Here is a 283,617-nt window from a genome sequence, read left to right on the forward strand (position 1 = left end):
AACATGTTGAAGTTCAATTTACAGGGCTAGTACCATTGATATCAGCCAACGTTTCGACTATATATTTATCAAAGCAAGTTCATTCATTCGAATAAAGATGATTAATCTGATATCCTCTGTACTCTTTATGATCTCTTTTTGACTAAGGGCCGGTATTATAAAATTACGGTTGAACCCAAGGTCGCCCAACCGCTAATTGAGGTTTAACCGACAGTTGAAACGGAGCGGGTATTATGAGATATTTTTTGTGTTGGTTGTACAACCATCGGTTTTAACCGATTTGTTTTGGTTGGCTATACTGCTCATTCTATTATGATAGTTTTCTCTTATGGCATATTCGACTGGCTGCACCAGTGCGAATTAATTAGAATTTTTGTCGAATCACAGCAGTGCTAAAACGATACATCACCGAAAAAGAGCTGTTCAGTTGAATGGCTATTAAATTTCTTAGCCCGAACACAGAAAAAAAACTGATAATTCTATATGCCTCAATGTCTTATGAACTCAAAATTCTGCCTAATAGACACCTTTAACATAATAATATTCAATTCTTATGAGCGATAGATTGAAATCTCTGTTTCTAACTTATTTCTATTTTTGAACACAAATATACAATCCATACACAATACACAAATATGTACATATTTCATGATATGAATACATAATCAAAAAGACATGTAGAAGAAAAAATACTGGAATGCTATAATTTTATTTCAAATTTCATCATGATTGAATTCCTTCCATAAATTATGCTTTCTTCCATTTACAACAATGATTCGAGGAATCTCCTCAATTTCCACACTTATATTTGGATTATCCTTTGGATTTAAAACTTTCATTATATTCTACGTATACAGAAAAAATTTCAACCCGATCAGATCGGTTATTATGGAAAAATTTATTTATATCTTGTCCAATATCCAATATCACTTCAAAATTTTCCGTGAATCTTGAAATGCTATAGTGTATACGGCCGTCTCATAATTTGAAAATTAAAGGCATTGTGACGAAATGACAAAGTGATCGGTTAGGAGCATGTGGATTTTCACTTCAATGTACTTGGTTCAGCTGAACATAATTCTGAAGTCAAAACTTCAAGGCCGGTGATAAACCATGAAAACATAGAATTACGTCATATTTTCAAGACAATATTATTTTTATTACTCTTTTAGATCTATTTTCCTGAGGAAATGAAAAAACATAGCAATGTGATAAATGCATCAATGCATTCTTGGAAGGTTCCAACTTTCCCTCTTCTATATTTGCCCCTACATTTCGGCACCAAATTATGTAAGAAAAACATTTTGGAATCAAACTTATCTAAGTATTTTGAATTATATTGATATTTTCATTGAATTTTACAAATTTTTCAAAAATTGCTGTACCGGGTTTTTCACCATAATTTGACCCCCCCTTTAACTTTGTTACTAAAAGAGGTACAAAAAAATGATTTCTACAAAAGTTTCACTAAATCGACTAGTGTTTTTTAAAATGATTTCACAAAACGAAATATATACAGAGTGGGCCACATATTGATAGCAACTTCATTTTTTCAAATGGAACACCCTGTATATTTTTCTTTTTCGCCTGATTTCAAATATATAACATATGTTTGGCCTATATCTCTTATTCTGAGTACCACAGAGTTTCAAATTTTAAGAACCACCTAGAATGCAGTAATCAGTTTTCAAGTGGTAGGCTGCGATAACTCAAAATGTTCTTTTTTGAGTTATCTCGTTCTTTTTTGAGTTATCTCGTTGGCAACGATATGACATATAGTTAAATTGCCAACGAGATAACTCAAAAAAGAGCATTTTGAGTTATTGCAGCCTACCACTTGAAAACTGCTAGCTTGCATGCCAGGTGGTTCTTAAAATTTGAAACTCTGTGGTACTCAGAATAAGAGAGATAGGCCAAACATATGTTATATATTTGAAATCAGGGGAAAAAAAAACTAGTCAAATAAAGAAAAATATACGGGTATTCCATTTGAAAAAATGAAGTTGCTATCAATATGTGGCCCACTCTGTATATATTTCGTTTTGTGGAATAATTTTTAAAAACACTAGTCGATTTCGTGAAACTTTTGTAGAAAACATTTTTTTGTACCTCTTTTAGTAATAAAGTTAAAGGGGGGGTCAAATTATGGTGAAAAACCCGGTACAGGCAATAACTACAGAACAGCTCTTCAAGAAAACTATAAAGCGATGGCCTTTTTCTCAGTCCTGACAGCGTGTAACTCAATTGGTCGATTTGAAAAACGCTCAGATTAGATGAAACCAAACATATTGGAAAACTCCTTGACTTCTGTTAAGTCGTATTGGAACAGCTTCAATCAGGAAATATTTTCAAGTCAAATAACCATTCTCAAGATTCGTCTTAAATGGTTACAGAGGGAATATTAATATAAAATAATTACAGTTAGTTCCAATCATTTTAAAAAACACTAGTCGATTTAGTGAAACTTTTGTAGAAAACATTTTTTTGTACCTCTTTTAGTAACAAAGTTAAAGGGGGGGGTCAAATTATGGTGAAAAACCCGGTACCTTCTTGCCCGATAGTAAACGATCATTCTGTCCTTGTTGTATCTTCTAGCATTTTTGCATTCCGTTATTATTTGGTTTGAGGGATTATCAAGTCAGATACACTTGATTATTTTTTCCCGTAAAAATAATTTTTTAGAGAACTCACTTCATCGATGAAATTTATATACCCATAACATTTCTGTGAAATAAGCTGCTAATATCGCAATTTCACATTATAATCTGATTTCTAGATTTAAGTTCAACCAGATGAATATTTCCTCAATTATTGAGAAGACAAAATTTCATATGATTAGGTTAACCAAATTTCATCGAATTTCTGTTTGATGAAATTTTGAGTTTTATTATTCTTAATAAAAGGCAAAATTTCGGAATCCTTGATATTTCGCTTTTGCATGAGGAAGACATCGTATAGTATTCCTTATATTTTTATGGAACTAGTTATATATGATACGAGCCGATTGAAATATCCATACCAATTTTTATCAACATTGTACCAGTAGAACTCAAGATAAGGAAAATTTCAGCATACGCATGCATGCTACCCCTTATTTGAAAAAGATGAGTTTTGGAATCATCTGCAGATCAAACGGAGTACACGCCCTAAATTTCACTTTGGATTAGATTAGTATAATAGAAGTAGAGTCTTTCTGCTATATTCTTTTTTTTTTTTGACCATCAACGAAATATATCAAATACACAATATATACAATATTTTTCAGGTTTTGCTAGTGATGATGGCAATCCTGCGAAGAAATTGACATCCTACTGTCTGTTTCACTGGTGCAATAGCTACAAATGTGTTTAGATCGGTTGAATTTTTTTTGTTCACTTGGTTTCTGAATTGCTTCTGGAGAGTGTCATTACAATATTCGTTGTTTTTTTTAATGTATTCTTGTTGGTACTGTTATGACGTAATGATATGTATAAGTTTTAGGATGAATATTAGTTTTGTTTTGAAATTATGCTTTTATATCATAAAAGATACGTATCGGACAAAATGACATACTATCCTGATGGACAAAACGACATAGTATGTCATTTTGTCCGATACATGTCAAGAAAGTATATTTTTCGGCAACCGTCCGGGAAGTGCTCACTTCCCGGACGCTTTTTCTCTGAGAAAGTAGCATTTCCCGGCCTAGTCCGGAAAGTACGTACTTCCCGGACTAGGCCGGAAAAGAATCATAGAATCCATATAGCAACCGAGATAACGGCTGACAGTTCATATGAAATTAGTTGTCAAAAATTTGCATGTTTTTTGATCGCAATCGCAATAAAATATGGAAAGCAGCAGCGATAGTGTTATTTTACATGTTTGCCGAAAAAATATTGTACGCAACACGCCCGAAAATGGTTTTTTTGGACTCACAGACTTCCAGGACTCGCTTACGCTCGTCATGGAATTTTGTCTATTCGTCCAAAAAAACCCTATTTTCCGGACTTGTTACGTAAATTACTATTTTGTAAATAATATGAAATTTTGTTGATTGATTTTCACGTGAAACTAATGAGCTCATTTTCATGTTGTTTTGTACTCATTTTGCACGTACCATACGCGATATAACGTGAATTTCTGGTATGTATCTTGTAAAAAATACGATACCCTTTCTTATTGAAATTCTTTTCCCACTTCCTTAGTGACAAAGCATAAGAAAGCCAAAAGCTCACTAATGTAATTGTCACTTAACAATTATTTTGACAAAACAAAGGCAAAATCTGCTGCGACCAATCCCCCCAAGAAGAAGAAACAAGAAATTACTGAAACATTATTGAATGATAAAAAAAAACCCTGTGGTAAAAAAAACAAGTTGAAAAATAAAAAAGTCGTTGACGATGAAGAATTTAACACTGAACCGTTTCAAATCAAAAATAAAAATGAAGATGATGATGACTCACCCTGCATTTTTTGCAATGACGTTTTTTTTCGTTTCATATCTGGTGAGCAGTGGCTGCGTTGCATGCGGTGTTTTCACTGGGCTTATAAATCGTATGCTACTGTCTCGAGAACCAAAACCTACATTTTTTCGAACATTGCATTCAAATATTATGTTTATCATTTTGTCTATAATTAGTATGTCATTTTGTCCTTAGTATACGGACAAAATGGATTTTGTTAGAAGTCAAAATAATTTCTTATATCTTTGTTTTTTGAAGTTCAATTCAATTTTCAGCTTATAATAGTTAAAAACAATTAACCAAAGTTAGTATTTAGCAACAATTATTATTGCAATAACTAAAAATATATGATTGAAAAACAAAACAGTATGTCATTTTGTCCGCCAAGTCCGTAAGTTGGGCCTCTTTCCTTTTTTGAAAAAAAAAACTGCATAGGGCCCAAAAAAGGACGAAAAAATTCTGGTTTCAACCAATTCGGATGTAAAATTTCCAGCAGAATCTGAATCTGCAATAAAAAAGATGGGTTTGCATTTTACATTTCAAAGTTGGACCTCATATCTCGTATAAGCTTAGAACATTAATATCTATATTCTAAGCGTATAAGGCCCTTTAGAGTCTAAAATCTGATTCCCATTCGATTACTCGGTCGAAATTACTAATTACGCCAGTATCAGAATTCCGATTCTCCACCTGTGCGCGAAATAAATTCACCGTTTCCAGACTTTTGAACCAGCTGGTATATGGAGAGGAGATTTCTTTCTTGATCATCAAACTTTCCGGAGAACAAACATTATATCTTCTCTTTCGTCCACGTGGTTACTATGTGCTAGTGTTACTTATTGTGAAATCTTAAGAAATTCATCTGTCAATCATAATTATTTCGGTATACGGCCAATAGATAATCAGGTCTAACAATTTATAAAGGAACTGATAAGACGCAATTAAGTATATACGCGAGTATTTTAAAATTTCACCGAGTTTCCAATAAAGCTATAAACCATTATTTCCGAGATTATTTCGAAGGAACTATAAAACTCTGTACTTTTTGCTATTAGAAATTAATTCACTTGAACTTTCATATAAATCATCTTCATACAGAGACGGACTACCATGCACATGAGGTCGAGTGTTAGATAGAATTTGTATTTGAATCGTTTTGGTTTTCAAATTGATAGTTTGAAAAAATATTTTAGTCGAGTTACTATACATGATAGTAGGACTCCAAAGCGCCTCTTCCGTGGTCAGAACCTTGTCGTGGAGGGAAGGGCTTGTATTAACTGCCTGCTGTAAAGTAGGCAGTGCAACTAAGACTGGCCAAAACATGTGGCGTGGTTAATCCCAGCCTGCTATGTTCCTCATACCTCAACAATCCCATGTTCCCCCAAATATCACATATCTGCCAATACCTCACCCATCCCTAATAATATCTCCTTATCTCTATCCCTCCAAATGACAGGTTCAAGCAGAACGAGCAACATGAGAAGAGAAGTAGGGCAGCAGGGTACACCAAAGAGGCGCAGAACCGACCAGACAGAGGCCATAAAGGTAGGAGGAAACCATTTACAAGTCTAGCACAAAGAGACACAAGAGGCTGAGAAGGAAGCAAGAAGATGCCAACATGTGTCTGTGAGTACGTGGTAGAATAGGGGTTACTTATGTTTCAGCTGGCGCCAGTTTAGGACCTTAAGTGTAATTCTCGGTACACTATTTGAGGAGTTACTATGACTTTAATGACCTCGAATCCTAGAAAACGGGGATAACGAAAAAGTATGTTAGTACTCTGCTCAACCCCACTGCTCACAGTCAAAACTACTAAACCTCCTCTAAACACCCCCATCCTTATAACTCCCCTGCACAAACTGAGGAAATATTTTTTTCTCTTTTTCAGTATCGTAATGAGTTCATTACAGTACTAAAAACGGTTGGTGTAATGAAATCATTACAGTATCGTTTTCAGTTATATTTTTCGTTTTCTGATTGTCTATATTGACTTTCAATCCTATCAAATTTCAACAAACGTCAATAATTGTCAATATAATATAATTTGGATTTAATGAAATGATTTGCAACATTATTCGCAATTTCTCTTAATGCTGGTGGTGTTAAATTGATTTCGTCCGACATAATTCAGAATTCAATGAGTAAATTATTTCAAAATTCGAAACGTACGATTTGAATTCAAATTCCGTAATCTGACAATTTTCGTAACAGTCAGACCAACTGCCAAGAAACAATACAAAATTCACTAGAACGTATAATCTGAATTTTTCATCGAATGTCGACAACATTTCACAAAACTTGACTGAAATAGAGAAAATATCGTCTTATACTCGTTGCAGAAGTTAATTCCAACACTCGTTTTCTAATTTCACATTCATGTTGGAATAGGAGCCCATTCTGCAACTTGTTTTAGAATATACAATTTCGATATTCTACTACGATTATCTATGTGTTGATGACTCTTTCAAAAAAAAATTTACACGAAGTTTATATTGGCTTATATTGCCATTTTATACATATACTATACGCAATATCTTAATTTGTTCTGATATGTTGTCAATGAAATTTTGAATATTCTTCTTGAATTGCTCTCATTTTTGAGATGCGATCAAGATGTAATTTTGCAAACTGCTTTTGTTAATCCGGATGAAAAATTTTATTCCCATCAGATCTATAGTTTGAAATTATAAGGAAAAAAAATAACTGCTATTTTTACGTAACCCCTACTCTCATTGAAGAACTTAACCGAAGCATTTCTAGATTTTTAGCTGGATATTTGGGAACGACCGGCTGGAATTTGATCATCGATTCGTCATCAGTGAGTCGAACCTCATTATTTATGACTATACCCAATTCAGAATTCGGGACGATATTGCGTTCTGTACGGAGAACGAGCATTGAAAAATTAGTATCGGACATCGATTTATATTTATATCAATAAATCATAGATATATGAACAACCTATAATAAAAAAATACATTTTTTTCCTAGAAAAAAATCGGATATTCGCACTGAATTCAATTCATTAGTTCAATAACCGAACGAAAATTGGTACTCCGGTTCTGCCGTCGAGTAAGAATCTGAATGAAACTGACGCATTATTCAAAACTCACGGTAGAAAGTAGAGTCGATGGCCGGACTGTATCAGTGAACTTGACCCATTGATTCTCTTCAAGGTCTATGGAGTTTTTATTGAGGATGCCTAGACTATGGAACAGAATTTAAAATAGATGTAGGTATTCTGTTTTCTCTTGATAATCTTTTCGGTATTGGTCCCAACTAGAGAGCTTCATTACTGGCATTGATTATTTATTTCAGGGTATTCACACAAAAACTAGCTGCATTATTCAGGAGTCCGATGTGGAATTTTCGATATTCTCGATCAAGCGAGGAGAGACAACATAAACCCGATTATCTAATAAGGTTTAAAGATATTCTCGACTTCCTTATGAGCAACGCTGTTAATTTAGGTACACCATCAGTTTCTTCATATTCATTAGGTCCCAGATTCAAACCAAAATTTTAATTCCTGTAAACATAAGATTAATAAATTGTTATTCTCTTTAAATTATCACATGTATTGATATTGAAGAGTATTATACAGAGATACATAAATACAGGGTGGTAAAGTTTGAGCTTTTTTTCTCATAGTATCTACACTTCACAAGATATTCAACTGAAATTTGGCCTGGTTATTCCAATTTAGATTTTGCATCCCGTTATGCCAATTTCGGTTGAAAATCTACATGGTCATATTTTTTCTGGAACAGTGCTCGCCTTTTTCTCTCAGAACTTTTTTTGGCGGACCACTGGTAGTTGTAAAAAGAAACATTGATCTCTTGTTGTTTTGTCTTCTACTGATTTCGAGAAAAAAATTTCAAACAATTCTCAGGAGAATTAAATTATTATAGGAATCCATTTATTAAGATGTGACGAATTAATTAATTATTTATTTTGATGCTCATTTACCTGATATGTAGCAATGTTTCATAAAGATTTCATATTAGTATATTCTAAAACAAGTTGCAGAATGGGCTCCTATTCCAACACGAATTCGAAATTCGAAAACGAGCGACGGAGGGGCGAGTATTAGACAATATTTTCTCTATTTCAGTCAAGTTTTGTGAAATATTGTCGAAATTCAATGAAAAATTCAGATTATATATCCTAGTGACTTTTGTATTGTATCTTGGCAGTTGGTGTGACTGTTACGAAAATTGACAGATTACGTAATATAAATATGATTGGTACGTTTCGAATTTTGAAATGATTAACAATTACGCATTAAATAGGTACGTGAATTATCTCTGACGAAGTAGATTTAACACCACCAGAATTAAGAGAAATTGCGAATCATTTCACTATATCCAAATTATATTATATTGACAATTATTGACGTTTGTTGAAATTTGATAGGGTTGGAAGTCAGTATAGACGATGCTGTAATGAGTTCATTACAGCACTGTTTTCAGAACTGTAATGAACTCATTACGATACTAAAATAGAGAAAATCATATTATTATCACAAAAAAGTACCCTGCATTTTGAAATAAATATGTTTATGTATTACAATATTAATAATGTTTTTTTTTTCTAATGTGTCTCACCATCTTATAATGTCGCTAGCCGCCACTGAGGAATACTGAAACTTTGCATACACTACCGCCCTTTGTATCTTGTTGTTTGATAGGTAATCATTCTTCGATCGTGAGCAGTCCCATGTGGATGTGGAAATCAGATTACTTACGCATTATTCATCGACGATGAAGATCTCCAGGAATAAATTCAGATACCTACAGCCAAAACCGCAGCTAGAGGAGGGCTTTGGGGTTGCAGCTCCCCCCAAAATACCAGCAGTTCAAAGAGAGTTTGTTAATGAAAAAAAAAACATTATGTCTCTCTCTGTAATGGATTTTCGTTCATTATTTATAACCCAGCATCATTTATTGCTTCCATCGGCAACTTTAATAAAGAAAGAATTTCTTGGGATCTGCTTCTCAAAGATTCAAATATTACTGCCACCAGGTAGTAGTTTAATTGTTGAACACTATCATGGTCATTATGATTGAACACGTCCTACAAAAATATTTCCTAAAGCCAACTAAGTTGCCGACGGATGGAGGCATTGCTCGGTCATAAAAAATATGCTACTCGGAAAAGGTTCCGAGGTGAGGTAAATGTCTCAATTATCGACACAATAACGTGCTAGTGACAATGACATAGAGTTTTCTGTCTGTCATAGTTGCAATATACAGTATCCTGTTCTTTGAACCTGCAGTTTCAATACATATAAAAAAAAGAATAATGAAATAGTAAAAATAATTTAAATTAAATAACTAAAAACACAACCCAAATGTCCCAATGTTCGACACCTGGAAAATATGAATAACCAATCACCGACATGTGAGAGGACCAATGTTCGACACGGTGGCAAAATTGAAGACGGGTATACGTGATATATTTATATTTATATAAATTGTGAATGAAACAGTATAGAAAATATATTCCAGTTCTAACCACGCCTTGCGGTATATGATTTTTAGGATATGTCTATAATTATAAACAGAAACGTATTAAACGATCACCTTAGTCATCTATATCATATTGGCCAGTTTCCGAAAAAGACTGATTTTCACTCTCAATCTCTCCCTTATATCTAATTTTCTGTGTATATCAGTTTGTTTTTTAGTAATTTTCTTTCTTCTCCTTTTTTCTGCACTATATCTTTTTTCTATTTTTTTTTCTGCACAGTCTCTTTTTTTTTATTTTTTTTCCTGTAATATATATGCCTTCTTGCATTAACATTGAATGCAACTGCATTTAATTTTTTCCTTTGTTTTCGGTTGTATTTCTGAAGGTCAGAACAAAGCATTCTTGAAAGGAAGGGAGATATTTTCTGCTCCGGATATTCTCTTTATTGATGCCTTTTTCTATTGAAACTTGAAATTGATTTATTTTTTTCGGCGGACACGGCATTTTTCTTGTTTTTTTCTGGATACTGTAACCTTCTGGCCATTTTGGAAATGTTTTTGTGACTGGAAATTAAATGTAGCTAATAACTGTCACATGAATGATCCGATTTTCGACATTCTTGAAGAAATAGTCTATAATATAATAAAACAGAATCATAATCGAATGTCGATTGATGTTGGGGGTTTCCAATATTTTTTGAACTGAATATAATAACAGAACTTGAAAAATAATCAATAGTTTTCCGTAAAATTAATGATTATTCAGTCTCAGTTATCGACATAAGGTCACATCATTTATCGACATAAAGTTGTACCTATGTTGTATCGATAACAAAATTTTTTGTACTCCTATTCTATTTGATAATTTGACGCAAAACAACATGTCGATAATTAGTACATAGAAAATTGGGGGTCTATTGAACTAACCAAACAAAAATTAGGTAAAATTGCAAGGCCCATTTATCGACATTTGTGTCTATATTTAGTAAACATAGCATATTTCAAATGTACCTATTATCGACACCCCAATTTCTCATCAAATATGAAATGAATATTGAATTTTCCATGAAACTGAAGATTATCGAATCTATAGAAGTATGTTTGTGTTGAAAAAATTATAATTCATTAACATTTTGTGAATTTACAGAGACATAAGTAAAGGGTGCGCACTAATTCGGCAAGGAAGGAGTATTCTCTCGAGGCGACGTCGACTGACACTCGACAGATCATCAGCTGTTATTTTGAAAGGGATGCTTAGGAGAAGTTGGTGGGAAATTCATATATATATGCTCAGAAAACTACAAAGTTGTAACTTGTAGACTGAAAATTCTCACCAGACTTCTCTTAATCTTATTATCAAGAAAACAAATCGAAATTGGGACACTGTCGATAATTGGGACATTTACCTTGATAGAAATATTTCAAAATTTTCAATTGTGTAACAAATTTCTCAAACATCAATCTGTGTTATCATCATTCACATATTTGATTGATCGGGTGATGACTAAAACAGCCAATCAAATAACCCTTCAATGTCAATTCAAGATTTAGAAAAAGAAACTATCGAGAATTTTCAAAATTAAGATGAATTTGATGTGCAATTATTTCTTAACATATCTATATAACCTAAAATATTCGTTTTTTTTTCAGTATTATAACTTATTCTAGTCTTAAGAGACTGAAAACGTATTTAAGAAGTATGGGAATGGAAAGTGAGAGATTGACTGGGATTGATTGCTCTGTTGGATATTTATTATGATTTTGAATCTGATATTGTGAATGTATTAGATATCTAAGGAATATCTAAAAAAAACTGAATATTAAAAATGATTTGTTTTTATTGTTTTCAGTATTTCCTTCGACTTCGGCTCGGTTCAAATCCGAATTATAGAATCAATTTTTCATAATTAATTTTTTATACAACAAACGACCTACAGAACAATAACTCTCCACCTGCCAAAATCGTCGTCTAATTTGTTCAGCAAACTTTACAGTAGAGCCAAAAACATTCCAAAAATCAGAAAAAAAGCACTTAAAATTAGTGAGTGAAACGATTGTTCTGTAAAATACTTATTACTGCTTACTTTTATGATATATTTGATATTTTTTCAATTAGTGTCGCTTACTCAATTAGGTTGAAAATCACAAATAGGCAGAATTACTAAATCAGAAATTATTCGAGACTTTCGCTCGGTAAGAGGAAATAGATGGAAAATAACAGGAGATTACAGGTGAATAGGCTTCCACAAATTTCTTTACTTATTATCATAAGAAGGACAGTTCAACCCAGTTTAACTGAAACCTTAAAAAAAAGGGATCGGTAATATTGCGGATATAACCCTCCATTCATTGGACGGAATAAAAAAAAGTTACAAATGAGAAAAATATATTTTTATAAACAATTGAAAAATTATATGTGAGAAAGTAAGTCAACTCTAGTTACGATAATGTTTTTGCTGAACAGTGAAACACAGACGGAATAAGCGACACAAAAGTCGACGTAAAGAATCGAAACTCTGACGATTTGACTCGGAAAATGGTAATTGGTGATTCCATTGATACATATACATAACTCAGTTTAATCCAAGGGCGGATTTACGGATTATCGAAACCCTGAAAAAAAGTTACGCAACGTGGTGCACATAAAATATTTCATGCAATAATTTCAAACTGGTAATTTCCCCATTATTGCAATCAATGAAAACTTTCTAAATACGTTATAAGCAAAAAACCTCTTAGCACGAATCAAACTGAAAAAACGCGAAGTCTATAGGTTTTTGTACTATTATTCCTATATTACTATATTTCTTATCTTATGATATTATTTACTTGTACATATTTTGTTTTATTCTGATTTATTTTTTTTATGTTTTGAAAAAATTATGTTTCAAAGTTTATCTGAGGTGATTAAATGTTGTGTACCTGATTTCTTGATTTTGAATCATTACTACCCCCTCTATGAAAAAGAGCTATATCCGCCCTTGGTTTAACCGAAAATGTCGCTTATGTCTTTTGTCTTTCAACCGTCGATACCATGGGTACTAGATTAGATTAACCTCAAACAGGCAGCATCAAGTGCAAATCGAATATAAATGAAAAATTTTATTATTGGGTCACTTCAGGCTTTCGCTTGAACCCATTGCCTAATTTAATTCTCGTTCTCTGAAAAAAAAGAATAAATGCATTTATATAGCAATTTAAGGCTCTATTCAGACTAATTTATGACCCTTTCACGAAATTAGCCCACAATCATGGTGTAATTAGATTATCAATAAAAAATCGATTAGAAAAAAAAACCTAAAATGAGTAAAGTGGTTCTGGTAGATTCTCTGGGGTTTTTATATGGTACTCCCTGTATGTATATACTTCATTTAGCCTTCGTCAAAATAACTCAAGATAAAACATAAATAATTCCCAGGCGTATTTCACACGAAATTCCATCAATCTAGCATCAATTCTTGAATGATTGCTCATCGGCATAACGTTCTTGGTATTTTCGGATGTGCGAAGAATTTAGTCATCATGTGAGCAAAATATTTATGGAAGCTCATAAAAAAATGGTAGAAAGTATATTGGTGTCGTTTTGGAAAGTGAAATCACTTTTACTCAACTTCTTCTCTCGTAATTTATTGAACATACGACATACATTTCGTCTCGAGAATTAGCACTATAATTATTGAGTATGACCGAATTGATTTGTTTTCATAAAGAGGTTATTCCGCATTCCGCTATGTGAGGATAGTGTTGACAAATAGATCGTCTTGTTTGGTGATAACACATTGTAGGGTCGATAGATGTGAAAACAAATAGTCTCCGGATTCATTTCATTGTCGTACTCAGAGTAGTTTGAATTCCAAATGACATGTGATATGTGACATGTAAGATATGAAAAATCCAGAATAATAATTTCTTCGACTTGATTTTTCGGCACCATTAAACAATGATTGATTTTAAGGCATATATTTCTTAGTATAATAGTTGTAGATTAGACATCTTTTTTCTTGATAGGTTGAAAGTCAGTTTATAGAAATAAAAAACCACTTCTTAAAACAACGCCAACGTGTTTCGATTTTATTCTGAAATTTTTTTCAGGGCTATAAAATGAGAAACAAAAATTTCATTACATCTTATATAAATAGGGTGTTCAAATCTCGTCCTCGCAATGAATCAACAATAGATAATCACAGCTTGAAACATTGAAAAAAAAACGAAGAACCTTTACCAAATTTGCCGTTTCGAATTCTTCATCGGAGCTACAAAAGATAAAAAAAATCACTGAAATTGATGCCACCTCATTAGAGGAACAGAATACAACCACAAAAAATTTCAACAAAACAATCATACATCAAAGAAACTCGTTTTTTGTTCAAAAATCCGGAGGCATTCATTTAGATCAAGATAAAATTTTAAAGTTGGGCCTCTTATCTCGTATAAGGCACTTTTGCGAAAACTGACGGGCTCAATCAATTCAACGAGAAAAATTACTAAGGAACTCAGTATCAGAATATGAATTTTTGCATCCTGATATGAATGGATGTCCCCGGATTTTTGAACAAAAAACGCTGCATAAGGCCCAAAAATGGATGTAAAATTTCCCGCTGAATCCGAATCTGCAATAAAAAAGATGGGTTTGCATTTCAAATTGAAGTTGTGCCTCATATCCCTTTTAAGTTTAAAATCTGATGGACCCATTCGATTCCTGATTCCTCGGGCAAAATTACTAAAGACCCCAGTATCAGAATTCCGATTTTCCACCTGTGCGCAAAATAAATTCACCGTTTCCAGACTTTTGAACCACGCGGTATATACAGACACGATGGTGAGTATTCTCTGAGCCTCAAAAAGGTTCTCTGTAGCTAGATGTTTTTAACACTCCAGATAGCACGAACTGCTTCCTTCTATTTTAAGAGGACTCTCTGCAAGTCAGTACTGTGCCTCCACAAAATGATTCCAACTGTTGTTATACCTACTGTGAAAATTCGCATAGTAAGTAAACTTGCGTCTAATCGTAAATATGGCTGCAGAAAGTCTTCTTACCAAAGCAGAGACATATTTCTCCCAAGTAGGGCCACCTTCGATTGTAATCCCCAGCAGTTTTACACTTCCCCTATCTCCTGTGCCAAATCTCAACTTCTCCGTTTCGTATTCATTTAGTTTCAATCCGCTATATAAATAATATAATTATTTGTAAAAGATTAAGTAAAATTTGTTTTGCACTTAGATCAATTACAGAGTATATGAGTGAGAACACCTTGAGAATTATATATTTTGGAAATTTCGAAAGCACTCTCAGGTATGGTATTATTTTTTGGGGAAATAATGAAAATTTAGAAAAGATATTTTTAATTCAGAAAAGAGCGATACGTATTATTTGTAAAATGGGTTATAGAGAATCATGTAGGGGAAAATTTAAACTTAAGAATATTTTTACGGTATGTGGTTTATACTTGTTTGAATGTTTGTTGTTTTTATATAAAAATAAGCATAAATTCTCAGTTGAAAATCCCAGTAGTTATAATACCAGAAACCTAGATATAAATTTTCCAACTCATAGACTTACATTAACTGAGAAATGTCCTTCTTATATGGCTATCAAAACTTTTAATAAATTGCCCAATGAAATAAAATGTATAACACATTATAAAACATTTCGAAATAGAGTAAAACATCTGCTTATTAGTTTAGAACCATATAGCTTAAGGGAATATTTTGATCGAGCTGGATAAAGCTCAGAATTTTGACGTCATTTCATTTAAATTGTCAGTTTTAGTTTCATACTGTAACTTTGAATTTACTTGAAATAAAGAAATATTATTATTATTATTATTATTATTATTCCTGAACTATTATTCCGCACTCACCAAAGATATCTGGAAAAGTCTGTCCAATTCATCCCTACTTGACGAGATAATTATCAAGCTCGCGTCATCCGCATAAAGGCTTATTTGGTCACCTAAAATACATATTGTAAGTCAAATGTGAAGCACAAACAAAATTGGACCTAAAGTATATCTCTGAGGAACACCAGCTTTCACTTATCTCGCATCAGACAAACCACTCTTCCATTCCACATAATGTAGCCTGTCTGAGAAACGAGAACAAATGCAGTACAGTACCACGTATCCCACTAAACAGCAATTTGTCCAACAGAACTTCCCTTATCACGCTATCGAAAGCCTTGCTCAGGTCGCAAGCCAGGACCTCGACATATTTACAGTTGTCTAGGGCGTCTGCATCTCCACCAATTAGCTGAGCTAGCGCTGTTACAGTCGATCTACCGCTTCTGAAGCCACGTTGACCTTAGGAAAGATATCATTCTTATCTGAAAACCCAATCATCCTTCTTCGGAGTACCTCTTCAATGATTTTCGAAATTGCTGGTAGAAACGAAATTGGTCTATAGTTAGTAGCATCATTTATGTCTCCACTCTTGTATATGGTAATAACCTTTGCAATACTTAGCTTCCTAGGACAAATCCCCTCTTCCATGCAGTGATTTATTATCTTGCGAAGGTGTTCAAGGAAAAATTTTTTTCAATAAGTTTCCTTTTGTGTTTTTAATTATGGATTGCAACTCATCTATTGTAGTTGGGAAGTTCAATATGCCCGCCACTCACGAGCTAGTCTACACTGACTGCCATTCCTTGCTGCCATCGAAACCTGCCACTCGAGAGGTTGTTTTATTGAGTATCCGGATGAAGGGTGTTTTTTTTCGAGGTATATAACTTTAAGTTGGCAAAACTGTTCAAGATGGCGACCGATTTAACAGTTGTCAAATGATTTTTTCTCAGTTTGGTTTGGCAATTCATCATGAATAGACTCACGCCTGAACAACGCTTGCAAATAGTGCAATTTTATTTCGAAAATAATGGTTCTGTGCGGAATACGTATCGCGCACTACGTCCATTTTATTTTGTTTAGCGATGAAGAGCACTTCTGGTTGAATGGCTACGTCAATAAACAAAACTGCCACATTTGGAGTGAAGCTAATCCTCAAGTGTATGTCGAAACACCGTTACGTCCAGAAAAACTGACTGTTTGGTGCGCTTTATGGGCTGGTGGAATCATTGGTCCGTACTTCTTCAAAATCGATGATGTCCAAAATGTTACAGTCAATGGTGATCGGTATAGAGCCATGATTACTAACTTCTTCATTCCCGAATTGAACAACCATGATGTCCAGGAGCTGTGGTTCCAACAAGACGGCGCAACATGTCTCACAGCTCGTGCCACAATCGATTTATTGAAAGACACGTTTGGTGACAGCCTAATTTCACGTTTTAGACCTGTGAATTGGCCTCCAAGATCTTGTGATTTAACACCGCTAGACTACTTTCTGTGGGGCTATGTTAAGTCATTGGTCTATGTGGATAAGCCACAAACCCTTGACCATTTGGAAGACAACATTCGCTGTGTTATTGCCGATATACGGCCACAAATGTTGGAAAAAGTCATCGAAAATTGGACGTCCAGATTGTACTACATCCGAGCCAGCCGTGGCAGTCATATGCCAGAAATCATATTTAAAATGTAATGCCACAAGATTATCTTGCGGATAAATAAAATTCATGTCAATCGAATAATCCATCGTTGTTTTATTGCAATTTAAAGTTCTATAGATCTAAAAAAACACCCTTTATTTCGATGAAATCTATCAAAAATTCTTTCATTTTGCACAAGAATTTGGTAGTCTCCGAAGTTCCGATGGTACCTCATAAATTGCCAGCTGTCTGTTACCATCTGAAATCTGACCCGGATACTCAATAAAACAACCTCTTGAGTGGCAGGTTTCGATGGCAGCAAGGGATGGCAGTCAGAGTAGACTTGCGGCCATTTGGACCCCTGCTTCCAAACGCTCGAAAAAACGCCTCTTTCGATTACAAGCTCATGAGCAATGTCATCTCGTTGAATCGTATGCCATTACGTAGCCCTTAACACCCCCCCGCCTAGGTAAATTTGTTACTTCGATGCGAGTGAACAGTGGACATTCACAGTAAAAAATATAAATTGTGGCCGCTTGATCTAAAGTGAGGTTAACATTAAGATTAAGCTTCCTTTATTGTGAATAGTAAAAAACAAATGATTCTTATGTTTGCGGCTTCCTAACATGTTAAGTTTAAATTATTTGTTGACTTGAAGACGATGACGTTCATATAGGTTATTATAGCGAATATTGAACGGAAAAGTGAAACTTGGAGCAAGATGATCCCTTAACTTGATTTTTTACATACTGTTTGAACTACTTAGGGTTCTAATAATCGTCAACAAACTATATCTATATATTTCTATAATTCTCCTTATAAACATTACTTACAGGATGGATTCAGCAAAAATAATGAAAAAGAAAATGAAAAATTACGAAAAGATCAGAAAAACAGGGAAGCTACTTATAAAAACAACATAAGTGGTAGATCAGTAGCCAAAAGATCTGATGGAGATGACAGAATGTTTATTCTGCATAAAAAAAATTTTCTAGTGATCAATACCAGCAAGTCTGGAATTGATAGTGATGACTCAAGTGAATTCATTCATTTGCGACATTTACAACAACAGCTGCCAAAAAGCAATTGATATTATAGAAAAGTGAAAAAAAGTCTAGTCAGTTCTATAAAAATATTTTGTTGATCATTAATAGTTTTTTATTTTGATTTTATTTTATTATTGAAACTATATTCTGAGTTGGAGTTTCAATAATAAAATAAAAACAAAATAAAAAACTATTAATGATCAACAAAATATTTTTATAGAATTGACTAGACTTTTTTTCATATCCTATATCACTATATCATATATATGTTGATTCTTAGTTGATTATTCAGTCGAGGATCTATAATATGTTTTATTCCTCAATAAAATCATTATATAATATCTGCAGATATTTGTTTACCGATACCACAGGGATCATCCAAAACACTGGGGTGTAAAACATTATCCTTTTGTAAGGTTTTGGAAAATAGAAAAATATTTCAAAAAACCTTCTGTGATTGAATATTTTGAGTAGGGCAATAGAATGATGGATACTTCTAAAAGGAGTACCTATACGTTTACAGTTTTGCGCTACTCGGAGAAACTAAAGAATAACGTCAATTCTTGCTTAAGGGGATCATCTTGAGCACCTTTCCCTTACTCTTGTATGAATTATAATAATAATAATAATAATAATAAAAGTGTGGGCATTATAGTACTTGGTCATGGGCAAATAGAATGCCTACGAACATTCTTCAAAGACAAAGCAAGTACATCAAACATACTACTAAACTTTGTGTAGAGCAGACTAATCAACAATTTTACAAATGCACAAGGAGCAAGTTTCATACAACAAACACCAAACTCAGAAAAATTGCAAAGATTCAACGATTTCAACGAGATGAATCAGGATCATGTCTGAATCAAAGTATCGAACTATTGGCCCATATCAGGTAGAAGGTATCCAGGTTTTGTTCTAGCCGTCCAAGATCAAGTGGTCGCAACGAGAAACCACTGCAAGTTCTGCAAGCATATTATGAGTGTCTAACGAATGAAAATAATCGGGGATAATAATAATTAGAAGCCAGAGGCGGGGACCCGTGGCATGATATATCAGGCCTGCCACCTTACAGTTATGTCACTGTCGATAAATTAACTTGTCTCAAATAATGGTAGTATAAAAACACGGAAATAAAGTTAACAAGTTACCTTTTTTCTTAACGAAACTAAAAATGAAAAACAAATACTCTAAATCAATTTTGGGATACATGTATTTACCATTAGTAAATACATGATTTAATTTATATAGGTATTCCGTTTCATTGAACATGGAATAACCTATAAATATAAATCTCAAATTAAAGTTATCATTGATTCATATCATATTGATCACATCAATGTGTAATTTGCAAAATCTTATTGTTAAATTGAAATAACGAAAAGTATAATAAATTTTGTTCAATGTTTTCTAATTTATTCCGTTATTGGTCGTCTTATGTGGAGAACAATTTCCCACTGTACATATTGAGAGTAGCAACCAACAATACATATTAACTGTTTCATGGGTTTTTCAATCAATTTGAATTAATGATTCCTATTTACATGGACAAATATATTGATTCTATCTATTATGACCTAACATTAATATACAGGGTGGTCCAAGGAAAACTTAACTGCTCGATTTTCCAAATGGAAATGTGGAAAATCCTTCGGACTGGGAACAATTTTTCCGCTTTTTCATTTCCATAACTTCAACCCCCTAACGGGGGTGAGCACAACCCCTTGATTTTGGATATGGATGAGGGTGTTGCCATGACAAATTTCAAAAATCGTATAGAGTACTATCTGATCCTAAAATTTCGCTTCAAAATATCCATCGATAATGAAATAACAACGAAAATAGTGAAAGAGGCATCTCGAGAATATTATTCGTATCCGACACATTTCAAAGTTATTTAGTAGTTATGTTATGTACAAAAAAGTAGACGGACCATGTTTTTGATTTATCTTATAGTCTATGGTGAATTTTTAAGAACGTTACAAATGTGTCAAAACAAAACTATTATAAATTTGTATTAGAATTGAAATGGTGTATTCCATAGAAGAAAGGGTGGAAATGATAAAATTATTCTTTAGAAATAACGACTCTTCGCGAACAACAGCGACATCCTGGAAAAAATTGTGCAATTGGTTGCCAAATTTGACTTTAGTCTGTCTTAATTTAATGAACTAATCACGAAAGTAAGTACTCTTCCACTCCTTTAACTGTAATTTCGTTATCGACGGAAATTTTGAAGTGACATTCCAGGATCAGGCTTCAAGGACTTGAAGGGTTGTACCAGTGGGATAAGGGGAAATAATTCCTCCCAGGAGGAATATACATTATATGTAACAACCTTATATATCACAATCTTATTATGAGTAAGCAAACTTATTTGGAAAACTTCTTCAAAAAAAGGAAAATTTGGATTTTTTTTCTTTATCCCACCCAGGCTTATGTCTGGGTACGCCACTGGGTTGTACTTATCCCCGTTTGGGCGTTGCAATAACGGGGATTTGAAGAGCACATAGTCAGCATCACTGTAAACTTTCAACTTCATATCACCTTGACTAAAATAGAGTAAACCGACATCTATAATTCCTTTGAGGTATCTCTAAACCCTCTTCACTGATTTTCAATATTCACAACTTGGTTAATCCCATTTCTCTGATACTATGCTTACGGCATATACTATTTTTACTGGAAATGAAATATCATGCCTTATGGTTGACAAAAACATAAGACATCGTACTGTTTCTTGAAGGTCTATGACATAGACCTACAACCTGTCAATCCTCAAGCAATCCACCATTCAAGAAAAAGGGTGTCTAATCTACAATGTTATATTAGAAAAATTCTTGTATGCAATACGTTACGAAATTAAAATTTTGTTTAATTTGTGAGGCAAATCGAAACTGATGGCATAAATACCTAAATATTATGCCATTTCAAATATAGAAACATTATAAAAGATACAAAAGTTTGAAATACGCATTGGCAATACTAGAGCGAGTTAAATACAGAAAAATATAATAGCATTATTATCAAGAAAATTAAATAACACATATTACATTTTCTCATACTCATCCAGTTACCATTTTATTAATCAATTATATGTAAGAAAAAACATCCTCTTCCTGGATTCATCCCTAATCCCTAATTGCTTCTCCATTTTATAATTTTATTGGTCCAATGCAGGAGAATATAATAAGCATAAGTTGTGTAAAAGAACATAATACATAATGGCATCATAGACGAGAAATGTATAATTATGCACTCTGTGTGGCTCAGTCATCAGAAGCTTCTCGTCTTTTTAGACATATGCTAGGAACTTAAGGGCAAGGAAAGGACTATTGCGTAATATTAGGTGTAGTAAAAAGATATCCAATAATTTTTCAATGGATGGCTTCAGTTATCTGTATCTCGCGTTGTATAAGTCCGATCGGGTTCCACTATATGGCATTAGAACGATGAATTCACTACAAGTTTTGTGATTAGTTGATTCGGTTTCATTTGAGTGTGTCAAAGATGGACATTAGCAAAAAAAAAATACGCTATTTTTCAGTTTTTCTTTGATAATGGCGAATATGCACATTGGGCAGCTGAAAATGTCTTTATGGTCCTGATGATATACTGTTTCGATTGCCCAAAAGCCAAATATTGCACAAAAATCGTTTGGAACATTTGCATAAGGCTGGTTTCAAGAAGAAGCTCGATGTATGGGTACCACACAAGTTAACGCAAAAAAAATCCTCATGGATCGAATTCTTATCTGCGAATCACTGCTGAACCACAACAAAATCCATCCATCGACTTACGACAACGTCAAGCGAAAACGGTCGTGGTCGGAACGAGGTGATCCAGTGGAAACGATGGCTAGGATTGATGACCATGAAGGTTTGTGTGTTTGGTGGTATTAGTAGGGATTCATCTACTATGAGCTGATTCCCTACGACAGGCACAACTGTTAACTCGGAACTGAACTGTCGGGACCTTCTGAAGGAAGCAATTGCCCAATAGGAGAGGAATTGTGTTCCATCAGAACACACATCGTCAGTGACTCGCCAGAAGCTCCTGGAGCTTGGTTGGGAGGTTCTTATGTATCCAACAGAGGTTTGAGAAAATCAACTGTCTCAATTTTTTGCCAATAGAATTAGGGGTTCTATGGCAGAGGCCGAATGATACGGATCTTTTCTACTTGACTAAATCTCAAGATTTATATTGAGTGAGTAGACAAGTCTCAAATTGTGATAAAATGTTTCAAATATTTTTTATTTTTTTAATTTATAGGAATTGAGAGTTATGAAAAACTGAATGAATAACTATACAAAAATTTTATTTTTATTTCAGCTTAAAATGACTACAGATATTTTCAAAAATATCCAAAATATGATTCACGAGTGAGCAGTAAAACTTAATTGTACTGAATTCTTTCTTCGTGGAGATGTTGAATGAAATATGTGTTTTGAAAAATTCGAATATAAAAACTTATTTCCAATACTAATTCTCTTCAATGAATATAAATAACGAAAAATCAATTATGGCAAATATCATTTAACTTTCTCTCCAGCAACAAATACGCTTAGAATGTTTCTATCATCTCCTGTGAATATGAATTTCTGAAGATTTTCTATCGGTGATACTGGTAGCAAATAATCGCAAGCAGAGTCTTTGACATCCAAATCCACTATGAGAGCGTCAAATTCTTTCTCTTTAGCAAAATTTCCTATTTTGTCGTCCAACCTCAGTGCTGAAACAAATTATATTACCTATGTACAATTTTTGATTTTACTTAGATATAAGATGATATTAGTACTCATAAAATGAAGTGAAAAAATAATATAATTGATCAGGCATTTTCGATATGTTTTGAGAAATAAAAATTATTATACATGTAGGCTTGGTTAATCGGTCGTCTAGAGGTATGATTCGATTACCTGGCCTTTCGTCTTTTTCTCCGTGACTTTGTTGGATTTGTAATAATTAAACTCTTTTGAATTATTTACATCTATTTACAAAGCCACAATTATACAGTACAAACTCAGTATTGAGAAGATCATAATTACGTCTTAATTAACAAGTTTCTCGCTACAGTACTGAATTTCTTCTTTAACTCTAGTTTAATTGATTACTCGAAACGTCTTCGTCGTACTTCAAGTTTCCGGTCGTCTCGTCTTTAACTTGTTCGCGACTCGTCTTAATCTAGTCCGCGAACAGTCTTTTCGTCTTACGTCTTAAGTTGACCGACCGAACTTGTCTCGTCTTTGATTTAAGTTAAACTACCCTCTCTCGAATATAGACCTCTCACGGTTTGACCACACCCTTAGGGGAAGGTACCATCCCCCTAGTCCAATCAGGGCTTTTGCCGTACCGCCCCCACAGATCTTCGCGGATTCCTGGGAATCGAATATTCTAGAAGGACTAGAGCCTGAGAAAACAGATGTAACCCATCTGGCATAATCGTAATTCTGAAACTTTTCCCAACCCCATAACTCTTAAGTTTTACAATCGACATATCACATTCTTCGACACCCCGAAGAATAACACATCCTTTTCGCGTTATTTACAATAACCATTCGTTCCCTGTAAATTCATTGAATTTGTCATGCCCTTGGCACTTGAAGAGGCTAATAGGTCTCCAAGCATCCGGTTGACCATCGCAATTATTTACAGGGAAACAATAAGTAACTGGATCATACATACTACTTTTCATTCTCATTAGAAAACATGTATGAATGAATATGAATTCAGTTTTGGATGGCGCATTAACAAGGAATAAAGATAAATTCAATTTTTCGTCATCAACGATAATCGAATGAGAAACTTGTCCTATAGGACAAGATCTTTCAAATTATTATGAAGTAATTTTTTTTAGTGGTATTCATATCACAACTTACCACGAGCTCCACCTAAGGTAGCTAAATAAAATGCTTCTTTCCAATCTAGACATTCACATTTTTCAGAAGAATTGAAGGTTGAATTTATTGATGAAGATATAGCAGCTCTCATAGCATTAATTATAGAAGGTGAAGCACCACCGGAAACATCTGTAATTAGAAATAGATAAAACGTAAAAGAATATTGCCTCAATATTAATATTGAGAGATCTCACCAGTTCCTAAGCTAACATTGATTCCTCTCTCCATTAATTTCTTCGCTTTACATATACCCGATCTCAATAGGCAATTTGATTCAGGACAATGGGAGATGCTCGCACCTCTATCTGATAAGAGATCAATTTCTTCATCTGAAAGGTGTACTCCATGCGCCAGAATGGTCTAGGAGAACAAAATCAAATTTTAGTTCTTCAGTTATCCAATATTGTCTTTTTCTTGAAATATTTCAACAAAGTTGGAGTTCTAGTATTGGATAGAATCTTATTTTCAAATTGAACTCATATGTTGTGAGAGTTCTGGTTGAATAAGTGAATAAGATCTTCATACGTTTTTTGAAGAAAGTCCTTACAAAGCAAAGAGATACTCATATCTCTTTGCTTGCTTTTCGGCTTTTCAAAACCGATTTAGATAGTATCGAAATGACAGTGTACTAAGTTCTTGATCCTTAGAACCATTCGAAAATGGATCAATTGAGTAAATGCTCCAGAATCTGCTATTCCTAAGTCAACCAAACGAGTCAAACCAAAGATCGTTCAGGAAGAGTGCATACTGACACCGAAGCAGTCGAGAAGAATCTTTCCCAGTAACTAACACTGGTAGCAAAGAGGAAGAAACAAGGTTTTATGAGAACGACATCATTGTAGACGATTGGTAGAACAAAAAATTTGAGAAAGAACAAGAAAATGATCCTGACCTTAAACGACTTTCGGTCGGCAAGAAATAAAGAAGGAAGTCAAAATGGGATGATCTCTCAAATCAAGACCAACTGGTCACATCGAATTCTCAAATGGTCATATCTGAAAAATTATAATGGTGCAAAAATCAGCAGATAGTTTGATGGATTTGAATACCGAAATTGTTGAAAAAGCTACATGGAACTTGTGGAGGACATTTTTGTTGCAAGCTACATTGCAAATTCAACTAAACAAGAAAGTTGACGAAAATTTGGACGTACGCCAATGCGTATCTTCGTGCATGTCCCGATACAGTGAAACTGTCATATCATTTCTTTTTCTGGTTTCTTTTAATGAATATCGATAATTATCGAAGCGAAATTTATGTAATTGTTTTCCTCTATTATATTCGTAAAACCCTCAAAAAAGGTTTTTTTTTGGTATTTTTTTCTATACTTAATTCCTGATTGGAGTTCCTGATAAAAGCAGAAAGCTAGATTATTACATTGAGAGTCCCTCGTCAAAAGACAGCCCAACATCATTTTCAATTCTCAGTTTACAAGCCGAAATCTACTCTCCTTACTCTTGAAGAACTGTTAGACCTACGTTTTTATCAACTTCGGTAGAGGAAGATTGGCTCAGTATAGAGCTAGGACTTTTACCTCTTCAGGGAAGTAATTTAATTAGTTTAGAAAATTTCATTGTTTATTCTTGTACATATAAAAATTTCGGATATATATTTCCAGTTTTGTAAATTATTGTATGCAAATTTTACTGGTACCAGATATTTTAAAAATTCACATTGTAAAATACTTGTGTGAATATAAGAGGTGTTTGATTGACCTGGGTTTTTGTCCCTTCCATTTGGTGAATTCAGAGATCAGAACCACGACTTGAAACAAACGACTGTGCTCGGGCATTTTGAGTTGTAACAAAGAGGTTATACATTTCGATATAAAAATACGATAGAGGACAATTAAAAGGAGAGTTTGGTTCGATATATAAAGCGGACCAAGAAGAGAAAGAAAAACACCAGTTATCACAAAAAATACGTATTATTCCAATATATTTTATTAAACTGTTGTCTAGATATTAACACTTTGCGAATCCCGTTTCCATTATGCCTTTTTATTTCTAAATAGTTACTTATTAAACACTCGTGAAAAAATAAAGGTTAGAGTCCTTTAGAGCATAAAATCATTGATATGTTGCGTTCATTTTCAGAGACAGATGGTGAGAACAACTATACAGGGTGGCCACTTTTTCAATGGGATTGTATTGGTAACTTTTAAACCATAAGAGTTAGAAGGTCGGTCGAATGGAGAAAAAGTTGCATTCATAGGAGCATTGTCAAGCAGTTCAAACAAATCGAGATTATCAGGGCCAGTTATTGAGAAATCATAGGAAAAGTAAATTCTGTCATTTTGATTTTTCTTTTTTTCCCACTTTATTTAAAACATTATCAAAAAATGTTTCAGGAATTTTTTATTCGACAGTAAATTATCCTCAATTTGACGTGATCAGATTTCGTATCCAACGTTTCGTACTCTCTGGGCCACCCTCAACCTCAACGACCGATGACTTTAACATCAAAGAGATCTAGATGTGAACAAAACCTCAAAATTCATAATAAAATATTTTCAAATAAACCGAGAAGTGTTTTTCCTATTTGTATTAGTTAATGAATAGTAAAGATTTTTGAATATCAGTTATTTATTTTCATGAAAATACATACTTACTTTTGGTGTGAGTAATCCCGCATTGTCATAAACTTCCGCATAGTTCATTCCATAGATCTGTTCGACTAGCTCAACTTCCATAGGATTTTCCGATATATGAGTCTGAAAAATTGATTCATTGAATTGGACAGTGTTGTATTATAACGTGTCTTTATAAATTATTTTAACTTCATGGTGAACCGTTTTTACCGCTTTTTATTAATCCTACTGGATATCATTCCTAAGGCTAAAATATCTACATGGACAATTATAAATTGTGTATTATCAATTCTCATTAAAATTATTCTAATTCTCTTTTCAAAAAATTATGCTGAAACTTTTACATATTATCTTTCTAAATTTCAATTTCACAAAGTTTTCACCGAAAGTGAAGTCAAACAGGAAATAACTGAAACTCTGATTGACATGATATGTTCAAGGTAGGTACATTTGAAAAAAGAATTCAACAACATTCATGAAAATTTGGTTTTATGTTACTTCATAATTCTTGTCTAGATATTGACGATGGACTATATGTTGGATAGTTTATTGGGCTATTTCCATCATCTGTGCGCAAACAACCAACCGCACAATTGATGGAAATACCCCAATAAACTATCTAACATGTTAGTTCATTTTGAAAGTTAAGTTTCACAACACCATTGATCAAACAATTCTTAGATGACATCATAGTCAGAGATAGATGAAACATCAGAAGGCTTCAACTGTTACTTCGAATGTTTACACACAGTTTACAATACCTTTATTTGTAAATGGACATGGAACATGGAGACAGAAAAGTACTCAGAAAAAAAAATTTTTGAAATCAAATTATAATGAATCGTATATGTATGTACATTTTTAAATTTTGATTTAGTGATAATTACTTGATTCAATAATATGAATCTTTTCAATTTCATTTCGGCTTATCCCAGCTGGGGTATGAAAAATAATGAATTGTATGAAATTCACTGTCTTGTGTAAGTACATATTGTATAATAAATTTGAACATTGCATTTCAAAGTTTTCATTAAAAACTGTAGATACTTTTTCTGGTGGATGGATGTTATGTCGGAAACGGAAACTTTTCTATTATTTACATACCTGAATGTGTAAGTCCTCTTCACGAGCTATTTTTCCAAGGCTTTTCATCAAGGACATATCTACGCTTAATGCGAACCTTGGAGTTATAACTGGTTGAACTAATGGATTCTGAAATCAAAATGGAATTTTTCAGAATTGTGAAGAAAAAATAAATTTTCTGCAATTCAATAAAAAACAATACTTAATTCCAAATGGATTAATTTCGCATGAAATATTTTTTCCTTCTGATACCTCCTGAAATATCACCGATTGTGTTCTATAAGGTGTCGAACCTATAGATTTTAAATCCACTACACACTTCAATTTTTTGCTTGTTTGTCAAGAATATACTATTCTCTTAAAAATTTTAATGCATAACAGTGTCAATTCATCAAGATTAACAATTTCAAAATCGAATGATAAAAAAATTCAATGCATTGTAAGACATTTTATCAATTTTGTTATGATTGAATGCTTCAATGAATGAAAAACGAAAATTTCAAAATCGAGATAGATAATTATTTATATTTTATATAGAAGAAGATATTCAATAGTATCATTTTAATTTCAATATGAGTTCTAATAATTGGTTGAAAAGAAATTTAATTAAATGAAAAATATTTTATGGTAGGACATACATGTTGGAATATAGAATAAAAAAAGGAAATAAAATTGATAGAAGCGTTATTAAATAGAGAAAACATTTGAAAGATACGCCCAATTGATAGAAATAACTAAGGATTTTCAATAAACTAACAGAACCATAAAATGAATATTAGCTATAGCTGTCGAATATTCTAAAATCTATTATTATCCTTATAGTATTTTGTTATTCTCTCTGTTCTTTAGCACTTCGACATATCAGTTGTTGCAGATTTAGTCACACTTTTTTCAAGGAGTAGCCCTTCTTAAAATTTTCATAAAAAAGGTTTTTTCACATTAAATTGCAAACTTCTACTCCAATCTTCCAAAAACACTTTAGAGTTTGATTTAAAATTCAAATTAGGCTGCCGACTCCCTCTCCTTTCAAATTTGCCTATCCATGTATCATTGGAGTGATTTATAAAACTCCTTGGCACCTTCAGGGATAACGTTCTTCTTGGAAATTACTTCAAATGCTGGCATAACAAATTCTAATGGTACAAAGGCTATTCCTACTAGATGCATAATATCTTGTTGAAAATACGTATCGTCGTCAAATTGCTAGTTAAGTGCTTATCTTTGAATTTTGCAATATGTATATACATCGTTTGAAATGAAAAACGTCCCTTATTTGGAGTTATTGAAAATAGCAATTGACGGAAACTACTCCTTACATCAAGAAACAACGAAAAATTTGTGGAATTATTAGAAGAGTACGATTTTAGAATGAAGAAGAAAAAAACGAACAATATGAAAAATCTAATGTGAAATATTTATGTAATAGGATGGAATGTGGAAAGATTGACTATTTCTAAGGCATAATTTACTATTCAAAAAAACTCTTTTGGCCAGGGGTTCATAAATGCTGCGAAAATCACCAGAAAGGAAAATAAGCTTCCAAAGCTTCTTAGAACAAAAAGTTCTAGAGAATGCTCAAGTATTACGATGAAGATAAATCAAATGGGTTGCAATAGAACTTTTTCATATATGCTCCTTTGAATGTACTTGGCGTGGCAATGGGGCAGCTTATTGTTGAATTTATTTCATTCGAAAAAAGTACATATAATCTTCTGCCGAATTCGGTGGATGAAATATAATCCAATATTCACAAATGAAGGGTAGTTTGAAAAACGTTTCGAATGATTAGTGAAAAATAAAGAAAATGAAGATTCAAGTCCCGTTCGCTTATATCTCAATTTCATGGAATAAAGATCGACAAATCCAAATGTAACATCTGACAGACTTTTTCGACTATACACATTCGAATAAGAAAAGAGGAGTAGGTACAAAAACATGTCATCAAAGATAAAATCGATACCGAAATGATTAATGACATTTGGGAATGAGCACTTAAAAGTTCAAAATAACGAACCATCCCCATGGAGTATATGCCATTTCAGCATTGGCCAAATCACAATATAGTGGTAATAATTCTGCTGTCAATCGAAATTCTAAGAAAACATAATCAGTATCAGATCCTTAATCAGATTTGGATTACATCTATCGAGAGGATTATTCACTATAACAATTGTAATTCATAACTGCTATAGTATTTTTTTTAAAAAATCACACGTTTCAATTGATACTTCAAAACTTGGTGTTTCCCAAAATCCTTCATTTCTTGGATTTTCCGAACGTTATCATATTACTTTTCGACTGAAATACTCATGTCGAATAATACTCAAGATAAAATTTAGGCAGGTGAAATTTCTTGATTATGATGTAAATACGAAATACAAAGGTCATTCGCGAAATTGTCAAGCAACAATCTTTTATATTATTATAGATTCGCTGAAATATGTTTCCAACAGAAATGAACTTTGATATTTTCTCTTTGATATATGATTCTGTAAGAAAAAAAAAACAACAATAGTGTTATAGAAAAATCGACACTGTTGAATCTGAATCAAATATTCCTTTTTTTTATCATGTTCGCAGTAGGCATGTGTTGGTAGGTAGAGTAAAAGTTATTATTTCTCTGACTTCATCTGCTTTCCTTGATAAATATCTGTGAGAATTCGAGAATGCTGAGTCAATAAAATCATTTTCACTCACGATTCTACCGAATATTTATATTGGTTGTCCCTATCTATAGGGAAACGAATAAATTATGAACTTATATATGATATGCTTGCTTGAGTTTGTCTAGTCAATTTCTACTTCTCTTTCCTGTTATATAATATTTCTCAGATTTTAGTAAACGTAACAATCTCAACAGAAACTGGCCCACCTTATTTAATAGTAATCTTAACATTTAACAGAACTTATTACACAGGATCATCGTTTAATATTAAAAATATCTCAAATTATTTCAGATAACAAAAGTATCTACAGAGTGATAAATAAGAAAAATGCTAGTTTTTCAAAGATCTTCCTACATTCGAGATGAAAGTATGGAATTCACTGAGTTGCTAAAATTAATCAACTATACAATTATTCTCATGAAATCTCTGATGAAAGAAATGCGAAAGAACGTTAGATCTATTCTGTGAATTTCCATATTTTAAGTTGCGGTAGACAAGACATGAGACCTAATCGATCTTTCATTCAAAAAACAAAAATTAAATCCAAAAATCGTTGCTCAAAATTACCAATGTGCATTTTAGATTTCATAATTTTCAAACAATGGACTGATAATTTTAGTGTGGTTTATTTTTATAATATGAATGGAACTAGGAAATAACAACTAGAAAAAAAAATGTTGATCAGAATGTAGCCACTTTTCCAATCTCGAAAGTCAGTGGTTGTTCTCCCGAACACATCATTTATTTTGGAAAGGTGTATCAACAATTTCGTAGAAGTTACAACGATTTTGCCTTCTTAACTTTCCGTAAAATCATATTTAGAATTAGTTGTTATTAGATATAATTAAATATTACCAGATTCGAACCCGGGCCTACCTGTTGTTGCACTGCAACTTACCATACGCAGCTACAGAACCTGTGTGCAATTATTCCAAAAACTGAAGACATAAGAATTCTCACTCTTCTACCTGAAGAGTATTCAATGAAAACAGTTTTCCCAGTGATGCTCATCGTCAAAACAATCTCAAAAAAACTAATTTGACGGAAATATTTATCAGAACTTCCGTTTGGTAAATTGGTAAATTTTAATTTCTTATTTTCTTAAATCTTCAGTTTTCTATTTGATTTCAAAGAGAAATATGCCACCTAAATGTGGCAGCTGATTTATTATTATTATTATTTATTTTGTATTTTATCCTTTTTTCAGCGGCCGAAAGATTTTTCGTTGTAATGTATATTGCTCATGATTTGCACAGTATTATGTATAATTTTTATTTTAGAGAATTACTCTTTCATAGCGAAAGAAATAGGAAAACTCTTATTTATTATTGGTTGAGACAAGGCCGTAGGCGTGGGAGAGGGAAATTCTTAGAACCCAATACATAATTTTCTAAGTTTTCCCATGTCTGTCAACAAGTTGAAACGTTTTCAATTAGTGCAATTTCTCACTATGAAAATTTTTCTTAGTCACCTCAGTAGGCAGGGCAACAATAGTAACACATTAAAGAGAATAAATGAATTCCTTATAATGTGTAGGAAGTTATAGTTACTCATATCATAGTATAAAGAATTCTTTATACTATGCATATATCTATAGCTGCAACAACGCAACCAGATTCTACGTAAAAATATCAACGACTGCCCGTTTCAACAATTTCAAAATATCAAAATATTTCGCAATAGGCCAGATATGGGCGATTTCTGAGAATGGGAAGATTCTAAAATCATCCTGAAGCACAGAAACTATAACTTTGTAAATCAAATCTGTTTGTGCTATCTTTGTTACGTTAAAAAATAGTGTAGTGAAACGAAAACCGCAACTGTACTCATAATTAAGAAACTTTACATAACCTACGAATTTGGTAAAGAAACGCAAATATAACTCACATCTAATTTCTTCACTTTGTTGATGAACTGAATGGTTTTTTTGATGGAATCATTCTCACTTTCTATATAATCTGATGGAGACATTACATTCATATTTATTTTGCCAATCAGGGCTCTTTGGCCATGTTTTACCACAGACTCCACTAATAAGAGAGAAATGTGTTCATATAAGGAGGCGAAGTACATGGCGGTAGTCGTTCCATTACTCAAAGTCCTATTCTGAAAAAAAAAACAGATAATAATAATAATAAGAAGAAAAAAGTTTATTTTGATGAGTCAGTTATCCATTAATTTGAGCTGTGACAAGAAGATTAATTTCCTGAAATTTGCGAATCTCAATAAGAATGTCGAATTAATCCAGTCAGCACTGGACCAAATTACCAAAATTTTCTTCTTCAATAGGTATACAGGGTGTTTCCTAAACATGCGGCAAAAATTCAGGGGGTTGTTTCTTGGACTATTTTAAGCATGTTTTGTCCTTGGATGATTTTTGAAAAACCTCTTTGTTTCAGAGATTCAGGGCGAACAACATTTTTCATATTTTTATAGTTTGAATAAAAATGCGTACCGCACTGTGTTTACTAAGTAGGTACAATTTATTTTTAAATTTGTTTAACAACATTTCAATTACTTAAAACGGCCAGTTTTTTGACTAAAAATTGATAAGTGCAGATGGTAAAGGAATACAGATTAAACACGGTTTTCATTTGAATTCGTTTTGTGATGTATTAGCAATTTTTAGTCAAAAAACTGGCCGTAATTGGAATGTTGTTAAACAAATTTAAAAATAAATTGTACCTACTTAGTAAACACAGTGCGGTACGCATTTTTATTTAAACTATTATTAATTTTAAAAATATGAAAAATGTTGTTCGCCCTGTATCTTCGAAACAAAGAGGTTTTTCAAAAATCATCCAAGGACAAAACATGCTTAAAATAGTCCAAGGAACAACCCCCCGAATTTTTGCCGCATGTTTAGGAAACACCCTGTATAATGTGATATCATATCATGATTAATCGAATAAAAATTGTTGACGACATTGTTTACTTATATCTATAATGTGAGAAAAAGAGGTTTGATAACGAAGTTTGAACCAAATTACTAGAAATAATTTTTGATACCAATTCGATTGTCTTATTTTATACTGGATGTTCCTGAATTTGAGTTACGTAGGAAAATGAGAGATTCCTTGGATAATTTTGAAAATAAAAGGGCCCATAAACGTGAGCCCACAATCGCTCTGTTTTCGAGTAATGAGGTGTTTCTTGTAGTCCTACTTATTTTTAATGGATGCTTAACCAGTTCATTGAATCTTTACTAATCTAAGCTACAGAGTTAGTAAATAAGTACCAAAACTTATAATTAATTTACTTATCACCTAACTGGATCTTTATAATAATTTGGATTTTCCTGAGAATTACTATAGAGAGCTGTTTTTTTTTCTCCAGATCGATTGCAGGTACAAAACTACAACAAACCAAAAAGTGTAGTACTGAAACAAAGTTTCATTACCATCAGTAGTCAGTAACTCAGTACCCTCCACCATGTCTACGCATTGACTACAACTTTCAAATCGGAGGGAATAGACAAAATCTCAGATCTTAAGATACATTTCAGCTGAAGTGAACCTTAATAGAAATACAAAAATTTTAAGTTCATCATTATTTCAAATTGAATATTTTTGTTGCAATTACGCATTTATTTCATCAGATTTCGTTACTTCAGAACATATTCTGAATTTTGACATCCTATCGTTAAATAAATAGGTATCTAATCTTAAATATGATAGCTATATAATAGATACCGTTCCTAATCAGAAAAAAATAATTGAAGACATGTTCTTATTGAAACAGAGGGTATACTGAAGCTTTATTGCGAAATATATTATATGCAAAGCAACTATAATATTTTCCTTGCTTATATATTTCCAAATGAAAAAAATTAGTGATTCTTGACCAGAAATTTATGAACATGTCCTTACCACCACAGCTTCGAAAACTCTTTCAGCAAATTCTTCGTTCTTCATCTGCTTTTCCATGGGAAAAGTGTAGTCGTTCAACCATTCAAGCAAAGGCTTATCATACCCCAAACCACAATTGGGATATTGAACGGCATGAATGTGTGTATCTATAAACCCAGGTATAAGAAGCTGGGACGGTTTCAGATTAGTCTCCTTGAATTTGTTAATATTTAGATCCAACTTGGTAGATTCTAGAGATTCACCAGATCCTATTGCAACGATCTGAAATAACTGAATACTTTAATCAATGTACCCAAAGAGACCGATATCAATTGCATAAATCAAAGCAAGCACATTAACAGAACCTATGTAATAAATATAATCTGCCATTAATTGAAGGATATTTATATCAGTGTTTAATCCAGATAATTTTCTCCAAGGGAAAATCTCGTCTAGGGAGACGAATAATCAAAAATTCATTTTGATTTTGAGAGATACTCTTTTTTCGGGGGGTATCGGTCATACTAGGGGGGGATTTTTGTATATTTCCTCCGTTATATAAATTTTTAGTTGGGAATATCCAAGGTTTCTTCAAAAATATTTTTATAATGGTATTTTGCACTCTATATGATGAAAAATTTTATTATGTCACCTTTCTATTTGATAAATAGTTTTCTATCAACATTAAAGCTTTTCCTCTTATACCAAGTTGTTCAGATCTCTCTAACAGCCTCTCATGAGATACCGTATCAAATGCTTTTTCAAGATCCATGAATACAGCCAAGATTTTATTATTATTCTGCCAATTGTTGTGAATTTGACTACATAGCTGGAAAACTGCGTCATTGGTACTTTTTTTCTCTTTAAATTCGAACTGATATTGATTGATGAGCTTATTTTCTTCTTTTAAGCATTTCTCAAAAATTTTCCCAAAATTGTTTATTACAGAAAGAAGGATCACCACCCTTCAGGTGGTGTTTATTTCTATATTTCGTTTTTTATTTCTATGGACGTTATATGATCTTCATCTTCGCCAGGACTTTCAAAGTATTTATGTTTTTAATCAGATCATTTTTGTTAACTGGTTTGAGAAATAATGATCCCCTAAGATTTTTAGATTTACAATTACTACCAGAAGTTGGTGAGTATTTGAATATTTTCTTGTACCCTTTATCATTCATTTACGAAATATTTATTAAAAGAAATGACAAGTTTCTCGTCATTTGAATAAGAACCTTGATCATTCACAAATTGAAAGTTGATGCAATTATTCGTTTTTTTTTTCCATTGGATAACTCCTTTATAGTTCGCCAAATTGCTTTAGGATCATTATGTGCTTCAATGATCTTGTTGAAATTCTTTTTTAGTATCTTTGATTGCCTGGTTAAGAATATTTCGATATTTTTCATAGTACAAAATGTTTTCGCCTGTTAAATTTTGTTTTAAATGTTTCTTTAAACGATCTCTTTCACTTTTCGACTCAATCAATCCATCCGTTATCCAATATGTCCTTCTCTGGAAAGAACTATTCATTATAATTGAATGAACCTATTCAGAAAAACTCAGAACTTGCGCAGGAAAAGTGTGTACGCGGTTTGAACGTCGTCCATCAATAATCAATATTCCGAAACGATAAACGCTAGGGCTTTACGGAAAAAAGATTATATTATATACATTATACAGAGTGTTTCAAGTTCGACGGCCTATTAGACGTTTCTGGAGAACGGGGCCAATTTGAAATAGCAATTTAATTATATATACCAATTTACCATGTGTGCAAAAGTAAAAATGGGCTGAGAATGAACATGTTTTCTTAATTTTTATGGTCAAGTGTTATGTACATTACAAAGAATTTTCTGTATATATATTATTATATATAATATATATAGGAGTACTGAGATTGGATAATAAGGTTATATTATTATTTGTTGACAACTTAAGATTAATTGTTTTTTTATTTTAATGATCGATATTTTCCATCAAAATCAAAGAATCTCGTTCTCGAGCTTAGATAATCAATACAGTATAAAAATCGATTTTTGTCAAAACATTTCATGCCCGCGGACGAACTTTGAAAATTTCACGGCTGATTGAATTTTTTTTTACCGACTCCTGAGATTTATATTGAAGGTACGGAATAGAAATTTCTGACAAGCCGCGCACATTAGGTGCTGTTTATTTGTTATTGTTGAGACACTAATATGGAGAATGTCGTCATTTATTTTCAATTTGTACGGATTTCTTCTATTGAATTTTCGTGCATTTGTTGATTTTGATCATTTTTATCACTCAACAAATAAAGACATGATTTATCTTCAAATAAGGTTGACTAATAGTATTACTTATATGTCCTCCTTCATTTCAAATAATATAAACTGACTAAGATAATATTGACTTGAATATGCTATTCGTAAATGAATGCTGTACCTATACAAAGTGTTTCATTGGAAAACCGAAATGTCTAGATATACCACATTCACTGACTTTGACTGGCTTTGTTACTGAGATACAGGAGGACGAAACGATTGTATCCTTGAAAAACACTCTGTATATCGGAATTTTGATAATAAATTTGCATATTCTCAAAGATCACACAAAACTAAACCATTAAAAAAATAAACTGCATAGGTGTATAACTTTTTTTTTCCCGAAATTCGAAGTTTATTGTAAAAAATTGGTTATACATTTATGATTCAAAGTATTGTCCATCGCTGGCCACTACTTTCTCCCATCTTTCGGACAGCGTACGGAACCCGCGTTGAAAAAACTGGTCATCTTTTGAAGCGATCTACGAATCGATCCAATTTTTACTACTTCATAAGACCGGAAGTGCTAGTCAGCCAGGCTGTGTGCCAGTGTTCCGAACAAGTGAAAGTCCGACGAAGCAACGTCTAAAGAATACGGCGGGTGGGGTAGGACTTCCCATTTCAACGTTTCCAAGTATGTCTTGACCACTTTCACAACATGGGGTCAAGCATTGTTATGCTGTAAAACCACTTTATCATGTCTCTCGTTGTATTGCGGCCGTTTGTCTTTCAAAGCTCGACTCAAATGCATTATTTGCGTTCGATAACGATCTCCTGAAATTGTTTCAGTCGGTTTTAACAACTCATAATACACTACGCCGAGCTGGTTCCACTAAATACTAAGCATGATCTTGGAACCGTATTAATTCGGTTTCGCCGTTGACGTGAAAGCATTGCCGGGACATCCTCATGATTTTCTGCGCTTGGGATTATCGTAATGAACCCATTTTTCGTCTTCAATCATAATGCGATGCAGAAATCCATTCCGTTTGTGCCTTGCAAACAGCGGTTCAGAAGCAAATAAACGCCGTTCAACATCTCTCGGCTTCAACTCGTAAGACCAATTTCCTTGTTTCTGATTCATTCCTATGACTTCAAGGAGTTTTGAAATGGCTTGTCGCGTCACACCCAATGATCCTGCCAATTTTTGTTGTGTTAATTATTCTATATCTATGCGCGAGATACACATAACTGAAGTCATCTATTGGAAAAGTATTAGACCATTGCTTGCACGAAATTAAAAAAATATACTAGACATTGTGATGAAATAATAGATGTTAGATGATATTCAAGGAACAAGAACTCCAAAATACGAAATCATGAATGTTTGAAATGATCTCTTCAGTTCATACACCACAAGATCCAATAGACATCTGTATTCGGAATAGAAATCATTGTTGCATTCGCTATCTCATCGCATCCACCAACAACTCATACGCTTACAAATTGGCTCTCACAGAGTGAGCATCTAGTAATCTCTATTTGCGTTCGAATTCCGAAGGAATCTGTAAAAGATGATAAGTTCTTATCTTCCACCTGAAAATAATACGGTTTCAGGTTTTCTGATGTAATAAGGGTTGAGTAGAGCAGAATATGCATGAGCATAACTGGACTCCGCCTTTTTTCACAATAAATCAAACTAGCTAATAACTAAAATAAGATAAGATAAGAATTATTGTAACTTTTTTGTGAAAATAAAGACATTATTATTATTATTATTATAATGACTGAGATAGACTGAGCAAATGCAAGTGAATTCAAAAACAAGCAACGACTGCCAATGGGAATAACTCCAATTGAATGAGATGAAAATTATGGAAACTATTTGCATTAAACGTAGTTCAAAATCAGTTGCAATTGCTCAGAGATGTTCTAATTGATCGTATAATTTCTACTGGCCGATGCCTAACGTAAACAGGGTCAGACCGATTACTGATCCAAAACGTAAACTCCAGCTGACCGATGCAAAACCGCAGCATGCAATCTAATGGCGAGCACTTTGAGCATTTGCAGTAAATTTTTACTAATACCGTTTGTTTTTTTTTCAACAGAAATTTATATAATGAATTAGAACATTGTGAATATTCACTTTATTATAACACAAACTTCAGGTTCATACAAATTTGAATCCGTGCATACATTTCTGCTCCAAAACTAACCACTTTCCCTATTCAAATTCCTGACGGGGTTGCAACCCTTTCCGGGGGGTTGCTAGTAGAGACAAGCTTTGTATCCCAGATCATGTCTCCTTTCATAAAAAATCGACCTGTCTGAGTGTTTTTACAAATTCTGATTCGTTGTTGAGTTATTGAACACTTTTTAATGAGACACCCTGTATTTTATGACCTTATTAATTGTTGAAAGTAGTTTCTTTCACATAAATTGGAATAGATTCGAATATAGATCAGTCAGAAAAATTGGGTAAAATATTTATCTCCTGAAAGATTGTAAACACTGATAGATACAAAGTGATTCAAAAGTAATCGTAGCGGGATAGATTTTCAACTCGAGGTCTAAATTGTACAAATCGAAAACGTAATTTGTCAAAATTGCGAAGGGAAATTTTTTCGGAAACGATTATACAGTATTACTAGCGGACCCGACAGACGTTGTCCTGTACACACGTCTTTAATTTCATACTTTTTTTAATGAGCTGAAACAATCTGGACCGCTTTGATGAAAATTATTATTGAAAAGTTATTACTTTGTTAAATAAATAACAGCATCGTAAATGAAAACTTTAACTCATTTTAATGAAAGGTGAAAAAGCTTGCACTCAAAACATTGTATAACATATATATTTATTTTTTTTTAATTTACAAAAACTTAATTTATCGTAATGCCATTGGATGTACAATATTTTTAGTTAGTCCATGAGGAGTATAAACAAACAAACTCGATGGTTTTCCAACTCTGGAACACGCAACGTACAATTGGCCGTGAGAAAAACACGGATTTTCTATGTCTAAGCCACAAAATGTCATCGTTTGACATTCCAAAATCAACAACTCCTTATAAATAAGAAATTAATTGAAAAAACATTTTCCAGTAGACCAAACTGTAAATCTAAACCATTCTCGAATCTCCACGAACACACACAAAAAATTTCATCAAAATTGGTCCAGTCGTTTAGGAGGAGTTCAGTCACATACACACGCACACAAGAAATATATATATTAAGATTTATTATATTCATCATTGAAAATATTATAAATACTAAAATTCGATGATGTAGCATATTTCTTTGAAAATTCGATCCACTAATTAAGGCTGGAAATCAACGAATTAAATTTGACGATTATCATTTCACCTGAATTAAAAGATTTTAAATCGAGCATCGAGTTATAAACTATGAGAGTTGAACATTTTCAACTGGAAAATACCACCTTTGGTATATTCACTACTTGAAATGAACGAATATGTTGTAGATTGCTCAAATTAAGCTACTAATAGGTTACTCTATGACATGCATCAGAAGAATTATCTTTCATGAGTTTTATCAAACTATTCACTTGATGGAGGAAATGATGCAATTTTGATAGAGGCAATTATGTAATTCTCAGCTCCTTTTGTTTATTATCAACGATAATAAAGTTTTGGTCCAAAGAATATTGGTATTCAAAAGGACTAACAGTATAATGCATAATAGGTAATCATATTTTCATCCAAATTTTTAATGGATTTGATTAATTTTGTGGAGCTAAGGTGTGTTTTCCAGTGAAATTAAGATTTTACAAAATGAAAGACGTGGAAAAAAAAAACAAAAAATTATATTCAGATTATTAGTAGTTTTAGCACATCTGATGGAACAAATTAAACACGGTCCTTAACCACAAAGCTGTAATTAGAAATTGAATCACAATATTATCCGTTGCATTTAAGTCTAACAAGAATCCATAATTCCTTACTTCGAAGAGCAATCGTAAAACTTGATTGAAATATTTAATCAACTTCAAATGACGTCTACTCTAGGAATTGCTTTTGTTGTAACAGTTTGCAATTTGTAACGCGCGTATAATAGGCAATAAATTATATTTTCGTGACTATTACCGATAAGAGAGTGCATAGCGATTCACTCATTAAGTAATTACAAATGAAACGCTAAAACCAAAAGCATGTATAAGTGCAGAGGATCCGGGAAAAAGCATTATAGGTAGAGTTGAAAAAAACCTTCAAACGTGAGTGACTAATCTAACGATTGTTATAATAATTTCCGTTCATCATCTCTCATTTTTTATCAGCGCCAAACACTGTTGACAGAAATATCCGAAATCTATTGAAATTGTTACAGATAAAAATTATTCAGACTGACCTTATTTCCGTCAACTACGATAAATCCATTTTCTAGGAGCTCGACCTCCGAGGGGCTTACACTATGCACTATATTACCACAAAAAATCTTGAATTCCTTGTCGGATTTCATTTTGATAGCTCTTTGGAAAGGATTGATAATACTGTAGAATGAATTAAACTTAATAGAGCGTTTTTTCCAACATTATATTATTTCTCAGCTGGATCCTAGGTCAGTACCTACTGGCAGAGGTGGGAGTGAATCAATATTTAAGCCACGCGAACTTAGCGTGTCTGTTTCTATCCTGAACAAGAATGAATTCTTTATGAATGGTGCAACAAGATCAAGGTTGCAATGTTAGTTACCTGATTCGAATTTTGGTGGACAAATCGCAGTCGTAGGTAGACATAAATACATTTTATTTCCGATTCTGAGATATAAAATTTTAAGATTTGTAATCTTTCAAGTATTGTCTCAAGTTCTTTAGAATTCCTTTTTTCTATATTTCGTATACTATCTGAAATATACCTTCATTCATTTCGCTATTAAAGAATTTTATTAGCCTTAAAGAATTATATTACCATAATAAATAGGATTATTGTTTTTCCAAAAGTTTCCTCTTTCATAATATTCAGTATATGAGATTTGGTACTACAATGTCCTTTGTTCATGTTTCATGTTCTCGTTTCAATTCATGTAAATTGTTTATATCAGAAAAACCATTTCATGAGCTATTTTCACTAGAAAATGACATACAAGGCAAACAAAATGAAAAATGACTTTTAGTTCCAGCCAGGGAGCTTGTCTATTGTAATTTTCTTCATAATATTGTCTAGAATAGGTTTTTCTTTCCTTAATTCTTCCAAGGGAAGAGTTGCGATAATTTGCCTCTTTTCAAAATCATAATGTTTGAATCCTCGCTTCAGTACATTATATATTTAGCACCTATATTATACAGAATATGTCATTGACATATACATATATATCAACCGCAATTTTTGAGGTCAAAGGAAATACTTTTTTGCTTTGCCATTTTTTCCGATTCGGCTCGGTTGAAAAGATACAGGTTGTAGAAAATCAATAAAATGTAATTTTTAGTTAAAGCTCGCAAATGGAATAGAATCGAAGGAAATAATTTTCATTTGAAGAACACTAGGTCCAGGGAAGCGCGTTAGGTGATGTAAGCTAAGCACGCCACTGATTATACCTACATGGACATCGAGTTTTCAATGGAAGATTTCGAATATCACATTCATGAAGGAATTGGGATCTCAGTTCTATATCTGAAATTAGCCTCTTATCAAATCTAATATTCTGGTGTGAGGTATATATCCCAATTATCTTCATTGTCATGGAAAATTAGTATATTATTCAATGTAATGTAAGTCATAACTCACGCAGATGAAGTTTGCTGTAATTCATCAAGTGAGTTATGACCATTACTGCAAGTTGAATACTTTACTTTATCTACGACTATAACAATCAATACTAAAATACAAGAATAGAGAAAGAACTTTATTGACAAACCATAATATTTACCAATAAACGTCAAAATTGTCAAAGTGACATTCCTCCCCTCAATAACAATAATGGAATGTTCTCTTTCGGTCAACTGAATAGAAGCATAGAAGTATAGAAGCACAGAGCCATATTTTCCGATTTATTAAAGTGAGTTATAGCAGTGAGTTATTACAACTCACGTTGTTTGTTAGTAGATACTATTAATTGCTCAAAAGCAGTTGAATATTGAAGATATTATTCAATAGGAGTAGATCAATTAATATTAATTTCATATTTAAATTTAATGAGAAATAGGGGTGACGATAATAGGTACATTTGAAATATGATGCTGTTTCCTAAATACCGACACAGATGTCGATAAATGGGCTTCGCAAGATGATTTTTGATTTTCTAACAGAAACTCACTGTCCATTTGTGTTTTCTGAATGCAGACCTAATGGGTTTTCGAGCAACAACCAACGTCAACCTCAAAGAAAAGCCATTGTCTAAGCTTAACAATTTCCGCAGTTGTTAAGAAAATAACTATTAATTACGACGAAAAATGTTATGAAATAACAATTATTACAGCAAATAATAAAAATTAAAATAAAGAATTTTAATTTTTGTTTCTTTAATTCAATTCATCTCGGAAGCTATTAACTCTAGGCCCCTCACAAAAAAAAATGTTTTCTTTTGGCAAAAATCTACTATAAAATAATAAATAAACTCTAAATATTTTTCAAGAGGACAGACTCCTCTACACCCAATTGAATAGTGTAAAATATAGTCGTAAGAGATAATTGAAAGTTTTAAGGGTTAATCAAATGAGAAATTTCTAATTTATTTAGCGAGTTTGAAAAATGAATATTAAGTGTCCATTTTTATGAGAATATTTCAAATGACTTCAGAAGAGTGAAGACAAAGAAAAGTGGAAAGAACTAACGTGAAGTAGGAAGCTTTTAAGCAGTCATGTATTTATGCGCCAATTGTGCCAATTGAAGACCATAGAAGACCAAAGGTGCAATTGGCATATCAATGAACGGCTGCTTAAAGGCTTCTTTCTCCAAATTAGTGTTTTTCTTCGATATTCTGTTTGAATTTTCTATGATTCTAATGAGGCGATCTACAAAGAATTTTACATAAATTTTTGAAATTCTTATTTCATAATCAAATACAATGTTAATCTCGGTCGAATCTGACATTTTAGAATTAACAAAAAAACAAAATTTCGACCGAAAGCTCGGATGTGGCACATTAACGAACTCAACCGCGGCATTCGAACCTACTTTGATAATTTAACGTTTCCAAGTTTTTTCCATCGGGACTTGAGGTACTTACGGCTAGCCGGACATAATTGAATTTGAGGCAATTAATTAGAGTATATAATTTTCCTTAAAACCGAAATAACTAACCTGAATCTTACCTCAGGAACGAAATTGATCACATATTGAATTTGAGGATGAATTAGTTCATCAGTGAGATAAAACTTATCGTTTGTGACCATTCTCAGCTCGAAATTCGAAACATACATACATGGTGAGCGACCTGTTCAGGTACGAGCACTTGAAAATTTCGTCTTAAATGAGGCATCTTTGTGTATATAATAATTTTTCGTTTCAGTTCTTCAAGATATAAAATAATTTTTGGTCTAAATTTGCAGGACTGGCGCCATACACTCCAGTCTATCAAGCCTGTTGGTAAATCCGCCACTGGCTTCAGGAATTCAAAACTTTCCACTGCAACTACATCAAAGAAGGACATAAAGGAATTTTCCGTCTAAATAAATCACCTCATATCAAATCTTGATTTATCGAAACAAATGTAAACAAAGAGCTTCCTTGTATATTGAATTGTGTATGGAATTTACCGTACCAATTTCATTTGAAAGAATAACAATACGCATAGTATTCATATCTTTCCTGAAAAAAAGATAACACTAAAAGCGGCGAAATATATAAAAAAAAGGTTATCAAAATCATTTCAATGTGGAAATTATGGAAGACTAATAGCTCAATACTCTTAATGTGGTGATTGGCACGATCCAATCATTTCTGTGATTAGATGTTAAACCGCAATCAACGAGTTAATCATTCAATCAAATATTTGTAAATACCGCGGTTTTTCTTCAACAATTGATAATTATATATAATACATATCCGAAAATGAAATGATTTACAATATGTGCACACCAGGCTTTTTGAGAAGCTTGATCCTGCTCGATATACATATATGAGCTTGACTTGATTTTAGATATTTATTGCTTGAATTGATATCAAGCTAGTTGATATTACTTGAGCTTCATATGCACGCGTCGCACGGCATTTATTTCTGCAATCTCGTCTGTGCCAAAGTAAGGGGATTCCTCGAGCGCCGAGAGACTGAAGCATTCGCCAGTGTGATTTTATTAGTTTTCTCACGATTCTATGAAATCTATTGGCAGATTTTGGTAGTTTGAGAAATATCTTTCCAAACTTAGCCAAAATGGCCAAGGATTTTTTATCAACGCCAACATCTTCAGCTCGTGGTGAAAGACAGAGCTGCTCTTACAGTTATAAAAACCCGCAATAGATTAGTCGACAAATCTATAAAATCCCTCATGTGTCTCAGATCCTGGATGGAAAATTATGAAATCAAACAAAGCCTGGAGGTTTCTCAATATTAAGAAACTTTATTCTTTATTATTTTTTTTTTGTTATGATTTAAAGTGATTCAATTTATGTTTCTATTTCAAAAAGTTGATATTTTCGGTTCTTTTATACAATCAGTTCAATAAATAAAAGTGTTTTTGCAAGGTTCCTTCTCATTTAATCATTTTTTATTTATATAACACTACACAATAAAACCGCTAAAAATCAAATAGCTTGATATGATTCAAGTACTTGATTAATAAATACTTGACTTGAGATTGAATATTTACTACTTAACTTGAACTCTACTTGAAATCAAGTCGAGCTCAAGCCAAGTAGCTTGAAAATCAAGCCAAACCGAAAATCCCTAGGCACCAGCCTCATTGTCATAAGCCTTCATAGTCCGAGATCCAAGAGCCGTAAGACATTAATTATTTTCTGAAGGATGGAACCTTAGCCTTTGAGTATAGAATCCCATGTTATTGTAATACTTGCGAGTTTGTGAAGTTTGCTCGGTGACACCTAGGCAGATGCCAGGTGGGAAAGGTAACTAAACAAAAATGAACTTCACTTATTTTCGCTTCGCTTTAAACGAAAATCTTCCAACTATTTCCAACACTGCTTCTCGTATGGGTCTCGTTTTAAATACATCAAAAACACAATCCATCGTCATTGGTACCAAAAGACGTTTGAGTAAGGTAAATAGACATGATGATGAAATTGTTCTCTGTGGGGGACAAGATTCCCTACTCCTCAGTGGTGAGAAGTCTGTGTTTAATTATAGATAAGATGCTTTCTTGGGATCCTCAGATTACCGGTATGAGTAAAATTTTTACCAGAGCCTCCATCAGCTCCGATTTTTGAAGAATTTTCCACCCTTTCAGATGCGAAAGACTCTTTTCACTGTTGCTCCCTATTCTGGACTTTGTCTCCATCAGCTCCGATTTTTGAAGAATTTTCCACCCTTTCAGATGCGAAAGACTCTTTTCACTGTTGCTCCCTATTCTGGACTTTGCTGACGTGGCCTTCATGGGTCTAACGGTGAGCCGGTAGGGACCGCTCACAGAATGTAGCTATTAAATTCGTTTATAACTCGAGAAAATTCGACCACGTTAGCCAGGTCCGAAATGCTCTCAATCTACTGCCCATTGGATTGCGTCGTAATTGGAATACTCTGCTTCTGAGCTATAGGGTTTTAAAATGTCGCATATCATGCAAAATATAGGGATGTTGAATTTAAGATAAAGCGCGAGTAGCGAATGATTTCGATAAGAACTATCATCTTAACCATGGACATGGTACCTGAAACCCTCAAGATAAATATCAAGGAACAACGACTTAGTGAGTATATGTAATTTAATGCAAAAAAAAAACTGTTATTTCAAGTAGAGCACGGAAGGTGAGAAAATTACTAGGAAGTGATGTACAGGCCCAAGTCTTGGCCGGATTGGTATGACGAGGACCAGAGTGGCTACGAGGACTTGACACGACCGAGCTCTAGCCTGAAATTTGAATAACTGGGAAGTAGTGAACGTTTCTACGCTGATAGGCTCAAGCCAGGGGATATTAATAATAATAATATGATTTGAAACAATAAAGTCTATTATTGTTATTGACAAACCCTCTATAATACTCGTATCCTTTCTGTGATCTACTTATGGAGTTGTCGTTACATATAGGTACATTATATTGTTAGAAGTTTATCATTTTAATTGTTAGGTTCTCATTGGTGATAACTTAGTTCTGATAAAATTTTCCAAATCCTTATAAGTACGGCGACTGACCAAAAATACTTTTTGGGGAGTGTGTCCTTTGTGAATAAATAAATAAATAAGATAGGGTCACATTGACATTCCATTTTCGGAAAAGTACCTATTTGATAATATTGTTATTGATAATGATTATATAAGTTGGGTGACTCTCCCATTCATTTTGATTTATTTAGTTGTGATCAGTATCTCTTAAACAAAAATTTAAAAAATTCAACATAATATCTCCGACACAATTCTTGATATTTCATGAATTTGATGAATTGAGGAAACTCAGAATATAACACATCACAAATAATATGTATCAAGAATGTTCAAAAATCAAAGGAACAATTTGTTTATGCTTGGCTCTGAATTCCCTCTCTGAATACTATTGAAGAGGGTTTCAACATCAGAAGCAAAATAAAAATATAAGAACCTGATTTTGACAGTTTCAACCCGATAATAGACTTTTAGATTTTATATGATTCCATTTGTGTTATTGTTCATACCAAACGAATTTTTTTTTGTATACTGTTGTCACGACGTTCAAGGAAGAGAATTTTTGTATTTTTTTTTTTCAGAACTAACAGGCGAACCTCTAGTGAGCCTCTGTTCATCGTGTTTATTTGCAATATTTATTAGAATATTATATTAGGTTGTATTGAAAGCAAATGAACTTTATTATTATTATTATTAATCCTTAATCATCTACCAAATGTGGATGATTAAGAACTGATAATAGGCAACAAGAACCACCTTTGCGAAGCGCATGGAACCAATAGCTCTTTCAAACGAACGAACGAACGAAAAAATGGATTCAAATTATTTTTATGAGTATGAACCACAACACACCAATATTCCATTAGAAAATTAAGAAATACTGAATGACCGAATTCAGTAAGAGAATCAGGAAAATTCTGAAAACAAACTACCATAACAAGAGTCATAAATACATACTCATGTTCGATCGTAATATACTCCTCCGGTATAATAATAATATATACATTAATATAATAGTATATTCATTCATCATTGTATGAAACAGATGTCCAAAATCTGAAATGCAAAATGCGAACTTAGATGACCAAAGCAAATAAGCACCATCCGCAGCATTGAGAAGACAACATACTGTCAAGACAGAAATGGGGTGGGGTCTACTAGACATTATAGAACGTGCTCATGGACAAATAGGAATAAAATTCAGGGAAAAAACATTGTGTGACCAGGGCCCCCGCAAGGGACATCAACGCCCGCGTGCGGAACATATTTTGGCGCCCCTTAAAGGGGTGAGGTGGAGAAAAGTACTACTGTATAATCGGAAATTTTTTTTTTGAAGTTTAGTTGAGAATTTAGTGTAGAATGGTTGAAAATCTATCAGCAATCTTCATTGCCTTAAGAACTTTATGATGTTTTTTGTAACATAATACATTTCAAATGTGTTTTAAAACTTAAGCTGTATTCTTCTATAAATTATTCATAAAGGCATAAGCATTTAATTAGGATCAATCCAGAAATTGAATGGATGTTTTTCTAGATTTGGCTGCTGCAAATTCTTTTATATTATCAATCAATCAATTTTATCGAGTATCTCTTGCTCTATATCTAAGATTGCCAAACTAGAAAATCTTTCTTAAGACATGGTAGACTTCAAATAGTTTTTAAAAATTTTTAATTCAGTGAATGATCTCTCACCAGAAGCAACAGACACAGGACACAGGTAAAGTGAGAAGGATTCTTGAGGCAATACTAAGATTCGGTAGAGAAGAACTTAGATTATTTTCAAAAATAATTGTAGAATTTCAAGAGGATTTTCGCTTCAGATAATGAAAACAATCTTAGGGCTTTTATCTCGTTGAATAAATCATTTTCTTTCACGTCAGTCTCTTTTTTTCCTGTCATCAGTTAGCTTTTGTTGAAGAGCATGACAGCATTTCAATAGATATTTGTCATTTAATTAAAGAATATCACAAATAAAACAAAAAACGTTAACGTTATCTACTATTTAAGGAACTTAGTGTTTGTATTTGTTTGTACTTAGTTTTGTATTTTAAAGGCGATTTTTGGATCTTCCGTCTGTTCATAATCGAACAAGTTTGGTTTATACTTTCGTCTTACAGTATATAATGGAGAAAAACCTTGATCTATCTCAAGAACAGCCGCTAGTTTTCCAGCTCCCGCAAGTTTTTCCTCGAGAACATTATCATCCCTATAATTTTTGAAATGATCAACTAAATTCTTCAAATGGTTTTGGCACACTTTAATGTCAATCGCTACACTTTGCATCATGTTGCTTACAATATTAATCTGGAATGAAACATCATAAGAAATTATGATACTTCAAATAAATTTAAAAGAATGAATATTTAATAAAAGAGAACTTGCTTTATCTCTAGTTTTTATGTTAAAAGTATCATTTTCTGCTATTTCTAAAAGGCTATCACATATATATTTGAATAAAATGAAACTTTAGCATCAATTCTACTTGACCATCTAGTATCACTTAAGGCTTTTAGACGTAACTGAGGATCATTCTTTTTTATAGCATTCCAATCTTTTTGTGGATGAAGAGAAATACATATAAAGTTCTTTTACAATATCGAAAGAGTCCACTGTTTTATTTGAAACCTTAGCAGCATCATTTTCCGTTGAATTTAAGCTGTGTGCAGCACATAGCGCAAAAAATGCCCTAGGATTAGCATCGAGTATGCGTTTTTGTAAACCAATATCTGGCTATTTCATGCCGATTGCGACGTTCGGAAACTTGTATAAATTGCAAGAAAGAAGTTTGGAAAAAAAAATTATTGAAAAATTTGAAAGAATCTTTTTCGAAAACCTTTGGTACATCGGTTCTTCATGCGGTCTATAAGAGGTTTTGGCGCCCTTTTAGAGTGCCGCCCGCGTGCGGTGCACGCGCGGTTGCGGGGGCCCTATGTGTGACGGAGATATATCAACTACTTTTACAGGAAGAAATGAGCCAAAGGTCTACTGGAACTTGCTATATGAGCTAATTGGAAATATAAGAATATTCTTTATAAACCAATCAAGTCATCATCTATTATAAAGTAGACGAATCAATATCTCTGCAACTGCATAAAGACTCTTGTTTCATATCTCCATTTTTTTTTATTATGGAAACAAGAAAAATCTAGACGAAGAAAATTGAAAGATGAAGCCTTCATGGCGATTAGCAGGATGCTCATCAGTAGGCCATATCTAGAAATAGAAGATGTCTGAACCATACTTAGAACCTCAAATCGTGGTGAAATGCATAGTCACAAACAAATTAGAAAAAATAAAAAATTCTGACATTAGATCAGTAAATCGCGTATTTAAAAAGTTGATTTCTGTGCACTACCGAAAGTAATTTATTCATATTTTGATGAGCTATAAGTAGACTAGTGGAGAGAGTAGCGGAGATGCAACGAGAAATACCCGAATTCTAACTCCGATACTTCATTCAAATTTCGAGAAATAATGGAAATTTCTAATCCAGGTAGAACAAATTCGGTCTTTCTGAGGATCAACACCCTGAGAAAGCAGGCTTAATAACTCTTTCACAATTAATATACATACCATAAATATCCACCTTTGCGCATTCTCTTTGGGCGCTTTATATTTCGAAGTGGTGGAATTAATCCATCTACCACTCAAATATGATTTTCATACCAAATTTCATTGAAATCCTGTAAGAAATGTAGAAGTTGAGCTTCGAAACTATGAGTGCTAGCATTTTGCGGAAAAAAATATGATAATCTGCATCATCTTATCAAGAATGTTTTCATGTTCAATATGTTGATCTTCAAGGTTTATAAAATTTCGATGAATCGATTTTTGTATCAAATTTCATGTTAAAAGCATTCATACCTCTTGGGAAAGCTTTGGACTGCGTACGGCGGACGAACGGATTTTTATATTCAATATTCAGATAATACATATTCAAAACAAAAAGCTACAATATTAATTTTTTTTTCCTAATTCAATTCAAAAGGTTTATTATAGTACATATGCAAATATGCCTGACCTAAGTTAGGTAGTCTCAAGAGCTTTAGGCTCTCCTCATTTTTTTGTCATATTCGATATGCAGCTTTGGTTCCGATGACTTTATCAAAGCTAAATTTTATAAGAAGCTTGAAATGTGCATTTTAGTGTTCTATATACACTTAAAATTTCAACTTAATCGGATCTGTAATCACGAAAATATCAGTTATTATTTTCTAATATTCTTCTTGAGTTTTCTATGATTCTGATGAACATGAACAAGAAATTTTGGAATTGGATCAATCTTAAAATTGTTTTTTTATATTTACTTGCAAAATTTCAACACAATTGGATCTATTGTGATTATTGGGTCATTTTTTTTTCGATATTCTGTTTTCGTTTTCTATGGTTCTGATGACGTAATTATTACGAAATTTTGCAAGAAGCTTGAAATGATTATTCGTTTCATATGGAAAATCGCAACCCGATCGGATCAATTATCACAAAATATTGAGTTTTTTTCTTTTTTCTTTTTTTACTTAATTTTCTATGATTCATCTGCTCTGATCTCTGAGCTTTAAATTCTATACAGATAGGGCAGGTGTTAGGGGTGAAACAGTGAAGCGACCGATTCAGGCGCTTCTTTTTGAGAGGTGGCAATTCGGCCCAGTTTGCTGGCCGCTTTTTCATATTTCATCATATTTTATCCATGTTGTTATTGATGTTATTTCATCAGTGGGTTTTCTTTGCTTCAGGCGCAAAATTACTCATGCCGGCCCTGTAAACAGAGCTTGAAATTGTCATTTGATATCAACACCAAAATCTCAAATCAGTGCCAATATTGTGGTCACGATGAAATTGAAGAATTTTTTTCGGTAATCTTCTTGAATTTTCTAAGATTATGATTACGCGATCAAAGTGAAATGTTGCACGAATCTTGGAATTGACATCCTACATCCAAATGTATCTCAGTCATGAACCCATTTTCCTCCTAACCTTCCTAACCTAACCTAACCTAACACACCCTACAAATTTTGAGTTACTAGGTCCTTTCGTTCGAAAGTTGTCACGTATATTGACAGCCGACTGGACGGATGAACATAATCGAGTTTAAAGACGGATTCGTCATCAGTCGAACCTTTCCGTATTAGAATTCGAAAAATAGAGACATTTCGGGGATATTTTACAGCGATATGTTCGGAGATCGAACGCTCAAAAATACTTAGGTACCTATAATATACAAAAATGTCTTTTTTTCTCGATTTCTTGATATCACGACACCAAGCCATTTTTTATGATTAATCTTCAAAATTTAATCTTATATACTCGTCCTTCGAAAAAATGAGATATAACGTATAAAGTTTATAATTAGTCACTCGATCGATCCATTAATTTATTTTTGGAAATAATAAATTGATAAATTAATTTCATAAATTGATATCGCTCTAAAAAAGGTTCCCAAAAAAATTCGACGGTTTATCGGTTCGTTTCGATAAATGCAGTGGTAAATAACGCGGGGATTCTAGGCAAACCACCTTTTGTCCTTGAATTTGTGGGATCGCAAAATCTAGTCGTAATAATATTATGGACGCCTATTTGTTACGCCATATATTTACTCACAGTGCATCGATACTTACAGAAAAGAAGATATATTTTCACGTACCTATATGATTTTCTGAAATACCGAATTTACGATGAGAGTTTTTATCATTTTTTGTGTTTATTTCTATGCCACAGTGAGTAGACAGAACAAATCATTGTTTGTGATGGTGATACAACGCAATCGCAATGCTTTTATTTTCGAAATATAAGATTATTGAATTGAATGTTTGTGAATGTGAATTCTATGCGAACCAATAAGGAAATAAAATGATTCATGCATTCAGAACATTCAGGTAGTTGTTAAAGAATACATTTTCGTATCGGTCAAGATATTAAAGAATAGCATTCTGATTTAATAATTCCAATAATAAAACTTTGGAATCATCCGAAGAAATAACATTTCTGAACTCATATAAATTTGCACATTTTCTGTTTCAGAATGGAAATCTGAAAATTAAATTTAAACAAAAGTCCAACATCGGCTACTAGACTGCATTTCTCTTTTCCAACTTCACGGCATTCGATAATGAATTTGGATAAATGTATTCTTTCTCGTCTGAATTTTTTCAGTTAGATTGTTGAATATCGGGTTCGAACTTGTTTGTGTGTAATCCATTATTATTTTTCCTCACGATATGTAAGTAATATTAATAGTATATAAAAAGAAATCGCAAACTGAAGTGTTTTTTTTATTGGACTAGAGAAGTATTGGTGTGGAACCGCAATTATCAACACTATTAGATATTGTGCACTTAGCTTTCAAATATTTCTGGACAAACAGTCGATGACATATTAATATGTTATGCCAAATATTGTCCATCTGCTTATTATAATCGCATGGTTTTGAATGTTTTTTTCTCTATTTCAGTATCCTAATGAGTCCATTACAGTTCTCGAAACAGTGCTGTAATGAATTCATTACAGCATTGTTTTCAGTTATGAGTATTTCTCGATCGTTTTGTGGTTGTCTAACAGACTTCCAATCCTATCAAAACAACACATATCAATTGTCAATATAATATAATTTGGATCAAAAAAGAAAAAACCCCTTTTTTGGTTCAACCGTGGAGGACACAATAACTAATTTGGATTAAGTGAAATGATTTGGGACATTATTCGCAATTCCACTTAATTCTGCTGGTATCAAATCGATTCCGGCAGACACAATTCACGAATTTAATGCATAATTATGGATTATTTCTAAATTCGAAACGTACGATTCAAATTCATATTCAGTAATCTGTCAATTTTCGTAACAGTCACACTAACTGCCAGATACAATATAAATGTCATTAGAATGTAAAATCTGAATTTTTTATTGAATTTCTACAATATTCCACCAAACTTGACTGAAATAGAGAAAATATCGTCTAATACTCGTTTCAGCAGGCAATTCCAACACTCATGCGTTCCAAAACTCGCTCCTTCGTTGCTCGTTTTCGAATTTCGCATTCTTGTTGGAATAGGTGCCCATTCTGCAACTTGTTTTAGAATATATTATTTTCGCATTTAAATCTCAAAACGGCCATCCTATTGATACAAACAGTTTCCCAAATGAACTAATTTATTGGAAATATCAATACCTATACTGAATGATGATTAGAAGCAGATTGCGTATAATCTCAAAATCGAATTGAAGGAATGTCGAACCTTATGCATATTCCTCGCGAGATTTTTTTTTCATTTTAGTTATGCTTGAAATCGGTATTTTTATTATTTCAACATATATTACCAGTTTCTTAACTATCAAAACATCTCGTTTAGTAAAATTCAAATCATTCACAAACAATCGATTGTCTTAAAATCGGGAAGCCAGATTTTCGAGTCCTCATAAAATGTTGGCCTTATTAATTTGATCCACATCAATTAATACGTTCCAATAATTATTTTCTGTTTATTTTCAGGTTCATGGTCAGGGTGAGTAGAAATAATTCTACTAAATTCACAACTAGCCTATCACAATCATAGCTAATCTTATAATATTTATGTTGGAAATCCCCGAACAATTAAATTTGAAATACCTATTCATTATTAAAATCTCTTCAACTTTGATGATTTCAATTTTTATGAGAACAGTATAGATGAATGACTCTGAGGGGCAAATAATTTACAACGATTTAACGATTTCACGGAGACGTGCATCCGTTTATGATATATTATTTTTGCTTAGGCACCGTAAGAAATGTATGGAATATTTGAATAACCAATCAGATTCAGCCATAAGCATAAACTCAGTTTAATACAAAAAAACTTAGAAAACAACTCACAAATCATATAATCTATCATACTCGAAAATAATCAAAAACTAGTCAAAGATTTTGTGTTTCTTTGACTAGTTTTTGATTATTCAAGTACATCTTATAGTTTTCAAAGTAGCCCTCTTCTAAAATTCTTCGAATTTTTTTGTGATCTTTCAATTAGGTGTAACATACAACCAGTATTGCATTTTCACCTGAATTTTTCAACTAAACAAAATTCTCAATTTGAAAATAAAGTTTCATCGCAAACAAATTTCTTGTTTTGTGTCCATAAATCAAAAGTTTCATAATAAAAAAAATAAAATATTACGTTGTGCATGAACGGATCTTCTGCAAATGAAAGTGTAAAAATCAAGTAGGTGGCTGTCACGTTTTTTTATTGGTAGAATTCTCAAAATTCAATCTCTTCAACTCGTCAGAAATTTACATTAAAGGCAAAAAGTATTCAATAATAAAAATTAATTCTAGCATAATAGCGTTGTTAGATGCTACTTTATCGTGGTGCAAAATTATCAGTTTGATTCCACGATTTGTTTTTTTTTTGAGAACTCGTTCACGGGACATTTGATTTTTTCATATCACAATGTCTGTATTTTTAGCAACTCAGTAATGACTCATTCGTCCTCAAATTCGATTTTGATGGTCACTTCGATCATAACCATGATCACTTCCGAACGAAAAGAGCTAGAAACTTGAAATATTCAGGGTAGACTCGGATCTCGCATTGGGGGTTCAGAAGTCCGAACGTTGAAAATAATTGAAGATAATTTTTTTTTAATGCAGAATGATAATTTCTAGCTTCAAGAATATCGAAAAAAAGTAACCAGTATATCCGTGACCACGAAACCGAGATGATGTTATGAAAAACAAATTCATCATCAGAACCATAACAAATGAATTACTGGTTTTTAGGTTTGCGACATTTGCGTGGTAGATTTATTTAAACAACGATAAGTTTTCCACTTTCATCCGAATTCAATGAAACGAAGCCCTGAGCGGTTTCAGAAAGTAGAGTGTGTATCTACAGACAGAAAATACTTTTAAACATGCTCTTTTGATGCTGTTATTTTTTGTATTGCTTGCTCGTATTTTTGAGCGAACGCATACGTTCATTCTATGTAATGTAATTTTCTGATTTCGAGCCAATTATTTTCTCAAACTATGAGGTTCGACTCACTGATAAAATAATACTCAAATTCAATTTTGTCCAACCGTTCGTTCAGAAATACTTCAAAAGATTAATTGAAAATTCGCATCTCGTATGCCGCAGTTGATTTTGTAAATTAACGAAATTCGATAAGAGGTTCCCTTAATATGTTTTGGTTTTTTGATTATTTTATAACGACCAATTCGGTCGAAATGAAATCTTTCCACTTAGATTTTGAACTTCATTCAAATTTTTATATTGATCGCTGTGCCAGAACCCGAGAAAATTCATGAGAAATATTGAAAAAAATTACTTTAATTTTAGTAACAACGATTCCAACCAAATTCGTGTAAAATAGTGTGTTGATAGCGTCAAGATCAGTTTTATGCTCGACAAAAATTTCCAGCTTATCGTGTCATCTGAATCGTAGAACATTCAACCGAACTATATCAAGATAATTACCAAATATTAGCTTGGTATTTTCAACAATGATTTGTTGAAAATACCAAGCTAATATTTGGTAATTGCACTGATTGCAATGTTCATGCAAATTTGAGGATAATCGTACTACACTGCTCTTGTTACAGGAAGCTCAATTTTTCTGTGCTCATCAACAGTTGAAACCATAGAAATATTGAGGCTCTTAGATTAAAAAGGTTTTTGACCATTTTCTATCATTTATATTGATACAAACCATACGATATTATATATGTTTGAAATCAGAAAAATTTGAAAAAACAAAAATTTGGTTCATAGCTTCGTCATTAAAAACCCTGTTGAAAAGACGAGCACGCCACTGGTTTCTACGTAAAAAAGTGTATTATGTTTTGATTTCAGAGCTTTATAATCAGTTTTAACGGAGAAATAATTTTTTTCCGATAACGCCATTTTTACAATTTTCGCTTATAACTCGAAAACAAAAGAAGGTGGTCAAAAATGAACTCTTGTTAGTTTCTCAGAAAAAGAGAACGAGAATGGAGTATCAAATTTTGTCTATCTCCTCTGGTTTGAAAGTTGTAGTGCTAAACATCGAAATTTGCCCACCCTGTACAGGCAGATAGTTGATGAGTCTTCTCCCAGCGAGCATAGGACAATTTTCATAAAGTTTCGTAATATGTTTCGGTGTCCTAACTTTTGCACCATGTCTCGTTTGGTATGAATGAGAATCAGATATTTTTGGCACTTCATCTATGTTTTTATTTATAGAACATTATACACCTATACATGTATATATGAACACAGGGTAGCTCGGTACCTTATTAAGTACGGCCGGCATGAATCGGGCGATCCCACATTGAAAATAAGACGTATTAATCTTTTCTGAGCAGTGAAAACGCAACACGCAAAAGTGGAAATAATAAGTAATATTATACGACAAAAAAGTGAGTAAAATAATAAATAATAAACCAAAAGCAGCTGTCAAACATCCAATATCTGTTTAATTTCATCATTTTGTAGAAACTCACATTCAATTTTGCACAAATATAATCGATATTATCTTCCCAACTCGTATTACCGTTGATATATTATACATAAAGCCCCAGAAACAGAAACATTGCCATCTATATCCAAGTCAATTGCTTCAAAAGATTTATTTTTCGTATGAAACTGCATAAAAACGGCCTTGTTAATGTTCACTATCGATGAATAATACTTAGGTTCTCATTGTCACTAAGTTTTCAAATTACTCATTATGAAACATGTGACTACACTTCATCTGAGCTCATGAACTATGACTGCCCTTTAGTCTAGGCTCATAAATTATTGAAATATTAACACTTCAATTTTGATTTACAAATAATTATGAATATCATCAGATCGATCTGGAGTTATAAGCACTTCAACTCAAAGAAAATATTTTAACGGTCATTTATAACCTAAAACTACACATATTATATTAGTATCGCCATCTATATCTAAGCCCTTGAGGTCTTTTCTTTTCCTCATGTTTTCACATAAATAATAATTAATTGAAAAATCTTATATGAGAGTCCGAATTCGTTCAAAAAGAACAGATTGCGGAAAGAAAACGTTTGTATTTGGCAAAAGGAACCAAATTTTTACTAATAATTGATCTAATCTTATAAAATAAATTACCACGTGGGGGTGCCGGAGTAGGTGTATTATTTCGGAAGAGCTCTCTACTTGAAAGCTTTAGAATTAATTCGATTGAATAACTGATATCGACTTCTTGTTTCACTTTAATCATCTGTACTTTATTGTTGATTTGTTCAATGAGCACTCACATATTTCCTTATATTCCCTTTATTACAGTGGATTTGTCGAATTTAGGTGAAATCATCGAACAGAATGTCAGGAGGAATTTAGCACATTTAGATGATCTTAGTAGCCAAATACATCATCAAATGTTTCCGTTCAATAATTTAGGACCAAGAATTCAACAAGACGTAGAGTCCAGATTGGGAGATATCGATAATCTTGGTTCTAGAATAAATGAAGAAGTTGAACAGAGTTTGCTACCTCTCAAGGCAATGGCTCTGAGACTGGAAATGATAAATGGTGTAGGTGGGAAAACGGTAGCCGCTTTTCCCAACGGTAAGTATAGCTACGCAATGATAATAATCTCGATTAAGTATCCTCTATAATATTAAAACTCCCTTGAATTTCACTACTACTCACTGATTCCATCAGTGACGTTGCGAATGTTACATAAAGAAAGAATCATTTGCCAAAAAATGACTTAGCACTGTGATATACAAGGTGATTTATTAGCACACCGAAAAATTTTGACCTATGAAAGATCTTGTAATTTTAACAAAACAATATTATGGGAATATATTGTTATGGATTGTCTATATTGTTTCATATTTGTCTCCTGTTGTTCAATTTTCATTATATCTTCTTTACAAATCTTTATTTCATCCCCCAATTTTTCCATCGTTTCATCAATATTCGCTAACTCTTTTTAGGTTTGTTCAATTTTCAGTTCAGTATTATTTTCCCTTTCTATCATATTGTGAACTTCTATTTTCTCTCTTGTTTCACAAATCTCCAAACTTTTACTTCTTTCTTCTCCTTTTTTTGGAAATTCTGCTGGTACTTCTTTTATCCTTGTATTGAACATTTCATTAAATTCCATCAATCTATCCCCAAGTTTCTCAACCATTTTAGTTATATTATTTCTCAATTGAATTTTCATTTCTTCCTTAATTTCCTTCAATTTTTTCTTAAAATTGTCTTCCAAATTTGCATGATAAGTTAATTGAACTTTTATATCCTCCTTGAAATCTTTTTTTGCATTTATTAAATCCGAAAGATTTGGTTCATTCATCTTTTCTTCAACAATTTCCAAATTTCCTCTTGCATCTTCATCCCCTTTTGTTCAATTTTCGTTTTACTTCTTGTTTCCATTTTTGAAATAGATTGTTGATATCATTTCATTAATTATGTATTAATATTCAATATGATTTGAATTTTTAAAGACAAAGCTGTAATAAAATATTATTTGCCCCACGTTGGGCGCCAATTGTTATGGATCGTAATATCACATTTTAAATTGAATATCTATTCTAAAATATAAAGCAATATAGACGATCCATAACAATATGTCTGTTTTCATGTATTCAAGGAAATAAATAACAAATAATTTTTTAGTCCGCCTCATGAAAAGTGTAGATAGATGATGGCCATTTAAATACAATTATAGTAGACTTGTAAAGCTTTATACTTGTAATAAATGTTTTATATCAAAATAAAAGATGACTAGTATTAGTTTTGAAGAATTTGTATGATAGTTGGGTAGATTATTAGAGGTGAGCAAACCCAATCTTTCCTTTTCTCGTTGCGAAAACAATATGACGATTTCTGTTACCACTCTATTCGGCCTATCGTCCAAGATCTGAGATTTCCTTTGAATGTTGCTATCTTCTTTAGTTTTAGATATTGTTTATTTCGAGTGCCTAATCATTATCATTATCAGGATTTTGAACATTTCACGACTCTGAAAATTTTTAATTCATAAGAAAAGAACATGTATTGTATGATTTTTCCTTATCTCTTAAGATATTCTGCTTTTAAGTGAAAAAAATAATAAGATTAAATTCCCAGTGTTACTTCCTGCTTTGACATCTCATTTTTTTGTATTCCAGGAAAAGTGTTGATTTCTGAAAATGGTAATCTCTACCAATGCAGTGGTTCTGTTAATAATCAAGGAGACTGCGCAGGGTCTAAGTCGCCTTTAGACTTCAATAAGCAAGAAAGCTATTGTTATGTAAGCCCTAACGTCAGAGTGAACAACTATTTATGTTTTAGCAGTAACAGCCAAGGGGTATCAGCTAATGTGATAAACGGGAAAGTATCATGTTCGACTGTGGACAACAAACCTTACCTCCTCATATCGGAAGAAGATTATCAAAAGATGTGTAACAATGTTGGAGGTCGTCCTACTTATACTTACTATGCTGATGTGAATAATCCAAATGCTGTGAGAATTCCAAATGACAACCCATATGTGAAATGTAGTGGAAATACACCTAATGTCTGTATTTTTAATTGATATATTTGGAAGAAGAATCATTATTAGCTACTAAATATCTTGCCATTATTGAAACAATATATCAAAAAATGATCAATTTGTTACACATATGGAAAACAATTCTACTGACTAATAAAAAAATATATTTTAACAGTTCACCCAAATTCCCATCTTGAAACTTAATTCCAGTAATAAATTATTGTGTACAGTAAGAGTTTAAATTTGTAAAAATTGCCTGATGGCCTTGGGTCACTTGGAGGCCATTACCGAAAATGATAATACGTATTTTTTATTGGACTGAGGGTGAGATACAATCCCATTCTAGAGTTGCTTGGTTAGAATTTTGGTATTCAAGCGCTGTCTTCACCAACTAAAGACTTATCAAACATCATAAAAAAACAAAATCAAAACATTTACTCGATTCGAATGGAATCGGCGTGAACATTTATTAAATATAATAACACTTACATTTTCAATATACTTTTCACTTAGATTTCTTTTCATAAAAAAAAATCCATTCTCCATTGATTCATGCAAAATGGTAAGCATGCACTTGGTCAATTAACTCAAAAATGGAATCTGCCGAAAAAAGTGCCTGTAGAAGGTTTTTGTTTCATGTTTATAGCACCAATAATAAAGAAGTTATGAGAACTTACCATATCACGGCATTTTTCGATTTGCTCTAAGAGCTTGAAAACATTTGAATTTATGAGTTTGCGGTTTTCACCACATCAATTCTCTCCAAAATCGAGCCCGAAAATGTGCCATTCATTTTTTCTAGCTCAAAGGGATTCTGAGATTCCCTCACTATTAGACATCGAATTTGGAACACCCGATATATCATACTCAGCAAATTAATTTTTATAGGTAAGTAAATTAGGTATGTAAATTGAGTGTGAAAATTGTATCCAAAATCAACAAAATAGGAAATTGAAGAATATATTCAGGTACATTAAACATAAATTTTATTGAGAAATATAATCACACTAAACTCAAAATAAAAAAACTAAAAATATTATTATATCAACTTTGCGTTGATTTACGTGATTAGAAAATGGACAACTTTTTTTTTTTTGAAATATCAAAGAAGCTGTCTAAAAGAATTATTACACATCGAAAGACATCAACCAGTAAACCAATAATCTGAGAAAATTCGTAAGAAAACTCGTGCAATGTTTTTCGATTTACTAATTAGATATAAATGAAGAAAAAGAAAAATAAGTACGATTATTCATTCATTATTTATTTTATTTATTTATCAGTATAATAAAAGATGGTTGACTGTCGGTTGAGTTTAACCGAGCGTCGACGAATAACTAAGAAGTTATAGACATTGAGGCATATTGAATTATCAGTTTTTTTAACTGAAATAAATCGGTCATTACTGATACGATGGTTGTACAACCGGCACCAAAAATATCTATATAATACCCGTCCTTAGTTATACCATAGTATATATAACCATACTATGGTTATACCTCCCGTTCTCCGTAAAAGTCCAGGGTACCATTAACCGTATTAACTCTGATGTATTTGAGAGCCAGTATTCGTTTTTTTTTTCAAACTTATGATCTGCCTGAGCTTCAATTTTTTTTTTTAAAATGCTGTTCTTATTTCCAGGCATATTTTCAATTTCATATGAATTCGTATTTTTGAACTTAAAATCAGCTTGTCAAATTTATCAAAGGACGTTTTATCGATTCCATAAAAAAAATGCAAAATGCTTCATAGTAAAAAGGAGACACAGTTCTTGAGTAGTTACATATTTGTATTTTCATACCTAGTCAATATCAAGCGTTACGCTTCTGTACCCAAATTCTAGGCTTTATGAAATTGGGTACTTCGTTTCGTAGGATAGGAGTACGATCTCGTGTGTTCATTCGGTGTTTTGGTATTGAAATGGTGAATAGGGATGCAGTGCACACCATAACTGAAAGTGATCCTATTGTAGAGATTTAGTGATGATTCTAGAAAGGGTATCATTTATCATTTCGTCAGCAGAGCATTGTAAGTTTCTCAGTACATATATACTTAGGTCGTACTCGTAGATTCAAACTTAAGATGGAGCACGCATATCGACCATATGTTTGGGCCTGGTTGAGACGGCTTGGAACTACTGAGATTCCTAACTACTTGGAGGACATGGATGATATTAATGACTCATCATTGATGAAGCCTGTATTAGTTTGAGGGTTAGTTCAACCGGTTCCGATGGTTTGAGTTACAAAATGCTCGTTATCCCCATGTCATTTCTTATGTATCTCATATAATAAACTTATTTATCGAAAAATCTGTATTTCCATCTGAGTGGAGGTAGGCTTTAGTGACCCTTATTCCTGATGTGAAAGTTGCCTGAAACATATTATTCAGATCATTATTTAGGGCTACAAAAGCTTGTAATGACTCGCAAGGCTTGAACGATAATTTAAATTGGCTATCGTCTGCATAAACTAATAGTTATTCATATCATGAATAATTTTCAATAATGTAATTCGAAATGATTTTGAAATATCTGGGAATAAATGGTTCAACATAATTTCTTTATGGTTTTGATTTTAGAATAAAGTTTTTATGGTATTACCGTCTAAAGTTCTATTATAATAAGGATCATGGGCAGTCAATACATTCGATATGGTCTATTAAATATACAATAAATTTCAATTTTTTTTCTTCACTTAGAAAATTCATTTATATCAAGATGATTGCGATACTCATTTTTACTTTTATCGTCTCAACAAAAGTAAGTTATCATATTAATTAATTATTCCAGGATTTAATCAACAATTTTCTGTTCCTTTTAGGTATGTTTCGGAGGTATGTTTCTTTTTTTTTCATGAAGCGCGTTCGGTAATTACCTCAGATTACCACTAAGAATGTTCTGAATCGTTTGGCAAAGAAAATTTCATCAGTCGGGTGATGTTTTTTTGCTCGAGGTAATTCGACGGAGCAAAAGCATTTTATTCACAAGTTTAAAGTTCACCTTCGCTTTGTCTATGAATTTTATCTGTATCAACTATCAATGATGAATGTGATCAAGTTTCATGCTACCCATCTTCGTTTTTAAGTTCGTCACTGAATTCTACATTTCTTTGTTATTAACCTTCTTTCAACTCCATGATTGGTTTTAAGATATAATTATGTCGTTTGATACAACAAAAATGATTAAAAATATTGGGTTTTCTCAATAAAGGGGTGTGAACTGTAAAATGTTTTATTCAAGATTGAAGTTAATACCCTCGTTACATTCACAGTTCAATGAACCTTGCAGTATTATTTTTATTATAAATACTGCATCGGGTTCGTTGTAGCTCTGTATCTGGAATTGATCTTTTGTTCTTGAACCTATACCTATTCAAACAAACTCAAGGAGGCATTATCTACCCTACCTATCTTTATACAGGGGGATTAACCGCGATGGCCTATTAGATGAAAAATTGCATGTTGCAGTTTGAGACAATGAACTTTCTCCCTAAAGTATTTTCAGATCTCTACAATGACAACTAAACATTTAAATTATAAACTTATTGTACAACCTTACTCTACGACGCGACCGACGGTTCAAAAAACAGAATTCAAGATCACCAAGAATCATCCAGAATCCACAGATATAAAAAAATGCATTGCGCATGTCGTACATACATAATATAATTATGTACTGGGTATATATGTAGGATCCAGTTTATTGTTCCCTGTAAATAATTGAGATGGTCAACCGGATGCTTGGAGACCTATTAGTCTCTTCAAGTGCCAAGGGCATGACAAATTCAATGAGTTTACAGGGAACGAATTGTTAGTGTACATAATGCGAAAAGGATGTGTTATTCTTCGGGGTGTCGAAGAATGTCATATGTCGATTGTAAAACTTAAGAGTTATGGGGTTGGGAAAAGTTTCAGAACAAGACGATTATGCCAGATGGGTTACATCTGTTTTCTCAGGCTCTAGTCCTTCTAGAATATTCGATTCCCAGGAATCCGCGAAGATCTTTGTGGGCGGTATGGCAAAAATCTTATTGGACTAGGGGGATGGTACCTTCCCCTAAGGGTGTGGTCAAACCGAGACAGGGTAGTTCCAATCGACAGAGAGTACAGTTCAGATTAAACCGAAGACGTGTACAGACGGTACAGTTCAACTTAAGCCGAAGACGAGACAAGTTCGGTCGGTCAACTTAAGACGTACGACGTAAAGACGGTTCGCGGACTAGATTAAGAAGAGTCGCGAACAAATCAAAGACGAGACGACCGAAAACTCGAAGTACGACGTGATAATCGAAGACGTTTCGAGTATTAAAACTAGAGTTGAAGACGAAATTCAGTACCGTAGTGAGAAACTTGTTATTAGGATCTTCTCAATACTGAGTTTTCACTGTATAATTGTGGCTTTGTAAATAGATGTAAATAATTCAAAAGAGTTTCATTATTACAAATCCAACAAAGTCACGGAGAAGAAGACGAAAGGCCAGGTTATCGAATCATACCTCTAGACGATCGATTAACCAAGCCTACATATATTTCCACAAAAATATGAAATTGAGCACAAGTCTTCAAATGGTAACGGTAATTATATGTACAGAATGTCATCTCGATCGCATGAGTAATTGCGGAAATTTAGGCCATTTTGTTCCAAAATCGATATTTTGTGTTTTCGATGGTTGTAGAATCACAAAAAAAGAAGAAATTGAGCACAAGAGTCTCCGAAAGGAGACAAAGTTCCATCCCGGCCCGAAACGAAACGTGTTATGATTTTTCACATAGGTGCTTAAGATTCTTTTCGCCGACTTCACATTTTGATTCGAAAATGTTATAATGTTATATTTTTTGCAGTTTTTCCGGTTACCAGAAATGATGGGTCAAATAGCAGTATTAGTAATAATATTTTACCACCTGAAGATTTTCTAGGATTCACATACGAATATTGCAAGAAAGAGAGAAATTCTAAATTAATTCATATAGAAGGAATGGAAACTAAAATGAAGATGTTGATGGGTATTGGTGGCAAAACAATTGCTTCATTTGCAAACGGTGAGTGTAATAATTATTGAATATATAGTGTTCGTAATTTATGAATGCAAATGTACAGGGTGATATTTTTTTCTGGAACAGTGCCCACTTCTTTCCTCCAGAACTATATTTTGGTGGACCACTGGTAATTTAGAAAAATCATAAAAAAAAATTGGTCTAGTACTCACTACCCTTTTTGTTTTTTTGTAGTTTTCTCGAATCAGATACCCATTTCGAAAAAAAATTCAAACGATTCTCTAGCTGTCCTCAGGAAAATACAAATTATTATAAATATCCAGTTAGTAAGCTTTACTGAATCATCAGTTATAAGTTTTGATACTTACCTAATCAGTAGCAAAGGTTGAGAAAGATTCAATAAAATGGTACGAGAACTGGTATACCTAATGATCACAAAAAAGTCCACAAAACGTTTACGGGCCCGTGTTTATAGAACTTTTTTTATAATTATCCAAGGAATCTCATATACAGATAAACACTCTGTATATGTTTATGGAATAATTATAAATGATAATTCTAAACTGCAGATAGCAAAATCAAACTATTCAACCAAAAGATGGATCCATTATCTTAGCTGAATTTCTCACATTTATATAAAAGTGTGTTTAACTTTTCAGAGATTACTGGGGTGGAAAAAAGATGATAGCATCATGAAAAAACAACGTTGCAAGCATTACAAACGTGAGAATGACCACACACAAAATGGCAATTGTCTGCTGTTATTGAAAAATGTTCAAATTTTTTTCTAAGGCTCTTTCCACATTTGTGGGAATTAGCGGAGCGGGATCGCTAAGCTTCATGAATTTCTCAATTTCCTGAATTAAAACAAAACTATTTGACAATATTTTCCTGTCATTTTATTTTCAATGTCTTCAAATACCGGGTGGCTACTGGCGCACTAAAACAGAAATGCGGAGCCTACCATTACCAAGCAATAAGCTCTATTAGTGATGACGTCACACACCGCCATTTTTGGTTCTCCTGTCAGTGTTCGGAATCCAAACAAACAAATTGTCATTCAAATTAGTACATTAATTGTCGTTGAATTGGCTTATTTTGATAAATAAGATTATTTAATGAATGATTTTACTATTAATTGATAGACAGACGGCACGAGATTAATGTCAGTAAGTTCGAACTTGAAGTTCAACTAATAAACACGACTTTATACAAAATCTTGGGAATGATACAGGATTCAAACTTACTGGTATTGACCTCGTTCCTTCTGACTATCAATTAATACTGAAATTGTTCCGTTATTTATGAAAATACGCCAATTTCTTCAACGACACAGTACTAATTTGAATGACAATTTATTTGTTTGGATTCTGAACACTGACAGGAGAACCAAAAATGGCGGTGTGTGAAGTCACACTAATAGAGCGTATTCAGAAAGCTGAGAACTGAATGCATATTCAGGTCAGCCTATATGCGATCGGTAAGTTTTTTGTACTGCGAACATAGAACACGACAACCTCGGTAGCGCAGTGGACTGACAGTCGACAGTGGTGCCGAAGGAATCGAACACATCGAACGAAGTATTAGAAGCAGAAGAACCAATAGCGACTTCTAATCGATTTAAAAATCTGCACGTGGAAGAAACCAAGATGCAAATAGATGACAGCGAAACAACAAAAACCGAACAAATAAATCCTCCTCCTATAGTTCTTCAAGGACTTATTGAAGATCATAGTCAAACCGTTAAAAGAATAGCGGAACGAATTGGAAACAAAAGTTTCCACATAAGATACGGACGGGAATCCTCGAACATTTACACAAATAAATTGGAAGATCATAAAAAACTGAAGGAATATTTCCTCAACCTTGGACAAAAGTTCCACTCGTACACATTAAAAAACGAAAAAAATCATGCTCATGTACTCAGAGGACTAAATTCTAATACTGAAATCCCAGAAATAATAGATGAACTGAAGAACATATGAAATAGACGTAAAAAACAACTACAAAATGAGAGGTTAATGTGTCTATTAACGATATCAATGTTCTGACCCAAATTCAATCGAACCCAGAAAAAAAAATCGAGAACTGTGGCCAGTGAATGGAATTTCTCAAAAACTGCTGTTAATAAAATAGTCAAGAGAAGCGAATACAATGATTTTAAATTTGAATAACAAGCCTTGCTAAAATTATATCGTAATGATCTCAAAATAAAGTTCGATTCTGTAATTTGTTTCAACGGAACAAATGACAAATACAACAATAGTGATACCTCGTGAGAAAATTGAGAATGTTTTGGAAGGTATTCAAGGAGACCAAACAAGCAAATGTATAAGAAGTATGGGTTCCAGAACCGTAAAGTGCATTTTACAAAATCGTGGACATTTCAAACACTTACTTCATTCATTTTCATTTACTTTCGAATAATCATTTGATTTTTCTTTCATTGAATGATACTTTCGTTTAATTATTATGAATTGAAATATTTAAATGATTATTATAAAAGAAGAACCAAGAAACCAGTATACTGGTTTCTTGCTTTGATTCTAATATGTTCCATTTAGTTCAATATGGGTAAGTTGATTTTCTTATCGAAATTTATTGCATATTGCATGTTGTTAATTGAACTAAATAAAGGTAATACAGATCCGACCCAAAGAAAATTGGATAAGGGTCAAAATCATCTGAAAATCTACTTTGAATGACATTGTATGATATATCGTCGAATTCAGCGTTAAAAGTTATTTCGAGAAATGTCATGAAATATGCAGGTCCGTATTGAAAAAAATGAGGTTGAGGGTGGCCCAGAGAGTACGAAACGTTGGATACGAAATCTGATTACGTCAAATTGAGGATAATTTACTGTCGAATAAAAAATTTCTGTAACATTTTTTGATGATATTTGAAATAAAGTGGGAGAAAAATAAAAATCAAAATGACATAATTTACTTTTGTTATGACATCTCATGCAATAACCGGCCCTGATAATCTCGATTTGTTTGAACTGCTTGATAATGCTTCTATGCATGCAACTTTTTCTCCATTTGATCGACCTTCTAACTCTTATGGTTTAAAAGTTACCAATACAATCCCATTAAAAAAGTGGCCACCCTGTATATGAGAGTTAATAGGTATTCCACAGGTACCTACGTGTTGTTATTATTTCATGATTATCGATTTTTATTGCCTTCCATTCCCAGATTCTGCATAATAAACTTTGGATAACAGGCCTGGGTAGATAAGAAAAATGAGGGCCCTATGCGCTTCCGCCATTTGGAGTCGGCTTCTTACAAATTAATCGTCTTAGTAGTTGTTCACCTTAGCTAGTTTCGTCTTTATTTTTCCCCTTTGCATCTGAAATGAATAACATTGAGGACGGATACACTTGAAATATAATGTGAATGACCAATATGTTGAGAAATTTCTGTGATCCAAAAACAATACATAACTACCACTCACCTGCAAAAAACTCGGACACCTAAAATTTTGCTGAAGTTCGTTATCTAAGAACTTTCGGAATTTTTTTTCGACTTCAATTGTTTCTACGCCAAATTGAAGAGAAATACTTTGATATTAAAAGAAACTCCAGAAAAGTATTCCAAAAATGTTGATACCTAATCTATACATGGTGAAAAAACCTTTTATTTGTTTGTTCAATTTCTAAACACCCTGCGAAACAGTTCGGGAAAATTGTAGAGTTTACGCTCAGTTTACTACATAGACCATCCTTTTCGCCAACTTTCAGTTTTCATTACACCTTGGTATCTTTTGTAGATAGGTACACGTAAACGGCCTTCGTGAATCTCCCTGTATAGCACAGCATAGTGTACAGGAAGGTAGTCAGTTGATAAACACTAATTCATATAACTTTACAGGAAAAGAAGCCTTCATCATAGATGCATCGTTCTACATATGTCCTGGAAATTACCAAACTTCAAATGGAAACTGCGACCAGCAATTAATCCCAATGTATTTAGATGTTCTTGAACACCTGTGCTTTCTAAAACCCATGAAGTCAAATCAAAATTATATATGTTTAAGCGCACAATATTCAGTCACGTTAAAAGAAAACAACAATGGTGCAGTCATTTGCAGGTCGGAGAGTCAATTAGGTAGTCCAGTTCTACTATCCTTGAGAAGTTTCGATAAGTTTTGCTCGGAATTTGGGCATGGGAAATTCGTTTATTATCCAGATAAGAACAGAAATGATAGTGTTGAACTCCCACATAGAAATCCGTTCGTTACATGCTTAAACGATCACAGTACTGACTTTTGTAAATTCACTGTTTAAAATAGATTGTAATTGAAATAAAGGATGAATGTCGAGTTATTTTCTTGAATTCATTTACCTTAGAAGGTTATCCCAGCAATGAAAAATCCCTGTATAAATTCGAAACAAATATATACCACGAAATCAAATGAAAAATCGAATTCATCAAAAAATTCGAACACCTAATATGTGATCTCATCTGTTGTAGATAATGATATAATAATATATACTTACAGGTTGTTTCATTGGTAAATGTACAGACGTTAACCTGAGATAGAGCTACCCTAGACGAGTCCACACTTAGGGGCATCAAATCGATCAATTAAAGAGCTAAGTGAACATTAGGATATATTGAATTATCGCAAAAAATTAGTGAAGTCAATGCTGTATCTGGCAGATTTTCAGTCTCAGTAATACATTTTTTATACCACAACTCTAATTCTGTTTCCATTGAACTAGAAATATTATTAAGTATTTTTTTAAATTTTAATATGAATTTCGTTAAATTCTGCCTGAAACCTGAATCATATTTCCTTTCTAAATAAAAGTGCAAGTTGAATGGAACACATTAAACTGTCCAACACAGCACAGACAATTTTTTGATGCGATTAACTCATTTCAGTTTTTTGACAACTGCATCATTGAAATTGCATGACGAGAATGAGCGAAAACATGGGGAAAGTTTATACCGATGACTAATGCAAATAACCATAGATGACTAGTGACGTACTCAAAGGAAGGGGATATATCCCCCCCAGGAGGAATATCCATAATAAGCCACAACGCTGAATAAATTAATTGTGTAAAAATTCAATCAACCAATTCATCAACCAGCGATTATATCAAAGGGCTTGAAATGATCTGAATGTCGTAGGCATACCTAATCATTATTTACTTACGGGTGCCAAATTGATGATAAAAATAAACAATCGGGTGAAAATTTATAAGATTCTGAAAAAAGCACTGAACTACTCTAATTGAAAATCAAACTCAAGAAGTGTCTGTAAATTCAAAGAATATCGGAAACGAATAATCGAAAATTAACTCAGTATATTCTTGAATTTAGTTTGAATTATACAGGGTATTACATTTCAAACTGGATATAGTCTAGTCATGTATATGACACCAGGAGAATCATTTTGAATTTTTTTCAGAGTTCTTCACCTTTTTTTTGAGGTGAAGTGGTTGGAAACTGGTATAGTCTAATCAAGCCACCGTTTGGCGAAAAAATTGTTACTTATCAATAAAGCAGTGTCCAAGGTCGAATGGATAAATTTCGGAAAAAGGTTTTACATCACTATTTTTGTATTTCATGAAAATAAAGTCGAAATAATAATCAGAAAAGAGTAAGACAGGATTAGGGAACAGTTTTATCAAATAAGAACTACATCAAACGTTAATATAAACTCATCAAATATTCTTTAATTTTTTTTACATAAAAACCTTAAAATCACAAGAAATCTATCATTTTTCAGAATGAACTAAAATGGTATTTTGTTCTTGATAGTTGATAATTAAATAAAAAAGGTAACAGGATTATTCAATTTTTTTTTTCAATAACACAGACGTATTTTGGGAATATACAAGATCAGAATGATAAATTCAATCTATTTTGAGTTCATTTGATTTAAAAATTATTTAGTATTCATGGCTAATGAGATGTCCACTAGTGGAGTGAAATGTCCATTCTGATCTGTCATAAATTTATAGTAGACATTGCCTCAAATGAACTCAAGTCACATAACAAAATTTCAATGCAATGAAAACGATATAGGCGAATAAACATTAATAAATGCAGAACTGATTTAAAAAAATTTTGAAAAGAAAATTCACTTATCTAATCAAAAGATTTTTCGACAAAATCAACTCAATCATCACATAGTTGTTTCATTCATTACATAATTGTAATAATTTCACATTTAATTGTTAAATAAAATTTCTAAATTTTTGGTAACAAATTTCAATTTTGTTTGTCTCGGAGAATGATGTCTCAATAAATTCCTTACATTCTTAAAAAGAGACATATTTAAAAAACATATTTCTGCAAGACAAGCAGGGTCGTAACAGCAAAAAAATTACAAAATTATTAAATCTAAATTCATTTAATACATACAAATACGAATTCTTATAAATTCACGGAGACATTCGTAACAATATAACAAAATATTTGACTATGAGTATAGTTAACCTCTTTCGGTAGAGTTCACGAAACTATCCTTTCAGTTTTTTTATTTTTAATCTAAATCACATCTTTCAAAAAAAAGAGGAGAACAAGGTCTGAAATAGCTTTCAGGACTCGATGAAAACAGAATATCAATTCTTACAATATTTTACATTATTTATAGAAACGATTTTCCGAACAGTTTGAATTTGAAACTTATATTTATTTGAAACATATATGATTCAATGAATGAGTTGTATCGATACCTTATACTGAAATGAGGTGATACTATGTTCATTAGTAATAATAATTTCCTGAAATTATGTTATATCAATAACATAAATAGGAAACCATTAAAAGAAATTCAATGGTAATTTCCAACGATGATTGTAAAGGGTGAGATTTTCAAATGCTTATAAATCTCTTCTTCGTCAAATCTTGAGGTAAGATCAGAGTTGGCAGTATTCTCCTAGCGTTTGGCTCTTCTTATAGATGCGTCTATATGGAAACAATAAGAGAGTTAATCAAAATTTAATCTTGTGTCACATTGAAACATGAATATAATTTAAGTGAATTCATTGAACATTAATATTTCCAATCATCAAAACACAACAATGTATAGGAATAAGAAACAGGCAAGTACTATTAGTTCAATTAATTGGTGGGTTGAGTGGGGAGATAAACAGAAATTTTGAACGAATGGCGATACTGAAATATTATGATTACCTGATTTACTGGATAGGATTTGGGGGTCTTTTCCGTAATCGAAATTTGACAGAAATTTTCGATGAAATACTTTCATATATGCCTTTCAGTGACAATTAAAGTGTCTCTTTTATTTTCAGTAGTCCCAAGATGCAATCATCAACTATTGGGTGCGAAAATTTACAATGAACCTTCCAACTATGAGTTCAACAACACTAAATATTCGATGTTAACTTACAGCCTTATAACAAAAAACAACTACTTTTTCAACAAGTTGATATATGAAGCCTTTTAGTTCTAGACGTTTAATGAATCAGACCAGATGATCAGACAAGTGAATACCATTTAAAATTTCATTCAAAGATCGGTACACCTCAGATCCAACCAATTTCACGACACCTTCAGATAACCAATCTAATGTGGTTTATAAAATACCTTGCCAGGGATACTCGAAATGCTATAAAGGCAATACAATACATTTTTTAAAATTCGAATCAAATAACATAAATATGATTGCGATGAGATATTGGGAGAAAAGGTAAATACAACCGCCCTTGCTGAAATTTTCTGATTTTTCTCGAAATTAAATGAGACCGTTGATTATAGGACCTATACACGGGATTGATACCAGGTATATACTTCTTATTAGAAAGATATCGTGAATTCCACAACCCATAAATTTGTTGACACATGGCATCTGCATGAAAATATTGAAAATCAAAATTATTCATTCACAGTTTGTTCTGATTATGTGTGCAACTTTTTGAGTTTTTATTACAGTCTATCTTAGTTTTTACGCATGTCATAAATCGGAAATTCATAAACTTTTCAAAATATTACAGGTAGAGTCCCTGAAAATAAAATGTATTCAGAGGAGTCGGAGCGACAAGAGTAGCCTGAAGCTATCTTGACTGCCGGATATGCATTATCAGTTATTATTATTTTTCCCAGTTATTACATTAAGACTCCTCGCCATTACGGAATTAAATTTTGACGAAAATTTAGGGATGAAGGTGGCGATGAAAAAGATTAATTGGTACCGTGAATTCTGGCTTATCGGTGTCAATAAGAAAGTTATACAGTTTTCGGATTCCAGCTGAGGTAGCAGATAAATCCGGCTTCAAACAAGTTGAAAGCGGGGACTTTGAAATTGAAAGGTGACAAAAATTAACGAATGTTGAACTAGGGGTGGTATTTAACATCGCTCAATCTGTATACAGCATACTGGAAATTAGAAATCAATAAAATATGTTTGACAGCAAACAAGGATGGATCAAGGTGTCAGTAAAAGAGCGACCTGTTGGAACAACTATTACTTTGTTAAAGCAAATTCTATCCTTTGGACTAAACACCGAGAAACGAAAAGCATCAGAAGAGACTTTATGGTTCTAATGTAATTAGAAGAAATTCAACTTTATTCCGAATGATTTATAATTCGCTATACCTTCGATATCATTAGGTAACTTATTGAAGGCTTTGATACTCATTAGGCAATACTTATGTGGGAACGGAAATATTGAGATCGAGGTTATTTCTCGTTTGACCATCGGCAAACCATACCGTATATCCTTAAGAGCTAACATTTTTACGGATCTATTTATAAACCGTTCCAAATATCTATATTTGGAACCAATTTTCATCAACATCGAATAAGTAGAACGCGAGTTACGGAAATACTGGGAATTTCCCGTTTGCGTATGATCAACGCACACCCTTTAGCTGAAAGAGCTGGAATTCGTATTGGACCATCCATGGCCCAAATCGAATACCTTTACCAAATTTCACTAAATTGGATATTAAAAGTTTTACAAGCAAATTAATTTAGACAATGTGAGGAATGAGGGAATCTTGGATATCACGAAGGTCACCAAATGACGGAATCACATTAGGGAAAAATAATTAAGGCGAATTGGCACACTCAGAGAATGCAAGATGATATACTGCCGAAACAGGTGCTAGATTGTTTATTCATTGAACTGAAAACAACCTTAAGGAACTTCATAGTCTATTATAACAAAGTAAAATGGGCTAAACACAACCCAACCTGGTAGTACCGACCGTCGGTCCGACCAGATCGGATATTGCATAGATACGGCACAACAGGGTTGCCGTTCGTACGATAATTATCGTTTTGTACGATAATTTGCTGCTCAATACTATGTACGATACCGCATGTACGATAATAGCGTTTTGTACGATAATTTCAGTGTACCTATCATTTGAGCTAAAGTGTCCATAGATACTCAAAATATAATGAAACTCAGTATGACCAGATTTGGTAGATATCCAATTTTTCAGTAGATTATTGCATTTTCAGGAAGTTTTTAGTAGGAAGAAATCATTTGATAGATTTTAGTAGTTTTAAAAAATCTAACCGAGACGGTTGGGAATGTCTAGACTCAAGAATGTTCCGATGAATCAATTCATTGTTCATTGGGGTTCTACGTTCTACGTGAATCTAGGAGAACGAACCTACTTAAACATAATAAAATCATAAAACTTCTTTGGTGACTGTTGGCTGAAAATAAATACAAAGAATCATGGAATATCCGAACTCCGGAGGGACGAAGGGTCCTCATTAAAAACAGATGGTGTTCAAAATTCAGTTGAAAATATACCAATTACCATTATCTCTCATTTGATATTCTGTTTAGTGAAAAACAATTGTTGTAACTGGAATTTCATTGACAAATTTGTGTGGCTGAATATTTCAGATTTGAATATATTCATTTCATATAAGAAAATCGTTTTTTTGATGACATTCATTTTTTAGAGAATTTTTACGAAGATATATCTCTGTATTTCCAATCAATTTAATTATTTAGATTCATATTATTTTATATGTGGTTATGGGAGCAAATGTTCAATTGTCAATTTTTTAATTTTTTGTAAGTTCATTGTACAATCTTATGTACATACCTATTAGAATTATAAGATGGATGTTTTTCCGTCACCGACAGTCTGTGAATAGGATAATGCAGGTTGTCTGATCTTGCCTAATAATTAATTAATTAATTATTCATTTACCGTTTTGTTTAAATAAAAAATATATTACTTATTCGATATATTGCTTGTTTTTTCATCCTTGTCCACAAATTATTATATTCTCGCAAAAATTTCCTTTATTTCGAATGTGTACGATAAAAATCAGTGGGATACGATAATATGTACGATAATTTTGAACACGCGGTACGATATTTTCGGCTTGTCGGCCTGGCAACGCTGCGGCACAACCTCCGTCCAACCGTCATCGTCAGTTGGATTTCATGATCCCTGGGGTGCACATCGCGCGGAACAATGGTTGGAGTTGCTTTTACAGCATTATCATTAACCTTAGTGCAAGAAAGGAAGAAAAGAAGAAGGTGGATCAAAAATTGGCTAGCTAAAAAAAAAGTTCAGCCATTTTATTCTACTGAAAGAATTGTATAGTGATGATTTCCGCAATAACTTAAGATTGATCACGATTGTTTCCAAGAACTGTTAATTTAGTGCATCCTTTGATCTAAAAAAAAACACCCATATGAGAGATGCAGTCAGTGCTGAAGAAAGGCTAGTGCATCACACTTACTGTAGTCTTTACAGGAAATATCTCATAAACATTTTGATGTTAAATTTCTAGTATTTTCGTTAATATTTCGCGCTTCATTTTTTCATCTACGAGAACTTCTACCCTTAGCATCTGAATACAAATTTTCGAGCTCTGAAGGCCAATTTTAAATGAATTTCAAAGGTTTATACGAATATTGAGATGATGGATAAACGATACAATCATATAGTTCAAAAGTATAGGCACGGATTAAATGGATTAAAATTATCCAGAAGATAAGGAATTTTAATCTTGAAAACGATTATTGAAATTGAACTGGCAAATATAAACACCCAAAACCAGTTAAATCTAGGGTAACAAGCGTCGACATGCAGTAACACATTTTGAAAACTTACCTGATATCCTTTTCTGATAATTAATAAACTCGATATTTTTTCTTGAATCACTCAAAAGGCAAAAATGGGAAATATGCGAATAAAGAGATGAAATCATGTTGAAATATTTATATTGTAGAAGCGAAACTCCACTAAGCATTTCAGAAACAATAAGATTTTTGTCAGATCACAAGAACGATAACAATTCATATAAAAAATTCGTTTTATCCCAACACTAGTGAACAATCTTCATCTATAACTGCTGCAACAGGTGTCGCTAATTATTTGATCACATTTACAGATATACAAATTATTCAAACCTGAGCCAGAATTCATGGTATTCATAGGAACCAGATTCATAATATGTTACAAGAACCATAAATTTTCAGCCAGATTTTTCTGTTACATTTAGATTATTTACTACCATTTCAATGATTGCTTTGTATGTCATCATATAAAAATTCGATCGATTAACTTTGGATGAAAGTATAGTGCGACAGTTATTTTAAAACAGCAACAATAATTTATTACAATATAATAAGTACAAAATGATATGCGAGGTGAACAAAAATGTTCGAATACATAATAAAAAGGAATTTCTTTCATTTTCAAAGAAAGTTTTCGTCAATAAATTCGAATTCAATCAAACACAGAAATTTTATGAATTATGAATAACCGGAAAATGCTTCAAATTGTGTTTTGTTTCCGTTTTAAAAATGAAAATAACAAAATATTACATCAATATTTTAAGATTGAATTGAGGAAAAAGTAATGTGAATAGTAGATATATACATTTGAATTGATCTGAATCTGATTTCTATGAAGATCATTCAATTATTCACTAAAACAGAGAATATAGCTTCACCACGATAAAAATCACTTTTGAAAAACTGGTAAGTACAGAATATACAATGCTTCAAAATGTACACTGGTTATTTTTAACATTCACTATTCAAGCCTTTTATATCCAAAACAAAATGAAGATCAGGTAGATTACTCTGATAAACACATATAATACTGACGAGAATTATATAAATAGAATTAGACTTTAATAAATATTTAGACTAGACACATTAGTCTTTCTAAAATTGTAGATATAAAAATGAATATAAAACTAAGAAGTAAATATTGAAACCTGCTAAAATCATAAAATGAATAAAATGGCCCATATCTCCATATTTCTAATCGGATAGTTACATAAGTATTTATTGCAAAACATTATTGCAACTGGAATGTTTTGAAATGAACATATTTCAGATTCAAGATAATGTGATATTCCAGACAATTTCTCATAATGGCAATATTGCTCAATTCGATCATTGGTGAGAACTTATTTATTCTACTGAACATACTACACTCAAATAAAACAACAAAAAAATCCTTGTTTTGACTTTTTCTTTATATTTGAATAGTCAAAACAAATACGAACTGATGTGGGTTTATTTTGGCTTTCATTTGAAATGCCAATCTCTCCATTTAGTAACGAAAAGTGTTTTTCGAATACTCTAGAATATGAAAAATCAACGTTGAATTCATTTGAAATTGTTCAACAAGCATAGCATCAACTCAAGTTAGAAAAAATAAAAACCAAACTGTTAAGAGCCGCGATAGAGGGAAACAAAGAAGACTCAATGTAAGGAAACAATTGAGTATGTAAAATGAATGAATAAATGAGTTCACGAAAGGAAAAGTATAAATAATATTTGACATATTTTTGGATATTTCTTTCTGAATTCATTGAAACATCATAAATTTTTGTTATAACTGAGAATCAAGAACACATTTTATTTTGATTTTTTCTTTATATTTCCATAATCTGAGGTTCTTCTCGATTTCCCTTTTCTTTACTCGCCAGCATTTCAATAAAAAAAACTTTATATCACAAAAAACAGATCTCTATCATGTAGGTATCTCGAGAAGTGATGATGCATGGTCTTTCACAAGAAAGCACAAACAACAATGATGATAAGCAGCATCAGTGTGCTATTACACTCTGTGTTCTCACTCGTAATCGTCATCCACACGAGTCTTCAGTTGTTCCTGATGAAATCCAGAAGATGTGAGCATGATAAATTTCAAAATTTACGTCGGTGTACACAGGAAAAATTATTGGCATGAAAATGAAACGGTAAGCAGAATCGAATAAAACACAAACTGTTAGACTGAATAATACATTCTATGGCTATCAATATCACAACAATTATATGGAATGATGATATAAAATTTTCATCAATTATCAATTTCGAGGTGACATATTAAAACACTTTTGAAGTTAATTGAACACTATTCTCAATACATAAGAATACGAAATTGGATTTGAAAAACGAGTTTATCGTCATGAAAAACAAATTGAATCAAACCTTCTGTTACTAATGTTAAATTCAGCACGTTTTTGAGAGCAAACTCGAAAAGTGTTATGCTATAGTGCTTTCAAGGGGAAGATCAGAACATAAATGAAAGTTCTCAACACATTAGTATCATATTGAAAAGTAGTGAACTGAAAATTTTTCTTTGTTTTCTTTTATCTGATCATTTAAAAAAATTTCAAAAGAAAATTTTATTAATTTTTTTTTTGAGGCTCAATCTACACTTGCTCCTCATTGTGGAAATATAATCGAATATTACTTTTCGTTCCCATTGTTGTGATATCGGAAACAATAATCAATAAGATAATTAATTCATCGGTAAACGAGCAATCCTCAGAAAAACTATTTACTAATCGGCTGAAAAATAGTTAAAATAACATGCTGCAAACTAATAGAAAATCAAAATTAATTTGGATTGGGATAAAATGAACTTTCAACATGAATAAAAATGAAATAAGTTACAGAAAACTTTTAATTTCGTTCAAGGACAATTATCACAATTACAATGGTTTTATTGCACTTTTATCGATTAAAAATATTCATTAGGAGTAAACATAATGGTGTTAGAAAAGCTTGGTGTTGAGGATTGCGAGGTGAAATCAGTAAAAGGAGTTACTACAAGCAACGGTGTTTGTTAAGCATCAAAGCTGCTGTGTACACAGACGAGATAATAATTTCAGTGATTTTCTATTAGAATATACCCAAAAAAATAATTTGGTGTTGTAATAACCACTGACTTACATTTGGTAAGCAGTATGATTTGAAATAATGGAAGGTAACTGAAATCAATAGTTTTCGGTACATCTAGCCACTAGAGTTGAAACAAAACATTTAAAAAAATTTGAAGGCATGAAAGCTCAGCTATAAAGTACTTAATTGGTGAGTACTTAGGCTGACTCAAACGGTCTACTAGTTGTATGTAGTAAATAACTAGAAAAATTTTCATGCAGAAATATTGAGGATTATCAAATTTTGCCCAAAACACAGAAATCCACGAAAAATAGTATTTCAATATAATGTTAAGGTTCGATATGAAATATACCAATTCCAGTATTTCATTATAATGTAATGGTTCGATATGAAATATACCAATTGGTGATTTCATAAAAGAATACGACGAATAAGTTTCACTTATGGAACATGAGTCCTTTATATGGATAATTTTTATTTTCATATGGGAAAATTGTTTCATTGTGAAAGATCGAATTATTTGATGGAAACAACTGTGTACCGATCGGTAGCCTGTTCCTCAACTCTCTTGTACATTACAAATAATATGGCGGCTTGCATACCTTCAGCATTAAAGGCTAAGCGACACCGAATACTGTGATTCTAGAGCAAAGGTGGCCTCTAAACGTAACAATTTTTTTGAATAACATTGATGAATATTTCATCCAAAAATTTTCACCATTTTATCACAGAGAAATTACTCAAATGATATATATTTACATATACAAAAAGTTTATCATAAATAGAAGGTAAAACTGAAAAAAGAATTGTTAAAGTCTGCTATAGATAAATTAATTATGAATCGAATATGAAGACGAAATAAATAAAATATTTATTTTGAATTATTTGTTACAATTTTAAGATTTGGGCCAAAACAGATTTTCTGATGGATAAAAAACTAGCCTTTTACTGTTTGACAAAAAATATATTAGATTCGGATTGATATTTTGTATGGTATGAAGGCATATGAAAATTACCATAACAAAATTATTTTTGGAATTATTGATGCGGTTGATTGAGTAACTTCTGCAAAATTTTTATTTATCAAGTTACGTTGGTCCAAGCATCATTAGGGCCAATTGCACCATTCAAAAATTAAACGCTGTTTAGGTAATCAATGTTTAGTACTAATCGATGATTATAATTTCTAACAATTGCAATAATAATCGATGTTTAGCTAAACAGGAGATATGTTTGGCAACATTTCAAAATATTGACGGTGATCATAGAAAAATCAGGACTATCAATTTTCTAGTATAATGTTCTTTGTTCTTATCGTGACAAAGTTAACATAAATTACAAATTATTATTATAAATTGTCATTGAATGATAAGTCACGATCTGAATCTGAATCCATATTTCAATTCTGAAATTCCTCACAAAACACAGAAACATATAATGTGACACCATCAAGTTATGTCCATAAAGAAATAATATTCAGGTTATGTAATAAGTCATATGTTTCGACGTTTTGAGTTGCTCAGAACCATAGACCTAATGTCAAATTGATATTAGGTCTATGCGCAGAACCCTGTTTGAAACTAATCGGGAAAATAAACGTCCAAATTTTCCTGTTTAGTGTAATCGGTGATTAGGCCACATAAAACGTCATTTGACAGATGGTGCAAGAGAAATCTGAAAGTAATCAATGTTTCAATTTTTAATCAACGATTAGGCAAATGGTGCAACTGGCCCTTAATCACAGAATGTATAACATCAATTATTGACTCCTTATTCAATGGAAACTTTCAAGCCTACATATTCTTGATTGATTTCATTCAGAATAGGTGACTATTATCTGTCAAATTTGTGATACAGAAAACTGTCTGCCAACCCACATTTTTTAATGCGAAAATGAGTAAACGGTATTTATGGAATATCCTATTAATTTCAATAAAAAAAGCATCGAATTAGAGAAAATAATGTATAATACTTGTACAGAATGCTCATTCCTCCTGCAAAACGCCTTTTGCACTTGTGTTGGAAATAAAAATGCATCCATTTGAAATCCAAATTTTCAATTCCCCTATATCGAGATCATTATAATATTAACGTCAAAACGTTCCTTTTAAAGAAAATGGATTAATTTTTTACTGTATGTATATCGAGGAAACCAAAATAATAATAAATAAAAAAACTTGGGATGAATCTAAATGACACAACTCATCTGTTAATATTCAAAGAAACTGAAATATTACTAGAAAAACTGAAAGGAAACATTGAAGGTGAATTTTTGTACGAAAGAAAGAGAATAAATTCATAAAGCGACGTTTAGAGGCCCCTAAAAGACAATGACAGAAACCCAAGGGCACACTTTAATCCACATTTTCTATCGATTTAGCGAAAATAAAAGAAGTTTCATTTGCGACTCACCATTTCTGAGGTGAGGCAGGTGATGGCGTGTTCTACCGTCTTCTTGTGATGCGAGACAGACATCGAAGGGCTGTTGGAGCTCTGTCGCAGCGGCGTGGTGGGACACCCTGTGGCACATCCATTTCACCCTTATAATTATTTTATTCATTTTTCCACCGCCTGAGATGACTCAAGAGCGACGTGGATCTGATTAGAGAACGGGGGATATTGACTCAAGTGTCCAGGAAACAGTCATTAAAATAACAACCTGTACTCTTGATCAGATGATCTCGAGGAATGAGAAATTTCTTTTTTGTTTCTCGAGGCACACTACTCTGTATATTTCATCTTAGGTCTTGTCTAACTTTCATTGATGAGACTACTTTTGAAAGTAACTAGCAATTTGTATATGAATGCAGTGCAGAGAAATTTGAGAAGAATCGCTATACAAATGGCAGACTACTATTTTTACACTGAATTTTTTATAATAGCCAATGAATATATTATTGGAAATGATCAGAGGAAAATTGAGATTTGAATATAGTGGAGACTCAAAATGAATTGTTCCTCTAGATAGGTTTATTATTTTTGTGAAACAAAAAATACCGACTAATTCAACAGTTTGGATGAGTTTTCTTATAATTGAGATAATAATCGATAAAAAGTAAGCGACTTGGCACATCTGAACAGAGAAGTATTTCATTGTTTTTCTGAATTGGACAAATCGAATGTTCTTCATTTCTAATTATGAAAAGCTAAATTAATTAGGCATCTCTGCCATCTTATTCTAGAAATTTTCAAAACTCTAGACAAAATTGAAAAAATTCTTTGATATATTTCGAAGTGTTATAAATTTCATTGATTTATAATCATTTGAATATAGTTGATATGAACTAAGAGAATACTGGTACTGTAATAAATGAGCAATAGGACAGCGCACAAGAAATAGGAAAGGCTAGGACGGTATTCAACAAAATGAGTTACATCTTCAAGAACCATAACTTATTCCTGTATACGCAGGTAAAACACCAAAGATGTCTTTTCCGTATTACTGTAGGGTGTACAATCTTGGACATTTTCAGAAGCCACCACGAAAAAACTGGAAGCTTTCGAAATGTGGCTATACAGGAGAATGCTCAGGATACCGTGTATAGTTCACGTAACGGATAAAGAAGTGCTAGGAAGAATAAGACCTGAAAATCTTTTATACAGTCAGGAGAACAAAGATCGATAATCTGGTGCATATTATGAGAAATTAAAAGAGATAATCCATACTCCAGAATATAATTCAAGGGAAAGTAGTAGGTAAGAGAGGTTCCAGAAGAAGAAGAATATCATGGTTGTGGAACCTGAGAACCTGGTTTGGGAAAAGCTCAGAAAAATGATTTCGGGCTGCTACCAACAAAATTATAATTGCCAACAATTGAATCGGGTAAGTACATGAAGAAGAATATTTAATATTCGCTAGAAATGTTATATCTTTATGAATTTCTGCTGAAGTATCAGGAAGAATTAAACTGTGTCTACAATTCGTACCTCTTGTTTATGTGGTGCAATATCCGTGTATAAATTTAAATTCGTATCCTTGAAGTTATTTCAATAGAAATATAATAAGTAGGGTGCCTCCTGTTATAAATTTAATAGTTAATAACAATTCGTGATTACACATATTCCTCTTCAAAAATATTTGACATCATATTTCTCTTTGTCACAGATAAATGAAAATATGGAAAATCTTATTGTTTAAAACAATGAATCTGATTAGCCTTATTGATTATTACAAAAAAATAGCGATTCAACCTCGATCATGGTACTCTAATATTTCAACATGAAAAAATTTGATAGATAGAAACAGAATAGTGCAAAAGTTGGAATGGAATAATCAATAATCTAACCTAATAGAAAAGGGACAATCGTGCTATAGGAATATTCTGTACTGCAACTCAAATTATATCTTCCTGATGAGAAAAATGGTAAAAAAATTCTACAAAACCTAATATACTCGTAAATATTTGACCTAAGAAGTAGGCTAACTAGAAGCGATCTAAATCAGTATCATGAAATATAGGTTGAATATTATATTACATGCAATAATGAAAAACTTAACAAATTTTTTCTATTTCAGTATCGTAATCAGTTCATTACAGTTCTAAAAACAGTGGTGTAATGTGTAATGAACTCATTACAGCATTGTCTTCAGTTATTGTTTTGTGGTATCTACCCAGACTTCCAATCCTATCAAAATTCAACACAAGTCATTTGTCAAAGTAATATAATTTGAATTATTGGAATGATTTGCGACATTATTCGCAATTTTTCTTAATTCTTCTGATGATAAATCGATAAATTCACGAATTTAATGCGTTATTATAAATTATTTAAAAATTCGAAACGTACGATTCAATTTCAAATTCCGTAATCTGTCAATTTTCGCAACAGTCACAACAACTGCCAAGATACAATACAAATGTCACTAGGATGTTCAATCTGAATTTTTCATTGAATTTCGACAATATTTTATAAAACTTGACTGAAATAGAGAAAATATCGTCTAATACTCGTTGCAGAAGGCAATTCCAACACTCATGCGTGCGAGAACTCGCTCCTTCGTCGCTCGTTTTCGAATTTCGCATTCGTGTTGTAATAGGAGCCCATTCTGCAACTTGTTTTAGAATATACTATTATACTATCATTCATTAATTTCTCTGTCAGCGCAAAATATTTCGACACATGAAAAAAACTTATTTGCACGAAAAAAAAAATTAATCAACGCTTAAATATTGGACCCCATTTTCTCTACTTCTACTGTGGATGTTTCGTATTAGGACTTGCTAGATACCTTGATACCTAGGAACAATATCTCGATGCGCATCTTCGTCATAACGACAAATGCCATTGCTGGCTAGGGCAGGTATTTCTTTTGTTTTTCTGATAGCATTTCTTGAATAAAAACTTAACCAAAGCTATTACTCTAATACAAAATTAATCTGATACTTAACCAAACCAAACGACCCATAATCTTTAGGCTTACGGACAATATATTCAATTACATCTAACAGAATACCCATAGAGCCTCTCATTATTATTCAGGTGGAGACTTTGTTGTCATGTAAATAATAATACGACTGGAAAATGAAGCTATTATTATTATATTCATCAATTATATTCAAATGTTAAGAATGTTTTCACCCTCTTCTAGTTTGATAATTGTATGTCGCTAACTGAATATGAAAAACTCATATATTTAAATAAAATTAATGGCTTGGTTGATAGTTTGGTAAAAGGGAAGTAACGGAATAGATAGGGTATCTCATGAAATGTTCCTAAAGAAAGGGATTTTAGTGGTGCTGCTACCACTGCTTAGCAGTGTTAACAATCATCAAATAATAAAATAGGTCATACGTGACGAAAACGCATACATCAAAGATCTTTAAAATAATCCTCACATTTGTTTCTCTAGCAGATAAAGGTAATACTACAGTCATTCCGAATACAAGCGATTAAATCGACAGAATGACATCAATACTTAACTTCCCTGAATACCAACTAATGTCACCGACCTATTTTATAAGTGACTTTGGGTCACCTACTAATGGACTTGCCAAATTTTTGCTTCTAGCCTCCAATCACTAATGATATTTTTTTTTTCTATTATAAAGAAATCTTTTCACTTTTTCGAACCTACGTGTTTTTTGAGAGATAATGCTAGCCATATGGCCAAATGGCATCAATACCCCTCAACAGTTACTTGCCCATATCAACATTATTCATCCGAACATCAATTTCACTAAGATATTTGAGAATAATAATGATACCTCTACTGCGTTTCGACGTTCGCAACACTGTTTTTCACTTTCCACTACCATAAATGTATGGAATGATATTTTTCAATGAAAAATTACTTGAGAATTTATTTTTGTTATATTTATTTAAGGAGTTATTAGTATAAATTACATTAGCATTAACTATAATTCAAGTATTTTCCTTAAGAGTGATTACCACCACGTGGTTTTTCGAGTTTCAGTCACACTTTGGTACCCATTCATTTCCCCTCTGGTGCTCCTGTGATGACCAAACTTTGTACGATGTACGAAGTCGTACATTCACTTCATATTTTTCGAAGCAAATAAGTAGCACTTTACGATGACTGTCACGAAATTATAATTTTACCTCTTTTGTAATGATTTTTGATGTTTTTTTTTTCACGAATATTTTAAGAATATATGTATATGTGCTTTGTACAAAGTACATATAAATTTTTTTGCGAAAAACGAAAAGTTAACAAATTTTTGTTTTCATTCGCAAATTAAAAACATTTACTTTCTTCCATGTAGATTATTGTTCAAGCAAATTATGTGAAAATCTCATGAAAATCAGTGAATTGTAAGAAGAAATATCTCAAATTTCGTTTTGAACTGAGCAACCAAGAGGTAGTGTTCCCACTTAAGTTATTGGGAATCTATCGTTTTTTTTTAAACTGCACGGGGAAGAGTCACGAAATAGGCACAAAAACGGCATAATGTAATGAGCTTCGTTCTCTTTGGAAAAAATTGTACTCAGCTGACAAGAAGAGAAGTGAAGAGAGGAGGGAGTTAACAAGAAAATCTCGAAAAAATTAATTTACTAGAATTGACATATTTTCGAGTATATTATCGTAGGGGTATTGTTGCAGTACAAAATAACTCCTTTCATGCAAAAAACATCCTACTCACCCATGTCCCCGCTACTGGAAGATTCTGTGAATGAAGGAGTACCTTCTGTCCACGTTGGTGTTGATCCCTCTACGGAAGCAGGAGGGGTCCACGTTAGACCTCTAGAATGACTCGAATGTCCTGCTCCGCTAGAACTGCCCGACTCCACACTTAGAGATGATTTGGTTTCGGCACGAGACTCTAGTTTTATGTCATTAATGCTAAGGAAGAAAAAATAAATTTTCAATAAACAAGAATAAAACCTGATTATATTGTTGTCAATGATATATTCAATACGAAACCATTCATATAAGCTGAGCATTTGATCTTTATCAACACCTTTGAAATCCTCGTTTCTTGAGATCAGAAAATACTTTAATATTAAGATCTTTCATATTTATCGAAAAGAGTGACTTAATATTTCAGTAACAACGTATCCGACCGATTTAAGATTTTGATTAGTGCAAATTTTAATTTTTATAGCGTACTCCGAATCATAACAGGCCAATTGAAAAGTCCCCGGTCTACCATAGTAAAACACATTTTTTTTGACAAAATTTTGTTATTCAACATATTTGTCTTCGAGGGCGATACAGCGATTATAGCGATCTTCCAACTTTTCGATACCATTTTCGTAGTACGATTTGTCTTTCGCTTCAAAATAGGCCTCAGTTTCGGCGATGACTTCTTCATTTGAGCTAAATTTCTTTCCAGCGAGCCTTCTTTTAAGGTCTGAGAACAGGAAAAAGTCGCTGGGGGCTAGATCTGGCGAAAACGGTGGATGCAGAAGCAATTCGAAGCCCAATTCATGCAATTTTACCATTGTTTCCATTGATTTGTGACACGGCGCAATGTCTTGATGAAACAGTACTTTCATCAAATGGGGCCGTTTTTTAACGATTTCATCCTCTAAACGATCCAATAACGCTATATAATAATCGCTGTTGATGGTCTGGCTCTTTTGGGGGTAATCAATGAATATTATACCTTGCGCCTCCCATAATACTGATGCCATAACCTTGCCAGCTGACTGTTGTGTTTTTCTTGCTTTGGATTCGGTTCATCGTGTGCAGTCTACTCAGCTGACTGTCGATTGGACTCCGGAGTGAAATGATAGAGCCATGTTTCATCCATTGTCACATATCGACGCGAAGATTCAGGTTAATTGCACTCAAACTGCATCAAACACTGCTCATAATCATTAACACGTTGTAGCTTTTGATCGATTGATGTACACATTCATATGATATCTTCACAATGTCTGATATCTCGATCAACGCTACTATACGATCATTCGAAATTATTTTGTGAACTTTTTTAATTTTTTCGTCGGTGACAGTCTCTTTTGGACTTCTACTGCGTTCGCCGTGTTCGGTGCTCATTTCATCACGTTTTAACTTAGCATACCAATCAATGATGGTTGATTTTCCTGGTGCAGACCCCGAAAACTTTTCAGCAAGCCAAGATTTTGCTTCAACTGTATTCTTTCCCTTCAAAAAGCAATACTTTATAAGCACAGGAAATTCTTTTTTTTTCTATCTTTTTTCAAATAACAGAAGTAGCTACAACCACAACGCAATATCTCACAAACTAATGGCCAGACTGTGTTAAATTTTGACATGTATCGTTTGAAGGTTGGTACTAACTAAGATGTCTAAAAACCAGGTGTATGGACTGATTAGCTTTTGTTTTGCCAATTTTGAGAATATTAGTTAAGCTTCGTTATGTCAACTGTAGGTAGCGCTATCAACAAATTGAGATTCTTGTTATTTATTATTTATGAGTTTTGTGCCATTATGTACCTATATATTTATATCTTTCATTATAGTTATGATCTATGGAAGCAATTCTTGTAATTGAAATACCAATAAACTCTCTATATTTCAAATATTTGAATTCATTCCAGTAAACGTTTCGTGTTTTGTTTCACGTCTTTGCACGATCATATTCGGTTACACAACGCTTTTGATTGGTCAGTATTGGGTTTTAATTAATGTATCCAATCAAAATCAACGGAAAAAGTTCGAAATGACAAGTATGACATTGCGGCGCCGCCACGAACTAAAACTAATATTTTCAATTTGGCCGAATGTCATTTCATTCAAAAATTGACGAGTGCATTCACCATGTTTTTAGACATCTTAGTACTAACTAAAAATCATATGGATTTAATACTTGCACCACCATCTGTGCATTAGACCGAGGACTTTTCAATTAGCCTAATTTTACTTCTAATGCCAATGTGGAGAATGATTTCCTCAAAATTGATAAATTCTTGTGACCTCACCTTACTGCATCCTCTCTATAAGTCCGGACGGATGCATGATAATGACTCTGGTGAATGGAATGCGAGCCGTGACTACCATGATGGTGATGGTATCTCCTGGCCGGAGTCGCCCCCGTAGACTCGTGAGGTTCGGAAGCTCGTTGTTCCAGGACCTCGTCGAAGGTTGGGGGTGGCGTGCTGCAGCAGCTTTGCGCTATACCTGTATGGACATGCGGCACTACAAATCTAGCGATTATCTGCTCGACAAGGTGAATTGGCCAAACTAAACTCAACAAAACTCTATGTGATGGGGGATATATTAGATACAGACCAACGCAGAGTTAGGCAATCAAAAGCATACACGCTATCCAAAATAAAAACTCCTTCGCATTATTCAAATTACCAACAGCGAATCGAGCTTCATTGAATGAGTGAATATGAAAATATTCATGAATGAAGTTTTCAAATTTCTTAGTATTATTAGGTATTATCTACTTCCGGTACCAGATGTATGATTATTTTGTGATTTTATAAAATAAAAAAAAACATTGATTAGGAATTGGGAACTCTTAAGTGCTCAATGCTTCATGCACCAATTGCGCCCTTGAAGACGGGATTTACTTCGACTTCAGAATTGTCGGTTAGTTTTTCCTCTTGAAATGAACATTCTGGTGGTGAATTTTTATAACCTGATGACACGATCATCATGAAATTGTAATTGTACATCTACACGATAAATATCAACCAGTTCAGATCTGTTGTCACTGAAATATTTTTTTCATATTCTGGGATCATTCTGATAAAGGCGATAAATAAGACATTTGGAGAAGAGCTTCGAAATCGTAGTATTTTATATTCTCAACTTGGTTGATCCTGTTCTCAAGAAACTATTGGGAAATTTTTCCAAAATTCGCCTAGAATTTTTTCATTAGATTCTGGAAGCGCGATCAACATGAGATTCTCAACAATACTAAGAAATTATTAATTTAAATAACAATGGGAAATTTCGAGCGATATTCGGACTGCCGAATAAAAATAAATTTGACCATGTATTCATCATCAGTGAGTGAAACTTATCATTTAAGACAATACGCACAAGTACCCTCACTTAAACGAAATAATATAGCGCGCTGTTCAAAAAAAGGGTGTTCAACAAGTCATCAAAATTGTCGATCATTGAGGTCATGTCCGAAGGAGTTTTCACTGCATAAAACATGGTTTGTACCTCAATATCTCAAATCACCAAGAATTAAAACTAAACATTTTCCGAATATAGACAACGCGCAATTCTAAAAAAGACAATAGTATCGTTCAAATGAATCTTTTCAAATATCTTTTTCGGAAAAAGTTCACATTCACCTAATCTATTCAAAAGACAGTTTTAGTGAGAAATAAATTAAATAATGTACACAACCAATAAAAATATCTACAAAAGAGAACAAGCAAAGCTTTTCATATCCCCTGAAAATCGGCCATAAGGAGGACCTGTTAGGGAAAAAATAAGATGAAAGTCTATTTTTCAACTACAAACTTGATGAGGAAAAAAAGGAAAAAAAAAGGATAATAGCAAGAGAAAGCACCGCTGTAAAGCTGTAATAGTAAGAGTGTTACAGTTCCTTAATTATCTGATACGGCCGATAATTATTGAATTAAGGTCTACCACACTCATGTTGTCTTCACCATTAATCAACATTATTTAGATATCGAAGTTATTATTTCAGAAACTTTCGAATAAATATTTACATTGCTAGAAACAGTTTCGAGCAGTTTCAAGTGATGGCCAATGCGTTGAGAAGCGCAGTTCTAAAATTATGATCATTTTTTTTAGGTCTTCAATGGATATATCGTTGTATATTGTTAGTTAGTTGTAAGTTAAGTCAAGGCTCACACCGTTCATAAAAAAATACCATAAGGACTCAAGTCAGGTTAGAATGAATGTTTCACATGCTTCCTGAAGAGCAATCAAATCAAATCACAGCCAGACGGTCATCGGTCCACTGCATCGTGGTTACTAACAAAGTTTCAAACTCTAGGACCCCCTTTTCAAATAAGACCAAGCCCAACCTAATACAACTATCTTAAACGCTCGGCTCCAAATACAAATCAGCAGAATTGGATGACGCATAGTGTATTTGTTATTTAAAATCTGATAGTGTATATTACATTCAGAATCAATCATAATATAAACTTGAAAAAGTCTAAATGATGAATTTGTTTGGTATCAAAAATATTGAAAATTGAAGTTAATCACTTTTTGTTATATAGAAACAATTTCTTGAGTAAAGATCGAATCAATCGAACAAAAATCAGGTTAACTACAGAAATGTAATCGGTGTAACTGAATAATTCAGTTTTTTATCTGGACAGGATTCAACTTCATTACACATAATCGTCCATTTCGTAATAAAGCCTACCGTCTATTTTGTGTAAGGATATATTCGAATCGTATATTACTGGCCTCTTAAGGTTGGTAGGGTAAATAGTTCTTTCCTCTTTGATATCTCCGTAATCTCTACCCAAAATTTCGTTACGAGCCTCGAAGAAATTTTCGAAAAATTTGCTCCTAACCGGGACACTCAATCTTCGATAACCCTCAAAATTTCTACCTGAAGACAAAATGAGTTCGGCTTTTAATTTTTGCACCTTGTAGTTGGTAGGTAATGTACAAACTTTTTTCGTGGGCGTGGAACTATAACTCTCGCTACTAAACAAACTAGCATCTTTGGTAGCGGCAACAGGCGCGCTGGCATGCCTCTCATGACCGAAGCAACGAGGTTGCAAACCTTTTGCAGAAATTCCGCCTCTTTTAGTTTTGGGGGTTCCTCTAGGGGGCACCGGAGGTGGCACTTTAGGTTTGTTCTCAGCAGTCGGTCGCCCGACTAGGATAGCAGGATATGACGATGCTGGAGGGGAGGTCAGTGGCGTGTGAGGGGTGGAGATTGTGATGGGAGGGTAGTGGCTGGGTGGGGATGTTTTCGAGGGTACCGAGGAGTCCATAGGGCTGGCTACTGGGTTCCATGTGGAACAAGACAGATGCATCCGCAAGCAGATGAGGAGGCATGAAAAAGATCCACACTTATATGAGATACCATTTATATACTGTTAGGGTTAGTTACTGGATCCAGTAGAATCATAGTTAATGCAGAATAATTTACTTTCCTATTCTTGTGTTATTCTTAATAGAAAAATTTCATTATCTGGGTGAACGATCGAATCAATTTTCGATTCAGTTATAATTCCTTCAAAAATTACAGGTTTTCATTACAATTTGGTTAGTTTGATTTGGATTCTCCTAACTATTCAACTCTACTGAATCACTTCCAAGCGTCATGCAATTAGTAGGACATAAATTGAAATAACCAATTATTACCAATTAGTAACTAAAGGATTGTTTATGATGAGTAAACTATAAATTCATCGACAATACTATAAAGGGTTAAGATTTTATATTTAGAAAAGAATATTTATGCACCTCAAAGCAAAGCGATACCCTTCCTTGACAATTAACAAAATATATAATTGGTGTCGATTTTCGAAAACTTCTTATTGACGATGGTATTGAAATAGATAATTTTCAGTATTACACATTTACACAATATGTGTATTGTGTAAATGTGTAATTTCGTCTCGTAATGTAAATTTATACCTTTAGATAAATCAATCTACATTGGAATATTTCTATAGACTAGATTCGAAACTTATCAATAGCTCCCTTCGAATTGCTCATAAAAAAATCTGTAATCCTATATCTGTCAGGGATATACTAGAGATGTCTTCAGGTTCTTGAAAAATTGGACAAAAATATGGACATTTGAAATATTTATAACTTCCCAACAGATTCAGCACCTTATTAGAAGCCAATCTTAGGTGTATTGGAACCGTTCGCATATTTATGGCGACTATATACGATACTAATATTGATTTAGGGGTGTTTTTAAGAATCTTCTCCATCTTGTTTAATTTTTAAGAAAATGTAATTCCTTTTTTCATTTCTAAGTCTTCTTTTTCAAAGCAGTCAACATCAAAATAATGAATTGAATCCTTGAACAAAGGAAAATTAAAATGAAGAATTTATTGTTACTATGAGATAGGAGTTTACAGGTATAATTGTTATGCATAAATATCAAACATAATGAACTTTTATTTCATTTTGAAATGCTGAATCTAAAATACCCCCCCCCTTTTTTTTTTCGTATTTATGGTTCGATCAAAATGCCCTGTGAGATGCAGATAGTCCTGTAGTAATTTGATTTTAGAGTGAAATTTTTATCCTGCCAATTGAGAAACATATAACCTCTTGATACCCGTAAACACACATTATGTTAATTGATAGGGAGTTAAGCCTCATATAAGATAAACCTTGCAAACCGACACATAACAAAAAAAATAATAATAATAATGAATCTATTGGCCACTCACCAGTCTTGTTTCCGTTTTGCTGACTAGAATTTCCCTGCGCCTGAGAGGATGCTGCATGACCCAACACCACATGGATTAACATTTCATTATATGACAAAATGGTATCAGAGAAAATGATGCGCACAGATCGACAAAAATGAAAAATGCATGACATGACGCTCGTAAGCAAAGATGAAGTTTGTAATAGGCAGCTGTTTTACTTACTGTTGATGTCGTCCTCATGAGAACGTAGGGGTCTCGAGAGTGATTTTCTCTTAGATGGGGAATGCTTAAGAGCTGAAAAACGATTTCGTCATGAAAAGATCAAAGCTTGAAGAAAAATATAGAGTGGGAAAAAATAAATAAATAAATAAGTCGGGAGATTTGGGAATCTAAGGTGAATATCATTTAAACTAACAATAAAAGGCTCATTTTCACGTAACTATCAACATAGTACCATCATGATAGTGCGACAGCACTAACAAGCAGTTCAAATAGTGATTACTATCACGATAGCAGTTCCGTCATAGTACTATCTCATTGAAAATGAGCCTTTATGGATTTTGTTATTGAAATCTGATTTATTTGAAGTGAAATTCACATAATATGACTCGAAAATTAGAATAATAATAATTATTAGACATATTTATCCAGTTTAGTCAATTTTGAAAAATACTTGATGATTTATTTGCTACATTATCTTTCGTAAGATATTTTTGCAGCTATTGATTCTGAGTTTCAAGAGATTAGCAATCAAAAAAGCTCCCCTTCACAGATTAAAAAATGATTTTCAATATAAATTGAATAACTTTACATGACTTTAAATGACAAGTTCATTTCTCTGTAAAAAATGAACAAGTGCATTTAAAGTCATGAACCTAAAAACAAAATGTTTGAAAGGAACAGTTCTTAATAAAAATTAAAACCACGAAATTATTCCACAGGTGAGGGTTTAACAACAAACTTCCAATACATATAATTCCTGTATAATGACTATGTATACACATATCTGTGTCAAAGAAGAGAATGTTAAACAATTCTTATAATTCTTTATTGATTGCTAATCCAGCCTATAACGGAGTAGATAATTTAAAATACTTTGGTATTCGAAAAAACTTTCATAGCGAAGATTAAATAAATAATCCTGTAAAAAAGGGATATTACTTGGGATACAACTTAAAACATTCGATTAAATGTGGAGGCATCTAAAAGAGTATGTAGAAATAATAAATAAGAAATGAAAAAATTGTCTAGTAGCAAATTATAAAAAAACAATGATTCACAATTAGTAGGTTGAGTTGGGTAATCCAAACAGTGAACACGAAAAACAATGAACATCAAACAACAGAGAGACGTTACCTTTGTAAAAGATGGTTAGTGAATATATAACTGAGTAATTTTAGAATAATATATATTTTGAAGATAGCGTATGCAATAAAGAGTCGTTCTTCCAATACAAATATTCAACTGTCTAAACTTTAATTGCAGTGTAAATAATATCGAATCATCCAATTGCTCCTTACCTTCATTCAATAATTTTGATATGATGAAAACATGTATCAAGCCTGAGTAATACAAAATGATTTGACGATTGCTATTCAAAAGAACTATTTTTATTTTCCTATTCTTTCTGTATTTATTGTAATAACGCATCAAAAATTATAAGACTGTCATTTTATTAATTTTAACCCGCAGTTTTCATTTTCGTAGTTTATAATGAATTAATTTCTCGGTTTTTGAGTAAAGTTTCTGTTAATTCAAAATTCCAATTTCCAAAAACAAATTATAATAATTTCGGGAGATCTTATTTTATCTTCTACAAATGATCATTACTCGAGAAAAAAAACAAAATTTTAATTAATCTGAAGCTGAAGAGTTACCTTCATTCGAAAAATTTTCAAATACAGAGGAAAAGAAATGATGTGGTGTGTGTAAATTGAAAGCAGGAGCAAACAAAAGTTAAAAACTCGGCAACCTGTTAAAAACGCAACTAAATGCCATTAGCAGTCGGAATCAAAATATTCCAAACTAAAAAAAACTGACAAAAAACTGAGTTAAATTTTCTTCATTACCTATGTAGCTGGTTACCAGATTTCGAAACTTGCGGTGATTGCCTTTTATCTCGGGCAAGTCCACTACATGAAGCATTTTTGAAACACACACAAGTCAGAATCCAACAAAACTACTGGCAATTTCTACTTTTCACTGCAGCTTGCAGAAATGGTTAATGCTGGTAGTAGTAGCAGAGTGCAAACTGAGCATGGCGGTGCAGAACAATTGATAATCGAAAAATGGTTCAATAAAAACATGATGGATATAATTGAAAATTAATCATTGAACAAAAACTCAGTCCCCATATCGAAAGTTTATATGTATATAAATAGGTGCTATTCTAGAATGGTCATCGAAAACATAATAGTCTTATATTATTTTTTAGTTTTGGGTATATTCAAATGCATTTCCAATTGATTCTATCCAAACTATAATCGATTTAGACAGGAATTAAAATTACTAACCAACAACTCATATTACAATGCATCAATTCTCAGGTTATTTTCATTAGGTACCTACACGCAAATATTTGGAATAGAGAATCCTATATTTCAAAACAACCTATTATAAATCACTGGAACAATTTGGTTTTTAGCTCCTCTATTAATCATTTATCACATATTTCAACTGTTATTTATAGAAATCCGCTATTAGTAGTTAGGCATTATATACATCTAGCAAGAAGTTATGTACTGATAAACAGTATTAAATCAGAGAAATGCTCCTTTGTCCTTCACAGTAGTTTTCGGTCTCTAACACTATTATCGCTTGAGAAGTTTTAATTTACGAATGCATAAAGCATCATATCGTGTATTCAAATGAGCTGAAATTCCTACACAACCTCGAATTTCCCAACCTAAATATCCAAATCAAATTTCATCAAAATCTCACATGAATAACTGTGAAATATTGAGACTACTGACATAAACCCGCAAAAAAAGGGTGATGAAAAAAGAACTTGTTATGGTGATAATATTAGAATTAAGTATAGTCAGATAGGATTATTCAAAAATTCATAACTACGAAACTAATTGTGCCAAAATCAGGTGAACACATTTTTTTCGAGGATAAATATCTATAAATATTCCAAAATTTGATTTTCCTCTTTGACTTAAGAATTCATGTATCATAATATCGAACTGGGAGGACCAATGTGGTATAACAAAATAGTTCATGAGAAAAGCTCTAAACGGCGTACGCACCAATTTTTAATTTTTTCATTCAATTTTCGAATTGTATACATTCCAAAACGTAAACTGAAAAAATTTCACATTTTTTTCCTAAGGTTTACTATTGAAAATAATAAACCAAAAGACAAGAAAAACCTGGAAAACGTATGAACAAGACAAGAAAATGTCTAAATCTAATACGAGAAAATGTTTCAACAGAGAAAGGCCATTTGATTAGGTTCCTGGAATCTCAAGACGCCAGTGCCAATGGAACAAATTCATTATGATAATCGCAGTTCAACAGTTAAAACTGTTCATGGAAATAAAATATTTAAAATCAATTATGATCATTTATGATATGAATTATATTGCTGACTATGATATTTATTTCATCAATACATAAATCATTAAAATTCCTAAACATTTTGAGAAGCACCTACTCATTATGTTTAAAACAATTCTTGGACCTAAAACAGGTCATTTTAATTAGGACCATTTATATTATCTATTATATTCACGAGTTTGGAATTCATTTCAATATCTAAATCATTAAAATTCTCAAGCATGTTGAGACCAAGTAAGTTTTTATATAAAAAATTTTTGTTCAATAATTGGAAAGCAAAGAGCTATGCAACGTTTTTCAAAATTACCTTTTGATCTTCTAGCATTAACCACTACTGCACCTGAGTTGAGATAAATATATATTGGGACGGATAGACACAAACTACTTCAGATACAGAGTAGGAAGATACAATTATCCAAGATGCTAAGGAATAATCATTAAAAATAACGTTATATTTTAGCTGTAATTAGATCACATGAACTGATTCAACGATTGAACAAACAGCATAAAAAGTCGAATAGAATTGAGAATTCAATGAAAGGTCATCATGTGATTACTTCATTATACACTTGCCAGCAAGTTTAACCGGAGACACATTTTTTCTTGAATCCCATATTCTATTTTTTCTTTTTTACATTTATTTCGATCTTTGAAGGAAATAAATAATTTTATAGCCTCAATGTTGAGACTGCAAATTTGAAAAAACGATTTCATACTAGACAGACTGTAATGAAAATACGAGTATGTATCTTAGACTAAAATTTTGAAATGCCTGTCAAAAATTTTCATTAATGATATCGAGATTTTTAACCAATATTTTCATTCAAAGAAAAAGGCCAATGAATATTAAGGAAAAGATCCAGGCCGTTGAAGTAATTATAACACATCTCACACCATTTACACCACAAGGTGTGAGATTAGAATTTTACATTTCATTGACATTTGTTAATGGTCTCAATCTTACTTGATAAAATATTCACATGATAAATGTCCTATATTGCAATTCGCAATATCATTCGTGATCAAGATTCTGATAAATGGAATAAAATTTAATTAATATTTTGTTTCATACAATTCGAACGAAACTTCATTGAATTTTGATACTATTCGTTCTGAAATGTAATTATTTCAATATGATGACTATTCCTTAAAAATATAGGAGAAGGTAAGGAGTTTGACACATTAATATTTTTCGTTGGATATTTCCAATACTTACGTGAAGGAATCTTCTTGAAAACATTTTCGGCCATAAATTTAAGAAACCTACTCGCATAAAAACTAGGTCTATGTACTGATACTGTGTCCTACGAAGAAAAAATATTTTACAATAATGTTGATTAAAACGAGGTTATTTGCGACTCACTCCGTCGTGTATCATACTCTTCCACGTATGTTCCAACTTTTTCTTTAATCTGTAGCTCTGCAATATGTCTATGATTCCAACAAACAACAACAGTCTTTCACCTTTGCTGTTTCTTGCTGGTATTCCCCCAGGGCTGAAACAAAATGAATTTTGATGAAATATTCGAATGCAGGGAAAATGATTGTAACCTTCTTCTGCGTCAATATAAGCAAAACAGATGGTGACAACATCAGTATCATGAAAACTAAGAGCAATGACGGAATTAACAGTGGGCTGAGTAGGCTGGAGCCTAGATATTTCTTATTGAAATTTCAAAAAAATCGTCACCCAAGAAAAAGATATTGGAGCAAATATTGGTGGGCGGCATTTTTTACGGGAAATCAGAATTTATAGAAAAACGTATTGAATATATATTTTTCATTGAAATTGAAAAACAAACAAATAGATAATATCTATTTGTTTGTTTTTACACCTAGTGATGGGCGTGGGCGCATTCGAATAATGGTTTATTTGTCACCTTTTTTGGTCAATTTTTTTTACGTTGACCAGTTTTGATTCAAATATTGGATTATTTTCTTCGAAATGGATATGATATGTATGAAAAAAGCAAAATTATGCAGTATTAGATGTTGAATAAGTATTAGCATGAGTTGAAAGTTGGTATAGGAATAAAAGAATAGTAAATTTCTAATATAAATTTGCCTGCAACTTTTGAATTCAACAATTTATGTGGGACAAAATTATTTTAAAAACTTGCCAAATTCCTTCTTTATTTCGTAAATAATCTAGTTCTCTAGCATATAACCAGATCTCCCTAGTCAAAGAAGATATGGGCAGCCATCACGATTCCATTCTACGAGGACTGGACTTATGCTTCAGCTACAAAACCACTACCAGATAGAGTTCAAGTCATTCTGGAGTACAGCAAACCGTCAACCGCCAAAGACCTTCTAAGATTTTGGGTATGATAAACTTATATAGTCGTTTCATACCCAAAGCTGCACAGACATTGGCACCGCTCAACGATTTACTGGTTCCAATGCTGAAAGGGAAAACGAAAATCCAGACCCCAGAAGCTACTACAGTTTTTGCAGTAGAGAAGAAAATGTAAGCATCAGCAACATTGCTGGTGCACACAGAGGTTGGTGAACCTCTTGGCCTGGTGACTGACGCATCAGACACTGCAGTCGGAGCAACCATTCAGCAAAAGGAATTAGAATCACAATCGGCTAGCTCGATTGTGATTGGCGACATTGACTTCCATCACCCTTGTATTCGGGATCGAGAACAAATGTTTACTTTCCATTCCTTCTATCTATATTCTAAGGAAAAGACCAGAGCCGTATCTAGGTACTATTGCGCCTGTGGCAATATATTATTATTTTCGTTAGAGTTTTAAAATAATACACAATATTATATAGGGTATATATGAAGAGTTGCGAAAAAATTCAGGGAGCAATTCCTTGTCAAAAACAGGGTGAGTCTTTCATATAAACTTTTTTTTTGAGACTCCCCCTGCTTAATTACAGCCCCCTAAATAAGGCGCCCGAAAAGTAGTTTTTAATTTGTGAAATGTTTATAATTCTTTTTTTTTTTGTTACAATTATTTTATATTTGTACTAATAAAATATCGTTTTGATATGCGTCTATTGGAAAAAATTTGAGGTCGAAAATAATTGCAACCTCCACAACTCAGGCGTATTATCTGTTGATATTTTTTCTCGAAAACCCTGAATTTTAGCAAGAAATTACAAGAGACAGAAATATTAATGACTAGATTACACTAGTTTTGTTTCAGCAGATTTTGATTTGAATGGTGAAACTAATCCCCCAATGTGCGAAAACACTGTACGAGTTGCAGAATATTCTGCAACGATTTTGTCCTCTCCTAATTTATGTTACTCTTCAGAAATTTGCAAAAGCGCGCTGCGCGGTCTCGATTCGTCGTACGCGATTGGTGGCCGATGAGACGGGTAAGCATAGCCTACAAAACAATTTTCTGGAAGATTTTCAATAATTATTAGGACTCCAAGTAAAAAATATTTCAGATTTCGATCATTACTAGCTGATTTTGAGATTTAAAATTCAATTTATCGGCGAAAATTGTGTAGGGATTATCGAGCATCTTCATTGGGATTGGAATAATTATAGAGAAGAACTTCCTTTGGTATTGAGATATCGTAAAGAACATCGCTTGAGTTTAGGAACAACAAGAACCTCTCATAGATGGAATAGTAAATAGGTCAAACCAATCTTGTTCCTGAAATACCTCCTTGAAACTGACATAATACCTGTGCAATACTTGCCCTTATTATATCAACCTCGGTGAACGGGAATTGGAGTACTGTAGTTTGAGTTTCCAGCTAAGATCCGATATTTCAGAAGGCTGAATATCATCTGCTGAAGGAGCACCATCGCGAAAGCTTAATGAATGGGTGAAAACCGATTCATTTAAGTTAGGTTTTTTGATTTCAATTTCGTATATATTGAAAAAGGTTTGTAAATTTTCATTTTATCAAATTTGTAAAAACCTGAGTAGTTTTGCCAAATAAGTACAACCACCCCTAGAAATTTGTTTTAGAGCCTCATCTCGACAATTTTTGCCAAGTAGGCAATTGTAAAGTTAAAATTCTTTGTAAGACCTGACGTAGACAAGCAATGTTAGATTGAACCATCTCAGATTTCGTCGGCCTGTATGATAAGTCCATGATATTGAAAACATGTTTTTGAAAAACAAAGATTGTGGAAACTTACGGAACACCCTCATCTTCGTCTATAGGCTCGCTTTCGGCCTGAATGCTTTCCATGGCGGTGGAATGGGCGACCAGCCGTTGTCTGTTGATCGATTTGCTCCGGTTGAGAGCTGCCACCCCCATCCTGTCCTCCTTCTCTCTTGTTCTCTCGCCCTGAATGAAGGCGACGGAAGGGTCGGCGGGCGCTCCCTCGTCTGGCAAATCGTCCAAGTTTATCTGGGATCGCCTCTCCTGCAAAAAAATCAAAAAACCATTCAAGCTTCTGAAATTAAAATATGAAATGAAATTCTAAATATCAGTTCTGAAGTTTGAGTACAGTATTGCAGAGTCTATCAAGTTTGATGTAAATAAATAATGACCCTTCCAAAAGCACGAAATGATATGGTAGGTGGTAGGTTCAGTGAAAGTTATCAAACAGCGTTGTTATGTCATCAGTGTCATGTTTGGGACCATCCCCGGCTGAAAATTCGAGATATACAGGCATCGTGACGAAATGACATAGAGGAAGGACGAGCGCTCATAAGCACATGCAATTGAAATAATATTATATTGACCAATTTCTTATATCTAACTAGATGACACTTGTTGTTGGTCATATGATTCGTGGAACCAAGTTATTCTGTGGTTTTTGAAAATGGTGAATGCCAAAACATGTCAAACTTAGATGAATAAAATAAAGGTTCCACATTTTGGAAGAGTTTGAAGACTCTGTGTGATTGTTCGGTTCTGAGAAGAACCGTTTTCCAAACTTGTTCTGTCTGGACTTGTACGAACCCTGTCCAGGTTGATAGCATCTCGACAGTCGACACCATCAAATTGTAAAGGAGTCAGAATTCGGACGGTAAACTGCGCACATCATCTGCGCAACCCGAAAATTCGACTAGTGCGCATACCGGATGTAAAGTGTACTTATGTTAAGCTTGATGCATTCAGATTACTACCTGCTATTGTAGACTAGTGGTGAGAGCAGTGCTGCCAACCCTACCTAAATTTAGGTAGATCTACCTAAATTCGAACTATTCTACCTATCTACCTTTTTTGAGCTCGATCTACCTTAATTCAGCTCCGCGCGAACTTTACGTTTTTAGATCAACGACATACCGTTTTACCAGTAACGTGACTATGAAAAAAATTTATTCCTTATTAACGCTTTCACATCTTAATTTTTACGCACGCCATTGGATACGAAGATCTCCGGATATCAGCGGCGGAGTTGCAGAAAGATACAGATGCAAAGAAAGGACCGAAATGGGCAATAAACTAATAAATAACGATGGCTGCGCCTCAATACGCACTTGCTTGATAGAAAAATAGCGATAGAAAATATGGTTGCATGTACGTAGGAAAAATAGATAGGTTCGTATTGCTCGCAGATTAATTGAATCGATCCTTATGCTTAAAAAAAAACAGAATAAAATAAGATCGTCGAAAGGAATAAGATGAGACCCTCTGAATGCATCGAAGGCTGCTGTCGGGAAGCAATAAAAGACCCTTTTGAGTATTAAAATAATAAAAGTTTTTGAACAACAAGCGTTTTCTTGCAAATTATCCACATCTGTTGAAATGAAATATTTGAAAGACTATTAATTCTTTCGTGTTCAAGTAGTAAAGAAAACAACTTTCTCTAAAGCAGGCTGTTTTAGTAGAATTGCTGAATCGGGATATTGCGATTTTGACGAAACAGAAAAGGTGTCGTTTTGTATAGGTAAGTTTTTTGCTGAATTTATCTAAAATATGAGTGCCAGTGATAGTGGAGGCGAAAAAACAAGTCGTGGTCTATTACCGAAGAAAAGCAACCAGACCTATAAGAGTGATTGCGAAAAATTATCATTATTTTATATATATTTAAATTTTAAATTATTACATAAATATATTTCTTTGTTTTTCAAATTTTTTTATTATGTAACTTCTTATATTTTTTCATTAATTTATCAATCATTATCAATTTATCATTAATAAAGTATAATTCTATGGACTCAGTTCTTTCAAAACTCCTGAAAAAAAAGGAAAAAATAATCTACCTAAATTTGGCAACATCTACCTAAATTTCGAACCTCTATCTACCTTTATTTGAGTTCAGTGGGTTGGCAGCACTGGGTGAGAGTGAAGGGATTGCAACCGATACGATTTTGATTTTATCAAATTTGTGAAAACCTGAGTAGTCTTGCCAAATAAGTCCAATCACCCCTAGAAATTTGTTTTAGAGCCTCATCTCGACAATTTTTGCCAAGTAGGCAATTGTAAAGTTAAAATTCTTTGTATTGATTGATACCTAACCTAACTTGAATCAACCAATACCTGACGTAGACAAGCAATGTTAGATTGAACCATCTCAGATTTCGTCGGCCTGGATGATAAGTCCATGATATTGAAAACATGTTTATGAAAAACAAAGATTGTGGAAACTTACTTATCAATGTAGATTAATGTTGAAAAAATTATTCAAAAACCCCATAAAAATTGGTGGTTGTAAGAGGAAAGATCTAGAATTTCGTTTTGAACTGAGCAGTTACGTGGTGGTATTCCTTCTCAAGTCATGAGAACCATAAAAAATCAAAGCAGGATATCGAAAAAGAAAACCTAATATTTCGGAGGCAAAAGGTCCAACAAATTTGCGTATATGTAACGAATAACAATTTCAAGCAAAATTTAGAGCCAAATCGTCTTCAGAATCATAGAAGATTAAAAAATTCAGAGAATAATGATAAAAGCACTGACAAGGAGATTTGAGGAGATCATACAAGTCATTTGCAACATCATATAATACATGGCCGAAATGTTGATAGTTATTCTTCAATTTAATATTTCTTGATTTCACGAAAAATTCAATAGAGATAAACTTCCAAGAAAATTACTTCCATACTCAATCAAAAAGAGTTTCAAGATAGAGCAATTTTAGGTTTGGAGTATTTCAACTTCGTAGTTATCTTGTTAGCCATGATATTATGGCAGAGGACAAGAAGCTAGCACAAAAGTTGATATGTCATTCGGTAGCACACTAAATGAGGTATTTCTTGCTGAAAAGAAAACATAAAAATATGACTGATTTTGTTCACTTCAGAATTGTGATATTCATCTCCTTAACTCGCCCGCACATAGAACTTCCTATCTTGTAGCAAATTTAATGCCGTTTCCAGATATGTGGTCAAATTTGATATGGCTTCGAGGATAATATAATTGATTTTATGAAAAAACTGGAAATATTTTGTGATATCAAGAATTGTTAAATTGAAGAATAACCATCAATAGTTCGACCTTGTGTTATAAAACATTTTTTGTTCCAATAAACTTGTATGATCTCCTCTTGAAGTTTTCTTCGCAAATACAAATACTGTGTTTCAAGAGGTAGCTATTGCGCATTCATTGACTTTTTATGTTCATCATTGGCGCACAATATCGGTAATAATTTTTTTTTAAGGAAAAATGGTATGCCTTTGAAATATCTCAAACTGAAAATCATTTTATTAAATCCTCGTTCAATTTGTGATAACACACTCTATGTCTTTTTTTCGTGTCGGGCTCTATTTTAATGAATATTTCTTCAATTACATATTTCCCGATAATGTATAAATATAAATAATAATTTTTTTTAACAGAGCCCCCTACGAAAATTGAATTAGGGATTCAAAACTTTCCCCTACTCTTCAACCCATCTGTAAGTTTACGTTGTTTACATCGCTTTCGAGTCAGAGTTGTCAAGTGCTCTTTCAAGGTAGAGTTGTCGAGTGCCCTTTCAAGGTGACTTGTTCTTAAAATTTCAAGATGGGTAAATATCAAGCAAATAAATATTACCTTTCGACGTAATCGTCATCTTCGAAAATTCAAAATGTAAGTTAGAAACCGTACTATATGTATTTCAAATATAGTATTCATTTTCATAGAATATTATGGAATATTTCAAGTGCAATATTTCGAATGTTATGCGAATATTGAAGAAGCTAGCGAAAATATAGAAGTTCATCAACCACGTGAACTTTATCAAGATTCGCAATCCATTGTTGTGGAAAGTTGTTTAGTTAGAACAGTATGAAAATATTTCTGATTCATGGTCATAGCATTCTATGTGAGGATACAGTTGGGCTGTTTTTAAATCTGGAATAAAAACCACAGTATCTATAGAAGGTAGAAGATCATTTGATCTGGATTTTTCTTCAAACAGATTACTGAAATGTATGAACATTCAACATTCTGAGATCCCACTGACCTTCCAGTGTAGCCAATGTAGGATGTGTTTGATGGAGAAACGAATACAGATACTGGCAATAATTTCAACAGGAATTGGATATTCAACTGCTGCTGAGTTGTTTAAAGATTTGAATGTACCATTGACGAGTGGCAACAACTTATAAAAAGCATTGTGAAGAGGTTACAAGTGTCATTGAGGATGGAAAATTATGGATTATGTAAATATTAATTTCATGAAATTTGAGTCCTTCTTGTTACGACCGCGCAATTTTGTTTTCTTTAACTTTATTTTTTATTTATTAAATTCATTTCAATTTTCATTTAATTCCTTATTTCAGTCTTTCCATTTCATTTCAACTTTCAGCATATTTGAAATTCATTCATATGCATGCAAAGTAAACCATATATACTTCAAGCCCCCTGTACTTCAAATTTTTCTCCTTATGTCTCGGCGACATATGAAGATTCAAGACAACTGAAATTTTCTGGAAGGTGTCGATCAAGATTTAAAGTGTTTCAAAATTCAAAGGTATGTTCTACAGAATATCAACTGTCTCAGCGAACAATGTTCGGTCAAGCACAAACACCTTAAATATTAGAAAAACATATATTTTGTGGCAGAATTAAAGAAAAATATTTATGTTAGCACTGTGCACAGTTAATGTAAAAAATTAACTCTACAGTAGTTTAGAGTTTGTTTAATGTATTTATTTTCTTGAATAAACTCTCTTATTATTATTATTATTATTACTTACTACCCTGACATCTTAACTAGACTCAAACACGACATTCTAAATAGATGAAAATAGAAATGGAAAGAGATCGGTCAAAATACTGAAAATAAATACTTCCTCATTCATCCCGAGCTCCCCAAAAAAGTACCGCATATTTTTGAGTTTGATGTGAATAAAAAGTATTGTTGCATAATTACGAGAATGAAAATCAATCACGGACTATTCCCTGAGCATTTCAACAAGATTGGTATCACAAATTCTCCCACATGTGCAGAAGACAAAGAAATTGCAGATCTGAACCATCTGCTCTTTAGTTGTAGCAAAACCAGTGAAACGAACTGGGACCGTATTCTCGACAAGTGATCTTTCAGAACGTATACGTTCTTCAGTGTAATTAGCACTGAAAGAACGTATACGTTTTGAAAGATCACTTGTCGAGAATACGGTCCCTGATTGGAAAACTATTAAGATAAACATACAACTTCCAGTAAATCTTCTGGCTCTTCTTGCCTCAGAGAATAAAAACGTATATGATATTTTGGTAGAACACGTTATAAACGTTATATAACTCCGCCTGTGGCTAGCGGGGGTGGATTGAGTAGCCTTCGTTGGTCGCTGCCGGTCCCAAGCCCGGATAAAGGAGGAGGGTTGGCGAGCAAGGTTAGCAGCCTACTCGCCTTAAAACCTTGAATGCTCAGAAGGATTTAAATAGGCCTCGGAAAAGGACGGATTCAACGGCAAAGACATTAGCAGGGAAAGGAAATGTATTGAGGGTGGCAACGTGGAATATTCAATCTTGGAACAGAAAAGATCAGGAAGTGCTGATAGAGCTTGACGAGCATAAGATAGATATATGCGCGATTAGTGAGACAAAGAAAAAGGGCGCTGGAACCATCAAGGTGGGAAACTACGTGCTGGTTCATAGGGGAGTGGATAAATCAAGGAGAGCGCATGCAGGAGTGGGTATACTGATCAATAGAAGGCTCAGCGATCATATATCTGATGTGGAATATATTAACGAGAGGATAATTATGGTTACTCTGACAACGGTGACCTCAAAAATCAGGATAATTTCCGTATACGCGCCCGACACTAATAAAGCGAAGGAGGTAAGAGAGAAGTTCTACGAGGAATTACAGAAAGTGTTAGATGGGGTATCCCCAGAAGAAAAGATACTACTGATGGGCGATTGGAATGCTCGGGTTGGCGATAATCCTATTGCGGGGGTAAAGCAGCGGTTTAATGAGACAACACTCAACGAGAGTGGAGAAGATTTAATAGAGTTCTGTTGTTTGAACCAGCTCAGGATAAATAACACCTTTTTCGATCATCGGCTGCAGCATAAGATCACGTGGAGTAACACCAGAGGGCAAACATCCATGATTGACTTTATTCTAACCAATAGAGAGATTCACCCAAAACAAATTTTGGACGTTAGAACCCTTTCATCTGCCAATATTGGTTCCGATCATGGGCTGGTACTGTGCAGGTTGAATCTGGATCTTGCACGCAAAAGGACGTTTCATAAAAAATCTGAGAAATTGTGTATTGAAAAGATTGACGATCCAACAACCAAACATCTATATGCGTCAAGACTATCGCAGAGACTTCAGGCGGGCAAATATGACAGCCAGGAAGTAGATGACGAATGGAGAGAGCTCAAGAACGCCATGCTCATAACAGCAGAGGAGGTGCTAGGAAGGAGAACTGCCAGCACTATCGGCAAAAGAAACAGAACTCCCTGGTTTGATGAGAGAGTAAGAAAATTGGCACAGGAAAAGAAACAGGCATTTTTACAATATAAGAGGAACCCAACATCACAAGAATATGCAGCCTACAAAACAGTCCGTAACAGTAACAATCAGTCAATAAGAAAGATCAAAGAAGATTACTGGGAAAAGTATGTTAAAGACATGGAACACGACCTATATGGAGTCCAAAGAAATATCTGGAGAACGTTGCGAAATCAGAAAAAGGAAATAACAGAATACGTTCAGATACCATCAATAAAAAGTAGAAAATGGCATGAATACTTTAGTGAACTATACAGCCTGCAGGAGGAAAACTTGGGAGAGGCAGAACGAAAATGGCTCAATAGAAACACTGCAAAGCTGTCTTTAGATGCAGTGAGAGATTCCATAAGAAAACTGAAGACACGAAAATCTCCCGGGCCCGATGGAGTATATAATGAGTTTTTCAAACTCGGTGGCGAATCCATGGTAGTGCGCATACACGAGTTGTTTTCCCATGTGCTGGACACGAAGAAAATTCCAAAAGAGTGGAAAAACAGCTACACCATTCCAGTACACAAAAAGGGAGATAAGAAAACGCCAGACAACTATCGGGGAATTTCTCTGCTCAATACTGTTCTTAAGCTTTTCACATCTGCAATAAGGAGTATAATGGAGGAGCTAATACCAATCTCGGAGGAACAGCAGGGGTTCAGAAAAAATCGGAGCACAACTGATGCTATCTTTATTGTCCGACAACTGGTGGAGAAATCCATTGAATTTGACTGTCCCCTATATATGTGCTTCGTCGATTTCACTAAGGCTTTTGACCGGGTACAAAGAAACGATGTGCTAAAAGTATTGGACGAACACCATGTCCCACACAATCTGATCGAGCTGGTCTACGATATATATTCGGATACATCAATTGAAATAAAAACAGCAGATGGTTTCACAGAGCCTATCACCGCGAATATGGGTATTCGACAGGGAGATTCGCTGAGCCCCTTCCTGTTTAGTCTGATAATGGACCGCATGATATACGCTCTGAGAGGGAAGAAGGGATTCAGCATAGGGAGCCACAATATAAACATCGTCTGCTATGCTGATGATACGCTTCTTTTGGCGGGTTGTGAGGATGACCTCCAGAGGCTGCTACATCTGTTCAATATTGCCAGCAAACAACACAACATGAAGATATCCAGTGACAAAACTAAATGCATGGTGATAAGTAAGGAACCTGTTCGATGTAAATTAGACCTAGAGGGTGTCGTCATTCAGCAGACAATGAGCTTCAAATATCTCGGAGTTGAAATCACCAGTCACAGAGATCTCTATTCGGAAGTCCAACAGCAGGCCACTAAGGCGGCACAGATAACTGGATATCTGAACACAATGGTGTGGCAGAACAAGTACATGCTCCAGGAAACAAAGGTGAGACTTTACAAAGAATGGTGCGCCCAATTATGACCTACGCCGTAGAAACCCGTGCGGAAACAGAGAGAACCAAACAAAAGCTCAGAACGATAGAAATGAGGATCCTGAGAAGAATTTCAGGGGTGACATTGAGGGATAGACAGACCAACAAGTCAATAAGACAGAGAACTGGTGTACAGGATGTTGTCAAGTGGAGTAGACAGAGAAGGAGGGATTGGAGAGACCACGTTGATAGGATGGAGTCAGATAGAATAGCAAACATCTGCAAGAATGAACAACCCAGAGGAAGGAGAAAGCCGGGTAGACCACCAAAAAGATGGGCTCAAAGCTGGTTTTCCTCATCTGCAGAATAGACCAAGTTTGAATGGATGAATAAATAGAATAGACCAAGGCCAAGCAAACAGGGAACTCCCTAGCTAAAAGAAGAAGAAGAAGAAGAAGACGTTATAAAAAATGGCATACTGATATAAAACACCTTGTGTGAATTTTATGTTTGTGGTTGAAGAACAATGTTCAGTGCCAACTCAAGGAGAGAGAAAAAAACTGCAGCAAACGAAGGAGGATCGCATCCACCTATGATTTATTGGAATTCAAGGAGAAAACACCACAACAGACCAGCTAGTGAAACTACGCCGAAAGTAGGAAGTAATTTTATTATATTAAATCCATACAGTCCACTGAAGTTGAAATCCTACAACTGATTTTTGTACCAATTTATCGAATGCATCAATTACATACTATTCGCTATAGGTAGAGATATAATTTAATCGATTGAAAATGTTGAGTACTTATTGATTTCAATGACTATATTTTAAGCAATGGAAATTTGTTGGCTGATACGCATGCATATTTTTCGATTTTCTAGTTTATTGATAGCTGAAGCCATCAATAAATGAACACACACACACACAATGAATTGTGCTTTCAGGAGGACACAAAACGCAAAGAATTGCTTTTGAATTGGTAGAAATTAGTTCTTCTGATTAGATGAGATTCATGAAGCATCAGTAAAAGCTTAATATCAGTGAAAAAAAAAAATCTATTGAAAAATAGGGTAGAACTTACCGATCTTTCTTTTTGTTCAAGATCCAAGTTGTGTATTGTGAGTAGAAGACTGTAGTCCATAATTTTAAAACTCTCCAGCACTCGGCAATCTCTCTGTATAGTTTTGACCAATGCGTTATAAGTATCGGCCTCCATCAAAATACCCTCCGGGTGGTGCTCCATGAAGTCTAAGTCTTTATAAGTAGGAGTTCTCTTTTGGCACTCTGCTTTCGACGCCTAAAATAACATTAGTTTTGATAAATAAGTAATAATGAGTGCATTAATAATAATAATAATAATCTTTATTCATTCCCTTCAGACATATAACAAGTATGTATGGGACAAGTCAAAATACAGTAAACAGAGAAATACATTCTACTAAAATAAAAAATAAAAAAATATTATCTTAGCTATCAGTTTTACAAATTATCATCAATATATTCTTTAATACTATAATAAGCTTTGGTATATAATAGCTTTTTTATGTGCTTTTTAAAGGCAGAATACTCAAGCATTCGAATCTCTATTGGTAGATGATTATAAAGTTTAATCCCCTGATAATATGGGGAACTCTCATATTTAGAAGTTCTATGCCGAGGAATAGAGAGAATACATTGTTTCCTGGTGTTATATTTTGTACCATCAGATAACTTCATGAAGTTGCTGAAGTTTTCCTTCACATAAAGAAGACATTTATATATGTAGATGCAAGGAACTGTCATAATTTCATAATTTACAAAATAAGGTCTACAAGAATCAGGCACGTTCACCCGAAATATCGCTCTGAGTACCCGCTTTTGGGCAATTAAAATTCTGAGTTCTAAATTATGTTGTCTCTTAGATTAATTTTATAATTGGTTAATATGAAGAACTGAATACTTTCCTTATCAATACCATATTCGTTCTAAATTTGATATTTCTTTTCCAATTTTAAATACTTCCAGATCTAAAACTTGCATTAATGCTAAAATTGTGTTCAGAAGTTTTTGCGAGCTCCTTCAGTATACTTGGATAAACTTGAATAGGTGTGCAAACATTTGCAGAGCAAATTTTGAAAATAGTGAAGAAGGTACCAATGTAAATGAAAGGCTTTCAATAGCAAGAACAATAGCTTCACAGAATGTGGTACTCTTTTCAAGAATTTTCTATAATATTTCATTTAATTCCAAAATCAGAGCTTTTCATTCAAAACAAGTTTTAGAACACCAAATCGCTATTTTAGGTTTAACTCATTTGTCCCTTTGTGAATTTTTGCGTGATTTCTCTTTCATTGTGCCTGGAGGAAAAAAGCGTCGAATGATGCTGTTCAACATGCTGAATTTGACATTCCTTTTCGTCGGAAGTAGAAAAATAGATAACTGTCTACATCGAAGTTTCCATACACCTCACATCAATCCACTAATTTCGGGGAATTGCATTAATTAGCTTTAAATTCATTCAACATATATCAAAACTTGTTATTTATTATAAAACATATCAAAAAAGTACTATTTCATCATGAAAAGCCTAGTTACCTTTCTTTTGTAAGTGCTTCCTTTGAGATCGTATTTCTGGTGCATGTGTATGGACGTAGGCAACAGATTATTCATCACTACCATCCTTATGTTCTTACTATTACATTGATAACAATAGAGACCGAAGAACTTCGGTAATAGCGTCCTAGGGTTTTGATTGAGATTCATGTAATATCCTGAAATAAAGCGAAAGAAATAATTATTTTTCTCGGAGCTGAATTTCTGAAACACCCTGCAAATTATATCGTAACAAAGGAATAATAACATCGAAAACCCTAGAGTAACCTATATTTCCCGATATGAAATTCTATGAGATGGTTCTTGATATTCAAGTGAATTTATATTTTTTTATTCATTGATAATAATAATAGAACAATCTTTTAAATGTATGGGAATACTTTCAATCGCAAGTTGGCTATTATCGTTTTTCTGTCTTCTAAAAGGATACTGTCGAGCTGAGAGAGGCAAAACAGAGTAGCACATTTCTTGGTACTAATATTAGAAATCCCATCGCTACAAAGCCTTTTCCCTGTGAAAAAAGAAAGGCTTCCTCTGATATTTCTTTTAGATATGCTTTTTAGAGGAATAACATTACTTTTAAAAAACTCATAACAGATATCTCAATCGTAGAATTAAGGTCGAGTTTCAAAGATTAGATCTTATGAATAAGTGAAAAAGAAAATAAATTCTTACCCTTGCTCATATATTCTCACAATTAATAAAAAAATTTAAACAACTAACCTGGCAGAAGTTTCTGTAAAAATTCTCCCTCCTTGTGCTGAACAGTCTTAATAATGAACTCATCATCGCTAGTTAAATAAAATATAGAACCACTGGCTCCAGGATTTGACAATTCTCGTAGAGGAGTATCACACATCGACATCTGAAAAGTTAATAATATAAAAACTTGTGATGATATATTTCCATGATTTCTTATTTCATCAATGAATGTTCTAAGTTCTTTGATGGTTGAAACATGTAACTATATTGAGGGATTGCAAAACTGGAAAGGTTCGACTTAAAAAATTAAGGTTATAATATAAACATTTTTGTTATCGAAAATTTTTTCAATAATCCGAACTATCCAGGGTGAGTCTTCGACTTGTACATATATTTTAACTGCAGATTCTTGAGGTTAAAAGAAACACTTTTTTACTTCACCATTTTAAATTTTAATAATAAGCTATGCCACTCTTGAAAACAAGCACACTCAGGTTTTTCAACCGTAAGATATACATGTTCAAACTTGGAAGTGAGCTTTGGGACTAAAATAATAACGTCGACACCTAACAAGGAACATCCAATCAATGAGGAGGTGCTTTTTGACGAGAAAATTTTCTATGAGTAAAAGTAGGGAATGATGTGCAATGTAAGTGCTCACAAAGCATGCACCCGTAAAGAAATAGTATATTGGGAGAGTGTGTTTTGGAAATAAAACAAGTACCCAAATATTTTATGGCAGATTTCATGCCCCACTGTGCATCGGACGGAATAGCATATTGTGCAACTAGCCTGAAAGGCGAGTAAGAAAAGGACTTTCTTCACAGTGTTCACGAGTGAAAAAAGGACTTTCTCCACATGTTACACACTATACTTTTCCTACAACTGCACAAATTTAAATAATTCTTGTAATGAACCTAATTCAATTCAAAATGGCCTTCGTTGACATAATCTGTTCATTTATTGCGTTTGCATAGAAACGACTTCTCAAAAACCCAATTTCATTGGTCTACCAAGCGAGGTGTGGGCAAACTGCCGTGTGGAATAATATTTCTCACAGTATGAGCAATACATAGTTTTAAAATTGAGTAAGATATGAAGAATACACTACTTTTCATAGCAGTTGTAGGAAATAGTATATTGTGCAACAAGTGGGGAAAGTCCAACTTTTCTCGCGAGTGTGGAAGTTTGTGGCACGAGCCTGAATGGCGAGTGCCGCAAACACACGAGCGAGAAAAGGACTTTCTCCACATGTTGCACACTATACTTTTCCTACAACTGCACAAATTTCAATAATTCAAGTAATGGACTTGATTCAAATCAAAATGATCTCCGTTGACAGTATGTGCTAATTTATTGCGTTTCCATAGAAACGACTCAAAAGCCCAATTTCATTGGTCTACCAAGCGAGGTGTGGGCAAAGTGCCGTGGGGAATAATATTTCCCACAGTATGAGCAATACATAGTTTTGAAATTGAGTAAGCTATGAAGAATACGCTACTTTCCATAGCAGTTGTAGGAAAAAGATATTTTTGTAATTGATTTTTGCGATTCATAGATATTATTGGGCTCATTTCATCCTTCGAAAACAAATACATTGTAGTAAAACATTTTGCGTTTACTTTTTCTCTATTTCATACATCCTCATATGACCATTCTATATTACCCTCCAATTTTTTTGACCGAACAAAAATAAATTTTAAACATATATCTCTGCAAGCATCAAATATAATTTCATCTCAAATTTTATATCTGGTACTGTTTAGATTTATTTTGAACTTTTCATTGACCCAATATTTCAGTTTCAAACACATTTGTTTCCACGTTATTACACCACAATTGATTGTTATTCTATATATGCCGACTTTAATCTAAAATGAATGAGTTAACGCAATTTCTTTGGCAATAAATATTGAATAATTTTCTCTTGATTTCTATTTAATTTTCGATAAAAATACATAATTCAACTTTCAACCACACATATTAGCTCTGATGTTCATCTGCAATAATTTATTATCGTTGTTTATGTCAATTTGTACATGAGTTACCCATTTCATCTTTGAAGGTAGAACTTCCAACATCGAGCGTTGCTGAGTTTAAAAGCACAAAACAATATAATGACAAAAAAATCCCTTCAGGATAACAAGCTAACCTTAGAAGTTAGAATAAATTCTGTTCTAACTTAAGATATTTACACTGTGTTTTGTATTTAAGTTATATTATGCATTGAAGAATGTTATGAGTATGTATTCAACGAATGATGGATAAGCTGGACTACACTTGCAATTAAATTTGTTCCATGTGTGCAGTTCCACCTGAACTGCAGTTATATCCAGAATTAATCCAATTAATCTATGTACTGCAATTATGACTTTGTTATGTTGTTGACCATCTGGTATTGAATATATTTATTTTACAGATAATTCTCAATTACATTCTTCAAGCTATCGTAGAGTCTATTACTCGATTTGCCTTGATTTTTGCATTTTGGTTATCTTGGAAGTATGTCAATCATATACTCTAGGATGAAATCATTATCGAATAGCAAATGAATAGAAATATTCAATAACATTAAAATGTATTTTAGTATGTGGTGGTATATTTCAATGCTTGAATGACCTGAAAAAGAATACAGTCATATTCGGTAGCATCAGTCTTTAGTGGGATTTTAAGATCTTGGTTGGTGTCATTTTATAACGTGACTATTTTATGAAACCTTTTTAGAACATGTGCTTCGAGAGAAACTTTAATGAAGTATCTTTATATTATCAGAGCTGTGCCAAAGCTCAGAAATTTGTGAATTGTAGGAGTTGGGGTGATCTTATTCGATTAATTTCATTTTCGAACTAAGTCAGTAACTGCTTCAATTCTGAAATTTGGGGCGTGACCGTGACAACAAACCATTCATTTCTGTGAGTTTTTTGGCAGAGTTACATGTAGCCAAAGCACCCAATTGTTTTAATTCCAAAGATATAATTTTTTTAGAACAAATAACTCGAAAACGGCACATTATATATAAAAATATGAGAATAGTTATTAATAATACAAGTGCAGAAGGCATTGATATTCTTCCACAAGTTCAAAATTCAAAAACGAGCCACGAAGTGGCGAGTTTTGGAATGAACGAGTGGTAGAATGAGCCTTCTGTACGAGTATTATACGTTATTTTCTCTAATTCATTGCATTTTCATTGAAATTAATGACATATTTCCATAAATATATTTTAGTGATTTTTGCATTGAAAAATGTTGGTTGGCAGAACTGATTTCTTTAAGGCAAATTGATGAATTGACAGATAAAGCCGTGGCGGAAAGTTCGGAGTACCAACATAGAATAATAAAATGTAACCATGAAAACTGTGCGTTTCTGATATATTCTCGCACGATTTTGTTCTACAAGATGTGGAAGAATGAACGGAATAACCACAGAATTAGAGAAATACTCTTACATTTAACAAAAGGTCCGATATGCATTGGTAAGCGTTCACTTACTTCTCTGAGAAGATTCATCACATCAATGAAAAACTATAGTCCGAAAATCATTCTCTTCGACAAAACCATTTGCGAGATATAATTAACAATCAATTTGTTTTTGTGTTTCAACACCCTGTATCTTCTTAATCGAGTGAAACCGGCAAAATAGCCGAAAAAAAATGTATCTTATGTTTAAGGAATCTCCTGCAGAAATATATGTGCAAGTCAAAGACTAACCACTGTATAAACCAAATGTGTACTCACAAGAAAGTCATCAGGCTGAATACCAAACAAATCCCTGAAGTATCTGAATGCAATGGGCGCGTAGTTCTTGAACTTGAATTCCGAATAGTGGTGGGCAGGGGTGTGATTGGATCCCTCTCTCGGAAAATTTGTCGTCTCGACCGTCATGAAGTCCTGCATCAACAGATCTCTCTCGGGCTTCGACGCTAATCCTCCTACAGCATGTTGGATACCTGGAAGAGGAAAACCACTTTGGTGAAACTCATGTCGTATCAACAGTTACTTGAAACAATTGATATGTTATGAAGCTGACGAGCAGTGCACACGTCTGCACGAGTTGCTCCGATAATTTCACCATGAATACTAAGTTCATACGATGTTATACGTGTGAAAGTGGATTTGATCGGATGTTTGTCTATAAAAGTTGCATGAATAGTATATTCTAAAACAAGTTGCAGAATGAGCTCCTATTCCTATGAGTGTTGGAATTGCTTTCTGCAACGAGTATTAGACGATATTTTCTCTATTTCAGTTAAGTTTTGTAAAATGTTGTCGAAATTCAATGTAAAATTCAGATTACATATCCTAGTGACTTTTGTATTTTATCTTGGCAGTTGGTGTGACTGTTACGAAAATTGACAGATTACGGAATTTGAATGTGAATCGTACGTTTCGAATTCTGAAATAATTTACAATTACGCATTAAATTCGTGAATTATGTTTGACGAAATCGATTTTACACCACCAGAATTAAGAGAAATTGCAAATAATGTTGAAAATCATTTCACTAAATCCAAATTATATTATATTGACAATTTTTGACGTTTGTTGAAATTTGATAGGATTGGAAGTCAGTATAGACAACTACAAAACGAAAAATATAACTGAAAACGATGATGTAATGAGTTCATTGCAACACTGTTTTTAGAACTGTAATGAAGTCATTACGATACTGAAATAGAGAAATGAAATTATCAGTGAAAACTCAAATGTTATTATTTTTTTTCATCTTGTAAACTGAAAAGGTTAAGAGTTTAAGAGTAGCTTTAGCTAATCTTCGCCTTTTCGGGGCAAATGTATGTACATTTGTTGAATAAAGTCGATTTATGATTATTATTGTAATATGGAGATATCAATATGTCCAGATAGGGAGGTCCCTTAGCTCCTCATTCACTGTGAATTGCGGTATACCCCAGGGAACGATCTTGGGTTCTCTCATGTTCATGGTTTATTTGAATTCTATGTTTTCACTGAACAGTAAGGGCTTAAGCTGATGACACCGCAGTATTTTAACAGGCCGATACATGAGAGAATCTCAGAACAGAGGTAGAGGAGGATTTCACAAGGATCGTTGATTTCCTTAGTTCACAATATTTGAGTATGAATTACAAAAAAACCTACTTCATGCTATTTTCTTCTACATCTGCAGGAATGCCCTCCTTCCGGTCGATGTTTTTCAATAATAATAGATGCATACAAGAAATAAAGACAACAAGTAAGGTTAAGTATCTGGGAGTATACAAGGACAATCACCTAAGATGGAACAGGTTGATTATTTAGTTGGGAAGTTGCCCAGGTTCAAGGCTTTGAGGGAATTTTACGATCTGGAAATTTCAAGGACGCTATATCTCGTCCTGGTACAGCCCCACTTAAGTTATGGCATATTAGGCTGGGGTGGTGTGACGAAAAGTTATTTGAAGAAATTAGAAATAACGCAACAATGGCTACTGAAGATAATATATCGAAGACCTAAACGCTTTCCCACTGAGCAACTGTATAGAGATGCAGGAATTATGGACCTTAGGAAGCTGTTCCTCCTTACTTTATCGATCCATCAGAGAAAGAGTTTCCTACTTGCGAACATGAATGAACATCGCCATGAGACTAGAAATAGAGGCAACTGGATAATATTTCCGCGAACTTTAAAAACGATAGCACAAAGATCTCATATATACAATAAAAGAGGTTAAAAATACGCCTATTTTGAATGCCTTCAAGAGAAAAATTAAAGAATGGATTAGAACACTGTCGACATGGGAAGTTGCACAAATGATTGACCTGAAAAATTAATATGTTCGGAACTGAGATAGGTACTCGGGTTGGCCTGACCTGCACAACGGTGTTGCTAGTGATATTTTTTGTATTTTGGTTTTATTATTATTATTATATATTAATGCATACTTGATAATTTCACTGGTTTGCCAATGAAATTGCCTTCGGGAAAGATATATGTATTGATGTTTAAATTGTGTTGTTGTGAAATAGAAATTTTGAGTTAGTATAAGGCACATTTGAATTGTATTTTTTCCCGTTTTTTTTTATTGAATGAACATCATTATCATTATTATTATCTCTTTTGTTATGATTCATGGTATGTTTTTTATGAATATTTTGAAAATATATCAGTACATTGTACATATCATCAATTCTTTTGCGAAAAACGAAAAGTTCGGAGATGTGTAAAAAGAAATATCCCTTATTTCGTTTTAAACTGAACAGCCATGTGGTGTTCCCTGTCAAGAAAACCACGTCTACACCATCAAAGCTAAACAAATTCAAAAATCAAAATATAAACAATATAATACACATCGACTATGAATGGATTCAGCAGAAAAATGAGGAAAGCTACTTTATAAAATTCGAGGAAAACACCGACTTGGCGTTTGAGTGCTCGCATTCATACGCCAATATAATTAACTGAGAATTCCGAAAGTCTTTGTGATTAAAAGTTATATTTCTGCAAGCTATTGGAAGTAAATGAAATTCTAATTACACTCCTGGGCATACACTATAGTAGAAATATTTCAACATAAGCAAAAATACAAATTTGATAAATTTGAAATAGTATCGAGTGACTTTCATTGGATATGAGAAAATTTGTCTGAGGCCGTCTCCGAAAAATTTTTCTTAGATAAATTAGGCTTATCAAAACGAAAAGTGTTTTTGGCCCGATTCTCCCTACTCTTTTAGAATAACTGATTTTTTTCACATACAGTCTCTTTTGTACAAGCCAAAGTGATTAATCCTCCGCTACTGACTTATCCATTGAAAATATATCTAGCATTTTGACACGAAATATCAAGCTTTAACGATTCGAAACTTATAGTCCGGGGGCCAGGTGCAAATTTGGTTGATTATTTCCTCTCGAGAGATACTTGGTGAGATGCATCAGATAATAGTAATAAAACGCCTCGTGAACGTCAGCTATGACTCGGTTTGGGGGGGGGGGGGGAGAGCGACGGCAGCCCCCCAAACACGAAGAGAAAAAAAATACATTCAGTCATTTCCTCCCAACTGAAAATTTGTCAAATTGTAGCTAACCCAATATCTAGACGAAAAAATACAATCAACTGGCTATAGCATGGTGGATTATACGTCAGCTGGTGCCTAAAACATGAAAAAAAAAATTATATTTTCAATGACAGCTCTGACAGCGACTCTGATACTGAATCAGAGAGCTCCCGGCCTCTTCTGTATCAATATAGAATCCATCTAATCATAACCAACTACTGAAAAAAAAACATTGCTAAGACAAGCTCAATTCTTTATCCGAGTCCTACTCCAAAGAAAGCTCTGTAATCTAAAATAACATTGCTCATCAAACCCGGAAAGGCTTTTTACACTTCAGAACAAGATCAATCAGCTTTTCAATAATCGGAAGCAGTTGTAGATAACTGAGATATTATTTTTGTAAACGGATTGTTGGTTCTGGGGCGTGTGTCAAGTAGGGAGAACTTTCTCACGGAGATTTACCTCTCTCAATGGGACGCGAATACAATGTTATAACAGGTTTGAAAAATACATTCGGAATTTTATGAAATTCAACCTTATTCCAGATTCATGATCCAGTGGAACTGTGCAACAATGAAAATATGTACAATTGCATGCTGCGCTGCGGCTTGATAATCGCGTCAGTGTTATCAGGTCTACTGATAAGTAGATCTACCGATTTGGCTATCAATCTACTGATATACTGATTCGCATACTAACGATGGGTTCCATAAAACTCCGATAGACCCCCTCAAAACCATCTTTTATTCGAAACATTTTCACGTAAGATGTTTCCCTTTCGAGATTTTTGACTGGTTCATCGTAGAAAATTCACCCGCTATATGTAAATAAAAAAATCACTGTGATGATCATACCGAATTTCTACAGGATCGTATAATCGTATCTGTGTCCTGACACAGATAAAATACTCATCAATATCTAGATGAAATAACTAAGAACCTCACATCATAATAAATCATAACCTGCAACAGTTCTGTGGTCTCTAATAGGCCGTATGTAGGACGAGCGCTCAAAAACCCAAAAAGTCAATGATTTTCTCGACTTTTTTTCAAGAACAAGTTTCAAATGAGATGTTCGAAAAACACTATATCCGGCACTTAAATGCCATACGCATTCATTAACTTAGGCTTCCTAAAATCCCCCTTTGTGATCCTAGTGAACTTTGTGATTTTTCCAACATGACATAAATACCTATAATGTAACGCAATTAAAATAATGTAATGCTGACAATCTCTCATGACAATGAACAATGCATACTCCAGGTGACTGATGTAATCCAAAATTGTTGACGATAATGAAATCACGATTTTCTGAATGCCAAACCTTTCTCGTTATGGAAAACAAAAGATGGCTGAGAGAGTCCTGTATGATTCGTTCAATGATAAATTTGCTTTCGCAATATTATTTTCATACGAAAAGGTTCAATATCATTGTTGTAATGATTTGCGCCAATTTCATAAAAAGGAATAATCCAACCAGAATTCATTATTTCCCCAACCTTCCTCTTTCGATTATTCTCTCAGATGAAGAAAAAAACGCAGATTGGGAATCCGCTAAATAATAAGTAACCTTGTAATATGAAGAAATATTTACATATCAACAATGTTGGGAATCATTTCTTATGATTTCATTTCATTGCCTCGGTCGTTACTCAGTAGAAATCCATTCAATTCATATTAAATAATAGTTATTTATAATACAAGTGCAGAAGGCATTGATATTCTTCCACGAGTTCAAAATTCAAAAACGAGCCCGAAGTGGCGAGTTTTTTAATGAACGAGTGGTAGAATGAGCCTTCTGTACGAGTATAATATATTATTTTCTTTAATTTATTGTATTTTTATTGAAATTGATGAAATATTTCCATAAATATCATTTAGTGATTTTTGCATTGAAAAATGTTGGTTGGCAGAACTGATTTCTTTAAGGCAAATTGATGAATTGACAGATAAAGCCGTGGCGGAAAGTTCGGAGCACCAACATATAATAATAAAATATAACCAGGAAAACTGTGCCTTTCTGATATATTCTCGCAACGATTTTGTTCTACAAGATGTGGAAGAATGAACGGAATAACCACAGAATTAGAGAAAAGTTATTTTCATTTTCACTATTTTATCATTCGAAATATAAGAAATTTGAAAGAACTACTGTGTTGCGAAACAATTGTAATTCACATAATAAAATAGTAGACATAAGAATAACTGCCTTTTAATAAGAATTTATTGGGATATAATCAATTTCACTATCTCTAGTATAAAAACCGATTGCTCTTTGCATTGGTTGAAATAAGGGATTCATCAAGTCAAGTAGACATTGACATTTTAACCAACTATTTGACTTGAAAATCAAGTTCGTGAAAAATTACATACTTGAGCTTGGCTTGACTTGATTTTAGATATTTATTGCTTGACTTGATATCAAGCCACTTGATATTACTTGAGTTTGATATGCACTCGTCGCACAGCATATATTTCTGCAATCTCGTGCGCGCTCAGACCAAATAAGGGGATTCCTCGAGCGACGAGAGACTGAAGCATTTGCCAGTATGACTTCATCAGTAGTTTTCTCACATTTCTATGAAATCTATAGTTAGATTTGAGTTGTTTCAAAAATATCTTTCCAAACATGGCCAAAATGGCCAAGGATCAACGGCAGCATCTTCAGCTCCTGTTGAAAGACAATTTTCCAGAGCTGCTCTTACAGTTACAAAAACCCGCAATAGGTTGGGCGACAAATATATAGCCTCATGTGTCTTGGATCCTGGATGGAAAATTATAAAATCAAACAAAGCCTCGAGGTCTCTCAATATTAAGAAACTTTATGTTATGTATTTTCGATTCTTTTAAAAATATTAATAAATGAAAGTGTTTTTTGCAAGTTTCCTTCTCATTTCATCATTTTTCATTGATGTGACACTACACAATAAAATTGCTAAAAATCAAGTAGCTTGATATGATTCAAGTACATTATAAATAAATACCTCCTTTGACAATTTTTTGGTATTATATGAGGCCAAACATCAATTAATTCGTGATACAAAACTAGGCTTGGGTATTGACGGTGTATCTGCACTTCTCTTCGTGAATGAACATCTCATTATGGTTAGGAATTTATTATATTAGAAAGTCCGCAATAATGCCAAGGATGGACAAGTGCAAATTTGTGTAGGGACGAAATTCTAATATCATAGTTGGTAAGATTGATACTTATATATGTATACAAAAAGTATACAACAGGCCAAGCGGATATAAGGAAAATATTCCCTCATTTCTATAAAAATCATGATATCAATAATTTTCGAATTAATTAGGTATGAATTGATAAATCGTGCTTTCAATAAACTATCAAGGTATCTGAGGATTTTGGACCAAATTCCACTATCACTATATGTAACTTTCTGGCACGAGCTTAAAATATTTATCGTTATGATAGGTCCCCTGATTATTATAGTACATACTTATAAACATTGTAAGCTCGTGTCCTGAAATGGCTGCTAGAAAATTGCTGATTATTGGAACGTGTGATGGGAAGAACAACTTCGATATTTAATTATTTAAGATAAATCATTACGATATGTTTGTATTTTTGTATTCAGAAATGATAAATATTATGAAATTGATTTATTAAGCAATGACAGTTATACCAACATGAAAAAATCAGCAGCAACATTAACCGTAGGTACGTCAAATGTCGTGAATATTTTAGTATGGATGCAATCTTGAAATTATAAACGTAGTAGTAGCAAATAGCACAGAGTTTTATTTGATTTTCTCAAAATTCAATAACCCAAATCTTTAAATTCAAGAAGAATTTGAGTATCATCTCTATTTTTGAGTGCTCGTTCCCTGAACATAATTTCGTCGCAATGTCGGTAATTCGCGAACGAAAAGATATTAGCAACTTGATATCTCCAGGGCACCTCGTTTAATGGATATAATTCAACTGGGCTTTGTACTTTAAAACTACAGATTCGATTAAAAATTTGCATTTGGATATGAAATTACAAGTTGTGTACAAAATTTCATGTAGATCGAGTAAAGATAGAACGATAGATAATCCATTCCGTAGCAGAATATCGAAAAAAAAATTATATTTCAGTGACAACTGACCCAATCGGGTTTCGGTTTTGCATGTTTGTAATACAGAGTGTTTTATGTTTTCAGTGCGAATGCAGGACAATTTGGATAGTCTGAATAGTTCACATATAGCAGATTATTTTTTTTATCAGAGTTCACTTGCAGCACATTCTTCAAGCGCTAATACTAAATAATAAATTCAATTGTTGTTCGATAAAAATCAGCGAATTATATGAAGGTACGCATTTTCGATGAATAGTATTTTGATTTTTGATAGATATTAAATGCTACATAAAATGCAAATACGTAGAGTGGCAGCATGTCCGAAAGGCTTGTTCAGTAGAGTATTTAGTGTAATTTATAAGCGTACATTTGTTTCTGAAAAATTGATGTACAGAGTATACTAGATGTTACATCAAAAATATTATATCTCCAGAACTTTTTTTTGGTGAACAATTGTAGTTTGAAGAAATGTAAAAAGAAACTTTGGTTTTATTACCCATATTTTTGTTTGCTACCGATTATGAGAAAAAAATCAGAGACTCTCTCAAAATCCTGAGGAAAAACCAAATTATTGTGAATTACCAGTTAGGATATGTGATGAATAAATTGACTATTAGTTTTGGTGTTTATTTTGCCGATCTGTAACAATGATCCACAGATTCGATGTACTTTTATAATCGTATAGAAAGAAGGACTACAAGAAACACCCTGTATCTCTAAAACAAAGCGTTTGCGAGCCCATTCTTATACGACATTTTTTTCCTGAAATTATCCAAGGAATCTCCTATTTTCAATTGTACCAACAATTAATAACATCCTGTGGAATAACAATTCTGAGCCAAAATTTTGAATTGATAGCATCATCTGAACTATAAAATTTCAAGCAGAATATCGAGGAAAGAACCTTATATTCCAGTGACAACAGATCCCAATGAGTTTAGTTATGGCAAGTGAGTATAAAATGACCTTTTCCAGCCTTATGCAAAATTTCGTATTGATCGTGTTATCACAATTATATAAAATTGAAGCAGAATATTAAAAAGAACTACATGGAAAGAATTGCACTTATTAGGCCGTTAATTCATGCTTCCATTACGCCCTTGGAGACCGGTAGAGTATTTGCAGTTTTATGTTCTCTGAGTACAGAATCGCTCTGAAGCTTCTGACTTAACGCTCATTTTTTTTTACAGTGTTCCATTTTGAAAATTGATGCGATAAAATAACCGACAAAGACTATCGACGGGTCATAAAACGTGTATTGACTAAGATGTCTAAAATTCAGGTGTATCAACTGATTAGCTTTTGTTTTGCCAGTTTTGAGAATATTAAATAAGCTTCGTTATGTCAACTGTAGGTGGCGCTATCAACAAATTAATATTCTTGTTATTTATTATTTATGAGTTTTGTGCCATTATGGACCTATATATGTATATCTTCCATTATAGTTATGATCTACGGAAGTAATTCTTGTAATTGAAATACCAATAAACTCTCTCTATTACAAATATTTGAATTCATTCCAGTAAACGTTTCGTGTTTTGTTTCACGACTTTGCACGATCATACTCGGTTACACATCGCTTTTGATTGGTCAGTATCGGGTTTTAATTAATGTATCCAATCAAAATCAACGGAAATGACAAGTATGACATTGCGGCGCCGCCACGAACTAAAACTAATATTTTCAATTTGGTCGAATGTCATTCCATTAAAAAATTGACGAGTGCATTCACCATGTTTTAAGACATCTTAGTATTGACCGATCAAGACCTTGGCTGAAGTTTGAAATCTATTGAACTGTCAAAAATGAACTGAAATTGAACACAGAAAACTTTTGATCGATCAAATCACCACTATAACAGTTTTATGAAACCTTCCATAAGTGTTGAATTTTTCCTAGCAAATGGAATTTTATGCGCGAAAAGTGAAAAATGTTTCATGATTAATGGTGAAAACCTTCGGAAACTCGACAAAGCATGCAACAATATTCTTGCCAAAAACTCAATAAGAATTGAATAACAAACACTGTATTTCCCGATGAGGTATATGTAAGAATAATGAATAATTTATCATTATTAAAACTGATAAAAAAATTTACAGGAATTTGAACATATTTCTATAAAATAATCAGTCAAACATCGCCAACGTTTCGAATACTGTGCGATTCTTTTTCAAGGCCAATAACATTGATACCATTGAACACTGTGGAAGTGTACTCACCATGTAAAGGGTGTTTTTTTTTTTCGAGGTATATAACATTAAGTTGGCATTACTGTTCAAGATGGCGACCGATTTAACAGCTGTCAAGTGATTTATTCTCAGTTTGGTTTGGCAATTCATCATGAATAGACTCACGCCTGAACAACGTTTGCAAATAGTGCAATGAAATTTCGAAAATAATGGTTCAGTGCGGAATACGTATCGCGCACTACGTCCATTTTATCGTCGACAAAATCGTCCATCAGAGCAGTTAATTTGATTAACCATGGAACGTTTTCGCACAACGTTTACTCTTATTAATAACTCGCATCCCCAGAGACAGTGCGTACAGAAGAAGCTATTGCTGCTGTAGAGCGTAGCATTGAGGAAGACCCGAATGAGTCTATCCGCCATCGAGCACAGGAGTTGGATCTGTGTCCATCCACTTTATGGAAGATTTTGCGGAAGGATTTTGCGTGCTTACAAAATCCAACTCGTGCAAGAATTGAAGCCAAACGATCATCAAGTAAGGCGTAGATTCCCTCAAGTCTCTACGATGAGTGGATCCTGAGATATAGCCGCTTACCTCGCTTATTTGCCCACCCTGTACAATTCGCTCGATTCCCAATTGAAAACAACTACTTTTAACATTCTACCATTCCTTTTTTTCCTTTCGCTTCCCGTACTTTTTCAATTCTTTTCAAATACAAATGTACAGGGTGGGCAAATAAGCGAGGTAAGCGGCTATATCTCAGGAACCACTCATCGTAGAGACTTGCGGTAAAAAATTTTGCCACTAAAGAAAACAAAAGAAAACACTGGAAATTGTTTTGAAGTTCATACCTCCACCGCTAGGGGGCGTAATAGCTATCGTCGAGTAGAAAAACGCATTTTACTCGAAAAATTTTCATATTAAGTTGGAAAAAAAATATCATCACTGTGAACCTTGAAAAATTCTCTATCTGTTTGAATTGTCACTTTCGATTTTGCGACATCAAATAAGGGTGGGGGAAAGATAGAAATCTGACTGATTGAAATGTCTGTAACTTCAGTTTGGCTCCACATTTTTGAGCAAATTAGATCTTATTTGAGAGACAATATTTTGTTGATTAAGGAAAAAATATACTCATGATGAATTTGATTCAGCTGCTTCCGATAGGGAGCGCTAAGTCAGAAGTTCTTTGTTTTGTTCATTTTTCTCTGAAATTTCAAATGTAATGATAGGATTTTCTTAACAGAAACAAAAATTTCATTGAATTTGCATGAAAAAACCTGAAGGTCGCACAGCGATAATTTCAGGCGTTCAGAAGTTATGGCCGAAAGAAGATATTCTTCAACTAATGCACTGCGAAAAACCAAATTGAGTCTTCAAGTTCTAACAGAAACAGAAATCCCATCAAATTTGTATGAAAAAACCAAAAGGTCGCAAAGCGATAGCTTCAGGGGTTCTGTAGTTATGGACGAAAAAAGATATTCTTCAACTGATGCACTGAAAAACTAAATTGTGTCTTCTTTCGGCCATAACTCCAGAACGCCTGAAGCTATCGCTTTGCGACCTTTTGGTTTTTTCATAAAAATTTGATGGGATTTCTGTTTCTGTTAGAACTTGAAGACTCAATTTGGTTTTTCGCAGAGCATCAGTTGAAGAATATCTTCTTTCGGCCATAACTTCAGAACGCCTGAAATTATCGCTTTGCGACCTTCAGGTTTTTTCATGCAAATTCAATGAAATTTTTGTTTCTGTTGAGAAAATCTTATCATTGCATTTGAAATTTCAGAGAAAAATGAACAAAACAATGAACTTCTGACATAGCGCTCCCTATCGGAAGCAGCTGGATCAAATTCATCATGAGTATATTTTTTCCTTAATCAACAAGATGTGGTCTCTAAAATAAAATCTAATTTGCTCAAAAATGTTGAGCCAAACTGAAGTTACAGACATTTCAATCAGTCAGATTTCTATCTTTCCCCCACCCTTATTTGATGTCGCAAAATCGAAAGTGACAATTCAAACAGATAGAGAATTTTTCAAGGTTCACAGTGATGATATTTTTTTTCCAACTTAATATGAAAATTTTTCGAGTAAAATGAGTTTTTCTACTCGACGATAGCTATTACGCCCCCTAGCGGTGGAGGTATGAACTTCAAAACAATTTCCAGTGTTTTCTTTTGTTTTCTTTAGTGGTAAAATTTTTTACCGCAAGTCTCTACGATTAGTGGTTCCTGAGATATAGCCGCTTACCTCGCTTATTTGCCCACCCTGTACAAGGTGTTTCACGTAAGCGGGTCACTGGATTTTGTGGCTTATTATTCGAGCAACATTGAAAAGTGACCCATCAAGATGATGGTATTTTTTACGAATAAATATGTTATTAGAAAAACTATCGAACCAGAGCAAGGAAAGTTATTGAGGAAAAACGGTTTTTCGAAAAAAAAATCGCAAATTTGACTGGTTTTTGAAATAAGGATGTTTATAGACAATTTTGCATAAATCGTTTCTTCAATCGAACTTCCGATTTCCAAGAAAATGGAAATTTTTTTCTGCCAAATATACTTCACAATATTTTTTCATATTTTCTGAATCCTCAATCGATTCTGAATCCGAACATGTACATATAGTGGTAGTTTTATATTTATTTCAAACTATTTCTTTCAAAATCAACCTGAGGGAATTCAGATTCCATATTCAGAACATATATCCATGTTGTCTATGGTTCTATAACTATTTGATTGTTTAATTTTTAAGTTTTCATTCTCGATTACAATAGAAGCCACTGTCGTTCTTAAAGAAGAAGAAGCGAGAGATTATAATAGAAGCCTTATATTTTAGCTTTTACTATAACCGAGATTGAAAACTTGACAAATTTGGTCAATGAACATTATTATTATTAAAATTTATTGAACCACAGACACTTGGATATATTTTCCGAATATGAAATCTGAATTTCCTCAGGTTGATTTTGAATGGAATGCCTTGAAATAAATATAAAACTACCACTATAATGACATATGCGGATTCAGAATCGATTGAGCATTCAGAAAATATGGAAAAATATTATGAAATATATTTTGCAGGAAGAATCTTCTGTTTTCTTGAAAACCGGAAGTTCAAACGAAGGAACAATTGGTGAGAAGTAGTCTCTAGACCTTCCTTCTTCTGGAAACCAGTCAAATTTGGCAAAAAAAAATTTTTTTTGAAAAAACGGTTTTTCCTCCATAACTCTCCATGCCTTATAGTGCGACAGTTTTTCCGATAACATATTTGGATAGGCCGTGAAGAATACCATCATCATGGTGGGTCACTCCACAATATTGCTCAGGATAAGCCAAAAAACAACCTGTATATTCAAACACAAAAATTTCAAAAAAAAAAATCCATATTATTCATCAGTTTATTACTATAAACACTAATTATAAACAATAGGTACGGTCCGGCCCATTTGTTTCGAAATTCGCACAGAGTAGTTAACTGCAAAACCGTAATTTTTTATTGGATTGTCGTTGGCGGGAATGGATTTCGCACAGACGATACAATAAATTCAAATATAAATTTGAAGTACTGAACATTTCGTTTAAAGTTATTAGTTTCAAGTTACATCCTTTCCTATCGTATCTCCTATTATCTCACATAAATAAATAAAATCAAACTTATCTTGACGAAAGAAATGACATTCCACAAATATAGACCTCATTTGAATCAGACGTTATAACACAGAACTAAGAGCCAACCTATTTGGTCTCCGAAACGAATAATACGAAATTAAGAAAATTTAAAAATCTTATATTTGATTGGTTCGGTCTTCACTTGATGGAAATTCATTTTAAATAAATAATAATAAACTGCTAATTTCAGCAGTTTATTATTATTTATTTAAAAATCTTATGTTATAGTAAATTTTCTCATACCGATAACCATTTCAAATAATGCGCAAGACAATACCCACCAGTCTGTACCGCTTTGGCGAAACAGGTCTCCCCCACGTTGATGCAGGATATCGACATTTTCGATCCCTGCCAAAACCGAAAAGTCACATCACAGGATCACACTTCACTCCGAGCCGTTACCAACACGACGACCGCACTCACCAAGCTATTGGGTTGGTAAGATCAAGAAAGGCGGCGATATCGAATGTAACGACACACACACGAAATCATGAGAAGAATTGGTTACAAGGAGAATCCGAATAGCAAATAATATCCGGGTTAGGCGTCGATCACTATGCGCGATTTCAATATCACTCGCTAATTTCGAGCAGGAAACTTTTCCGACACTTCACGCATACCGACCGATGTTTCAAGGCGACTTGGTTAGAAACCATATGTTCGTTTCGTGAAATATACCCTCTATTTGGTTTGGTAGGAGGAGATCCCTGAAGAATGATAATAACTCTGATAAGTTGTGTATACAAACAACGAAATCGTCCAGATATGGGCTTCGGTTTTGTTTGTCGGTACAAATTCTCTAGAGTTTAATTTATTACTGGCGATGACTTTTCCTCGAAACTATACAATATTTTATCAGTTCTCTTGTGAATAATTCAAATCATTCACATCAACCTTTTTCAACTGATAATTTTTATTATTTTTTTAAATTTTATGATTACACTATTCTACAGCCGACGTCAATTACATAATGGAAAAAGGAAAACATAAAACCTAAAAATTATACACTCAAGATGAAGAATATTAAAGAATCTAAAATAAATTAAATGGAGCCAGGAATGAGCGAAAAAACTTGATGAGAAAAAAGCTCACACCTAACAACCCATCGTGTAGTAATCCCAAAATAGCCCTCCTCATTAGGGATTCATTAAGCCAACTATCTTGGTATTTTAACCAACTACTTGACTTGGAAATCAAGCTCATGAAAAATTATATACTTGAGCTTGACTTGGTTTCGGATATTTACTGCTTGACTTGATATCAAGCTACTTGATATTACTTGAGCTTGATATGCACGCGTCGCACGGCATATATTTCTGCAATCTCTTGCGCGCTTAGACTGAATATGGGGGTTTCTTCGAGTGCCGAGAGACTGAAGCATTCGCTAGTGTGACTTTATTGGTAGTTTTCTCACATTTCTATGAAATCTCTTGGTCGATTTTGGTAGTGTCAGACATATTTTTCCAAACTTGGCCAAAATGGCCAAGGATTTTTTATTAACGCCAGCATCTTCAGCTCCTGTTGAAAGACAATTTTCCAGAACTGCTCTTACAGTTACAAAAATCCGCAATAGGTTAGGCGACAAATCTTTAAGATGCCGCATAGGTCTTAGATCCTGGATGAAAAATAAGAAATCAAACAAAGCCTGGAGATTTCTCAATATCAAGAAACTTTATTTTTTATTTTGTTATGATTTAGTGATTCAATTCATGTTTTTATTTAAAAAAAAAATATATAATCAGTTTTTTTATACAATAAGTTCAATAAATAGAAGTATATTTGCAAGGTTCTTTCTCATTTCATCATTTTTAATTGATGTGATACTACAAAATAAAACTACTAAAAATCAAGTAGCTCAATACGATTCAAGTATTTGATAAATAAATATTTGACTTGAGATTGCAAAACTACTACTTGACTTGAACTTGACTTGAAATCAAGTCAAGCTCAATCCAAGTAGTTCCAAAATCAAGCCAAGCCGTGAAACCCTACTCCTCATATATTCATTAGAATGAAAAATATCTACAATATACTGGATGACATATACACCACAAAGGCGAATGAAGAAGTACGTTGGAGCATGGAAAATGAAGGTAAAATGTAGTTGGACTGCGTACACACAGATCAACTAGTAATAGCAAATAGGAACAGTTGATTAACGAGTGAAAAGAGAGAAAAGAAATAGCGACACCGCATAAAAAATTAATTTACTCAACGATTGTTCATGTGGTATACGTTATACCACGGTTTGTATAGACACTATCTAAAACTAACATACTTCAAGAATCGTCTCTGTATATTTTCTAAACCTTTGATGTGTAAAAGCGACTAGACCCGAACCCTTCTGTGAGGTTGAAAAAGAACCTCTTGATTCTTGACCCTCTGGGGAAACATATCCAGGCTTGCAAAAGAAACAATATTTGTGCAATTTTTGACGTCCTACATCAAGAAGCTCCCCATCTACAACGAGCTGAGCTTTGGGTCATTGCGGCACTGCTGAGAGAGTATTGTAGGCACAAATACAATCACAGAAGATCGAATGGAAACTCTCTGTTGAGATAGTTAGCACAACTTTCATTAGAAGCAATTAATACAAAATTCTAATAAGGGTTCAATGTACATGTTTAAGTCAAAAATATTTTGAAAGGATTGTCGAATAATCATTTTGCAGCTTCTTCCTTTTCATTGAATAGGATACCTGAAAGTCGTGAAGGATTTCTCGATTTCGTAAAAGATTTGATGTAAAACCACAAAAATGGTTGAGTATATATAGACAAAACCACGAGATCACTTCTCGTGGATCCTTAGTGAGAATTTAATGACAGAAGATGAAGAAGTTAGTTATGACCATCTGACAGGTCAAACATTCGTTTATAGAGAGCAATGGTTTCGAATTGTTTCATTATTTAGGCTAGGCGTGGAAATCAAATTTATGTAGATTCTAGTGTGATATTTTACTTTAATAATTTTTTTCAGACCCGAGTCATCGAAACAAAAAGCATTCAATGAATAAATGGCAAAAAAAAGACTATCTACTCTTTCACGTCCACATAGCGATCGTAGTTAATATCCCAAGGTGGTGATGAATAAAATTAAGATTAATTGAAATGATTATATTACTTTTATGAAATACAATCGTTGTTGAGCCCTAATGGACTGAATATCTTAAGATATCAAACAAAAAAAAACACCAAGATCTGATTACTCATTGAAGTTGATTTTTTGGTAATTATTTGAAAACTCGACCTGTTTATTTCAAGATCTTCTAAGGGGTTTTTCAATAAGAGTTTTTTTTTATAATTTTCCTCCATGTGGGCAGATGTTTATTTTGAAGCTCTCATAATTTGACATATGACAAGTAAGAAAAACGCCATTACTAAAAATGGAACGATATGCGCTTCAACAACGCATTGAAATTATTAGCATTAACTACAAAATTGGTGAAAAATCTGCAATAACTGTTCGTAAAACTAAAGCACTTTTGAGTCCTTATGAAACACCTTCTCAGTTGGCAATAGTGAAACTGGTGGCAAAATTTGAGCTAGTGAGACAAGTTAGTGATGTAAAGAAACGAAAGAACCACTGAGAATATTGCTAAAGTAGCCAATAATGTTGACGAAAACCCAAGTCTGTGGATTTCTCCTAGATCTTGGGAATTAGGCATTCTAAAAAAAACTACAATTTTCGAGAAGACAGCGATAAAGAAGTTTTCTGGTCGTGTTATTTTTCGAAGAGGTTATCACAATTGGCCACCGAGATCTTGTGATTTAACACCTTTAGACTGTTTTCATTGGGGCCAGATGAAAGATAAGGACTAAACCAATACCACACAAACAAAATCAATCAAAGATGGAATTCGTGAAGTTATCGAGGACATACAGCTGCAAATGTTCGAATTGATCATGGAAAATTTAATGAAAGAGATAAATATGATGGTGAAACCGTAGCCGTGGCGACCATTTGGCTGATATCTTTTTTCATCATTGATGGCGTACCTTTCTCGTCACAATGAAATATGCATCCATTGATTTCTCTCATTTTTATACCAAAATGAAATTATCTTGGAAAACCCTATAGAAGTTTCGATCTTGAACTCATATTAAAGTATGAGTTCAAAAAGATGTCATAAGCAATTACGAAATTGTCCATACCTTTTAGGCGTTTCGAATGATTCGCATCTGTAGAATGAAAGGTGTTCATATCGACATTCGTCGAGAAACGTAAATAATTCAATCATTATTTCAACTGAAATGCTATTGATTATCAATTACTATTGAATAGGATAAAGCAAGCACGGTCTTGATATGCTACTCACAAATGTGTACTGTTCAAACCCAGGGTAGGTGAATACAATTTTTCAATGGTTGGACAATATTTTTTGATCATTATACATGGTCAATGAGAAAAGAGAAAATGATCGTTGAGTAATATTTTCAGTGTTTTTGAATCATTGTTTCCGGTTTACAGAAAATCTGAACAAAATACACACCACTGGATATCGTCTCATATTTTCAAAGACTTATCAAAACTTGGTGACCTCAATAACAACCAAAGATTCCAATGTCGGCAAGAGATTAATAAAATATTACCGTCTAATCGAATTTTACCATCACGTTGGAATTATTGGAGCGTTATAATACACGAATATTTTTTCGGAAAAATGAGAAACAACCCCCAGCTAGTATCACAGTCACAGAACACGTCGTTATCGGCTTTCTGTCGGATTAGGCGAAATCGTATCAGGCGTCCACCACGGGTTAAAGTGTGCAAACGCTACTTCGACCGACACGAAAATGTCGGTCTCCGCTGTATGGATAGGTTCGGGTCATATCGTAGTCTAACGTCAATCGGAATAGGAAATTAGCACCCTATTTAGAATATCGATAACTCTTCCAACTATAATAGAAATTTATATAAAAAATTTTTTTTTTTTTAAATGTACAGGGTGGGCCAAATTTTACACTTTTGTTTGTTTATTTATTTGTTATAGTGATCAATGTAAATTTACAAAGATCCTACAATTTTAACCCATCAAAATTACATGGGAAGTCGTATTTCTATACTAGATAGACGAAAACTGATGTCGGCGTTTGAGTCCCAATTTTCATGAGAAACTCATTGGGGAAAACCATAGTTATCACCGGTACATAGTTACAGCGCGTTCTTCTAAAATGAACATTATCGAAATATTGCTGCAACTTTTTCATTTCCGTAAGAACATTTTCGTGGCAACTTTTTACGTAAAAGTCAATTAATTTAATTGAATTTTCGCAAACTGATATTTCATGGAAATATTTTGTCTAATGGGTCACCCCGTTTATTTTCACATATTTCGATAGATATGAAAATTACCATTCCAAAAATAAAGCATACTTGATATTTTTCTGAAGTCATGTTCGAAGTCCCAACAGGTGGCCAGCTAGATCGCCTGACCTAACGTCTATGGGGAAAATTATATCGTTTTATCTTTCCCAAAGGTAAAAGTTTAAAAGACGTTAGATCAGGCGACCTGTTGGGACCTCAAACATAATTTCAGAAAAATATGAAGTAGGTATGCTATATTTTTGGAATGGTAATTTCAAGCGCTATCCAAATATGTAGAAATATACGGGGTATCAATTGGCGAAAAATTCAATTAACAGGCCAATTGAAAAGTTTCCGGTCTTCTATAGTAAAAACACTTTTTTTTTTTGGCAAAATTCCATTTTATTATTCAACATAGTTGCCTTCGAGGCCGATACAGCGATTATAGCAATTTTACAACTTTTCGATACCATTTTTGTAGTACGATTTGTCCTTCGCTTCGAAATAGGCTTCAGTTTTGGCGATTACTTCTTCATCGGCGGTAAATTTCTTTCCAGCGAGCATTCTTTTGAGGTCAGAGAACAGAAAGAAGTCGCTGGGGTCAGATCTGGCAAATACGGTGGATGCAGAAGCAATTCGAAGCCCAATTCATGCAATTGTCTTGATGAAAGAGCACTTTTTTTTTCTTCAGATGGGGCCGTTTTTTAACGATTTCATCCTTTAAACGATCCAATAACGCTATATAATAATCACTGTTAATGGTCGGTCTGGCCCTTTTGGAGGTAATCAATCAATATTATACCTTGCGCATCCCAGAATAATAATGCCATAACCTTGCCAGCTGACTATTGTGTTTTCCTCGCTTTGGATTCGGTTTATCGTGTGCAGTCCACTCAGCTGACTGTCAATTGGACTCCGAAGTGAAATTATGAAATCATGTTTCATCCATTGTCACATGTCGATGCAAAAATTCGGGTTTATTGCACTCAAACATTCAAACACTGCTCAGAATCATTAACACGTTGTTGCTTTCGATCGATTGTGAGCTCGCGCGGCACCCATTTTGCATACAGCTTTCTCATGTACAGTGCATCCCATTTTGGGTGAGACAGCCAGGTTTCTCGCTTGTTATTCAAGATAGAGCCTTGCGGTTTTCACGTTCCTGTCCTACTTTTTCGTGAAACTCAAGTTGGTCTAATCAGATTTTGCATAACTGTTTCCGTTCAAGAGATACAGGGTGATTTTGGAAATTGATACTTTTCGGACCCCTTCTTTATCTCCGAAGTTATTAGAAATAATGCTGAGGTAAAAATTACGTCTGAATCAGAATTCTGCGTAGAATCCAGTGGCGTACTCAAATTTTTTTTTTCGGGTTATGGTTTTGAAGATTCAACACAAACTTATGTTTTATTAAATGGAACACCATGTGTATCATTACTTCGTTGAATTTGTTATTTTTTTCCCTTCAAAATGATATATGACACTATGTAGGTAGGATGTTCAGAAATGTTAAAAAAACACTAAAACATCAAATAATGATGATTTTTTGTTAATGGGCCATGGATTTTCCATAGAAAAGAAGAATCAATAATGATAACAATAATTTATAGCGATGACAGCTAGATCAGATTGGTTTTTTCCCTCCAATGCCTACTTGATAAAACAATGCTCCCAAATGCATAGTAGCCATAATAAAAACAAGGATGTTTGTGTCATCAATGACCTACTACTTTTAAAAATCGAAAGTAATAATCCTCTTATTGAAACATAGAAAATTCATGGCCCATTTACAAAAAATCATCATTATTTGACGTTTTAGTGTTTTTTTAACATTTCTAAACATCCTACCTACATAGTATCATATATCATTTTGAAGGGAAAAAAATAACGAATTCAACGAAGTAATGATATATAGGGTGTTCCATTAAAAAAAATATAGGTTTGTGTTGAATCTTCAAAACCATACCCCGGAAAAAAATATTGAGTACGCCACTGGATTCTATGCAGAATTCTGATTCAGGCGTAGTTTTCAGCTCAGCATTATTTCTAATAATTTCGGAGATAAAGGAGGGGTTCGAAAAGTATCAATTTCCAAAATCACCCTGTATCTTTTGAACGGAAAAAGTTATGCAGAATCTGATTAGACCAACTTGAGTTTCACGAAAAAGTAGGACAGGAACGTGAAAACCGCAAGGCTCTATCTTAAATAACAAGCGAGAAACCTGGCTGTCTCACCCAAAATGGGATGCACTGTACAAATATTCGTGATATTTAATGGATTCGGTCCTTACTTGGCGGAAATTCATTATAAATAAAATAAACGGATGTAAACTCATCCCCTTTATTGAATTTCTTCCGATAGTTTGGAAATCCCAGGCGGTAAATTGTCCAATATAACTTTGTAATTTATACCCTTTCGAATATTTTTGTGTCAATTTTGTTCCTATATAAGATTCCGAAAACCTTTGTACTCTTATCAGTTCAGAAATGTAGCCTGATGAAGCCACAGTGTGGCGAAACAATTGTTGCTTACAATTAAATAACATAGTGGAAATTACTTCGTTTTATTTTATTTTAAATATTCGTGATATGATGTACTCGTTCAGATGATATCTTTACAACGTCAGCTATCTCGATCAACTTCACTTTACGGACATTCAAAATTTTTTTGAACTTTTTTTATTTTTTCGTCAGTGACAGCCTCTTTTGGGCGCCCACTGCGTTCGTCGTATTCTGTGCTAATTTCACCACGTTTTAACTTAGCATACCAATCAATGATGGTTGATTTTCCTGGTGCAGACCCCGGAAACTCTTCATCAAGCAAATATTTTGCTTCAACTGTATTTTTTCTCTTCAAAAAGCAATATTTTATCAGCACACGAAATTCTTTTTTCCTTCTTCCTTCATATAACAAAAGTAGGTACACTCACAACGCAATATCTCCCAAACTAATGGTCGGACTGGTGCCAAAGTTTGACACGTTACGTTTGAAGGTTGGTACTAACTAAAAATCATTGGATTTAATACTAGCACCGCCATCTGTGCATCAGACCGGAGACTTTCAATTGGCCTAATAATGTCACTGAATTCTTCGTTTAAAGTTGCCATAAGAATGTTTTCACAGAAATGAAAAATTTGCAACAAAAGAAAAGTTACAGCAATGCTCATTTTTTAAAAATACCCTGCAACCATGTAACGGAATAGCTATGGAGTTGTGGTTTTCGCCAATGAGGTTCTAATGAAAATTTTCCTCTTTCTGGTATTGAAATACTACTTCTCATTCAACATTGTCCAATTTGACCCACCCTGAACAATAACAACGTCATATTTTGACTGACAGGATCATCTACTTTTCCTCCGCCGTAGGAGAAAGTGTTGCTATGCCAACGATGAATTACTTTTCTGTCCGATACATAGTGGGGCAGGATACCTTAAAACCTGGAATTGAATATTTGGGTATTTGTTTGATTTCCAAAACACACTTATTGTTTTCTTTATATGTTACTCTGAATAAATAATAGTTATTTATAATACAAGTGCAGAAGGCATTGATATTCTTCCACGAGTTCAAAATTCAAAAACGAGCCACGAAGTGGCGAGTTTTGAAATGAACGAGTGGCAGAATGAGCCTTCTGTACGAGTATTATACATTATTTTCTCTAATTCATTGCATTTTCATTGAAATTAATGAAATATTTCCATAAATATAATTTAGTGATTTTTGCATTGAAAAATGTTGGTTGGCAGAACTAATTTCTTTAAGACAATTTGATGAATTGACAGATAAAGCCGTAGCGGAAAGTTCGGAGTGCCAACATAGAATAATAAAATATAACCATGAAAACTGTGCGTTTCTGATATATTCTCGCACGATTTTGTTCTACAAGATGTGGAAGAATGAACGGAATAACCACAGAATTAGAGAGAAGGCATTTTCAATCTTAGAAATATTTATTAACATATAATTCACGATCACGATTCTATTGTTCTATGATTGTTACGAAGTGCACTATGTGGTCACTTCTTTTGAAAACTAAGACAGAACAGAAAGTTGTGACTTATATTAAAGAAAATATATAGAATAATTTGTAGGAGAAACAAATTAGGGACTTTATTTTCATAGAGTTTGATTGAAGCCACAAAGTCCCTGAATGGGTGAAACCATATATGGATATAACAAGTATCTGCTATTTGATTTGGCATTGATAGGACCTAGATAAGTAGATTCCAGTTTAAAAGTGTCAAATGAAGATATCATTTTCACCGCATAGCATTTCATAGATTGAAATTCATTTTCATCTTTCATATGAGACAAAATATTTCTTGAATGACCATTGCAGCATTTTTCCCTCAATAACATAATTAAAATAACAAGTATCTGCTAATTTCCATCGCATCAAATGACTCCTGAGTTTTCCAAATAATAATAATACCTAGCATATTGAAATAAAAACTATGTCATTGCTTCGAACCAGATCATATTTAAACGATAATTCGAAATTTGCATGACTCACAATGTCACTGTTAAAATATTCAAATGGGCAAACGATGACCACCGTTATCTTGTCGAGGACCCCGGAAAGTGAATCAGAATAACCAATTCTATATAATTTCACAGCGAGACCGTTACATTACAACTGAGATTCGGAGAATGAACCTCAAACTCATGGACCGTAAAAGCGGAGCATGAATGTTTTAGATGATTCGAAATGGAATGTACTCATATTGACTCTAGTTTTTCAATACCTTATGTTTCCGAAGACCATAACTAACAAACGAACTTAACTCAAGATCATAAAATAAAAAAACAACACAACTTAAATTTGGCGCTGACTCATAATTTATTATTGATGGAAAATTAAAATTATAAGTGATGTGCTCATTGATAAGCAAATTCTAGGAAATTAAATTTGGAAAACAATTCTACATTCATTACAGGAATAGGATTCGGAAATAGTTTATCGAAACACAAAATATAACTTACTTTTTGCAAGATATGCGAATATACATTTGAAAATCAGAATCAGCTCTCTATTTTCGATCATTTCGACTTACATTTTTAGTACACAGAAGGCGATATTCCGAATCTTGTTGTGGTTGTTCACTAACATTTTTTGAGTCATTATGGAATTCGTCATCGTTGCACAAGATCCATAAGTTTTCTTTCTAGACTTGTGATTTTTTTCGACAAATGAAGTGACGTCCACATAAAAAAAAATTATTTGAATTGCATAATTAAACGAAGTAACGAAATGAAGCATGAAGCATTAACACTCCGTAGGAGTATAGATGACAGTTATGCCAACCCAGCGACAAAATACAGGGTGTTTCCTGATTGAATGTCAATATTTCTGGGGGTGATTTTTGGGCCCATTTTAAGAAAAAAAATTCATATGAACATATGTCCTAAAAGTCTTACCTTTTGAGATACAGGACGGTGAAGTTTTCAAAAATAAATCATTCATTATTAATATCTACAATACTACTTCAGATATTTCAATGAAATTAGTCATACATGTACTATGAATCAATGAGCATTTTTTAAAGTATAATTTTTTTTTTTAATTTCCACCAGTGGCGTTTGTACATAATTTGACCTGCCTATTTTGGCAGACATTGATGGTACGCCAAAGATATCTCCTGAAATAAAAATTATTTTTCAAATTCCCAATCGTTTCTTACCAAAGTTGATCACTTGACTTTTTCAATCCGATGCACGGTTTTAGCTTAAAAAAATAAAAACCGTTTCTTTGCATGATCATAACAATATCGTTAATATATACATATGACAATATCAGCATGCAGAGACATACAGAGATTTATTTTTTTAAGTAAAAAAATTCAAGAAATCAAATCTGCTCATAATTGAATACAGATTTCATTTCTTTTATTTTTGAAAAATGTACCGCCCTGTATCTCAAAGGTAAGACGTTTAGGACATATGTTCGTATGAAGTTTTTTTTAATGGGCCCAAAAATCACCCCCATAAATATTGACATTCAATAAGGAAACACCTTGTACAACAAATGTTCGAGTCGCTCAAGAAGCATTGTTAAGTGAATTTGAAAAGTCTCACAAGCCGTAAAAATAAATATACAAAATGAGAGGCAATGATGTGGTATGGATATAGTAATATGTTAAATCAACGTAATCTTCGCCATGAAACAATTCTGGGTGCGATATTGAGTCATACGTGTCTTATTTATCGCTTCACATAAGAATTTCACATAGATTAAACCTTTCCGACCTTGCTTATGCGCGCACAAAATTTTGAAACCAATGTCTTTCTCCTGACCTCAGCCTTCTTTACACATTCAATTTTACAGCCTGACAATATAAAGGTTCATTTGTTCCCTGAGTGATTTTGTTGATATATTTCGAAAACGTTGTAATTCATCTAAGTAATTAAAAATTGGTTACATATAATATTGAAATGCATGTATTTTTCAAACACGATAGGAAATTTCTCCGAGTTATTTTTTCTACATCAAAGAATATCACCTCACCACAATTTGTAATCAGATAAGATACCCTACAATAAATATAATTTGATTACGAATTACTCAAAATTCCAAAAAGCGAATTATTAAGGGTACCACTTTGCTGTGAATAATATTGTGTATATTATGATTTTTCACTTGTATATTTCTCATTTCACGATAAATTGTATATATTTTGGTTGCCGCGGAGAATCGATCTGCCTAAGATTTTAATTAAAAAATTTCATGCCAAAATTATTTTTGATAAACTGACAAAAGGAGGGATATTCTGTAAGAATTTTGGACTACGAGTATACACAAAACTAAATTGCGAAGAAACTTTTATTTTCGAAGATAATTATTAGCTTCAGAAATTATCATTTCTCGACGCAATCTCGATGATTTCTTCACCGGAAATCATAAAAGAAAGGGGCAATAAATGTCACCTGTCCTGAAGATTAATTCACCCGGTAAAACTCATATCAGAGATACATTGGACGTGTGTGAAGTTGCTCCATCTTGTTGGAACCAATTTCTTTGGTTATAGCCAATTAAGTTTAGGCAGTTCAGGCAAAAAAACTCATCTAACATCCTAACATAACGCTCTGAATTCGCAATTAGTGCATGCCCCCTATCGTCTTAGAAAAAAAGTAAGGGTCGACAATTAACCGTGCCCATACGGTCATCTTTGGCGAATGAAAGGGTTTCTGTAACGGCAATTCTGCTTATTCAGGTTAATAAGGCGAAAATGATCTTCTTAAGAAAACAAAATGTTGGTAAACTTTTGAAAGCCTGATTTACGAATGGCATTTTGGGGTTCCAATTCTTACACCAATTGAATTTTAAAGGAGTGCAATTTCAGATCTTTGTGTAAATTGCTTTAGACATACAGAGTGGCCACTTTTTTAATGGGATTGTATTGGTAACTTTTGAACCATAAGAGTTAGAAGATCGGTCAAATGGAGAAAAAGTTACATGCATAGAAGCATTATCAAGCAGTTCAAACAAATCGAGATTATCAGGGCCGGTTTTCGAGATATCATAAGAAAAGTAAATTATGTCATTTTGATTTTTCTTTTTTTCCAAATTTATTCCAAATATTATCAAGAAATGTTACAGGAATTTTTTATTTGACAGTATATTATCCTCAATTCGACGTAATCAGATTTCGTATCCAACGTTTCGTACTCCATGGGCCACCCCAAACTCATTTTTTTCAAACGGACCTGCATATTTTATGACACTTTTCGAAATAACTTCTAACGCTGAATTCAACGATATATCATACAATGTCATTCAAAGTTGATTTTCAGGTGATTTTGACCCTTATCCAATTTTCTTTGGGTCGGATCTGTATTACATTTAGGTACCTTTAGTTTAATTAACAACATGCAATACATTTCGATAAGACAATCAACTTACCCATCTTGAACTAAATGGAACATATCAGAATCAAAGCAAGAAACCAGTAATAATTATTTACATATTTCAATTCATAATAATTTAACGGAAGTATTATTTAATGAAAGAAAAATCAAATGATTATTCGAAAGTAAATGAAAATTAATCAAGTAAGTGTTTGAAATGTTCATACTTCTTATACATTTGCTTGTTTCGTCTCCTTGCATACCTTCCAATACATTCTCAATCTTCTCGCGAGGAATCACTATTGTTGGATTTGTCATTTGTTCCGTTGAAACAAATTACTGAATCGAACTTTATTTTGAGATCATTACGATATAATTTTTGCAAGGCTTGGTATTCAAATTTAAAATCACTGTATTCCCGTCTCTTGACTATTTTATTAACAGTAGTTTTTGATGAATTCCATTCACTGGCCACAATTCTCGATTTTTTTTCTGGGTTCGATTGAATTTGGGTAAGAACATTGATATCGTTAATAGAATTGTTTTTTCTTACATACACACCATTAAATTTGGATGAGGGTCAAAATCACCTAAAATCAACTTTGAATGACATTGTATGATATATCGTTGAATTCAGCGTTAAAAGTTATTTCGAAAAATGTCATAAAATATGCAGGTCCGTATTGAAAAAATGAGGTTGAGGGTGGCCCAGAGAGTACGAAACGTTGGATACGAAATCTGATTCAGTCAAATTGAGGATAATTTACTGTGGAATAAAAAATTCCTGTAACATTTTTTGATAATATTTGAAATAAAGTGGGAAAAAAATAAAAATCAAAATGACAAAATTTACTTTTCTTATGATATCTCAATAACCGGCCCTGATGATCTCGATTTATTTGAACTGCTTGAAAATGCTTCTATGCATGCAACTATTTCTCCATTTGACCGACCTTCTAAGTCTTATGGTTTAAAAGTTACCAATACAATCCCATTAAAAAAGTGGCCACGCTGTATACCTCGTTTTCGAAGCATAAGCGATACAGGGTGTGCAACGTCATTCCTGAGTTCTATTGAGTGAGAGTGAGAGTTATGTATAACTTTTGAAGTTTCAATTTTTGGTCACAGAATATTTTCGAATGCTCCATTCAAAAAACGTGAAGAACTTTTTTTTCGGTTCATGAATTGAATTACATCATCCTGTATATACATTGCATAATAATAATACTAAGAGCTTCAAAAATAAACAAGCACTCGAATGCTTCTGATGCATTGTACTCGATTTTGTTTAAACTTTTTTGTTGAATCACAGCGGAATTTATTGAGTCGTAAAAAGAATTTAATATACAAACACTACTAGATAAAAGCCTGGCCTAAAAATCACTCTATATTATTATTATTATATGCTGTTTGAAAATTGAATGAAAACGATTTTCGTGCATTGATGAAACACTGATCTTTGATTGGAAAAATACTGCGAGCACAGCAATTGCTCGATAAGTGTTGTTCAGACTCTGCTCCATCGAATATAACAGTTAAAAGGTGCTGCAGGGAAATTTGGCTCTAAAGAAGAAATGCTTGCCGAGGTTGAAACCTATTTCGAAAGCAGTGATGCGGTACATGCATGCAATGATGGAGTACATGTATCACTCTTGAAAGTGACTATGTTGACGAAAAGAGAATAATTTTCATAAAAAACGGGTTTTTACTGGTTAGGCTCTAGACTAAATTGAATGAAGTATTAGGTATTTCACCAAATGGGAATGCATAACTGGCATGAGGCTATGAAATCGAATCAAAGTTTTTTCACAAATTATCAAAACAAATTAACAATTAATAGTCAATAAAAATATAAAAAAAAAAAATAATGAAATTTACTTGAACCCATCCGACAAAAATTCGTCAACACAGTAGTAACACCTAGAAATCAGAAAGAGCCTGAGACGTCTTTTATATGAGAGAGAGAGAAATTTTATTATTGGTATTTATTTATTTATTTTTTTATATGAATGATATAGTTTAATTTCTTCTGGGAGATGGTTGTATATTTTGATAGCTAAATAATTCGTGCCAGCTTTATTCTATGATATGACACGCAAAGATGTTGTCTTTTACGTGTGGCATATTGATGGAAATTGCCACTTTCGATGTATTTGTGACTGTTTTCATGAACATAAAGCAAACAAGCATTAAAGGTGAGGCTATTGTATTTTATAAAGTACTCTCTGCATGAGACAGTATTGCCAACCCCAGCCAAAGTTTTTATTGCTCTCTTCTGCTTCAGAAAAACTGATTTTGATTCCGGTTCATCACCATAAATGAGGATACCGTAGGATATGGAAACTGTGGAACAGAGCATGGTAGGAATTTATCAGAATAACATGAATGTTATTCAGACGCACCTAGATGCCTACTAATCTAATACAAATTTGTGTCTTTTTTGGTGAAACATCCTGTATTAAAGAACTGTAGGATAGTATATTCTAAAACAAGTTGAAGAATGTGCTCCTATTCCAACACGAATGCGAAATTCGAAAAAGAGCAACGAAGGAGCGACAATATTTTCTCTATTTCAGTCAAGTTTTGTGAAATATTATCGAAATTCAATGAAAAATTCAGATTATACATCCTAGTGACATTTGTATCGTATCTTGGCAGTTGGTGTGACTGTTACGAAAATTGACAGATCACGGAATTTCAATTTGAATCGTACGTTTCGAGTTTTGAAATAATTTATAATTACGCATTAAACTCGTCAATTATGTCTGACGAAATCGATTTAACACCAACAGAATTAAGAGAAATTGCGAAAATAATGTCGCAAATCATTTCACTAGATCCAAATTATATTATATTGATAATTTGACGTATGTTGAATTTTGATAGGATTGGAAGTATGTGTAGACAACCACAGAACGAAAAATATAACTGAAAACAATGCTGTAATGAGTTCATTACAGCACTGTTTTTAGAACTGTAATGAACTCATTACGATACTATAATAGAGAATAGTAATTTACGTAACAAGTCCGGAAAATAGGGTTTTTTTGGACGAATAGACAAAATTCCAGGACGAGCGTAAGCGAGTCCTGGAAGTCTGTGAGTCCAAAAAAACCATTTTCGGGCGTGTTGCGTACAATATTTTTTCGGCAACCATGTAAAATAACACTATCGCTGCTGCTTTCCATATTGTATTGCGATTGCGATAAAAAAACATGCAAATTTTTGACAACTAATTTCATATGAACTGTCAGCCGTTATCTCGGTTGCTATGAATTCTATGATTCTTTTCCGGCCTAGTCCGGGAAGTACGTACTTTCCGGACTAGGCCGGGAAATGCTACTTTCTCAGAGAAAAAGCGTCCGGGAAGTGAGCACTTCCCGGACGGTTGCCGAAAATAGTAATTTCCTACAACTGTACAAATTTCAATAATTCAAGTAATGGACTTGATTCAAATCAAAATGACCTTCGTTGACAGTATGTGCCAATTTATTGCATTTCCATAGAAACGACTCAAAAACCCAATTTCATTGGTCTACCAAGCGAGGTGTGGGCAAAGTGCCGTGGGGAATTCCCGATTCAAGGGTAGGCAGCGCCCTCTTCAGCATGCTTTTTCGGCTAAAGGTAAGATATTGTAAACAAAAATATTTTGAGTGTTATTTGTGAAGAAAGAAATATGATGGACAAAGAAAATAGTGTATTCCTCAGTTTAACTGAATATTTCCGGTATTTGGAAGCAACTCCAAATAATAGGAATGTGATAGAAGGTGAATTCATTCTAATTTGAGAATAATCGTCCATTATCTAAAAAACAAACAAAAAAAATATATTGAGAAAATGTTACACCATATTTGTAATGAATAATTGAAAAATTAATATATTTTTTGAAATAAAATTACAGTTATTCTATTTCGACTTATTTATTATTTAAATAACAACTAACTCATACACCGAAAGGTAACAAATGGGATACAGATTATATATATATATATATATAAATAACAACTGTTTCGCTACACAGAAGCTTTAGATTTAACATCTATATTGCTACTCAAAATAAAGGCAAAATATAAAAATATTCAGAAATTATCTTCAGAAAAAATGGGGCTGGACAGGTTTACAATCGCACAACATATAATCATTATTTCTTCTATTTAAGGAACCAGGTTCCACGGTAAAACAGGGAGGATATGAGACCACTCTGCTCAAAAATTATTTTGTCAGATGCTCTTCCACCATAAGCTTCACTGACAAAACTGATCAATCCTGCAGGCGTCACGGCCACCATGAATTTTACAGTGTTATTCCCTTTATAGTTAGAATAACATCTCACTCTACAACACAGGCATTTAGTACAATCAAGAATGACTCTCACATCAGTAAATTGCTCAAAGTGTTGCGGCAAATTTTTACGAATTTCCTCAATAGGTGGAAGATAGCTCGCAGGTTTCAATACTGTCGCTAACACAGTTAGCATGTCATAAAAAATTTCTTTTATACTTTGGGAACTGATGTTTCCAAAGAGTAAAGACAATACAACATAGCTCGTGTCATTCTTTAGTTTTGTAAATGTATTTTTTCCCTAATATTGAGGGATGAAACAAAATTTTCTCTTTTTATTCTTAATACTAAAATTTCAATAGTTTTCAGCATTTCGAAAGAATTCAACCCTGTCAAGCTGTTAAGCTTTTGATTTGTAGTAATATTGTCACAAATTGTCCTTATTGATAAAAGCACATAGAGCTTCAGCAGCCAACAATTCATCAGGCCTGTGAATCATTTCCTGAAATTTCAATATCATCATTTGATTCAACTAGAATATCTCAATACTTTACCTGAGCATGAAGTTCATTTTCATCTTGATTTTGTGTCATTACTCCACAGTCAGATTTCAACTGAAAATTTTGTAAATATTAGATTTATTTTCATTTAAAAGGATCATTATATAATTACAATTGGTTGTTGTACAGGATCATATCTAGTTAAATTCCGTCTTTCTTTCTTCTTTATGTTCTCATGAGTACCTGTAGGAAGGTTTTTTGTTGGGACTGCATTTCTTTTCAAATTTCGGCGTCTCAAGTTAGTTTTTCTCGGTCTCAAACACAAATCTGCGTGTCTCAGCTCCTTACCTGAATATTGAAAAATATTACTACACATGGAGCTCCATTGATACTGATATTTTTACAACTTACTTTGTGTATGAAAATCAGACTCTTCAAAATGCTTCGAACAAACTTTCATATATATTATAACTCCTCGAACACTAAAATATAAAAATTTAACCTGCAGAAATGCACGCCGTCAAAGCTTTCACTCCTACCGTACCTTAAGCCGATATTACAGTTTCTTCCGATAGGTGGCTTGGGGATGAACTTGAATCGCTAATAATATTTCCCACAGTATAAGCAATACTTAGTTTTGAAATTGATTAGGCTATGAAGAATACGCTACTTGCCATAGCAGTTGTAGGAAAAATTATTTATTTAGTTACCGGCTGATGTTTGAAATTTTTAATGGTACACATTGTGTGTGTAGAGCCAATTCTCTCAATTGTAATTTAATGTGACTTCTTTCAATTCATCATGTTGAACTTACCTAATTGAATAGATCCCATTATTTGACTAGTTTGGATCTTTTTGTAGGTGATCTCTCCACCAACTCCTACCCTTCTGTGTCCAATTTTTCTCTCCCTTTCCTTCTCCCTCTCCGCCTTCGACTTCGCCACATTTGCGAGTACTCTCTGGCCCGCCTGTAAAAAACTTTCATGTATTCATGTAGGTACAGTTGATGGAATACTGTATCCTGGAATTTTCGTTCAATACTAAATTCAAAACTGAATTTAAAAACTGAACAACTAGCATTGTTATATGGATTTTTGTCTCGATATTGGTTATTTATTCAGAAAATCGAAACTTTCTTGTCTGTGACATACCATGAAACTTTTTTTTAAGTTTACAAAAAAAACATATTAAATAATGAATGCATGTTTGAAGGTTCAACTTCTCTAATTCGAATTATGCCATTATATGTATATCATATTTTATCTTGTTCTCTGAATAATTGAAGAAATCGAAACAAATGAGTCCATACTCCGAAAGATGTTCTTTGGCTCGTGAGGTTATCATATTGGGATAAATAGTAAAAAACCATTTTTGAAAATAAACTTCTGCTTCAAAGCTCAAAAAAGCAGAGTTACAATCGAAGAAACATCTATCTAGATTTGAAATAGTTTCCCACTTCACCATATTTTTAAAAATTTGAACATCTTTCCTATAGAAAAAGAACATAATATGTTGGACAAACCAATAATTATTTCGTTGTTGTACCTGAAATGTTAATCGAAATTATGTCTATGGATTCTCGACACTCGATTATAAATACCTAGCATCGCTTTCATTAGGAATAAAATCGATTCGATTCCAGCGAATCCTTTTTTTTTTCAATTATAATGCTGGAATGAGTATATCATTCGTGATATAATATAATTAATTACAAAGTCCACCAAAGATTGGACATCTTAAAGTCAAGTTCCAAGGTAGTTGAAAATGTAATGTAGGTAAGTGACGAACTCAAACCATTAAACCATTATTTGGAGACCATGCTGATTTGTTTTTAATATAGGTACATATATCATCATCGATCAACATTTCTAGATGTTAGACACCGATATTCAATTATAACTCAAATTAATTTTCAGAGACTCATATACAAATTTTCGATGTTTTAGCACTACGAACTTTCGAACCAGAGGAGATAGACAAATTCTGATACCCCATTCTCGTACTGTATTTCGGATAAACTAACCGTAGTATATGTATTCATATTTGGCGCTATCGAAAAAAATGTATATCTCCGCTAATACTAATGATAGCGCTCTGAAATTAAAACATTATACAGGTCCTTTTTTACGTAGACCAGTGGCGTGGTCGTCTTTTCAGCAGGATCTTCAATTATATTTAATTTATTATTTTATTTTATTAATTTATTTTATTTTCACTGATTTCAAAAATATACAACATCGTATAGTTTGTATCAATGTAAATAAAAGAAAATGGTCAAAAACCTTTTTTCATTTCAATATTTCTCTGGTTTTACCTACTACAAAATTGACGAGTACTGGGCAGATCATCTTGGTTAGATAGTTTGTCTCCAAATGTTTAATTGTCATTATACCTAATAGCTAAATTAATATTGATGTACCTTTTTTTTAATTGTGGCTACCTTTTCTGTTTCTTGACATATATTGTTGACTTCCCACGTAAAATTTTGGTGGGTTGTGTATAATTATACACAATGTACCTATTTGTCTGTGAATGAAGTTTATCATTATTATCATCACGATAGTACTATCGTGAGAGTTACTATCAACGTAAAAATTTGCCTTCAGATCTGTTTTACTTTAGTAAACCAACTTCTTTTGGAAGAAATTATTTTGAAGGGAGAAAAGAGTGTCTTTTCATGATTAATGAACATTTTTCGACCAATGGCTTTTTTTCACCTAGACGTAGAAACTTGCAATTTTTAGTGTAGGTTCGAAATGCCGCAATTATGACCATTAATCCTATCTTTTCTATTTTCTATTCAATAGGCTAACACTTACAACAATAGCTAACTCCCAGTTGCAGGAACATTCATTAAAATTTAATGTCCCCATTAAAATTTTAATCCTCCATAAGGAGAAGCCTATAGGCTACCTGCACCGTTTAATGGAGAATCAAATTTTAATGAACGTTCCTGCAACTGGTTGAAGGGGTCAGTCCCTAAAGAAGTCTAATAGGAACTGCAATTTGGCACTAGGTATTCATCAAGCCAAGTAGCTTGACATTTTAACCAACTACTTGACTTAAAAATCAAGCTTGTGAAAAATTACATACTTGAGCTTGATTTAACTTGATTTTAGATATTTATTGCTTGACTTGATATCAAGCTACTTGATATTACTTGAGCTTGATATGCACACGTCGCACGGCATTTATTTCTGCAATCTCGTGCGCGCTTAGACCAAATAGGGGATTCCTCGAGCGACGAGGACTTAAGCATTTGACAGTATGACTTTATCAGTAGTTTTCTCACATTTCTATGAAATCTTTTGGTAGATTGTGGTAGTTTCAGAAATATATTTCCAAACTTGGCCAAGGATTTTTTATCATCTCCTGTTGAAAGACATTTTTCCAGAGCTGCTACAAAAACCCGTTATAGGTTAGGCGACAAATCTATAAGATGCCTCATGTGTCCCAGATCCTGGATGGCAAATTATGAAATCAAACAAAGCCTGGAGGTTTCTCAATATTAAGAAACTTCATTTTTCATTTATTTTTCATTTTGTTATAATTTATAGTTATTCAAATTATGTTTTTATTTCAAAAAAGTTGATATTTTCGGTTCTTTTATACAATAAGTTTAATAAATAAAAGTGTTTTCGCAACGTTCCTTCTCATTTCATCATTTTTTTATTGATGTGACACTACACAATAAAACTGCTGAAAATCAAGTAGCTTGATATGATTCAAGTACTTGATGAATAAATACTTGACTTGAGATTGAAAAACTATTACTTGACTTGAGCTCGACTCGAAATCAAGTCAAGCTCAAGCCAAGTAGCTTGAAAATCAAGCCAGGCCGTTAATCCCTATTTGGCACAATTGTCCACTTTTGTTATTGCTCATCAGGCAGTACAACTGCAAAATATTAAGGCATTCAACTCAACGTATTCATTGGGTTTTCGACATTAATGTACATCGAACAAGATTGATGTGGGCCACAGCACTCGGGTATTTCTTCAGGTATTCAATGTTAGGGATTCGCGGTTCGCTGAATACGAAAGCGGCAACGTGTCGAATACAATTTCGCCATTTCGACAGTTCACTGCACTTTGGTTTGACCACGATTTCATTCTCGTTGCTAAAAATGGAAACGCACTTAATTGTTTTCCCGATACTCAATACCAAGCAATCCAACAGCAAGGCTGTTATACAATTTTCATGAGATCCCTTTTGAATCACTTGGCAGGGAAACGAAATTAGGCCAATTGAAAAGTCCCCGGCCTGATGCACAGATGGCGGTGCTAGTATTAAATCCATCTGATTTTTAGTTAGTACCAACATTCAAACGATACGTGTTAAAATTTGACAGCAGTCCGCCTATTAGTTTGTGAGATATTGCGTTGTGAATGTAGCTACTTTTGTTATCTGAAAAAAGGAATTTGGTGTGCTGATGAAATATTGCCTTTTGAAAGGGAAAAAATACAGTTGAAGCAAAATCTTGGCTTGATGAGAAGTTTTAGGGGTCTGCATCAGGAAAATCAACCATCACTAATTGGTATGCTAAGTTTAAACGAGCACCGAAGACGGCGAACGCAGTGGACGCCCGAAAGAGGCTATCACCGACGAAAAAATCAAAAAAGTAAATGATTTTGACTGACCGTAAAGTGGAGTTGATCGAGATAGCAGACATTGTAAAGATATCTTAACGTGTACATCATATCATTCACGAATATTTGTACATGAGAAAGCTTTGTGCGAAATGGGTGCCGCGCGAGCTGACAATCGATCAAAATCAACAACGTGTCAATTATTCTGAGCATTGTTTGAAGCTGCTTAAGTGCAATAAACCTGAATTTTTGCGTCGATATGTGACAATGGATTAAATATGCCTCCATCATTTCACTCCAGAGTCCAATCGACAGTCAGCTGAATGAACTGCACACGATGAACCGAATCCAAAGCGAGAAAAAACACAACATTCAGCTGGCAAGGTTATGGCATCAGTATTCTGGGATGCGCAAGGTATGATATTCATTGATTACCTCCAAAAGGGCCAGACCATCAAATGCGTTTATTATATATCGTTATTGGATGAAATCGTTAAAACACGGTCCTATTTGAAGAAAAAAGGTGCTGTTTCATCAAGACAATGGCAAAATTGCATGAATTGGGCTTCGAATTGCTTCTGCATCTAACGTATTCGCCAGATCTGGCCCCCAGCGAATCTTTTCTGTTCTCAGACCTCAAAAGAAATCTCGCTGGAAAAAAATTTATCGCTAATGAAGAAATAATGGGCGAAACTATGGCCTATTTTGAAGCGGAAGACAAATCGTACTACAAAAATGGTAACGAACAATTGGAAGATCGCTATAATCGCTGTATCGCCCTCGAAGGCAACAATGTTGAATAATAAAATCGAATTTCACCAAAAAAATGTGTTTTACTATGTTAGACCGGGCACTTTTCAATTGGCCTGTTATTTATTATCTGAATGCATATATGTAATTATAAAATAAGTGAATCCCTTTTTTCGACATTCTGCATGTATCTCCAACTCCAACACTGATCTCTTCAGGAAATTTCTTTGGTATGTAGAAACACAAAAAAAAGATGAAAAAAGTACTAACGTTAATTAACCTGGCAGTTGTACGGTGGGGTATCCCATACCCCAAGCGACCTTATAGTTTTGTATTTCAATTAACATCAATAATTACGACAGCAGATTTCGAGTATTCTCGAAACCATATTTTACCTGAGTGTATCTAAATTTAGTACGCTATAGTGCAGATATTTATCCAACTAGATTCAATGGAACGTAGAAGTTGCTATGAGTAATAATTATAATTATCATATGTCAATATTGTTATTTGTAGAATGACTTCATACGAAGAACAGCAAGCAAGATTATTAGAATCGTGGAAAATAATCAGTGGAGAAGAAATAATATCATTTGCTTCAAAAAACGAAAGGTCTGATCTCTTGGATGGTCAAGCTTTCGACCAAACGGTTGATGAAGAAGATTTTGAAGAAACAGAAACAATAATTGATAGATATGTACGAATAGATGGAACCACAAAATATCGCAGTCAACACAAGTGTAGAAAATATCATTACTCATTTACCAGTTGTAAAACGAAGTCATAAGCATTTGAAAAAATTATAGTCTAAGAGCTAGCAACGTTTTTGAGAGAGAATTTCAGGTAGGCCAGTTTTTAGATATGCTATCTCTCTCACTCCCCCGGACATCATACGGGCTATCTGGCTGGCGGTAGTGGTTGCGTTCATCAGTGCGCATCCTACCTGTACAGGTAAAATATCGATTTTTCAAATCATTTTAAGAAGTTTTTTTTTTTTTTATTATTTTTATTGAATTTTTCGCAACATGAATATATTATTGCCAGATATTTTTATCGTTGTTTAAATTGTGCCAGACGCTAATTTTGAATTGAAAAAAAAATTTTTTTCAAAATATTTCAGTATGGCTGAAATTTTTATATGATGTTATTTAAGTATCTAAAAACCTAAAATTAATTTGCCAAACAATAATTCGATTGTTAAACCTTCAGCCAGACCGATCTAAAAGTGAAAAGTGATTGGGCATGTTGGAAGAGTACAGACAATCACGTGTTAGTTGCGCAAGCGAGATAGACGACAGCAGCTGTTTGTAATCAAGATGGCGTCAGTTTAGTCACATTGGTGTATTCGTTGCTGTTATTTTTAATGTTTTTAACAAAATTGCGTTACAATGGCTAGCGAAAAATTAAAATGTGTTTTTTGTAAAGACAGAAATGGAAAAATAATAACTTTTGTTGAAGATAAATTAAAAAAGTGTAAAGAAGTTCTACAAATACGTGTAAATTTCAAACTGAAATATAATAGTGTACAGTTACCGGAGCAAGTTAATGACACTGATGGATATCACAGAAATTGTTACAGCAGTTTTACAGCTCTAATGACAAAATATCGTAATTTATCTGAAATTAATTTCTCGTCAACAGTAGATCTTTCCAGCACATCTAGTTCAACTTCGTTATCAAATACGGCAGTAGATGTTAGCAAAATCCTGCCAGATAATACGTCTCAGAATTCACAAACAGAAGTTGTTATCCAAGAAATTGACACTTCTAATGCAATTATTGAGCCTGACAGTGTGGTAAATATAGAAACAAATTCAGGTGTTAAACGAGTTTGTTTTTTTTGTGGAAAAGGTCGCAAGCAATCAAAAGGTAAACAACAAACTTTACACTCCTCAAATGATGCAAATATTTATAAAAAAATAGCAGAGTGGATGACAAAATTAAGTAATCAAGAGTTGTTAGACAAAATAGAAAATTTACAGTCAAAAAGTGAAATTATTTTTTATCATCATTCGTGTGAATTGGGATATTTAAATGATTATAATAAAGTTATTGCTGATAATCCACAAACTCCCTGGCATGACAATCGGAGTATCCACCAGTGCATTTTCAACCAAATTGTATCATTAATAGAGGAAGAAGTTATCAACAATAAAAATTGTTTGTTGTTATCTTCTCTTTGTGATACATACAATAATGAATTAAAGCTTCAGTCTCAGTCAGATGTAAATTTAATGACAAATCATTATCTTGAGGAAAAAATATTTAAACAATTTAAAAAATCAATTAAAAAATTAAAAAAATTTCGTAATTTTGATCCATCAAGCCTACCACCATGCAAAGCTGAATTGTATCAGCATTTACTACGAATTCGTTACGTTACAAAGTTTTGGAGAAATGCTCATTTACAACACCCAACATCTCCAGGGCCCCCGAACCGCGCGTGCAACGCGTGCACCGCACGCGGGCGCCACTCTAAAAGGGCGCCAAAACCGAGGGACCAAAGGTTTTCGAAAAAGATTCTTTCAAATTTTTTTAACAATTTTTTTTTCCAAACTTCTTTTTTGCAATTTATACAAGTTTCCGAACGTCGCAATCGGCATGAAATAGCCAGATATTGGTTTACAAAAACGCATACTCGCTGCTAATCCTAGGGCATTTTTTGCGCCATGTGCTGCACACAGCTTAAATTTAACTGAAAATGATGCTGCTAAGGTTTCAAATGAAACAGTGGACTCTTTTGATATTGTACAAGAACTTTGTATATATTTCTCTTCATCCACAAGAAGATTGGAATGTTATAAAAAAGCATGATCCTCAGTTACATCTAAAACCCCTAAGTGATACTAGATGGTCAAGTAGAATTGATGCTAAAGTTTTATTTTATTCAAATATGTTATAGCCTTTTGGAAATAGCAGAAAATGATACTTTCAACATGGAAACTAGACATAGACATTTCTCTTTTGTTAAATATTGATTCTTTTAAATTAATTTGAAGTATAATAATTTCTCATGATGTTTTATTCCAAATTAATATTGTAAGCAAAATGATGCAAAGTTTAGCGATTGACATTAAAGTGTGCCAAAACTATTTGAAGAATTTAGTTGATCATTTCAAAAATTATAGGGATGATAATGTTCTCGTGTAAAAACTTGCGGAAGCTGGAAAACTAGCGGCTGCTCTTGAGATGGATCAAGGTTTTTCTCTATTATATACTGTAAGACGAAAGTATAAACCAAAATTGTTCGATTATGAACAGACGGATGAGGCACCTCAAGATCAAAAAATCGTTTTCAAAATAAATTTCTTTTTGAAAATAATTGATCAAACACTAAGTTTCTTAAATAGTAGGTTTACGATAACGTTTTTTTTTTATTTGTGATATTCTTAAATTAAATGATAAATATCTCTTAAAATGCTGTCATGCTCTTCAACAAAAGCTAACTGATTAGGAAAAAAAGAGACGTGAAAGAAAATGATTTATTCAACGAGATAAAAGCCCTAAGAATGTTTTCATTATCTGAAGCGAAAATCCTCTTGAAATTCTACAATATATTTTCGAAAATAATCTTACTTCTTCTCTACCGAATCTTAGTATTGCCTCAAGAATCCTTCTCACTTTACCTGTGTCTGTTGCTTCTGGTAAGAGATAATTCACTAAATTAAAAATAATTGAAAACTTTTTGAAGTCTACCATGTCATAAGAAAGATTTTCTGGATTGGCAATCTTAGATTTAGAGCAAGAGATACTCGATAAAACTGATTGATTATATGAAAAATTTTGCAACAGCCAAATCTAGAAAAACATCCATTCAGTTTCTGCATTGATCCTAATTAAATGTTTATGCCTTTATGAATAATTTATAGAAGAATACAGCTTAAGTTTTGAAACACATTAAAAATGTATTATGTTACAACTAACACCATAAAGTTCTTAAGGCAATGAAGGTTGCTGGTAGATTTTCAACCATTCTACACTTAATTCTTAACAAATCAAAAAAAATTTCGATTATCAAGCAGTGCTTTTCTCCACCTCCCCCCTTTAAGGGGCGCCAAAATATGTTCCGCACGCGGGCGTTGATGTCCCTTGCGGGGGCCCTGAACATCTCTATCACCTCAAGCTTCTGGCTGGACCATAAATGACGATAAATATGATTTTATCTGGTTTGTTGGAGAGCAGTGACCATCATTAGTTTCCGACATTATCATTAAAGGTAAAAATTGAAAATAAAATACTAATAAATTTCTTTGCCGAAAGATTATAAAATTTTTCATTCTTTTACAGATAATAGCTTATTACAAGACGATGATAATCCAAAAGACGACGATGGCAATGAAAATGACAGTAGTGATGAAGATGATGATAATTATCAAGAAACCTCCGTTTTTTGTGACACAATTATGGATTAAAAAATATAATTTTTGTTTACTTTCATCCTTGAGATAGATTATTACCTTAATTTTGCACAAAAATAAATAATTATTTTAATGCTATCTTAATCCACAATTAATTCAATAGTTTATAATTCTTTCTCTGTAATTTATTCGACAACTATTCCTATACCAAGCAAAATGGTACCACATCACTTTTTACTTTTAGATAGGTCTGGCTGAAGGTTTAACAATCGAATTATTGTTTGGCAAATTAATTTTAGGTTTTTAGATACTTAAATAACATCATATAAAAATTTCAGCCATACTGAAATATTTTGAAAAAAAATTTTTTTTCAATTCAAAATTAGCGTCTGGCACAATTTAAACAACGATAAAAATATCTGGCAATAAAATATTCATGTTGCGAAAAATTCAATAAAAATAATAATAAAAAAAAAAAACTTCTTAAAATGATTTGAAAAATCGATATTTTACCTGTACAGGTAGGATGCGCACTGATAAACGCAACCACTACCGCCAGCCAGATAGCCCGTATGACGTCCGGGGGAGTGAGAGAGATAGCATATCTAAAAACTAGCCTACCTGAAATGCTTGTTTTCCCGACGTTGCTAGCTCTCGTACTATTAGATGAGCCCTGGAATATGTTTTCACAGATGTGATTCTTGTCGATATTGTGAAGTTCACAAATGGAAAACTCACGGAAAAGTGTACGCGCCCTGACAGCCAGCACCTTGTAATAGCTGCCATAATAAAGGAACTGAAAACTCTGATTGACTGATTGGACTTATATGCAGCAGGATTATTAAAATCAGGTCAACAAAATGTTGGAGACTTATGGTCTACAGATGGTTTCGGGGTTAATATTTTTAGAATTACCATGAGTGAAAAAAGATTCACATTATACTGCTGCAATATTTTTTTTAGACACCAACGAGTCCTGCGATGAGAGACGAAAAATAGATGAACTTGCTCCTATTAGGGAATATTTGATGTTATTGTTGAAGACAATTTAGCAGCATACACCATCAGTAAATACGTCACAATAGGCTAGAAACTAGAGGCATAAGGGGTCGGTGCAGCTTCAGATTTATACCAAGCAAGTCAGCCAAGTGAGGTATAAATATTTCTATACCCTCTAATGATCGCTCTAGTTTTATATTAAATATTCCTTTGGAACTTTTTTATGTCTTAGGTATATCAGTTTAATTCATTCCTCATTGTTCTATAAAAATTTATTTCCACTAAGGTATTTTCATTACTCATACCCCACCGTACCAATGATGTTACCAAATACCACCGTACAACTGGCGGGTTGAGGATCTGCTGAGCGCACGTTCATTCATGCGTCGATTGGCATTGAAGCCCACAAGACTGTATATGAGATGATTTATTAACTCCGATTTCAAGTATGCAAGGAAATAAATGGCTTCAAAAGTTTCATTCATTCTATTGATGTTATTTTCATTTATTCATTTATACGAACAAGCCATTTCACATTATAATAAAAAAGTATGCTTAGAAATAAGCTACATGCACTTGTCAGTTCATTGTCAGCAGGGTTTTTGTGTAATTCTCGAACTGAAGCGCATGCGTTTTGATTAAAATAACCATAGATAAATCGGCATACTCTTCCGTGCTATAAGCATACATTTTCAAGGTGTAATTTATTAACTTAGTACCAATTTCTACAATTTTAGGGTAACAGAACACTAGAATTGGAATACTTACTGACAATGAACTGACAAGTGCATTTACGCTTGTTTCTGAGCATTCTTTTTTGTTATTGATACATAGGCGTACAACTTTGCTTCCGCCGTCTCTTTTTTTCCGAAATTCGAGGCTCTATTGTAAAAATCTGGTTATACATTTATGATTCTGAATACGAATCCCGCGATCCACGAATCGATCCAATTTTTTACTTCTACATAAGACCGGAAGTTATGATCATCCAGGCCGTGAGCCATTGATCGAAAAAAGTGATAGTCCGAGAAAGCAACGTCTGTAGAATACAGCGGGTGGGGTAGGACTTCCCATTCCAATGTTTCCATACTTGGAAACGACATGTTCAAGTGATTTTACAGCATGACAGTGCTCGACCCCATGTTGCGAAAGGGGTCAAGGTATACTTATCTTATCACTTCAACATGTCTCTCGTTGTCTTGTGGCCGTTTGTCTTTCAATGCGCGGCTCAAACGAATTAATTGCGTTCGATAACAATAGCCTGTGATTGTTTCAGTCGATTTTAACAACTCATAATACACTACACCGAGCCCACCAAATACTGAGCATGACTTTGGAACCGTGAATATTCGGTTTGGTCGTGTACGTGGAAGCATGACCGAAATATCCCCATGCTTTTCTGCTCTTGGGATTATCGTAATGAACCCATTTTTCATCTCCCATCACAATGCTATGCAGAATTCCTTTCTGTCTTTGCCTTTTAATCAGCTGTTCTGAATCATTCCCATGACTTTCAGGCGTTTTGAAATGGCTTGTTGCGTCACTTCCAATGATCTTGTCAATTATTGTTGCGTTCGACACGAGTCTTGATCAAGTAATGCCTCCCATTCTGCAACTTCGAGAACCTTCTCTCTTCCTCCGACGTCAAAATCACTATTCTTGAAACGTTGAAACCACTCTCGGCACGTTCTTTCACTAATAGCGGCCTCACCATAGGTATTTGACAGCATTCGATGAGGCTCAGCTGCAGATTTTTTCATTTTTAAGCAGAAAATTTAAATCCTCCGCAAATGAGGAGAATTTGGTAGTAAACTGATATGTTTAATCAAGAATAACTTCATGATGCTGATACAAATCGACTAATATTTCGATGGCGTTATGTTTACAAATACCTAAGCTTATTGTCTGACATCTACCATCTATTTATTCCGACTACCACTCACCGCTATAGCCATCTATTGCAAAACGGCGGAAGCAAAGTTGAATACTTGAAATTGAACATAAGTTCCCCTAAAGTTTTTTTGTAAAAATCATATAATCTTCCATATGGCAAAGTTTTTCGATTAACTAAAAAAAACACCCTGAATAGATATATATGGTCTCAAAGAGCGCATGAGTCAATGGATGCTCCTTTTTTTTTCTATATTCTTCTTGAACTTTTTATGGTTCCGATAGGCGTACAACACGAAATTCTTAAAGAATCTTGTGATTGTTAGTCTTAGTACCTAAACAATTGACTGTTTTTTCAGGGAGGATTCTCATTGTTATACGGAACCCTCATCCGAAATGTATATCCGATCAAATAAAATATTTCAATAATCATATGAGGTCAAGGCGTTCGGATGTTTATGTCAACAATCTGCTTTATTTTTATTCACGCCCGTGATAACTCCACACTGATTTCTCAAGACCAGAATAATTCTTTCCTGGCCAAAATCTCGAGTTTGAGATGAAGTGGTATCACCAATAGGCCAACCACATCAAATCTTGAAACTCAAAAAGATTATTGCTACTGAATAATTTTTCTAGAATTTTTATAAATTTCCTTCTCAATTTACAGAGTTCTTCCTCAATTCAGCGAGATATTTGATTTAAGATTTAATGATTCACTCTTGATTGGTATTTCGGTTGGTATTCACCTCAAGTCGAGCCTCAAGTGCTCTATAATGAGAAGGTTTGAATTTGATTATATTTTCTATGAATACAGGAAGGCTCGAAACTTCAGATGGCCTGGAATATAATAGGTACGTACTAGGACTACAAAAAGATATCGATCGAAGAATGCTTTAAAATTATGACATCTCTAACAGTATGAAACATAATTGAAATAAAACAGTAAATAATCCAATCTTTTTTACTACCAATGATAAAAATAGCCAAGCCTGTCATATTCTTTTCCTGTTTCACAATAAATGATAAGAAACCACATGCAATTCATCAAACAATGCATTAAAGAACCAACATTGTGGATACCTATATCAAACGCGCTTTTACTTTGTTATTACGTCACTTTTTAACCACAAGCTCGACCTCAAGTATTGTCGTCTTGAAATCAACATTTCGAATACTTGAAGAATGAAACAAAAATTCTGATAAGTTATGAATATTGCAATTATAATAAGAATATTATGAAAGTTTTCGATAGTTATATAGTTTTTTCACATTATGATTTTGAATCTCAGTTGATTCATTTTGGTTCACTTCTTGCGCGTTCGTTCCCTGAACAGATCGGTTCATCATTTCGGCACAATGTTTATAATTTTTAATTTTAAGAGGAATGGCATCAAATGATACCGACCTAAAGATAGCAGTTTTATCACAGCTAACAGCCTTTTCACCAATGACTTCAGTAGACAAATAGGGAAATACCATATAACCTACTTTTTTCTTGAAAGGACGAAAGCAATATTATTGGCAAAAGCGAAATAAGTAAATGGAACTTTTCCCTCGAAATCTATTTCAAAAATTACATTTGCAGATTAAACTCACAAGATCATTCATTGTAACCTAATGACGAAATCGTTAACCATTTCATTGACTTACAATAAGACCGAGGGGTAGAATAAGACACCACCCTCAAGTTATTTAATCATAACTCATCTCAAAAATTATCTTTACCGATAAACTTACCGGAATCGTTCATTGTGACCGAATAAACAATTCCTACAATCTCGCACAAACCTTGAAATTCTAAATTATTATTTTATATTTACACGCCAATCTGTTCTGTTAGGTATCACCTCAGAGTAATAAATCTAGATAGGAGGGGCATATGACATTTTCAGTAAGCAAATTTTGCCCTCAAGATGAACTATCAAATTTGACATGAAGCGCGCGGAAATCAAAATACATATATCGGTGATACGATATTTCTCTCAATTCGCGAGTTTCTCCTAAAAAGAACGCACTTCTTATGTCCTATAGTGAATCAACGTTTCATATTAACTCAAAATATATTGAAATAAATACCTCAATATATCAGAAGACAAATTTCAAGCGCTCCAAACGACGTGAAACAACCGATGACACTAGGAGAGCAAAAGTTGCCAAACCTTGAATTTCAGCAGATAGATACAGAAAATAATGAATATTCTGCTTATTATAACAATTAGGAAAAATATCGGATTTCAAATATTGCATATTTAATCGGGAATCGCTCAAATAAATATATTTGATTCAATATAATATACATTCATAACGATATAGTAAAATTGTGGATTTGAAAATACAGGGTGTTTCCTAAACATGCGGCAAAAATTCAGGGGGTTGTTCCTTGGACTATTCTAAGAATATTTTGTCTTTTGATGATTTTTGAAAAACCTATTTGTTTCGAAGATACAGGGCGAACAACATTTTTCATATTTTTAAAATTAATAATAGTTTAAATAAAAATGCGTACCGCACTGTGTTTACTAAGTAGGTACAATTTATTTTTAAATTTGTTTAACAACATTCCAATTACTAAAAACGGCCAGTTTTTTGACTAAAAATTGCTAATACATCACAAAACGAATTCAAATGAAAACCGTGTTTAATCTGTATTCCTTTACCATCTGCACTTATCAATTTTTAGTCAAAAAACTGGCCGTTTTTAGTAATTGGAATGTTGTTAAACAAATTTAAAAATAAATTGTACCTACTTAGTAAACACAGTGCGGTACGCATTTTTATTTAAACTATTATTAATTTTAAAAATATGAAAAATGTTGTTCGCCCTGTATCTTCGAAACAAGGAGGTTTTTCAAAAATCATCCAAGGACAAAACATGCTTAAAATAGTCCAAGGAACAACCCCCTGAATTTTTGCCGCATGTTTAGGAAACACCCTGTATATCAAAATCCGACAACGTAATCTAACCATCTTGGGGACATGTAAAATTCCCTCTATCTATGTTTATTACTCTATGGGTATCACTAAAATATTGAGTATTCGTTTCCAATGATCTTCTAGAATTTTCCCTTGTTTTATTAACGTGATCAACATGTTATGTTACATCGAAATGCAAAATTTCATCTAATCTGGGTCGAATCCGTACAACTGAAATCAGTAGAAAACTTCAAACGGCCATATTTACGGAAGAAATCTTAATCTGATTTCGCCAATTAACAAACTTAGCTGCTTTATTCGAGATCGGAACCTACCCTGGAAATTTCAGGTATCTTGGTTGTTCTATTTTCGAGAGTTATCATTTTCACGGACGGACGCGGACGGCAGATGAGACGAAGTTTGTGGTTCAAAAAAATTTCCATTTCCCATCGTAACGAAATGTTGCCTGTAATTGTAGCCGATAAACCGAAACCAGTATTCATAATGCAATTACGATCGAGAATAACCGACTTGTTTTTTGTCGAAATCATATAGCATCGTAGAATTCACAAATGTTCAACGATTCGTTGCTTGGTGGACCGCAGTCCAACTATCTGCTTCATTCTAAAACACATTACAGGAATAATCCAACTAATTGGTTTGATATCATTTCAATCACAAGCACGGCCGCTACATAATTAAATAAGAAAACCAATTCTCCAGTTAATGAAACAGAAATCGATAAATTACTTCTAGAAAAATTCGCGAATATGGTTTTTTTTAATACTCAAACTAAGTAATGGAATCTTTTGCTCATCGTTCCGCAAATGAAACCAACAAATCTATTATTCCATAAAAATATTCCTGGCAAAACCTCGGAATAATTATTCGAATTTTTTTATTTGAATCCTTGATTTGTAGTGTTCGAGATGCATGACAGGATTTCAGAAAACTACACGAAAATTCCAAATAATGTATTGACGTCGATTCAGAAGCGGTATGCAACTCATAATGTCCCAAATTCCAGCCGAATGTGGCGAATAACTCCTGCATTTTTGAAAATATTGAACGATCTTAGGGCCAATTGCACCAATCAAAAAATAAACGCTGTTTATCTACTCCTATTGAATTATATATTCATTATTCAACTGCTTTTGAGCAATTAATAGTATCTATTAACAAACAACGTAAGTTATAATAACTCACTGCTATAACTCACTATAATAAACCGGAATAGATGGTTCTGTGCTTCTATACTTCTGTGCTTCTGTTCGATTTGTCGAAAGGGAGCATTCCATTATTAATTGTTATTGAGGGAAGGAATGTCGCTTTGATAATTTTGACGTTTATAGGTACTTTTTGGGATTTGTCAATAAAGTCCTTTTTCTGTACTTCTTAGTATTTATTGTTATAGTCGTAGATAAAGAATAGTATTCAACTTGCGGTAATGGTCATAATTCACTTGATAAACTTCATCTGCGTGAGTTATGACCTACATTACTGCTCGTCGAATATACTATTAAAACATTGTGCAAGAAAAATCATAAAGTAACCAATGTTTAAATTTTAAATCAATGTTTAGGCAAATGGTGCAACTGGCCATTAGTATTGTTATGTTACAACTGAATTACAATCGATTATTCGATAAACGGATCCCGTTTTAAAACGTTTAATAATAATAATAATAATAATTATTTATTAGATACCCTCAAAATTTTACAGTTTGTAGTGAGAGACCTTCGAAATCCTGTCAGATGTCAATTTGAACATATACAAAATGTGTCTGCTAGGGCTCTCAGAATGCTCGAGTTTCTTAAGAGAAATATGCAAAATTTTGGAGTTCTTTCAATAAAAATTGTATACATTGCCCATGCAAGAAGCATACTGGAATATTCCTGAGTAGTGTGGTCACCTTTTTATAGAGTTCATATTCAATCCATTGGGAGGGTGCAAAATAATAAAGTGGATAGCATATAAATGGGGTTACCATCACGATTCCATTAATTATGAAATTATTCGTAATAATTTGTCTCTCAATCTACTCGAAACGAGGCGTCCTAATTTTGGTATTATGTGGATTTATAAAATTATACGTAATTTCATCGATTGTCCCTATCTTCTGGGGAATATTCGAATAAATGTTTCCCAGAGGGGCATGAGGGCCTGGGATTTGTTCAGAATTAAGTTCAGTAGAACAAATTATTTAATGAACAACCCCCTTGATAGATCTTGATAGAAAACGAAAAACATCATTCATTATTGTAAAAGTTTCTTATATATAATGAGGAAAGTCAGGATCTTCGGAGCGCTCGTTTGTTGAGGTGCTAACTGCACCCTTGAATATTACAGAATTAATTTTATGTTATATGTACATGAATGAACGAAACCTCCTGAATTCTAGGCAGTGTTTTCCCCATATATGTTTTTCTGGGGGAACACGAATTCAATGATTTCAATAATATCTAGATTCTCTTTAAATGATAATTCATTATCTGAATGCATATTTCAATTTTCTCTTATGTCTGCAAACAGATAGATGAATATCTATAAATACGTTTTGAGTTGAGCTGTTGAGCAGATCCCTGTTTAAAATTAATCGGGAAGTTGAACCACCTTATTTGCTCGTTTAGGGTAAACGATGATTATGCTACATAAAACGTCATTTGAAAAAGGGTGCATTAGAAATCACAAATTAATCAACGTTTAAGTAAACGCTGCAACTCAATATGGAAAAATTGGGTAATTTTTTTGCGATATTCTTTTTGAATTTTTGTCGAATTGTGGTTCTACATTCAAATGCAAATTTTCATTTCGATCGAATCCGCAGTTTTGAAGTTAACTATAAAACAACATTTCGAACGGCCAAATTTACGCAACCCATAATTGTATGATGTCCATCAACGAACTCAACCCCGGCATTTCAGATCCAAAACTACTCTTTGGATTTTATTATTATTATTATTGAATTTGTAGGTTTTTCCGTTACCGATAATTTACCGATGGACGGCCAGATTTGAATTTGACCACATTACGATTGCTTTTGAATGTAGGTGCCGTAATGGAAAACTGACCGAAATTTCGTCAGTATTAATGAATTGAAAACTTGTAATTACAACAATACTTACATCGTGGAATGTTGTTTTTGCGTTCAGAGTGTTGTCCTTATCTGCAACAAAAATATAAGCAAAATATTACAATAAAATCGTGAAAAAATACAAGGTAATGCAATATGTTCACTTTTAGAGACAGTCTCTGAATCATTGAAACCGAACTGCAGCCATTTGAGTACCAAATTATGTTGCCAAGACATGTAAACAATTTATTACTTGGTGCAGGCGATAAAAGAAATAGAATAAGAGTACATATACAGGTTTGGTAAATGCATTTGGAAAGATATTCGAACTAATTGCATGATCAAATTACCTCCTAGATCAATTATATCCCAAAGATTTTTTGCTTTGGAAATATCTGAAAAATTAGGTTTATCGGCAAAAAATCGATAGAGCCACGAATATTAATGAATTGAGATTTAAAATAATCCAACTTTGAGCCAAAATATCAACTATACCGAATCTGCTCAGAGCTGAGATCATCTTTCGGAGATAATATAATATAAAAATAATCTTTATTATTGATTTGGATTCTGTTCGGCTCAACAGAGTGGATTACTTGAACATTTAATTCAAAATTGTCGACACTCGATTCAACATTTTTAAGAATTCGTTTTCCATTAGATTTCTTGATTTCGTAGAATTCATTTTGTTTTCAATTCGGTTATGGCAAAAAAGGACTCATTCTCACAGAAGAAAATGTAATAACCCACCCATGGTTGGAGGACTGAGCGACTAATATTCAAGCCACAGTCGCAGTGTTAGTTCAAGCCACTGGCCGCAACTGTCACCATCCCCGCTTCGACATTCGACAAAGAGAATACTCGTTTGATTGTTGCACTGTACCCTGGAGATTATTTTTGTCGATACTCGATTTTAAGCATTTTTAAGAATTTATTTTTGTTTTCCATTATATTCCTTGGTTTTGTAGAATTCATTTTGTTTTCAAATCTGTTGTGGCAAAAAAGAATCTAAGTAGGTACACATTTTCACAAAGGAATTTATTTCTGTCATTCATTGTCGGAAATAAATTCCTCGTATACAATGGAAAAAAATTGTACTAACCCACCCATACTCAAGCCGCAGCGCTAACGCAGGCCGCAACTGTCACCACTTCTTTGATATCGTATCACAATTACGCAGTTTTTTTTTTGTTGCACTGAACCATGAGTATTTTCCGAAAGAACATTGGAAATATATCTCTCTAAATGCATTTACCAAACCTGTAGTATCGCCTGTATTTCTTTGATACTTAAAAATAATGCCCTTTTCATCCATTATTTCATTACTTATACACAAAATTATTGAAGCATAGCAAGAAATCGGCCTAAACTTGGAAGTCAGTGCAGAAATTTTTTATGGTTCTGGTGATAGGATCAATATTTCCGCAGCAATAGATCTGACTTGGTTGAAATTCAGATTATCTATAGAAAAATAACCACTCAAATGCTCATGTCAAAGTTCATGAGGATCGAATCGTCAGATCTCCTGATCTAGATGAACTAACCAATATTAATGACATCATGATATATCACAATATCTCATTTACATATTTTCCGTGGGAATTCTATATTTGTTTGTCGTTTATCTATTGTGTATTTCAAATTGAAATGGTAAATAAAAAATATAATACTCATATTCACCATATAACAATCTTTCTGATCATTACCAACAGAGAAAAATTGTCAAAAAACTCAAATAACTTTAAAAAGCTACTACTTAAATGTCAGTGCATTCATACGATCGGACACTTGATGAGGACTAAAGAGGAATCTGAAAATGTTATCTCGATCGTGATCTATAGCTTGTTGTTGATGGCCACTTCCGATATAATCGTGATGAAGTGATGAACACAAAAATAGTTTGGATTTTCGTTGCAGTCTAGAGACACAATGAAAATGAAATACAGTGAAAAGTCCATTTCACCCAAAATGAAATCGATCATGGAGAAAATAACTGTTTGACTGAAGATGGACTCCTATGAATTCGAAACAAAATGCAGTTTTGACTAGCAGCTTGTTATTTAAATCAATTTCATGAAAATATGGCCCTACTTATATATACAGGGTGTCCCGAAACTATGGTGCCAAATTGAAACAGAAGATTCGCCTTATTGAAAAGTTAATAAGACTTTCCTAATATTTATTTTATTATTCATTTTAGGCACAACATGTTTATACAAAAAATGCGCACTAGAATATCCGACAGTCAGAAAAAATCAGGGCATGCCATTTAAAAAAATTGACTTATTGACATTTTTAAAAGTCATTTTTTTTAAATTGCAGTGTTTTCCGGACCACCTGTAAAGTGATCCGTAAATATGCAGAAATCTTAAACACTCGAACGGTTTTCAAAATATGGTCTTAAGTTTGAACCATTAAAACCTTGAGAAAAAAGTGGCTTTCGTAAAAAATTACCATAGATAAATTATGACAAGTGAGGTATTTTGAGATCATATTTACATGAAAATTTAAAAAACAGGGTGGTATCTGTTTAACCACTTTCGGACCACCCGTAAATTGGTTGCTCTTGGAATGGAGTAAACAATACTCTGATTGTTAACAGCGAAATACATAAATGGAATTTTTCGCTCGAAACCTATTTCAAAAAGATACCCTTCAGATAAAAATTACAGAGATCGTTTATAGTGACCTAATTAACAATTCTTATTATAATAATTTTATCTACTTAAAATAGGTTCAACATTTTTCATCATAACTCATCTCAAAAATTACCTCTACAGATGAAACTTCCAGGAATCGTTTATTGTGACCAAATTCACAATTTTTATCAATTTCATTCGCTTAGAATGAGACTGAGTGGTAGAAATTGCCACCATCCCCTGTTTTAACATTTTTCAACTAATTTCAAATCAATTTCAAAATAACCTATTCAGATGAAAATAGAGGAATCGTCTATTGAATTTTGATGAACAATTACTATCAATTTTATCTGTTTAGAAAGAGACCAATCGATGGAAATTGACTGTTTTTCAGTACTTCCCTATTTCACATGTCATCAAATATAAATTATCAAATGAGAATCAACTTGGAGGGGTGTTCCTTAATTAGAGATACAAACGAAAATGACAAATCTGTCATATCACTTCGGATCATTTTAAGAGAAAAAGTCCCATAAACATAGATACAGGGTGATAAAGTTTGATTTTTATTAAGTTTTCTCCTCATAGCACTCACCTTTCACAACATATTCAACTTAAATTTGGCATATATATTCCAATTCAAAGTTTTCATCGGGTGATATACTAATTTTGTATGCAAATCTACAGGGAGATATTTTTTCTGGAAAAGTGCTCGATTCTTTCCTCCAGAACTTACTTTGATGGACCATTGGTAGTTTAGAAAAATGCAAAAAGAAACTTTGGTCCAGTACTTCACTTTTCGATTTTTTGTAGTTTTGTCCTATCTGCATCCTATGTCCAAATTATTATAAAAAAGTAGGACTACAAGAAACACACTGTTCTTTGAAAATGAAGCATTTACGGCCCTTGTCTATAGAAATTTTTCCGGTAAAAATCATCCAGAGTCTCTCATTTTCCTTTGTACCTCCAATTTATGAATACCTGCGTCGAGACCTGCATATATAGGGTATGACATTTCCAATATTACGAATTTATGTCACATGGAAACGGAATCTTCCTAAAAAATTTATTCAGGGGTAATTAAACTCGTAATTAACTTGAATAAGAAACGTTAACAAATTTCATTATCAGATAAGGTTTCAGATGACACCTATGGAATAAATGGAAGCTGAATAATTTACGTTATCTTTTCAAATTGTAGTGTAGGTTTCGTTGAACAAATAAATCATTGCTTACAGATGTAGCCCTACAAGACCGTCACATAATTAGCTAGTGTTTAGCCCATTCTTATCTTATTGTGCCTACCTGTACTTAGTATCTCCAGGAATTGTTAATATGAGGTATTCGGTCTTTGCGTATTTTTTCCAATGATAGATATAAATATAAAAGTTTCAGATATTTGAATTTTTATGAAGTCCTTTTAAACTTAAGAACAAAATATTCCCAGTAGTAGAGAATATAAAGGTCCTAAGTCCTAATGTGATATTTTGGGATTTTACACCTTGGGTTTTTCCGAGGGTTTTTCCGAAGGTTTTTCAATCTTGTACAATAGGTACCAACACCACTATTTTTATACTCATGTTTTGGAAACATTTTCATTTTGGTGCAATTATCGTCTGGTGATTATTGTTTAACAATTCTCTCTACGTAATGTATTAATCTCGAAGTTAATCTGATCAGCATGATCAAAATTTTCTGAATTTTTCCGCCAGAATTTTGTTGTCCAAATTCCAGATTCCTAATAATTATATTTGAATGTAAATACTTGAAATGATTCATTTAAATAATTGCAAAATAAGTGAATGTGAGAAGCGATATCGCTAACTCTTCCAATTTCAAAGTTTTCCAAAGATTGATTTATTACTTGCCTGAATACCAATGATACTAATGTTCTCAAAAATTTACATGGATCATAACTTTGATACTATAAACCCATTCGGAGATCCTGGCAGATAAAACAAAATCTTCAGTTGGTATATAAAACTATATTCATATATTCTTGATATTATTTCTTTTCTCTACTCAGAAATTACTTCTGCCAATGAAACTTAGAGGAGCAGTTTATTGTGACCTAATGAAAATTCAAACCAATTTTATCGATTCAGAATTAGACCGAGGGTAGAAATGGACCGCCTCAGTTTCAACATTTTTAACGAAACACTTCTCAAAATTACCCTCGAAATTACCCCTCTTGAACAATTCCTATACCTATCTATTTTATTGACACTCATTGTCTCGTTGTAAGTATAATGAGAACGAGAAGTGAAAACAGATACCACCCTCAGGATTAATATTTTTTTTTCAAATAACTTGTCAAAAATCAAAAGGGGCGTTTATTGTGACCTGATGAAAAAAAAATTCGATTATAAAAGATTCCTATGAGTTTAAGATGAAGAGGTGATATTTGGGAAGCGTTATCATTTGAAATAGGTTCCGAGGGAAATGTTTCTATTGTGTAATCTGATTATGCGAATCACAGAATTGTTTTAACCTTTCCAAGAAAAAAAAAGCTGAATATAGAAGTTTCCTGTTCAATGAATATACCAAGGATCTATGAAAGTTTAAAATGTGCTTTAAACAGAAGTAACGATGTCATAATAATTTAGGTTAATGAACATTGTTATTAGTATTCAATATTTTTCTACCGACGCCACAGGTGAAACGGCGACTAGATAGAATAAAAGTGACTGCTATCTTCAGTGGTAGCAAAATATAAGATATAAATATAAAATTAAGATGGTAATGATTTATTATTATTATTGATGTAAATATCAACTTGTATCTAAATCCAAAATCTCCATTTTTCGAATTCCATTGCATTATAAAGGAATATATTCTATATTGAGTTGACATTAAAGAATCGACATCCAACAATAACGACAATGTAGTTTACTCATTCGATTATATGTAAATGGAAATTATCTTAAAAACTAAGTGCCTCACATCAAAATGTATACAGATTAGATTGATCAAAATGACAATCCTTTTTTTCCTATAAGAGTTATTGGAATCATGATTCCAGAACTGTCCTTTGCAATCGTTGTATCGCCGGGTGATCATAAGGAATTTTATAAGACAACAATTCAACATTATAAAGAGATAATGAGAAATCATTACCTTTTTTTCAGAACTTCCAACACATTCAAGACAGGTTGATAGAAATCCACCCTAAATTATAATTAAAAAAAAAATGAAATTAGGCTTTGGTAAATACTATTGTGAAACCCAAAATGTTAACATATCAAACAGATATATGACAATGTCAATATTAAGATTCGCTTTCTGCGATTCAGGTATCTGAGATCATTACTAATCATCTTCGAATAAATACAACCCATTCTCATTTTCTAATTTCTTCAACTTTAGAATATTTTGTGGCATTAAAATTACTCAAAAAACCATTCAAAACTCAATATATTTTTCGCATTTAAGAAATAACTTTCCAACCTACCCCTTGTATCTCCTGAATGCTCATTGTTTACTATGGTATCCTTATCCTTTAAGTTGTTAAAAGAAGTTTCGTACACTTCGGTTATAGTTTCTATTGTATCACCAGAAGCCATTTTGATCACTTAATAACTTTCATAATTAAAAACGTTTAATAGAAACTACACATTTCCAACACATCTTTCAACATCACTATTCTTATAAAACCTACACATATACCCCAGAAATGTATTAAGTTGCACATACAAGTTTGACACAAACATTTTCACTGACAAGCTGAATCTATCCCACCCTACAACCTACATGTATTTCCTTCAGAAATTGATTTTATTCTGTGTTTATTATGCCGTCTTCGCACGCATATGCTGACGGATTAGAGATAATATATCTAATTTAATCAATTAATTCGTTTCCAATGGTTATCGTTCATTCTTTTAGTCTTTTTTTATTTTTGCATATTCCAAAACTGTAATCGTTTGAATGAAGACAAAAAAAAACAATTCTTATTTATTATGGTCGGCGACACTACAGACAATTATGACATTTCACTTTATTATGACAGGAATGTCATTTTGCCGCATTACCAGAAATATTTATGATGGCATCTATTAATTCTGAAAACAAAACAAATTCCAAAAACTTATTTCCAAAATCTGCTGATTGTTCATATGTGTCTTGCTATTGGTAAGTTGCACCTAAAGATTTGAATCTTGGTTATTGCTGGAATGAATTAAATTTAAATGGAAATAATATTGTTTCACTACTACATAATATCATTAATTGGAAAATTTTTGACGATTACATGTAGACACAATTGAAGAAGTCGAATTTATACAACCGTAGGTACAATCTAGTGTTTATTGGAGAAATTAGACTGAGGAGAAATACTTTGGATGACATATAGAATACACTCCAGAAGTATTCTTCCAGGAAATTGTCTTAATGTTGAATGACTTATTCCATTGGCAATAATATATGAGACTATAGCAATTAAACATTCTATTATGCAATTATACAAAATATATATCCCCATTATAAAAGTTTCAGAGAAGATTCAGAAATGGCTTCACTTCAATTCTAGAATTGATCATCAATAATTATAATACCTTCTGGATATTTAATTCCTACGTTAACTCCAACTGTTTTATTCCATTATAATATATAACTATTGCATTAAGTAAGATTATTGTTTAGAATCTTGTATATAATTCATTATCATCACTTATTCTTCCACAAAAATATCACCGAATTCATCTTAATAGTGTAATGTTTTCAGGTTATATAATTGCCTCAATGTCTTCCATTTCACTGCAGATTATTTGATTGTCATAAAAATATGAGGTTACCTGCATCTTTATAATTTCTGATTGCTATTGGGTCTGCGTTTTGATTGTTTTTTGTTACTTCATAATCGTGATATATCACAATTTTTCATGGATTATTTCAATCAACTTGTTCAAAAAACAAACGATGCTGTGTGTAGCTTTTCAAAAGTTGATGACCTGATAGTAAAAGTCTAGAAACATTGTGTATTTATTGACTAGTCTCTGCAGTTGTTGGAAATAAAAAATTATAAGAAACTGGTGAAATAAGTTCAAAGTAAAGCATCAGGAATTATGGATGACACCGTTAAGGTAACTTCGAAGAATATTCTGCATTGCATTAATAATATTTTGACCAAATAGACTCAGGTAGATCGGAATCGGATCGAAATGTGTTAACGATTTCTATTTGGTAGTTGAATATAATTTAAACTAAAATTATTACAATGTAGGGTTAAATTTTTTTTCAGCTTCTAACTTTTCTAACCTTCAGACATTGAAACCAATGAACAAAAATGGATCAAAATTTTTATGTAGATTCATCTACATGTACTGTTCAGGTATTGAATGGAAGTGGGTAATATTCGAGAATAACATATTTGTGTTTGATCATTTATGAATTTCAAGATTACTTGTCTACTAACTTGAAAATTTCATCGACAACAGATAGTTAAGCTTCTTGCGTAATATTCATATTTCATGAATTGTGGGAAAAAAATAATCATTATGCAATGGTAACAGTAAATATTTTGTAACTCACTCTCATCTTGTTAACACTCACTGGATCCTTCAGTGTAAAGACGAATGAAATTTTGAAATGCAGTCTTAAGTGAATTTATTATGAGTAAACCATATTGACAAAAATTACAATTTGCAAATTTTTAAATGAAAACTGAGGAGGTTTTTATTTTCGTGTTAGAGGCAGCAGTATATTGGCAGACTAAGATATAATTGAATAAAGGACTGGAATTAAGTGTTATCAAGGTATTCAAAATTGGATCTTGGATGTCAATCTTTTTTGCTAATGATTCTTGTCCTCAAAAATTCAATGAACTACTGAGAACATGGAAGATTACTCTGCACCATGCTGCCCCTAAAAAAAATTCGAGAAATGCACTTATAAATTAACCGACAATAGTGTCATCAAAATAAATCTCATTTTATACATAACTATGTACTGTTTTTGGTCACCAAGTGCAGAATATTAGCATTAATGAACGAGCGCCCAATCACCTCAGTGTTTTTTCGAGAACATGGACAAGAGATTAAAATTTCATTCATTTAGAACTATACCGGGTGAATTTTGTAAGTTGAATCAGTCAAAAAAATCTGATAAGGAAATATTACGGAAAATGTTTCAAATAAGAAGTTGATGGTTTTGAGAGGGATGACTACTTATGCTAAAACTTCTTCTATATACTTCACCCTTGTGGAGGGACGTGAGTCAACATTTGAATTTCAAATGTGAATCCCTGTTTTTCACTGCAAATTAGTATTCTTCACCAAAAAAAATACGAACATTTTTTTTCACGATTCGTTAATTGTCACAGATGCCTCTGCAAGCGAATTGAAATTTTCCGTCTGAACGTCCTTATGATATCCGTTCCATTAATCATTCACAATGTAATCAAAATTTCGAGGATTTTCATCATTTGAACAATAGCAATAATTAATGGCTTGACGATGGACTTGATTTGAGAATCCTATATCCTATCGTTTCAAATAAAAATATCGTGTTTATTGAAATCAAGAAAAAGTTATGAGAACTTTTCATTTCACGCTATTTTCCAATTTTCTCTTATAACTTGAAAACAGTTGAATTTATGAGGTTGCGGTTTTCACCAAATTAAATCTCTCAAAATTGGGGCCCGAAAATGTGCCATCCATTTTTTTCTAGCCCAAAGGAATTCAGAGATCCCCTCACTCGACAACGAATTTAGGATCGCCGATACAGAAAACAGAAGGCTCATTCTAACACTCTAACACAAAATTTCGCCTCTCGGGGTTCGTTTTTGAATTTTGAACTCGTGGAAGGATGTCATTGCATTCTGCACTTGTATTATAAATAGCTATTCTCAAATAAGTTTGATTCAATTAGACTTCAAATCACCTAAACATATCATTACTTTTTTGTTTTGGTATGCCGTATTTTAGGATTATTGTTATGATAAGAGCGATCTATACAGACTTCAATCCGATAAGTTTGTTCACAGAAATGGATATACGGGGTGAACACTTCAACAAAACAACAAATTTTTCTCAACTCTTATTTGATTTTTTTTTTCTTATCAATTGATTTTCATATCATAATAGCTATGTGACCAAACAATGGAAATACAAAAAATTTTAACCACAGGAACCACTTAATCCTGCCGTTAGATTCTCAAAACACTACGGACTTCATACTGACTACATGCCTGCCATCAATTAATAAAATTACCTATCAAATCTTGTTTATCATTTCGTGTCTATAAGCATTACAAACCAAATCGCGTTTAAATAGTCAAACCATTTGGCAACGTTGTGAACAAAAAGTTATATAGTGTTCTGTATCGTATTAACAGTGATGACCACCATTGACGCTAGGTGTCAGGTGTCATTAACATTTCAAAACATTTGTCATCTTGTAAACAAAAAACAAAGTTAATTTTTGCCGAAAATGTCGAGTGATGTGCTTCGAAATGTCGGAAACTTGCAGAAGTTAAAAAGAAAGTATCCCATTTCACAAAACCACATATTCTGGAAAAAAAACTATATAAGTAATTTTATTAACTTATTTATTTTTATTAACAAGTTTAACTGCTTCTTGAATAATATTTCAATCAAACATATCAATAAATTATTCTTTGCAATAAATTTCATAAAACACAAAAACAAAGTTTACGTGTATTTTAAATGGGAAATATTGAGCCTATACATATAGTCATATTTTGATAAAATTGACCCAAAAATTAGAAATTTCCGGAAAAATAATTACATTGACAAGAGTTCCATACTGATAAATAATTATTAATCTCAACTTGAAAGGTTGTAATCCTCCAAAAATGGCCGATTAGTGCTAAATCGCGATTGGTCGATTAAATGGCGCTTTGGAATGTGGTGAAACGCTACATTACATTAATCGTGATCTAAGGCCTCACTTAAGAGCCAAGTCAAGATTAAAGCCTTTGGTGAAACTGGGCTTTAACTATGATTTTCTTAATCCGGGCTTCCCCTGAAAATTTCAAATATCTAGGTCCCTGTTCGAATCGTATATACGAACAGCTGGCCAGAATCGAATCCGAAGACGGATTCTTTATCAATAAATCGATAGAGCAATCTGTTTAATGAATGAAACTCAACAAAAGAATACATTTATTCAAAATACATAATCCCAAAAATCATTTAAAACTAAATTTTTGTGAAATAATAATCCACTATAAAATTTCAATCGAAGATATGAAAAAATCATTTCTTTTAATTTAGGCTAACCCAATAGAATACATAAGACAGTATAATCAACAAATGAGACGAAAGGAGGAGGAAGTTGGAGAGGGGGAGTAGAAATAGGGGGAGAGAGAGGAGAAAGGAGAAAACCAACCCCTTCTCCTCCAACACTAGCCCCGGCAACAACACCACCATCATCTCCCTCACCCTAGCCCTCACTTGAATCATAATATTTTTATTGTCATTGAAAAAAAAAGTTCGCCCGGGACCCCCTAACATTTGACAATCTAAGACTAAAATAATGACAAGATTAGCAGAACTATAATTACGCTTTCCTTCGGCCCCCACAAAAAAAATCCGGTCACACTTTGGCCACTCTTGTTTTTGAAAGCTGGCGTCAGCACTGGATGGATCTACTGGCATATTGACGAGGTCCAAGCCGCGAGCAGAGCGAGTTAGTTAATATGATTGGTTGCAATTTTTTGAAGGTAATAGTCCTTTATCTACTCCTATTGAATTATATATTCATTATTCAACTGCTTTTGAGCAATTAATAGTATCTTTTAACAAACAGCGTGAGTTATAATAACTCACTACTATAACTCACTATAATAAATCGGAAAATATGGATCTGTGCTTCTATACTTCTTTGCTTCTATTCGATTGGCCGAAAGGGAACATTCCATTATTGTTATTGAGGGAAGGAATGTCCGAGGGAATGTCACTTTAATAATTTTGACGTTTTCAAATTAAGTTGATATCTAATTATTGTGAATGTTTTGTTGAAACCATCAATTCAGATAGTGAAGATGAAATATTCTATAGGTATACATTTTCAAAAGACAAACAGCTAATGTTACCATACAGAATTACTTGCCCGAAAAAAATATAAAGGGGTTTGAAAACATTTTCTAGATTGGTGTAGCATTAAGATCATTGAGTCATCGTTTACAGGGAATGTTTTTTGGTATATTTTAATACATTTTTATAGGCAACTATTAAGGTTTTTCAATAAAGTTCTATGTCTGTACTGGATTTGAGTTAGCCGAAGCTACTTCGATTGTGATTGGTGACACTAAGTTTGCAATCTCTCTTGTACTCGAGAACGAGCACATATGTTCATTTCCCGTTCCTTCTGTTTATATTCTAAATCTCTATTTTTTCTTAGTATTTATTGATATAGTCGTAGATGAAGTATAGTATTCATCTTGCGGTAATGATCATAACTCACTTGATGAATTACATCTGCGTGAGTTATAACCTACATTACCACACGTTGAATAATATACTATTATATTTCTCTCGTGATTGCCAAATTATCAAATATTTTCCCTGTTGCATTTCCTGCAGCCGAGCAAATATTCGAGTATTTGGCAAGCACTCGGGATATAACTACTGAAATTATTGAAAATGTAAAATTTCGCTCAAAATGTTGAATGTGGGTAATTCAGGTAAGAACAATTATTCATAAAACATTCATAGAGGTGATCAGTCCGTTCGAATTATACTATAATTATTATAATCGAATAAACATTTTCATCTAATTGAATTAAACTTCTAACTTTTTGCTATAAAACTATTTCAGTAGCAAACATATTGTCAGTTTTTGTAATGTCTATCTCAAACAGTAGCGATGCTAGGAGGGCCCCCCTAAAATTTGACATACTAAGGCTAATATAATTGCAAGATCAGCAGAACTATCATTTTCGCGTATTATTTCTATTTACTTTGCCCACCCCCAAAAAATCCCATATTTCAAACGAAAACCCTGCTTGTTGGCCATTCTTCGGAATCGGCTAAGTGTCCTCTACCTCTGTATGAAGTATAGTTTAACAAAGTCCACTCTGTATAAAAAAGAACGTCACTTTCTGCTGATTGATTATCTTCACAAAAATCTACATTCGCTAGGTTTCCACGCTGATTTCAGGAAATCATACTGTTTTTTCACTTTGTCCGACTATCGATTTCTCCAAGCAACACGCCGTCAACGTGCATGTTTAAAAGGCATTCTAAGTTATTGTAGAGTAACTCAATATTTTTATAATCAGTATACAATCGTACGTTTCGAAGGCGACACTTCGAACGAACCGAAAAACATGGAAAGATCCGCAATTTTTTTCAAAGAAAAGTAAGGAATCGAATGGAAACGTATTTAATGTGATCTACAGATGTACTGATGTTATGTTTCAGCGAGGAGAATGTATTCAAACTATGCGAGGACGTGACGAAGAGGTATCCGGGAGAGATACAAAATTGTTCCGTTGTTTTCGTGTCAAACGCCAGAAGGAAGGTGCCCCTCTGGAAACAGAGGGCTGGTAAGGATGAAGAGAAGTTAGTTATCTGGGTGAGTTCTCTTTTCGCTTTTTTCACTATACTTAGTGTAGGTATACTTTATTATTGACCTGAGTTGTGAGTACCTACCTAATTACACTAAAAGTTCGGAATTTCCGAGAATTCAATTGTATTTCGGACCACACTCTTAGCTGGGGCAGGTTGGAGAAGTGGTCGATCATTTTGGATTCAGGTTAGTGGGGATATTTAATATACAATTTTATATGAATAAACAAGCTATCAAAAAAAAATACGCCGTTTCTCGATCAAATGTTTATCAATTATGAAAATACACTAGTTGGGAGTGTATTTCTCAAAATAATGTTGTCCAAATGTCTTCCCTCGCGTTCATGACACCTATTCAATCTAACACTAAAATTCCTAATGATAGCTTGCCGAGGATGCTTTGTGATGGTTTCCGTTCATGGCGAATATTTTGTTTTAAGTGGGCCAGGGAAGTTGAGATAATAACGTAAACTTTAGATTTAAGGCAGCCTCATAGGTCAAAGTCCTATCAGGACTGCGGGGAGTCGATCTATTTTATATCGAATCTTAGGGGATTATAAAGATAGATATTATCTGCTTTTATGAAGGAAAACTCGTCCTCAGGAAGATCAAAACTTCTTTTCCTAATAAACTGACTAGAATGAAATAAGCATTTTTCAAATTGAATTCATCTATATTCTTTCATTCAGTTAAAAAAAGTATGCGAATGTTGAAGGGCAATGCTTGTATTAATGTCTGCAGATTTGCTTATAGTAATAGTAATGAGCGATAATATCTCATCACATACATATTCTGATATTTTGAATTGAAAACTGAGCATTACGTTCAATACTGCGTCAAAATCACGGAGTGTTTCCGATTGTTTTGTTTATTTTTCAAGCTTATACAATGCATGCTATCACATATCGAATTGTAATAGTACGGACTTCACTGCTTCAATTCTGCTTTCTCATCTTGTGTCTGATAAAGGCTTTTACGGGAACTTTAATTTGCCTTTAATTAATTTCAGTGTTCATTGGAACTTTCATACAGCAAAACAATTTTCTGGATAAAACCAAACATTTTTGCTGCCACTGACGAATTAACCGTGTCAACTAACAGCAAATTTCAGATGCATGTTGTGAAAAATATCCTGGGATTAATATTTAAAATTAAAGTTATCATCTCTTTTTTGGACTACCATATTTGCACCATATTCTGAGAGAGCTAAATTGAAAAAATTAAATAAGAACCTGATCTCAAGAAAAAAATTCAAATAATCATTTTAATCATAAATGAAACAATATATGTGTATATGCAAAAAAAATTAGCATGTACTCAGAATGCATAGTTAATAAATGTGTGCGAGTTGCGCTAGCCACATAGGAAACGGAGTTGTCTCGCGCGTCTCCGTTCCCTAATGCCCTCCACTCACGAGGCGTTTTTTCGAGCGTTTGGAAGCAGGCGTTCAAATGGCTTGCGTCCAAATGGTAGCTAGTCTACACTGACTGCCATCCCTTGCTGCCATCGAAACCTTCCACTCGAGAGGTTGTTTCATTGAGTATCCGGGTCGGATTTCAGATGATCACAGACAGCTGGCAATTTATCAGGTACCGTCGGAACTTCGTAGCGTAACAAATTCTTGTGCAAAATGAAAGAATTTTTGATAGGTTTCATCGAAATATTTAGGCAGAAAACCTGTCGATGGAAAATAAAAAGTTACCTATAGGGAACTAGTAGATTATTCCAAAGGAGAATTACAAAATGAAAGAGTAGATGTAAATTTCCATTTGGCCGATATCGTTTTCCATCGTTATTGACAAATCTTCCTCTACATTGAAATAAACATTCATTAATTTCTCTTAAAATATACTCGTTTTCTTTAATATCAAAATGACAGCTCTTTTTGGAAAACCCCTTAAGTATAACAACTGATATTTTAGCTAATTTAATTTCAAATTAGCTAATAACATTAATAGTTTCCGACATATTTTTTGATAATTTGTAATTTTCTGTTAACGTATCGAATGAAGAATCCGAAAGTCGTATCAAAAAATATGTCGGAAACTATTAATGTTATTAGCTAATTTGAAATGAAATTATCTAAAATATCATTTGTTATACTGAAGGGGTTTTCCAAAAAGAGCTGACATTTTGATATTAAAGAAAACGAGTATATTTTAAGAAAAATTAATGAATGTTTATTTCAATGTAAAGGAAGATTTGCCAATAACGATGGAAAACGATATCAACCAAATGGAAATTTACATCTACTCTTTCATTCTGTAATTTTCCTTTGGAATATTCTACTAGTTCCCCATAGGCTTTATTTTTGATATTCCTGTTTGCGTATGCTGAACTTAATGCCCGCCACTCACGAGGCGTTTTTTCGAGCGTTTGGAAGCAGGCGTTCAAATGGCTTGCGTCCAAATGGTAGCTAGTCTACACTGACTGCCATCCCTTGCTGTCATCGAAACCTTCAAGAAGAAATCCCATCAAATTTGTATGAAAAACCCAGAAGGTCGCAAAGCGATAGCTTCTGGCGTTCTGGAGTTATTGCCGGAAAAAGATATTCTTCAACTGATGTACTGAAAAACCAAATTGTATCTACTTTCGGTCATAACTCCAGAACGCCTGAAGCTATCGCTTTGCGACCTTCTGGATTATTCATACAAATTTGATAGGATTTCTGTTTCTGTCAGAACCTAAAGACACAATTTGGTTTTTGCCAGTGCATCAGTTGAAGAATATCTTCTTTCGGCCATAACTCCAGAACGCCTGAAGCTATCGCTTTGCGACCTTCTGGGTTTTTCATACAAATTTGATAGGATTTCTGTTTCTGTCAGAACCTAAAGACACAATTTGGTTTTTGCCAGTGCATCAGTTGAAGAATATCTTCTTTCGGCCATAACTCCAGAACGCCTGAAACTATCGCTTTGCGACCTTCTGGGTTTTTCATACAAATTTGATAGGATTTCTGTTTCTGTCAGAACCTAAAGACACAATTTGGTTTTTGCCAGTGAATCAGTTGAAGAATATCTTCTTTCGGACATAACTCCAGAACGCCTGAAACTATCGCTTTGCGACCTTCTGGGTTTTTCATACAAATTTGATAGGATTTCTGTTTCTGTCAGAACCTAAAGACACAATTTGGTTTTTGCCAGTGAATCAGTTGAAGAATATCTTCTTTCGGACATAACTCCAGAACGCCTGAAACTATCGCTTTGCGACCTTCTGGGTTTTTCATACAAATTTGATAGGATTTCTGTTTCTGTCAGAACCTAGACACAATTTGGTTTTTGCCAGTGAATCAGTTGAAGAATATCTTCTTTCGGCCATAACTCCAGAACGCCTGAAACTATCGCTTTGCGACCTTCAGTTTTTTTTCATGCAAATTGGATGGTACTTCTGTTTCTGTTGAGAAAATCCTATCATCACATTTGAAATTTCGGAGTAAAATGAACAAAACAATGAACTTCTGACTTAGCGCTCTCTATCGAAAGCAGCAAAAACAAATTTATCATCAGTGTATTTTTTCCTCAATGAACGAGATATTATCTTTCAGACGAGATCTAATTTGCTCAAAAATGTTGAGCCAAATTGAAGTTACTGTAAGATTTCTCCCTTTCCCTTTACCATTATTTGATGTCGTTTATTCGAAAGAAAAAAGATTTTCCAAGGATTACAGTGATGATATTTTTTTCTTCAACTTCGTATGAAACATTTCCGAGTGAAATTCATTTTTTTACGCGACGATAGCTATCAAGTCCCCTAGCGGTAGAGGTATGAACCTCCAATGTGTTTTCTTGTATACTTTCGTGGTAAAATTTTTTACCGCAAGTCTCTACGATGAGTGGATCCTGAGATATAGCCGCTTACCTCGCTTATTTGCCCATCCTATACATGGATTGCTGATAACTTGGTTACATAAATAATTTTCTTGTTGTTTTACTTGAATCTCATTTCTTTCAGGATTACCACGTCATATTTCTCTACCATCCAGAACCGCAGAAATGCCTAGTCTACGATCTTGATTCAGATCTACCATTTCCGACATATGTCCACAAATACATCACAGAAACATTCCGTACCGATCAAATATTGAAACCAGATTATTTTCGGTAAGGAAGTATCTTCATTTTGATTTTGTTTTTAGCAATTGGATCTTTGTTCTCTCGCATTCATGACAATTATACAGTTCACCAAAACTAATTACTATATTTCATGTAATCCCACCAATTATCTCCTCTCCAGCATAGCCGAGCATATTTTTGTGCAACGTCATTTTTCACTTTGCAAAGTAATTTGGTGTAATAAACCCATGATTACTAATCTGGCGATGATTGATATTTAAAGAGAATGATTATTTGAGGGCATTACGAAACAGCATTTTCAACAAAAACATTATATGATGAGATGCATTTCAACAAAACATCTTATAGCTTCCGATGAGGCTGCATCTCGCATGTCGGCTCTGTTATAAAGCATTTTCAAGAAATTACTTCGTCAATTTTTTAATAAAACTTTTTTTTGCTGTTGTTTTGTTCTTTGCTTGATGTTAATTCATTTGGATATTGATTGGAAGTGAAGGACTCTATTTCCGCAAAATTTATTTAACAAATCAATTGTTTCCTCAACCACATGTTGACTTCTTCAGGGGAATGTTAATGATCATACTCAACCGAAAAAAAAAAATTTTATTATTATTTTCATTATTATTTTTTTGTTCCAGATTTTTCAGGGTGGTTTCAGCCAAAGAATTCCTCAATAATTTTTCATCGGACAGGAGACACATGAAGAGACCTGATGGTAGTTGGATTAAACCCCCACCAAATTATGGACCAATCACCAATTCAAGTGAGGAATTTAGAATTTGTAAACTAGTTGATTTATTATTCTGCAGGTTTTGATATTATAGCTTGATATCTTCATCTTATAGGCTATCCTTAATGCCAAACTTGATCGCCTCTCTTAAAATATAATATCACTAGTCCTGCGCCTTGTTTGTTTTAAAATCCTTACTTACATATTCAAGATTCAGTAGGAATGATATCTTCTGAATCCGATTTGTTCGGGTAGTAACAGATTCAGATTCATCGTTTAGTCTTTTTGCAATGATTCTCTCAACTATTTCTCCAATCGTTGACAGTAGACTTATTTGCCAGTATTTTCTATCTTTTCCTGGCTTATTGAACACAATATCTATTGCAGATTTCCATTTTTTTTGATAGTGTTCTGTTTCCATCATTCCATTGGCTTTATTAGTTAGCGCTGCTGTGCCCTTTTTGGACATCTTGTATAACATAAAATTTGTTATTTTTTTCTTACCTGTAGCTTTTCTGGTTTTCAATTTCTTGATGACTGTTGGTGTTGTTGGATTGGAAATGGTTTGGCAATTCGTTAGCTCCAATATCAGAACATCAATACTTCTTCTTCTAAGTCGTCATTTTCATCATCTTCTCTGAAGTTAATTCGGACTTCTCTTCCTATTGTATCATCCAGAGCTTCAGCTTTTTCAAGCCTTAAGTATGCCATTCCACATCTTCGCGTTGTTGTGGAATTACTGTTTTCACATGCTTTAAGCACTTGCAAATTTCGAGCAGAATGATCTATGGCGTTCAGCTCTATCCCTCTGGTTTATATGTCTGTAATCAGTTCTCTCAGATTATTTTTCAGCATTTGGCTGTATTTATTTGGATCTTTAAGTCTAATATATTGGAAGTTCTCTAGATTTTCATTAATTTTCTTTTTCTATGTATCAGCGTTTTTATCTCTTATGGAGTTTCACCATGTAGATCATTCAGGACTGGCCCTTTTGATTATGTTGGACCTCTCCTAGTAGCCCCTTTTTTTTTAGCTTTTCAAATTTTATTTTGTTATAGTTTTTCAGTAGTTTTAATCAGTAGGACTCCACTTTCACGTTTGCCCTTCCACCAGTGTTCAGAGGTCTGTTTCCTGTTCCGCGTGCTGGCTGGTCGGTACTTTGACCATCTAATTCTATTTTGTGATCCGTGTTGTTTAGTGTGTGCTGCGACAGCGATTTTTCCGTATGTCCCAGTCTACAATTGGCCTTGTGTTCCTTGATCCTGGTGTTGATTGTATATGTTAAGGATGAAGGTAGACACATAAACATACGGCTCGACATAATATTAGCCGGATAAGCTTAGATTTATCTTCGAGGAGATGTTATTGTTAGATTTTTTACCGTCTAAAACTCGAGTATAGCCGCAGCTCCTTGGCTAAATATGAAGAAGCAAATGGAAAAGTAAAAAATTTTCGGCAAATGAAAATATGTATGAAAAAAATTGTAATTTTAGTTCTTGAAAAAATAATGCATTTTTTGTATGAATTTTACATATTTTCTATTGCAAGAAAAACGTTTTTTCATTCTCTTACGCAATTGAAAAATAAGCTACAAGGCCAGAACACACAGGTACTTTTCTCTGAATAATTTATATTTGATCTTTTTCATTGAAATGAGGGTATTCTTTGGCTAAATTGGTTTTCTCAAGTGAACATGGTATTCTGGTATTTTAATGAAAACAAATAATTCATTTGGAGTATTGATTTGCATCTGTGCTTGAACCTCAGTCCAGTTGAAACATATTTTTTTTTCCAGATAATCCTCATAACTTAGAAGAATTCATTCAAATGGAGCCAGCAAAAGGACCTGGAGAGGTCCTAAGTTTGACTCAGTTTGTTCAAAAATTCTACAAACCTGCTACATAAATGAGAAAATGTGCAGTTGAAGAATAAAGTCAATTGAATAAAATGAACTTGAGTCTTTGGGGATATTAAAAGCCTTTTCTTCTGGCCATTGCCCTCTGAAAACTTGGCATGCAACGACAAAGATATACGATATACTTCATATTATCCAGCCATCCAAGGAATTCTTTATAATGAATACTGTATCATCTTTTTGTGATAGTATTTTACTAGAATTGATATTCAATTCACAACTCAGGATTTGCTTACAAATAATAATGTTGCATTTGTATATTCAGTGCACTCTATCCATCTATTCTAAAATATACCTACAAAATATTCATGAGAATAACGTTTTTTTCAATCATTTTCACTGTTGCACATAAGATCTCAGCCTAAAATGTTTATAAAGTATGTAATACAACTCGACCTAATATTTTAATATTGATATGATTTTATAACTATGCAAAATATTTCATATTTCATTTCACTTTTTGATGGACATCTTATGAAAGTTTTTATCTGAAGTGCCCAAACAGTTATAACTATTACGATTCCGATTTTCATCATGTAGTGTTTGAATTATTACTTTTTTCAATAAACTATATTAAGCTCTTGATCATTAATTAAAACTATAAATCTGTTATTCTATCATTCCTCCCAATAAACAAAAATGCGATGCCATATCAAATAACACGAACGGCTGCTGGCAGCCGTTTCAAATACACCTAATACTTTTCATCGATAAACACGAATAAAGAACATAAAATGATAGAAACTGGCACTCGTTAATATTGAAATACTATGCGGCGCACGCGCACTTCTATATTTTACCTGAGCCCTTTGTTCTTAGTTAACAGTTGGCCTGCTAGTGTTAGTACTTAGTTCTAAGGAAACGTGCATAAACGCCCTCATTGATTTGTTAGCGTTGAATTCTTAGTTCTTAGGTTTAGTCTTTGTTCTTAGGACTGGTGCATAAATCCACCATAACAGATCTCCCAATACGCTTACCAGCGGCCATTCGCGAAGACCAGATTTTTATTTGATATGGCATCGCACTCATGTTTCTATTCTTCCACTGTTCCATTGGAGCCAGAGCGACTTGGAGATTTGTACACTAATTCCCATGGTTCCGAGTGAATTTTCCAAACTTGTATATGATTAAGATAGATCAAACAAGGATGGAAGATAAATTGATTGAGGCAGTGTATGGTTATCCATCTCTGTTTTTTTGACTCCTTTAATTAGTATTGGAAGTTTAATTTTGAAAAAGAAATTCAATTTTATTCAGTTCTGTAGAAAATACGGGTACATAGTTTCAGTTTGAATTGAAAGGGATTGACATCAATTAAAACCAATAGCATTCAAATAAACTGTTCATTCAATTTACGTATAAACAGGGTGTTTGTCTGCCTTTAAGACGTTCCTGGAGAACTGTACCTATTAAAAATATGAAAATTCATAATATATATTTCTCATGGTTCTCTATACCTGAAATATTTCCGAAGCGCCGCCACTTCCGGTTATACAAGAAATGAAAAAATGTTTCAAGAAATCCTTTTTTCATTTTATTTTTTAGATATTATCAATCACTACTTCCTCAAGTTATTGCATTAGTCCTAATAGTTGGAAAATTGTAAAAAAGAGAAAATTTCCATAGTCACAATAATATGTGAATCATTTTTACAGTAAATATCCTATGCGTGAGCTCCATTTACATTTTCGAAGTAGAATGATGTACAGCAGAACCCCCGTTGAGCTAACAGAACCACTTTCAAATTTTTGATTTTATTTTATTAATTTTTTTGAATAATAATAATGAACAGCTTTATTTTTCTACAGGTAAAAACCCAATTACAGAAAAATTTACAATTAAAACTTTGATTAACAATTAAAGAAATAAGCGATCATTATCTTTTACAGCCGAGAATACTCTGTTTTACAATGTTAGAATTGTCAAAGAAAATATCACAGGTCTCACACAAGTTGTTCATGAGACTACATATATGCTGAATTGGCGTTCGAATCATGCAATTATTCCTACGAGGAACCAAATAAAATAAAGGACTACACCTCATGTTAGATCTTGGAACATGAAAGTTGTGCCTCTCCAGTAGGTATGGACTATCAACACTACCGTGAATATCGACAAACAGCAAAAATAGAAGTGGGCCAAGATCAGAGCCCTGGGGAACACCAGACTCAGACTCGAAAGAACGAAAACCCTCAACAAAAACAAACTACCTGCGACGCGACAGATAGAACCTAAGAATATTAACATATTAACCGCGTACTGAACCTATTCTCCAACATCCTCAGCATAATCCGGTGATCTACTCTATCGAAGGACTTCTGAAAATCCGTGTAGATGACATCAACTTGACCGGAATTATCCAAACATGATAACTATCATGAACAGCCAACATTACTCCACCACCAGTGCTACATCCACTAGCATGTAGATCATGATCATGCCTATAAACATTATAATAAGAAGGAAACAATTCAATCTAACCAATATCGTATATGAATACGGAAAAAATTATTATTGCATAATTTTGGGCTCTATTCAAACTAATCTATTACCCTATTCCGAAATTTTTGCTCCTCAGATTACCGAGAGCTCATGAGTACTTCTACTACATTCATACCATTCCTGCAGTAGGTACGTCAAAAATGCAAATCGAATATGACTATGAAAAAACTTATTGCGGCATAATTCTAGACTCTATTCATACGAATTTATTACCTTATACCGGAATTTTTTGCTCCTCAGTTCACCGAGATCTCATCGGTAGTAGGTAGGTACTGGATTTATCCTCTAGCGGTAGAACGTATAATCCAAAACGCTCTTATTCAATAAAATAATGTAGGTATTGGTATTCTATTTGTATTTTTGTATTCACATATTCATTCTTAAAGGACCCCGCACGTTTAGTACGGGAAATGGCTTTCCGTGAATTTGGCTGAATTTTTGATATGTTGTAGTTCTTGATGAACTGATCAGAAAAGTCCGTAGCCACAAAGCTCAAAAATGGACAGTTTTCGACATATGGAGCTTTGAAAATGGATTTTTTGCAATTTTTGGGGTTTTTGCTCATCAATCGGGGAGCTCTCATTTATGGTTTTGATGGAATTTGGATGTTCGACGGCCAGAACCCGACTGAGAAATGATCTACCTTGGTTATATTAGGCACCGCCATCGATAATTTTTTATACACTGCTCCACATTGGCTATGAAATGAGATACAAAATCCAAGATCTTCCATACATCTTTTAATGCCACACAGAATAATTCACATGACCGAGAAACGATATATTGTGAGATTTTTTTAAGAGAGACCATAATAACTGAATCCTCATATATCTGATGTCCAATAATATCAAATATGTTAGCCAAAATGTTCATAACCAGGCACCGCTAGCTGTAATGGGGGAAAATGGGAAAATCATAATCATATATCCTCAGGGATAACATTTGTGATCACTATTGATGTCATTTACATATGATATGTGATTTGTTTCTCACAAATCTCGATAATCTGACAATGGGGTGCCAAGACATTTTCCTCAGAATGTCTCGAAATTGATGATAGCATCTCACAGACAAACGAATCCGTGAAAATGTCTGCAGTTTTGATACAATACAGTACTATCTGGGTAGAATATAGAAGTCCAAGTGTTGGAAGCTAACTATGAATGGAACTTCCGATATTAACCCACGAATTCTTGAAAATAATTTTTTTTTCTATGAACTTTAAGAACTTCACACATACGAATGAAAATTATCTAATAATATGATCGTTGGCTTAATGAATGAGTATATCAATCAAAAACAATATAATAATGAGAATAACATTCATAATAATAATAACAATAATGATAATTTTGCCCTCGATTCGATTCATAATATTCTAAATGATTTCTTGCGATTGCTAATAAAATTTCAAATTGTTTTTTCTTTATTATCATTATTGTTATTATTATTATGAATGTCACTCTCATTATTATATTGTTTTTGATTGATCTACTCATTCATTTAGCCAACGATCATATTATTAGATAGTACCTATTCATTCGTATGTGTGAAGTTCAAAAAGTTCATAGGAAAAAAAATTATTTTCAAGAATTCGTGGGTTGATATCGGATGTTCCATTCATAGTTAGCTTCCAACACTTGGACTTCTATATTCTACCCGTATAGTACTATATTGCATCAAAACTGCAGACATTTTCACGGATTCGTTTGTCTGTGAGATGCTATCATCAATTTCGAGACATTCCAAGGAAAATGTCTTGGCACCCCATTGTCAGATTATCGAGATTTGTGAGAAACAAATCACATATCATATGTAAATGAGATCAATAGTGATCACAATTGTTATCCCCGAGGAAATATGATAATGATTTTCCCATTTTCCCCCATTACAGCTCGCGATGCCTGGTTATGAACATTTCGGCTAACATATTTGATATTATTGGACATCAGATATATGAGGATTCAGATATTATGGCCTGTCTTAAAAAAATCTCACAATATGTCGTTTCTCGGTCATGTGAATTATTCTGGCGTCATCTTGTGGCTTGAAAAGATGTATGGAAGATCTTGGATTTTATATCTCATTTCATAGCCAATGTGGAGCAGTGTATAAAAAATTATCGATGGCGGTGCCTAATATAACCAAGCTAGATCATTTCTCAGTCGGGTTCTGGCCGCCGAACATCCAAATTCCATCAGAACCAGAAATGAGAGCTCCCCGATTGATGAGCAAAAACCCCAAAAATTGCAAAAAATCCATTTTCAAAGCTCCATATCTCGAAAACTGTCGATTTTTGAGCTTTGTGGCTACGGACTTTTCTGATCAGTTCATCAAGAACTACAACATATCAAAAATTCAGCCAAATTCACGGAAAGCCATTTTCCGTACTAAACGTGCGGGGTCCTTTATTCGAATAATTCATTCAAACAATATTGATGCTTGATTATTCATGAGTAGTCATGAATATTCAAGTATTCATAGAATATTCAACTTATATTCAATGAATATTCATTGATTATTGAATGAATATTTTATGATTATTGAATGAATATTTTATGATTATTGAATGAATATTTTATGATTATTGAATGAATATTTTATGATTATTGAATGAATATTTTATGATTATTGAATGAATATTTTATGATTATTGAATGAATATTTTATGATTATTGAATGAATATTTTATGATTATTCAATGAATATTCAGAGAGTATTCAATAAATATTCAGTGATTAAACTCATGTTTTGATGAACCAATGAAATCCGCGAATTTCCCATAGTTACGGCGTTGATAAGTGAATCTACCTTTGACCTATTATCATTTAGTGTTTCCTGCCATATTGTGATTATTTTCATAGTAACGTACTTGAACGTTCGTAAAAAAAAAATAAATAAAAGTCGAGCTCACTCATAAATAAGAAATTAAAATTATTATTCGTGATATAATCATAACGAATACCAACTCGAGTATAGATTTCGATTATACGAACCTCTTCATCTCGTCGTATTTCGCGAAACATTACACAAGTTGCGCTACCGTAACTCGGTGTTCAATCGAATATTGTCTATGCTCATATGATATAATAACTGATAATTATTATTCAATGAATATAAAGTAAATATTCTATGATTATTCAGATAATACTTATTCGAATATTCCACTAAAAAAACCTAGCCACCTATGACTGGACTGGATCTTCGTTGATATCCAACTAAAAAATATGAATAACTATTCAACAGATCTATTTAACGAACAGGTAATACTGAACCAAGTTTACTATTATCTGATGCATAATATTCATTATGAGACATCCAGAAAAATATGGCTTGCTTCATTTGATCATCCAAGGAAAGGTAATGGGGAAAAGAAGCGTAGGTAGGAGAACAACTTCGTGGCTGAATAATCTTACAGCGTGGTTCGGCAAATCAACAGCACAACTGTTTCGCGTGATGATAGCTAAAATCTTCTTGCGAACAAGAATTTTAAAACTGCTACATAGGTATCGAAAATATTCGATATTTATTTCAGAATGTCAAATTCGATATTTTTAATATTTCACATTACATTTCGATCACAGGAAACCTATTATGCTCTAGTTCCATTAGTTAAAAATCCTGATTTATCGTGACAAGATTCAGTTGAATACGATATATTTAGTAGTTTGTTCCTATTTATATGGAATATTTTCGATATGTAGAATTTTAGTTTTGAAATTCTGCATATCGATATTTATGTCAGAGTATCAAATTCGATATTTTTTAATTTTTCGCATTATGAATTCGACCACACGAAACATATTATGCTCTTGTTTCATTAGTCGGAAATCCTGAATTATCATGACCAGATTCAGTTGAAACGACATATTTAGTAGTTTATTAACTATTTTATGAAATATTTTCGTTATGCAGAATTTCAGTTTTGCGATTCTACATTTCGATATTTAGGTATTTCAGAGTATCAAATTCGATATTTTTCAATATTTCGCATTATGATTTCGACCACACGAAACATATTATGATCTAGTTATTTTAGTTGCATAAGTCAAAAATGTTGATTTATCGTAACCAGATTAAGTTGAAAACACATATTTAGTAGTTTGCTTCCATTTTTATAGAATATTTTCAAAATGAAGTAGGTACTTCAATTCTGAAATTCTTCATATCGAAAATACTCAATATTTATTCGAAAGTGTCAAATTCGATATTTTTTAATATTTTGCATTATAATTTCGACCACACGAAACATATGCTCTAGTGCCATTCGACGAAAATCCAGATTCATTTTGACCAGAATCAGTTGAAAACAACATGTTTAGTAGTTTGCATATTTTCAATATGTAGAATTTCAAAACTGAACATGCTTCTTATTGTATGGGGTAGGTACGAGGAATCTTGTAAATTCCAGCAATAACCAATAAATGGTTTAGGACTTTTAGGTACCTACAGAAAGATATTTGAAAACGGCCGTTGAATTATATTCCAATTTTATTGTGTCTCTTTATTTCTTGAGCTTTCAGCAAGATTGAGATATAAATTTTTATTTTCGATGTGTAGAATTTCAAAACTGCTACATATATTGAAAATATTCGATATTTATTTTATAGTCCGCTAAATCAGGATTTTCGACTAATGAAACTAGAGTATAATGTATTTCGTGAGGTCGAAATCATAATCCGAAATATGAAAAAATATCGAATTCGATAATCTGAAATCGATAAAATATATCGATAATATCGGTTGGAAATATCGACAATCGATAGTATCGGTATTAAAAATATCGACGATATTTATCGAAAATTTTGTGGGACATTATCGATATTTCGGTATATCGATATTTATTGCCCATCCCTAAGTGTCCACCGTGACGATGATGGAGGAAGAGGTACCTCCGTCAATTGCGCAACGTTTTGTACTCAAGTTCTTCAGGTTAGTGGACGTCTTCTGGGACCGTATTCTCGACAAGTGATCTTTCAAAACGTATACGTTATTACAATTCTGGTAACTGTAACTAGCAACTTTTTCGAAATTAAAAATTATAAAAAATTTATATACAAATACATAAAATATTTGCGCTCTGCGATGTACCAGGGGAGACTTTCTGAGTTGGGAATAATCTCTATTGAAGACGTAATTAGTAGCAAAATTGATTTTGAAGATATTATAGATGATTGTGCTAGAATTAAATCGAGAAAGGTACAATTATTGTGATTTCGAATAAATTTAAAAAAATACGTTCCAAAATCGCGATATTGAAAAACCGTCCCATCCCTACTGAATTGAACCGGGTCGTCTCAGCAATGGATCTGGTTCGACCCGGTTCGTCGAAATCACAGATTACGGATAATATTATCCGTAATCTGTGGTCGAAATTGAACGAACCACACATCCCTTAATTTACGGAACGAAGACCATAAAGAAGAAATCTTAGAGTATAGAATAACAGGAGGGATCATAACGTCTCAAAACTGATGAATCATAGGCATCTGAAAATAAGAATGCAGCGCCAAGGTGGGTAAACGTAGAACTATAAATATTGACATTGTCCGAATTGATAATTCCATGTTCCCCTCCAATTATTACAGTGCCAACATAGTATTACAAATGCTAATGTATTGAATATTTTTAGGAATACTACAGAAAGTCACATGTCCATTTTTTATTTATTTATTAAGAGATAACTCAATTTACATAAGCTGTTTCTAAAAATAAATTTATACAAGGTGTCCAAAAAGGGTATCGGGTATTTGTAACTTCGATAAAACAAAAACTAGTTACAATTAAAAAAAAAATTATTGTTAATTATTACAGCATGAAGTGGAAAATTATTTGTAAAAGATTATGTTATCTAAATGGTGACCGTTACGCTGCTGGCACTCTTCTAATCGGGAATTAAAATTGGCGATCACACTCTGACACATAGCTTTCTATATTGCGGCCATTTCTGACCTTATGTTTTGGTTCAATTGGGTCAAATTCATTGGATTATTCTCATACACCTTACCTTTAATGTACCCCCATGCAAAATAGTCAAGTGGACTAAGGTCGGGGCTTCTGGGAGGCCAGTTGATGTTACCCCTACGCGAAATGACCTTATTAGGGAATAATTCTTCAACAGCTACCATTGCTTGATTTGTTGTATGGCGAGTGGCCCCATCTTGTTGAAACCACGTTCTCGAATTATAATCTTGAAATTCCAGTAACTTTGGACCCAAAAAGTTTCGCAGCATATCGCAATAACGGTCACTATTTACATTGAGTGGTTGGCCTCGTCGATTTTCATGAAAATAAGGACCGTTTCTTCCTCGCGGACTGAACGAGGGCGTTCAAATTCTTGAATTTCTATCGTCACACCTGTATTTTCGAACATCCGGATCCATTTTCTAATGGAGTCATCACTTGGAGCATGGCGTGTACGATATTCCTCACGATATAAACGTTGAGATTGTTGAGAAGTTACTATTGAATCACCGTTGCGATAATACTCTCGTGCGCAAAAAGCGCGATGTGTTCCTGGATACTGCTCCATCGTCACTGAAACTCCAAAAAATTGCGGACATCACGATCCCCTTCACAATCCCCCCCCGTCACTCATTCTTAAATGCAGCGGCAAAACAAATACCCGATACCCTTTTTGGACACCTTGTATAAACATGCTACTTAAAACTAATCATATTGAAACCTATTTATCCAATTATATTATAGCCGGACTAATGAAAATTCAATTGAATAATTTCATAAAATGTGATAGAGAAGTATCATCAGTATGCCCTACTACTACTACTACTACTGTAATAAACTCAGTCTTGCCATTTGGACCTAAAAAAGGTACTATTGGAATCCTGTAGTATAATAATGTTGATTGAACCGTTCACATATAATATGCACACGATTGTTATTCGTCATTTTTCGAAGTCTTCCATCCTTGCATAACTTTCAATATCACTAGACTGAACTGAAACAAATGATGATAGTGACCACCTTTACCTTAAATTGTTGTATTAGTTGTGTGTGTATTTGCTTTATTTAAATTTGATTTTACAATAAATATAAAAACTTTTCAGACTTCTATAGTGAACAAGTGTGTTACTGTGTACCTATATAATATTTTCATTTTAGGTAAAGGCGGTAGGTATCATCATTTGTTTCAGTTCAGTCTAGTGATATTGAAAGTTATGCAAGGATGGAAGACTTCGAAAAATGACGAATAACAATCGTGTGCATATAATATGTGAACGGTTCAATCAACATTATTATACTACAGGATTCTAAAAGTACCAAATGGCAAGACTGAGTTTAGTAGAATACTTGGGGTATCTTAAAGGCACAAACACTTCTAGAAGTGTTTATGAAGGTGAAGAAGTTTTAAATGCTGGTCACATAATGAATATGTAACATGTTATTTGCATGACTAATAAACTTTAGTTGAAAGGTTTTTTTACTTATCCGAATTGATCATTTCACGTTTCCCTTCAATTATACAGTCCCAACAAAATATTACAAATGCTAATGTATTGAATATTTTTAGGAATACTACAGAAAATCGCATATCCATTCTCATTTAGTTATTAAGAGATAACTCAATTTACATAAAATGTTTCTAAAAATAAATTTATATAACTAGGTTACTTAAAACTACTCATATTGATACCTATTTATCGAATTATATTATTTCTTGACTAATGAATCATCAAAAATAATGAGAATTCAATTGAAAATATTTCACTTATGAAATGTATTTATTTTGAAAATATATTCGGCATATTATACGACTATTCTAAAATAATTAAAATTTGATAGAGAAGTATCATCAGTGTGCCCTGAAAAAATATACATATAGAATTTCAGAGTACAATGTTTATTTACATCTCAACTATTCTTTTGTTATCTATGTAACACATTTTTTTGGTAAAAATAAACTTTATTATGTCCAAATATTTCTGAGTATTTTTTCCAATATTGTGTAAAGGTACCTTAGATGGTTAGTCAACAGTACCTTAGATATTTTGGACACATTGCCAGGAGATCGGATGGAATGGAAAAATTAATCATCGAAGGAAAAATCGAGGAAAGAAGACCTAGGGGACGCTCACCATCACGATGGATAGACCAACTTAAAACTCTGGGAGAATATGCACGAAGCCGTTCATCATGCCCAAGATAGGGAATCCTGGAAGCAGCTCGTTCAAAGAGTCGCGACATGATGTCACTACACCCTTACGAGGGTTAGATTGAAAGAGAGAGACCTTAGATTTGAAGACAATGTATCTTTGGCACAATTCATGTGAAATGCTAAATAAAACAGATAATGTCACATATGAAAGATCACATTTCAATTTTGTTAAAACTAAAACAATACCCTGCTTGATTGTTAAACGATGTGATATTTGATCACTGTAAATAGATTGTACTGCTTCTACTATTGTATCTAATAGTTTCATATTATTGAGACCAGTGAAACTGTTTAGAGCACTATCTGTTGTTATCAGGTCACACAAAGAAGATACTTTAGGATTATTCACTTGCACTTTGAAATCCCTGAAAGTTTTAGACCCATTATAATCGGGCTGACCCTGAAGAAGCTGTTATAGACCTTGAGCAGCTTCGATTTCATCTTGGGAAGTAGATTGTAGAGCAGGTTCGATTTCTTCACAAGAGCATTCTTCAGCAACGAGTTTTTCTTTGTTGATATTTCTTTGTTTCAATCTTTCAGATCTACTACTAAAACATTCAGGTTCTTCCTTTGTGGTAGTAGATCCAACAGGAAGATTTGTGGAAGGCACAGCAGTCTTTTTCAAACATTTTTTCTGTGTAGAACTGAAATCTGTAAACGATTATTATCATTATTATTATCCCCATAAATATAATCTAAAATTTCATGTGCTGTCAGTGCTTACCTCGATAAAAATAATCATCATCGATAAAATGCAGGGAACATACTTTCATATTTCTTGTCACTGGTTTATCGATTTTGAATTTCAGTTGCCAAGCTTTTTGTCGATCCATCAGCACTTTACTCTCCAATTTTCCTTCCACCCAAACACGATATTTATTACCAGTTTGAGGGAAAGCATGGAACTTGATATTTCAATTTTTTTCCCAGGAAGAACACTCAGGAACTGAACAATAGCGATTCGAACGACTCATAACTATTGAAATGATTTAAAAAAAATATAAATATTTGAAGAATATCACACAAAAACAAAGCAGAATGCAAAAACCTCAGAGGAATGAAAAGAACTGACTAGTGACTACCTCTGAAGCAAGAACCCAAGAACCATGTCAACATTTCTGGTTACTCTGATTGTCACCAGGTGGCGCAGCGCTTATGTTGATTCGCCTATAGTTCTGCTTATCTAAGAGCGAGCCCCCACCCACCCCCCTCTAGCGTCGCCACTGTAAAGTGTAAAGAATCATGGAAAGCCTGTAATGGCGGATTTCCGTTCACCAGCTTTAAACATGGAAACTGGCTTTGTGCTCCTTCCTGGTATTTTATATTCTAAGTAAGAAATTATTATTGTTCTGTGATATGGTATGAGGTAAGATATTCTGTGTTCTGAACACAATAGGGATGGGAATACCGGTTACTCACCAGTCGCGTTACATTCGCGACCGCTCCAAAATACCGCGATTTTGTAACTGTGGTTACAGGCAACAAAACCGTAAGCGATTGCAACTGGGTTGAGTATCAGCGACGGAGGAACGAAGGAAACGAGACCATTGGGATACCTAGACTATTTGTGGACTGTCCTGTTGAACAGCGTTGCCAACCCAAAATCTTGAGATTACCGTATCAGGGACGAGAAATTACCGTATTTGGGACACTTTTACCGTACACAGAACCACAGAAGTACATAGAGAAAGAGATAAACAATTCTTTCTATTCTATGGCCATACCTAACCTACAAATTGTAATTTAAACTTGTCAAAATTTAACTAAGCCCTAAATCAAAGATTAGGGAGAGAAAGAAAAAATGCTTTGTCAAATTAGTGGAATTTTTAATTCAATTGAATAAACATAATAAAATGTACAGAAGAATATATACATGAAAATAAGTAATATATAAGTAATCTTAAATGTGAATCATTATTCATTGCATAGATTTCTTAGTTTTTGATTTTTTGTATTCACTTAACAAGCACATTTCTTTCAAGTCATCATCATATCTTCTGTTGAATTTATTAACAAAGTTTGCTTTCAACTCATTAGCAAAAATGATATGAGCATCTTTGGAAAGGTATCGTTTTGATTCACATATCAATCTTGAGATATTTCGAAGACTTAAGAATGAAGAGAGAGGTTAACAGATGATTTTTACAGGTTGTTATTTTACATGAACATAGAATGTTGTGCTATTACACAGAAATAAAACTTCTTTTTATCGATACATTACAATTTCAAAAGCCACTATTACAATGAGCTCAAAAAAAAAATCGCAATTGAAATTACGAAATTACCGTATTTCGGCGTACGGTAGCCCATTCGGACCGTATACCGTATTTGGCATCAATTTACCGTACAAATACGGTAATTACCGTACGGTTGGCAACGCTGCTGTTGAATGATAATTCATTGTTCATTGAGTTTCTACGTTTTTCCAGAAGAACGTATGCAGGCATAACAATATTCTTTTCTTGCAAGCATAACAAAATCATAAAACCATACAATTTTTTTGGTGGCTCAGAATAACAACAAAGGTTAGAATCTTCGAAGGGCACCTCATTAAAAACAGATGGTGTAAACTTCAGTGGAAATATACCATCCTCGGGTAATCTAGGTATTACGTGAAAGAAATTATATCTATGTGTATTGCTGAAGACGTGGTATTCAATGTAAAACCTTAATGAGGTATCTACATTTACCAAACCTCGTTCAAATATCCCAAACCGTTTCGATGTTATAATTCGAAGTCCGGTGCCGGTACGCCGTAACTATCGTTACTTTGGAACCGGTTACTTTACGTTTGTGGAACGCGCGACTACGTTACTCAAAAATACCGCTCCAAAATCGCGGTATTGAAATACCGTCCCATCCCTAGAACACAACCATCTTTGATTTTTTTTTGCTAACTAAATATAACCAAATGTGGCACCGGTTGAGGAGCATTTTTAAAGATTAAATTTTGATCCTCTAAAAGTCATTTTAATTATAAACTGTGTAAATTTTTCACTTGTTACTGTCATATTATAAGCTCACGAATTTATAATTAAAAGATAGTTTTCTATTATTTGGAACAAGAACAACCCCGTTCTGTGTTTATACACTTATTCACAGTTGACTTCCTATTAAGATGTCTAAAAACAACTTTAGACATCTTACTTCCTATCTGTTTTGTGTTAGTGCTCAGTGGGTAAGTAGTAATTTGAAATTTCATTATGTATCACTATATGAAAGCATTTACTCTCTTTTTGCAGCAAGAACCATTCTGTAATCACAAAAATAATCGAAGTTAGCTATTTTTGTTATACAGCAAATCTTCCGGTACTAAAAAGTAAGTTATTGTACACATTTTCTCTTGTGTATGATTTTTGAATTTCCTTCTTTTTAGAAATGGGTTTTAGAAAACTTAATGCTGCGTCTCTAATTGTCCATACAAAATCAACCAAGAGGCTGGGGGAGCACGAAAAAGGCACATGTTGGAGAGACTGTGCTTGAGAATTTGATGTAACGTCTTTCACCAATATGAAGATAACGCTTTGCAGAGCTGTTCACAGGAAAATATTCGTTGAAATACGGGGGTGAGAAGAACATAGTAAATAGGCATCCAACTGCATTATTGGGAACTACTAAAAACTCTAGCTTGATAATTTATAAGGTAATTTTCCATATTATTATTTTCATCTCAATTGTTTTTGTGTGTTTTGAATCAAATTGAAACACTAATTAATGGAACATAATTATTCACCATTCAATACAAAAATTTGGCTATGTGTAATGCACTCACTCATTCATTGATGCTATTTAGCATTGAAAAATTGAATTTCTTAATTGGTCGAAAATGTATAATATTTACAAAAATTGCTTAACTGAAACAAATCGATGGTTAAAGTCCAAACCCCGTAATTCGATTTTGATAAATTTTACAGGAGAAGCGAAAAAGGGTTAAACTCTTTCAGGTGAGAAAATTTAAAAACTATTCTAATTAAACTAATGTGATTACTGAAGCATTTTCTGGGGATATAAATACTTTTTTATTATTTTTGTTGTTTGAAAAATGAATCTACTTACGAGGTTTTGTCTTATTATTTAAACTTTTTGCAAAAACTCACGAGGTTTTGTAACGAAATACCTATTCTTAAAATCAGTATATTAACCGAAATAATTGAATATGTTGGGTAAATAAATACGAGGATATAATTTACCAAAGCTGTTTATTCAGAGAATACAAAACTAAAGAACTAGTACTTATGTAACTAAATCCTATAGTTTTAATATTATGAAAACAATTTTTGTTTCTTAACTTTAATGGAACGGATCTAAAGTTATTATTTTTCTTGACTAATGAGGCTGTCATAAAATGATCTGAGTCCTTGCCTGATCATATTAAAGAAAGTGAAGTTATGGACCGTTAGCTTCATTTTATAATATGACGCTGACACCTGTAATTTAGGCGCTGTTAATACTGATTGCACATTCATTGAAACTAACAATCTTCTTTGGTCATTTGTGGCCTGATTCTTAAGGGATTTTTTTTCAGCACGAGCCATTTTTTTTCTATTTATATGCAATAAGTATTGTTCTTCTTTTATGGTGCCAACAGTATAACCAGTGCAAGTATCGCACTGATCTTTCCTGTAATTAAAAAAATAATAAGGTATAAATAAAAGTTTGTGAGATTCTTGATTCTATTTTGGCCTGTATAGTGAAAGGTTCTTGATTTTTGAACTCCTCTCGGAAAATAGTGTGATTTATTGCTTGAAAATTCTGCCTGGAGCATTCTGCAGAGTAGAACCGATATAACTCATTTAGGTTCTGCCATTGTGATTCTAGGTAAAATTTAGTAGTATCTTTCCTACAATAATGGCTTTCCATTTGTGGAAGAGTCCAAAGGAACCTAATAAGATACTCTTTATTCTTTGATGGTTGTTTGTTTCTTCGAAGGTTTTTAGCTGGTTTTGGAATCGCTGACTGTTCATTGCCAGCTGATGCATTTCCATCAGTAATATTCTGACTAATCCAACTTTTGATGCTCCATTCTCCTATATAGAGCTTCTCCATAAACATTTTCTTGCACACTCGTTTCCGTATATCATTTGCTTCAGGTAACTTTGAGATTTTTACTTCAGATACAGAAATTTTTTGGCAATCTGCCAATGCTGTTTGCTATTTTCAGCATCATAAATAACTATTTTCATCTTCCCTATATCGAAATGGTTGTCTATAATTTGTGACCCTTGAAGAAAGTTTTCGCTGGGCATATTTTCAAGTGGTACATTTTTCGACATGGTAAGTGGATTCTTCTTAAAAAAAAAAATTGTATAAGTGTATAAGTCTTAGTATAACCCTATTAATATTAGACAAATCAATCTTCAACAAAATTATTAAGAAACAACCAGATGAAGAATAGGCACAACTGTCAACGAATAGATACACGCTGGCTATAAAACCTGTACCTAGTAAATTCAACTTACCAAAGTATTTATACTGGTGCCAATGCCCATGTTATCTGAATCAAAATAGTCATCTCTAACTTCAAATCCTTTTCCAAAACTATCGCTGGGTATATCTTCATGTGGAACTTCTAACTCTTCACCAAAATTTTCGCTTGGGATATTATCAAGTGGAGCACTTGTCAACATAGTAAAATGCTTCTCTTGCAAGAACGGGACAAAACTGTCATATAGTGTCATGTACACCCTTGTGCAGAAAATGTTAGTACCTACATGAAGAATCTAATGTGATCTTTCTTGTATCTGAATCTGTTTTCTTCCTGGTTTGTTTTGACGCATGTCAGTTAACATTAACCATTTTATCTGAAAGGAACTAACCACCTGGTTCCTTTCAGATTTATAACAAATGCTGTAATGCCAGTATAGTTGTTGGTTCATATGTATATATTTCATGCAAATAAAAAAGAGGCGCTTGGATCGTTCCTGAATAATGTTCTACCGAATTGTCTGCATTGGCACCATTACCTCTATTTGTATAAAAAGTCGCTTGGTTCCTTTCTGATAAACACGGTCCAAATATTATTAAAAAAAACCTATTGGTTCAATAGAACAACAGAATATATTTATCACAGAAATACAGTATATATAAAAATATTGGATTTAAATATCATTAGAAAAATCTATTGGTTTACAAATATTAGAGTTTTTGTCAATCTACTTCTCAACCGATTCTAATCTAATTTTGCACTTTGTCGATTTCTCAATTCATGGTGAAACCTCAAATTGAAATAGGTTTACAGAATCATTTTCGTTAAGCAGGACCATGGATTCTCTCTGGTTCATCATCAAACAGATACTGATTGAAAACATTGAACAATTTTGGATCAACACTGTTCAATGCAGTGAGAATCAGACGGAGTAACAAGTTCGAATAATTTTTATCGAATATATTAAAAACTCTTTCTGTCCACCTAAATATCTTTTCAGCCTGAGTACAGATATCAACAAAAAATTGAGAGGCATTGGTAAGATACCCCCAAGGTTTTTCTTAACCCTGGAATGCTACCCATATTTTATACTCCTCAAATAGTACCCTGGGGTACAGGTGTACCCCAAAATAAAATGACATTTTTTCAGTAAAATTTTTATTTCATTCTAAAATAATATGGAATTCTGGAAACTTTGAACTATAAATGTGAGGATATTATTCACAAGATGAAATTTTAGTTCTTCACCCACAGGTGGGACATATTTTTTTCTGATGCTCTAAACACACGAACTTTTTACAGATCGAACATTTCACCCTTGATTTTCGGTCTTGGGACCTTGTACAGAAGGCACATCTTCCAGTTAATTGCTCAGGTTTATCAGGTGCTTGAATTTCCTCATTCATTTTCAGCACGCGACATATAGTTTCGCGGAGGTGACGAGGCAAAGTTGGAGTATTCAGTCGGCTCATCATAATATGCGGTCTCACTAAGGCCATGGCAAGCTCTTTCAGAAATAATCTTCTATTTATGATTATTTCCTTTTCTCGGGTGTTTGAACCTTTCAAAAGAATCATACCATTGATTCCTATAATATTTAGCAAGTTGTAGAACAAGCATAGTGGCCAGCGTCTAGTTTTTCTGGAACAGGAGTATGTGTGACAAAGCTGGTCCATAGTATCAACTCCTCCTTTAGTTTCATTGTAGAATTGAATGATATCTGGCAAATTCTTATTTTCGTTTGCTTCGTCTCCTTTCTCATGCATAGTGGAGAGCATAAGAACTATTTTTTTATTCTTCTTTGCTGGACAGTACGACAAAAGTGTGAGTTGATGGCTATAAGCAAACATAGCAGAATTTTTTCGTCTCTCTTTCACTTTTACTTCGTAAAATTATCCAGTAATAATTCTTTTTGGTTCTCAGTATTTTCTCTGAAATCAGGAATAATTGCATCTTCTTCTTCAGATTCGTTATCTCCTTCAGAATCTGAATCGAAAAGTATTTTGTGGATTTCGGCTATATCTTTGTCATTCTCCAAATTGAAAAACTTTTTGAAACTCATTTTTCCCCTTGAAATGAAAACTATCAACCTAAAAAATTTGTTTCGGTTAAAACGTTATTTTATTGTATTAGAAATTCTTTTTACCTATTTGGTATAATTCATATATAATATACGTTTATATAGCGATTCTGCTACCCTGGGGTTCAGGTGTACCCCGAAAAACCCGTGCGTGGAGTAATAATTCACAAACACCTATAACCAATGCTTCACTACGACTGACTAGACGTCACACGAAACTACTAGGATGGTCATTCCTCTTGCGCTATCTTTCGGAAAGTAGCAGAACTTTGTTCCGATTCTGGGGTACGGGTGTACCCCGGGTAGCATTCCAGGGTTAACTGTAGTTTTGAGTCTGTGCTGTTTGACTTCAGGATGGACACACAAATCTGACAATTTATTTTTCTCACAACCTTTGTAACTATAAATCCCGAAATGTAAGTCACAATATCTTCTGTGTATTCATTTAACACGTTGATCGCCATGTGAGTTATATTTGTCTCACGGTGCATTTGGTCTAGAGGTTGCGCGAGTTGAATATAACTCCAAATATGAACGGGCTTCTACGGCCTGTGAATCATATTATTCAGTTCACACTTACTGTGCAATGTGAATGCAGGCAGTTCATGCATGGCCCTGGGGCCAGATTACCGACCTTAGCGCGTTATTTGCTCTGAAAACATATTTTCAAATAGACGCTGAATCAGGCACACTTTCAGGAAAAATGAAATTTGTGTTCAAATACAAAATATATCAACATTTTTTTTATCTGAATAAAATATTATTGGTAATATAAAAGTATATATTTATATGTAAATAATATCAATAAAGTAGCGAGTTATTTGCTCTAGAATTATAATCTCAAATAGACTCTGAATCAGACACACTTTCAGGCAAAATAAAATTTATTTTCAAACACAAAATATATCAACATTTTTTTTATCTAAATAAAATATAATTGGTAATATAAAAGTATATCCTTATATGTAAATAATATGCTCGTGATTACTACATCATATTTTTATGGACTTATGTTTTATATAGAAACATTCAACACAAAAAAATGACCCACAACCATCGCATTTGTATGGAGTTTGCTTGCACTTTTTCATGGCATATTCTCTCCCATTTTTATTCCTCAGAGTTTCGTAGCAAACGGTGCATCTTCTTCTTGCTTCTGTCTTTATCAGGCCACATTTCTTCGCTTGTTGGTCTACTATTTCTTCTTCCTCTTTCTCTTGTGGAATACCTTTTTGAAGAAGATTTTTTGCGAGTTCTTCTTTGAACTTGGTAATTTGTATTTTGTCCTGGGTTATAGCTTTATAGAGGATATGTGAATTGGTCAATGCAGCTCCAGTGATCAACTCGACTGCCAGTTTGCGGTTCCACTTCACTCCTCTGCGTAGAGCACTAGAATACGACTTCATCTGGTCAGATAGGTCAATAAATGCCTTGCAATTATTATAATCCACCACTGCTTTCGGTTTCTGTACAGTTTTTTTGTTTTCAGCCTGGACTTCTACAATATCGTCAGTGTGTACTGTACTAAGCATCAAAACATCTCTTTTATCTTTCCATTTCAGTACAACGACTCCTGTGTTACTTTCCCGTGCAATAACCTCATTTTTTTTCAACTTTGCTTTCACAACATCTATAGGATTCATTTTCCTGTTGGATCTTAGAGTACCTACCAAGTGTGTTGACCTGTTTTGTAGCTGGTGCGCTAAATATACACTGGTGTAAAAATTATCTGTGTATAGTATCCTACCTGAGTCCAGAACATTTCTCATAAGTGTCATTACAACTGAAGATGACGCTGGAACTCCTAGTTCGGTAACATCTTTACCGCAGTAAACTTTCAGGTTGAAAGTGTAGCCATTTTCTGTGCATAATTTATATAATTTGATACCAAACTTATGTCTTCTATTTTTTATGTATTGTTTGAACGAAAGGCGTCCGCGAAATGGCACCAGTGTCTCGTCAATGCAAACTTCTTTGTTCGGGGTATTGGCTGCTTGAAATTTTTCTAGCAAGCGATCAATAAGGGGTTGAATTTTGAAAAGACGGTCACCTTGTGGACATTGGTTGTTATCAGAAAAATGCCACATGCGTAATATCAGCTCAAAACGGTTTCGAGACATGAAATGGCTCACTTCACTGGCATATAGAATGTTTTTGGACCAATAGTCTGCTAGACGCGGTTTTCTATCCAACCCCATCCAAATAATCATACCCAGAAAAACTTCTAACTCGTCCGGTGTTATGGGCTTCCATTTATTCAGTCTAGAATGTTGAGTTCTATTTTCATTTTCTATCGTCTGCTGAGCATATTTGTTAGTCTCACTGACAATGAATTCGATTATTTCATCACTAAGGAAAAACTTATAGAAATCGTAAGGTTTTTTATTTGCCAGAGTAACCGCTACCTCAGGTGAAATGCCAGTTTCCACTGCATTGAAATCAAATGACTTGAGGTGTTTTCCTGTCACAGCAGTCCATGTGAACTGAGTTTCAGTCGGCGAGTCTTCCTCATTATTCTGATCTTCTGATGATTCGTCATTTGCTTGTGAAACAACATTTTCTATTACTTCATCAACATGAGAAGATGTTGAAGTAGAAATTCGGTTAGACAATGTTTTATTCAACTTTACCTTTTTTTGTATTGGTTGTTCTTCATCACTGCTTTCTGAACTATAATCAGACGGCCTAAAATCATCTTCAGAGTCATCAATTGCATAGGGATCCAGATCCTCCTCACTCATATTCAACACCTCATCATGCAATTGCTGAAGGTATTTTTCATTTTCTTCGTAGGTATTGAACCGATATTTTGATTGAAATAAATACGAGCCTTGAGGAAGAATCACAAAAGATTCGAAACGTTGGCAAATAATAAGAAATCAAAATAAAAACTGGTCCAAACTCCTGTTAACATTTCATTCAATATTTATAATCATGGACGTTACTCTTCAACAATATTAAATAAGAGTTTTTCTAATATGAGTTCTACCTTAAGTCTTGATTTTTTTTCTTGCTATATTCGTTTTGAACGAATACTTTCATTTTAAGCCACGTTTTGTTATTGAATACTCCTGGATTTGCATCTATAAGTTCCTCGCACCCATGTCTTTTTGGGGGTCTAGAATTTCTTATGTGTTTAGCAAAAAAGGTTCTTGTTAATTTTTTCTGTTCTTCTGTCCACGGAATGAGTATTCTTCTTTTCTTTTGAGGCATAGCTTGGTTTTCCTTCTCAACTGTGTTCACGCAATCAGTATTATTACTATCATCAACCTTTTCACTACCATTCTTCGATTCTTTGATACTTTCATTTATTGGTTCTTCAACGTCTTTCGCATCATCTTCGTCATCTTGCTTTTCATCCAGTAAGTTTTCCTCCATATTTATTTCAATTTCGTCGAGGCTTTTACCCTTGTAGTGGTTTGCCTCGCCTTTCTCCATGAGCAGAAGTAGCTTAGATAATTTGGCCGTTTGATAGACATCATCAGGAAGTCTATACGAACCCTTGTGCGTACCTGTTGTGTGACCCATAAAGGATGCAAGTTGCTCAATGTCTCCTTCCGTCATATTGAAAATTTGCATCAAGGTCGCCAAGTGTTTTCTGAGACGTGTTGCAATAATAGATTTGGGATTTTTTGCACCACATGCCTGTGCATATTTGCTCAAAACCTTGCATCCACTCAATTCAGATTTGCATTTGGCTTTAGCAAATAAAAACATGTTTTCTTTCGGAACCATATTCGGTCTGTTATCAATAAGACTTTGAAGATTTTTTTGTACTTCTGTTGTGAAAAGTACTGGTACCCCCCTTCCCCTTTTACCTCTGGTGACTGGGGAAATGATTTTCTCAAACTCCTCATATTGCCCTTGCGAATTACCGCAGTTCAAATATATATGAAGCTGCATTCTTTGGAGCTCACCAGGGCGTTTACGATTAAGTAAAAGTACTTGGCAGTATGTTACTTCTACTAAGTTATTGTAAGCTGTTATGTCAGTCCTCATTGATTGAAGTTTTGCGGCTGATTTTTGGGCACATTGAGCTAGGTAGTCTTTCATGATTTTCAAATCGCTAGCCAATGGCACAATGCTAATTTTATTCCATTTGTTCAAATTCAAATTATTTGCTGCTTGACTTGATATCTCATATCTCCAGTTTGTTTCGAATAAATGAATCATTGTCTTCAGCTCAGCTTCCGCTTCAGCTGCTGGAACTGTTCCGATTATAGGGTTTCTTTTCAGAGCAAAATTTATTGCTATATCGCAGCATTGTTTTAACGAGTTTACTATATTCATAGCAAGTGATGGTGCCCCATATTCTTCTGTTTCCGGATCGTACCTGGAGATTATTTGTGCAGCTTTCACAAATAAATCGAAATATTCAGGCCGGAGTGCTTGAAAAAGCGATTTGATTGCTGGTTCCATTTTCTTTATCTCAATCAGTATTTTCGATAACTCTCGCATTTTTCGTGATGTCACCACAGCAAAGTGTTGTTCTCTATGGATCCTCAAATAACGCGCACCAAATGAACAAATCAACTTGTCGGCTTTTGCTTCCAAGGAAACTTTGTCCGCTCGCATTCTTGGAAATACCTCCTTACGCAATTTTTCATCGATTCTGATAGTATTAACTAATTTGCTTTGGCCTTCACTCTGAGCTCGGCCACCTTGTCCGGTACAATTTTTTCTGTGTCTGTACAATAATTTCGAAGAAAAATATCCCAGACATGTATCACAAGGCAATGCTTCAGTACTTGGGTATATTGACTTGCGTACTCTTTTTGGACAATCATTTGCCCCCTTGAGAAAGTTACCTTTATTCCTCAATTTGGCTAATAAACGTCTCCTCTCCACACCCTTGCTTGCTTGAATTTCTATGACTTCCAGTTCCGTCGAGTGATTATTGTAAACATGTCTTACAAAATTCAAAACATCCATTTCACAGTAATAACAATGATTTTCTAATTTTTTTCTTCTTTCAGTTGAATTACCAGAAGTAATAATATCCTGTCTGATAATAATCACGTTTGATTTATCAGTGTTGTCACCTCCATTAGCATCATTATCATACATGTTGATGATGGAAGGTTTCTATAATTTTTTTACTTACCTGTGCTCTCTCGAGCCAGTAACATCATTTGGTATCCCCTAGAGGATTTTTTTCGGTCGTTTTCCATACTATCTAAAGGAATAAAGAACTCAACTACACACGCGCAGATAAGAACTCCACTAGTAGTCCAAGAAAATGGTCAATGAAATACGAATTTTGAGGTTAAAACTTGAATTTTCGATATAAGTTACTTTGAAGCATCTAAAAACGAACTGTGAAAGGTTTTTTTAAATTAACCCCCGAGAAGGGGTGAAAAAAAATAAAAAAAGTGTTTTTTTTGAAATTTTGGGGAAATGGTAAGTGTTAGAAAAAAAAGTTTCGAATAAAAGTTGTAGAGCGTAAAATTTTACATAAAAATGTTATCATAACTTTTTTTCCTAAAATTGAAATTAACTGAGATAGGGTAGCTAGAAGCTAGGGGATGATAACAGGAACTTTAAAAAATCATAAGTTGTTGAAAAATTGAAAAAACTCATAATTCTTTTTTTGAAATTACTTATATGATTATAAACTTTAATTCTAGAGAAAAAAAATTTTTTTTTAATTGTTTATAAAAAAGTTATAACAATTTAAAATTTTTATTTTCAAATTAAATCAACTTTAACTGATGAAAATATTTTCTTATTAGAAAATTAGAAATTAGAGCTTGCAAATCAGGATTTTTTTTCAATAAAGATATTATACTTTTTTTTCCTTTTTTAAAAATTGCACTTGTAGTGTCGCAACCTGCAAATGCATGCGCAAAAAGCAAAGAAGGCTTCAAATTTTTATCGTATTCCGTAGAATAAATAACATTAGCTTGTTTTCCTGGTGTCATTTTATAAAAGTATATTACCTCTTCGTCAGAGACAAGTGAAATCAAAATGATAAGTAAGTCAATATTGTAACGTTTTTCGGTTAATTAAATCAGTCAACTTCCTACTAATACTAATTTATTTATTGATTTACACAAATAGACTTAACTATTCACATATGATTCACTTCAACTACATTAATTTATTTTCACTATTTATCTCTACTGGAGTATACGGCACTGGAGAGTCAATCCGTCGACTGTGTCCTCCTCTCTAAGGCCCAGTTTCACCAAATGCTTTAATCTTGACTTGGCTCTTAAGTGAGGCCTTAGATCACGATTAATGTAATGTAGCGTTTCACCACACTCCAAAGCGCCATTTAATCGACCAATCGCGATTTAGCACTAATCGGCCATTTTTGGAGGATTATAACCTTTCAAGTTGAGATTAATAATTATTTATCAGTATGGAACTCTTGTCTATGTAATTATTTTTCCGGAAATTTCTAATTTTTGGGTCAATTTTATCAAAATATGACTATATGTATAGGCTCAATATTTCCCATTTAAAATACACGTAAACTTTGTTTTTGTGTTTTATGAAATTTATTGCAAAGAATAATTTATTGATATGTTTGATTGAATTATTATTTAAGAAGCAGTTAAACTTGTTAATAAAAGTAAATAAGTTAATAAAATTACTTATATAGTTTTTTTTCCAGAATGTGTGGTTTTGTGAAATGGGATAATTTCTTTTCAACTTCTGCAAGTTTCCGACATTTCGAAGCACATCACTCGACATTTTCGGCAAAAATTAACTTTGTTTTTTGTTTACAAGATGACAAATGATTTGAAATGAGTTATGAATGAATGACACCTGACACCTAGTGGCAATGGTGGTCATCACTGCTAATACGATACAGAACACTATATAACTTTTTGTTCACAACGTTGCCAAATGGTTTGACTATTTAATCGCGATTTGGTTAATCGCGATCATCTTCGGACGGGTTGATGCATGGTGAAACAGAAAACACTGTTAAGCCTGCTTTAGTAACAAGCGGAGTTTAATCAATCTGGGATCAAGTGCTGTTTGGTGAAACTGGGCCTAAATACTACCGGCATCTCTCTCTAGAAGACACTCGATCGTTCTAGCTTTCCCTGGACGCTTCGGGTCTGTTCCAGAAGAACGCAGTGGCGTAGGGCTTGCGATCTCGTTACAATATCATTACCAACTATCGTCACGGATTGATTTCTTCTTCTTTTTAAATCGATTGGAGTTTTGACAATTAAAAGATCCGCGTCTTCTGAAGCTATATTCGTGCTAATGCCACGGTTTTGAAGATTATTACTCAGTAAGTTTACAAATTGTTTTTTAATTGCAATATTGGACAGGAACTTCTTTTGGGTCAAGGTCACGAGATTATCTTCAGAAATCTCAACATCTGCAGCAACACATTTTTCTTTTCTGCGATATCTTTTGTAGGACTTAATTCCTATTGTTTCCCTCGAGTAGCCGTCGAATATGACTGTCACGTTAGATCCAAAATTTTTAATAAGATAAGAGTAGTAAAGGTTCCAAATGTCAGAGTATTTCTTTCCATGCGGCCAAACATAGCTATGCAGAAGCCAGCCACCATCAATTACAAAAATTGATCCAGATATTAAGGCAGGCGATTGAATGTATGGCTGGAAAACGTTATACAATTCTGATTTTGCTGTTTTTCTCATTAATCCATGTTCGTCGAATAAGCTCAGAGGAAACGGTGACAACTCGTACTTCAATGCATTGCGTGTTTCTTCAACATTGCCATGAAAAAATACTGATATTCTGTGAATTAACAAGAATGAGTCGACAGCAACAAAATCATCGCCAATATGCATACCACTTTTCGCATTTGCAAGTGTTTTCACTTTGAACGCGTTAGACAAAGAAACGTTATCAATATTTTTACCAACCATGGTAGCTATACCTTGCAATCCAACTTCTACTGCATTATGACAATTAATTGTTGGTCCACCTATGATTCCAGTAGAGAGTGATACTAATGAAGTTCTAACCTCAAATGGATTTCTTTCATCAAGCCAAAACAAAAATTTTTTAATTCCTACTTCATCTTTTGTGATTCTACTTCTTGAAATATCAACATGTTGTTCACTGTTGCTTGATTCAATCTTGCAATATGTCTCTAAACATTCCATGATATTGAATGCTGATGGCATTGCTACTAAATATCTTGTTACAACACTGGAAGTAACACCTCTTCCATGCTTCAAGTCAGTACCGAAGAAACGATTGAGGGTCTGTTCAATAACCATGTCTGACCAAATTCCAGCCCATGCTTTTTCGGATCTACGAATTGTAAAAAAACCTTCCTTCGTAAATTCGTCATATTCTCCTGGATCCATAATTAACTCGAGGTCAGCCATTTGTTGCAAATAAATTTGAGCGTATTTCGCATATGGATAATGTCCACTTTCATGGAAGAATGGTAACATCTCTTTGACGCTTTGTGAGTGTAGTTCCCAATTGCCTAATCGTTCCGCTTCTAAAAATTGCAATGCAATAATAATGCTTTTGAAATACTGGATCCATAATTTAGATGTTGGACCATTTTTTTCCATCACTGCCAGTTGCTGTACAAATCTTTCGCACATATCAGTTATTACTGGTTCGTCATCACAATCTGTTAGAAGTGGAGGTTCTGAATCCCACGTACCGAAAAACTTTTTAATAGAATCTTGGAATTCATCCGAAGGTTTCAAGCTTCTACAAATTATAATACCAAGTGCGGTGAACGACATGATATGAGCTCGCAATGCTCTAGCATAAGCATGACCAGTTAACATTTTCTTTACAGAATCACCTGCATAGACTGTTGTCCATAAATCTTCAATTCCACTCTCAGACATAATGTAACCGATTGCTCCCAGGTATGACATTAACAGGTGGAAGCCACCAAGACGAACGACAACATTTTTTAATTCTTCACTATTCGATTCTTGTACTATCGAAAGAGCTTTAGCATATAATGGCTGGTCATATGTGACAAAACATGTCTGTCTATTTAATTTACGAGTTTCAGCTGCTGCATAGTGTAAAGAACTATTTAATGTCGTCAAATTTGACGGTGGTCCATTTATAAATGGTAAGCAAACAATTTGTGACATTGTATAAGGAATCCCGGCAGACAAAACTTCCATATATCCTTTCCAAGATGGTACGTTTTTAACCTCGAAGAACTTGGCCAAAATATACGCAGAATAATAAGTTGATATCACAGGTGACTTTCTCACTGGAATGTTTTTTATCGCAATGAATTCTAGTGATTGTAGAGCCTTAGTGTTAAAAGACCCCTAAGGTACTTGGGGAATAACGTGTTTTGATACTAATTCCTGAGGTTTTGGCATTTTCTTAAATTTAACAATATTTTCTTCGAAGCTTATAGACGATTCAGGCGTATACGCTACTATTCCACCAAGGCAATGAAAAGTCTCTTTACCATCTAATGTTTTAGCATTGTGATCAGTATTATCAAACACAAATTGTGCAAATGGCTTATCACTATTAATTTTCAGAGCTGGAGGATTAATAACTGTACAAGCTTCATGCAACTGAATGTGATAATATGAGGCACAAACAATAACTTTTTTATAAACAATTAAAGAAAAAAAAATTTTCTCTAGAATTAAAGTTTATAATCATATAAGTAATTTAAAAAAAAAATTATGAGTTTTTTCAATTTTTCAACAACTTATGATTTTTTAAAGTTCCTGTTATCATCCCCTAGCTTCTAGCTACCCTATCTCAGTTAATTTCAATTTTAGGAAAAAAAGTTATGAGAACATTTTTATGTAAAATTTTACGTTCTACAACTTTTATTCGAAACTTTTTTTTCTAACACTTACCATTTCCCCAAAATTAAAAAAAAAACACTTTTTTAATTTTTTTTCACCCCTTCTCGGGGGTTAATTCAAAAAAACCTTTCACAGTTCGTTTTTAGATGCTTCAAAGTAACTTATATCGAAAATTCAAGTTTTAACCTCAAAATTCGTATTCCATTGACCATTTTCTTGGACTATAGACACGCGAAGATCGTGGATTAGATTGGAAATAAAGCTGTATATTTGAAGCTTTATTGTTCTGACATCATAATGAAGCCATAATATGCGTCAAACATTTAAAAATTCGTATATTCATTCTTTCATCATACAGTATCCTACGTGACGGGATGGGTATGGTTCGACGATATATATATATACAGGGTGAGTCTTTGACTTGTACATATATTTCAACCGTAGATTCTTGAGGTCAAAAGAAACACTTTTTTCATTTACCATTTTTTCCGATTCGGCTCGGTTGAAAAGATATGGCCATTTTAAGTTTTCATAATGAGCTATGCCGAACCTGGAAATCAGCCCACTGAAGTTTTTCCAAGCATAAATTTATACCATTTGAACTTTGGAAATGGGTTACTATATTAGCAAAACAAGCATAAACTCACTTTTTCCAATTCCTTTGGTGACCGAAGTATTATTTTCAATATAATAAATGAGTTATAGCAATTTCGTGGGAGATAAATATGTTGATTATTTTTCTCTCTTGATTTCTATTTTATATTCGATAATAATAAAAAATTCAGCTTGCAACCACCCATATTGAATCTGATATTCATATCCCATCATTTATTTTCGCTTTTTCACCTCTTTTAGTACAAGAGTTAACAATTCATATAACCTTTAATTTTCATAAAGGTAAATAAACATAATGATAATCATCTGTGGACTTTCCACGTTGCCAAGTTTACAGTCACAAAACACTATAATGACAAAAAACCTACAGAATAATAAGCTAAATCTATGTACCTATGAATACTAATCATCTCGCATCTGTAATGTTATGTTTAAAGGTTATGTTATGTTTTGTCAATAAAATTCAAGAAACCCAACAAACGGTTGAAGTTTTGTACATTACTAGAAATTTGGGCTAATTGAGTATATTTTGTTATCTAGAGGTCAGCAAAAAAGTGGTATTCAAACCAGTGTTCAATTTGAATTCTTATTATCATGGAATCAGTGAGAAAAGTTTTAAATTTTTAGGGTAGCAAGAAGTGTAAGAACGCTTGCATTTTGGATTGAATGAACCCAGAATACTTTATCTAAGTACCTACACAATAACTTAGCTCGAAAATAAAAGGCAGTTTCATGAATGGATTTATGTGGAAGATGCAATCACCTCTGTATCACACAGAGGTAATTTTGTGATGGAAAAATTCCGATTTTATCTTGTTAAAAATAACAGTAGTATGAGAAGGAATAAATAATTTCCAGAAGGAAATGAATTTTTTTTCCTTTTTCATCCTAGAAGCTTATAAGTTTCATGAATCTTCAATATTCCATTATTGATTAATTATTGATCTTGATTTTTGTATTAAAAATGAAATGGTGGTATTCAATATGAATATCCACTATTGAATATTCTGCTTCTTTCAACTCACTGAAGTTTTTTATTTATTTTCACGTTGAAACAATTTTGGCCTTCTTAAAAGTATGTCAATCAAATGTTCTAGGATGAAATTATCGAATAGCAAATGGATAGAAGTATTCAATCACGTAAAAATGAAATTTTAGGATGTATTGTTATGTATCGATGAAAGCTCAGAAGACTGGAAGAAGATTATAGTAATGTTTGGCAGCAGCAGTTTTTAATGGGATTTCATATCTTGATTGGTGTTATTTTATAAGGAGCCTAGTTTGTGGAAATTCACTTGAAAATGAGTTTCGATCAAAATGATTCAAAATAGAATATTAACTTTAATGAAATATCTTCATATTATAGGGCTGTGCCAAAGCTCAGTAATTTGTTATCATGAAAATATTTGAAATCCTTATCTTCTTAGTGTTCACTAATGCCAATATTCTGTCTGAAAATTTGATACCCAATAGGTAACTCCAAAAAATGCTCTCGAGTACTTTCGATAATAAAGAAGCAATTAGTCTTTCCTTAATATTATCAATGTTATAATCAACATCTTCGAAAATTTTATTTTCCTGAAGATGGTAAAATGGTATTCGGCTAGAAAAAAGGAAGTACAACGTACAAGTAAATTTACTTGTTTGTTATCGAACAGATAAACTGAAAATATTATGAAACTTCCCAACAAATATGTAATCTTTTTTTTTTGTTTTCACATATCAACTACATGTAAAATAAATTTTGAATTCTTGTAAGGTATACCTTTTTTTCAAAAGAACTCAATAAACTTAAGCTTTTGATAAACTTATCGAAAGATTAACAGTGACTTGAAATCATGTATTATTGCCAAATCCACTCTTTTACTATAAATCCAGTGCCCACAGTAGGTATACAACATTCAAAACAATTTGAAATAAACATTTTTCATTACTGAAACAAAAAAATGCATACCTATCAAAAAACAAGAATTGAAGTACAAACTACCATAATAATAAATTGTCTTTATTTTCATTTAATTTATAAATAACCAGGTTTAACATTTTTTACCTTTAAACTTCTTACGTAGATTCATTCAGCAGATGTATTGTGCGAAATAAAAAACATTCAATATTTAGCCAATAATTATTAAATTAGGCCTGCCATTATTCGAATTAATTCTCAATGATTCCTGATCTCAGATGTATTCATTATATTATTATAATATCTATAAACCAAGGACAGTAACTACAAACTATGTATATGCCTTAAAATATCAATAGCTATTGATTCTGAAACATATGGATTGGATCAGTACATGTACTAGATAATAGGATAGGATCTGGGTTAATGGTGAAATCAGTGACTTTTAAATTATTTTTCAGTACATCAATGAGTATGAAGTTTGAATAAGTATTCATTACAGAACTAGTGCTTCACTTATTCAAGTAGTTGAATTTATCAACAGAATCATTGTATTGTAGATTTTTGGTTATTTCAATTAATCAATTTACTTTTCCATTCATTATATGGAAAAATTATCCTTATGAAATCATGAACACCTCACAGCAAACTTTTTCCGGTTGGATTTAATTTGAAGGGGTTCAAGATTTTCTCTTCAAATACAGGTCATCTGAAACTTCTCTGTATCTAGTGGGCAATCATCTTCACGAAATAAATCACGAAGGAAAATCGTCATCCAATTAAATTCATTATGGTGTTTTTCTGAATGATTCGATGAATTATTAGGAGATCTGAAAAAATACAATAATTATTCAATATATTATTTATATTATATAACTTAGTAACTTACTTACGCCGAACTGTGTTGTTTCTTATTGAAACATAAAATATTTTCGAATCAAATATCGAATTATCCTATTTGTTTGCCAAACATAACCACAATTCTTCGAGATTTCTCAAATTCTCAGTTTGGCCATGCGCATAGAGTAATAAACTCTGAGGCCATGCGCAATAGTTCAAATCGTTCATAACATACGGTAATCTAGCATATTATGACTTATTTTATTATACAAAATTCGATTTAACATTTCGGATGATACTAATTATTACATTTAATGAAATTCATAAAAAAATGAATTTATTAATTCATAAATTTGATGGTTTGTTCAAAAAATTATTCGAGATTCTTCTATGTTGATCGGTCATGCGCATAGAATGATCCGAAAACAATTGAAATTCGAATTTATGGTATCATGATTTCTGTTGCTTTGTTTAATGTAAGTGATAAGTATTAAGTGTATTTAGTTTGTTAAGTGTTACCTAAGTGCGTTTAACTTGTTAAGTGTGTTTAGTTTGTTTAGTGTAAGGTGTTTGTTTAGTGTAAAGTGTTTGTTTGTGAAGTTCTTTAAGTGTGTTAAGTGGAAATTAGCAGAATGTATTCCAACCAGGAGATGGTAGATATGTTGGAATGCTATTTCACAAATGGATAAATAGCGAGAAGAGCTAAAGAAGCTTATGGAAGGCTGTTTCCAAATAGGAGACAGCCAAATGAGACAACTTTCGTAAGGATTGTTCAAAGATTGCGTGATCATGGAATTGAATTTTCTCAATGGGTGAGCTTATTCAAATCACTTTATTTTCAAACTAAGTCGGCTGGTTCCCTCACTTGTCAATGCAAATTCAGTGTTTCAATCCATGATTTTTGACCTGACAACGTAGCAAATATTCATTTCTGTGAGTTTTTTCTATCAGAGTTGCAATTAGCCAAAGTACCCAATTTTTTGAATTTCACAGATTTTTTTTTTTTTTTAAACACATATTACTCGAAAACGGCTCAATATACGAGAAAATATGAAGAATACTTTTATTTTTCAAATTAGCTAAATATCCTTCAATGAACGTCCTAGTTACTTTTAAGAGTTCGGTTCTTTGAATTTCTGGTATTTTTATGGGATGAAGTGTTCATAATGAAGAAACGGGGAGATGTGGATAAAATTTTGTGTACGGAGAAGATTCATCACATACATGAAAAACTATATCCCGAAATTCATTTTTTTCTATACAACCATTTCCGAGATATAACGGAAAATGACATTTTTTTATCGATTTTCAACAGCCTGTATCTTTTTAACCGGGCCGAATCGGAAAAAATGGTAAATGAAAAAAGGGTTTCTATTGACCTCAGGAATCTTCGGTTGAAATATATGTACAAGTCAAAGACTCACCCTGTATATATCGTGAATCTTTAAGGGAATTCGACTGATTCTTATCAGTCGAATTCCCTTAAAGATTCACGATATTTATAGTACGACTGTTATCTGGAGACAATATATATATATATATATATATATATATATATATATATATATGTGGGAAGGATAACGAGGGTGTATATATATATAAATATGTTTTTCGTTGAGAAAACCACGTTTTTAAAAACAAATTTATTTACAAGGAAATATGGAAATGAACAATAGGATGAATCTAAGATGATTCTAAAGCTGATTATCTATCTGACTGACTGACTAAAACATATTGTCTCCTATTTATAACATTATATTTTCTTATCTTAATTGACGCCACGCGTCGAACCACCTGCATTATGCTGGTGTAAGCAAAATGCAGCACACTGATATGTGAATCTAAATGAACAATACAATATTACGTCAATTGATCAGAACGGGATGGAATCCTGTAATTCCTCCCCACCTAAGTTAAAGTTATCACCTTTAATAGGTGTGACTTTAGCAAGTCTATTATTTTTCAAATATTTAAAAATAAGAAAAAATATCAAAATCAATATTAGTATAAACATAAGAATAAAAATTAATGAATATCCTGGTTGGATGTGCCATTCTTCTAGGTCTTCCAACTGGATGTCAGGGATGTCTTCTTTCTTGAAGTTCGAACTGGGCTGGTTCTTCATTGGATGAGCCATCTTGGGCAGGACAATGTATTTTTCTTCCATAATCGTAGAAATGGGAAAAATTTCCTTTTGTGTGTTTCCTACAACACATCTTGAACGAAGGATTGCCGTTGGGGATATGAAATAATGTTTTGTTTGCTGTGGGCATTTCTCTTGGACTTTTTCATTTTTGATTGAGAGGATATTTCCATCTTCTAGAAGTTTCAAGTTAGCTTGTGGGACTAATACAATTCTTGAACAATTTTCTTTGTGATTTTTCAACAAATTTCTGATGCATTCTGGAGGCTTGGATAGTAGATCTTGATCGCATAGGAAGTCTTCTTCAACTGGGTGACATTGACTCCTACTCCATAGTAATTCTTCTTCTTGTGAGAGCATGTAGGAGTCGGTTAAGGAAAGGGATTCATTATTTTGGGAAAGAAAGTAAAACTTGTATAATTCGTATCCCTTTTCATAAATGGTTGGAATAGATATAAGAAATAGTAAAATTTTATTTTTGAAAATTACCTTAGTATGGCATAATTGATAATAGTCTTTTATATGATGTAAGGGAATGATACTTGAATTTTTAATTACTTCTGAGAACTTTGAATAGGGTAAAATGGATTCATGCAATAAATGTAACCTAGCAAAACTAATTGCAGTTTGAATTTCATCCAAAGTATTTTTAATGTCTTTGAGTTCAAAAGTCATAAGATGCATTTGCTGAACTTCTTCGAGTGCTGGTACAATTTTTAATAATTCAAGATTATCATGCATTTTCTGAAATTTATCAATATATTTGTTTTTCAAGTCATTAACTACAGTAGCGATCTTCTTTTGATTCCTTATGAGGGTTTCCTCATTTTTCTTTATACTATTAAAATAATTTCTGTATAATTCTTCATCGTCAGAATCTAAGGTTCCAAAGAGTATTTTTGAGATTTTGCCTCCTAAATTAATCAATCCTCTCTTAGTCCGTATTTTTTCATTAACTATTTCTTCGAACGATTCAATATTTATTTTATTAGACTCTTGCAAATATCTATAGTTTGCAGTCTGCGAAAAACCTAATGGTTCCTTCTTAAATTTATCTATTTCTTTCTAATATGCCAAAATTACATTTTCTATTTTATTTAAATCAATATGATAAATTAGTTGTAAATTTTTTTTTGTTATATAAGCTTTTCCTAATTGAATGGGCAATACATTATTTTCAATTGGAATAATTTCTAGTGAATTAATTATCTTTGTTACTTTTATCATTAAAATTATAATTATCAATGTAAATGAATGGTGATCCATGTTGAATCTGAAAATAAAATTTTGAAAGTTACTTCTTTCGTTGCTTCATAATTTTCTTATGATAAATATGTTTATTCTTATTATCTTGTATACGATGTGAATCAATTTATTTCGCATCTATCTTTTTGAATGCAGGATCAAGTTTTCTTGTAATTGGAGCTTTAATATAAGTTGGGTTTTTATTAAGAGGGTGATCTTCTTTCGCACGTCTCTTATAATTCGTTTTTTCTAAGCGGATTAACTGTTTATCTCGCTGTTTTTCTATTTGATTTGTGATGTCATTCAAATTTTCAATATAATTTTCTACATAATTTTGAACTTGTTCGTTATGCGTACGTTCAATGGGTAATGAGTAATTTAAATCTGCCTTAATAATTTGCATGGGAGTCATTTCTAAACTTGAGTGATTCGAATTATTATAACTTAATAAAGCTTGAGCTAATTTATTTTGAAAAGTCAAATTTTTATTTCCAATTGTTCTCAATTGTTCTATGAGAGTAGAATGAAATCTTTCAACTAATGCGTTTGAATTTGGGTTATAATTCGTGATATAATGTATTTCGATTTTATGGACTTTGCAAAAATCTTGTATTACATTATTTTTAAATTCGATTCCATTATCACAAGTAATTTTGTTAGGGATTCCATAATGACTAAAGTAAATTAATAATTTGTCCATAATTTCTGATCCTGTCTTTTGTAACAAAGGATAACATTGTCCAAATCTGGAAAAAGAATCTATCACGCTTAAACAATTTGTTTGATTAAATTTAATCGTGTCACAGTAGACATGAGTAAAAGGTTTTGTACCGACGGGATTTGGTTTAAATTGAAGTTGAACTGGAGTTCTTTCATATTTAGATTTTTGACAAATTTCACATGTATTTATATAATTCTGAATATCTTTATTCATATTCGGCCAATAATACTTTCTTTTCAAACTTAATAAATTTTCGCGTAATCCACGATGTGAAGTTTTGGTTTCATGGAATTGTTTCATTCTAAGGAGTTGTTCCTCCTTGTCTTCGACATCTTCTACTAATGTTCTCGATATTTTCAAATCAAGGCTCTTATAATCGAATTTCTCTTGCAAAATTCGTATAAGAGGTTTTTCTAATTCTGGTGACTTAAAAAATAATGTATAGGAACTTTTTGGTCTAATATATTCTTTAATAAATTTATATAAATCGCTCTCGATTGAATTTATGGAAACAATAAATCTAAGCTTTTCTCCGAATAGTTTAATTTTTATAACATTATAATTAGATGCAGTTTTGAATATTATTTGTAAATTAGATGAGTTAATACTTCTTTCTGTATAAGGTATTTCGAAAATTGGATTTTCAATATTGCTATGAATAGTTATATCGTCACGAATAATAACATTTTGAGTTTCGAAGTCAATTATATCATCTTCAATTTCATTAGTAAATTCATTATTATCATTATTTTCGTATTCACTCGCATTTAATAATTCTAAGCATTCATCAAGTTCTTCGTCAGTAACTTGATTAATCACTGAAACTAAATCATCTTCAATACCATTTAAATCTTCAATACCATTAAAATCTTCAATAAAATTTAAATCTTCAATTTCATTCAAATCATCTATTTGGGAATTCAATGTTTCAATTTGATTTATTTCATTATCAGATTCTAAAATAATTCTACTCAATGGGTAAGCACATTCTTTATTAGTTGAGAAAAATCGGGAATTGCATACTTGCTTTCTTCTGAATATAGGATCAAGGTTGCGAATAATCGGTGCTTTGATAACAGTTGGGTTTGTATTACAATAGGAGTAATTGAACGGTTCGTGACCTACGTAGCTTGATTGAAATTGTATGGGAGAACGTTTGAATTTGCTTTTTCGAGAAATATCATGGGGAAACCTATGGGAATTCATATCATTCGAAAATTCTTTATTTATTTTCGTTCTCAAGTATTTTCGTTTTGGATTACTGGAAATATTCGTATAATTATGATCATTTACATCTTCCATCAATTTATGAATCAAAAAATTATTATCTGTTTGTTCAATAGTATTCAATAATTCAGAGGGTTTATCTAATATTTCTTCCGTTACTTTATTATTTTCGATTTCAAAGGTTTCGCTATTATTCGTATCATTAGTTATATCGCTTTTGGAAAATACGTTTTCAATATTATTCATTTCTATAGTTTTCGACAATTGACTGTTTATTTCCGGTTTTGAATCATTACTGTCAATAGTTTTTTCATTTAATTTTCTAAAATTACTTGCAATACGCAATTTCTGATTTTGTGATTTATCTCTCTTTCTAGTTTCTAGATGACTAAGGTCTACTGGTATTTCCATAGGATTTTGATTCGTATTATCTAGCGTATGATTTAAGTCAATTCGTTTTCTAGAGTAGGGTCTCGAAAATTTCGTTCCTCAAAATTTTTTGAAGTCGAAACGTTGCCAATTGCGAATTTTGTGGGAAATTGTTTTGATTTATTTGAACTCGAGGTTTTCCAACGACCTCTATCATTTTGTTCATAATAATTCTTTTTATTCTGACTCGAATCTAATTGGGTTAATTCCTCAAATGTATAATTGGGAGTTTGTTCATTGGAATAAAATTTCTTATTTGGATTTGTTGGGAATTGCGTCGAATAATTTGGACGTTTTTGGGGGTAAACTCTTGTTTGCACTGACATTTTTTCTGGTGGTGTATTAATTCTTTGGTTGGGGTTTGGTTTAAAAACATTAGTATTAGTATTAGTATTAGTATGTCCAAAAACTTGTTTGTTTGAGGGATAGTATCTATTCAAAGGTCTTTGATTAAACTGAATAGGTTGTGAGGGGAAATTTGAATTTGAATTCGAATTATAATTATTATTCGATCTAAAATGATAATTATTAGGAATATAATTTGATCTATAATTATTTGGAATATAGTTTCTTTTATTATTATTATTATTTTGAAAATTATTTTTCGTCCTTCGCGATTGAAAATTATGTTTTCTACTTTTATCTATTAAATCATATTGCTCCATGTTTGACAAATAATCTTTAATTGCATTTATGGTTTGATCAAACGTTAAGGCATTATTCGCGATTAAATAAGTTCTAAGTTCCGTTGGTGCATTCGAAATTAACACCGTTTTACAAATTTTCAATATATTAGTCTTATACAATTGTTTTTCTTGAGCTGGCTTCGTGTCAGCATCTATTCTGTAGTTAATTCTCATTTTCATCGAAATTATTTCATCTATAAAGCTAATCATATCTGATTTCTTTTCTAAGAATTGTAATTGGTGAATCAACACATCTAAATTGATTTGATAGCCAAATTTATTATTCAAAAATCTTTTCAGATGATCCCAATTATCGGGGATATCTGAGGTAGAAACTTCAGCAAGTGCTCTACCGACTAATTTTGATTTAACTAAAGCTAAACAGTATTTTTTAATAAGTTCATTTTCGTTACTGAACATACTTAAATAACTTTCTACGTTTTTTATAAAAGAATGGAGTTCGTTCTCTATTCCTGAAAATTTAGGAAGGAGTGATCCAAACTTTTCTGCAGTTGATAAATCCATTTTAACTCTAGCTACTTTCTTTTCTTTCTTACCGTGGAACTGTTTAAAGGAAGTAATATTGATAATTTTAATAATCGGTTTTTATAATAAGAAACCTAGGAAAAACTTTGTGATCGGTTTTTTATAAGAAACCTAGGAAAAACTTTTATACAAGTTTTACGCTCAAAACTTGGGAAAAGGTTGATTATTTTTGGGCCAGAATAGGTAAACTGGGAGTCAGTTAGAAAGGATTGCTCACCTCGTTGATATTCCTTGTTGTGAAGTCGTCTTGGGCGCTACTCCAAAGATCAGGGCTTCTGGTTTTCTTCTCTCTGTTCGGTTGTGCTAAACGGTTGAAACCGACGTCCTGGGAAGATCGATGTTGATTGAGTTGGATTCTTGGATCACTGCAGGAACTTCTTTTCTGGCAGGAAAGAATTGCACAATCAATGTCACCAAATTTTCTTCTCTAATAGGAACGGCACAATCCCATCCTCGTCGCCAAATATGTTTTTCGTTGAGAAAACCACGTTTTTAAAAACAAATTTATTTACAAGGAAATATGGAAATGAACAATAGGATGAATCTAAGATGATTCTAAAGCTGATTATCTATCTGACTGACTGACTATAACATATTGTCTCCTATTTATAACATTATATTTTCTTATCTTAATTGACGCCACGCGTCGAACCACCTGCATTATGCTGGTGTAAGCAAAATGCAGCACACTGATATGTGAATCTAAATGAACAATACAATATTACGTCAATTGATCAGAACGGGATGGAATCCTGTAATTATATATATATATATATATATATATATATATATATATATATTGTAATCTGAGATAAGAGCCTTTTTAACTATAAACACTATTGAAAACAGCCAACGCTACCAGAAGGTATTGGCACAATTTGTTCCAATCTTCGAAGGTATAATGCTTCTGCAATTTTTCTGAATGAAAATGTGCTCCCCTTGTCAAAAATTCTAGATATTCTTCGACTTCCCTATTCTCAGGCAAGCTCGCTACTTCCTTTAACCTATTTAATCTATTCTCACTAAGCTTGCATATTCTATTTATATATGGTGCTAATTCTAAATTATATCGACGAGACATAGCCTTAGCTAATTTACGTAATGCCTCATCTTCATTCTTATCCGATTCCGACAACACCACTTCCAATATTTTTTTAAATTCAGTGCTCAAAGTTCTCGCATTAGTAGGATGCGCATATATACCACTCTCTTGGTTTAATCCCGCGACTGCATCAATTGCTTTACGCACAGTGTCAATACAGGAAGGGTGCATCAAATCTTTACAACACTTAATCTTGCTATCTATTTTTTTTGCTTGCATCATTAGTCTGCCTAGCAGTCTTAGTTGAGCTCTAATGTGGGTTTTCAGATGTGCCTCTGTGTATTTAATACATAGAAAATTTCCATATACAATTAGTATTTCATCAAACAGGAAATTGTTACTGACCTCATCCTTGTGCATATCCGGTGCTATTTGATTTCTTAACATTTCCGATGCCCTTGGATGAATATATTTCGTTAATTTAATGAATTTCCCCTGTAGGTCTCCCTTTTTCGGCGAACAAGTGGTTTTGTGGCGACGTAAATTTTCCTTGCTAAAATATCCCAAACATGATGGGCAGGGACGATAGTCCCTCATTGTGACATGAGTTTTTCTTACCACAATATCTTCTCCATTTGTAATTTCCTGGTTATGCTTGAAATCACCCTTCTTCCTCAATTCCTCAATCATTTTCTTTCTTTGGGGATTATCTTTGTGCAATTCCATTATTCTTTGTATTTCCGGTTCTCTGGGATGTACTTTGAACCAGTGTCTAGGTAGTTGGAATAGAACTTTCTTGCAAAAGTAGCATGAATGCTGCTTATGTGCATTCATTTTTCGCGAATTTTCAACATGTAATATTTCATCGCAAGCTGAAAATAATATAGAAGATCAGTTAAAGTGTAAAAATAAAGCGTAGAAGTGAGGGAAACCTTTATCATGGAGTAACTTTTCGCGCTTGTTCCTTCAAATTTTAATTACATGGATTAATATCTAACAGAAAATCTTAAGAATGTTTTGATATGCTTCTTACAACATGTATATTGTTGTAGGGGGTAACATTGCACTGCGAGTCTATTGTGCCCCCCTCATGAGATGTCGATTTCATCAACATCTACAGCTCGTCTCCCAGTTCCAGAGTTCTGATGAACTCTAGTAACTGGGATGGCTTCAAGGAGGCTACATCTTCGCTCCTGCAGATTGCCTAAAGCATTCTTTGTGTTGGTTTGAGAGAGCGAGACATTCCGTAACTATGTGATCAGGAGTTTCATCCTCCTTCCCACAGAATCTGCACCTGTCAGTTTCTGCTAGCCCTAATCTTATCATAAGCTTCCTAAGACGGTTGTGCCCTGTGAGGAAACCAGTGAGGAGGTGCAGCGTGTTTTTGCTGAGATCCAAATACTTCTTGGATCTGTCAGTGTCAAAGTTCCGGAGGAACTTTTTGGAATGATAAATTCCTGGGAGGGACCTCCAGAATATACCTCTTTCAGTTTATTCTTTCATCCAAAATTCCTTTTTGTAGGTGCATCTACCTACCCCACGGGCCAATAAAAAGGGTTCATGCTCCTTTTTTGGCAAGTGTGTTGGCCTCCTCATTTCCTATGATTCCTGACTGACAAGGAACCCAGACTAAGGAGACCCTATTGTTCTTGCCTACTTCATCGAGTTTACTTCAGCACTCCCATATTAGCTTTGACTCGATAACATCAAAGCTTTAATAGCAGCTTGACTGTCAGAATGGATTGCTATATCACACCTCTGATGGATTCTTTCTAGGTTAATTCCCAGGCATTCTTATAACATGATCCTTACGAAATATTATTGATATTATTATACTGACCCTCCTAGGTATTCCTCAAAGATTGAGCCAGTTAAGAGAATCATTTGTGTTCTGTGTAGGCTTTATCACTATGTCCTTGTGACACTTCAGACACAGCACTGTTAATATTTTAACCTAACGGTGAATGGTGGCGATTACTAGGATTAGAAAATGTATTTTCCAGCCCTGGGATTGACCTCCGGTTTCTGAATCAAACACTCTAACCACTGAGCCAATAGCTAACATATTACGCTAACTACTCATACCCTTATTTTCTTCTATATGTCATGAGATTATAAGGAATTTATGAACATAAAATCATGAATAAAGAATTCTGTTTCTAATAATATGATATTTGCAACAGAACAGATTCTATATATCTTTTGTCATTAGCAAAAAAACATCTCCTAATAAATTAATCAATTAATTATTTTTAATAATTTGTGTCACTATCATGTATATTTAACTATCTCTTTCATTCCAACTTGGTTGGTTTTCTTGATTTTGAGTAAACAATATGGGACTTAGCTTGCTCGGTGATAGAATGTCGGATGTGGAACTGAAAGGTCTAGAGTTCGATCCCAGACTAGGAAAGAACGTTCCTAAAGGAACGGAAGCAGGTACCATTCACTGTTGGGAAAAAATTAACAGTGCTATGCCTAAGGTGACATAAGGATATAGTAGCAAAGTAACACAGAACACAACTGATTCTCTTAACTTGCACAAACATCCTGGGAGTTTATGAGCAGTGTTCTTGGAAGACCTAGGAAGGTCATGATATAGTCATATCAATAATCAAAATGAGATTTTATATGCTTTGGATATGGAGGATGGAACCTAATGTAATTGTTAGCGCCCAGTTTCAGCTCTTAAAAACAATACCAAACATTTGGTATCATCAAAAATTTGACTTCTTGTAATCCAAGTTTGTTGTGTTATCACACATATTGAAATTTTTGCCAAAGAAGAATCTGAAAGCATACATATTCTGAACCATTGTGTCCCTTTTCACTATTACCTACGGAAGAGTACATTTTTACTTACCACTGTCCCCAGGATGGGTCTCACTAACAGAGTCAACAACAGTTTCATCAGAGTCATGATTGAATGTTTCTACAACAACATCATTTTTCAGAACATCCTCATAGTTGGGCATTTCTTCAGAGATATAGTCCATGTTTAATGACGTGTCATGAATAGTCCATTTTATACATGAATCCGTATTAAGAATCTCATTTCCAATTATAATGATTTCCTTGTTGGGATGATCCATTTCCAAATCATTATCTTCAGTGACATTTTCAATTAACATGTTTTCTGTTTCCAGAATACCTGAAATCTCCTGAATTTTCTTATCAAGATTTCCATCTTCTTGGTCAATGAATAAATTCACTACAGGTTCAATGATATATGTTGTGTTAGGAGAAATATTCAGTGCCTGTCCATCCAATAAAACCTTGGGTACCAGATTAGTTTCCACTGTATTCGGTGGAATATTCTTCAAGGATACTTCGGGACTGCTTCTCGTTTCAACCTCAACACGTGACAATTCAACACAAGGATGTTTGAAATTCAAATCATAACAAAGGCCTTCAAGCGCACTTCTTTTACCTTAAACAGAAGAAAACATTATAATATCGCTCATTTGCTACAATAGTGACATAAACCAAAATCAGCGTATTCACGGAAAACGGATTTTTATGTTTAAAAAAATTCTCAGTCCATAGCCAGTCAAAAATTTGTTCTATTTCTTACATGATCTTGGAATTCAGAATTACATATATCATAAAAACAATGTTGCACAAAAGTGTTAAGTCTGTCATATTAGAGGAGAATAAAAAAACATCTTATTGTTTAGATTGTTTTTTTGCACAGTAACCTCCTGAGTAAGCGCATGTTTCTATACACAACCTATCAGGACCCTGGAATTGTGTGCTATATCCTACAGATATTGCCTCTGAATTCCATTCCACCAATCTCGGATCAACCTCAAATTTCTCGGACCTAAAGCCTGAGAATAATGTTAAAAACAAGGAAAATAATAAAATCAATTTCATTATGTTTAAACTCATATTGTTATTATATATTGAATAGAACAATATTAATTAATAAAGTTAAACCTCAATTAAACTTAAGTCTTACGAATATATTGTGAAACTAGGTGAGTTAGTTATATGCTATTGCAAACTTATTAATTGAAATTAATAAATAAGGTTTCAGTTATGTCACTCTTACAGAAATTTTCACAAAACTCCACTGTATCATTTCAGTCAAGGACGTTATTGCAGAAATGAAAAATTTATGTTCTGTTACTTTTCTTGCGTTACGCCAATCTTGTAGTAATTTGGAATGACAGGCAAAGGCACAAATGCAGTGGAAACTGATTTATCAAAACCGATTTATTCAAACTTTCTGAAAAAAATTAATCAAATGTAGCTTCTAAAGAAATGATGAATACAGAATGCCTAAAAACTTTGTAGCAAATCATTATAAACTTTCAAAAAAATATTTATAATTAGTAGGAATGTGTTTTTTTTCACTAAGTCCATAAGATCATCTTTCTTTCTTTCAGAAATTCCTGGTTTCACATTGAATGCTGGCTGCAAAGTTATATCTGTTTTTTTCTTCTTTTTTATTGCCGTCACTTTCTGGAAATCAGTATCTGAATAGGATGTTTTGAAAAATACTGAATTTGGATCATCTTTAGTAACCCGCAGAATTTTCACTTCAGAAAGTTTCATACCAGCCATATTCCCAAGACCTATGTCTGTAGCCAAAGTTTTTATATCAGAAAAATCTTCAAAATTCATCTCGTGAACTTTAAATGGTTCTCCTTTTGTTTTGGCCAAATGTATCACCGAAATGAAAGCTGCAGGAGTATACATAGGCCCGCCTCTCAAATGCCTTTTCATTTGTCTTTCAATCAAAGAATGCGCCGAATCACCTTCATTCTGAGTATGTCCTTTGATCAGATGTTTGTGTGTTATAGATTTAATATTTTCGAATTTTCGAACAGCGTATAAATATAATGCGACCATAAATTTATTTTTCTGTTGACCCGCACAGTTATCCGAGTAGAATATAACTTCTCTGTTAGCATTTGAATTGTTCTGGTTTATTTCTCTTAGATATTTCAAGACACATGTTCCGAGTTCATTCACACCCCTATGACCCTGCGATTCGTCCCAAATAAAACAATCGCACTTATTACTCTGCAAGTCATACACTGTAAAATTCAAAGCGTTCAATTTTGATTTATAATAAAAAACGGATACGTCGCCTTTAGGTAATTGTACTACTGCTTGAAGATCGTAGACTGCTACTACTGCATTTGCGTCCTCTTTGTCTCTTTGTTTCTCGATTCTTGATAATGTTTTCTCATGTAAATGCTGATCATATCCTTCTTTCATAGCTTCTTTCTCGGCATCATTCGAATTCTCATAACTACTGCAGGTTTCACACAAATCTTTTTTAGGCACAAAGAACGACAGGTTAAAGTCATTCGTGAAAACACGATAAAATAAGACATAATTTCCGTAAGGAGCATTTTTCGTTTTGCATTCAGTAACGTAATCTGCGTGTAGCTGTGAAATAGTCTTACTACCATCGATGAATAGTTTGCTCGTGTTGGCCCTTGTGTAGTGACTCTCTATCTTGGGGATATTCTGAATGAATTGCTTGATACCATTCCTGACCACTTTACTAACCTTCTGCTTTCCATGTTTTCCACGTAGATCGTCTTCTAGCAATGTATCAGCTACTTTGTTTTGTTTAGTCAATACTGTACGTATAGGGCGATCATTAATGTCCAGTGTATTTTTGAAGAATAACTTGCACACACGTATTCGCTGATTGTTCATATTGAAATAGAAGGAGTTGTTGTTCTGTCTAGGGCTACGTGTACCGCCAATACGAATATACCTGTATTTTGGTTGAACAGCTTGCATGCTATTGGAAATAAACTGCCTTTGTTTTTGGATATCTCCAAGTGCCCAATATTCGGAAAATATTTTTAACCGTTCTTCTTCTGCAAACTTTTCTGAACATTTTAGTTTGCATTTTTCTCCACAAGCTGGCTTCATTTTCCTTTCATTTTTGATTTTTTTACTTGATGTGTGAATTTCATATGCTTTCCCGGTATTTCGAGCTTTCTTCAAAATATTTCTTTTCCAGCAGTTTTCGTTACTTTTTCGTTTGAGGCTTTTTTTCTCAGGTGTTATCAGAATATTGACTGAATTGCCCGTTGCATTCAAAGGTGGCGTTGCTTCCTCAGCATGGATTGAATTTGACTCCGATGTAACCGTCGCAACTTGATTTGGAGCATCAGTTTCTGGGATAAGATTATTGATGTTACCTTCATCAGACTCCGAGTCATCTTGGGGAGTATAAGTTTTGTCATAAAGTATATCATCGCAATCTTCTGATGAACTTGAATCTCCAGAACTAGATGTTGAAGACGAGCTACTACTAGAGGATGATAGATCAAATTGTTCTACCAAGCCTTCTTGTCTGGGCGAGTCAGAAAGATGATCTGAAACAAAGAGACTTTATAGAAAGCACACTTAAAAAGCAATTTTTCATGCAAACTTACAATTTGATTCATTATTTTCTATGGTAGCTATTGGTTCTGAAGTGATTATGGAGTCTGACGCATTTATCGCAGCGCAATTTTCGGTAGCATTTGTTATGTTGTCTCGAACGATCTCCATAGATTCAGTGGACGTTTCTTTGGACAATTTTTCGTTCTTTTCACGAGCTAGTTTCAACATAAGTTTCCCACGATCACCCATAATTTTGGAAATCTGAGATGGAGAAAAATTCAATGTGAATACTTTGGATGCTATGATTTCGGCAAGATCGACACAACACAAAATAATTTATGATGTCCTCACATTTTACAACATATATTTGCAGTAATAAGGACATTTATGGAAATGTGTCATCATGGCATTATAGGAATGGGAAAGTTATTCTCTGCAAGAGCGTCATAACATAAACTGATACAAGAGTGAACTAGTATTTTTGCTGCAAGAGTGGCATATTGAATAATACACCTCAAATAAAGCCTCGACTATTTGTCAACAATATGGTCACATCAATTATTAAGACGATATTGCTTATTACAAATCCATTTTACAACAACTCACCTTTTCAACAGGAACGTCACAACACAAAATATGACTTTCTTCAAGACATTGATGTGCACTTTCTGAAACGACCGATGAATACTAACTGAAATAGTTCTCTCTAGCTGTAGATGCTTAGTTTCCCGCCGAAACAGAATAACGACACATAGTGCCCTCTCGCGCTCATTTTTGAAAGCTGAGAAATGTCGTTCTACCAGAAAATCGGGAAGACTAGAAGGGTTCTTTCTCCAATATAATACGGAAAATGCCGATTTTTGAAATGTGTCGATGTTGCAGCAAATGAGCGATATGTACTATTTTCCTGATTTGAAATTTTAGGTCAATACAATGAAAACATTCATTGCTATCCAGATCCCTTGCAACATTCAAAGAAATGACGAAGCAAGAAACAGTAAAATGAAAATATCTAAAACCACTATGGATCTATTGCCGACGTTCAGAACTTTATAAAGTCATCTTCAGGGCACTACAATAGGGATTGTGATTACTATGCAAGGTGGGTGATAGATTGAAATATTAAATGAATATAAGAACCACATTAATAAAATCGAAGGAGAGTTTGCTTCTGAATGAAGCTATCAGTGGAGATTGAAAGAATTGGTTTTTCTAGAAAAAATCAATTCTCCTTAGATTTAACTGTACATACAGAAATTTTTTTTCATATTGTGGAATCCAAGTATATGTAAATGTCCTTTTTAAAATATAGCCTGTGTCCAGCAGATTGCTTGGAAGAAGACATTTGGTATCTGGTTCGAGACACTTAGGGAAAAGTATACATACCTAATTTTTTTAAATTCGAAAACTCGAAAAAAACTTTCGCAATTTCAACTTCATTCGGTTTTTTATATCCTAAGCGTGATTTTCAACAACAGTATTCCATTTAATTCGAAAATCACAGAGATTTGAATGAAACGAGGCAGCTATAAGGGGTGCCAGTAATTGGAGGCCCCAGTTTTTGGAGGTGGGATCACCCGTTCTTTCGATAATAAGATTTCGGTATTACAGAACATTATATCAATTTTTATTACAAATTTATTAACTTCTTGAAGATAAGGCATTTAGTCTTATGAGGGAGGATTGATTATCGCTATTCCGGAGCTAATGTACTGGTTGCGTATTAACTGAAAATTTGGAACAGTTTTCAGACTGTAATCAACTTTTTTTGAGGAGAGATGGATAGGGCATTTCCGATTTATTACATAATATATATTCAAATTGGTTGTCAATATATATAATTAAATTGGTATATATACTTACTGTTTTTGAAAACTATCACAGCCTCGTACCAATATTTTCCATAACGTGCCATGATTTTCTTTTTCGTAATCTTCACCTCTTTTTTTGAAACCACGTGAAAGATTCCATCGGAAGTATATCTTACTAGAAAGTACATATTGGACACTTTTCGGAAGAAACTTTGTTGAAACGAATGTATCGATGAATGCGAAAAAAAAATTTATACTTTATTTAGACTTAATTTTTATCGAACTATACCACTACAAACTCAAACGTAAAATGGATCAAACTCTGAGAGGACGCTGGTGTAGAATATTTTCGCGGGTTTTCATGATCACGACCGCGTAGGGTTAGAGTGGCCGCCTATTTTAATACCATATAAGGTAATCTTGCAGCGCTATTTGGACGAGTCCATTTTTTCTACACTAGCTTCTGATACATTGCGATGTACGGGGCAGAGGCGGAACTAGGATTCTATGATAGTCAAAACTCAACCTTGAGGAAATTAATTTTTCAGTAAATATGATTTTTTTCATATATGGGATATATTCATTTTAGGATGAACCTTCATTCACAGTAGTATCCCATTTTTTTCCTGAATTGATTAATGAAAATCCAATCAATAAAATGGAAAGTCACGAGAAACAGTTTTTTATTCTAAAAATATTATTAACTGTGATACATAAACTGAAAAAAAAATATCCTTAAAACAAAGTAAAACGTAAAAAGTTCCTTAATGGGCATAATCGGCCCAACAGTTTTCAAGTAATAATTTTGTTTTCAATAATTACAAATCGGATCGAATTGAATCTTGGTGAGTAGTTGTAGAAATCTGACATAAAGACGTAAGTGCTATTTTGTGAGGATCGTATAACTAGAAACTTAAAAAAAAAATTATTAATCTTAAGATATCTTGGGAACGGAACTAGTTTTAGAATACCGAGGCAAAGACGTATGTAAAATTTTGTGAGGGTCGTATATTATGTATCTCACGATAACTTGAAAACGAAAAGAGATAACGACTTGCAATTTTCAGGGTAGGTTGAGCATCCAAATGCAACATTACCTGAAATTTAGTTTTTATTTCCTCAATAACTGAAAAACTACGAATCCGATTCGTGCGGATCTTATGCCATGACATTCTGAGAAAATCATTGAAAATTATCGAAAATAAATCTATTTACTTACTTGGATGGGTGACCGTTACCACGATAACTTTCGAACGGAAAAATATAGGGACTTACAATTTTTAGGGTAGATTGTGCATTCGAATCGCATAGTTGAGTTCGTTGTTAGGCATAATCGGCTCAATTATTATTTTCTCAATAACTTGAAAAATGCACAGCCTATCGAATTGAAACTTTGTAACTAGTTGTAGAATATCGACATAAAGACGTATATGATATGTATTTTTGTGAATATCGTACAACTAGAAAATTTTAAAAAAAATTGAGAAAAGCACTGACATGAAGTCAGGAGCTTTTTTTGGCTGATTATGCATAGGCATAGTTCGTTAATAGTAACGAACTCAAATGTCACATACGGATGCGAAAACTTCCCTGCAAATTGCAATTCCCTATCTCTTTCTGTTCTGAAGTTATCGTGAGATATATAATATTTTTTTCATAACTTTTTTAAAACACTCTAGGGATACTTCAAAACGTTCTGCGCAACTGGAGCGACGTATTTAATTTCTCTTTTCCACTCCTAGGATGAATAGTAAAGAATGTTCTATATTAATTCTAAAAAAATCTAGGTTTGACATACATGTAGCTTCCACAAACGTGAATAAACTCGCATACCTTTATTCATACGAAAATTCAGACATTTTTCAATTTTAACACCACAATCGTTCATGAACACAGCGGGATTCAAACCGCTAACATCGTCAACATAGATGGTTTCGCCCCTCTAGGCTACGGAGGTGGTCCACAACTAAAGATGTTTAGGAATAACATCAAGATGAAGTGAGCGTGATAAGAATTTACAAGGAAGTATATCAATAACTGAACATCGAGTTTTCGCATAACGTTTGTTTTGCTGATTTGCGTACATCTTCATTACAGACACTCGTTAAATTCAACAGTCTTGCTAATTAATATTACAATGCAGTATTAGCTAGTGCTAGTTAAAATTGATAGGTAGACCTTCCATTCATTGGCTGAAAAGATCCAGATCAAATAGAGGGGAGTTCTTATACTAGTAACTTTGTTTCAGAGCTCTGATACGTTTTAAATCGAGAAATTACTCACCTTGTATGGCAGATGTTGTCTGTGTGTCACTGTTAGTGGATGTGTGAGCCTCACTTGGGTCCAACCGAATGTCTTGAAGAATTATAATCTTTGGCTCATTTCTATTATTTATATCACCAGATTGCGATATTCGAGAAGTTTCACTTAATTGATTTTCTGCGTTGAGATTGTTTTGAATCTCTCCATCTGATAAAAAAATAACTTCATTTCGTACCGCTTCCTCTAAAATACTGTCGAAATTTTCCCCTAGGACGACAGATATCAAGTCGCTCGTATCCATGTCACTTATTATATGACTGAAGCTTCTCCCTAAAGATTTTATTAGTTTTAAATTACAGTAATACGCTATATTTTAGAAATTGAAATGTGAGATATTCAAAAAATTAAATAAATTTCAAATCTGTAGTTACCTTTCATGAAAAATTGATGAATTCTTTTAAGGTTTTTCTACCCAAATCGTGGTACACTTTCATCATTCACATCAATTTTTCTGCATTTATATTATATACTCTCATTTCTAAGAAAACATTGAAATTTAACCATTTCATACGTATAAGGATTGAATGAGAGCTTTTATATGTATTCAGCAAAGCTCTCATTTAATCCTTCGTCGTTTCGTCTGGTTTGCCTGGCTGCCAAGGTAATGTGAAACGAGCCTAAGGTAGCTTAAACTATAGTATGTGCAACTTAGCAGCCGCTCCAGCACTTGCAATCGAATCAAACTGAAATTTGGCACGCTATGGACTCCAAATTTCGAGAGAAATTTCATCAGAATCTGAAGAATAGATTTTGAAAAAAAATATTCTCACAAAAATTGGGAAAATTTTCCATAAATATTTACTAACAGAACGATACCAACAAAGTTCTCGAGCAATTGCGCATTAGTAGGTTGCATTGCACAACCAAGTCTCATCATGATAGGATCTATATTTCTTGAGTTATTTCGGAAATAATACCCGTACCAAGGAAAAAATCACGAAATTTGGAATATCATTCGAAATAAAACCCGAGTCGAAATCAAATTTGGTACACATTTGTGAAGCATCGACTTCAGGGTGTGGGCAGAATTTTTCAATAGTTTTCAGAGAAAAAACAACTGAAAAACAAATTTGAAAAATTTTCGAATTTTGTTTTAAATTTACTTAAAAAAATATCCGTACAAATTTTTCATAGGAGTTGCGCGTCCGTATTCCACAACCAACTACCAAGTTTAGATTAGAACGCATAAAAAGTCCCTGGGATATAGGGAAAAAAGAATAAAATTTTAAAATATCTATAACTCTGAAACCGTTAGGCCGATCTGACCCGTTAACTGGCTAAACCGCTTTTTTTAAGATGCGCAACATATCCTGAAAGTTTCAATTCGCTATGTCTTTCCGTTCTTGTTCATTGAGTGCAACCTAGTTGTTAGAGACCATTCTTGGGAAACATTCGAAAATTACAGACATATGGACAAAACGATAGCACTCTGTTCTCTAGAACATGCGCGCGAAAACGATCATTCCAAACATTTCGAAAATCGGTCGAGTACTTTCTGAGACTATTTGTTCCAAAAAATAAACAAACATAAATAAGAAAATTTACCTTCATTCAATATTGGCGGAATTAAAACCTTTGGAAAGCCAAACTCCAAATTAAATTTGATGTCTCTCAGAATATTCAGATCCTTCGAAGTATGTAACAATTTCTCATTATTATAGAATTTACTTCTGTTGTCTCGAATTGAATAAGAGTTGGTTCCTAACAGGTGAAATAATGAAAACATCTTGTATGTACCGAACCGCATCAACGATTAACGCACACTAAACCCCTAGTAAATAAAAATTTGCCATGAAACAATATGGCAACACAGCGAAATTGATGAATTTGGGTGGGAGAAAAACAAAGTCCAGCTATACACGCCTAGACATATGAAAATGTGGTGTTCATTGCTGGACGTCCAGCAATAACGCGCTTGGTCCAGCGTTTGACGCATGGACTGACGTTTCGGTCCAGCAATGCACGCATCGACATAAATATATATATATATATATATATATATATAATGGATAAGAATGTTGGGATGTTTCGATCTAGGAAATTCAGTGATACACTTTTATATCATCCAAGCTTTCGGTAAGACTTCTTACCTTTCTCAAAGATCTGCAATATATATTAAATATATATTAGATATATTGCGATCAATAATTTTCTTACGAATTATATATATATATATATATATATATATATATATATATATATATATATATATATATATATACAGTGAGATAAATTATTTGCCGAATAAAGTAAGGAGGTGTGGTTGGGTATCTAGGCAATTTAGAAAAGATCAACAGTCTATAGTCTATTCATCTATATTTCGAACCAATATGCGGTTCTTCTTCAGGATGCTAAAAAAATTACACAAATTACAAAGTTGTAAAAACAGCAATCTATGCTTACATCTGACTGGACAGTGTTATTTAAGATGATAAGTGCAGCTATAATAGGTCTTCTACTCATAAAATTCAATAAAAATACAATAATCGTAGAAATATCAGAAACGTTGCCGTAATGCATATGTCAATTTTAAAGGTTAAAACTCACAGAACAGGGGAACACAGAGAAAACAACAATTCACAAAGTGACATAAAGTCATGTTTGTCTAGATGGCCTACGATCTAAGGATAACAAATAACTATATACAACACTTAAATTCTTCAAGTCAGTCTTCTTATTTATATTATTTTCATTTTCATTTATAAAACACATTTCAAGGAAACTTCTTTTATTATAGTTAGAATTGTTGAAAAGTTGAAATATTATGTACCAATTCTAACTATAATAAAAGAAGTTTCCTTGAAATGTGTTTTATAAATGAAAATGAAAATAATATAAATAAGAAGACTGACTTGAAGAATTTAAGTGTTGTATATAGTTATTTGTTATCCTTAGATCGTAGGCCATCTAGACAAACATGACTTTATGTCACTTTGTGAATTGTTGTTTTCTCTGTGTTCCCCTGTTCTGTGAGTTTTAACCTTTAAAATTGACATATGCATTACGGCAACGTTTCTGATATTTCTACGATTATTGTATTTTTATTGAATTTTATGAGTAGAAGACCTATTATAGCTGCACTTATCATCTTAAATAACACTGTCCAGTCAGATGTAAGCATAGATTGCTGTTTTTACAACTTTGTAATTTGTGTAATTTTTTTAGCATCCTGAAGAAGAACCGCATATTGGTTCGAAATATAGATGAATAGACTATAGACTGTTGATCTTTTCTAAATTGCCTAGATACCCAACCACACCTCCTTATATATATATATATATATATATATATATATATATATATATATATATATATATATATATATTTATGTCGATGCGTGCATTGCTTACTTATGAAATATTCAAATATTCATCATGAACTTAAATTGACACGTGGTCCAAAAAAAATCAATGTGGAAAGCATATGCATGTCACTGTTGCCCAGCAAGAACCAACGTGGAGGTGTAGAGTACTCTTGCTTAAGGATTGGGAAAAAGGACTGTGAAAAGGTTGGGATGTAACAAATGAAGAAATAAAAAATATTCTCATAAAAAAAGTAAAAATCAACAATATTCATAAAAGTAACAAAAAACTCAACATAACTTAAAAATTAGAGATGCCACGAATATTCGGCAACTATTCGGTATTCGGCCACTTTGTTTGGTATTCGGTATTCGGCCGAATAATAGGTACTATTCGGCCGAATACCGAATACCAAATCATGGAAAAAAAACATCATATTAATCAAGATTTGTATTATTTATTATGAAAATTACAATACTTTAATAAGTAAAATTAATCAGCGGTAAGTTGTGATGTATAAAAACAAGCTTTTCAGCGTTTGATGGTAGCAAGCGATTACGCTTTTCGTCATAAATGATACCAGCTTCAGAAAACAACCTCTCACTATACACGCTACTCCCGGGAGAAGATAGATAAACTTTAGCAAATTTCGAAAGGTTAGGGTATTGGTTTTCATTTGCTGACCACCACTTGTAAGGATCAGCTTTCCGATCTATGCGAATTGATTTCAAATACAAATCCATCTCATTTGCCACAGCATTCTTCTCCACGTTCTCTTCATCATTACTATTTCGCATATTATCTTTAGCGACTTCCTCAAAGCAGTTCCAGAAACTGTCGTGTGTTTCAAATGTCTTATCATTTTCGTTCATGTTTCTTTTCTTACGACGTGGAGAAGAATCGTCATCGGTACTACTAGACTCATCATCATTACAACTCAGTTTCAGAGCTTCTAGAAGAATTTTTTGTCTTGCTCTTTCTGCTTGAACAAAACCTAGAAAACTTGTTTTGAAGCGTGGATCGAGAAACGTAGCCACCAGATATTTGTTGTTCTCGTCAAAATTAAATCGCTTTTCAAGCTCGGCTTGTAGTGAAGATCTAATTGTCACTAAATTTGGTACTCTTTCAGCTGTCTCTGCCTTTCCTAGATATTTTGATAAAGTAATTGCATGTGGAATCACTTCGGAGATGCAGGAAATACCTGAGCTGGTTATTTTTGTAATCTCTTCGAATGGTTTGAGGAGTTTAATACATTGTTCCATTAATTCCCATTGAGCATGTGTTAGATTATTTAAAGTTTCATGATCTGTTATGTACAAGGATACAGCTCGCTTTTGTTCGAATAATCGCTCCATTAAATAATACGTAGAATTCCAGCGTGTGCTCACATCTTGTACTAGTTGGTGGTTAGGCAAGTTAAGTTCTTGTTGAATGGATTTAAGTTTCTGCTCTGCTAAGCCTGAATGATTAAAATGGGTAACAATTCGTCTAGCAGCAGCTACCATCTGTAGTACCTCTGGTTGAGATTTAAGCGATTCCTCTATAGCTCGTTGCAATGAATGAATAAAGCACCTTCCTGAATCGTATCCAGCATCTCGCACACCTTTTATCATATTAGCCCCACTATCATGGACAAGTAAATGGATCTTACTTTTAGGAATATTCCATCTTTCTGTAATAGCATTGAGTTCTTTTGCAATATTGGTACCCGAATGTGAGCTGGGAAACGGTTTCATAGCTAAAACGCCATGTTCCAGATTGAACTGTGGAGATATCCAGTGCGCAGTGAAGCTCAAAAAGCTCTCGTTATTGTGCTGACATGTCCATATATCAGATGTCACTGATACAGCTGTCGCCTGCGAAATACTGGCCTCTATTTTAGACCAAATTCTGTTGTATATATCAGGAACAACTTTCTCGGTCATGTAAGTACGACCAGGTACTCTATAATGGGGCACAGCGGTTGCCATAAGCCTCTGAAATCCGACCCGTTCAACAAGTGATAATGGTTCGTTGTCTAAAGCAATCATTTCACCTATCAAGTAGTGATATTTTATTGATTTCGGATCATTAATGTCCCATAGCAATTTCCTTTCAGATGTTTCCTTCAGGGTTAGCTGCCGGTCTCTAGATCGGGGAGTTCCAGGTACTGCAGGTATCTTGGAATCGGTGGAAGTAGAAGTACCGCCCTTATCGCTGCCACTTGTCGATGGAACATCAGTTAAAGTAGCGTATTGTTCAGCATGTTTGGATTTAAGATGGTTCTTTAAAGAAGTTGTAGCTGAAAATGAAAAAAAACTAAAATGAATTACAAGTAGCTAACTAAGTTATGCAATAACATTTTCAATCCAATACAAAAAAATAAACTTTACTGGATGATTTATTATTTAATAGCTTTCCGGTAGCGGCTTCGCCCGCTGCAGTTTTTTCCCAGGATAAATATTTTTTCCCGGAATAAAAATTATCCTGTAGCCTTCCTCTATAAATGGACTATCCAACAAAAAAAGAATTTTTCAAATCGGACCAGTAGTTCCTGAGATTAGCGCGTTTAAACAAACAAACAAACTCTTCCGCTTTATAATATTAGTATAGATTTATTTATCCACTGTTAACGTTTCCCTACCTACTTATTTCATTTCTCTTTTCTGCCTTTAAATTTTAATTTCCTTAAAACAATAACAACAACATCAACTTACAACTTTTTCAAACGCCGACCATGTCTTTTTCACGTATTATTCGTTTTAACGGCAGTAAGAAAGTTTTCAAATCGTGAAATAGATATGACGGGCAGGTCTCAAATCACGAATCCTCATTTTGACGTAGATATCGTGTAAACGAGTTGTTAAATTAATTCAAGATTTTATTTACTTGCTTTCTTTCCTTCTCCTCCTCTTGAAATCTTGCTACTACACAGCAAACAATTGGCTAGTTTATTATTTTCACTACAAATCTCGTAATATTCCCATATAGCCGATTTTTTATTAATTGGTGTCATTTTTTAAAGAACAAACAATTGAATTTATTGGTCTGACTTATTAAAGTTATTTATATTAATCTGACAATGCGTGCCGTGACGTGATTCACTCGCAACTGAAACTATCAAATAGCCTCACCCCGACCGCGCCGCGCACACTGGAGAGTGGAGACAGGTCGCAACCTGTCGCATTATTTACTCGCTCGACCAGTGTTGCCAGATTATTTATATGAATTTTCTTCAATTTAACATCAAAAATTCTGCAGTGGTTTTTTGTCACCGAAAACAGCAAATCCTGGGGGGGGAGGGGTGGGGTGGTGGTGCTCGCATAGAAATATATAACATATATATTGTTATATATTTCTATGGGTGCTCGTGTCAAATTTTCTTTTCACAGATTTCTTCTGTGGGAATTGTAGCCATTACAGAAATCTGCAAATATTTTGAAAGATATGCACGCGCCAAAATTCAAAATTATTTTGACATATATGCACGCGCCAAAATTCAAAATTGGTTCACGCTGAAACCCTCCCACCTCCCTAAGTTAATGAAAAACAAATTCAACATAATCAACAAATGTTTAATGGATAAAAAATAATATAGATAAAGTTCAGAACACAACATAATACCTAATTAGGTATATAAATTTTTTGATTTTATCAAATTTAAACGTTTAATGAATAAAAAATAATATAGTAAAATTAAAAATTACCTATTCATTTCATAGGTATAACAGAACAGAAGTTCAAAACACAACATAATACCTTATTAGCAATATAAATTTTTTGATTTCATCAAATCTAAATGTTTTTCATTGACACACATTTTTGCAGCATTTGTTCCAGTCTCTTGAAAATGGCTACGCAATACACAAAGAGAATTCAATGTATTTTCTTGAAGTCTATTCCGCTTTTTTGTTTTCACATCATTCATTATTGAAAATACCCTTTCAGCTCCTGCATTTGAGTGTGGCAGCGAAAGTACAAGTAATGCTAAAGTAGCAATATTGATAAATATACTTTTGTCACTAAAATCTTTGGTTTCTCTTATTCTATGCCAAAATTTGGAAATCGGCAACTCCAATAATTCCATTTTCTCTTCATCACTGAAGTGAAATTGAATATTTCGCCACTCTGTTTCTATTTCATTTTTTTTATCTAAAATCTTGAAATAACCGCCGAAATTTGTTGGCATTCCTCAGGCCTTTCTAATGACAAAGCAATCTTTGGTGTTATAAACAATAATTCATTAAAAAAGATATCTTGCTTCGGTAAACGATTCTGCATTTCTCTACAACAAACTGAATAAAATTCTAAACATTTCAATCTAATTTTTTTTTGTACATCTACTTCTAAATTTAAAATGAAATTTTCACAGTCAGACCCTAAATAAACTTTCCATATATCTACAAAATTAATTGGGAGATTGCAGTTAACATCAATTTTGATTTCACTTGGTTTTATAAAGTTATTACAAAATTTGAAGTAAATACGTCTGCTTTCTGCTCCTAATTGATGGATAAGGACTGTTTTGGCCTGAAACAGCGCATTAAAAGAGTTCAGAAAATTAAGAACATATTTCAAAAATAAAAGGTAGGCCTTGGTCTCGCTACAATTCAAAGCATCTAATATGAATTTCGTTTGTTTAAGATGGTCCTCAGTAGAGGCCAGTAGAAAAAAGTGCTGCAAAGTAGACCACATTTCTAAAACCCTTTCAATACACTGATGCAGGCACAGCCACCTTGTTGAAGACAGTTTTAAAATTTTTTTTTTAGAATTATTCAGATACTCCTGTAATTCGGCTAGCTGAGCAGATCGTTTACCACTAGCGGATACATATGAGCTTAAGGCCCGTAATAAATCCTCAGGAGCTGCAGGTAAAACATTGCATGCAGTACTTGCTATTATAGCTGCACTATGGCAAATACATTTCAAAACAACTAATACTTTTGTATCAGCCATCAATCTTGTCATAAAGGAATTGTGCTTACCCAACATTACATTCGCTCCGTCAGAAGCTAACCCAATAATGTTAGTTAAACGAATATCGCATGCCTTGAAAAATTGTTTAAACTGTCTGTAAATATTTTCTGCTGTGGTATCAGTTGCTTCTAATTTCAACATTTTAAGTAATTTAGTCATTAAATTACCTGATTCGGGACAAACATATCTCACTAAAATACATAGGTATTTATCCATACTTAAGTCTGTGCTTTCATCTACTAAAATGCTAAACTTAATTACCTTCAAGATTGAAATTAGTTCACTTGTTTCAACTTTGCATAATACATTATTTATCACTTTCGTTGTTTTTGTTCTTGCAAGTGATATTCCTTTAACAACATCAGGTTTGTTGCAGGTGACTTTAATTAAATCTACGAGATCATCGGCTACAGAAACAGCAATATTGTGTTCTGCGAAAAAAGCACTAATACGAATCTCGGCTGTCGCAATTTCGTCCTTTATTGAAGTTGCTGTCTGGGATTCTTGAAACATGCTTTTAACCGATGGTGTCGATTTTCTCGCATTGATTTTAGCTAAATGCTTTTTTGAATTAGCATGCTTAACTACTTCCTGTTTTCCAGCTCTTAGTGAAAGAATACAATTGCACAATTGACATTTGAATTTTCCTTGTTCATTTGGCACTTCACAGAGCCACCCTGTGAACCAAAAAAAAAATTTAAATATAAACTCATTTCAGTTTCATTATTGCTTTACCTTTAAATTCTTCCTCATTTTTCCAATCTGAATGGAACTTCCTTTTGAAAACTTTTTGTTTTTCGTCCACACTTAAGTCGCCACGATATTTTCTTTTTTTTGTGGGTGTATCTGTATCGTTTTTCCCATGGGAACTTGTAGAGGCCTGCTGCGATTTGTCCATTGTTATGGAAAATCTAAAAATAAAATACAGAATAATTAATATAAGTCGTAGTCTCGCCAAAATAAAATAATTAATTAATAAATATGCGTACATATTTTGATATAATGATGTTTCTTACCCCTGATAATCTTCTTCACTTGAACTCATTTTTAAATAAATCTGTTAACTAGCATAAATCAAATGACAATGGCGACAAAGCAATATTATTAAGTAGAAGGCAGAAGAATGAAATGTAAAATTACCGACAGTCGGGAGTGTCGGGACTTTACCAGTTTACAGTTTCTATAAAAAGATGTAGCACACTGCAATACAGTGAAACCTCCCAAGAGCGGACACCGTTGGTTCCAGCTTTTTTGTCCGGTCGTGGGAGGTGTACGCTTGTGGGAAGGTTCAAAATAAATACAAAGAGAAATAAAACGAAATGCATTTATTGAAATATAATATGTATATACTTTTTAAAGAAAAATGAATTGCAAAGTATGAAGCTGTTACAGAAACAGTTTATGTACATTATGAATTTCATTCAGAAAAAATAAGTAATCTTGGATTGTGTCATTTTTTTTTCTCTTTCAGAAAGTAGACGTGTTTGAAAGTGGGTCTCCAGATTTTTAACCAGTCGAAAAGCCACAAAATCTTCTTGGGCAAATATTTTCAATTCGCCAATCAATTTCAGTGCTTCGCTATTGGTTTTTATTTTGGTGCTTTCGGAAATAATGCAACCTTCTATGTTGCTCTCCTGTTCAATTCGATCTTCGTCATCTTTCTCTCCATTTTTATCGACAAAATCGGAATGCTCTTCAGTAGTAATTTCTTCGTCTAAATCAATAAATTCTCTATCATCCACTGTGTTGCACACTGCTTTACAGTTTTTGAAAAAGGTGGCTAGTACTGACAAGGGTACGCAGTCTTCTTCGTCATATGCCTCTTCAGAGAGATTCGAAGAAGGCCCATTTTTCTTGAATCCCGCTTTAGTGAAGCAATTTTGGATAGTTCTCTGAGCAACGTTGTCCCAAGCTGTTTTAATGAAATACAGTGCTTCCAGAATATTTATTGATTTCGATAATTCTGAAGCTGATGAAGCACTATCCATTTTTGATAGAACATGTTTCAGTATCAAGTCTCTGTAGAAAAATTTAACATTTTTTATTATGCCTTGGTCCAAAGGTTGACACACCGAAGTGCAGTTAGGTGGTAAGAAACATAGTTTTATATTAGTTAGATTCACATCCTTCGGATGTGAACCAGCATTATCCAGAAATAGCAATATTTTCCTCTTTTGGAACCTCATTCTTCGGTCCATATCTATGAGCCATTCCTTCATTATGACGCCAGTCATCCATGCTTTGGAATTTGATTTCCATGTAACTGGCAGGTCTTTGATTGAAACATTCTTAAGTGCGCGTGGACAGGCGGCTTTTCCGATTACTAATAATTTTTCTTTTTGACCAGTCATGTTAGCACAGAATAAAATAGTGAGCCTCTCTTTTGACATTTTACCGCCAACGCATTTTTCTTTTTTGAGTGCCATTGTTTTATCTGGTAGTGCCCGAAAGTACAAACCGCTTTCATCAGCGTTGAAAATATCTTCTGGTTTATATCCTAAAAGAAGAGATGGCAAATTTTGTAGAAATTCATTTACATTTTCTACATTAACATCCGCAGATTCGCCAGATATAGCTTTGAAACTTATATTATGCCTTGTCCTCCATTTTTGCAACCATCCATTTGAAGCACTGAATTTATCATAATTCAACATGCTTGCAATTTCTTTCGCTTTCGCTTTAATCAATGGTCCTGAAACCGGGATGTTCTGATTTCGCACTCGGGAAAACCAATCTAGACAATCTCTGTCAATTTTTTCTGGAATGTTTTTCAATCTACATAGTTTTTGCTGCAGACTATCACCAGATTGCCACATATCGCGAATTCTATCTTTCTGTTTCACAATTGCCGCCGCCTGAGTTTTACCTATGTTGAATCTGAAAAGATTCAAGAAAAAATTACACAACTTATCAAAATTTAAACTTTCTGGTTTGAACAATTGAACTTCTTATAACTTCGGAAGGAATGACTAACCTTTCTGCTAACTTGCGCACTGATGAATTCTCCTTTTCTGCAATATTTATCAGCTCCATTTTCTCTTTCAACGTCAGAAATCTTTTTCTAGGCGCCATGATTCTAATAACATGCGTTTCACTGCTAGCGGCACTGTGTAATACTGTGTATTGAAAACTAAGAACGTATTTGGGTTGTGACGATTATGAACGAAATGAAGGGGGTTCCCCGAAGTTCCTGTTTGCGCGGTTGGGTTAAAATAATACTACAAGATCGTCTTTGACTGGTGGGTACCAACATATTCATTTTTGGCCGCTCTTCAGAATTCCGTGTCCGTTAATGGGAGGTTTTTCGGCACCGCTGGGAAAATTGTGGTGTCCGTGTCCGTCCGATAGAGGTGTCCGCTTATGAGAATTCGTATAACAAGAAAATTGTCCCGAATTTCTCCGTTCCAGGGAAATTGTCCGTTTGTGGGGAGCGTCCGTTTATGGGGAGTGTCCGCCAAGGGAGGTTTCACTGTATTTTGCTGTTGCTAGCGCCATCTCGATGTCGAATTGCCAATAATTTCGAGTCGTAGCTCGTAGCTGAATCATTTAACCGTGAGATGTCTCTGTCACAAATGGATGATGAAAAGAAAACTTTTCTCTGAGGGATGAAAGATGAAATGAATAAAATAATTTCAAATACATGTGAATTTCAAAAATTCTGCATATTTTAGTGGTTTTCGTGAAATATTCTTCTTTTCTTCATTAGCCCTTTTTGAAGGCTGAAATTCTGCATATTGCAGAAAATTCTGCATTTCTGGCAACACTGCGCTCGACTAGCATGGTACTTAGTGCCGAATATTCGGCGGCCGAATATTCGGCGCTTCGGCCGACAGCGTTGCCGAATATTCGGTATTCGGCCAAACCACTATTCGTGGCATCTCTATAAAAAATACTTTCTCGTTCTCAACCTTCTCGTGCTGAGGAAATGTAAAAAAAAACTCTTTCAGAATGAATATGAAATAAAGATATCCTCTCATAGTCCAAGATCCCAGAGCGATAAGACACAACTTATTTTCACATAAATGAAACCTCATGTTCTCAGTAGTGTCTTATGTGCTCAGAATACCTGCGCGCTTGTGGAGCTTGCCGAGTGACACCTGGGCAGGTACCAGGTGTGAAAGGTAACTAAAATTAATAGTTACCTAACTTAAATTTTCATAGCTGATTTTTAAATATATTTTGTAGAGTGTTATTATAAAGTTATACCATAAGCGTCAGACACTTTTCGTGGGCCAGTACTTTTGTCAGACGCTTTAAAGCTCTACAAAAAATAAATAAACTTAACTTATTTTTACATGTCTGACATTTAAATATGTTGTTCAGACAATTGTTACGAAGTTATATTTAATTAGTCAGACAAAATTGATTGACCAAACACCCCCTAAACAGCAAAATTATTCTGCCGTGAGTATGAGCGCGAAAGCATTATGCGCATGCGTCTTAGAGTAAATATATGAAAAATACTTACGGTACAGCTTCCGATATAAAATTTTTGCATCTCTATTTCAATATTAACGTAATAATTAGTCAGTATGAAAGTAAATTAATTCATTTAATATTTCTGGTATAATTAATCTGTTCAGAGCTATTTTTTCTTAGAAAAATTTTTATTTCATTGTCAAAAATATCATTTGAAATTATTTTTTTTACAAAATCATTTTTGTAAAAAAAAATTGACCCATAATTAATTAAAATAAGCATTTATTTTATTGTTTAATCATCGCAATCATCATAACAATTATTTGAATTTTCATCATTTAACCAATCACGATACTGTCCAACTAAGTCATCATCTTCATCGTCATCAGTTATGTTGTTGCTGACTTCTTCTGCAAAAAATAATCAAAAGAATTAAAATACATAAAATTACTAGTTAAATAAATTTTAATCTTGAACTCTAATTATAGTACCTGATTGTTGAAGAGATTCACCAACGTCCCTTGGTAATTGGTCACCATCAAACCAATGAAAGTGAAACTGGTTTTCCTCTAACCTCCATCCATTTTGTTCAGGAGTAAAAATGGTTGGTTGTTTTTCATGAGCATAATTCCATATGCTAGAAATGTTATAATTAGCTCGTAGAAATTGTTGAAATAGCTCAGTTTTACACGGTGGTAAGCTGCTTGCATCAAAGTTTTTTAAATTTTTACGGTTAAATTCTTCATTTATATTAGATACGCTGTAATTATTTAAAAATAGCTGAAGACGGGCAGCGTTAACATCGTATGTATCAGGAACACTATAGATTTCACAGATAAACTTTTGAGTAGTCTTGAAAATATCTTCTTGTCTGTGCTCATCGGTTAATAATTCAGGATCACCAAAGTGCATCAAAGCTTGCTGATACTCAGGTCTCTTCATTAATATTTTAAATGGTCTTTGTTTACCTTTTTGGTGATAATAGATTGTTGACTCTAGTACATCTTGCACTCTCTCTATAAATTCCGCGGAGTCTTCTTCATTTAATTTAAAAAAAAAATCATATTTATTGCACGTATGCAATGGGAGTCTTTTTAATTTATGTCTTTTAGTTTTTCTATCACAAAATATACACTTTTCATTATCGTCATTATTTATATTATTTTCAAATGGGACTTGTGGAAAATGTTTCAGTTATTCCAGATCATTAAATCAAATTACCGGTCGCCAAGGAAATGAAAGAAAAAAGAAAATTATTCAGATTGAAATATATCAGAACGGCGACCGTATTTGAGTTATTTAATTTATAAATTATTATTCTCAATAAAGTGTTAAAATAATTATAACTGCAAATTGTCGCCTACCGCCATTCTTTCTTAACAAAGTCTCAAATACGTTACTGTTTTTTCAGCTGGCATTCTCCGACTGGATTTCATAGACTCTTGTACCATTTTTAATTGTACAGACAATTCATTTTGTTTTGATATACAATCATCTAATTTTTGCATAGTAGAGTAGATTAGATCATTATGTTGCTTCACAGAGTCGCCTATATCACTTACGAATTGAACTTGTTGTTTTGTGCTCTCGTTGATTTTCTCTTCTAATTGACGAATCTGGTTTGTTATAATATCTCCAATAAGAAGAAATTGACAAGATTGAGTTAAAAGATCCGGATTTTCAACCATAAACGATTGGATACATGAGCCCGTAGAAGAGTATGTTTCGATGAATTTATTGATCATTACTAGAGGATCAATAGAAGGGGTCGAGCGGGTTTTCTTCTTTAATTGTTCACATTCCTTTTGTAGATGTTCAATCTGTTCTTCCAACTGAGTGTTTTTTGTTAGAACTTGGTCCAAGATTGAATCTTGCTGAATGTGATCTTCAATTGTAATGACGGGACGAGATTCTGAATCCGGATCACTTTTTGCTTCCTGATCAGAGGGCTCCAAATCTTGGTTTTCAATTTCATTGTAACTCGCTGGGAGTTCTGCTGAGGCTTGTGTATCAGTACATTGAATATCTGTAGATTCTGTTTCTGGAGCTTCTTGTAAAAACAAGGACATGTCTATAGTTGTCTCTGGGACTGACTTTACAGAAACTGTTTGAGACTCCTCTCTTCGAGGAGTGACGGATAGTCCTGTTGCTGTAAAAACGCCTGATGTTATTGTTTTCCTAGATCCTGTTGCATTTGTGTCATCTATTTTACCCTCATAGGGTGTTTTCATAGATTTGCTATTCTTGTTGTTTTCTTTCTTTTTCTTTTGCTCCTCCATCTTAGTTAGAGCTTTCACATTCTTATAGCTTTCATGACATAAGCACACTGATTTCATCTGATCTCTCAGATATGCCGTTGTTCGTAGAAGTCTGTTGTATTTGCTGAATCTTTCCATATTTATAACCAGTTCCATTGCCTGATGATGGGTTATAAATTCTTCAATTTTCATTTTTTTCGCTTATTTCGGGATCTTTCAAAATTCTATTCTCGATGCATTTCAGTCGTTTAAAGGCCATAGGTTTACTGTCAGGCAACTTCAACTGATCATACTTCCAGAGAAGTCCAATTTTGTATTGGTTTCCAATTTGAATGAGAGTATCATTTTGTAATTTTCTAGCTCGTTGCATCTCTTCAGATTCTAACAATTTAACTTGTTGAATTCCTAAATTTTCTATGTCGAAATAATTTTTGGTAGCTTCAAAAAGATCTTGATTATTCATAATATTCTCCTCACAACAACAGATGTGAAAACTATGATTTTCATTAACAGGAACATTTCTTATTTTTGGAAATGCAAATATAGACCATCCTAGCCTGCATCTGGCTGCTATAGGCTCCCCAATTTGTCCTTCCTTCACTCGTAGAGGTAATGCCAAATCCCAGTTGTCTAAACCTCTCAAGTATGCCATTTTGATTGCTGCTTTTGGATATATTACATTCGCCAGAAAAAGTCACTGGAATGTTTTCGACAGATGTTTCGTTTTGAGTATTAACGATTTCTGGTTCTTTAGCTACCTTGAATGTGTCTTTATGAAGCATTGGGTGATGTTTCCGATTACAATGGTTGTTTTTGCACCTGACAGGATATTTGCATGGAAAACGGTGTTTCTTTAAACAAAGTCTGCACAAGTTTAAATCCTTAACAACTTCCCATTTTTTAGTAACGGGATATTGAATAAATTCTTTACAAGCTGTAACAGATGTGCAGTCTCCCTTACAAATCCAACAATGGCGAGATTCTGACTGTCTTGGAGAGTTGTGAATGTTAGTTCGCTCATTCCTTTGAAATTTATTTTGATCATTTGTGCTTAGGGTTGGAAGAGCAGTACAAACATTAACTGCTACTTGATATATCCAGTCTGCAAATTCACTCAATCCTTTGAATGATTTTAAGGAGGTTCTGTGCATTGCCCAGTTAATTTTCACTTGAGAAGGTAATTTTGAAATCAATTCGTGCATAAGTGTAGGGTTGTTGAGGTAATCACTTAATTTGGCAGCTTCTAAAGAAACACATAAATTTTTTACTGCCAAGGCATATTCCACTAAACTTTCTAATTTATCTGGTTTTGGGGCTGGTTGTCGCCGAATAAGATTAATATGAGCTTCTATTATTTGCTCTGGTCTTCCAAAAAGAATTTCGAGTGTTGATATAATTTGAGGAACACATTCAGGTAGAATCAAAAAACTGGATACACTTGATTTGGCTACACCTTTCAATGATTTTTGTAATCTTATAAGGTTTTCATTGTTATCCAAACCGCATAATTCAGTTGATCTATCGAAACTGCTTTTAAATAATGGCCAATCATATGGATTTCCAGTGAAAATTGGTAGTTCACTTGGAGTGCTTTTTCGTGCAGCATATTGCTGAGGTGAAAGGAAGCTTCCATCAACTCTCGATTGTTCGGTTGGTGATAGTAATTTTGAAACTTTTTCTTCTTTCACTGGTGGATGAAATTTTTGAACTGCAGGATCTGATGTTTCAACAGCTTCTTCAATTTTCAAAGATAACATTTTATTTTTAATGGGATTCGTAGTCAATATTTCGTCATCGCTAATTTCTTGGCTGTCATCATTTTCTTCAATAAGTCTTCGCGCTTCTTGAGCCAACTTGCGCTCTTTTCGAATAAGTTCTCTTTCCTCTTGAATGAACTGCAGCTTCAGTTTTATTATTGAAGAGCCAAATGATTTTGCACTTCTTCTTGAGGAACCATGTATGCTGGTTCTTGGTGTATGGGTGGGTGTAATCTTCTGAGAACGATTAGGTGAAGTGGAATTCATCTTTTCATTTCCAGCTTCACATTTTGGGCATTTCCAATTTTCATTTTCAGAGATGTCATCTGTGACTTTTACACACTCATAACAACACCATTTTTTGCATCGGGTACATTCTACCATCCTTTCTTCTCTATACGGTTTACTGCAGACAGGACAGAGATCATGATCATTTTTGGTTCCCTCAACTGCTGCTGAAGCCATTTCTTCAAGATCCAGAAGATAACTGCTTGCAATAACCAAACTAATTCGTTTTTGATTCCGTATTTGAGACTTTGTTAAGAAAGAATGGCGGTAGGCGACAATTTGCAGTTATAATTACTTTAACACTTTATTGAGAATAATAATTTATAAATTATTATTCTCAATAAAGTGTTAAAGTAATTATAACTGCAAATTGTCGCCTACCGCCATTCTTTCTTAACAGGACTTGATTGGTAGACAAATGAAAATCATTTTCACCTGCCACACAAGAATCTCCAGAATTACAAGACACCGGTTCAACTGATTCAAATTCAATACCTTGATCGACATTTGGCTCAGATATTACAAAAGGTTCAAGAGTAGCACTAGCTGAAATTGAGTTGGACACTAAATCTGAATCGGCAACAGTAGAATTATTTTGTTCAGTTGAGGTAGATGCTGTGGATGTATCACTATTAGTACTTGTACTACTAGGTAAAATTGATGTCGATGCAACAAATGGTTTGTCAACAATGCTCGGAGAAATTTTATTTTTACTGATTTTAGTTTTTTCTGGAATCTCAGAATAATATTTTTTGGGCAGAGCAGTAAAATTTTTATAGCATTCCCGATGATAACCTTTATCATATAAATCTTCAGGTAAAACTACGTCTTTAAATTTTAGGTTATGTGTCACTCGCTGTTGTAAAATAATTTTACACTTTTTTAATGTTATCTCGGTAAATAATATTAATTTATCACTAGATTTTTCACAAAATGTACACGTTAATTTTGCTGGTTCTGTTTCTTCCATGATTTTCACGTTAATAAGTAATGTAAATAACTCACAAATCACACGACGTAAACAACGAAAACATGTGGTCTCACAGACCCAAACTATACTGTATACTATTAGGTTGTACCCAAAGGACACATACACAATACACAGAAGAATTACACGAATGAGAGAAGGGGAACTGAGTTAGTAAGACCGTCTAACTCGCTCCGAAACGCACCTATAATGCTTTCGCGCTCATACTCACGGCAGAATTATTTTGCTGTTTAGGGGGTGTTTGGTCAATCAATTTTGTCTGACTAATTAAATATAACTTCGTAACAATTGTCTGAACAACATATTTAAATGTCAGACATGTAAAAATAAGTTAAGTTAATTTATTTTTTGTAGAGCTTTAAAGCGTCTGACAAAAGTACTGGCCCACGAAAAGTGTCTGACGCTTATGGTATAACTTTATAATAACACTCTACAAAATATATTTAAAAATCAGCTATGAAAATTTAAGTTAGGTAACTATTAATTTTAGTTACCTTTCACACCTGGTACCTGCCCAGGTGTCACTCGGCAAGCTCCACAAGCGCGCAGGTATTCTTAGCACATAAGACACTACTGAGAACATGAGGTTTCATTTATGTGAAAATAAGTTGTGTCTTATCGCTCTGGGATCTTACTCTATCATAAGTTATTGAAGGAATTAAAAAAGAAAGTTGTGAAGTTGTTTCTGAATAGGATAATACTCGGGGTAATAGGAAAGGGTAATTTTCGGCGTGGAATTTGTGGTATACCTAACTATGAATATAAATTTGAAGCGTGTGGAGACATCGTTATTTAACTAGATTTTTTTGTAATTTAAAGGTATTCGTCTATCTTTTTGGTTGGCAAAGACATCTATTATTTCCTCATAAAACGTAGTCTGTTGGGTGAGTTGTTTAATGAACCGTTTTTCTATTGAAATTAGAGATATTATTTTTAACCTATCTTGACTAATGGTGTTCCTGGAAAAAAATTTTATTCGCTTAAGAGCAGAAGAACTTCTCTCAACTGACGCAGATGTAACCGGTATCGTTACTATTAAACAAAGCAGTTTATAAAATTCTGGCAAGCAAGTAACTAAATCGTTGTTGAAGATAAATGCAATCATTTCCGCAGACGTTTCACAATTTTTGAATAATTCACCATCATCATAAACAGTTATTAATTCATTACGTAGTGCTATTGGGTCAAAGAAAGAATAATGATTTAATAGAGAGCCAAATAATGATTCCGGAAATTCCTAACAATATGAATTGAATTTGTCTTTCCTAACTAAAACGAAAAACTCTAATTTATCTAAATCTGAAAACCTGATTCGAATTTGATTGTTAATTGTATCTAAAATTTCATTAAATATTTGGCGATAATTTTGTATTACATTTGGGAGATTAAAGGTAGTTTTTCTTCTTTTTGACTGCGGCTCATCGGCTTGAGAGTCTTCAAAAATTCTATTATAAATTTGATTGAAATTAATTTCATTATTTCTAAAATCTTGCAATGTGTTCATTAATGTGATCAAGCGTTTTTTGGCATATGAAATATCCGTCATTTTATTCTGTAAAATTGAAAATACTACGTCAGTGTGTTCGAAAATGAATTTGAATGTATGTAAAAGAAAAATGAATTCTGGATCATTAAGATATTTCTTCAACCCAATCGCTTCTCTGATTGTCTGCTGATCATGTTTGAAATCTTCGTGGTTTATAAAATGGTCAAAAACTTCTATTAACTTGTCCCTGTTCGAAAATACTGTGAAAACAATCCTAGATGTAAAATTCCACCTTGTTGCCGCATTTGATGGTAATCGATTGGACCCCACTGCATTGAGAACCTCTGTTCTTTTAGAAGATTTGGAAAAAAATGAAGAAAAACCAGACAAATTTGCAAAAAAAAATTTACATTCTTTGATACTACCCGAGCAAGCTTTACTTAAAACTAAATTTAGCTTTACTTAAAACTAAATTTAGTGCGTGAGCATAGCAATGCGTGAAAAGTGCCTGAGGGGCGATGTTTTTAATTTTTGCCTGCAGTCCATTTAAATGACCTGCCATAACTGAAGCTCCATCATACGTCTGCGCTATCAATTTTTTTCTAAATTTAATTTGTTGAACGTTTCTGTCAAAAATTTGAATAAGGAATCGGCAGTTCGACCTGCGTCTGCAAAAAATCCTGCAAATCTTTCAACTATTTGCCCCTCCTTATTTTCATATCTAAAAACTATGGACAACTGCGAGCTACATGTAATGTCTACCGTTTCATCAAAAAATCATCAAAAAACAATGAATTTTGCAATTCCGCCTCAATTTTACTCCGCACTACAAAACTAACCGCTTCGATCAAATCGTTTTGAATAGATTTTGACGTCCCAGAGAAAACAGTGGCATCATTCAAAAACTTTTCTAATTTTGAATCATAGCGACTAATGAAACACAATAGCTCTTTAAAATTTCCCCATATTATCCGAATCTACACTTTCATCATGTCCTCTAAACGGCAATTCTTGAAAACAAAGGAACATAACTGCGTCAAGTAATCTTTTCAAAATATCCCTGTTTTCTTTGACCTTTTCGTTATGATCTATGATAGTTTGCCTATGACCCTGATCAAGTGAATTTATAATATTGAGTTTTCCGAACAATTTAAATTTAAATGATGCGCCTAAATGAGATTTTGATCTGCCATGTCTTTCAATAGACCTCTGTAAATTTTTTAAATCCCAATACCCTAATTTTGACCACACATTGTTTTCTGAATCGTCGGAGAAAAGTAAACAAAACCAACAAAATAATTTATTCCGAACTGTACTTCCGGTCAGCCACTCGCATTTATTGTACCATTGGACGCAGAAGGAACGATTATGCCTGGAATTGACAATTAAATTTTGCATAGCAGGCTGAGGTGTTTTTATAATTTTTGTAATGAAAATTTTGTCATCGTAAGGCATTTGGCTGAACTTTTTAATCAAAATAAAATCTACAATATCTTCAGTAACTCTGAGTTCCCTACTGACACTATAATTTTCATTTCTAGTTTCCGACGTTTCCGTTTCCATTTTTCTCGATAAAATATATCTGAATAGCCAGCCAATATCCTTCCTTACCTACAAATTTTGCCGAACAATCCTAACACGAAACCACAAACCACACGCCGAAAGGAATAAAAAGTACTGACCTATCTTTATCTTTCCCTAATTCTGGCGCTAATAAACAGAAACAGCTGATATAGACCCATCGTTAATCGCCGTGGATCATGTTCGGGCCGTTCGGGTTAAACGAATATATGCTTACGGTCAACGGAGACAGGGCCTCCGTCACGTGATATCCAGCTCGAATTTAGAGTGGCCGGAGCTTCGTATCGGGAGAAATTTGAAATTCTACGTTCAAGACAAACGCGACTAGAGGGGAATTGGGCCTCCGCGACCCGCGTCTGGAGTCTGCTGTATTCTTTAGCGCATCGCATGCCTGTAGTACGGTGTAGCGATGCGCAATCTTCTCAGTTTTGAAGTCTGTTGCGGAGAATGTATAAATATGATGAAATATTGGGGTAAAAAGTATCCAGAAATTTGAATATTCTATTGATTTAGGTTAACATAATATAGTTGGACTTGAACTAAGAATTAAATATAATGCGGTAAAATTAGGGGAGGCCCGGCCTCCTCTACCTCCTCTGAGCGGCCGCCACTGGTGCGTCATCGTTCGTGCGACAGCTTTCTGTCGATGGATGTTATAATTGCTTTTTGAGCCTGGGCATCTTTTCTTTTCCAATCGATTTTTTCGTTGTCTTTTATTGCATCTTCGAATTTTTTTGCACCTTCCACAATTTCATATAGAGAATTGAATTTGAACAATATTGTTATTTGGAATTTCCATAATTCATAAGTTTCACTGTCCTTCAGTTTTTCGATGAGCATCATTTCTTCTACAGACGCCGCCATTTAAGGTATACTGGTATACAGCAGTTTTTGGATTTTTATTTTTCGATATTATTTGATATTGGATCACGTAGATTTTATTTTTGAAACGCAGTGGCACTAGCGGGTCTGGACCCGTAACCTGACAAATGTTAGGGTTTTACTTTTATTTCAATACCAGAAACGTAGTTTTAATGAGTTTAATAAAGATCAAATTTAACCATACAAGCAACTGAACATTAGAAGATTATTATATAGGTATGTTACAATTTTATTCGTTGGTCGTCAGTTGATTCATTTGATTACTGTCATACCGACTTTACGAAATAAACAACTGCAACTCCAACTTAACAACTTTCTACTGACCAACAGAGGTCTCTAGTAATATTGAATGATTTCTTTATTTCTTAACACACATTGCTATTATCAAGGGCCAGTAACTCAGTATTATCAATGCTAATTACGTTAGCGGAAGATGAGGCTTTCACATGCGTATGCAATAGCAGCCTCTTGAAAGCAACCTCAAACTGTCTTGAAGTAGGATTATTATTGAATCTACCTCTACTTCCTAATGAGCTAAAAAATATCTCCAAATGATCTTGCGAGAACTTATTGCTCAATAGATATTTCAGGGGTGGATTCTGACAATTTATAAAATCTTCATTGACTTTTGAGGCTGACTATATTAATCATGAATCCTAATAATCCTGTCTTAACTTCAGAATTAATAACTTTTTTTTATTAGCTAACTTGAGATTATCAATATAATTGTAGGTATGATTATTTACAAAAGAAAAATAAAGGTGGAAGTTTCAGTAGAAAGAGTTTTTCCATGAGAGGTTTTGCAATAAAGATTTCTGCAATTGAATATATTGAATAAATTAATGAATATTCTGCAGAAATCTGATGTGTTTTCTGCATTTATGAATCAGAAATTTTTAAATCTTTTTCCAGAAAATTTAATGCATCTGATATAATTTACTAAGAGTCTATGTTGCTAACTTCACCTTCATCTTTTCTTTCATAATTAATATTCCTCAGTCGAATTTTTGTGGCTGCATGTCCTTGTGAATTTTGAAAATTCACAAGCTTCTTAATATACTGCCATTCTATGGTGCCTCTTTGGTCATGAATCAAAATTTATTTGGACCCAAGACTATTTATGACCAATTTTATCATGTGGCTTGGGTCCAATATGGTATATATACGCCGCTTCTCATTTTCTATTGGGAAAGAAAACCATGGTTTCAAAGAATCCTTATCAGAGAAGTCTGCTCCTAGAATCTCAGCCATTTTGAAATTCGTTGGCAAGCCATCAAAAGTTATGGTTGCAATCCTAAGTCCCGTCTCATCAATATGCTCAAGCAACTTCAACATAATAGAGGCTTTATCTTGAGCATTCACACCATTGGTGAAGAAATAGGAAACAGCGATAGTTTTCATTAAAAAACTACCATAAAAACTAAGACTTCTCTGGCTTCTTCTATTTCTTGATTTTCTTCCCCAAAATAACCTTTAGAGTCAGAAATTCCTTCAAATTTGCCCTCATTCCATTCTATCAATTTTCTGATAGAAATCTCATGCATCAAGAGAGCACCTACCAAGTCTTTCCCATGAATTTTGGGTTTAGTTACTTTATCTGTAATTCCTTTCAGAGCCAGTTTGTTGAAACCCACCATCTATTTTACTGTACCATGTACGCAAGGTACGTGGCTCAGGCAAAGAATTATTGAAGGTGTTTCTCACATATGAATATGCTCGAGGAGAATAGTAGTGTGAGAGCAAAAGCCCTCTACACTTCTGAATATTTTTGACGTCTTGGCCCTCTTAGTAATTTTTCCAAGACCAGCTTTGTTGGTCCAGAAATAGTCAACTAGATATAAAGGGAATTATTGTTATATATCATGGTTTTATTAATCAAATTTGATTACTGCTTTTTATGAAATATTCACATGGCTGCAAATCATCAAATTTTGATACAAAGCTTTTTATACAATAGAGATTGTCTACTTTGTCAGCAATGATTATTAATTCTATCGATTGATTATAAATTTTTGAATTTTCATTTTTGGCTACTATTGTGCAATGTTTTGCACCAATTGTGCAATGTTTTGCACAATTTTGTCTAAAAACTTAATGAATTTTGTTAAATACCTTTTACAAAATAAACATTTTTAAAATCTATACATTTTTGGCCAAAATAGCTTTTGATAGCACCTTTCTTGGTCGCTTTCAATATGGTCGGTACGTCCAATATCCAACAACCAATTAATTTCACCATTATCACATTCTTCATTTCCACGACACCCTACTTGATTTATTTCTGGATTACATACTTGAGCTGTTCATGACTGTGATGAAGAGTTATCTTGGTGAGTGCTTAGCGATTCACCTCTGAGTTGATCTTGACCTGTGCCTCGACCACCACCTTTGTGAAATCTGCCTCGGTTGGAACTTCTCTGTATTCCTCGCTGCCCTTGATTGGTTTGGTATCTTCCTTGACCACGGTTTCTTCCTCGAATTTGATTGATTGGGTTTCTTCCTTGACCATGGCAACAGTTCTTCTTAAAGTGGCCCGTCTTTCCACATATAAAACATTGGGCTGCAGTTTTTGCTGTAAATGTACTAATATTAGTTTTGTTTTTAGCGTCATTAGACGTCATGTTTTTTTCTTTTATTTTTGACTTTACGTAGTCTACCGTTCTCTGCTCTCCAGGAACTACACCAATGAAACTGTAACTTGGAGGTAAGGCACTGAGTAAGTATCTCATCTTCTGTGGTTCATCCATTCTTCCACCGGCTGCTTTAAAGTCATTTGTTGTTTTCTCGAAATCAACAAAAAATTCCTCAATCGTATTATAATTGCTCAACTTGATTTCTTCAATTTTTCCTCTGCATATTATTTGCATTGAATGGAGGTAAAAGCCATCGGAGAGATGGACATCTGAGTCACCCAACAAATAATATTCACCAAAAAGGGCAGGGTCTTCTTCAGCTTTTTCAAATAAATTTGATTTTCTAAGTAATCTTGAGTCATGCAAGGACCCTGCTTCTCCACAGAAGACATTTGTGAATATTTTTTTATGATCCGCAATTCCTTGGATCAAAATAATATGATAACCTTTTCTATTAATATATGATTCTCGGTCATTGCCGGGTCTATTAATTTTTATGTGGCTACCATCAATACAACCAATAACCCCAGCAAAGCCTTGCTTTTTTGAAAATTCAGAGCTGATTTGGATTTTCTCCTGATCAGTTGGCCATCTGATAAATTCTGATCTTAAATTGAGTAGGAAGTCAATCACCCTAAAGAAAGTTCGATGAGCTGAACTCAATGATAAATTAAATCTATCTGATATTTGACGGAAAGTTTCAGTATTTGATAAATACCATATAGTCAATAAGACTGCCTTATCTGAAGGAATTTCCGATTTGTTGTTAGGTCTAGCTGAACAAGGGCTTCTTTGAAATCTATCTGTAATAAAATAAATCAATTGAACATAAATATGATGAAGTGATATTCTTGATGAAATAAATATACTTCAACAATGTGAGCTCACCTATCAATATTTGAAAAGTCCTTCTTGACATACGAAAATGTTCTTTGAATATTACTTCGTCGTAGCCTGCTACCACTTCTTCAACAAAATTTGCCACTTTTCTCCTTTTTTTAGGCCTTGAACTTAATTCTTCTTCACTACTACTACTGGAGCTACTGCTGGAAGAAGAAGTAGGTATCATCTCGCTTCTTAAATAATTTTTCCTGTGAAATTTGTGATTGTCCCTTTTTTTTTATACGCATCTCTCGGGATGCCACACAATATCTTGTGATTTCAGTTATTCTCTCTGTAATATAATAATTGATTTTTAGATCTATTAAATGATATGCACGGAGAAATATAAAGCGAATAATGTATTTCAAATTGTTTCTAAAACAATTGGCCTTTTCAAAAACATAAGTGAGTTTCAAAGAAATCAATTCAGAATCGAGAAATTATTTCATGATTTTACTTCCCTTATATATTCTCCAAAAACAAATACTCTATAATACTCACTAACACAAAATCTTCCATTATAATTATTACACAACACATACGTTCTCTATAAAATACAAACACAAGCAAGTGTGTCGCCCAAAGATTAGGGAGAGAAAGATAGGAAACGCCGTACTAACCCTAGTGCTAAATGGCGACCCACTTTTAGGCTCGTAGTTTACATCTAAAGGAACAGGTGGCGCTGAAATCATCTAACGAAAAAGAAATCTATATCTGGCGCGAATTTCAAATCTTCACAGTATTCCACATTCACTAGTAGCTTCTATTTTTTATACCATATTATAATATATTTTTTTATACGGGGAGACAGAGTTTTTTATCTGTTCTCTTGTATCATACGCTGAAATGTATGATGCCCCGTTACATTTCCTCTGCTAGTACTGAGATTCATCGACACATATTATGCTTGATTGTTTGAAATTAATAATTGTTATTGCTCTTTCTCGAAAGAATATGTATATATATATATATTATAAAATTAACATATTAAGAGATTATTTAAATAAAAATGCTTTGTCAAATTAGTGGAATTTTTAATTCAATTGAATAAACATAATAAAATGTACAGAAGAATATATACATAAAAATAAGTAATAATCTTAAATGTGAATCATTATTCATTGCATACATTTCTTAGTTTTTGATTTTTTGTATTAACTTTTTTTATTTTATTTTGATTTTCGAACCGAACACCCCAAAGACAACGTGTAGTCATAAACATCTTGAGGAAATGGCCAGAGGCTTCTGGTGTACACAGATCAAATGAAATTTCATTTTTTCCTCTGACTATTTCCACTAGATCCCCCACTATATGCCTACTATGTAGAAGGTCCTTGAAGTGCACATTATGGATTACTTCAAGCTTCTTTATATATTCATAAAAACTTTGAGAAGCATAAAGCAATCCTTCAGATTCTGGCAGTTATTCCCCCTGTTTGAAATATGTGAACAATTGATGCTGACCTGTTAATTTTTTTTCATCGTCCACGACTAAACTTTTACATTTTTCACAAGGGTGCAATTTTAGAAATTTCTTTGCCATATATCCGCTAACATAATATATGGCATTTTCATCCTGCAGGTCAACATTTCTCCTTATGTTGCCAGTATCAACAACTCCAATTACTTTATCTGTCGCCCTATTATAATGAATCTCTTCACTAAGAGAAATTTCGTCAAAAATCAATATACAAATTTTTCTTTTTTGGTCTGTGCAATTTTTAAAATGAATTTTGAGCGATTCCTCTATGGCTGGACTTATACCAGGAGAAATTTTAAGCTTCGCCTGCCAATTTCTCAAACTCCTAACAGTGGGTAAGTTGAGTGATTTGGATAATGCTTTATAACCCTTTGGTGAAGCATAATACCATAACAAGCACATTTCTTTCAAGTCATCATCATATCTTCTGTTGAATTTATTAACAAAGTTTGCTTTCAACTCATTAGCAAAAATAATATGAGCATCTTTGGAAAGGTATCGTTTTGATTCACATATCAATCTTGAGATGTTTGTTCTATTGGTAGCCTCGATGGGTCTTCCTTTGCAAAAACAGTGGGGAACTTTACGCCTAAATATTTTGCACTTCAAAGAATTGATTTTAGCCTTCATTCTTTCAATTCTCTGGTTGGTTAAGGGGCTCAGCTTACTACCACTACGTTTGGGGGTGGCCGAACTGCTACTTGCTTCTGTAAAACCTTCTGATTCCATTGTAACATCTAGAAAAAAGAAAAACAATTTCATCTTATTGCATTTATCACTAATTTGAATTGATAATTTCATTCAACAACTTCAAGTAACTAGACTTACTACAAATATGATTTGCATTCATGTGTCCTCTTTTCAAAAATTATCTAATGATAATATTTGTTCACAGCAAACGCAGAATCTTTCTACAAAAAAAGAAATACAATGTCACTCAGTTTTCAATTCCTTTGTGTGATATTTAATCTATACATTTGTGATTCAATTAATAACAGGAAAAACTCACCAATATTAGATAGAGCTACGTTTTGATTCGTTTGAACAGTTTCTTCATGGATGATCATCTTAGACTCTGATTGAGGAAGAACATCTGATTTAGGTCCATTCACATGAGGAATACTTCCACGCCAAAGCAATATCCGTGGATATATACATTTGAATTGGTTTTCTGTAAAATGCTCACTACACATTCTATAGTTTTTCGAAGCACCCAGGTCAAGATCTTTGCGTCCAGAGAATTCGATCCAACTTTTGGCACTGAATAATAATAGGAATTAGATGATTTTGTTATATTGAATTGACTACTTAAACTTACATTTTCATGTCCTTCGGTAATGTAAAAAACGCGAGCTTTGGGTTTTTAAGTTTATTGTTCGAGCAGGTTAATACCATACAATATGAACCACGACTCATCTTGACAAGAACAGCAAATTAATATTAATCTTTGATAAACAGGTTCAATAACACGTGTGCTTAATAACCACAACACTAATCTTTGCACAGCACGTTTACAAACAAAAATATAACCCTAATCTTCGATTTAACTCAAAAGCAAAGATTAGATTAATCTAATCTTATATAGTTTATAAATAGCCTCCGTAATAATATTTTAACCAATTTAGTTCACATCTGACGCACCAGATGTCGCTGGCGTCGTCTGGGTCGCTTCGTTTCCTATCTTTCTCTCCTTAATCTTTGGTGTCGCCCTTAGACAGCTGTTGAATGCCAAACTCGGTTTGTTTACGTATGACAGAGATAACAGATACTATCACTGCGTTTAATTTGACAGTTTGGTTTTGGAGCGTTCCACTCATAGCAAGGGCTCGAAGCTCTAGTGCGCCGAGCCCCGTGGTGACACGCACCTGACTGGAAAGCAGCTCATGTATGAATGGATGGCCTTTTTAATAATAAACTGACCATAGACCTATAACAACATGGACTGGCCCTCACGTGGCTTCTACTCGCTTCAGTCTGCAGACTATCAAAGAAAGAGAGGTGTTGTGAAGGATGGAAATCATAATGGCACTATGGGAATAACGCGTTTTTAATTTTTTTTTTTTTTTGAGAAATATTGGGTTTTTCGCACGAGTTGATTATTGAAATAGCTAAATGGCTATGGGAATAAAGCGTTTTTAATTTTTTAAATTTTTTTAATGAAAAATATTGAATTATTCGGATGGAAATAGTATTGTATGATAATATGTAGCTTAATATGGCCATGGGAACTTTTAAATTTTTTCAAGAAAAATGTTGAGATATTCGGATGAGAAAGGTATTGAAATAGCTAAATGAATCACATTTAGGAATTGTTTGGTACAGATTTTCATGTAATGCTACCTGAAAGAAAATATTTTTTCAAATTTCTATTCTAGAGTTTTTAGATAGTTCAGTATATCAATAATATTATAGATAATTAAATTTATATTCGATATAATGTAGCTACAAGTGTAACTGAGTTTTATGTAATTCAAAATTTGTGATAAGTAAAAACACAAAGGAAAATTTATGAAATTTTTAAAATTTTATATCTTTTGTCTTCAGAAAAAAATAGCCCAAATATTTTTAGAAATAGACTGAGGAAATAATGAGTGTTATTGGGAATGAAAGTGCTATATTTTTCCTATCAAAGGTCAATTCAGCCTAACCTTCCAAAAGTATACATCTGCCTCTACTCTAATGGCTTAAAAAAGTGCTGCAAATTTTATACATGGGTTTATTATATTACCTTTTTTCATCAAATATGCAAGCACATATGGAAAAAAACATACTTATAATAAGTATCAATGAAAAAAAATATGATTAACATCCGAGGAAGAGATTCGAATCAGGGCTTCGAAACTATAATAACATGGTCAAAAATTCATAATTACGTATCTATGAAGGGCAGGAATTTGCTGTATAGTATTCATTATTATTGTAGTAACACATGTTCTCAATATTAGACTTGTATGGATCCTTCCTTCAAAACTTTGGTTCCATATAGGGCAGGGGTTCCCAATCTTTTTCAGCCCGCGGCGCAGTTACAAATTTATTATTTTGTCACGGCTCCCTACCTTCGCTAGCTATTTGAAAAAGATACAGTCGTAAGAAATAGGTACCTACAACTATAGTAGTTAGGTTAGGTAGATAGGAACAAAAATTGAAACATCTACAATATGAAATTAAGTTTTTTTATTATATGTAAGAGAATTGAAACAGAAAACAACAAGAGAGACTAAAGAAAAACCAAAATAAAATATGATAGTTAGGTACTCAGTCAAATCAATGTGACGGGTGAGCTTGGTGATCTCCGCACAGTTTTTCAAAGCGGGGAATAAGACTTGACACTGCTACTCTCATTTCTTGCTCCACATTGATCCTTGAGCGATATTTGTTCTTGATTACAGCTACAGCTGAAAATCCAGCTTCACATAAATATGATGTTGCAAACGGAATGAAAATTCTTACAGCTTTTGAACTTAAATTTGGATATTCATTTTGAATCGATAACCAAAACTCCACCAAATCGGAACTGGTGAATCTAGTTTTAAGGCTGCTGTCGCAAGAGAGTTCAATGAGACTCTCTTCATCTTGTGATGTGAATCCTGGTGGAGCTTGTGCATGGAAAGGATCTCTGATCCACGCAAATTTTTCGACATCATCATGTCCAAAGTACTTCGAAAACCATTCGGTGAGCTTCGATAGGTGTCCCGCGAAAAGAACCATCAGGTCTTGTGAGACAACCAGTTCATTAGATGCAGCATATTTATACAATTGCGGGAAGCAATCTTGACCACTGCCTTCATTCATTTTCTTTATCCACAACTGCAGTTTTTTTCTAAACGCCGCAATCCTCTCCAATAGTTTCAGAATGTGCGTGTTGTTGCCTTGCAAAGAGAGATTCAAATTATTTAGTTTCTCAAATATATCGCACAAATATGCTAGTTTTAGCAAAAAATCTGCTTCAGTAAAATATTTGGCGTTTTCATGACGTTCTTGCTGTAAAAAAATTCGAATTTCTTCGTGTAATTCGAACACACGAAATAAGACATTTCCACGTGAAAGCCATCGTGAATTGCAGTAATACAGCAGAGCCGTATGTTCAGCTCCCATATCTATACATAGTTTTTTAAAAAGTCTGGCCTTTACAGGCCTAGTTTTTATGTAGTTTACTGCACCAATTACACATTCCAGTACTTGGTTCAGTTCAGAGCTCATTGATTTTGATGCAAGAGCTTCTCTATGGATGATACAATGGGTCCACATAGCATTCGGTGCTTTTTTACGAATAAGCGCTTGTACTCCCCCATACCTGCCAGACATGGATCGAGCACCATCAGTACATACACCGATACACTTTTCCCAATCCAAGCCACTTTCTGCAATAAACTTGTCAAGAATTTCAAACAAGTCTTCGGCCTTCGCACTTTCGGTAATGCTTTTGCAGAATAAAAGGTCTTCGACAATAATATTGTCAGCCAGAAAGCGTACGTAACAAATGAGATGTGCATCGCTATTACTGTCAGTCGCCTCATCAAGTTGCAAACCAAAATCCTTGCTTTTCATTTTTTCTATTAATTGGTAATTGAGATCGTCAGCTATGTCATGGATTCTTCGACTGATAGTATTGTTAGATAAGGGTACCTTGGAAATTAATTTTCCAGCCGATTCTCCCACCATAATATTCACCATGTCGATAGCAGCTGGTAGGATAAGCTCTTCTGCAATAGTATGAGGTTTTTTGCATTTTGCCACCCTGTATGCCACCTTGAATGATGCTAACAGTGCGTTGTTAGGTACTGAGGCTTGCTGAGTGAATACGTTCTTTGTTTTTTTTAAATTTTGTAATTTCCGGTGAAAAAAATCACGCGATTTTGCAACCATAGTTGGATGAATTGTCTCGAGATGTCGCTTCAATTTACTTGGAAGCATACTTTCAGATGATAGTATTTTCAAACAAAGCACACACTGCGGTTTTTCTTCATTGTTTACTTCTATTGAAGTAAAACCGAAGTCCAAATAGCTATCATCGTATTTACGATATTTCCGCTTCTTTGCTTCCCTGCCACCACTAGTAGATGCTTCCTCACTATCATTTGAACTACCGACTTGTTTTTTATTTAATAAAAATCTATCCATTTTGCATGAGATATTTGATGAAAAAGAAAGCGAAACAAAACACAAACAAAGTGAAACGAAACACGATAACACACAAAACACGATAACATAACACGTCCGTCGCGCGGCTCGCTTGAAATAAACTGGCATTGTGATTGCGAGCAAGCGATTGCGGGCGGGCAAAGACGTGGGAGGGGTAGGGGTAGGCAGTGTTGCCAACCAGCTCTCGACCAAACAATAGTTTTCAAGCGCGTAGGTACTTTTCGGCGAGTGAGCGACGACGACGCGCGCGACGTAAGTAGGTAGGCACTGTGTACTGCGCGGGTACCCGCGCAAAATTTTTGGTTTCGGATAATGATAGACGATCGACTCACGGCGCGGCGCCCCTCTTTAGTTTCTACGGCGCACCAGGGCGCCGCGGCGCCCACTTTGGGAACCCCTGATATAGGGATTGACATAAGGTGGCAGAAGGTTTTTTGTCTTTACTCCATATTTCCATGACCCATTCAATTTAACCCATTAGCGCCGGAATTATTTTTTTCTCGTTTCTGTGATTTTTTTGGCCTTCAGCTAGTCTTAAACGATTTCAAAAGAGGGAAAAAAATATAAAAATATTACTGATATTCAGGTTTTTTCAAAATCTGCTGTTGCCATATGGCAACACTAGGCGCTTGTGATACGTGTTTTGGGATATCTTTTTTGTTCCAAAGTAAAAATGATTTCACGAAAAGAGGACATACTCGTACATGACGATATTGTTATAAAACAATTTGTTGTTATAGTTTATTTATTCTACAAATTAATTACAACATAATATGAACTTTACTGAGAATGGAAAGGAATGAAACAGTCAACACATAGACCAACATTACATTTTGAACACATTGTCCTGATTATTGACTTGCAAGTGCTACGAGCGCATCTCTTCTTTTTCTTTCCTTCTGAGTGCATCACAAAATGATCGATTTGATCAAATCTTATTGCGTCAGAAATTCGACTATCCGGGGAAGAGGCACATGAAGATGACAGTCTACCTGCTCCTTTCGGTATTACACGATACTGAGGAAATAATGAGTGTTATTGGGAATGAAAGTGCTATATTTTTCCTATCAAAGCCTTACCTTCCAAAAGTATACATCTGCCTCTACTCTAATGGCTTAAAAAAGTACTGCAAATTTTATACATGGGTTTATTATATTACCTTTTTTCATCAAATATGCAAGCACATATGGAAAAAAACATACTTACAATAAATATCAATAAAAAAAATTATAATTAACATCCGACGAAGAGATTCGAATCAGAGCTTCGAAACTGGAATAACATGGTCAAAAATTCATAATTACGTATCTAGGCAGGAATTTGCTGTATAGTATTCATTATTATTGTAGTAACACATGTTCTCAATATCAGATTTGTATGGATCCTTCCTTCAAAACTTTGGTTCCATATAGGGATTGACATAAGGTGGCAGAAGGTTTTTTGTCTTTACTCCATATTTCCATCACCCATTCAATTTAATTTCTCGGAAACCTGTGAAAATATTCAATAAAATAAACGATAAATCCCTTTCTTGTTACACTTACTGCGTCAGTGGTTGCGAATTCTTTTCCTCGAGGGAAAGAATTCTGAGCCACAGCATGGCGGTGGAATAATACGAAATGTATTCCGGGAGTAGCTGCTTTGATAACGAAGCGTCATCAGCAACAAGCTCCGTGTACATAAGTGAACTTATTTCCATGCTTGCTGGGGCAGACGGGGTGAACGTTTGCCGGGGTGCTGCCTCACGAATGGACATGCCAATCGCGAAGAAAGAAGCGTCAGATGGGTTGGTAGTAGAGATGCTACCTCCGACGTTTGTTGCCTTTTGGGTTGGTTTAGGCATGGAAGCTGGAAGCTTCTTGGTCTCTAGGGCCTCTGGACTGTTTACCTGGCTGGTGAACAGCGTTTCTGTCGCGTTGATTCTCGGCCTTGCCTCGATAGACTCGGCGATTATCGTTTGCGGGTTGGTCGTTGGTGGGTGGTTGATTATTTATATCAGCCATTGTTATTTTGGGGTTGTAAACGTTTGGTTGCGAACTTCGCTCCTATGTTTAAAAAAATGGGTAAGTGCACACTCAACATTCGAAATAATTCCAAAATTTCATTATTTCCGCGACACTATACATCATTGTATTTCTTTATTCTAGGCATTCTGATAAAATAATATTATGCATCATTTATTAAATTGAAACTTGTTTGATTGAAGCACTCACCTTGAAGTATATTTTTCTTCAAATGAATTTCTACTGCGTGCGGCAACTTTCTAATTTCATGATCAATTTCCATGTCTAACGTCTCGTTTCAGCATCTAGGTTAAAAAAAAAATAAGTTTGTTACGAGAGCAAACCTAACGTAAACATATGAATAACAGCGGTTCCAAGCGGGCGGTTCTTGAATTGAAACTCAATTTCGGGTGAGGGAAGGCGCGTGTTACATTTATATTATTCGTAATCTGTGAGATAACTTTTGGCAGATACGGAGAATGTCACGAGCTCTTGAATAGCCCTTCAAAAAAGAACAAAGAGGCATGAAAAGAATGATGAAAAATTCCTCTTATTAATATTTTCATTCTCCACTGATTCCTTCATTAATAATTCTCTAAAAAATATTAGAAAAATGATCTAAATATGATTCAACATTTGTCTGAAGATCAGTTCTATAAAGGTTTCAATATCCGAATGTTGATCTTTGGACGAATGTTTCTGACATATTTTTTTTTCATTATTAATGAAGGACAAAATTAACATTGCAAAGATTCATCTTTGTTGTAGTTCTGGAACGAATGGAACATTTATATGTTATGAGATATTTCATTTGAACTCTCTTAACCTTGTATTTTAGGTGCCGTAGCCATACTTTCAGAGAAAATAATTATTGATCCAAAATAACAATCATCTTCTAGTATGTATTCCTGTATGTTTAAGAATTATACAATTTGTTTCATTTCAGAAAAATCATTCCTGGAATGCATGATGTTTGAATGTTTGAAAAATACTCAGTTGGCCTGTCGACCAACATGACACATAATATATAACAATGGATAATTATGAATTCAACTAGACCTCGGTATAAATGTTTTATATAGGGTGATTTTTTAGCTCACCGACGAACTTTGCCATATGAAAGGTGATGTTATTTTAACAAAAAAAAGAAACATATGCCCGATTTCAATTATTTAAGGAAATAAATGGCTTCAAAAATGTCATTCATTGATATGATTTTTCAATAACAAAAAAGTATGCTTTGAAACATGTGTAATTACACTTGGCAGTTTGTCGGTAAGCTAATAAATCAACCTGTATAGGTATGAAGGAAGTGAAAATTTAGATCATGGTATTTTGGGGGTTACTGGATTTAACCCTTTCGGTCCTGTCTAATGAATTGGTTTTTTATAGCACAATTTTCACAATTCTTCGAATTATTCAAAAGTTTGAGAACTGTGGATGCATGTGTTTAGAACTGTGTAAATTATAAAAATATTGATCTATCAAAATCAACCAATGAAAATCTGAATAGATAAATAGTTGTGTGTGCTGCTGTTGAAAACAATGTACCTTGCTCGAGTCAAATAATTACAGAATAAATTATTATGAATGGACTGTTCGGAATATTCTGAAAAGAAATTTTTAACATTTTAGAAAGCACATAACTTTGAACATTTTTCCCGATGACTTTATTAGACGGATGGAATTTTGTGATACCATGATGAAAAAAATATAATGATATAGTATATTATGCACCAAGTAGGGAAAGTTCAATTCCTCTCACAAGTGAGAAAAGGACTTTCTCCACATGTTGTACACTAATCTTTTCCTACAACTGTAGAAATTTAAATGATACCAGTAATGTACCTGATTCAATTCATAATGGCCTTCGTTGACAGTACCTATGAATTTCTTAGGTTTCCATAGAAACGACTTTAAGCCCAATTTCATTGGACCATTAAGCGTGGTGTGGGCAAAGTACCGTGAGGAATAATATTTTCACAGTATGAGCCATATATGGTTTTGATATTCAGTAAGCTATGAAATATAGGCTACTTTTCATAGCAGTTGTAGGAACATACTCTGAACAGGAAACATATTCTATCTGTTGTACAATATTGGTCTCGGAAAAAATGTTATCGTAGTATTCAATATCCTCAAGAACTGAATGTAAGGACAGGGATTTGAGGAGAGTTTAATATAGTTCCATTCTTAATCTTTTAAACCCATCCACATATCTGGAGCTGTTATCAATTCAAATTATTCCTACAATTCAGCAACTTTTTATCAATTTTGAGGACATTGGGTTTCAACAGAATGGTTACAATGCACTAGAAGTGCAGTTTCTGCGAATTATATTCTGTGGTCGTGTAAAGAATGTTTACTCATAGTATGATATTAAATACAGTTATTCTAGTTTTCACTATTTTATTATGCAATTCATATTCGCTACTAAGTAGCTTCTTCATATTTCGTACATTTGGAATAATTTGCGTATTTAATATCAATTGAATGGATTTACACCAAGTAACGATAAAGTCAATCAAATGCTCATATTATGATTTCGTGACCCCCTAGATGCCAAATAGATCTTGAAATTGACTTCTTGAAAATTTTCGGAATAGATGAAAAATTGCTAATTCATTTCAATTTTTGTTATTTTTTTCCTCAACAATGAGGTTTATTTGAACATTAGTATTCTCTTTTTTATTTAAGGCACATTATTCAAACGTTTATTTACATTCCGCGAATGACTTTTCGAATCTGTACATTGTTGTATCTCTGTTCTGTAATTTTCGAATAGAGGCAAGTCAATGATTTTTTTCCAAATGAGTCACCTTTGAGCAATGATCTGATCAACTGGAATCGACATGACTAGAAGGTGCTTAATGATTTTAACATTTTTAAAAAAGAAATCTCTGATATAATCAATATCCCCTAATATTGAAGAAGATACTTGTTGGGGTAGCACCTGAAAATAATCATCATCAATTAGATTCAACAACGACGAAATTTGAAATCCATCTCTCACTATCTGACGGTGAGAATAATGATGATTTCATATATTTTTTAATAACCGTTCATTTTCGAAAGAACCATTGTATCATATAACATTGCAAGGAATTTAAATCATCATCATCATCATTCAGCCCTAAACCGTCCACTGCTGGACATAGGCCTCCCCAAGGCCATATATAAAATAGCATTAACTAGAGAATATTTTTCATTGAAATTATAATTTATATTAAAGAGGAATTCTTTTTGCTTTTTTGGAGGCTTATTCGTTCATTATATCTGGCATATCTAAATTTTCGGAAATATCACTAATAGAAATAATGGCTCGATTTGTGAGGTATCCTGCGCCATTGTCGATCTTTGATAATTCTTTTTGAATTTCAATTTCGAGAAACTCCTCTCACCCGACGCTACAGAAATTGGTAATATTATAATAATAATAATAATAATAATAATATAAGTTATCTGATGCTTCCATTAAAAACTGTTCAGTAAAAATTTTTGATTTTTTTTTAGCTTTGTAACCTTCTGATTTACGTTTTAGTGATGCAACCAGCTGTAGGTACTTACTAATATCGACGTTTCTTCTTATTAATAAAATATTTCTTATCATAGAATAATAAGACCATAGGGAAGATGGTGTTCTTTCCTTGGATAAGTATTCAAAGTAAGCCAACAATACTTTTTCATGAGTGATATTCTTGATTTTCTTAGTAGAACACCATTTTTCATACCGATTAAATACTGTTTCATATACACTCCGTGATTTTCCGGCAAAAGGGAGTCCACGATATTTCGCGTCATTCCTTCCAAATCAGAAGGTAAACTACCAGTTTCAGATTCACTCATGCTGATGTTTTTAGTAGATTTCCAAAATCATTTTGATCTACCTCATTATTTTTCAATCGCTTAAAAAAATCTGCCAGTTTTGTATTTTTCTCGATATTTATTTTCATTCTTATATATATATATATATATATTGTCTCCAGATAACAGTCGTACTATAAATATATATAATATATATATATATATATATATATATATATATATATATATATATATATATATATATATATATATATATATATATATATATAACGTCACTAGGAGCATATGCCAGTTCCGATATTGCCTCGGGATTAAAAGGAAAAATACCGGTTGCGGCGAAGCCTGCTTTTATATTTGCTGGTGTTACGCTTTTATCCCACACAACACTAAAAATTTCACCGAATCGCATCTTTGTGATACAGTGGACCCCCGATAATCCGGCCCCTGTCTAATCCGGCGCCCCCTGTAATCCGACATGACATGACATTGATGAATATTTCAAAGCTTCATAATTTGATATAGTATTCACTACATGATTTTGATTAATAATTCTTGATTATTTTGGTAGATATGTATGTATGTGCATTTATGCTTATTTTTATAATAAAACGTAAGCTCTCAATTGTTATTTAATTCGACTAATTCGACTTACATAAATTAAGTCTGATTTGTACTTCAAAGTACATACATATGTACGTATAAAATATATTGACTCTCGTCATTAGATATGTAATTTGTCGGATTACAAGGTACTCTTTCGTAAAAAAATCCGGACTATAGGGGTCTTAGGCCGCACCTACATTAGGTCCGCATTTCTCCCGATCCGATCCGATCTGACGTTGTCCGATAGTCGGACGACGTCGGAAGAAAAACAAACACCTTTATCTTAATGTTAGTGCCTACAATTGAAACGAAGCTTCCGAATTCTCGATTCCCGACGACTCACGACACTATCCGATTTCAATTGTAGGCACTAACATTAAGATAAAGGTGTTTGGTTTTCTTCCGACGTCGTCCGACCATCGGACAACGTCGGATCGGATCGGATCGGGAGAAATGCGGACCCAATGTAGGTGCGGCCTTATAGGCAGTGCTCTATAATCCGACAAATTCGATAGTCCGACACTGCCCTGCATAATGTTTGCCGGATTACCGGGGGTCCACTGTATTTCGATCTTTGTGTCTTGTCCAATATTGGAGCACCTGATCGTCCCAATGGTATTCAAAAGATCGAAATACGGATTTGTCCATCGGCTGCAGTTCGTGTGTCGTGTTGCTTGGTAAGCAATAGAGCACAATATCATGTCTTTCGGCTACATCAACGATCGTGTGGTCCAGATGGCACTTGGCACCATCAAAAATTAAAAGACATCTTCCTGCGGGCTTATATTTAGCTAAATGCTCAATCCAGCTGCAAAATGTGGTGATGTTCATGCTACCTTTAGGCGTCATAAGGACCAGAGATCCTGGTGGTAATGTGTCCCTCCATTCTGGTTTCAGTCTTTTCCCTTTAAACAAAATTGCTGGTGGAATGGAATTACCAGAGGCATTGCCACAGGAGACAACTGTAACATTTTCCCCATGCTCTGGGGCTACCAGGTGTACACGCTTCGCCCCTTTTTTTGCTAAAACACTTTGCTGATGGTGTAAACTTAGCCTGCAACCTTTTTCATCAACGTTAAAAATTCTCTCTGGGCTCTCCATGAGATCCATTTCCACAAGAATTTCTTTTAATTTTGTGAAATGGTCATTTACGATAAATCTATTCAATTTTTGGGCACGAGCTGGGTTCATACCTTGTGCTTTTCTTTGTCTTATTATAGGATTTCGCCTTAAAAATCCGTTAAGCCAATACCTGCCAGCCGTTTTAGACATGGTAGAAAATTTATTTGGTATACCATTTTCGGCACTGAAATTGTACACACACCTTCGAAGTGTCTTCGATGTAAGCGGGTAACCAACCTCTGCCAGTCGAATTATTCTTGAAGACAGTTCTCTTTCTTGATCAGCAGTAAGTACTGGTTTTCGCCCCATTGCGGACTTCTTATTTTCGTTTTTGTCCACATACCTGCTCAGGGTTCTTCTTGGTATTGAAAATGTTTTTGATGCACCCTGACGTGACATTCTATCTTCCTTCACAGCTGCGACTACATTTTGAAGGTCTTCTTTGGTCCACTTGCTCCGAATGCCCCGATTTCTAGCCTTACCAGTCATTCCTGTAAAAATTCACACTATAAATGAATTTTATGCAAAGAGCTAGCAATATGCCCATGTGCATATTGCCGACCGTTCGTGGTGGGCGTATTGCTAGACATGAAGTTAAATTAGGTTAGGTTGTGTTTTTGTCTATGGTCTTACCTTAAATCGATTACTTTTCACCTGAATCTAAGCTTTAGTATCTATGTATTAAGCAAAAGATATTGCAGGTCATTGAATGTTTCTTTCACAACTTTATAATATAAAAATGAAGCCGTGAATATTATAAAAGCGTCTCACGAACACGATTTTACACAACACTAGTCGAATGGCGCTTCCTACCGGCGATATCACCGACTGAAATATTACAGTAGGTTATCAGGAAACTACTGTTATGGAGTGTGCTGCCATCTTTCATAAAACTATCAAACTACGGCCCGTGCGCATATTGCAAACATGGGCATATTGTATTCACCTACCTTATATTTCGAACCAATATGCGGTTCTTCTTCAGGATGCTAAAATCACACAAATTACAAAATCAGAGTTGGAAAGTTGCAAAAACAACAATTCATGCTTACATCTGATAAGACAGAATTATTCAAGCTGATAAGTATAGCTACAAAAGGTCTTCTACTCATAAAAATCACAATAAATCGAGAAAGAACAGAAATCTGAAAATAAATTAATTATCAATATTAATACCTATAATAATTATTATGTGTGGATAGTGTATGTCCTAAAAAAGTACAAAGTTGTTCCATTTCTGTCTGTGACAAATCTGACACCTGTGAGATCGTTGCAATATGTTTCCTAAGTTTGCCGGATGTCAGGGCTTGAGGATGTTCTGCTCCACATTCTTTGGCAAAATTTCTCAGTGCAGTATAACCATCTAAACAGGTTAGTTTTCCCGGTGTCGCGAATAAGTAAATATTTTCTTTGGAAACGAAATTGTCACGGTGTTTCAGCAACTGTTCAATATATTCCTGCACGGTTGAAGAAAATAATTCAGGAACAGGCTTGTGACGTTTTCCTCTCATCATAATTCTTTTATACCTTTCCAGAAGAATTTTTCCAGACTGTGTCAGATTTCTCTGGAATTCTTCTGAAATTATATTATTCTGTTCTCTTGAGTAACTTTTCAGCTCAATTCGTTCTAGCTCCCCAATTCTTCTTCTGTTCAAGGTTATCAACAGCGAATAACAACATTTTTGCAAATTACTGAAAGCTTTTTTATTATTTTCATCCTCCTTCAAAATATGGGAAGAATCTTCTGCCTTTTTTTTCACGTAATTATTCAGCTTTTTCATATCAGAAGTGAGTGGTACAATAGTTGGCTTTTGCCACTGATTTTCCATTAAATTTTGGTAAGCAACACTGCTAGTTTCCGCATTCCAATTACTTTTAATTAATTCTTTCAATGTTTTTATCTCTTTGGCCTCAGTATATGTATCAATGTTCGTAGTAAAGAATTTGTTCGCTTGCATTGTTTCTGAGTAAGCATGGTCACACAACTGTTTTAAAGTCGTGCCCATGTGTAAAGCTAACAAAGGCGCTTTATCAAATTTTTGTGTCGAAGAGTTATATCCGCATATATTTCTTGTACTATCAACAAAACATTTGAAATTTTCTGGTCTGAGAGCGTCATAGAATTTTGCTTCCTTAATATAGGGAGCCAAATCTATCCATATTCTGGCTAATTCCCTCAACTTATTTTTGGTTACTTTATTCAAATGACTATGCATATGTCGTTTTGCATAAAAAGAACCAAACGATAATATAAGAGGTTCGCTCTTCACAACTAATGATACCTTATCGCATCTCATGTCAAGCACACCTCCTTTCATTTTCATTTTATTTACGAATTCCGTTTGTAAGCATTTGAAGGCCGAAAACGTCTGAGCATCCGATGCCTTGTAGCTTTTCGAATCTGCACCAATATTTACTGGTCGTGATGAACATGAATTAATATGACGGTTCAGATAATTTTTCATAAAAAAGCCATTACAATGAATGCATGGTAATATTTGTTCCGCAGAAACTTCCTTTGTGGGACTTCCTCAACATATCTATGAATTTCTTCCTTTCGATGCTACCAACTTTCATGTCATTCAAAAATTTAACAGCTGGTTCACTCAGATGTTTGCGCAATAAATGGCGGCTGAAATTAGTAACATTTTCGAAGCAGAACATACACAAATCTGTTTTGTCCCAAATTCTTTCTTTTCGTTTCGAAACCGAAACACTTGAGTGGAGATACTGAAAAACAATCAATTCATAGAATATTTTAATACAAGCACATTTTGCAGAGTTCTAGCATTTGATTTGTCAGGGAAAAATCTTCGCCACTAATGGTTTTCATTGTCTCATTAATGCATTTTTCTAAGTTAACTTGCCATATGGAAAGATGTAGATGTACGTGGGTCGAATTTAACAGTAGCTATTTCGGAAAAGGGTCTCTCAGACTGAGAAACACCACCCGAACTGGCTTGCTCATTAACTTGAATTTGATTTTCCTCCATGAAAACAAAATCGTCCTCTGAAAACACAGCAGGATTTATTGAAAAAATTCCTGTGGCTTTGAAACCAGAGATCCCTTTCTCCAAGCTTGTTTCTCTGGTATACGCCTTGTTGAACAATCCTGCAATTTGATATGGTGTAGTTTTCACCATATTTCTTGATTTCATGAACAAGTCGCATTCTTGTCAAGTTCATAAAGGCCTGACATCTGATCCGCTAAGTCGACCCCTCCCATTATTTCCCTATAAAACGCAATCATAGCAGGACATTGTACTGTAGATTTATTACCGTCTTTTTGCGTCTTCTCCACAGTGGATAAATCATTCGAATGGCAATTGCTCAGAACACATACATCCTTTGTATCCCGCCACTTGACATACATCAATCCATTGGGCGTACATTTGAACACGAACTGACTTTTTTGTAACTTTGTTTCGATTTTTGGTAGATTCCTTCGATTGCTCATACAAGTACCTAATGCAGGATATCCTATTGTTTCCAGTAAATTTACTGTGGTGAAAAACCGATCGAAACAAAGCGTTAGATCATCTCGGCGGATTGTGGAAGAAAGCGACTTCACCACTCGCTCTCCCAATGTACCTATTTGTGGCTCAATTTCTCGTCCAGCATAGATATGTGTATCCTGATTGAGCATCACATCGTGGCCACATCTTTATTCCACGTTTCACCGGTTTCATCGGCATATACTGTTTTAGAGATGATCGGCCCTTGAATTTCGTCATGCTTTCGTCGATACTCTGAAAGCTACTGTCTTCCCGGTACTTTTGGAAAATTGATTTCAGACATTCTACAACATCCTGAATGTAATAGATCTTACTAGAATTATCCGGTTTTTTAGGGTGAGCGAAGTATAATTTCGAACTAATAAGTTTGAATCTGTCACGAGAAATGGCAGATTTTATTGATTGATTTCCCAGAGAAGGACTTTCAGACCAATAGTCACTAATACAGGGTAAACGATTATATGACATTATGAATGAACAACCTATGACTATCTGAATTTCGCCCAAATTGGTTTCTTCAATTCGAGCCCTTTTAGATAATGCCTCTGCGTATATTTTCATGCGCTCATTTGTACAATCCGCAATGTGAGCATAAAGAGATCGAGGAACAAGTTTCATGAAATTTTGAAGTGGGGAGGAGTCTGCTTTTATGTCGGATGAAACAATGCAAGGACGCTCATGGGAAATACTTTTTAGAGGTTCAAACATTTCGTCAGGATCAGACCAAATAAAGGATCTCGTAGGAACCGCATTTTCTTGTTCCTCAGAATCTGTATTATCGATTCTTTCTTCCTCAACAGTCGAGGTATTCGGAACATTCTCTCTTCCGGTAATTCGTCTTGAGAAGAATCATCACTATCTGGTTCATATTCATCGCTGCTACTGGCAAAGTCATCTGGTTCTGAACCTGAGTCAACTTCAGACAAGTGCTCTGCAATCCTTTCGATGTCCTTTTGCGAAAGTTTTCTTCGATTCATTTCACCAGAATCTTAACTGCAATAAGACAGGCGTTAAGTATTTGTACCATTGAGTAAGACGTGTGGTTCGTATATGTACCACTTTAGAAGACTACTGGTACACATGTGTACCAATGCTAAACCAACGCACATATTCATTGAGATTGATAAGAAATTTAAGTGTACTTACCTAACTAATGATTATTGGTACTATTTTTGTCGAAACTATTATTATTTCACACAAAAAGCGCTGACCAGGTTCAAAAATATAGGAGACACTACGAACAATCACAGTTCTGACTCGAAACTAAAAACAAAACACGATTTTCTAGGTTATGTATCACATGCATATGACTGTTTTCCTTCGCTCTAAGCACTACAGAACGGACTGGTACACGTTTGAACCACTTACAATACAAAACAGAAGCTCCAGTCTTTTTGGAAGCACTGATGGTACATATGAGTACCAATCGGCTCGAAAGGGTTAAATGATTTGATCCAATAACTGATAAAATGATACCAGTTTTTTCGAATTTCGTGCTGACTCTTAATCTCAGGTGGATTCAATTCAAATTCAATTTGATATATTGAACAATGGCCCTTCTGAAATCTATTTGGCCGATTTGAGATTGTTTCGTTTTTCGATATAGACACCAGGCATTATGGATTAAAACATCCAAAAGCCATGTGAATAATGCCCAATACCACTTCCTATTCCTTATTTGGATTCTGTATTGTGCAATATTTTGGTCCATTCTATCAGTACCACCCATTTTCTTGTTGTACTCGGCGAGTAAAGCTGTCCTTCTAACTTTTATGAGTTTTTTATCTTTTTGTGAGTAACGTCTTACATTACTCACTGATTGGTAGCAATGCAAACTATCGAATTATCAACCCATTTAGCTCCTAAAATACCATCTGTCCTATTGATGGTATTTTCGAAATAACCTCTCTCTTTTTTCCGAAGAATTTTTTATCCGATAACGGACAGCTCCTAGGAAAACGATTTTCCCTAATGGTACCCGTACCACCATATCCTTTCAGACGTAAATATGATAAATAATTGAAAGTGGTAAATTGTCGAAGTAAAACGAGAATCGTAACAATTTCAAATTATCAGGTAACTCTTCTATCATTTTCACTAATGGTGCTGCCGCCTTCCCGAAGTTTTTTTCAATGTCAATATCAGGAGTCACACATTTTCCTTGATATATTTCAAAGTCAATCAAGTATCCCATAATGGTATTGAGGCACCAGACCTTGTGCCCAAATCGTATGGGTTTGGATTTTAAAAACTGTTTGCAGCTGTGTTTTCCGTATTACTTGACCATACTTTCGTCAAAAGCCAAGTCTTTTTCAGGGACGAAATATTCTCGACACTTTTCTTTTATTTTATTCACAAATGGTCTTATTTTCCAGAGCTTATCGTTTTTATCCATATTCATATTGGGAGCTAAATGTAGAAACCTCAGAATCTGCTCAAATTTGTTCCGCCCCATTGAATTATATACCAGTTCATTTCTAGTATTTAGGTTGTGTTCCCAATACATTCGCTTACTGGGTAGATCATTGTAACCGCTAAGAATCAAAATTGCAATGAAACATCGCATTTCATCTGGAGACATCCCTGGATTTGGTTGGTTTTCGAAGAGAGCATACTCATTCGTTTGTTCTACCATATATAATATCCTTTGTTCACCCAGAAACATTTCAAAGATCTCAACAATCGATTTGTTCGGAAAAAAAAGAATAATCCGGTTCAGGAAATGATTTTTCGCTGTAGGCGAAATCTCCAGTCTCCAATCCCGGCTGTCAGAAGCTTCTGGATACATCATATGAGCTGGTGACTCATTTCTATTGTTTAATGGATACACACAATCTTCGGGCAATTCATCCATAGCAGTCATTCCCTTTATTATCCTCGCCAGATGCCAAGTTTATTGCTTCTTCGACAGTAATTGTCTTGTCGGGGATGGCAGCGAGATTTCTGAAATGACGAAAAAATATTGTTTTCAATATAATATTTAGAACACCTTGTAGAATTCAAACTGCATATATGTAATTCTGAAAAGAGATGTCCTGCTATGAAAAAAGTATAAACACTGAAATTCCAAAAACCCGGAAAAATGCTTACATTACAGCTTAGCGTTACATATATGTAACACTTGAATTCAAAGGGTGAAAACACTGAAAACTCTCTTATAGAAAATGATATCCATCTAAATATACACAAATATTATATCTCGATAAATACTCATACAATTTTCATACTATTATCCACATGAACTCTATACCACCAACTATTATATGCTTCTTCTTGCACAGTTCTGAAGAAATATGACCTTGATCTTGACCTACATTTTTATTTTTTTCAGATCTTCTGAATTCTTCATTCACTTGATAGTTTTCCTGACTAGAATAGTCATCACGACTTGAAGTTGGTGTAACACATGTGGACGAAAACGTTTCGCTCTCGTTATTGAGAATTATTATTTTTTCTATCGGTTCATCAAAACTGAATGAGTGTTGAAGAGAAGCGTTTCTGAAAATTTCCCTTAGTTATAATTGGGTTGACTTGGAAATAATTCAACTTACGAATTGTTTTGGCAAGAAGACTGAACACCTCTAAATATGCTTGATATTTTTCTCTTGAGTTTCAATCTATCCACGAGTTTTACGATTAATTTTGTAAGGGCTCTGCTACCATGTAAGGGTGGATTGACAAATACAGGTATTTTGTACAATTTAATCGCTGATTCAACAAACTTGGAAACAATAAACAAATAACAAATAAAATATTCAATTATAGGATCAAATTAAATGGATGTTTTTCTAGATTTGGCTGCTGTGAATTCTCTTATAAATATCATCAAAATCAATTTTATCGAGAATCTCTTGCTCTATAGCTAAGATTGCCAAACCAGATGATCTTTCTTGTGTGACATAGTAGACCTCAAATAATTTTTAATTATTTTTAATTTAGAGAATGATCTCTCACCAGAAGCAACAGACACAGGTAAAGTCAGAAGGATTTTTAAGGCAATACTAAGATTCGGTAGAGAAGAAGATTATTTTCAAAAATATATTGTAGAATTTCAAGAGGATTTGACGCTTCAGGTAATGAAAACAATCTTAGGGCTTTTATCTCGTTAAATAAATCATTTTCTTCCACGTCAGCCTCCTTCTTTTCCTGATCAGTTAATTTTTGTTGAACAGCATGACAGCATTTTAATAGATCTTCGTCATTTCATTTAAGAATATCACAAATAAAACCAAAAACGTTATCGTAATCAGATATCATATCGAACCTACTATTTAAGGAACTTAGCGTTTGATCAATTATTTTCCAAAAGAAATTTATTTAGAAAGCGATTTTTGGATCTTGAGGTGCCTCATCCGTTTGTTCATAATCGAACAATTTTGGTTTATACTTTCGTCTTACACTATTTAATGAAGGAAAACTTTGCTCTTTCTCAAGAGCAGCCGCTAGTTTTCCAGCTTCAGAAAGTTTTTCCTCAAAAACATTATCATCTCTATAGTTTTTAAAATGATCAACTAAATTTTTTTCAAACTGTTCTATAAGAGACGACGCATGCCCAATCGAGTCGAGGAGTTTCGTAATAAATTGGACATGCGCGCACAGGCAAACCTTAGTTCTACCATTGAGTATATAAATAGATTTATATATATTTATATACTCAATGGTTCTACAAACGTTTTTCGCTAGCTTGCTGCCTTGCTGTATTCTTTTACTCCAATGATGTCAATAATAAAATATTCTCTTCATGAGAATGAATTTCAAAAATATGTTCTCCTGTTGATAGAACGGTTTGTTGAAACAAGAGAATGATATTCTTGACTTGAGTAAATTCATTTTTACATAAACTCGGCAAAAATTCTGAAATCCATAGTACATTACTATTTTATTATAATGTTAAATCATGCAATAGATATCTAGGTACTGATGTCATGAAAATATTTAGTTGAACTTTATGCGCGCCACGTAGAGCG

General features: G+C 33.4%; 16 protein-coding genes and 1 long non-coding RNA gene across 46 annotated transcripts; 4 read left to right on the forward strand and 13 right to left on the reverse strand.

The window, feature by feature from the left end:
• Positions 1-22,737: 22,737 nt before the first annotated feature.
• LOC123671374 (guanine deaminase) lies at positions 22,738-41,421 on the reverse strand. Its single transcript, XM_045605167.1, has 8 exons — positions 41,142-41,421; positions 34,545-34,805; positions 32,563-32,781; positions 28,031-28,138; positions 26,948-27,049; positions 24,531-24,696; positions 24,316-24,465; positions 22,738-23,168 (listed from the first exon to the last, which is right to left on the reverse strand). The coding sequence occupies exons 1-8, from the start codon at positions 41,250-41,252 to the stop codon at positions 22,969-22,971; spliced, it is 1,317 nt and encodes a 438-aa protein (XP_045461123.1). The 5' UTR covers positions 41,253-41,421; the 3' UTR covers positions 22,738-22,968.
• On the forward strand, positions 40,792-43,245 carry LOC123671375. Its single transcript, XR_006746086.1, has 2 exons — positions 40,792-41,007; positions 43,039-43,245. It is a non-coding gene; the product is annotated as an uncharacterized LOC123671375 (long non-coding RNA).
• Positions 43,246-52,559: 9,314 nt separating this feature from the next.
• LOC123671376 lies at positions 52,560-60,629 on the forward strand. Of its 2 annotated transcripts, none has more exons than XM_045605170.1 (4): positions 52,560-52,712; positions 54,483-54,495; positions 58,276-58,539; positions 60,093-60,629. In XM_045605170.1, the coding sequence occupies exons 1-4, from the start codon at positions 52,671-52,673 to the stop codon at positions 60,497-60,499; spliced, it is 726 nt and encodes a 241-aa protein (XP_045461126.1). In that variant the 5' UTR covers positions 52,560-52,670; the 3' UTR covers positions 60,500-60,629. The 2 variants fall into 2 exon arrangements, with proteins under 2 accessions (XP_045461126.1, XP_045461125.1); XM_045605169.1 differs by having other exon boundaries at positions 52,562-52,712; positions 58,258-58,539.
• A 1,621-nt stretch (positions 60,630-62,250) lies between these two features.
• LOC123671377 lies at positions 62,251-69,782 on the forward strand. 2 transcript variants are annotated; one of them, XM_045605171.1, is made up of 4 exons: positions 63,076-63,218; positions 63,280-63,292; positions 65,300-65,497; positions 69,328-69,782. In XM_045605171.1, exons 1-4 carry the CDS (start codon positions 63,177-63,179, stop codon positions 69,741-69,743), a joined length of 669 nt encoding a protein of 222 aa, XP_045461127.1. In that variant the 5' UTR covers positions 63,076-63,176; the 3' UTR covers positions 69,744-69,782. The 2 variants fall into 2 exon arrangements, with proteins under 2 accessions (XP_045461128.1, XP_045461127.1); XM_045605172.1 differs by lacking the exons at positions 63,076-63,218; positions 63,280-63,292 and adding an exon at positions 62,251-62,485.
• A 1,342-nt stretch (positions 69,783-71,124) lies between these two features.
• Positions 71,125-172,196, reverse strand: LOC123671378 (phosphatidylinositol 4-phosphate 5-kinase type-1 alpha). 28 transcript variants are annotated; one of them, XM_045605179.1, is made up of 18 exons: positions 171,902-172,195; positions 165,864-165,904; positions 148,051-148,204; positions 116,093-116,304; positions 112,377-112,518; positions 111,636-111,811; positions 110,143-110,358; positions 100,993-101,222; positions 98,239-98,371; positions 98,092-98,179; positions 95,384-95,446; positions 93,537-93,608; positions 93,333-93,398; positions 91,697-91,921; positions 88,935-89,133; positions 86,669-86,868; positions 81,978-82,084; positions 71,125-72,381 (listed from the first exon to the last, which is right to left on the reverse strand). In XM_045605179.1, exons 1-18 carry the CDS (start codon positions 172,011-172,013, stop codon positions 72,370-72,372), a joined length of 2,448 nt encoding a protein of 815 aa, XP_045461135.1. In that variant the 5' UTR covers positions 172,014-172,195; the 3' UTR covers positions 71,125-72,369. The 28 variants fall into 28 exon arrangements, with proteins under 28 accessions (XP_045461135.1, XP_045461144.1, XP_045461157.1 ...); XM_045605177.1 differs by lacking the exon at positions 71,125-72,381 and adding an exon at positions 76,624-78,014 and having other exon boundaries at positions 91,697-91,918; positions 93,333-93,383; positions 171,902-172,196; XM_045605176.1 differs by lacking the exon at positions 71,125-72,381 and adding an exon at positions 76,624-78,014 and having other exon boundaries at positions 93,333-93,383; positions 171,902-172,196.
• Positions 147,016-147,756, reverse strand: LOC123671382. The gene is made up of 4 exons (XM_045605204.1): positions 147,648-147,756; positions 147,409-147,584; positions 147,291-147,350; positions 147,016-147,238 (listed from the first exon to the last, which is right to left on the reverse strand). The coding sequence occupies exons 1-4, from the start codon at positions 147,694-147,696 to the stop codon at positions 147,164-147,166; spliced, it is 360 nt and encodes a 119-aa protein (XP_045461160.1). The 5' UTR covers positions 147,697-147,756; the 3' UTR covers positions 147,016-147,163.
• Positions 172,197-172,437: 241 nt separating the features above from the next.
• LOC123671381 (protein N-terminal glutamine amidohydrolase) lies at positions 172,438-186,298 on the forward strand. Its single transcript, XM_045605203.1, has 5 exons — positions 172,438-172,581; positions 178,836-178,989; positions 182,934-183,082; positions 183,694-183,818; positions 185,581-186,298. The coding sequence occupies exons 1-5, from the start codon at positions 172,493-172,495 to the stop codon at positions 185,688-185,690; spliced, it is 627 nt and encodes a 208-aa protein (XP_045461159.1). The 5' UTR covers positions 172,438-172,492; the 3' UTR covers positions 185,691-186,298.
• Positions 186,299-204,875: 18,577 nt separating this feature from the next.
• On the reverse strand, positions 204,876-206,624 carry LOC123688377 (piggyBac transposable element-derived protein 4). Its single transcript, XM_045627108.1, has one exon. It carries the CDS (start codon positions 206,622-206,624, stop codon positions 204,876-204,878), a length of 1,749 nt encoding a protein of 582 aa, XP_045483064.1.
• Positions 206,625-206,868: 244 nt separating this feature from the next.
• LOC123688537 lies at positions 206,869-208,342 on the reverse strand. The gene has a single exon (XM_045627126.1). It carries the CDS (start codon positions 208,339-208,341, stop codon positions 206,869-206,871), a length of 1,473 nt encoding a protein of 490 aa, XP_045483082.1. The 5' UTR covers position 208,342.
• Positions 208,343-226,214: 17,872 nt separating this feature from the next.
• LOC123688556 lies at positions 226,215-233,154 on the reverse strand. Its single transcript, XM_045627138.1, has 4 exons — positions 231,446-233,154; positions 229,598-231,385; positions 227,899-228,465; positions 226,215-226,384 (listed from the first exon to the last, which is right to left on the reverse strand). The coding sequence occupies exons 1-4, from the start codon at positions 231,642-231,644 to the stop codon at positions 226,215-226,217; spliced, it is 2,724 nt and encodes a 907-aa protein (XP_045483094.1). The 5' UTR covers positions 231,645-233,154.
• Positions 233,155-239,309: 6,155 nt separating this feature from the next.
• On the reverse strand, positions 239,310-241,825 carry LOC123688564 (zinc finger BED domain-containing protein 4-like). Its single transcript, XM_045627151.1, has 2 exons — positions 241,699-241,825; positions 239,310-241,111 (listed from the first exon to the last, which is right to left on the reverse strand). Exons 1-2 carry the CDS (start codon positions 241,823-241,825, stop codon positions 239,310-239,312), a joined length of 1,929 nt encoding a protein of 642 aa, XP_045483107.1.
• Positions 241,826-242,961: 1,136 nt separating this feature from the next.
• Positions 242,962-244,986, reverse strand: LOC123688573 (protein FAM200A-like). The gene is made up of 3 exons (XM_045627155.1): positions 244,803-244,986; positions 244,522-244,697; positions 242,962-244,463 (listed from the first exon to the last, which is right to left on the reverse strand). Exons 1-3 carry the CDS (start codon positions 244,829-244,831, stop codon positions 242,962-242,964), a joined length of 1,707 nt encoding a protein of 568 aa, XP_045483111.1. The 5' UTR covers positions 244,832-244,986.
• A 110-nt stretch (positions 244,987-245,096) lies between these two features.
• Positions 245,097-247,235, reverse strand: LOC123681004 (tigger transposable element-derived protein 6-like). The gene is made up of 2 exons (XM_045619166.1): positions 246,761-247,235; positions 245,097-246,663 (listed from the first exon to the last, which is right to left on the reverse strand). Exons 1-2 carry the CDS (start codon positions 246,856-246,858, stop codon positions 245,208-245,210), a joined length of 1,554 nt encoding a protein of 517 aa, XP_045475122.1. The 5' UTR covers positions 246,859-247,235; the 3' UTR covers positions 245,097-245,207.
• A 12,513-nt stretch (positions 247,236-259,748) lies between these two features.
• LOC123688582 lies at positions 259,749-261,147 on the reverse strand. Its single transcript, XM_045627166.1, has 2 exons — positions 260,967-261,147; positions 259,749-260,881 (listed from the first exon to the last, which is right to left on the reverse strand). Exons 1-2 carry the CDS (start codon positions 261,145-261,147, stop codon positions 259,749-259,751), a joined length of 1,314 nt encoding a protein of 437 aa, XP_045483122.1.
• A 1,236-nt stretch (positions 261,148-262,383) lies between these two features.
• Positions 262,384-264,100, reverse strand: LOC123688587. The gene is made up of 4 exons (XM_045627178.1): positions 263,759-264,100; positions 263,450-263,700; positions 263,269-263,351; positions 262,384-263,177 (listed from the first exon to the last, which is right to left on the reverse strand). Exons 3-4 carry the CDS (start codon positions 263,288-263,290, stop codon positions 262,384-262,386), a joined length of 816 nt encoding a protein of 271 aa, XP_045483134.1. The 5' UTR covers positions 263,291-263,351; positions 263,450-263,700; positions 263,759-264,100.
• A 1,318-nt stretch (positions 264,101-265,418) lies between these two features.
• LOC123688597 (zinc finger BED domain-containing protein 5-like) lies at positions 265,419-267,561 on the reverse strand. The gene is made up of 2 exons (XM_045627189.1): positions 265,891-267,561; positions 265,419-265,835 (listed from the first exon to the last, which is right to left on the reverse strand). The coding sequence occupies exons 1-2, from the start codon at positions 267,559-267,561 to the stop codon at positions 265,830-265,832; spliced, it is 1,677 nt and encodes a 558-aa protein (XP_045483145.1). The 3' UTR covers positions 265,419-265,829.
• A 6,998-nt stretch (positions 267,562-274,559) lies between these two features.
• LOC123688606 (MFS-type transporter clz9-like) lies at positions 274,560-276,411 on the reverse strand. The gene has a single exon (XM_045627202.1). It carries the CDS (start codon positions 275,622-275,624, stop codon positions 274,560-274,562), a length of 1,065 nt encoding a protein of 354 aa, XP_045483158.1. The 5' UTR covers positions 275,625-276,411.
• Between the last annotated feature and the right edge of the window lie 7,206 nt (positions 276,412-283,617).

Source organism: Harmonia axyridis, chromosome 1 (genome assembly GCF_914767665.1).
Source record: "Harmonia axyridis chromosome 1, icHarAxyr1.1, whole genome shotgun sequence".
Lineage (NCBI taxonomy): Eukaryota > Metazoa > Arthropoda > Insecta > Coleoptera > Coccinellidae > Harmonia > Harmonia axyridis.

Excerpts from the sequence above, each read along its gene's own strand:
- LOC123671374 (XM_045605167.1), bottom strand. The coding sequence starts at position 41,252 with ATGAAATCCGACAAGGAATTCAAGATTTTTTGTGGTAATATAGTGCAT. Across the intron at positions 34,806-41,141 it reads TCGTAGTTGACGGAAATAAG|ATCGTTGCAATAGGATCTGG; the intron begins GTCAGTCTGAAT and ends CAGTTATTTCAG. Across the intron at positions 27,050-28,030 it reads AAGAGGACTTACACATTCAG|ACTCATATATCGGAAAATCC; the intron begins GTATGTAAATAA and ends TCAATTTTTCAG.
- LOC123671376 (XM_045605169.1), top strand. The coding sequence starts at position 52,671 with ATGAGAGTTTTTATCATTTTTTGTGTTTATTTCTATGCCACA. Across the intron at positions 58,540-60,092 it reads GGTAGCCGCTTTTCCCAACG|GAAAAGTGTTGATTTCTGAA; the intron begins GTAAGTATAGCT and ends TTTGTATTCCAG.
- LOC123671377 (XM_045605171.1), top strand. The coding sequence starts at position 63,177 with ATGATTGCGATACTCATTTTTACTTTTATCGTCTCAACAAAA. Across the intron at positions 65,498-69,327 it reads AATTGCTTCATTTGCAAACG|GAAAAGAAGCCTTCATCATA; the intron begins GTGAGTGTAATA and ends ATAACTTTACAG.
- LOC123671382 (XM_045605204.1), bottom strand. The coding sequence starts at position 147,696 with ATGAAAGTTTGTTCGAAGCATTTTGAAGAGTCTGATTTTCATACACAA. Across the intron at positions 147,351-147,408 it reads ATCCTGTACAACAACCAATT|TTGAAATCTGACTGTGGAGT; the intron begins GTAATTATATAA and ends CAAAATTTTCAG. Across the intron at positions 147,239-147,290 it reads AAAATGAACTTCATGCTCAG|GAAATGATTCACAGGCCTGA; the intron begins GTAAAGTATTGA and ends TTGAAATTTCAG.
- LOC123671378 (XM_045605173.1), bottom strand. The coding sequence starts at position 172,013 with ATGGCTTCTGGTGATACAATAGAAACTATAACCGAAGTGTACGAAACT. Across the intron at positions 91,922-93,332 it reads GCAAAACGGAAACAAGACTG|TAGCCAGCCCTATGGACTCC; the intron begins GTGAGTGGCCAA and ends CATGGAACCCAG. Across the intron at positions 78,015-81,977 it reads CCTGCCTCACCTCAGAAATG|AGTATTCGAAAAACACTTTT; the intron begins GTGAGTCGCAAA and ends TTCATATTCTAG.
- LOC123671381 (XM_045605203.1), top strand. The coding sequence starts at position 172,493 with ATGATGGCATCTATTAATTCTGAAAACAAAACAAATTCCAAAAACTTA. Across the intron at positions 178,990-182,933 it reads AAGAGAAGTTAGTTATCTGG|GATTACCACGTCATATTTCT; the intron begins GTGAGTTCTCTT and ends CATTTCTTTCAG. Across the intron at positions 183,083-183,693 it reads TTGAAACCAGATTATTTTCG|ATTTTTCAGGGTGGTTTCAG; the intron begins GTAAGGAAGTAT and ends TTTTTGTTCCAG.
- LOC123688377 (XM_045627108.1), bottom strand. The coding sequence starts at position 206,624 with ATGAGTGAGGAGGATCTGGATCCCTATGCAATTGATGACTCTGAAGAT.
- LOC123688537 (XM_045627126.1), bottom strand. The coding sequence starts at position 208,341 with ATGCGAGAGTTATCGAAAATACTGATTGAGATAAAGAAAATGGAACCA.
- LOC123688556 (XM_045627138.1), bottom strand. The coding sequence starts at position 231,644 with ATGGGTGATCGTGGGAAACTTATGTTGAAACTAGCTCGTGAAAAGAAC. Across the intron at positions 231,386-231,445 it reads AGAAAATAATGAATCAAATT|ATCATCTTTCTGACTCGCCC; the intron begins GTAAGTTTGCAT and ends TCTTTGTTTCAG. Across the intron at positions 228,466-229,597 it reads AGGTCTTGGGAATATGGCTG|GTAAAAGAAGTGCGCTTGAA; the intron begins GTATGAAACTTT and ends CTTCTGTTTAAG.
- LOC123688564 (XM_045627151.1), bottom strand. The coding sequence starts at position 241,825 with ATGACACCAATTAATAAAAAATCGGCTATATGGGAATATTACGAGATT. Across the intron at positions 241,112-241,698 it reads AGGAGAAGGAAAGAAAGCAA|CTACAACTTCTTTAAAGAAC; the intron begins GTAAATAAAATC and ends TTTCATTTTCAG.
- LOC123688573 (XM_045627155.1), bottom strand. The coding sequence starts at position 244,831 with ATGAGTTCAAGTGAAGAAGATTATCAGGG. Across the intron at positions 244,698-244,802 it reads AGTGAAGAAGATTATCAGGG|ATTTTCCATAACAATGGACA; the intron begins GTAAGAAACATC and ends TTTTATTTTTAG. Across the intron at positions 244,464-244,521 it reads AAATGAGGAAGAATTTAAAG|GGTGGCTCTGTGAAGTGCCA; the intron begins GTAAAGCAATAA and ends TTTGGTTCACAG.
- LOC123681004 (XM_045619166.1), bottom strand. The coding sequence starts at position 246,858 with ATGGCGCCTAGAAAAAGATTTCTGACGTTGAAAGAGAAAATGGAGCTG. Across the intron at positions 246,664-246,760 it reads GTGCGCAAGTTAGCAGAAAG|ATTCAACATAGGTAAAACTC; the intron begins GTTAGTCATTCC and ends GAATCTTTTCAG.
- LOC123688582 (XM_045627166.1), bottom strand. The coding sequence starts at position 261,147 with ATGATACCTACTTCTTCTTCCAGCAGTAGCTCCAGTAGTAGTAGTGAA. Across the intron at positions 260,882-260,966 it reads GACTTTTCAAATATTGATAG|ATAGATTTCAAAGAAGCCCT; the intron begins GTGAGCTCACAT and ends ATTTTATTACAG.
- LOC123688587 (XM_045627178.1), bottom strand. The coding sequence starts at position 263,290 with ATGAATGCAAATCATATTTGTA. Across the intron at positions 263,178-263,268 it reads GAATGCAAATCATATTTGTA|ATGTTACAATGGAATCAGAA; the intron begins GTAAGTCTAGTT and ends TCTTTTTTCTAG.
- LOC123688597 (XM_045627189.1), bottom strand. The coding sequence starts at position 267,561 with ATGGATAGATTTTTATTAAATAAAAAACAAGTCGGTAGTTCAAATGAT.
- LOC123688606 (XM_045627202.1), bottom strand. The coding sequence starts at position 275,624 with ATGACTGGTAAGGCTAGAAATCGGGGCATTCGGAGCAAGTGGACCAAA.